Below are 287031 nucleotides of genomic sequence, written 5' to 3' on the forward strand. Positions count from 1 at the left end.
AAAATTGTATTGTTTTTCATTTAACACATACTGTCGTCGCATCAAAACATTATGGATACACCTTTCAAACAACTTAAATCGTTCCTATACATCTATCAAATACCTACCACAATGCAAATAACTCATATCAAGCTATGCAATCAGATAAACTGGTTACTCAGAAGATGCCGTCCAAGACCTGTGACACGTAATCCAGTGGGCAATTGGTTGAGCAAAAGAGTCTCCAGCTTAATTTTCACGGGGGAAATAAAAATGATTTAGCCAATAAGAAATTTGAATTGTGTAATTTTTATTTTGGGGACAGGCCACATGTTAGATGAATCAATTGAGAGTCTTTGAGAGAAGACCAATTTTGGTGCAATACATACACAAGAGTACAACCCCATCTGCTGGTAAAATAGGGAACACAATGTACACACAATGAGTCCAGCGGCCACATCAAGCTTTTCTTTGAAATGCCAATCAGCATTCTGAAAAGGCTTTTAATCACATGTTAATTAAACTTAAAAAATAAAAAATAAAATGTAATTGTCAACACTGCAACAGAATATCAAATTAAGAAAACATTGCTATGGCAATGATTACTAAATTGCAACATCATTAACATTTCACAAATGCAATGTTGGTGAAAATAATGCAACAATATGACAGTGGTTCAATGTTGCTTCAGATAAGAATATTAACACCTTATTTAAACCAAGATTTTGAAACTGCCGTCATTAGTAAATGTCTTTTTTGGTCCTCTTCCTCCCACTCCCTCCTCTCAGGTTGCCCCATTCTTTATATGACATTTAGACAAAGCAAATTACTATCGGCAATGAACCACTTGGAAAAAATAGCTTGGTAACTAAAAATGAACACAATGGAAACATGCATTTCATTGTAATGGGGTGTTACTGGTTTGGTTTAGATGTTTAACAGAGCAGGAACCATTGTACCTGCATCATCCAGTCTTGCCTCTAGTCAAACAGTTAGAAACAGTCTCTGTCCTTTATTTGTTTATGAAACTAATAATGTATTCTTGATGGTTATGTTGAATTAGTGTGGTGCAGAAACTGTGTCACAAAACAAACCAGCTGTGTTTTATTAGTTGTATAAGATTTGATTACTGGGAATTACATTTGATTACTAGAGGTTACTGGGAATGGTGTGGTGCAGGAGTAGGATCAATTGTCTTTGGAGAGAAACATTCCTGGTTCAATTCCCAGCTCGTCAAAGTGTTGTTGAACAAGATACTGCTCCCCTGGTGCTGGTGGACAGCAGCTCATTGTTCCTCCATGATGGGTTAATTGCAGAGAAAAAAAATCCCCACGGGGATTAATAAAGGATAAATTATTATTATCAATGTGAGGGTCTGTTCAAAGTCTGAATCGGTATTGGACTGGAAAGTGGAACTCACTTAGATTTACTGAGGTAAATAGACACATGACTATATGAATACTCACATCCTTCCCCATGTAGGTTGGCATGAAGAATTGCATGACAGTGCTGACGGTGCATTCAATAAAGTAATGTGGAAATAACTACAGAGACCCATGCCTTTCTGCCTTATCGAACAAAAGTGTTTTTGCTGTATTTCTTAAACCAGAAAAACAGACATTCAATTCAGGCACCAACGGCCTGGCAGTTACTGTGGAAAGATTGAGTCTCTACAACTCTGAAAATAAGAAGAGTGAGATTTCTTCTCACAGCCTCTTTAAAAACACACCATAGTGCTTGCGATTTTATCATTATTACAACTAAGTATTAGAAGGACTTATGGTGTTATCACCATCCGCCAAAGACTGAGGTTTGATTTCACAACCATATCAGAGCCAGAACTCTAACTGCTGTTCCAACTAATGGTAAACAGTCGTTTGAAGTGGCAAGAAAAGACAGATCAAAATATCTATACTTTTAGAAAGGAAAAAAAAACAACATGATTTGTTTAACTGCCCCATGGAAAAATCTGCAAGACTGGGGTCTTGTTGCACAGGGGTTATTCCCTTTTTCATTTATCAACCTGGAGGAAATGATGGGAAAGGAAGTGACTGTAGCAACACCCCGTCTCCCCACCTCCAGGATCTCTGTCCTGGATAGATAAGCCCCTCCTGTTGCTAATTTCAAGCAGAAAAGCAGGAAATGTGACAGTGTAGTTTTCCGCTTCCATAAACAAGACAACTGCCAAAGTTTGCCGCCAGTCCTGTGTGCCTCTGGGCTGAGCCTCCCTCTGAGGGGAGACGGATATACAGACAGAGAAAGTGAGCTCGGGAGAAGAGGAGAAAGTGAGAGAAACAGGAAAGAGACCAAAGACAGGAAAATCCATCAGAAGTAAAAAAGACACAAGTAAGAACTGACAGGAGAACAGAGGGGAAAGAACAGAAAGGGAAGACAAAGTCATGGCAGAGAACAACACAAATATCTTTCTGGGAATAATTCACTCATTTGATGTTGGTAAGTTTCAGCTCTTAATCATGTGGCATCTATGATTGAATTTTCCGTTCTTTTGGGAAATCAAATTAATTGCTTCTGGCATACAGTAAATGCAATGCTGTGTCAAGAGTTCTCGTTGTAAAAAAGAATTTATCAAAATTTGTTTTGGGTTTTTTTTTCATTAATTTTTCTCTTCTCCAGAAGAAGCTACATCATAAACATGGATTCTTTAAATGGCTTTCTTCCTTTTTAAGAGATTTTTTTTCAAGAATTTTCCCGAATGTAATTTCCAGATGATCACAGACCAAAGTCTGCTTTCTGCATTCTCAGAAGAAGAAAAGAGAAGACTTGGAAATATAGCCTACAATATCCAACAATTTTAATGCTTAACAGTATTGAAAGGAAATTGATTTGTTTACTCTGGCAGCAATCCAGCGGGATTTGTCTTAGCCACCACATTCTCTCTCTCTCCTCTCAAGCGTACTTATGCTGACACGACTGCTTCCAAAGCAAATACAGAATGAGTAAAAAGTCTGTATCTTCTCAGTGTAAGAATAAAAACCAGTCAGTTTGCTTTCTTCAAAAGGCTGAAGAATAAAAGGATATCCTATCATTACAATGTTGAAATGTTTGCCAGGTTCTGATTGCAGTGCTCCATTTAGTAGAAACAGATGTTTTTTCTTGTAATCTTGGCCATAGATCATAATTAAAATTCTTTCCATTCCAGGTTACGATAAAGAGTTTTGTTAGAATTAGTTGCACTAAAGGTGTAGTGTTTGAGGACTTTACGCTATTGTCCCTGGTAGTGGTCTCAGAGAACAATTCACCTGAAAAAAAACACGCAGAAATCATATCAGAACATTCCAGGATTAGAGGTTGAACAATTTTTGAGCGCAAAAAAATTTCATAAAGACAATGTAATGTATATCCATTATATGTACGCCTACATTTTTAGACTTCCATTAAATGTTATAGTAGCATTTATTTCAGCTGGATAGTAATGAATAGTTTTTCAGAACTGACTGAACCAGAGGACAAGTCTACATCGCAAAGACATCATTATAGTACGTCAATTTAGGATCAGAAAAAACATCACTTTAGCTTTAAAAACAGATTGATGCCCAGATTATGTCCTTTTTATCTCGAAATGAAAATCAGAAGCAAATAAAAATAAAAATCGAAAGAAATAAAATGCCATGCTGTGCAGACAAAATCACTAAAAGTTTTGATTCGTAAATGTCAGCTTTAAAATACAGCAGTATAAACATTAGTTTTCATCAGCATTCCAAATGAAATGATTTTTTTTCAAGGAATCAAGGATTTTTTTGTAATTTAACTCTAAGAGAATTGAAAAAAGAAAATTAGTCAATGAAATCAAATGGTTATTGTGATGTGGTATAATCAATGTCAAAATCTGCATAAGCTAAACATCAATGTCTTACCAAACATGGTGTCCAGCTGGACACCAGCAACAATCGCAGTATACAATGAACAAATCACATCACAGATACCAGATGTGGATCGTCAATTTTTTCCGATTCGTCAGCATGTAGGCCAATACTGATGTATATTTTGAATATCATTGAGGACTCCTATGTGCCAATAATATCTGCATACTTCACTGTCAGTCAGGCTATACATGTAAGGTTCTTTATGTTTGAAATGATTTATTTGACTAAATGAAATTTGTCCTTTTTTTTTTTCCCCCATTTTTACAGTCCCTCTGATTATAGTGTTTTGTGTTTCCATGGCTGTCGGCCTGGTCTTGGGGGCTGTGGTTTACATCATCTTAACCTGGATGGCCCGACGCAGGGCAGGATCTGTCAGCATCACCCGCTGCCCATCTCGCCAGTCACGAAGTTCTCCAAGAAACCGTACGGGCTTCAATCGTAACAGCAGCTATGACCGACGGAGTAACAACAGTTTGATCAGTGCTGCTTTTACCTTCCACCGTCAGACTTCCTCCCCAGATCACTTTGACCCTCTGGGACACAAATCCAGCTTCAGGGCCTCAACCTTCCATCCTCTCCTTCAGTGCAGTCAAATTGCAAGAGAGGCAGAAGAGGGAAGTCAAACAACACTGCCTCGGACACCCACTTTGACAACTTCCACTGGATCAGCACAGATGGCCACCCAGCCAACTGCCACCCCAACCAGACCTGAGTCATTTTGGGGGAACAATGGTCTGAGGGTTTTCCAAACTACACAGACCCCACCTCCAGCTTACGACAGTATTATTAGGGCATATCAGGAAACATGCACCTAAGTGACATGAGATCCAAAGGTTCTCAGACAGTGACTGAAAGATGCCGAAGATGAAAATGGATTTTCAAATAATATTGGACTGAATAAGTATTAGTGTGTATGGTCAATGTGAGTGGGAGTGAGAGAACCAGGAGGTCAAGGTCAGACTGAAGCAGAGATTTACAGGACAAGGACACTTTTGGGTCTGAACAATCAGTTTTGTTTTTCTTTTATAATACGTTTCGGTTTTGACAATGGCAGACTTGCATGTTCAGCAATATGCAAATGGTCCTTATAGAAAATATATTACTATATCTTTGTAATAAAATGTTTCTGCACAAATTACAGTCATGTCAATGAGAACTGACAAGATGAGAGATGAGTGAAAATTAATTTCCAACAGCTAAAATAATTTATCTTCTCTGCTGTTCAACCAACAATTTTATATTTTTACTTTGTCTTTTTTGAACAGGGATAAAGATCCTTGGTAATTTTTTGGTCGTCAATAAGTTAATAACTTGCTCAATGTGTATATAAAAAGAAAAAGAAAAACTTTCACTTCAGACTCATGGACATTAGGGGCATTGGTTAAGTTTCTGAGACTCCAACAAACAGGTGCTTGTGAATTACATTTCAATAAAACCACTTATAAATGAGGACTCAATGAAATATCAATGCAAACAAAAGCCTATCTAATTTATTTATCTCTGCACCAATTATACATTTGCACAGAGGTATCAGAGTATGCGTGGCTGTCAGTATAAATCAGTTTGCATGTGGGTGTGACTACAAGAGCAAAGGTGGACATTGGTTGTGAAACTTGTGCTATGCAATTTTGAATGTACATTATTGAAGTTTACTCATAACTTAATGCAATGCAATAAATGCAAGAACCACAGGCATGACATATGAGTTTTCCATAAATAATGCTGATGCATGATCATTTGTTTGTCCATTTGCTTCTATCTGACTGATATCTAAAGGTATTGAACTATACGTGATGAGCCTCATGGAGAATGGCACGAACGCTTTATATGGGCATTTGGACGGAACCGCATATCAAGCGGTTGCGGTTTACGTATTTTTAGCGCGCAGGGTGATGACGTCATAACCGTGGGACGGGGGGAAATGATGTTTTTGTGGTCCAGGCGCTGCGCCTATGGAAACTACTCGCTTTTAACACGGAACAGTCGGTAAATAACTTAAAATTACCGCTCAACCGTGAGGGTAGATCCTTTTTAAACTGTCAAGAATATTCTGGAATGTTATATAGCGAAAGGGTTTAGAGGAATGACGTTACTTGCCGGTGGAAGACTGCTGGAGCGTTGCTAGCTACATGAATCATTAATCTCACTACGCGCGTTGGGACTGAATATCACGTTAAAGTGTAAGTGACGCGTCACATTTTCATCTGTTTTTTGCACAGAAACCTGTGTGACAGGCAAGATCGTTGCCATTAGTTGTCTCAGTTGATGCATCTAACTTCGCTACCTAGCCAAGCCTGAAACTAGTTGATGAAGGTAACTCGTTGATTCTGCTGGGTTACACAAGTTAGACCCCTGTGCACCTCACGCTGGCTTGCCAGAAGTACGGGCGCTCAGGTTAGGATCAGCTATATCACTGATCAATTGCTCAAACCCTACATGTCTTTTGGGCCAGTGACAGCAGGTTTGTCCCGTCGACCGGCTACGGTAACACCGGGAACCGCGGAGGATGTCTGTGGCGGCTCTCCGTTTGATGCGGTGTCAGAGACTTAGCACAGCTGGGCCTTACGGCGTGAGACGGGTGTTGCACTGGAAAACTCTTAGTGAGTTATTTTTTCCTTACTCCTGACATACTGCGTCTCTAAACCTGACTAAAATTTAATGATGTTTGTCCTGTTGAAACCCAGGGAGAGTTGCTAAAGTAACAAGTGCAATTGTCTTGGGGTAAGTAACTTCCATCACATGCGGGTACCATTCAGCCTGTTTCATAACTGCAACCGATTTCTGCTAAATAATTATGCGTTTGCAGGGGCTGTCTCTTTATTACATATGAGGTGAAGACCTTAGACAAAGCTGTGACCATCGACACCAGTGCAATTCTTCGGGAAAAGTACAAGTCTTATGTTTATCTAAGGCCCAGCCCCCCAGATGAAAAGGAAACCCTTACTGCAGGTAAGTTATTCACATAGTTCTTATAGGGAAAACGGAACATTATTTGAGGGATCAGATGATTTTCTTTCTTGTGCAGAACTTATGGTGGCCTATAAAATAGAAACAATATGGCACAGTAATGTTCCTGCAAAGTGGACCACCAGTTGCAGCCTTTGTCTCACCAGTCAGGAAACAACAGATGCCTTCTTACCCCCAGTTTAAATGAACTGAGAGAGTGTTTCCCATTAACAACAGTTGACAACAGTGACATTGTTCATTTATATATTAATGTCATCAACAGTTAGCCATTATTTACTGTTTATAACATTCTATTAACAGTCCCTGACTACCAGTGACAATATGTATTGATGTACCATGAAAAGGAGGCTCCATCAGCCTTCACACTTCTACAGGCTAAAGGTTCTTTCAGTTTTTTTTGTTTCATCCTGACAGTAACTGGTCAAATAATCAAGGCTTTCCAGCTTTTATTGACTTTCAAGTAACAAGGTTCATTGATGTCACCCAGCATATTAGTTAGCATGCTGACTGCTGTGGATCTGAGACCATCTCTTTAGATATTTAGAATTTAAGGTATTGAATAATACAAGGAAATTATAATGGTATTTTTTTAATATTCCATTTACCAGTACCCAAATAGATTCATCAAGATTCTATATGTTAGTCCTTGAGACCACCTTGAAAAAGAAAGATCAATTTAAACCATTAATTTTGGTTTGTCAATTTTGTCAATTTTACGCCACAGTTAAGGTCAGAGTAATAACATCTGTTTATATGTGAGATATATAGTTGGCCCTGTCCAGGTGCTCAGTAATATCCGTTGTATCCTGTCCTTTTTTCCTGTCTCCTCTGTTTTTCCTGCCTCCAAAATGGGGGGTTGTCTGTTGAGTGATCACCGTTGAGTGAAACTGCTCTGCAATTGCAAACTAGCTGTTGCTCGTAAATTTTCTGTTTTTATTTTCTTTAATAATGTCATGCTGATTTTTTTTTCTTGTCGTTGATCACAGTAGTTATTTTTTATGCTGTGCATATTTTCCAGAACTCACTCACAAAGCCAGAAGGGAACTACATAAGGCAGCAAGGCGTTTTTTAGAAATCTCCTCTAAGCTTTTGCTGCAATCATTAGATGGTAAGAAATCTGAATTAACGTTTATCTATTGACCAGGAAATCTCTTCTTAAAGTATGTGTGAAACCATACTACTTCCCTTGATGCTGGACAGAAAAGCAGATTTTAATGCCACGTAACCTGCTTTAACACATGTTTCATGCATTCTTTTTATTATGAAGCCATATAAATGAACTTGATTCTAATGGTTGCATACAAGACTGGAAAATTGAAGTATGTAACATCAATACACTAAGTATATTGCACTTTATCTTTTTAAAAAAAAATAGCGGCCAAGTTGATGACACAAAGTGTTCAACTAGAAGGTTTGTAAATTCTTAGATGTAATGTGATAGTGGTTCTGTAGATGTTCGCACTAGGTCAATTTACATAGTGTACAAAGGAAGTTCACAGTTTGCAGCAAACCTCATTTCTTCATTAATGAGACAAGGTATATTTTCTGTATGTCCAAAGAACATTTCAGCCATGTCGATGCAGACCCTCATGAGGTAGCACTATGGGTCCTACTGAAGAGGACACAGTCAGCTAGTATGGCCATAAGACATCAAGCAATACAAGAACTTGCTGATAATCACCACTGGCATGGTAAAAAAAGAAACAAATGAAGCACACACAAAAAAAAAAAAAAAATCCATCAAGATATTTGCTTTTTGAACATTTAGTGTTAATTGTCTTTAAATCACTCTTTTTGTCAATAATTTAGATTACCAGTACCAGACAGCTGCCCAGGTTATAGACCAGAGAACAGCAGTGGGTCTTGCCAGGACACCCCAAGTAGACCTGCGATTCTTCCTGCCCCCACCCCTACTGCCGGATCTTGAGGATGTATGTATTATGAAATCACATCAGCTGAAAGTCATTCAAAATGAACTTCCTTTTTTCATGTATTGCCTCAAAAACATTCTGAAGAAGTGAGGTTTGTGATAAGCCTTTTTGGAAAAGGCCAATGCATGAGTAGCTCTATAACAGAATGGCATTGTAATCCTTCCTCAGTTTTTATGTCACACTTTTTAATTGTACAATAATGAGCTGAATCAAAAACTTCACAGGGTTTTTCAGCAGAGGACGGACTGAGGCAGCTGCTCGCATCTCTGCCTCAGTCTGAGGTGGATCAGTGTGTACAGTATTTTACTTCACTTGCCCTCAGAGAAAGCACTCAATCACTGGCAGCACAAAGGGTAAACTGGCACATATACCCAGAGTCACCCAACTGTAGACTGAAGTCATGTATTTTAATCCCTTTTTGTCTTGCTGATCACAGGGTGGCCTTTGGTGCTTTGGTGGCAACGGGCTGCCCTACGCACAAAGCCTTACCTCTGTACCCTCTGAGAAAGTGGAATCCTTCTGTTTACAGGCACTGGTGCAGCACTCCAAGGTAAAATAACAATCACTGTCTAAAATGTGATTGTCTGAGTCAAACTCTTGTGGTCTGATTTAGGGTATAATAAATCTTTTATACCATCTTTTGAAAATAAAGTATCTATATTTTCATTTAGTCAGTGAGGTATATTCCTGTATTTGCTGGAAGAGGCTTTTCTTATCACACTTTGAGCATTTAACATATCACCGATAGAATTTCACAGCCTTCATATAAGAAGGATGCATTTTGTTTTTAAATACATGACCTAATGTTTTCTAGCCTTCTAGAATCACTTTAGTGACCTGGATAAACCCCCATGGAGAGGGAAGTAAGGCCCAACAGTTAGCATCCACTTTCATTTTCAGCTCTGTTTTAGGAAGTGAATTTTCCAATATATTTTCTCTAAAAAACATATCCAGTATTTTAAGTATAAATTAAGCTACTCCCCTGGTAGCTAAGTCATTATCTTTATTCAAGGAAAAAAATAAATGTATGTATGAATGCAAACATAAAAAGACAAATATATAAGAATGTATGCATTAAAGTAGTATGGAAAGCAAGAACTACAATCCTATAAATCTTAGCAAATCCCCTTCTTATGATCAAATACTTTTCTTATCTTTAGAAACAAATTTAGCATGTTCAATGAGAGACAACCACCCTACTTGTCACCCAGTGGATGATAAATGTAACACGAACAGGTTCTTTTCCATCTATACATTTTCAGAGCCAGCAGCATAGGCACTGCCTGAAGTCGCACAGTAACAATTAATCCAAAAGAGAAACATTGCAGTTTCTATGAGGATTTAGGAAATTGTGATACTTCTCTGTAACATAGACCAAAAAAAGGACTTCCTCCTATTAGAATGTTTTTTTTTTCTCTGACTTGTGAGTTCTATAGAAGAATCGAACTTGCTAAATAGTGATTTACATACATGCCTGTACTTTCTCTTGAGAGATAAATGAAAACTTGATGTGGTTAAAGAGCCCTGTCTTCTTTCCAGTGTGTGAATCACACACTGTTCCCTTTAATTGCTATGTCAATCTTTTTTAACCTAATCACACGTTTTTCTCAGGTCCCTAGCCACTGTGACCACATTGTTGAAAGTGGGGGGTTGCAGCTTCTCCAGCGGGTTTATCAGCTCCGTCGAGACTCCCAGAAAATCCAGAGGAACATTGTTCGTATTATAGGAAACTTGGCACTAAATGATGGTGTTCATCAAGCCATAATGCAGTCTGGTAAGTGTGTAATCAATGAGATTAGGCTGTGTGGTCACTACTAATACGTAAGCACAACTTTCTGCAAAGGCGTATCAAGATCTAAATGTAATCTGTATATTTGCTTCCATCAGCTTGAATAATATCTGCCTGATGGTTAAAATTTCAGACATCTTACCATTTGGATCCAACCAGCTTCCATATTGGGCATTGGATTCTGAACTACTTGCATTTTTCTAAGCTCAGTTTTTGGTCATTCCTCATGGATTGCATGAGCATATCAAAGCATAGGTTCAGTCAAAATCCCTGATTTCATCTTCTGTATATATTCTAGTAATTTGAGCTTTTTTGTTTTTTTTTTCTTGTAAGTTTAGTAATAAGTTGTGAACAACAGTAGAAACAATGAGACACAATCATCTCATTTGACATCTGCCTGTACTGCTACTATTGTGATTGATTTGGTAGATTGAGGTCTATACCTGTTATACCTGTTGTTGTTGGTTGAACGTAAATGCCTTGACTGTAATTTTATTGTGTTCCTCGGGAAATAGAGCTGACTGCTTTTTGTGTTCTTATGATATAACTAGCATTATTTTAGTCTTTAGACAGCAGGGTTAAGCTCCCTTCACAAATGAATCAGAAAAAAACGAAAACCATTTACGATTACACTTGTGTGCAGGTGCAGTGAGTGAATTGTCAGCCCAAGCTGAGAGCAGTCAAACTTATACCACTTTATGGGAAAAAACTATTTAACCTTAAAGTACTAAAATTATTTAAAAACTATTCTGATGTATATTTTCTGATGAATACTTTTTGTCTCAAATATTTGATCAGAAAACTAACCTATTTTCCCCTTTACCTCATGCCATCAGGGTGGGTGTCTGTTCTGGCTGAGATGATGCAGTCTCCTCATGTTATGCAGGCGTCTCATGCAGCTCGCGCTCTTGCTAATCTGGACAGGGAAGCAGTAAAAGAGAAATATCAAGATGGCGTATATATCCTCCACCCACAAACACGTGGCAAGTAGGAAAACAGTTGATTGTGTTCTTAAATAATGTATGGTTTCATCTTATTTTACATTGAAATCAATATTTCCCTAACTGTGTGGTAAATTCCAGACAGAAAATCAAAGCAGACGTGCTGTTCATCCATGGGATTTTAGGGGCAGCATTTAAAACATGGCGGCAGAAAGACAGAGATATTTTGGAAGAAGAAAAAGACAAGGATGATTATACTGAGTGCTGGCCAAAGGTGAGGCATAAACCCACATGATGCTGTGGACCACTAATAGTTCAATTTGTATCTGTCCTGATATCAAAATAAATGGGTTAACATTTGTGTGCCTGTAGAGGAGAACTAGTACGCTCCCATGATTTTCCAGTGTTCATCTGTCTTTTGTGCCAATTGACAGGCATGGTTGGCTGCTGATTGTCCAAATTTGAGAGTATTATCTGTAGAATATGACAGCCACCTTAGTGACTGGATGGCCAAATGTCCTGTCGAGAATCAGAGGTGAGGAATCTGTTTGGTCTCTTCATTCTAAGTGATGGGCAAAGTTCTATAAAGTTCTAATCATTAAAAGTATCATAAGAGAATCACAGCATAGTCTTCTGACAGACTTGTCTCAGACATAAATAAACAATGTAATTCCTTAAGTGCATACTTAATTTATGGTCATTGTACTATAACAGCTGTAGTGTCTGACAGCTGCCTACTCAGACCTGACTCTGGGCATTCATACATACAACGGGCCCAGCAGTATGGTCCGTTTCCTCTGCGGTACCAGTGCAAGTGTTGGTCCTTGGGAAGAGACCGAAGAGCTCAAGAAACTTTAGTCACTAAACCTTATGGGGTAGTCTATATCATGACATGCTATTTCAGAATTAAGTGAAGTGTTACCTAGATTTAGTCAAAATTTGCTGACCGATTGGTGTGATTTACATTGTGACACATAGTGTGTGGCATTTAAGCACCGGGTAATCTCTTTTTTAATGTGCTTGGATCCTCTTCGCAGTGTTCATATTATTTTGTACAAATATCAACGAAGGTTAATAAAGCGCTATTCATTCAGTTAGAGGAAAATGCTTGAGGCATTGTCATATTAAATTACGGCAGTTACTTATTTATGTGTCTAACTGCTGTGGCAAATACAAGATCCGTATTCTGTCTTTACTCCCACAGTACTAATGAATGAGTTCATTCAGGGGGCGGTATCAAAGCACTCTGTTTGAAATCTTTTATTTTCCCTGAGTTCTGATATTATTATCTTCTGAATTACAGTTATTCTAATCAATATTTCAGTTGTTAGAAATAATTAAGTCATTCATTTTGTGTATTTTTTCATAGGAAATCTTTGGCTTGCAGAAGTCAAGAGCTGCTGAAGAAGTTAAAGGTGGCAGGAGTTGGAGAGAGGCCTGTGGTCTGGGTAGCTCACAGTATGGGAGGTATACTTGACTGTTTTGGACATAAAGATGTTACGAAACATCAAGAGATTACATGTGGGGGGGTTGGGTTAAGGTTTATTCGCTGTGGCAACCCCTGAAGGGAAAAGCCAAAATGAAAAAATGATGAATAATTCAACAGGAAATTATTATAAATGTAATATGTGTAACAGAAGATGAAGAGATAAGTCACTGAGACTGTTTCCTCTTATAGAATTTAAATGTATTTTTCAGGCTTACTAGTGAAAAAAATGCTGCTCGATGCTGCTGAAGACCCAGACATGGAAGGGTTGTTAAAAAACACCCAGGGCATTTTGTTTTACAGTGTGCCTCACAGCGGCACCTTCATGGCTGAATACTCAGTCAATGTCCGATATCTCCTCTTCCCCTCTATAGAGGTCAGAGAACTCTGTAAAGGTCAGTGATCAAATTTAACCATGAGGTCCAGAAATTAGGCTGCTATTGAATATATATGTTATGTTTAGACACCTAATGCCACTATATGTGTGTTAAGACTCACCAGCTCTGCGCAACCTAAATGAAAAGTTCTTGAACATGGCCAAAGAAAAGGAAATGAAGGTGCTGAGCTTCGCAGAGACTCTGCCAACAAACATCGGCCCCATGATCAATATACTGGTGGTACCAACACAGTCAGCAGGTATGTAAATATTGAATACATGCGTGCCTTAGTATTACGTAAGGGAGCTGCATGTCTGCCATCCAGTTGTTACTTACCTCATCAAGGGTCTGTTGTCATGGCAGATCTTGGTATCGGGGAGTTGATTGAAGTGGAAGTAGATCACCTCAGCATCTGCAAGCCAGAGAGGAAGGACTCTTTCCTGTACAAACGCAGTCTCCAATTCATCCAGGAAGCTCTCCAGCGCTTCATCAACCACTGACTTCAATCTGTCACCTGAAGGACAGAATCAGAACTGTTTTCCACCGGAAACACAATGGCTGCTGAATATTGCACATTTAAGTGAAGATAAAATCAAATTTTAATTAGACTTTTTAATATTTAATATCAAGAAAGAGTTACCAGTTTGTCACTGGCAAATTTTAAGTTATTTGAAATGATTTGGTAATCATTATTACCCCTGAAGAAAGTATACTCTGACACACACACACACACACATATATATATATATTGCTCTCAAAATCCACCAAGCTCACATGGCACATAATTCTTTTACTCTACTATTTTAAAGTTGCCCTCATTTGGGTTTACCATTCTCAATCTAAAATATTTGAAAACTTGTGCCAAAATAATCTCTCCTAAGCCTTACCTGTAATTGACCAATGTTAGACATAGTAAAACTCTTTGTTTAGGATCATTCAATTACATTTCAGTCACGCGTTCACTATCCATTATTTCATCGGAAGCAGGAAATAAAACCTCAAGGGGCCTAATTTGATTTGTCTGCGTTTTTTGCTGTAAATCCCACCATTTAAATCACATCTCATCTGGATTATTGTTAACCTCACACTTTTGTTAAATATGTTTACTCTACTTGACGCGTGGATACTTTATAGGTAATTTACTCTCTCAGGGACCTTTATGATCTATACCTTTACCTTTAGGGTTGCCAAAAAATAGCTGTTCAGTGGAAATGATCTAAGGCAAAAGTGGAAAAAAATGTAAAGGCACCAGCAGCAATAGATAACTCGCATTTTTAAAATGCAGCAAAGACGGTTTGATGTTGCCGAGCAGAATTGACAGAATAATGCAGCTGCAACCACCGTAAAGACCGCAAAAACGTCGTTAGTAGTGATTGTTGTGTTGTCCCTTCGCTCTTGCCGTACTCCAGTACCGCTGTCATGTCGCTAAGAATTAGCAACAAATAGCATTTGTCGGAGTAGGTGATTCGCTTTTCGTTTATCTAAAGTCCTTTACTTTTATGTCTTCATGTTGGGATATTAACCAATTGCATTTCTTGTCGTGTGTCTTAAATTGCGAATATCGAAGTCATATTTACTTGACAGGAATGTATTTGGTATCATCTAGCTTCCACCGCCATAAGTTAGCGAAACAACATTAGCTTAGAAAGTCACACGCTTCGTTTAACGTTCCTTCAATTTCTGTGGCCGTATTTCCCTTAGTTTTTGCTGCTCTTGTTACAGTTGAGGAAATCACACCGCTTTTTGTTATTATCATGGTCAACGTACACAAAGGCGTTCTTGTTGAATGGTGAGTAAGTCTTTCAATCCGCAGTCGAAAGAGAAGTGTCGATACTTTCTTCTTAACTTCAATTATAATCACTTTGTCCGTCACTCCTCTCCCTCTCTTCTCACTAAACTAGTGATCCAGCCATGAAGCAGTTCCTCCTCTACTTGGATGAAACTATGGCCTTGGGAAAGAAGTTCATCCTTAAGGACCTTGATGACACACACCTTTTCATCCTTGCAGAGGTGGTTCACACCCTGCAGGAGAGGGTCGGAGAGCTAATGGACCAGAACTCATTCACCATCACACAGAAATAACAGCGTGTATTATATATGGACTCGCTCTTTTGAGGGCTCTGACTGATTCCCATTGTTACTAATTCTATGCAAGAAGCAACGTTGTTCAGATCGAGGAAAAAAAACATGTATTTAAAAGTGTTGGAAGACAGATTGATTTTCTCTCTTTTGATGTCCCAAAATTCAATTTTGTTTGCCAACACCCGCATACATCATCAGCCAACATTGGAGGGGGAATGATTTAAAATCAAGGAACTGTATGAGTTTGACAAATGGGAGGAGAGTGTGCACAAAACTCAAGATTTTTTTGTTTGTTTAGGCCTTTATGCTACTTTTTTCTGCTCTAAAATGGCTACAATTTGTAAGTTATCTGCAAAGCTGTCATCAAATAATCTGTTTTCCAGTGAAAGCATGTAAGGACAAATTAAAAAAATATCCACTTGTAAAAAGATGATAGCGTTGTATGTGTTTTGGCTGAATCGTTGTTTCCGCCTTATTTTACACATGCAGTAGTTATATTTCAGATTAGAACCCTGCTTAATGTTTTAGCTTTAACAATACATGAGCCAAATAAAAAGCTAAAACATGTTCTCAAAGTAGTTTCTTCTTTTAATGGGGGCTATAATTTAATGATTGTAAACCGCTGAATATTTCTAAGCAGATGAAAGAAATGTAAAGCCAATGCTGTTTTGGATTTTCCGTAGTTGTTGTGCCTCACATTAATCTTTTTCTACATGGGCATTCTGAGTAGTTGTAGCCTTTCATCATACATTTCAGACAGGTAACATCCACCTTTATTTAAAGGAACAAGCACTCTTTGGAGACTTGTCAATAAAAAGTCTCTTGACTCCTGAGGTGCAAAACCCTGCAGGACTGATTAACAACCAAATTTGAAAGCTGCAAAGCTCACCAGAGTGCTGCTATCCACACTAGTTTTGTGAAACAGGCTTGACTTTGCCAAGCAAATGTGAGCAGAGATGGATCACATAAAGAGCAATGTATCACATCTTGATCACAAACCAAGAAATCACCCAGTGTTGTGTGGAAGAGGAAACTAACATCACGACAGCTATGAACACGGCAATGATGTCACAAAGGTGGATGCATGGCCCCTTAATAAACTAGTCTTCAGGTACTTTACCATCATTGATAAATCTGAGAGTATTATTTCATTTCATTTCAATAAAAACTGGTAGGCATGGGAAAGTTTTCGCCATAGATATATAACAGGAGTGGTCAGGCAAAAGAATTTAATATATATTGTATGAAATTGTGTTTCATAAACTGAGCTTAGTGCCATGTAGAAATGTACTATTAGTGTACATAGTTCAATAGTTCACATCTTCTTCTTGAGGCTTTTCCCTTCAGGGGTCGCCACAGGGAATCAACCTACTCCATCTAACCCTATTCTCTGTATCGTCTTCTCTCATACCAACTACAATCATATCATCTCTCAATATGTCCATAAATCTTGTTTTTGGTCTTCCTCTAGACCTCCCACCTGGCAGCTCCAATTCCAACTTCAATAGTTCACATATTCATGTTTTTTTATATATTTTATCTTACCCATTGGAATAATTAACAGACATTTTCCATTCGCTACAAAAGGATGTATTACTGTTGATATGTATTTTTTGTGTATTTTTTGTGTGTGTGGGGGGGGAAATAAATATGGCAATTGCAGTACCACAAATGACCTATAGGTGTCGCAAAAATCCCTGCTGAAGTCCTTGATTTTATAAAGACGCAGACTTTGGGTATTATACCGGAAGTTGTGTTCTCGGGGAACCCAGACAGCAACTGCCATGGATGACTACGAGGCAGAAGATGATGTAGGTGTGCATAAAGCAAACACTGTGTTTGCATCATTTATTTATGTAGATGTAGTCTGTAATCACTACGACTTTTTGAGTGTTGGGAGTTTTCCGCTAAGATTTTTTCGCTTTTCCTGTGCCTGACAGACGGCTTTCCGGTTTGGGGTACCTTGTGCTATTTCACAAACACTCTTCTTCTGCTTCTTACTTAACAGACTGCTTTCGACGTCGAAGAAGTGACCAAAATAATAAAAGAGGTATGGAATGTAAAAAAAAAATGCTGGTACATTGTGTTTCCTTAAAATCAGAATTTAGTTTTAAACGGCTGCTGCTAGCTAACAGTGTAATGTTTAGCGGTTGCTATGGACACGGTTGCGCTCGTGTGCCCCATCTTTTAATGAACGGACATTTGGAGTGAAAATAAGATAATATAAATCATAGTAATAACTATTGTTATCATTATTACGGATTTTTATGATTTATTATTCATACCACGATGTTTTCTGCCGACGGGTCGTTGTTGTAGTCCGTGGAGACGTCGATTGGAGCCAGCGTCTATCAGCACAGCAGGGTGAACCAGTGGTCCACGGGAATCGTGGAGCTCTCCCTCTGCCAGCTCGCCAAGCTGGGAAAGCCCTTCAAATATATTGGTACGTGTTGCAATATAAACTGACCAAGAATGCGTCTTCTGCTTTGCCAGTTATATCAATTCCTCTGCTTGTTTGTGTGTTCTCAGTTACCTGTGTCGTCATGCAGAAAAACGGTGCGGGTCTGCAGACAGCCAGCTCATGCTTTTGGGACAATTCTACTGATGGTAAAATAAACAATCCGTTTATCATTAAAGCAGCGTTTAAACAGCCTGATCGATGCTGTAAGCGTTCGACCACTCACAGTTCAATTTTTCATAGATATCCACACATCAACAAATACAAAAACTTTCCAAGTAAACATTTTTTCACATTTGGGAACAGTTTGTTGTATCAGCATTCCCTGATCTTTGTGGTCTCTTTTGTCAGTACCAGGTCTTCTTCCATAATCCAACATATTTCAAATGTTCAAATCCCAGCAATGTGACATTTTAACCCCAGAGATGTTTTATTTTATGTCCAGTGTAAAACCTAATATTAATTCCATGTCCTGTTAATTAATCCCAACAGGAAGCTGTGCGGTCAGATGGGAGAACAAGTCCATGTACTGCATCGTCAGTGTTTTTGCATTGGGGATTTAATTCAATTAGTGGATGTGTATGTATATTATAGTGTTATATTATTATAGTGTATAGTGGATATTTGATTAAACATTTTAGTGCAATAAATGAAACAACCATACAGTGTATTCTTGCTTTATTTACATAAGAGATGATAAGTCTTATGTACAACATTCATCACCCAACGTAACACATTCCTGTATAACCTCAGTCGACCACCTTCACCCAAGAGCTACATTCACGTTGTAAGAAAAACATATGTACATACTGGTTAAGGAACTTACAAATTGAAGTGTTCATTGTGTTTAGCAGAAAAAAGGCACAATCTTGATTGGAATATAGAAAGATATCTGTAAAGAACATAATCACACTTAAGTTTGTCCATAAGCTTCAGTTACATGAAACACAAAAGGGCAGCAAAGGCCATGTTTGGTGTCTGCTTGGGAAAAAAAATGCTTTGAATAAGGCAAAAGATTTGGCCAAATGTGTAATTACTGTCAGAAGAAATGTACAACATTTCACGTCAGTAGTGTATCAGCAATCAAGTGTAAAATCCATGCAATTATGCAATAACCATCCATGTCAAAGTTTCATATTTTAACTTATAAGAAATAAATAGTTTTTAAAAAGTGCAATTACAAAGCTGCTTTCCAGATAAACTGCTGGTACCACATATTGGCACTTAAATTCCTCATAAATCAAAGATGTCTGGTTACAAGTCACAATGCATTTTTAACGAATAAATGCCAGACTACCAGCTTCATTACCTCTACTGCCGGGATGTCAATCAGCTTTGGCCAAACGTCGGAATTATAATTTTTTAAACAGCAAAGAACACAATTATAAAGAGGTGAAAGTGGTCCAACAGAAAGCATGATAAATGACAATTATTTTCTTTACAGACGTGGAAAAAAATATTGGCACTTTTCCCGGTCGTTTTTGTACAGGCTAAAAATGTTACAGATGAGTAGTAGTAGTAATTGTTTCTGTTTGTTTGTTTGTTTTCCCATGAAAGCATTAACATTGCAATGTGTTTGAATGGCCAAATGTCTCCACTTCCAGTAAAATTACAGTACATTCTGGAGACAAGAAATGTTTAAAAAATATATTTATGTACACTCTCAGTACATCATTCCATATTTGCCATGAAAATACTCCTTATTTACACATGTGACACCACAGTTTGTGGTGTCATATTCAGAAATATGACAATAAAACTTCCAATAAAGTTAGGTTTGTCAAAGACGTCAGTCACTGTCACTCTCATCCTGGTACTTGGAGGTTGGTTTCATATCACGTCCGTTTTGTAAAGGCATTTCTTCGTAATCACTCCTTTGCGTAGACAAAATCCAAGTTAATGCTGTCACACTTCATACTATTTTGAAAAAAATCTAAAAATACCAAACACTTACCCATATATTACTTCATCGTCAGAGTCATTTAGCATGGAGAAAGCAGGATTATCCTTTAACTGGGAGTCTAAAAAAATAAGGTGGGAGTTAGTTCATTACTGAAGTACTGCAAAACAGGGAGGAATTATTACTGATTATTCAAAGAAACATGTCAACTTTTCTTGGAAATTCACCCATTTGACATGATCCCTATGGTCAAACCAGAAGATAAATATTAGCTCAAGCTGTTGAGAGCTAGAGATCACCCTCCTGCCAGTTAGGTAAGCACAGTGAGGGACGCAGTGTTGATCAAATCTGATGCACATGTTGACACTCATAAATGCTCCATATTAGAAAGTAATACCAGCATATGGCAGTGTAACTTTCCAAGCAAATTCAGAACCAGAACTTCCTTCATTACAAAACATGGCAAGACGGTTACTTAGAAAACAGACTTGATAAGTTGTTTGTGTGTAATTTTACAAACAAATATGGCATAGCGCCGATTCATACTGAAATAATCAGCATTATGATCATGTTACTTTTCTAACAGTTTGATATATGTTTTGAGCTAAATTGTTTCCGAATGTAGCTAAGACTGTTTTTGAGTTGTTGTAATATGATTTTTTTAAATTTAGATGAAAGCCAAGCCATAGCTGATTGTGCTTAATTTATGAGTGGGTAGGAGTATCTTTTAGTCTTACAACAGGGAACGTGCAAAACCGGCAAGTCTAGAAAGTTGGCATTCCTTAAATTCTTAAATGTAGTACTTACCGTAAAGAGCATTTTTCGAAGGAGAATACACAAATGCTAATGTGTACAAGTAAAAGTTGAGTAGGCCATAAAAGGATAGAAATTCAGCTGGTACATCTGCAGTTAAGGTATATTTACATGCACATAATGACATCAACATACAACTTGTTATGGTGGATTAGAAATGAATTCTTCGGTTAACAGAAAGCATTGTTAAGGGATATAGTTTTGGTAATGAGTAGACAATTCAGCCACAAAATTGTCTTGGAGAGCTGTGGCACCAAACCTCAAGTAGAGAATGACCATGCTGGAATAGACGAAGAGATGCATCAGTTTCAATCAAACTCTGATATCAGGCTTCTAAGTTTGTGTGTGCTCTTTATTGTACACACCTTATTATGAGGACCACCAGTGTCAAGGCGGTCAAAAACCTTAGCCGGAGATCTAGACAGAAATTACACACCCATGAGTAACATAGTGATAGATGAAAGAAGTGCAAGTACTGAGAAGTGGTTCGTAATACCGGAGTAAGGCATGTTTTTGAGTTCAGAGCAAGCTCTAACGATCAGGAAGATCAGATAGAGGACGTAGAGGGCAACGATGATCAGAAAGAACACCTTCATGCCCTAAATGAAACAGAAAACATGGAATTTCATGAGCAGTTGCAAAGCTAATCTGTTTCTAAGCAATTGTAAAGATGTCCATACTGTTGCCCATGGATTCAAATGATTAGATTGAGACCAAACCACTGCCTTCAGAGGAATAATCGATTGAGGGTTTATCAATACATTAGCAACTATGTGCATTATATTATCTGGTGAGGTACTGGAGTAGATACTTAATGGTCTACATCCAAACACAGATCTTTCTGTTGATACTTCACAGCAGAATTAGTTAGCACACAAGATGACAAGAAAGACAAAATGACAAGAAAAATATCTAAAAAGACAGGGACAACTTTTAAAATGATTATAGAAAACAAAGAATCAACGGTCAATGTTGGAGGAGTGCTTCTGAATATTGCTGCATTTTCCCCTCACACTGCTGACCTGAAATTAAGCACAGAGCTTTCAGCTACAGGACCACCCACCTGAAAGTGTACTATATCCACACTGTACCTGTAGGTCGGGTCTTGAAGTTCATTGACTCTGTTCATCCAAGAAAGGAGAGAAAATGTCATTCTTACTCCAACTTACAGGTTTTGCCTGGTATTGTGCTATCAGAGGACATACTTACGTTTGCCAAATGCCCAGTGTAACTGCTGAGAGCCACAGAAGGCCAACAATGACCAGCTTTGGCAGGTAGAAGGTCAGACACTTCCTCTCACCCTATGGATCCAAATTGAACACAATAAATTAAGAAAAACCTAAAATGTGAAAGAAAACAATGATGTGTGGGAATGACACTGTAGATACCTGAACCCGAATGCCGTGGTAGACACAGAGCCAGAATAGCAGCAGGGCACACAGAAAGAGAGCCTGAAAGAATGCATCCAGCATTCCTGGAAACCAGCTGTTCACCAGGAATGACAAGGGAAAAAAGGGATCTGGAAAGAAAAATAACAAAACAGCTTAACTGATCTAACTAATCAGTAACCCTGCTGCCCTTGGACTTAAAATAAAAAAATTAAATTAAAAAAAAAACACATAAAACTGAAACCATAGTTTTCTTGCATCTGATTCAAACGGCCTCACTTTTAGAAATATAATGACTGAATACACTTGTTTCTTCCATGAACTCCCTATCACCTCGAATGACTGCTTAGGAAAATTACACTTCAAACATCTACGTTTTTGGGAAACTTACTTTCCATGATCGCACTGGGGGGAGCAGTGGAGGCCTTCATTTTAAACATTTGCTGAGTTTTATAATTGTTTCAACTTTTATCTTGACCATGAAATTGCAGAATCAAACTTAAATTCAGTGCTTTTCAAAGTGCTCACATTTGTTGAGCAAAATTAGAAAACTACTTCAGCTGGCATTTTAAATAAAAAAAAGACTTTCACAGAATACTTCTGTTTATAAAACATTTCTGCCAGTTTTCATGCTATGCCATCAATATTATGGATCCATAATCTTTGCTTCAGAGAAATACTACATTAGTTTCAATATGCGAACTGGTTTGGTGTGGAGGGCGTTTTCATGTCCTTTTAATTCAATGTACAGACAAAATCAAAACCCTGAAGATTTTTCCAATATGAAAGAGATGGGAATAAAAATCACCATTGTAGAGTAGCAGAAGAGGGAGCAGGATGGACATCCACTTCTGCTCGATGCCCCAGTCCCTCATAGAAAACTTCCTCAGTGAGTGAGCAAACATGCACTGGAAATTAAGGAAAATATATCAGCCATGCTGACAAAAAATGGGAAGCTGCTTTAGTCTCTGGTATACTTTTATTACCCTGGGGTGAATATGAATAAATTACTACCTGTGAATGAAGATTATTCTAGTAATGTCTAATTGATTTTGATGAAAAGGACAAAAGGAATGATCTCATCTCTTACCGTCACCATAAAGGTCAACACCACAAAGACAAAGCGGAACCAGATCTCCACTTGTGAAAAGGTGGGATTGTATGTTTTCCACTTAAAAACAAAACAGAATAGAACAATAGATGGAAATTGTTAGAATTCAATATGAAAGAAAAACATTCTAGTCATAAAACCAGAATGACCAATGTTTGTTACTCACCACAAAGTTGACCTTGAAATCAGATGTTATATTTTCAAGGCCCTTGAAGCGCACTTGGACCTGGTACTTGGAGTAGTTTAGGTAGCCCAAATGCAGAACTATGATCTCATCACATTTCTGCAAGAAAAGTGTGCAGTCAAAAAAAAAAAAAAAAAAAAAAAAAAATCACAACAATGACATTTTCCTTAAGATCAGCAGGATTTAAAAATGGTCATATGAATACAATTTTGATTTAAATCACAGCAGATATTTGTGTGTACTTTAACCACTTCCTCAAAGAGTCAATTCCTGAGTTACTGCCACTTTTATTTTGAAGGTTAGAGACTAAAAGCTCAAGCACCCTTTCACAAGAACAGCCTCTTCTCTCACTCAATCTTTGTAATTTCCTTCTGCGATCGTTGTGATAATGCAATAACATCATGTACGTTAGGGAATGTGAAATGGGTTGACAGAGTCCCAGGGGCAGAGTTTAGGTTATAGTAAAAAACTTAAAATCAAAAATATGTAAGTTCATCACATTTGTAATTTCAAATACTATAAATCATACAACTTTCTGGAGGTTTTACTCCAATCAAGATCAATCAATCTACCCCCCAAATAGCCTGATTGAAATTCAAATATGCTGCAATATTTAACTGAATTTTTTGAGAAAAAGAAAAAAGGAAAACATTTCTAGACATTGCAAGAGTGTAAATATGGGTTAAGTCCCCAGCCCCCCTTTACCAATAAAACCAAATATATAGCATACTTCTACATTGACCTATTATAATTGCTTGACAAAACAGACATGTGGATGATTTGCTCAGCCTGTGCTTTGCCGATTCTTCATATCTTTAACACGAAATAGGTTTCTAAATTGTGTGCTAGTTGATTGTTTGAGAGGGAAAAAGACAGAAACTAGACACTTACAGCCCTGCAGTGAAGCATTCGTGATTTCTGATGAATGTTGTTAATGTGCATCACACTGGCATCCTGCATTACTCCCTTTAGAGTCACGTTGATTCCAAAAGGCTGCCTGAAGTCACCCACTGCAGCATAAATATTTAACAAGTTTTAATAGCAACAGATGCATGCAGTGTGTAACCTAAACTGCCACAATTTTACTTCCTGCTGCCTCTGATTTGAGCTTACCATTACTGTGTTCAGCCTGCATCACACAGGTGAGCCATAGCTGCTGATTGTAGGCCGTTAGAGGGGGAGAATCTAAATTAAAGGGTCCAGTCTGGAAAAAAAAATGTGATGTGCAATCATGACACTGAATGACAAGAGGTGCCTATCATCACTAACGGTTTCAGAAATTTTGCAATGCCAGAAGAAAGCCTTTTTGCTTACATTATAACTACATAACATTTTGTGAAAAGGCTAGAAAATACAATATATACTGCCAATTTCAACCATAAATTTGCTCTACATTACACTTTACTCTCAGGTGCTGATGCATTAGTTCAATGAGCTCCTTTCAACTCCTAGTTGCTCTAAATGCAGGGATTTGACTATCAACTACTGCACAATTCACAGGAACCCAGGGCAATTTTCCTGTATCAACGGATAAGAGCACATCAAAAATAACATAATAGAAACACAAATGTAGATTAAACATTGAATGAAACAAGAAGGAATATTATATGAAAATGTAATTTTAACTATCATTAAAATGGCAAAAATTACATGACATTTGGAACAAAAAAGAAAATCAAACCAAGTAAGTGAAAAGATTAGAGATTAGAAATACACAAATGCTGGCTTTTTCCTAATTTTCTATTCCTAATTGTCTTCAAATTCTAAAGGCCTGTTGAGCATGTCAATACATTTTTCACCTATTGCCAGAATTCTTAAGTGAACCCTCAATTTAAAAGTACAAAACTGTGTATATCCAAGTCACACAATACATTTCAATACATCTCTTTATATGCAACTTCACACAAAACTATTGGGAATCAAAATGGCTGAGGTTTTTTTCTGGGTCCTCTCTTCATAAAGGTCTTCATAAAATAAACAATAAAGGTTGTTGTCACTAACATACACAAAGTCCTTGAGTTGTGACAAATGTTACTGTCATTTCATCTTACCTTAACTGACACGTTTTTACCAAGTAACTGATCTCCATTGTGCACTTGCTCAGAAATAATCTTGGGGCCTACAACAGAAAACAACAAACAATGATGCACGTATTTCCCCAAACAGATGCAAGAGCTAAAGAACAGAAAACCCTTGAGGGAGATGGAACTGGATTCCTCATCAAGCATCGACATTTTGGCAGAGGTCAAGAAGATTACATCTCTTGCCTTGAGACTGACATATTTTTCCTTGATAGGTTGGGCAAGATAGTCTTGTGTTTGCTTCGTGAACAACTTCCAATGGTGTGAAAATAAATGATATGAATTCATAGCTACTGATTGAATACCCTGATTCTGTATATCCATCAATTCATTTGATTACAGGGCCATATATACGTACAGACATGGTATGTGTCCATACCCTTTCACGCTGATTAGCAATCAAGTTTATTGATAATGATGGTGGCAAAGGTGGTGGTGTAACGTCGTTTGGAACGGTTACGTCACAATGTCTGGAAATTAACAGATGAAGTCACTCAGTTCTACGTAATGTTATCTGGGAAAACCAGAGTCCGCGATGAATGCTTACGTGTCCAAAATATGAACAATAACATTAATAATGACGATGATGATGATTAGGATGAGCATGAATAATGAAATGTTACAGAAAAAATGGTCGTACCTGCAATTCCAATGAAGACTGTGAGGCCGAAACACAGCAGGAACACAACGAAGACCAAGACGAAATGTCTTTTGGATAGGGTGTAGAGACGCATTGGAGCCAGTCTGTCGAAGAAATTAAAATGATTTAACACGTCAGTTCTCAAAAATACACGCAGAAGGAAAGAGACAAAACCGAGTTGCGAAATTGGTAGCCAGTATAAGAGGTGGGCTGGGGAGGTATGTCAACACAACTAGCCTCCGTGCTAACTTAAGCTAGCAGTAACATACGGTACAGTATAGCAGGGTAACGTTTGATACGCTCGATTTAGACTTCACACTGATATCCAACTGCTGTATCCACTGAGAAAATCCACACTTACAGTTCCATTGCTCACGGTTCGCAGTCTCACTGGCCAGGAGGAGACACTTTCAATTCGCATTTGAGCTACATCCGTGTTATCAACATCAGTGTGCGAAAACTGGGCCGCGGCGTCATTGAATGGGACGTTCCTGATCGTGTGACGTTACATTTAAATAGCGGAAAAAAATCCATTGCCGGCTGTTTGCGGAGTTACGAAATTACTTAACACTGCCGTAGCAGGAATAGACACTACGGCACTTTATGCAGGAAAAAGCCCGTGATTTAAATGGTTGATATTAATTTCCAATAATGAAACAACCCTCAGATCCGGGTTTGGAGGAGATATGATGTACGCATGCGTACTAGCTCGCCATTGACTTTTAATTTCCAATTTTATTTATTATTTCACTTGAAAGGTAAAAGTACTGCCATATATAACGTTCGCTGTTTTACAACTTGCATTATTGGGTTAAATTTACTATTACGTGACACAACACTTGTTGGATCATTAGGCCTTTTGTATCGGTTTTAAATGATATATTCTGAACGGGCCATGTTTAATACATCGACCTTAAAAGGGGGGGTGTCAAAAAACAATAATTTCTCATTTGATAGATCTCTTTTAATCGTTGCACCGATTGGTCAATTTGCAAATAAAACAGGACAAAAGTCATTGTAACGACGGGGAAGCGACAGGCGCACCTGTAAAAGCGATCATCACGGTATGGCGTCAGGTCGTCCTTCAGCTCGTTGTAGGCCTCTTGTATTTTCCTGCAGAAATACTTCAGCTCGCCGAAAAGAGGGTTTTCCAAGTCGGACGTAAAGTCGTTGTCCATTACCGCAACGTGTCGTCCACCGACAGCAAAAAAAATGGCGATCAGAAAGCAATCGGCGGTCTCTGGGGAATATCACCGCACCTCATCTGTATTGTTCCCCGCCTTTTAAATGAAATTGAAGCCGAAGCTGTTTTGTTTGTGTCGGGTGAAAGAAAGAGGGGGAAACAAGAGGAGACGAAATGAGGAGCAGAGGCGGCGTGCGGGAGGATCACGTGACTGGTTCAGCACCAAGGACAGCAACGAGTCGCGGCCTCGTCTTAAAAATGAGAACCCTATTATAAATATTTACACCCATATATGCAGCTGTGTATTTTTTTTTAGGTATGAAGTAAAAAAATATTCAGATTTTCTATTACTGATAATAAACATCAGTGACAACGGGTCCCAACCATGCAATTCAATTAAACAAAATTCCACATGCTATGCACCCAAAACATTTCAATAAGGAGGCAAAATGAAATAATAAATACAAATGAGATTAATTTGTTATTTCACCTCTTCATAAGTAAATAAAATGGCCAGTTGATGATAAAAATAAAATTAATAAGATCGGATGCAAGCATTTGTCATGATTATAACAGTACAAGTTGGTAAAGGATGGCTATTATAATAGCTGGGTAAAGCAAAAAATGTAAAACTGTGTCTTTTTAAAATACCATGGGGAAATGTTAAATCCCAGAATTTTATAGAGCAAAAAATTAAGAGTACTATAATCTATCACAGTGATAAAATGGTTAAAAAAAAGACTAGACTTCTTGATGTGAACAATAGCTCTGAAGAGACACAAGAGTATTTTTCCCCCTGGATGTTTTATTGAAAAGATGCGTGACATATACAATTACAAAATAATTTACACTGCATGCCTTACTATCCATTCACTATAAAGGTTTAGTTACCAAATTAGACTCAGATTTTTTGTTCAAGTGTTCTTTCATTTAAGTCTACATCTACAAATACAAAGCACATATCATTTCTAAAGAAAACCCATATCCTGCAATATCTACAACACCTCATTCAATCCCTTGAAAGTGAATCCTCAAGTTCATAGGCAATTCTGAAGATGAACTGAGTGGCTTACACTTGTGAACGTGTGACAATGATGTGTGTGTTTGTGTAAGAAGCCATGACCACACATTTGAAGATAGTAGATTTAACACTGATGGGATTGGTAGACTGCACAGTTGAATACAGACACATTTTGACTTCGACAATTACACTCTACAAAACTAGTCTACCAGCTACACTAAACTGGGCACTTACTCATTCACATCATTTCCATTCAATGCAAGTTTCACAAAGCACAAAAAAATAAATTGCCCTTCCGAACCGATCCCAACCCATCCCCCCCCATCCCATTTCAAAATCTGGGCTACACTTGAAACAAAAGTCGTCATCAGCACAACAAAATGTTTAAAAAAGTCCACAACATACAATATGTATAGATACTATATCTCAATTTGGAAATAATCTCATAAATAAAATGTACAAATCAGCAAGAGCAATGCTTATGAACTTAAAGAACGCAATTTGACTGTAGTCAAATGTGTTGACTACGGATATGATTTTCCTAACTGTGACATTGCACATCTAACAAAAAACAAACAAACAAAAAAATAATGCGATGCTCATGTCGTCTTTTCAAAATCCCAATCTCCAAAGCCCTTGTCTGGAAATGTATGCCTCATTACTAAAAAGGAAATCTTATTTATGAAAGCGCAAATCACAAGTGTATAAGAAAAAGCTGTTTCTTTCAAGATCCAAATATTACATTTACTTTTCAGCAGACCCATTGTTTTGGCACAAAACACTGACCAGGGGCTAGTCACCCATTAATCTAATCAATTAATCTATTCTTTTTTTAATCATTTTTTTCTATTTCAACTTTCTATCCTTAACAACTGCAAATACTAGTTCATAACAGTGTCCTCTCTTATTGGCCAGCCACTTTTTTCCAAATATTAATAATAACAATGATAATCATAAAATACATCAGAAAGTAAAATAAGCCAGCTTTTCAGGTTCAGTGTCAGCTTACCAACAACAGATCTCAATGGTTTCATCCTTCATTGGAATTATGACTTCAAAGATTCATTGCAAATTGTTTCAGCATGATGTTTTAAGGTTGTAGCTGTTAAGTTAAACGTCACTACAGCTACAGTAAATTAACATTTGTGACTCACACAAGTCTCTTTTCATGTTCATATGTCTGATATGTATTTTACACGGCTTCTGAAAGACAATATGAAATGACATAGGAGAAATTTACAAAAATAGTTCCTGTACCTTGCCTAGATGATCGGTGTTTTCTTTTAAGAGTGGGGGTGGTCTTTAACTACACACTCACTTCACAGAAGTGACAGTAGGTGACAAATGATTTTACACCAAGTTGAGCTGTTGAACATAGACGATGCATTTTGTCACCACAATTTCGGTAAGTACAGGCTAAGTCAGTCAAAGCTATTCAGCACCTGAATTCTCCAGACTACACAGTATAAGTCAAATTCAGCCACCAGGCACCCCAATAAAGCATGTAAGTTGAACACTTTGTTTCTAGAGTATAAGAGATTGTAGATCACAAGCAATGAAAATTCATAATCAAACTGATAAACCAAAATGTACATATAATTTAAACCTTGTAAAATGTCTTTGTCCTTTTACATTCCACAAAACCATGTGGAAAAACTGATCACCTCAGAGAAAATTTACTTTCTTTACTTTTTAAGTTTTCAACAGTGACCCATCATTCACAACAGTGAAATGAGTGAAGTCTTAATGCTCCTAAATGATGCATATATCTAAATCTCAATTTAAGTTAATATAAACTGAGATAGTAACAACAGGAATGGCAGAGAGCACAGAAATACTCCCCTCACTTCTACCAAGTAATTAGATAAAAATTCTAAAAACAAAAGCAGTATAATAAAGTGGTGACTGTTTCACTGAAGGTTTATACAGCAATGGATTTGAGTGCCCAGTGGTACCTGTGTGCTCTGGGGAAAACAACTTGGATCTCCAGAGTGTGGTTTCAAGTATTACTGCTGCTTCTTGGGAAAACTGCCTGTTGACAATTATTCTCTCAGATTTACCATGTGGAAAACCTCTCCTATTTTAAGCAGCATTCAATTGCATTATGAACACCATTGCTCAGCTCTTTGGCCCTACATGCATTGCAAGGCGCTACTGATGCAAATTTGAGGGCATCCTTGGAAAATGCAGCCTGTGCTTATTGCACCAGCTGGAGTGGCAGCATTGTGTAGTGCAGCGTGATTGTATCTCTCTCTTTCTCTCTGCGGGGCTGAATTTAGTCTTCTCCCAGAAGTCTCACAATCTCCAAAGTATTAATCTCAAATTAAAATGTGCACCTTCAAATGATTATATTAAATCCCAGATAGAACTCAGGGTGAGGAAGGATGGGACATTTCATTTTAGGCGTTGAGTGACATTTGCCAATGCCACTGCAAATGCCTGCACTGCGGAGAATGGGTACTGAAAGTCCAGGATGTAGGCATTGCCATCAATCCTGCCAAACTGCATCACCTATGAAAAGACAAATATTGATGTTATAGAGAAGTACATAGATGTGTACACTCTAAATGCACAACAAATACTGAATGACTGAATTGTGAAACTTTGTTCAATTAATTCCTCTTATGAGGGCTTCAATTACATGGGATGGGATCTTACCTGTCTGCCTTCCAGTTCTATTTGAAAGTTCTTGGCAGACTCCTGTGTGACACGGCCACCGAAGTCCAGTTGGTAGACCTGTGTGGCCTCATTCCACAATGGTTGCTTGTTAGCCATGACATACACGAAGCCCTGGCTGCCCAGTCCTCGATCCTCTTTCTCAATAGCCTTTCGACACTTAATCTCATCCAGGTCATTGGCAGCCCGAAGATTCCTCTTACTTTTCCACCCCTTCTTGCCGCTCTGGCACTGGTTCAGCAGCTCATCTCCACTGATGAATAGCTCTGGCTCACTTTCTGAACTGTCCTGGAACTCACTATTGGTAGTGGCTTTATTCAGTTTCTTGGTCTTCATCTGCTGCTCTTTCTGTCCCTTCAGCTTCTTTTTGTCTCTTCCTCCTAACCGTGGACTTGAGATGAGAGAGTTGAAATCCCCCAGAGCCCTGCCCTCCTTTTTGGATTTACTTCCTTCAGCCAGAGGTGGCATGTTGGCTTCTTCAGCTCGACCATCTGTTCGCTTACGGTTTTTCTTACTTAACTTCTCTGAGCGCTGTGGCATAGGGCTCTCAGTCAAAGACAGTACCTCCTGGAAAGTTTCTCCAGCTTCTGTCATGGTCTCTTGTAATCCTCCATGGCTCTGCAACTCTGATGGGGGTGGTGGAGGAGGTGGTGGTGGCGGTGGTGGAGGAGGTGGTGAGAGAACATTTTTGTCTACTTTCATGTGGGAGGCCTTGGGTGGTAATGGCACCGCAGGAGTGGAAAGAGGGGGAGGGCAAGTGTTATACGTACCCCATGGTGTGTGAAGGGCAATAGGAGGGATGGGAAGACCAGCACAAGCACTTCCTCCAGGATACATTGGTGGGAGAGGGCAGCAAGCTAAGCTGGTTAAATTTGCAGGGTAACCTGGAGGTAAGACAATAGCAGCATCCTGCTGTGAAAAAGGTGAAGGTGTCACCATCTCCTTCGGGGAAGAGCAGGGACGAGATGAACTAGGGGCGGACTGTAGAGATCCAGAGTAGGCAGTTACTGTTGGATACTGGAGAGAAATTTGATAGCCTGTAGCTGCTGCAGCAGCATGAAATGATGCGGTACTAGGGCTGGTGGGAGACTTTGGAGAAAGGACAAATGGCAGCCTGGTCACATCCAAGTGCTGCACTGGACTAAGAATAAGGGGCGGTGGTTTGTGTGGTCCAGTGGCGCCAGTGGGGTTCAGTGTAGCAGAGCGTTCTTGAGGAACCCACACCTCCTCAGTGGCAGCTGGGTCCCACTGGTAGGGAGGGGGCCGTTTGATAACCAGCCCCGCTGTATCACTTCCTCCTAATGCTAGATGCCTTAGTGACTGATTCAGTGTTTCATCCTCAGCAAATGCTGAATTCACATAGTCAACCCTATCTCTGTTACTCACTCCCGCTACAGCAGTTCCAGATCCCTCAAGTGAGTTTAATAGATTATAGGATGGCTGGGAACCCAGTGGAGTAGTGCTATTGGAATGAACAATAACTGTGCTATGTGGTGCCCCATTCCCTGGAGGGAAATCCTGTCTTATTATAGTTCCTCCTGCTATGCCATTAGCGCTCCCTGGGGCTGTGCTGCCGCCATTGGATCCGCTGCTACACTGACTACAGGTGTATAAGGCTGTTGGCACTCTCTGCTGGTATGAGGCTGCTAGTGCACTACTGTTTTTAGCCTTTGGAGGGAGTGGTCTAGGTGGTTCAAGCAGTTGGGAAACTTTGAGAGCAGCCTCTCTGCTGTTTCTCCTGAGAGTGGCATGGATCAGGCTGCTATCAAGTCTTTGTGCAGGAGTCCTGCCCACAGTACTGTTCTGATTGGTGGTGTCTGGGTATGGAGGTGGATCTCCACTGGGTATGGAATAGCGAGGCGCAGTGAGTCTGTTGAGAGTGGCAGAGGTGTAGGGCAGCTGGACCTTTTTGCCATCAGCTGATGATGATGAGGAGGTGACCCTGAGAGTGGCAGAGCTGCCTGGTCCCTGGAGGGTGTATACATTCTGATTGCAAACAAGACGTGTTCGAGGACGACAAACTTCCTCAACATTTCCACTGCTGTCAAAGGTAGTTATCCTCTCATAGCCTAGAGGTGTGGGATACTGCGCTTGTTGCTGACCTGAGGGATAAAGTGAGAACTCTCCCTTCTTTATGCAGAGGTCACCGGGTGGGGGAGTCCCACTTGTGCCCCCTCCTGTTCCAGATGTAGCATTTGAGGCTGTTGTGGAGGCTGACACAGAGCCAGCAGCAGCCGCTGCAGCAGCCACAGCACCAGCCACTGTTCCAGGGTAAGGAGGAGGGGGGTTCATCTTGCTGAGTTCTAAAGGTGCACTAAACACCACTGTATCACCTTCAGCTAGCTGTGGAGTTGAGCGAGTAGTTTTAATTTTCAGTAGGTGATCATGTTCACCCCCTACTCCTCTCTCACCAACCAAATCAGCAGAAGGATGAGGGATCTGAATCTGAAGCGCTCCAGGCTGAAGCTGGTGCATGGCAGCATTTGAAGGATGCCCTGATGACACAGAGGGAACAGGAATCTGAATCTGAAGTTGCTGCTGAAGAACATGATGGTGCTGCAACTGATTTTGTGGTTGTGCCTGTTGTTGATGGTGTATTTGTTGTGGTTGTTGCAGCTGAGATGGAATTTGTTGATGCTGTAGATGCATTTGTTGCTGTATTTGCTGCTGTAGCTGTTGTTGATGCTGCTGTAGCTGTTGTTGATGCTGCTGCTGCTGTATATGTTGGAGTTGCTGCTGAATGTGTTGTTGTTGTAATTGTTGGTGCTGAAGCATCTGTTGCTGTTGCTGCTGCTGTAGATGTTGCTGCTGCTGCTGCTGTTGCAGCTGCTGCTGCTGTAGCTGCTGCTGTTGCTGTTGCTGTTGCAGCTGCTGCTGCTGTAGCTGCTGCTGCTGTAGCTGCTGCTGTTGCAGCTGCTGCTGCTGTTGCAGCTGTTGTTGCAGCTGCTGCTGCTGTTGTTGTTGTTGTTGTTGTTGCAGCTGCTGCTGTTGTTGCAGCTGCTGCTGTTGTTGTTGTTGCTGTTGTTGTTGTTGTTGTTGTTGTTGTTGCTGTTGCTGTTGCTGTTGCTGCTGCTGCTGCAATTGCTGATGATGTTGTAGGTGTTGTTGCTGATGATGGCTCGGCTGTTGGTGGTGCTGTTGTTGCTGTGAAGGATGATGTGAATGAGGAGGTCCTACCAAGAGGCGACCCATTTCCAACCCTCCAAAGATGACCTGACCAGGACTGGAGTACCTGGTTGGGACTGTGTACTGGGCTGTCAGGTGGTTATCTTGGCTTTGGTCTGAGCCACCTGCAGCTGCAGCTCCTGGAGGAGTTGCTGTAGGATTTGTTAAAACATCTAATTGGACGTTTTGATTGGCTAGAAGGGACTGGACTAAACCAATGCTTTGGGCAGGGGACATGGCCTGGGCAGGACTATGGATAGGAGCAATCGGGATGTTAACAGTGCAGGGCGGGTTGTCATCAGCACCACCAGCAGGGCCTGTAGCTGGCATATCATCTTCATCCTCACTGAAGACACTGGGACTGAAGACAGGCATGTTGATGTAGTCCACTGAGATCTTACGCACCTCTGGCAGGTAGATTGTCATTTGTCTAGGTTGCAAATGGAGGAGGCTTGTCTTGTAAATGACTGGAGAAGGACCATGTAGAATGATTATGAAGAGGAAAGAAAGGAAACGAAAAAAATAGACTTGCGGAATAGATTTTAGTTTCAAATTCAAACACAAAGATGATTGCTCACCTGCACCAAGATTTGTCGGCAAGAATGCTGCCAACCCCACAATCTTGAATTTTGTTCCCCAAATATTAGATGTAACCTGAGCAAGGTAATTTTGCTGAACAGCGGGGATAGAAACATAAAAAATTATGAAAAAATACAGTCCAAATAAACCAAGTATTGAAACAGCCAATAATTCTGCCAGAATACTGATATTTACCTGCGTTATGTCATCTAAAGGAAATTCTCTTCGTGTTAGACTCGGTGACCCAATAGAGGGTTTCCTTATAGGTAAACGTGGCGATCTGGAGACCTCCTGGGTAGCACGTGACAATTTGGGTGATTTTCTTGGATCAATGTTGATCCTGTTGGTAAAGGGACAAACTAAGTCTCTACAGAGGAGGTAGCAAATAAAAAAGTTGGTTTAGCCATGCAGGAAACCAGAAAAGAAATGTAGAACATTCAGTTAAAAGGCTTTCCATAAGCAGGTTAGTACATCAACAACAATATAGTGCCACATTAGCACCTCTTGACTGCTGATGGAAAAGTGACTCAGGTGTAACATCACAATAATATAAAAAAAAAAAACATTAGTTACAAATAGTGGGCTGCCGTCACATGACTGTCTGTTTACCTGGGCAGTTTGGGAGACTTGCTTCCTCTAGATATCTTTGGAGATTTCTTGCCAACCCAGTCATCACTGAGCTCAATATCGCTTGAGTCAGAGCAGTTACAGCTGTCAATCATGGCAGAAATTAGACTGTTACCATATATCTCATCTGAGGAGAGAAGAGAGGATGGAAATACAATGTTATTATTGAGAAAAATTATAATTATGGTTTACCTAAAAATACTGTTTAATAATGTGTCTCAATAATTTAATGAATACCATTATTATTTTGCTGCAATTTCTTTGACTAATAAGCCACAGATAAATCTAGGTATAAAAAAATCTGAAAATATGTATCAATTGACATCTTCATTAACATTTGCTTTTGTTGTGAATTTGTCATAAACTTTATAATATTTACATTGTCATTATTGTTTCTAAAATGTATCTTCTTTCTCGGCCCCATGCATTGCTGCTCCATTTTAGCTGAAATTTTTTTAGTTTAAAGACATTTAAGAGTGAGAGAGCTGTAATAAATTAATGTCTGGCTTCATTTGTCACTGTTTAGGGTGGGAGCAGTGTGATGTATGAGGAACCTAGGGGCCATCAGAGGCCCCATTAAGTAGCTATTAACGTGCGCCTAGTCTTCTGTACAAGTCCAACGTATTCATTCTCTAAGTTCCAACTCATGAAACTCAAATAAATAGCAGGAGTAGAGCTGAAAAATAGGTCAGGGTGGTAGCTTAAGGCACCTAAACTGACAAAACTTGTTTTTTACATTAAAACATAGTAATACTACTACTGATCAAACTCCTAAAGATACAGTTTTGACAGTGTCTCTAATGCCATGTTTCATTAGAGCAACAATCTTACCTGATTTGCCATCTGTCTTGGGGTCCATAATGACAAATTCTGGGCGCAATTTACTTATTCTTCTACCTTTGAGGATTGGCACCAGACCCCCAAGGTACTCCAGGTACAGAGTGTAGCAAGGTCCCCCCACCTCAGGGTTGTCCTCTGTGCGCTTCATTGTACAATGCAGACGCTCATTCCCAGCAGTTGGGTAGCTCACAAAATCCCGCATGTTGTTGGGGTCTGGGATGGGAGGCTATAAAAGAATAGGTTCCAGTATTGTTTAAATATTTTCCAGAAAACAAAATATAAAGCTATTTGGAACGGAATATGCCAAACAGATATTAAACCGAATGAATCTACAAACCCTCCTACCTTAATAGTGGGGGCAAAAGCAGCAGTAACATAGGAGCAGAGGCGTGTAGGCATTGTAAGTTTGGCAACATCTTTTTCCTCTTTTACTGCTGTGGCAATCCCCTGCTGGCAGAGTAGCTGCAAACTAGCAACACGGTGCTCAACTCGCACAACGTACAGCGCCGGGCCACATGCCAGGAACAGACGAGAGTCACGGTGACCCCAGCACAGGGTAGTGATGGGACGCTAGAGGGAATAAGAGACAATGTAATAATATGAGGGACAGACAGTGCTTCCTACATCTATTTATTTTATTGTTGAAGTTGGCTTTTACATTCTTTTTTTAACCTTACAATGTCTAACTTTTTGTTAAAAATCTAAGCTCGTGAACATATTTTTAAATGCTTTAATATTAGTCATACAAGTTGGATACTTGACTTAAAATGTCTTGATGCCTTATCGTTCAGCTTATATTTAAGAGTTAATAAAGGACCCCAAATTTTCAAGTTTCCTGCATTTTTATACATACAAAGCCAAATCGGGAAAATAAAGACATCCCATGTCAGATTCATGAATAATATGCATTCAGACAAATTTGTTCTTTCTCACCTGAGTACTTTGGTTGTTTCAATAACAAAAATAATATTTTAAAAATATTACATTAAAACATTTCTGAAGGAAATATATGAAGAATCCAATAAGGTCATACAAAGACAACATACTTCTGTGCAGTGCACACATCATAAGGCAGACACACATAAGAAAATAAAGACAAAAAGGTAAATGCCCCTGTGAGGAATACAAAGTGAACACAAATCTTGAATATCAGCCTTAAAAGCGTTCTTTTAAGGGAATTAATAAAAATTTAATCTAGAACGTCCGCCAGTACTGAGGTTTCTGAAAAAAGCTGTCTATACCAGATTACATTTTGTTTACTTGTTTGTTATTTATTACAATGCATGCTGTTGCAGTTGATCACCTGTGCTGGTGTTTCCAGTGTGTAGATGTGTTCCCCAAAAACATTATAGAACTTAACAATGGCATTCCTAGTAGGGGGAGGACAACAGGGGTCGGGGGAGAGAAGGGTCCTCTCCATTCCAGCCACTGAAAGGAGGTCTCCTTGTGAGCACCACTGGACTACCACATCTAGAGCATAGGAGGACATTCTGGGTAAGGCAACTATCATGTTACTTATATTCACAAATAAAACCTTTTTTGTTCTACCAATATAATTACTTCACGATAAATTTTCAAATAACAAAAGACAAATACAAAAACATAAAGACCGGTATTTGTTTGAATATTTGAGCATGTGTTTATGGTAATCACTGACCCACCTTTAAGACCAGTGCGGATGAGGGTCGGAGAGAGGTCATCGTAGTTGCTCATCAGGCTAATGTCTCCAGAGGTGAAGCTGACTGTCAGCAGTGGTTTGTGGGTGTGCACTGATGGACAACAGACACAATGTTAGTTGTTTCCTTGTGTTCTCACATCACAATTTAATCGACATGACCTTGCGGCATATTTCTAGTCTCACAGTATACTTTACAATTTCTGGTTTTCACAATACCCCTCTATAACCCAAATAACAACAGAGGCCACTTCTTTCCTTTTACATACGGATACCACCAACTAACTCTTTAGAGGGGACAGCTGCCTTCATTTTGCATTAACATAGCAGGTATAAGTATCACCAATGACACTGGAGAGGATAGGCCCCCCCATCTCCCATATAAAAAGTTGGCCTAGTATACACTCTATCCACCACTGCCTTGTGGTTATCCCCATTGGCCAAAAGGTTGTTCATCAGTCAAGTGTTTTTGGAAAATAACATGATACTGCCCACTCAGTGGTTAACTTTCATAAGCCTCACACTGGAATACTACACAAAGCTTTTCTGATACCAGAAAGAGGCCCTGTTTCAACTTTCTCATTGTTTCACCATACCTATTCTCAGACCGTGCCCAAGCCTTTGGGCCAGATAAACTCCTGTGTGGCCTTTACCAAGGAGACCTTTGTATATGAGAGGGATCCCAGGCTAAGTGGCCTCTCTTTTGCTGAAAGGGCAGTAGATTGCCACTTTTGGTTGAGGGTTTCAGAGACCGCCCATTAGCACTTCACCAGCTGAAGAGTCAGCAATTCCTGATTCATAGCATTTCAGTGAATCGCCACCACAGACACCTCCTTGATAGACTGAGGTGCCATATACACATAAAAGGAAGAGCATTGAGCAGGGTGATGGAAATTTCACAGGCATTCTAAGCACATTATCTGTCTATAACTGTCGGTAATTTACTTTTTTTTACTTTTTCAAGGGTCATCATGTCATTTTGCAAATAGACAAGTCTGCTAAGGTGGCAGAAAAGCGGGGTTAAGATCCCCTTGGTTGCACACAGTTAAAGAGCCTCAAAAACAGTACATTCTCAAAAGTACAACTGTACAACAGTACAACAGTACAACAGTACAACAGTACAACAGTACATTCTCAAAACAGTACCGGGACATTACACACAGGTTTATTTATGGATTGCTGCTTTAAGCCTGATATGTTTCAATAGCTCCAGTTACAAAATTGAGTATGTCTATGCAGCAACGAAGAATGCTTTTTGCCCCGAATTGTTATCTTTTCAAGTCCTTATGTCCCACAAACGGGACATAAATGCTTTGATTTACAACTGACTGAGCATTCCATTGCACCTGATCTCTAGTGGCTTTCTCTAGCCATAGTGGGGTAAAGAGGCCTTGGCCTAAAATTGCTCTTGGTTACACAGAAACAACCTCATTCCTGTACCAAAAAAATGGGAGAAATCAGACATTAGTTTCTAAATGAGACTTTTTGATGACCCATTTATTCACAATGGTACATTCTGACATCTGCATATGTGGATAACAGCACTTCTTCTTTTTCCTCCTTTCGGCTTTTCCCTTCAGGGGTCACCACAGCCAATCAACCCTCTCCATCTAACCCTATTCTCTGCATCCTCCTCTCTCACACTAGCTACCTTCATATCCTCTCTCACTACATCCATAAATCTTCTGTCTGGTCTCCTCTCGAGCACCTGACCGGCAGTTCCAATTCCAGCATCCGTCTACCAATAAACTCACTATTCCTCCTCTGTACATGACTGAACCATCTCAGTCTGGCTTCTCTGACCTTCTCTCCAAAACATCCAACATGCGCTGTTCCTCTGATAGACTCATTCTTGATCCTATCCATCCTGGTCACTCCCAAAGAGAACCGTAGCATCTTCATCTCTGCAGCTCTGCCTCCTGTCTTTTCGTCATCGTAACTGTTTCTGGAACATACAGCATCGCTGGTATCACCACTGTCTTGTACACCTTTCCTTTCATTCTGGCTGATAGTTTTCTTTTACATAGTACCCCTGACACTTTTCCCCATCCATTCCAAACTGCTTGAACCCATCTCTTTACCTCTTTTCCACACTCTCCGCTGCTCTATCCCTCTATAGTTGCCGCAATTCTGCACATCCCCCTTATTCTTAAAAATGGGCACCATCACACTTCGTCTCCATTCTTCAGGCATCTTCTCATTCTTTAAGATCCTGTTGAATAATCTAGTCAGAAACTACCGGTGCCTCTCCTAGACACTTCCACACGTCTACAGGTATATCATCAGGACCAACTACCTTTCCACTCTTCATCCTCTTCAATGCCTTCCTCACTTCCCTTTTACTAATATATATACGCTCATATATTTTCAACTTATTTATCTTAAACCTTGACACCACATGTATTTTACTTTATCATCTTTGTCTAGATATAGATAGACATTTCAAATATGTAGCAAGTCTAAAATTTTACAATTGAGGAGTAAACTAGATGAAGGTGTTGGGCTTGTGTGGACCAGTACAGAACAACACACCTTGTTGTGGGGAATAGTCGTCAGAGTCTGTGTCACTCTCACTGCTGTCCTCCACTAGGAAATTGGGGTAGTTCCAGGACATGCTAACAATGCCATCCGACTCATGCAGGAGAATGTGTGCCAGCATGCGTCCATGGCAGTCCATAACTATGACCTGTCCATCTGCAGTCCCAAACAGAACCTAAAGAGAAAGAATGAGGCATCAAAAGTGAAAAAAAAGTCAAATATGTGTTGGATCACAACACAGCAAGCCAATATGAGAAGTGAGGCACCAAGAAGCAGCCTTTAGAGAGGGGTAAGAGAAGTTCTTTGTGAAAGGAAAATTAAAAAAAAAAACATAGATGGGTTGAAACTGATAAAGTAAGAAAGCAATATATATATATACTATAAAATTCATGACACCTGTGCCTACAGGTTAAGCTCATGAAAGCAGAAATCAATTACATTATTGAACAATCAATGCCTGCTGTCATTCAGGACAAATCCCCCCTCAGGCGCTGTCTGTGCTCTGAATAGCAAATGTAGAGTACGAATGATGCCAAAAGTAAATGTCTACATCTATTAACAGCAGAGACAAAAGCTGGCATAACTCTGGAGCAAATCTCCATACCCCTAAAATGTTGACAAAAGTGTGTACTGTACCTGCTGATCATCAGGTGTCCAGATACCACAGGTGATTTGACTTTCCAGGTTAATCTCTGAAGACCAGTGTCTCTGCCCACTAACTGATCCCACCAAGACAAAGCCATCCCGGTAGGAGATGAGAGCCTGGGTACCATCGTGGGACCAGGTGAAGTCACTCACCTGCACAGGCAGCAGCCATAATAACAATGTTTATTCATAAATGACAAACAGTTGTTCGAAGCTTTATACCAAATAATAGTTGCTTTGTTGCAAAAACATTTTTTGACAGGAATAATTATCAATTATGGAATCCACAAGAGTAAAAAAACAATGAGAAACAAAAAATATCTGTATTAAAATAAATGCCCTTTAAACCACTCATTAGTTGTAGCCCTTAAACATTGTGAGGGTAAAAAAATAAATAAATGTGTAATTCTAATTACCAATCAACTAGTACTGTTCTCACTAAAAGGGATATAAGATTCGCAAAGATTGTTAGCAATTGTAAAACAGAAGGGCAAGCACAACTTGCAACGAACATAACTTCCTGAATACTTCTTGAAGGTTAATTTTGTCCTTGTACCTAAAGCAATAGCTGCAAAACAACCTTGGAAAAGGCATACACACAACATGGCTCTCTGCATGCAGTTGATACTGCAGGGAGCTTGTCCATAGTGAATTAGAAGGCTCCTTACGTGAACCAAAAATTAAACAAGAAAGACACTGTTTCGGGCTGTGTAAGCCTAACATTTAAAATGTCCTGCTAATTATTAAGAGAATAACTGAACATTTCTGCACACCGGCTCTTACCTGAGCTCCACGGTCATTGACCAGCTCCACGGACCAGCGGCCCTCATACTGGATCCACACAAAGATCCCCCCATCAGTATCACAAGTAGCCAGTTTCTGGAAGGGCTCATTCCAGCGCACCAAAACTACCTGTGATGCAGACAAAAAGAAAATGGTAGGGAGTAAGAGTCTATAAGGACTGTAGAAATGGTCATGAAGACAATATTAAGCAAATCCAAATAAAAAAACAAAAAAGCAACTGCTTTGAAACAGCAGAGACTTCAAGGTAACATGGATGGCATGAGACAACCAACAATGATCAAGACACTACTCTGCACACTTATGTGACGCTCAACACTTTGTTGTCAGCTGACAGCCTACAAAATATTAAAATCCAACGTTCCACATTTCAGTGAGCTATATTTAGCATAGAACCAGAAGAAAATATATCACAAAGTGGGTTAACCTTGTTTCGAAAAGCCACAGAGGAGCTGCTAGCATCTGCTAGCATCAGACATATTACACAGAATGAAATTAAATGATTTAATCTTCTATCATTGCCAAAATCCTTTACACTGTTTTACACAGTGTTTCTCGTTTTTTACCACTGTGTGTGAGTCTCAAAGGCTATTCTCCATTTTATTTAAAGTTTAATTTTTTCCAAATACATTTCAGAGGAACTGGTGTATGACATAAATCTAATCTTACCAGAGAAAAGTGAAAGATAAATAGAATAAATTCAGAAGTCTGCCTGAATGCTCTGATGTGCGGATGTCTCACTGGGATGTGAAAATCATAAATAGTCAAACGCACATCCTCTAAAAGCACTGACTCATGAAAAGTCTTCTGGATTTCACTAGATGTCACACACAGAGAGGGATCATCATTTGCCCCAGGACTCTGTAGATGTGTTAGTAATGTGTACAGAGCACTATAGATCAAACTGTTTGTAACTTCTATTTGTAACCTCTTGTGACATGTCATCCATGTGTCAAAGGCCCCTGTTACAATCCCCTTTCCTCTCTCCTTGCTTTATCTGTCTAGTCTTCTGTGGCGTGACACAGCCTATCCCCAGAGGAGTCATCCTAAGCAGGGAGCACCTCTTGCTCTCACTAAGCAAAGTGCTTGGGCGGTACATGCTAAAACACACATCACAGAGCAGGTTTCAGCAGGGCTTACACTTTCAGTGTACAAGCCCAACAGATCAGTGGCTGAGAGTTAAATAAGCCAATCAGTGTTATTCCTTTCCCTTTTCCCAGCACCATCTGGTCACCGCTAAAAAAAACATATTTTCTACTCACTGATGTTATTAATATTAACTGTGTATTTACAAATGATTTTAGCCTAAAAAGTATGTTTTTTCAGTTATCTGTTCTTTTTTTAGTTACTAAAGGCATGTGCTGTAGGGAAGGATTTATAGTGCTTCTATCCAAAGAGATTTACAAATCAACCAGTCACTTACACTACAATGGCAAATGCTAGCGGGCTATGCACTGCCTTGCCAATCTCGAGTCATTTGTGGTTCAAATGGTACTCAAAGGGAAATGAGGGTTTTCCAATTAGGAATATAATTTACAAAACTTATTAATACTGCAATATATAAAGCTTAAAGATCGAGAAAATAAAAATGTTCAATAGAAACTGTAACAAATTAGAGCACCCATCACATAATTGTGTACAATCCCCATTATTTCCACATTTTTCAAACTATCTTGCATGTATTTTGGCATATTTTTTTTATTTATTTAGTGGCAGGTGAGTCTAGGTGACTTTAGTAAAATCTATCTATTGCAAACATTTGTAAATAAATACACTACATAGAACCAAACAAACAACAACCCCCAAGCTTAATGAGAGCATTCATCCCTCTCTTGGCACTGCTCCCTCAGCAAGATGTCCTATGAGCCAGATTTACTGTGTTTTCACACCCGCTCCCCACGGTATAAATCCTAATGTCGCTGTGTATCAGTTGGCAAGCCACAAGGGGGTGGACAAAATGGGGCCTATCTTGTTGTGGCTCTGAGGTAGAAGTCTATACACAAACCATACTTACACATTAGAAGCAATGCTTTGCTATCTTTTACCCAGTCAATGTTCACTTGCCATGAAACTCACCAGCCTTGGCTGAAGCTTCGTCAATTATTCAAAATTCCCAGGGAAAATAATCTTGTCAACTTATTATTGTTCGTCCTCCTGTGTTTCCTGTAATCTATTCCTGTTTGCATGAAACAATGTTATTCAGCTCTAGCTAGTGTAGACATGAGTCTTAAAATAAGGAACTTTTACCCCTATTAACCCCTTCCCCATTCATAAAATATATATTGCTCTAAACAAGGAGAGCAGGTAAAACCAAAATATAAAATGAACAAAGTGTCTGCGCACTCTACACACTAGGCTTTAAATAAGGGTAAGATCACTAGACGTAATTGAATCAATCAGTCAAGATGTAAAGTCCATTATTGAAATTGATATTTTGGGGAAAATGCGGTGTCTTGCAGGGCAGTGAAAAAATATTTTTGTTCAGGGCATTCTACCTTAAAGAACCAATATAAACCAAAAAAAATTATCTTATTGATTGTTTTTTCAAGAGTTGGCATTGGTGATGATTACCATATTATAATAATTATAACAAGAAAAGCAATGGATAAAGAATTGTTTAGACGGTGATTGAAATGTCTCAAAAACTTTAACATAACACAAACTTTAACACAACTTTAACATTTTCTCCTTATAGTTATATTCCTTTTGCAATGTAGAGCTGTGCCCAGTACACTAAATAACGCACATGTGCTCACACACACCTACAGTTTTGACCTACAATAAATCAGCCCCTTAAATATTGGTCAGCAAGGACTTTTGGCAACAACTAACGTTATATTTACTACCGGGGTGGCCCCGGGTTGCACACATTATGTTTTGCACACTTGTCTGCAGCCCAAGAGAGGTGAATCCATGTATAGAGGAGTAAATTTAGCTCTGTGTGGAGATTAGTGTGACGTGTTCGGGCATCCTGCAAGGGAGACAGCTGAGCACCTCGCTGTGATGCAGCAGTCTGGGAGATCAGATGTCACATGGAGACAGAGAGGAGAGTAAGATAACACTGGTGGCTAGGAGGGATCATGGGTAAAAAAAAAAAAAAAAAAGCACATGGACACACGTAAACAAATACCAGCTCATACTGCTGCAACTGCTGCATAGGAAAACAGGCATGTCAAAAATGTTTTTTGCAATAATTCCAAGCAAAGTTAAAGGAGTACCACAGTACAACAAAACCCCATAGCTACATATCTTAACATTTGAAAAAGTACAATAGAACCTCAGCATACAAATTTAACTAGTCTTTTTACTACAATTTTGATTCGCGAAACAAAGTGTTTGTAAACCAAATCAATTTTTTCCATCGAAATCAATGTAAATCCCACTGATCCATACTCAAGCCCCTGAAAACATACTGTATTCTTTTGAATTTTTTTGAGTTTATTTGTGACAAAAATACAGAAGGGTATTAATGATAACCTTAATTAATACTTGTATTCTTTCTCTTCTTGCCAGCACTTGTACTCAACATTTCCTTCACTCAATAAGCAAAAGTAAAGCCTTCTCACCAACACTATCTCTAGCATCACTTTTCTACTTCTCCAAAGACTTGAGACCTTTGCGTCGTTAGTGTAGTCACCCCTTTAGTCACATCAGACGTATTTACCACATCTTTGTTCTTCAGGATAATACAGAAGGTTGACTTAGCCATGTTGTAGTGCTTGGCAAGATCAGTAAGATACTAACGTTTAGCTAGTATTTCCCGCCTCAGATCGACTGTAATTCCTAACTTCGTTTTAACACCACGATCAGAAGCATTGTTAACTTTTTTTGGAGCCATAACAAAAGCTAACTTACTGAGAAAAAAACACAAAAAAGCATTATAAGAGGAGAACACAATAATGAATGACGTAAACAGTGGGAAACTCGGCGAGTTTGTTTGTGTGTTTGTGTACACACAAACACACAAACTGTTCAAGGCATGACAAGATAACTGATTGAAAACTGTTTTGCAGACTGATTGGTTTGTGATTACTGGTGTTCATAAGCCGAGGTTCTACTGTATATTCATCCCATTAAACAACTTGGAGATGCAAAAAAAAAACAAGTCACTCCCTTTTTCTGATCCCTTTAATAACAATCTGTGGCTGGGGCTTGGCCACAGACACTTTATGCTTGGGTAGTTGGCACAGTATTTTGTACTGTGGTGCCTTACTGTTGCTGGGAGACCAGCAGCTGAGGTAAGTTACCCAAGCAACTTAACTGGACAGACAAAATCAAATCAAGGGGCAGCTTTTGGGTTGCATTGAAGTCAGCAGAAGTGATAAGACATTGTGACAGTGCAGTGTCAGAGTAGTGCAGTTGTAAACATATGGGTCCATGGCAACGCCAGTGCCTTGTTAAGAGGGCTTGTTTGTGGGTGCAGAATGAGCAGTATTGGCTGGTAGATGTGAATGCTATATCTTGGAAATAACAGCCTAAAAAACTGTCATTTATAAAGATCAAGAATAAATATTCTACCTGTATAAATTCATTTGTTTCGTTTGGTATATATTCAATTATTGCAAAGGTCACTGTAAAAATAAAAAATGTTCAAGAGTTAAATACCTTGCAATTTCTCTGACTATATATAGATAAGTTTACCTCACAAGTGGCTCCACAATATATGCTTTAAAACATGAGGTCATTAGTCAAAATTTGGGAATCACAACCAATGAGACAAGAGTCATTGGGAAATCTGGACAATCTGGTCATTAAGCAAGCACCACAGAGAGACACTATGCCCTTAAGACTCCTTCAATCCTCTGATTCTGGAAACACATTAAATCAGACATAAAACTCAATTACAGAAAAGTGCTGTGGTGTTACAAAAGCAAGGAAGCCAGAATGGTCATAGCAGGGTGGGGGTGATTTGTAGCAGGAGAGAAAGGCCAATGGGGTGGGACCTTCAGGGGAGGTAGAGTCTGAAATATTTATGGGTAGAGCAAGCATGTGAGAGGGCACTGCATGGTGTAAATAAATGGAAATTATGTGAATCATAAGCTGAATTTGTCACCACACTCAAACTTAACCTGGTTTAACACCTATGTCAGATATTGGACCAGCACATTAGATGGCACTAGATGTGGTCTAAACCTTTATACTGTAGCATTGACAAGTGCAATAGTCACATTGCAGGATGTACATTGTGAAATACAACAAATTAAACTTTTTGGCTCCATATTTTAGAAGGAAAACTTTTGAAGGCTGCCATTTCCCATGAAAAATTCATGGGAATTTCAAAGTAAACGATGTCAAAGTACTTAATCAGGGAAAAAATGGTTGTAGCACGCAGTACATCAGGTAATCTTGGCGAACACAAGGCCTTAAGAATCTTAACATCCAAACAGACCTATTAGTTGCACTTCAAAAGGCAGCTATTGCTGTGGCTTATGTTGCCCACATATGTCATTTTCAAGCACACTGTTATTATTCGACAATGAATTAAATGCTCTCAGCCACTGCTAAAAGCAAAAAGCCCAAGTGGAACAAGTCCACTGTCCATCCTTGGCTGGTATCAAGCAAGCAGACAAGCACACCTGGCACCAGAGAAGCGGGCAAACATGTTACGCAACATATCCTCTGTAAGGATGGATTAGTTCACTAAAGCCACTTCTACTAAGAACATTTACTAAGACCATTTTAATGCAGCGCAGAGGTCATGCACTCCTACGTCCCGAGAAAAGGCTCTGATGTCGAGAGGTCAAATGGAGAGACAGAAGAAATATTCTATTCAAATGGGAGGAAAGCAAATGTAAAGATCATAAAGTAACCTGATGAGTTACACTAAGTTCAACTTTCATGGTGAAGGGGTAAGCACGAGATGATGTCCTGTGTCTTCAGTCTATAGTAATCTTGAGCCCTGTGACATTTGTCCTTGTCTGCCTGCAAACTGCACAAGTCTGGTCTCATCGAAGAGTCTGCGGTGAGAACCCTAGATTAATGGCAGGGTATTTCAATGCCTGAGTGCCAAAGATAATATACATTTGGTTTTCCACAGTGTACTCTACATTCACTCTGTTGCTGCAAACAATATGCAAAGCTGAGTGAGAAATGGACACTGCAAAACCATTAAACAAATATGAATTCAGCAAGAGAAATGAAAACTTAGCAGAAATAGATTAAATCCAGAAATGTTAAATAAAAGTGTTACTTTACTGCAATATAATCAATCTGCAGTTGAATGATTCCAAAACCATGTTTATTATGCATTGACATAAAAGTAGCAGTCAAGGATCTATGCTTGACTGTGGAAAAATAGGAAATCTAGCAGATGACAGGATACCGCCAGGCAACCTTGTGCTGCGGTCAACAACAGTCTTGTCAAAATTGTCACAGATATTCAGCTCTCATGAAGAATAAATAGACTCCCGGTGACTAGCTGCCCCCTCTGCTCAACATCCAAGTGTGCTGTTATAATGAAAAAGCAATGAATTTTCAAAACACAACCTGATCTATTCTGAATCACATCCCAGAGGAATTAATGTGCTGCATCAAAAGTGTAGTCACTTAAAAACGATCAAAATATACTGCCTTCATCTAATTTCAATTTTACATTTGAAATGTTGTTCAACTGATTCATCAGTCACAAGAGGTCAGCAGCTCTGTTTAAATACCAAAATAAAATTAGATGTAGCGAGCATAGAACACATCTAATTCAAAGAAAACACTTTGAATTTGTCTGCCTGATTTATTTTTAAGTTGTTAAAATTCTTCTTTCCCTTCTGTATGTGCTGCACTGTACTTTAAAAAGCCGTTATTTTGTGTAGGCAAAAATAAATTAACTAACATGTTACTAATTGATTTATATTTTGAAATACTGAAGCCTCAAAAGAAGCCATGTAATTCAAACAATCGAAAAGATGTCAACCCAACTTTATATGCGAATAAAAGAAAAAAAAGAAATTTGGAAAAATTGAGCAACAAAAGAAAAAGTGCTGCTCAGCCTATTTCAGTCTATAACTGACATAATGATTATTGTTAATTATTGCTCTTCTATAGAAGATTTAACGATGCAAGAGACAGCTAAGGATTTGAAGCAGGATATCTTAGACATTTGAATATAATTTTTTTTAGTGACAGCCATCTTTTACAAGAAATACATTTTCATCTTGTTTTACAATTCCCTGGCACTAAACTGCATCTGTAAGAAAATAATGGTAATGCACACAAAATCTGTTTGACAAATCCAAATGAGCAAGTTTTTGGAGATGCAGTTCAACAGGGAAAAATAAACAGGACTCCTAAACTGAATTAAGACTTTCTATTTTGCTTAGTCTCCCTTTCTGGTGACACTTTGGCCACTTAGACTGTAACTAAATAAAGTCATGCAAATTATCCAAGACATGTAAAAAGCAGTCTGATTGATCTGAGAGCCTCATTCACAACTACGTCATGGCTGCACTTGAACACAATGTCAAGAAACACAAACTTACATTTTTAATGCCCATGAAATTATGTTAAGTATTGCAATATATATGGTATTGCAATTGTTTATCAGGTATAGTGCCAAAATAAGTATTATAAATTACTAACTAACACATTTCAATGGCAATTCTTTCATTCACTGGTAGCTATTGAAATTATTTTACCAATAAGATACTGCAAGTGGAAAGTTTGCAGTATCTTTCAGTATTGATGGTTTGTTCCACTCCTGTTGAAAATAAGGTCAAGTTTCAGTTGACCACATTTTCCTTAGCTGACTATAGTGCTTCTCACTTTGAAGCTGTTACCCTCAAATTATCTCTCAACCTGACTGAAGGGGAGACACAGAAAAAAGCTTGACCACGTATGTGCTACAGACCAAGAACAACTGTGTCATTATGAGTAAGAGCTCACAGAGAAGCTACTCTAGTGGTCCTATGGATGTGCTTCACTCAACATGGGAAACTTTGGAAGATGTTTTATTCTGATGACCCAGAACCAATAGTGGCATCATATTCCCCACTATACATTGCTGTGGGGACAATTCAAGATTCATGAAATATTTGCATAATTTATGGACTATAAAAACCATATAAAAGGAAACTATGATTTCAAGTATTTGATTTATTGCTTTGGTGAAGGGAAGAAGTGTATCAAGAGTGATCGAAAACTCATTTCATAGGAATACAAAACCATTTAGTGAGATTATCCTATGCATCTTTTCTGGATTAGGCAGGTCAAACACATGACCTAGATTCAATGACGCTGCAAGATTTCCTCATGCCTGTGGTGTCAGTTGATCAGGTTAAAACTGTGGTACAGATTCACTCAGTTGCTCAATTCTAAGTGTGATCTAATATATAGACTCTTGTCTATATATTACCAGGGATGATGGCCAAAGCTCAACATACTAAAGTATGTTAGCCATCTTGGCATTACTAGATTCTGACATAACCTAATGCTCTGACTTTGTGCACATTCTGAATATGAATGGAAGTTATCTTTTCTGCAACAATGCTAGCTACCTTTTTAGACCACTTAGCAGTATTAATCCTGCTATTCAAAGAGCATGAATGTAAGACGACATTTTTAGTCATTGCTGTGACTATCAATTGCTACGACATTTGATAGTTTTTGCTTAGCTTTTCAAAATGCTTAGTGTCTGGAGTATCACATTTATATTCGAATCACAAAATAAAACAAGTTCTTAGAGACTTGTTATTAACAAAAATTGTAGGGATGCTTCAACATTACTAGCATCATTACTGGCTCTGAGACAAGAGCAGAAGCAACAGAGTATATTGTTATTCAGAAACCTTGTTTATTTTATTTTCTGTGTGTCTATTTAATTAAAATAACCAACCCTAAATTGGAACTTAATTATGTAAAAATGATGGAGACCTTATCTGAAAATTACAAGATAATTATTGCTAAGCAGTGGGTAACACAAAAAACAACCTACTCTTCATTATACTAGAGTGTACCCAGTACTTTGAATTGGGAAATTTTGCTTCAGATATCCATACTAAAGCAGATATCATGGCATAGAAAACAAAACAACTTGTGATTAGAATATTAAAACATCTTGTGCTATTGCATATTTCATAGATCTAATAAATGAAAAACACACAGATTTAGTCTCATACGCAAAGAATAAATTAGTTACAGTTCTGTAGGTTTGACCTCATTTTTCTGTCCATACAGAAACAAACAAGGAAAAATCATGTTGGACCAGATTCAGGTGGGCAGTTATTTGTCATTTCTGCAATGGTCTGGCCTCTCCCTGTAGGGATTCATCCACTTTCCCCTCAGCTACAACATGGAATGCTGAGACAGCACCGTTCTCCATCTGACCAGCTACACCGGGAGTAAGAAACACAACCTGCGTGCAAGCTCACATACTATAATGGAAATATTCATAAACATGTCAGGCAACAGTCTGATGTTACTCTGCTCATCTTCCAGATCACCAAATAATGCCTTTTTGATGTGGTGGGAAAGCTTGGAGAGTAATACCCTGGTGAGTGATAACAGCAATACTGGCATGATGTCAGAGGGCTGAGAGGATACAAGATAAAGCCACATAACCCCCAATTATGAGACTTTTTTCCACGATTATGTGACATTGTTTCCATAACTACTCGTTTTATCTTGTTGTGCGATAAGGATTTTTCTTAATTATGCTAAAATATTTTGTATTTACATGATCAGAACTGGAAAGGGTGGTGTCCCCACTCTGGATCGGGGAAGAGGTCCTGCCCCAAGTGGAGTTTAAGTATGTCAGGGTCTTGTTCACGAGTAAAGGAAGGACGGAGCGGGAGATCGGCAAGCGGATTAGTGCAGCGTCTGCAGTGATGCGGAGTCTGTACCGGTCTGTTGTGGTGAAGAGGGACCTGAGCCAGAGGGCGAAACTCTCAATTTACTGGTCGATCTACATCCCACCCTCACCTATGGTCGCGAGCTGTGGGTAGTGACCGAAAGAACAAGGTTTGAGGATACAGGCGGCCAAAATGATTTTTTTATTCCACAGGGTGGCCGGACTCTCCCTTAGAGAAAGGCTGAGACACTCGGTCATCCGGGAGGAGCTCGGAGTAGAGTCACTGCTCCACCACATAGAGAGGAGTCAGATGAGGGGGCTCGGGTATCTGGTCAGGATGCCTCCTGGACATCTCCCGAGGGAGGTATTCCAGGCATGTCCATATGGGAGGAAGCCACAGGGACGACCCAGGACACGCTGGAGAGATTATGTTTCTAGGCTGGGAACGCCTTGGGGTCTCCCAAGAAGAGCTGGACCATGTGGCGGGGGAAAAGGAGGTCTGGGCCTCTCTGCTCTGGCTGCTGCCCCCGCAGCACGACTTCAAATACGTGGGGGAAGATGGATGGATGGATGGATGGATGGATGGATTTATTGAGCTGTCTGAATGAAAATGGTCTTTCAAATCAAAGAATCACCCCAGTGAATGCATATGGATTGTTCTTTTACAAGAAATAAGAAACATTTCAGAAGAAAATTATTATGCACAGGTTAGGAGATCCTTCTACGTAAATATATCCATATTTATTTATCCTTATAATTACAAGAGCAGGTTGGTGTATAAATGAACACCTGAATGAACACCCTGCCAAACCCTAAATTAAACTGTGGTGCTGTGGTTGTTAGAAAAAAAGGCTACAAATCCCAAAGCAGTTTATGTTTTTCTTGCCAACATCTGATAGTAAAGGGAGTTAGCCCTGAATATAGTCACTGCTTGGTTCCAGGCTCTCATCGGCATACTTCTTAAATCCCACGGTGAATTCAACTTTACTGGAAAATTAGTCATTTCTGTTTTAGTCCGTGGAAGACTGCCATCCCAGCAGTTACGCCACAAACATAGTTAGTGTTATTTAAGGTAAACAGTGCAGCAAAACCTGAGGCGCTTAACAGTCTTCGTTTTGCAGAGTTCAAACATGTCTAAAACACATGGTTAAGAATGCTTGAGTGTGTCCAATTGCTGATGAAAAACACCACAGTGGACAGATACACCTTGAGTCAGTGAAAATATCTTCCCCATTTTTGGACACATATGGCTGGTTTGATTGTGAGAAAAAATAATTCTGACAGACCATGACAAGAAGTTGAGGAAGTTGAGGAATTGCCTTTTTTAGATAAACTGGCATCTCCAATAATGTCATTACAAGGATAATCAAAAAAATCTTTGCAATACACATTAATATTGTTAATTTTTTTAATTGCCCCAAATTTACAAATGCTGATTTAATAACGGCATCAATGGATATTTCCAATTGCAACTCTATGCAGAAATTGCATCAGTCTTTTGGTTTATCTTTCTTATCTATTACATCCACAACAAAATGTATTAAAAAAAAAACGTGAAAATGCACAATGGACAGTGAACATGTTAGAAAACAGAGACAACACATTACTGTTTTTAAAATAAATATTTAGTATGTGTGTCTCATTTATCACATTTGTTGCATCTCAAAAAAAACAACATTCTCTTTCATATTACTTTGCCCCATTAGTTACTGCCAAACTGCAAGATTTCAAGCAAACAAATAGTCCTCATCAAAATGTTTGATGCCACTTTTTGGAAAAACCTACATTCTTCCATTGGCTAATTCAAAACATCCTTTTATCACATACAATATGAAGAGGCTCTGAAAAGTATCAGCTACTATGGCATGTTTTTTTCTAACTTATCAATATAAAGGACTTGTTTTCAATTTTACTTTGGGGGTCAAAAAAGTTGAGCCAGGAATTGTGGATAGAGATATCATGAGTTATGACAAAGGAGTTTTCTTCTTACCTCACTATTGTGTCCTCTGAGGTTAAAGTTGACTCTCTGTGGGGTGGGTCTGTCCCGTCTGCAGTGACTGGACGTGAATGTGACCCCGACAACCCCTCGGCCGTTCCCAGTGGCAAGCCAGCCCTCCTCATAGTAGCGTTTCCTGCACACTGGCTTCTCCTTCTCACTTTTTGGAACCCGGCCTTTCCAGGACAGGCACAGGATGTTGGAGTCACTGCAGAGGACAGGGCCATGCTCCACGGCGGCGAACATCCCTGCGTCTCTCTACCTACCTTGGGGATCAAAAACTACTGTTGGATCCGTCAGAGGGGGGTCAGTGTTGTTTTAAGTGCCACTGGTCTGAGGTTATAGGTTTGGTGTCTAAGGTGAAACAGTGACAACGGTGCATAGTACTTGCACTTTCCCTCAACTGGATTTGTAATTTGCAAAACTCAGTAAGAAGTGATGAGTGAAAAATACAAAGGAGCCAAAGCTGGAAACATCAGCACTGAAAAGGCACTATTTGGAGTCATTTTTATGGTATTTGCTCTGTACAGTAAACTGCCTTCCTGATGTTATCCTGATTACAAGGCAACAGATAAAAGCACAAGAAATTGAATAGTCAGATTTTTGGCTCTGGACTCATGTCGGTGAATCAAAACATAACATCCATTACGAAAAAAAAAAATGATTCTTGTAAATTCAAGCTGACCACGGATCCAATCCATTCATCCCAGTGCTTCTACTTGATCAGCTGCTGTGCAGTTCAGTGTGTCATTAATGGGCTCCGCTTCCCCATCGCACAATCCGCGCCAGTCTGAGAGGAGGAGGAGCAGGTACTCCTCTCCATCAGCTGCCAGCCCGCAGGAGAGGCGCGTCCCCCGTTAACATCATTACGTCAACCCGCCTCGGGTACCCCACGGAGGGCTGCTGCGTGAGTCTGAAAAAAGGGAGACTGTCCTTAGCTTCCACATAAACAAGTGCGACGGATAAATGGCTGATAAATTCGTTCTCAAGAGTCACGATGTCTCCGTGGACAAGCTAAAAGCCGCTGGAATATCGCATCGGCCATGTTTTATTAAAATATTAATGAAGTTACCTTAAATTACTGATCACTTATTTTGTTACTTGCAGATCCGCGAGTTCGAGGACCACCCTACTCAGCGAGAGGTTATTTAACTAATTGTTGAATTATTCAGAAAACCCGTGTGCAATTGTGGACCCGGGTTTCCTCGTCTGCACGAATTAATTCGTTCGCTTAAAGTGAAAAAGCACGACTAGAAATTGTGCTTCAGGAAGACTGAAAGAAAAACCGCCAGCGAGAATGTCATTGATATTTACGGAGGGCGGGCAGACGAGACGAGACAGACCACAAGTCAGTGCGATACGTGCTGCTGTTGACCATCACGTACTGGAACATGATAGTAAAAATATCAGTATTTTCAATCAGCAAAATGTCATGTAGAAGTCAATTTCACATCCGATGGAATAAATACATCAATCGATCACAGACAGGTGATGGCGAAACAGGCAAGCACCTGACTCCTTCAGCAAACTTGACACAATAAATGTGACAGTTCTTAAGTATTTTGATGTCTTTTAGCAACAGCGAGCCTGAAACGATTAGAATACGAGATGATGCCAAAACAGAGAGAAAAGCCGTCACCGAGAGCTGCTTGCTAGCTGCAGCTAGATGGGGGATGTTGGCTCAAGACAAAGCTTTGTGGGCACAGCAAAACATGTCAGCAACGGCGTCAACCTTCCTCGTTTTTTCGTATATGGGGATGATCCAATTGTGACAATACGGCCGACCTAACGTCAGCAACCTCCTGCCAATCTCCCCCAACGAAGAATACAACATTAGCTAACCGTAACGCTAACGTTAGCTGAACCTGAACCAGCATCACTGGAGAGCGACTGTCCATCCGCTGCTGGCACCCGCCGCAAACCGGCTATGGCTAACATGACAGACGACTATTTATCGTAATAGTTAGGATAATGTAGGTATGTATACCATTTACATCAAAGGTGGAACGGAGACAGTGCCAATCGCTAAGCAGATTTGTAGGCAACAAAAGCCGGAGATCCATGAACGGCCAGGGGAGGGCTTACCTCGGCTGTTCTACTGTTGCTGCTGTGCCGCTGCTGTCTCTACCTGCAGCCCGCTACTGTGCCCTGGAAGGGCCCGACACTGTTATCACGTGACGGTCACGTGACGTGTATTCGCCAAAGCTCTCCACCAATATTATGTGTACTACACGCGTTTCTGACGTGATTTTTACTGAAAAAAAAAATGATAGTTACAAAATTAGATGCACACACACACGCTTGAATATCTTCAAGTTGCGCGTTCACTTAAACACTAAAAGTAATTCGCTGCTGTTCTTGGAAAACTGACAAGAAGGGTCTGATTTAGAGGATGAATAGGAAACTCCCTCTAGTCTTCATACTCATAGTCAAAAAGTAGATGACAGCTGATTGGAATGGATCGAAATTATAAACAACTGTATTCCTTGTTTTACTTCTTCTCCTTTCAACTTTTTCCTTCAGCGAATCAGCGAATCAACCTTCTCTATCTAACCCTATTCTCTGTATCCTCCTCTCTCCCACCAAATTACCTTCATATCCTCTCTCACTATGTCCATAAATCTTCTCCTTGGTGTTTCTCTAGACCTCCTGCCCCATCTACCGATATATTCATTATCTCTCCTCTGTACATGACCAAACCATATCAGTTTGGCTTCTCTGATCTTCTCTCCAAAACATCTAACATGTGCTGTTCCTCTGATAGACTAATTTCTGATCCTATCCATCCTGGTCACTCCCAAAGAGAACCTCAACATCTTCATCTCTGCAATCTCAAGCACTGCCTCCTGTCTTTTCGTCATCGTCACTGTTTCTAGACCATACAACAGATCAATACAGATCACAATGTCATCTATAAACATCATGGTCCATGGAGATTCTTGTCTAACTTCTTCTGTCAGCCTGTCCATCACCACTGCAAGCACTAAGGGGCTCAGAGCTGATCCCTGATGGAGTCCCCCCTCCACCTTGAACTTCTCTGTTACCACTACAGCACACCGAACCACTGTCTCACAACTAGCATGCATGTCCTGCATCAGTCTAACATATTTCCCTGCTATTCCAGACTTCCTTATACAATACCAGAGTTCCTCTCTTGGCACCTTGTCAGGTGCTTTGTCTAGGTCTACAAAACCCCAATGCAACTCCCTCTGGCCTTCTTTGTACTTCTCTGTTAACATTCTCAAAGCAAATACTGCACCTGTAGTAGTCTAAAGCCTGTTCCTAAGCTTCTAGCCTTAATACCTTTCAACTCGGTCTCCTGGACACACAGCATATCCACCTTCCTTCTCAGCATCATGTCGACCAACTCTTTACCTTTTCCTGTCATAGTCCCGATATTCAGAGTCCCTACTCTCAGTCCCAGACTCTTGCCTTTCCTCTTCTCTCCCTGCTTCTGAACATGCTTTCCTCCTCTCCCTCTTCGACCCACAGTAGCCCAATTTCCACTGGTACCTTGTAGGTTATTGGTACCAATGGTGGTCGTTGTTAACCCAGGCCTCGACCAATCCATTATGAGATTATTGATTTGATTTGCATGTTTGGTTTTGGCAAAAGTTTTACGCTGGATTACTGTTATTTTTGTGATAGCCAATATAGTACCATGAGTCAGAAAGTCCATGATGTTATTGAGACACCAGTCTTTCCAATTGTGTTCCTAAACCACTGGATGTGGTGGCAGATATCAGATGTGTGGTTTTGACCATATAAGGTATTATGTACAGATATAACAATCATTAGCTGATGAATAATAACAGGTGAAAGTACCTGGGGGATGATCAAGTGAGGCCGGACAGTCCTCAAGACACAAGCTATGACATTTGGGCAACAGTGACTAATTACTCTAACAGGTTTCAGAGGGAAATATCTGGAGCCAGTTCAGCTGTGGAAGCCCAAGGTGCCTGTCCCTTCCAGCCTGCAGCAGCAAACATTACCCTGCCTGCTGGCATGGACTGCCACTATGCCCCTCTCAACACCCTGTCACCGCCGCTATGGATGCCAGAGGCCTCTCTATGGGGGGGGATGATGAAGCAGTCTCATTACAATAGACATTAGTCCCTGGAGATCTACCTCATCCTGGTGCAGGTGGCTGCTTGGTTCAATATCTGGTCAGCACAGATGCTTTCAGTGACTGTTGCTGGTCTTAGTGTCAGCCATAAGGTCTGGCTCATCAAACATCAAGGAACCCTGCAACATCAGTAAGGTCCTTTTGATTAGATGGGGTGCAGTACTGGATGTAACTGGGGCTACTCTCTATCTGGGTTCAGAATCCATTTTATTCCATTCTGTTGGCAAGGAAGGACTGTGGCTCACTTCGTCGCCAGGCCAAGACCCCTCCGTTCCTCGGCCCTCAGCTAACGGGCTCACCATGTCGTCATCACTTGCTGAGGATCCTGCCTCACCATATCCCAATATAGCAGCCAGTGGTCCCTCAGTGGTATTGTCAGCCACTGGATCTCCACCTCATCCCATTCCATGGAGCGGGCCATGAAATACCACACAATCACAACCACCCTCCAAAGTAACCAAGCAAGCAATTGATCACCTAAACCAACAGAGCAATGAGGACTTGGGGATGGACCAGAAACACAAATGAGGTATTGCTGAACCTGTTCACTAACATCTTCGCCATACAGATGAGGCCTCCACACACAGCAGCCTGGTGCAGCACAAAACTGACAGTGGTCGGACATACCCTATTCGTCTCCAGCCCCAATGCCAGCCATTTGCCAAGTGAGCTGAGCAGAGCGGAAAGTAAAAGAGATGCAGGGGCCAGGTTAAAGGCTGGTCTAGAAGAAGGATGGAAACTGCTGCTTCTGTGTTGACAACCCCTATCTAAACAAATTTGAATGCAAGGACTACTGCCCCCTGCCCTGGACCGATGAAGCCCACGACTGGTTGCTGGGGCCTTCTGGCTCAGTCAGCTTGACCCCTGGAGTACCCACAGGAAGATGAGGTATATGCCAAAACAACATTCTCCATAGGCTAGGGCAGGGGTCGGCAACCTTTAACACCCAAAGAGCCACTTGGACCCTGTTTCCACGGAAAAGAAAACACTGAAAGCCACAATTACTTTTTGACATCAAAAATAAAGGTACTACTGTATATATGGCTTTTTCTTACCTTTACACTTTGTATGAACGACTGTAGTGTGTATCTTTTTTTGGGGGGGGCCTTATTGGGCATCCAAGTGCCTGCTGAGGGCATAGTAGGCTCTAGCAGTTTCTCAAGATCACCCTGTTTTCTCACCCCATGTTCAGGGGGTCCAACACCAATTGTTTAGACCCTAAAACGCGGCGAGGGCAACCCCAGCTCCCAAGAGAGACAATAGCCTCGATCCTGAGAGCCAGAAGCCGACCCCGTGGTGGGGTGGATTGTCGGTAGCCCGCTTTATACATCCAGGAGGGTGAACCCGGGAAAAGTCCAAATCGGTTTGTGACCTGGCTAATGAGTTGGCTGGTCGGACCAACCCATGGGGTGTCCTCTTAGCCACGCTGCTTTAACCACGTTGCCCGCTGGGGACGAGGACCCCTATGACTCCCAGCGGCGAATCCGAACGCTGACGGGTTACCACATTACCTGCCCAGGGTAACCGGCCCAGGTAATAATGGTTTACTCCCTGCCTTCCAGTCTTGATTTATGGCAGCGACAACTAACTGTCGTTTACCTCCTTCTCGCTTGGCGGCAGCACTGACAGCGTCTCAGTTCCGCTTGAACCGACCCTCTGTTAAAAATGGCCGCTCCCATGGCTCTTCGCCGAGACTTTCTGTCACTGGCAAGAACATTGACAAGAATATCACGTTTGGTAAAGTTGACAGTTTTTGTATCAGGCCTGCGTGTAGTGTTTTAGAAGCGGTAAAATGTTGAAAACAAGGTTATTTATGCTGTTCCGTTTCTGTCGTCATTGCAGGCACCGCCGTCGTTGCTCGGCTGTTCAGCCCACAACGGACGCGCTGTCAGTCGGTGGGTGGAAGCGTTTCCCTCGATGCTTATTCACTAATGACAAAAGGATAATATGTCGAAAGATAGGTAGCAGTCACATTAAAAATAATTCCTATTATTAAGTTTACACTTCAAGACACTTAAAGTCTATTCAGGAAAATCTTCTTTCGTTTTTTTTTCCACTTCGCCACAGCGAATCAACCTTCTCATTCCCACCCTGTTGTAGCGAGTCACGAATGTTGGGTTTTATGTTGTTGCTTGTTTTCTTTGTGAATTTGAGGTTGCTAGGAATACTGTGGGTGTGGTTTGGGGTGCAATGAATTCTGTTTTTTTTTTTGTTTTTTTTTTGTTTAAATCTAGAATTGAGCGGGAACAGTTAGTTCTATTGCAGTTCCAGTGGCCAACAGCAGCTATTGCTCATTAAACAGACATTTTACCGTCATCCAGGTGTTTCCCTGACTAAAACACTTCACTATCCTCTGTATCCTCCTCTCTCACTACATCCATAAATCTTCTGTTTGGTCTTCCTCAAGACTGCCTGACTGGCAGTTCCATTACGGTAGCCGTCTACCAATATTTCACTATCCCCCCTCTGTACATGACTGAACCATCTCAGTCTGGCTTCTCTGACCTTCTCTCCAAAACATCTAACATGTGCTGTTCCTCTGATACTCATTCCTGATCCTATCCATCCTGGTCACTCTCAAAGAGAATCTTAGCATCTTCATCTCTGCGACGTCTAGCTCTGCCTCTTGTCTTCTAGTCATCGTAACTGTTTCGAGAACATACACCATCGCTGGTCTCACCACTGTCTTGTACACCTTTACTTTCATTCTGGCTGATAATCTTCTTTTCCTCAGTACCCTTGACACTTTTCTCCACCCTTTCCAACCTGCTTGAACTTGTCTCCATCTCTTTTCCACACTATCTGCTGCTCTGGACTGTTGACCCTTAGTACCTGAAATTCCTCCCAACTTCTTGATCTCCACTCCCTGTAGCCTCACCGTTCCACACGAGTTGCTCTCACTCACACACATCTACCCTGTCTCCTCTCCTTTCCAGAGAATACCTCCACCTCTCTAGATTTTCCTCCACTTGGTCTCTGCTCTCACTACAGACGGCAATGTCATCTACAAACATCATGGTCCATGGTCAATTTCTGTAAAATGCAAATAGTAATACATTGAAATTGATTCAAAGGACACGTTGGTGTCTTTATTAGAAATTGATACATTTAGTTCATGCTGAAACTTAAGTTCATTTTTTCACACATGAAAACGGTGCTGCAAACTTTACTTAACAGGATGCTTTGCTAAATGTACAATTGTTTTAAAATCTGTGCTTATTATGATGATGCATGAAACTGAAACTGGGAGCTTTGACTCTCCTCAACATAAACTTTCCACAAGCATCCAAACAGTAATTTTTGTTGAAATGTTTTTGTAACATGCCAGTAACTGTTCATTGTCACCACAGGTTTCAACTCCAATTGACCCCTAGCTCTTCTTTCCACACCGCAACAGTGTGTTTATCTAAACCTTCACCAGTGAGTTAGTCATACGTTTTCCATCTGACATGAGATGAACAACACATTTACAGTAGAGAGCCTCAATATGCATGTTTTTAATGTCTACTTCCAGTATTGATCTCCAGTAATGTTTTGTTTTCAGATCATAGTCACAGACGAGCCGGACACACTGTTTCAGAAGATCTCAGTGCTGGTGAAAGGTCATGACAGGGCCGTCTTGGACAGCTATGAGTTCTTTGCTACCATGGCAGCTAAAGAGCTGGGTATCACCCTCAGCAAAGTGTGAGTCTCAGTCAACTTAATTGTGATACAATGACATTTAGATTTGTAACTCGTTCTCATTCATATATGTTCTTTTCATGCAGTTTTGAACCTCCGAAGGATATTGAGAGGCTCACGCTCTTAAAGTCAGTTCACATCTTCAAGAAACACAGGGTTCAGTATGAGATGAGGACACACTACAGGTGTATGGAGGTGAGGTTGACTTTTATGAGAAATTGTTTAGTCTCACTTATTGCCAAACCTCAAACATATCTACTTTGGCCATTTAAGTTGTGCCATCACCTATCTGCATCAGCAAATTTTTTCTATAACCCTCAGGAGACAGATTACATTCAACGGCATCTAAAGTTTCCATAAAGCAAGTCCAGTTACGGGGTTTCTTCAACCAAGCTAGCTCTGGGGAATGAAGGAAGCAAAAGAATACCACCTTCTTTTAACCCATAACACACTTTTAAAACCAGTGTGTAAATCAGACATGTCTATGGTGTTTTTCTCAAATGCTTTCCCCAACATGAACAAGAAAGTTCATGTCTTGATCTAACTTATACAAGTCTATTTCAATTTTGGGTTTCTTTCATTTTATCAAATAGTTTTATATTTGATTTATATTGCATTTAACTATGACGAACACATAATTTTTATATTTTGGTGGTAGCTGTCTCACATCACAGGCTCAACAGCCAGAGTCTACCTTGAATACATCCAGAGAAACCTGCCTGAAGGTGTAGCCATGGAGGTGACCAAGGTGAGGCCTACACATGGCACAAAGAGCAGGGGAGCCAGAAGCCAATACCTTTTAAAAGGACCTGGCTCACAATTAATTAATTTTCCACCTTTTTGATTATCAGACTACCATAGAGAAGGTTCCAGATCACATCCTAAAGCCCATCTGGGAGGACCAACCTGCCGATGACAAGCCCAGCCAATAAATGAAAGCTGTTCAATAGTTATAGACCACTGAACCAGCAGGATATGCATTGGTAGGGTTTCAACTTTCATTGTAAATCTTTCTTTTCCTTCTTGTGGGCCTAACTGCAATACGTTTAAAACCGATGAACATGTTTTTGTCAAATTCTTTTTCAATAAATATTAAGATATTTTAATTTAGTCTGCAGTCATTCTGAATTGGGTTTGTGTAAACTGGTATATTGTGGAACAAAAGAACACAATGTTTTTTTTTCGGGGGGCGGTTGTTTTTTATTGAACAATGTGTACAAGACTGAGACAGCAGGATTCAACATGAACTTGTGTGCAACATGACACTCCAGTGTTAATAACACAAAGCTGATCATTGCAAAGGAAAGTAATTCCAGTCACAAAAGTTGTCATTACCTGTGGGTCATATGGTCTTACCTGGTGATATGAATCCATCACAGGGTCAAAGTATTCATCTTCAGTGGCTTTGATAGAAAAGGTGACAACGGGATTTCCAACATATCTGAAACTACATTCACTTCATCTGGCAGGTAAAGCAAACTTGAATTCTGCACCAGACAACAAGGCAGCAACTGACATGAGCTGAACTTTCAATTATGACTGGTCTTCGGAAAAATATGTAACCTCGCTTTTAGTGGGATCGTAGAGATCACAGATGTAATAACGCTTCAAAGAATCAAAAGTAAGCTGACATGGGTAAAATAATACCACTAAATATAAAAAAAAAGTACTTCAAGTATTACCGATGACCGATGTACAACTATTTATGACCGTAAACAGTGTTTAGATAATGGAAAATACAAAAGACGCTAATAAAAATCACTGCTTAATAAAAATCACACAAATCACTGCTTAATGTAATTACCGGTACACGAAAATAATTTGTCTGAAAAATCATACAGGTTTCATTATTTTGGATCTGCCAACTGCAGACTAAGAATTAATGACTTAGTTGTTTGATAAAAATCATGATTACTGAGTTCAGCAGACTGATGAAATTACAATAATTATTGTATTATATCCAATTTGACAAATATATTTTGAGTAAGAATAAAAACTCTGCAGCATCCATGAATTAAGTCTATTTTCGGGTGAGTTTGCATGCTAGCCTAATGGCTGAAATGCTACATATTTAAAACTTTATTTGTATAATAATAATGTAGTCAAATGACTCATGCCTGGATTGCTTCCTATCCCTGCACATCTCTGTTCACTATTTCTTCTGGCAGTCCAACCTGAAAGAGAATCTCCAGGCATCAGAGGGAGGGGTTTAGGGAAAGACACAAGAGGCCTCACCTTTCCGAGCGAAGAGCTGGACCGCAGACATCACGCCGCTGGTAGAGGAATGAAGAGATGTGAGGGAGGGCCTGTGTTCCTAAGGCGCAGGAAGTTACCTGCACTGTGTGCCCCCAGAAGACAACAATAGTCAGTCTGTTACTGTTAACCAGAATGAGAAACAAGAAAGGGCTGCACAGACTGGGGAGGTAGTAAAAGGTACTGAAAGAAAGAGAAAAGGTTGAGAGGAGAAAGAAACACCAGCCAGAAGCTATTGTGAAAATGAAAGGGCCTGATGAGTCTTGATGCCCCCTGAGCAATATGTACTGTATTTCCTGGACTATAATCCGCTACATTTCCACACACACAGAACACTGCAGCTTAAATGGCTAATGTATGGGTTTTTTTGGGCTAATGAGCATCATGCCGCCAAAACATTTAGCCGCGTCAGATCAAACAAATGAAATGTCTGAATGACAAATGAAATTACCATGAAATTTTGAGACTGTTCAATTCTGACACCAAATACGACAACTTTAATGGTTTTAGTGAGTAGGAGGAAGATAAAGTTAGTGATCAGCTAACAGCTAAAATTTTTTTCTGTGTAACATCTTTCTGTGTAAATATCTCATGTTACGTGGACACTTGCGGCTTTCAGACAAATGCGGCAAATATATGTACACATATTTATTTTGTTATTTTTGGCCAACGTGGCTAATATTCAGGTGCGCTCAATAGTCCGGAAATTACGGTAAGTATTCTATAAAATGAGCAATCAAGTGAACAAAATATTTGTCCACAAATAATGTCAGAGTTGTTTGTGCCAGTAAACATGCGATTAAAAGCTTTAATGACCCATGGCATTCGAAGGGGTCTAGATGGTCTAACAGACATGCATTCCTCTTCCAATTCCTCCACCTACTAGTAGTCCAAGTCAGTCAGCTTTGTCAATTTACGGAGGATACGGAGGAATTGACAAGATGTTTCTCACTTTCCCATGGTGATGTGAAATTAACAAAATAATAATACAGTGCACACTGACAGTAAAGTGCACGCAGATACAATATTGGTCCTGAGATGAAAGGATGACAGTTTTAATAGCATAAAACCTAGATTGTATAAATATGTAATTTGCATGTAAAGAGTAACGGAGGAGTTTTTTGTACAGTTCAGTGCAAAAACTAGTCAGTAAGCAATACCACACAATAGCAGCATGACAAGAGCGGGTGAGAAAATGAAGTGGATTCAGAGGCATAAAAAAGTCAGTATATAGTAATACAATATTTGTTGTTTTCAACTATTGTTGATTTCAAAATTAATTCCTCATTTACAGGTCATTTAATGTAGTTTTTATGCAATTTTTTCCTTGTTTGTTTTGTCAGAATAAAAACATTTTACGACTAGAGAGCACCCCATGCTGTGAGTTACATGATAGTGTAATGTGCCTCTGGCTGGGGAAAGCAAAGCCATTTCTCAAATTCTTAAAATGGCCGGGCCACACTAACTTCTTAAGACTTAAATTTTAGGATCCATCAATGGATGTGGAAATAGTGCACTATTACATTGCTTTTAAAATTTCTCATGATTCAGGCTGATATGAATGCCCCATTTTATTCCACAAGCAGTTAATTTACAAATCTTTTTACATGTTAATTTTTTCCTTGGTCTCCTCAGAAAAGTTGTTAAAATGACCGTGGCAGAAGAATATATGATTCCTAGATCGTTTAAGAGTGATTATCCTTTTCAGATGATATCCTCCTTTTAGACATGCTACCACTGAAATTCAGCTGGTGAAAGGTTTTCTTTGACATTCAAGTGGTTCGGTTCCATGTCCTCCAGTAAAATTGTCAGATTTCCTACATAGTAATTAAGTTGAGAGTGATGATTTACGTTCTCCGCAGCGGTAGGTTCAGGTCATGGACAATGTCTTTAACCCTTCTCTGGCTTGCGGTAGATTATTTTGCCCTCAGCAAAGCTATATTGATGAGTTGTTAAGATCCGCTGGATGCACATCACAAGTTTTACGTCCTCCACGCACATAGAAATCAGCAAGCCAAATACTTAAATTGGGTGTTTGGCGAAATACACCAAGTGCAAATGTGCATTACTTTGACACTGCAAACCTTTTTCATTTTACAAATTAGTTGTGAAATTATAAACAACTCTCAAGCTATAAATAAACAAAAAAAGAGAAGTTGAGTTTCTTTTTAGTTTTATTTTTCTCTTCACGATTGTATCATCTCTTGACGTTTCTCATAAAAACACATTCACATTCACAAGTTATAATTACAGCGATAGAGTAATTATTACAGTTTTTAAAAAAATTAACACAGTAGATAGTAATGTCTCGTCCAAAATTCAAGCAATTGGGAAAATTTGCTCTCAATTAAAGAAAAATGTTGATATATTTCAATATACTTTTACTTTTTATTTCTGTTTTACTTTTGTCATTATACAATAGACGGCTGAAAATAAACTTGTTTCAAACAGCAATACTCATAACTTAAAATATACATTAAAGATTAGAAACTTCATATTAAATACTCATAAATACTTTACAGGTAAAATACTGTCAAAAATGTCGAACCATATCCTTGCACTACTTGGTGAGGTTATAGTACATAATTGCATGTTTGCATGTAGCAAAAGGAAAGGTAAAGGAGGTCCAAAGTGTACTGAGCTATTTTACAGTGGTGCAGGAGGGCTGCTGCACATCCGTCTTACCTTTATTATCTTGCCCTGCCCTTCTTGATTTATAATGGCAGCATTTTCCCCTATTTTTTTCTTTATTTAGGATTAGAAAAATGCCTTAAGGCTCACAGGGTGACTGTAAAGAACCACAGAATACTTAATTAATAGTCACAGGAACTGTCTCCCCTTTTGTTCCTCAGTAATGTGACCACGATTAAACAATGTCAAATAATTGGCTCATTACCAACAGTTTCCTCTGAATGTCATGGTAACAGAACACTACAGTTTTAAACACCTCACACCTTGACATGTGAGAGGCATGAGGCGTGTCCTTTGCAAGGGGACAATATCAATCACTTGACATTTGGCTACAGAGTGTGTTTACTTTATACAACACGTAACTCTGGGTCAGTCATGGCTGCAACTCTTCAGACTCCTATAACATTAACAAGTACTTGTGACTATTTTAGGGCAGGCTGTGTTAAAAGTGTCGGCCACCAGGGGGCCCTGGCCACCTTTGGCCTCTGCCAGGTGGTGGGTGTGGCGAAGGAGTGACAGGTCCATTGTGGTAGCTGTGTAAAAGGATAAAATCACATTGGATTCTTGGCTTTGGCCAATAAGGGGCACATTGATAAGAGCAACCAGCTCCGGACAACAGCGGTGGGGGGCATCATCCCCTCTCTTTTCTCATTTCTCTTTGAAAGGCAGACTGCAGTGAAAATCCTTTTACAATTTTACATTTTAAAGGGATGCATGCACTACTTGAAAGACTCCAAATAGTTAAGCATTGACCTGCTTAATGACCAACTGAGGAAACAATCTTGAACATTTTCTGGATCAAAATATTATATCTAGGTGATTTGAACTTAATTTCTATTTAACAAGACAAGTTAAAGGAGGTATTATTATTAAAAAGGGGGAAGGAAAGAGACCAGGCAATAGTGCAGGAAGGAAGGCATTGTGCAATTGCATCAAAACTCTCTTTTTGCTTGCAGTTCATATGTGTGTATTTCAGACAGACTGAAAAGGAAAAAAGGACGATAAGCAGTACGGACATCTTACCTGACAGGCCAATGACTGCATTTAGGAATTTTGCAAGCACTAGCAAGGCACAATATCCAATGTAATGGATATTGTTATACACAATGTAAAACCAATATAATAATACTCTTACCCTCTTGGACCTAGGGGATGGAAATGGCGGGGAGGCTCAGGGGGCAGCATGCCACGGCCTCTATGGTATGGAGGACGTACTGTGAAAGCTGGATGGCCCGGGGGAGGGCGTGGAGGGGGTCCATGCCTAAAATCAAATGTAATGTGACATTTTTGGTCAGACAACCTTGTGGTGGTTGATCTCGGACCCTGTTTACCCCTGGGATTAAATGAATACAGAGTTTTCTAATTACAATGTGGCAGTTTTAAATACAGATGTTTAAACACCTAAGATGCATTTAAGAAAACACTGTGATCCCAACTTAAGTTAGAGACTCTTGCAGGTGACTGCAGGCTTTGAGATAGGGAAACTATCCTGTATTCAAGGCAATATCTGAAGCCCATGGATGCTGCTGGTATTCCAAACATCAGTGGAAATCTGTACGTATTACTTTAAAAAGACAACTAGTTGATCCATGGCATTTGAGTATATTTTAAGACAGTTGTGGTTAGTTATATCCATTTGACCATAAATATACAATAATATACCACAAAAGTCTTCATGAATTATGAGATTTCAGAAATATAAACTCTGTGTCCAGGTAATATGGCTTTTTCTGTGGTACTGAGAGCATCATCGTCTAAGATCCAGTTGCAATAGACTACAACAGATATTTACGAAGCCTAGCTGGTGAGTTCTGCATTTCAACAGAGTTGTGAAACATGAGCATTTGTTGATACACATCCACAATAAGCAAAGTGACAATACATATGTGACCAAAAAGGCAAAGTTAACTAGTTAAAAAAAGGTAAGATAACCGAATCGAGACTGGAAAATGTTGCTTTCCTCATTTAGCCTTGAATACATCTGATTTACCTCTAATTTCGGAAAGATTACAAAAAATATCTTAAACAAGACTCTCTATACCAGGTCTCTTTCCCTGTGCTTATGCAAGGTGATTACCTGGCCATGGGTGGATAGGGGCCTCTGAGGTGCATGGGAAGAGGTGGGGATGGTAGAGGAGGTAGTGGTGATGAAGGATGAGGAGGACCCATACCCATTGGTCCACTCCTGCCCCAATGAGCTCTCGGGTTTGGATATGGTCGCATTCTTACCATTCCTCTGCAAGCCAAAGTGACTATTAGTGACACATAAAAAAAACTATTTTCTACAGGACACACATGGACTGCACTGACCAACTATAGTGAATGAATCAAATCTATTTGTAAAGTCCTAATGATAAAATATTTCCATTACCAAGTTTTTTTTCCCTAACTACGCAACCATGTAGATCCTAGTTTGCCTGTGGGTGTGACTTGGTAGAAATGAGATATGACACGCTTTGCACAAAGCAAACAATTAAGGGTGATTTGACAACAAGTTTTCATCCTGCCCAGCCAGCGAAGGCCAACATTTAAAGTTGACACTCTCTCATGATCATGCTGTAGTCTGAGAATAATACCTAAAATGACACTTAAAAATGCCCAACAAGCGTGGTCACACTGGCCCCCTCAGGCCAAACTATCCTTCCCTATGGTGCATAGGGAGAAAAAAAAAAGACCTTATAGCTAAGCTATAGAGCTGCATCATCATACTCAAACATCCAAGCAACTTAAAGATCACTTATTCTTCGCTAAATACCTCATGGGTGCAAAACCATTTAGGACTCCCTCTTGGCCTCGACGCCTCCCACAACCAGGTGGACCAAAGCCTTTCATCATGCCCCATCCAACACCACGCATGCCACCACGACTCAGTCGACCACCTCGACCATAACCTCTGAAGCCACGACCCCTAGGGAGAAATATAAATGATTAATGAGGGTTTAGAATTTACCATTCAAAATGAAAGTGAGAAAAGTAGTGAGATTATGCAACAAAGTTAAATGCACATTTCAACCTTGAACAGTGTTATGCAGGACAAATCGCAAAGACAGACATAACAAAACAAGAAAACAGGTCATGTCAACAAATTCACTTCGAGACTTATTTTCTGTGTCAACAATAAAGAGAATCTTGTAACAATACTGTCTGGTGTGATGCTTAGGCTGTGCCACAGCCAAAAGCACATACCTCTTGATTTTCAGTCTCAAGTGTAGAACAGTTACAATGCCAGTTCAAGCACATCTATATTTTTAAAGATGTATTCTGTTGCCATTGCATTCAGAAACCTTGCATGTGAATTCAATTATTCTCAATTCAATTATTATGAAAGACAGGAAGCTTTAGCAGGTTGGCTGTAATTTGTTGGGATTTGAGTTTTGAACAATATCCAGATGTTCAGAACAAAAGGGCTTTTACAGGGTTTCAGATTTGTGTAAAGTTATGAGTTCAACCGATTAGACTAACCTGGGTTTGTTTTCTGACATGAGTCTCACAGAATCATCCTTGGAGGTCTTTGGAGTTTCTGCCATCATTTCTTTAGAGTCCACATCCATCTACAATGATTCAAGTTAACATTTATGTGAAAAAGAAAAAATTATAAACTGTAACATGACCATCGTGTATGGTGACGGAAACCTTTTATGTTCTTTTAATATTAAAAAGAAAATATTTGGTACACATGAAACAAGGACTTTGCAAATATCTTCCTACAACAAGCTCGGAAGTTTATTCAAACACCATTTTAAAAAAGAATCGCTGCATTTTACAGCTGAAAATTCCTTTTAGCAGTGAGGTAATCAAGTGTTAGGAAAAAAAATTTCTGCGCCAATCCCAAAGATTTAGTTGGTGACTCAAACTCCATTCACAAGTCCAACACAACTAAAAATGGTATTAACCAATCACTATCTTCTCTAATTGCAATGCATTTCAAAATGAAAATGAACTTGTGGCCCCAATGCTTTTCAGTAAAGACCACTACAACCCGATGAAAAGATTATCAATTGAAAAACCATTAAATATATTTAATGAAAGTGTTAATTTGTAAGTACTTTTGGGTGCAGCACATTGTTCAAAAAGTGATCAAGGTTTCAGTGACAAGATGTTTATATTGGATGCGGTTCCACAGTGCAACACAAGCAAGTTGAATTCTTAATTTGGAAACATGAAACCGGAGCATTCCCCGTATTGTTCATTGCACAATTATTTGCATTTTATATTCCTGATGGCAGGAAGATAAAAATGTGACAGTGCAGTAAACGGGCTGTGGATACATAGTGGTCTGGATGGTATCCAAGACTGTGGTGAAGGTACAAAACAGAGGATAGAAAGCAGCGGTTATAGTCCAAAAAAAAAGTAGAGAGAGAATTTGGTTAACAATTTCTGAATTAGTTAAGATACCCTACAAGAGAAACCACCAGTGAACAAGTGATGAGACACCTGTAACTTTTTTCATCCCAGAGTAATTCTCATTGGATATGTGTAAAGACCAATAGTGTTTTGCAAAAAAATTATCGTATCTACATAGTCGTCGTACCTACATCAGAGGGGTATGGTTCAGTACAAGATCATTATTTTCCAAATGTATATAGCTTGTCTACAGATTGGTTTATGTATTCTTTGCATGCATTTAAAGGCGATAAAGGCCCCAAAATTCACCCTAGCTTCAGCTCGATAGTGGTGATGTTAAACCAGTCCGTAACCAACCACACATTTATGTATATTGGAATCAAAAAATGAGGGCACTGTCCATGACAGCGAAACAATAGTCTGTTTGGTGAGTAAACAAGCCCGGACCAATACACAGCTAACGTCAATACACATTTGTCTTTCTCAAAATATAAATATTAAACCATGACCAAGAGCAACATCTGATTTTACACGTTCAATAAAGGTCTCGTATAATTAGTGCGTTTCAGAGAAGCTGACCTGCCAAAAGATGTTATCGAAAGCCTACATGGATTTGTGTAATTCCTGGTGTCTCCCATTTAATATATACGGCTGACTTAATTGATCAAAACATATGAGAAAGAGCCTAAACAAGAAATTAAAAGAAAAGTCTTAAACAAATCAGAGCAAGAAAACGATTAGCCGTATATTGTAGAACCGTTTCTTTAGGGAGGTGTGCGCGCGCGTGCGCGGAATTTGCCAAGACTTACTTCATTCGATGATGCGAGTGAGGTAGTTATAATAAATAATACTGGATAACAAGCTCATAGGAAAAAATAATTTATGATTAAAAAAAAAATCTGAGTCTTTTCTTGCTTTGAAATGGCGGCTTTGTCAAAGACATTTGTACGGATAAGTCACACCCAGTGGAAAAAAATACTGCTTCATGATTGGCTGTTTCCCGTTGTCGCTCAGCCCAAGGTTCTTATTCCCGAACCCTGATTGGAAGAATTACCTGCCAATCTTCTGATTGCGCTCAAGACGCACTTGTTATTTGTCGAGACCTTAACTGGGCTTTTATTGCGCGTATGTATGCTAATAATGAATGTAATTGATGCGGTATGATAATAGCAGTTAAAAATAATGATGGAATTAATATTACTGATTTTTCCCCCAAAATTAATTATTCTTAGCATTTCTTCCTCCACGAAGCAAATTGATCTTGATGAAATCCAACAGTATTGCATCCAAAAAGGACAGAATGCCAGCAACTATCTTCGGCATTAAAATATTAAAAAAGAATGAGATACCAATAGATGTCATTATTTTGAACACATGTGAATAACTTTTTGCAAACAAACAAGCGAAGAAAATTCCCATAGTGATGTGCAGTGCAACACATGCCCGTATTTTATTTGAAAACATTCAAGTGGTGAAAAGCTTTTAGGAAATGTGAATAACAATTTGAACTACAGCAAAACAGTGACCAAAAAAAGAAAACAAAGAGTTGTTTTATAGTGGGGGTCACAACAAAACGTTAGAACAGACCTCTATTCTGCAGCTAAACGAGTCACGAATAAAGCAGGGACTATCAAAACTGTGACACATAGCTTTTTTTGGTTATTCATGTTGTATTTCTTTCATATTCTTTAATATGAATCATGCGCATATGAGCAAACAGCAAAAATCGAATTCATAATTCCAACAAAGGCAGCTTCATATACAAAATAAGTGCCCGCTGAACAATATTTACACCGAGAGGGATGGTAAGCAGAGGGACGTGGCCAAACTGTATTATTAAGTTAATCGTGAAGCTTAGAGTAAAGGAAAAGCAAAAACTACCATCACCGACAGTCCAAAGGAAAGTAAAGCTAATATGTAAAGGTGGTCCGTCCTGCGCCCGTTACGCACGGCTGAGAATATCTGACAGCTTGTTGATGTATTCAATCGTGTACTTCAGGGTCTGGATCTTGGTCAGCGGCTGGCCTTTCTTGCTGTAATCCGGCGGCAAGTAGTCGCGGAGTTGATGTAGAGCCTCCGCCAGGCTCCTCATTCGCATCTTCTCCCTCTCGCTGGCCTTCATGCGTCTCTTGGTGGACATCTTGGGTTTGCCCTGCCTTTGCGCCGCAAGGGTCGCCCGGCGACCCTGTAAGCCGCAGGCGAAGTCGTTGACCTCCCGGTGGCCGCCGGAGTGGCACATCTCCGGCGAGGAGCAAGTGGATTCGGTTGAAGACTCGGTTGAGGATTGGTGCAAGACTTGTTCCTCTCCAAACTCGTTTTCATTGTCTTCCCAAAATGCGATGATAGTGGTAGTCGCAACATCAGGGTCCATGTTCGAAGTATCCCGAGAAGACCGAGGCCCGCCGGAGATGCGGGGAGCATCCAGAGTGGATGGCGCACGGATCCTAAGAAATGTGATTTTGGTGAAAGCGTTTTATACAGACCAAGATCTCCGGGGTTTATGGGTTCACAGCTCAAGCGGAAAAAAAAAGTTCAAAGAAAACCCAAGTGTCAAAATCCGACCTTTCCGAAAGACGTCGTTCGTTATCATGACGGTGCGAATCAGGCTAAATAGACGGATAATGTGATAGAAAGAAAAATAATTAGATTCTTGTTGAGAGGAATTAGGCTTTAAAGTCTGCTTGGTGACAATTAACAGTTTGATGTGATCTGTCTAATGAGGATCCACCTGAGACCTTCACACTTCTTTGGAAAGTCAGGCCTGTGTGTCTTTTCTGGAAAACAAACAAACAAAAAACTATAGCTCAGCCATTGAGGCTTCAAAATAATCAAAGAAAAATTAATGGCTATTATCCTTTTGAGAAACGATGGAAATAGACCACCTTTTTTTCAACTTGAAATCTTGTTTCCACATAATTTGAAACTATCCTACCATGGAGCAATGTCATCTTTTTTCAAGTTTAGTCCTTTTGTAAATAGAAAAAAAAAAAAAAAAAAAAGCAATGTTGTTTTGTTTTGAAAAGAAAACAAGTGCCTGAGCTGCAGTTCTGGGTTGTTATTTGGCTGGAGGATGCAGCTGTCACCAAGCTCCTGCCAGACCTTTCATGTCTGAAAAGGTGTCTGAGACCTCACTCATGATCAAGGGGACCCACACTGGTGGGTTGTAAAACCAAAGACTCTGCATCCTCGACCTGCTTCTCTGGTCCGCTCTAAAGACATGGGTAACATAAGCTCTTTATCTGTCTATCTTTTTTTTTCACCTCTGCTTTACAGAAATACATTCCAACAAATGCCAGATTTCAGATCAAGAACAGAGCAACACAACACACACATGAGAAAAGATAACTGGGTATGTAAGTGATATGGTATTAACTGACCTTTTTGTAAAATTAGTGCTGTCTTTGGCTCCAACAGCAAAGTGTCCCATCTGCAGTCCTTTTTGTTTCCTTGAGCTTTTACATCGGATGTTGATTTGACAAAAACGGTTCCGACCATGACGTTCTGATTATATTTAAGAATTCTATACTGATATATCCTCCAGGTGGCATCATCCTTATCGAAGCAAGATTGAAAATTCTCAACGGAGCAACATATGGAAAATGTCTCCTTCCTTCGAAGAAAATGTATCATGTTGTTGACTTTATTACAACACTTATGGCTGCTTAAACATTGTGCAATTGTTTGATAACATCTTTCACCTTTTTATTTCAGACAGCTGGGCACCTTTACCAGTAGAATTCACATACAACAGTCTGCCATTTACATCTTTTTTCGAGTGGAGCTATCTCAAATGAAGCAATACTGGATTCTGGAACTTCTCCGTATGATAAAACAAATCAAAAAGGTAAGTATTAATTATATCTCAATGACAAAATGTATTTACTTCAATTTGCCTTTAGATGGCAGTAAAGTGACTGCATCTGTGATTTGGATGTGGCACAGGAAAACACTTAAAATGGTCGTTTCTGAGATCAAGAATACATTTTCAACAATAATGAATAAATTGAATACCACTCACTTCAAGAGTTTCAGTCTCAGTCTCTCAGCCAGCGGCAGCGGGCTATCATTACAAATTACTGAATCATCACTATCTAACACAATGATTGGGGATTGGGGATTCTGAGGGAACACATCCTCACTCTCTGAAGGGATTTCCTGGTATTTACTCCATGTAGAGGGACTTATACAGATTATATCACTTTGCTGCTGAGATTTTGGGCCTAAAAGTATATCAGAAGGAGTTGTAATTGCTAATGGTTTTGGTGGCTGCCCTAAAATGAGGCTGCTCTTGACCATGGGCTTGATCTTTGTCCTTCTTTGAGGTTCAATCTGCTTGCTTTCGCTGTCGCTGTCCTCGCTAGATGAATACACATTCATACACACACTCTTCTTTGTGGTTTGTGACACACTCCTGTCTGCGTTGCAACAAGGCTCTGAGAAGCATCTCGCTTGTCGTACAGATGATGAAATGGCATTTCCTACAAATTTATGTTTTAGAGGACGATTTCTCGGGTCGTCACTTTTATGCGCGTTTTTTCTTTGAGCTTGTGCAGCAGGCACTACATGTTGTATGGAAGCGTAGTCTTCAGTTCCTCTCTTGCTTGTTACACAATGAACTGCCCCTGTCAGTGACTCAAAATCTTTTCTGTTGTCAGCTAATTTCTCTCCTGGCAATATGCTATTTCTAACAGAGGTCAGTGCATCACAGTTACTGGAAGAGATATATTCAATAGAGGCAGTTGACTGTTTAAAAATCTTGTCACATTGTGTTTCTAATTTGTTTAAAGTTCTGGATGCATTTCCCATGAGTACCCGTTCTCTCAGAGGCAATTCGGTATAATGCAGACCTTCAACATCTTCTGAGTCTGTGTCTTTGGTGGCTCTTGAGTTTTCATCGACGCCACTGTGTGCATTTTCACTTGGCTTCAGCTCTGTAGTGTGAGTTATAGCCCTTGGTGGAGGTGGGGAGGATGTGAAGGATGAACTGTCCCAGTCAATATTGCTTAGGTGTAGGGCTTCAATGACAGACAGGACAGATGGCGAAGCAGTGGGTTCTGGCATACCATGTGACTGCATGTGGCTGTGTCGACCGTCATGCGGGTCATAGTGGCCAACTTTGTATTTTTGGAGTGGATTCTGGTTGACTGGTGAGTCCAAAACTATCAGTTCTGGTTTCGTTTTGTTTGAAATGTTGGGCAGCAGGGACTTCATCTGACTTGTTTCTGATGAGGAGCTGTGAAGACTCATTTGCACCAAGAGGTCAGATATATCTGGTGGCCCATCTGTTGTCTTTGACTGTATACTCTTTGGTTTCTTTTCTGAGAAGAAAATAAGAAAATGGATATAAAGATATCAGTGATTTTGAGATTATAACATTTACTCTGGTATCTCTCTTTGCAAGCTTAGTGTCTCATTTTCTTTCATATTTAGGGGTGAAGCTCTTGAGCAGTGACAACTTGCATAAATTGCTGGTGAGATAGACACCTCTCAGTTGCATCAAAGCCTTTGGTGTGAACTAGAGGAGCTGCCAAACTCTACATATTCAAGTGTTGGAGTTGCTGTAATAGACAGCCTTGAAAAACAAGTCAACGCTCCGGGGTCCTTTGATCAGGACTGTCTTGTCAGCTCAGCGTGGGAAGTTTTCAGCTTTTCACATCTGTGTGGGGTAATCTATGCTAGGACAGGGCAATACATCAATACATGTAAAATATCTTGTAATTCTGATCACTTTGGGCATTTCTTTGTGCAGAAAAATATGACAGTCCAGATGAGTTGTGGTCAGAAAACAATTTAATTATTAATAACCCCCCCTAATTTAATAGAATACAGGAGAAATACCCATGAAATGAGCAACATTGTCACCTGAAAACTAACTGATGCTTGAATAGCTGTCTTTCACAATAATTAAAAAAGTTAAATTAATGTTTGTAAAATTGCACAAAATCAGTTATTTTTTGTGTGTATGCAGTATTTTCCATACCTACGCAGATAAATGGTGTTGAAAAAGGGTTTCTGTATATGGAGCTTCATTTGTATGCCAATAACTGCCCTTGTCTACAAGTCGTTTTTTCAAATAACATGCGCGCGCACACACACACACACACACACACACACGCATGCACACGTGAGCGCACGCATGCGCGCTCACACTTTTATTAAAAATGTGTTTTATAATGAACTAGCTTACTCTTTGTCTTACTCTCTTCAGCCAGAGCTTTCTCCCTCAGGTAAGCCTCCACCACCTCTGGACAAGCTGCACGGACCAAAGTCTCCTCCTCCACTGATCTCACCTCCAGCTGGTTCTCTGCTGGCCAGTCCTCAGCAAAAACATAATGGTCTGCACAATATACTTTATGATCAGACAATTGGCTCTTTTCAAGAGGATTATGGGGAATAATCAAGTAATGTAAAGAAGTGAGTCAACCAGTTTTGATGCATATTTCTGATTGCATTATTGCATGATTTCTAATATCAAAAAACAAACAAAAAAAAAAACAAAACAATACTGGCTTAAAATCAATCGTTCAAATTAGTCAGGTATCTCGCTAAGCAAAACTTAAAAGAGACAAATAGCTGATTTGGGTGGGAGTATATACTGATGAATAGAAATATTGGCCAAAAAGTGAAGTTTGTCTATTATGGCTTATTATAATGGATTTTTCCCATAAATGAAACCGGACTCTGCTGCTTTTATGGGACTTAAGTGATCTGGTCTTTTATAAAAAATAATAAATTTGTTCATGCTCGGTTATTACTTTTTTATATATATTATTTGTTCATATGAACTTTAATCGCATGGTTTGCGATTTTAATTTGCATTGTATCAAAGGACTATATCTATATTCTGTTTGGTTTTTTTTTAAAGATTTTTAGACATTTTAAAAGCTAAGTGGGATCTATTCTTTCAATAAATTGACAATGACTCCCAAAAAAAAAACGTCAGAGTTTGTAGACTGAAACATTAGAATGAATGGGGTTTTAACCAGAAGACATTTTACTGCTGTTATGGAAAGAAAACTTACATCTGCATTCTGTGACATTTATGGATACTGTCAATGTTTAACATGTTCCTTGCATTGAAAATATTTATTTAAAATTATACACGGTAATTCAATGAATGTGGAAACATCCTGTCATGACTTTCTAGACTGTGTCATATCAGACAGGCTTGTTAGTGAGGCAGACCTGGATATGACAGACTTCCCAGCCAGAAGAGGAAGCCACTTTAGCACCTTGCGGCTGTTGTGACTGATCTGTCACCAACGAACCCCACCTAACAACCAGTCATTAACAACCCACTGATGAGCACCCCCTGCACCCAAACTTCCATCTAGTACAGCAGCCTTGTCACTCAACTCAGGGGATATTACTCACAGTAAAGGGAGGGGTATAAGTCTGTTATTTGCAGTCAATTAAATAGGATCTTTTATTCAAGATTTGTTAAAATAACTTGCCTGGTGTGCTCCAGATGACTTCAAAGCAAGCAACTGCATTCCTTGTTCGGGATTTCGCTATTCTTTTGCAGAAAAAAAAGCTATTATGTAAACACTAAAAAAAAAACAAATGTTTTTACAAAACCACTTAGGCAATATTTTCTATTTAATAACATGTAAGTATACCTTAGGGGCTTGATCTGGGAAAGCATCTTCCTTCCACATTTTCGGTTCATTAGCTCTGCATAGGTCATCAAAACCAGAACCTTCTCACTGGTGTAGTGCTTTGGCCATTCCATCTTTTCCAAAGCAAATTTCTGGATAACACAAGCTTTTATTTGCAACTGATTGGAAAGATTAGTTAAATACATTCTTGAGCAGGTCTTTTAGAAAAATGCTTTACCTGTATTAACGGCATATTTGGCTGTCTCCTCTTGAAATTTGGCACAATTTTATCCTTGGAAACCAGAAACTCATTAATAATCTGCAAAACATAAATATCAAAGTATGATTATACACAGATACACCCTATGAGAGTACAAGTTATTAAGCATGGTAGACAATCAGTTGTACCTGTGTAAAAGGGAATTGTTGACTCGCCACTGTTTTCCTTAAGATAAAATAAGACACGACATATTTAGATGGTTTTAATACAGGCTATTGTAAAAGAATATGGCTGAAACTATTAATTAGAGGAATCTTTCCAAGTTAAAAAAAAGTGTATTGGTCATTGTTTGTTGTAGAATATCAAATAAAGTTCAATATTGGTTTACTTATTTGAAAACGAATGTGTGTAATTCACCACGATTTAGGGCAGGGCAATAGAATATGAAGATATTCAGACATCCAAATATGCTGATATTTTAAGCACAATAAATTTTGTCTGCTGTAGGGAATGAGAAGTTTAAATTATTCACTCATGTTCATGCATATTAAATTCATGAATAGTAAGTAAATCTGAGAGCATTACTGATTATATTAAATATTTTAAGTGCTTGTCTTCCCTACTTAACAGAGGCAGCAAAAATGATTTCAAGTTTTCCTTGAATAATTATATCAGGTCTTATGTGATTTATATGTACAGCTCTATAGCAGCCCTATTAAAAACAAATTATTTGTTAAAAAAAAAAAAAAAAAACAACTTTATTTGCATTCTATATATCCCATGCTCTTGCTGGTAGAACTTACTCATGCAGCTTTCGCCTGACTACATCCTTGCTTGTGCTGTATGATGATGCATTTTACTTTGGAAAGAAATTAATTTGCAACATTGTGACAAATAAGACAAAGAAAACCAGCAGAAAAGCCCAGAGATGGCAAACCTCCGAGAAGAATGTTCTTGGACTGATCAATGTGCTTTTAGTTTTCTATCAGTCTCCTCTCTAGAACATGTTCATATTAGTATTGTATTTTGACTTTAAGCTATCGGATTTGTTTTTTCTGTATCACGGATAGCAACTTTTGTGTTCAGAGTAAACTGCTTTAAAAATCCCATACTTCCTGATGTTGGCCTCAATAGATGAGGCCTGGCGAGTACGTTCAAAGCAGTGCCAGTCACAGGGACATTGGTAATCATAGTCTTGGGGCTGACAGAATTGTTTACTGTCACAAAGCACACATCCTACACGTTCATGTGCCCTCACTGAACCTGAAGAAGAAGAAACCAAGTCTTTTTTAATTAATATGAGAAACAAGTCCCTTTACAATCTATGACAATGCGAAATCATGGACTTAAAATGACAGGTATATTTAAACTTAAATCTATAAGGTGTGGGACAAGTCCCCCTCCCATCCCCCCCCCCACTTTTCAGGATTACAAATAAGGGTCATGGTTCAAAGCAGGGCACCACTCACCAGGATGTCGACAAATGTTACAGTGAAGAACCTTCTTCACAGTGTCCTCACACACACCTGCATTCTCCTCCTTCCACTGGACGAACCTGATTCACCAACACGTTAACCTTTTTTTTTTTTGGAGACCACTACATTTAAAAATGAGTAAGAGCTCAGATGACCGAAGATCAAATGATTTCCTACCTCTGTAGGAGCGTTTTTCCTTTCAGCGTCTGGAGGAGTTTAAGAGCCTGCTCTTTACCAACACCTGGGATGCCCTTATAATAGCATTGAGACATGTTAAAAGAGGTCAATAACATTATGACAATAAAGAGAGTCAATCCCTCTTTACCTTGGGAATATAATCACACCCAAGTAGGATTGCCAGGCCGACAAGATTCTCTCTGGATAGATGTAACTCCTTTTGAAAACGGGAAGTCTTGTAACAATCCACCTGAGGGTCCTGGAGGAAACAAAAGAAATAATGCAGAGCACAATGGATGGATAAAGATACAATGTGAAATCAAGAAAAAGGAGAATGAGATTTATAACAGACAACGCCTTGCTGGCTGTCTGAGCAGAGCGTAGTAATATCTGAATTAACATGTTCCTCGATAAATATGTCTTTTCAGTCAAACAGATTATAAGATATGACAAATAAATATCAAAACTTATCGCTTATTATTATAAACCAGCATACTTTATATTTATTTATGTTTAATAATTTAATATAATTTAGTCCGTAACTTAATGCATTCTACTTTATTTTTCATTTACTGAAGTACTATATGACAAATTAACAATCTGAGCCTATGGCACTTTTGATTTTTGGAGTCAAAACCTGAAACATTTAGGAACCTGTAACCTAAAAAGCATCGTAAGGTTATAGGGTCTATCTGGCAATCGCACATTAACTGTAAAGCCCTTGCTCAAGAGATGAAATATGGAATAAAAATGGACAGTACAGTACACCATTAAGATAAGCCAAAAAAACTACATTACAAGTTCAATAATTTAGGAAAAACACATTTAAATCAAGAGGCCTTTCAATCAAAACACAGACCCTCTGTTGCGAATAATGCCTTCAGTATAGTTCCACAGATTACTCAGCCATCACATCCGTACTTTAGAATTCATATTGAAGTTCCTGTAGACAGTCTGTGCTCCGTACAGAAATGCGTCACCATCATTTGTGATGCAGCCGTCCACCAGGCCTTGAGTGTCGAGGAATGCACACATGGCCTCAGCTTCACCTGCAGCTGTCACCCAGGGTACACCCATGTAGTCCAGCATCTCTGCACACTAAAAGGGACGAAACAGTTTTTTACCAACATACACCATAGACAAATCATTGAGCCTTGTCATGGTCTGTTTTTAGAGACCCTCCCTCTTAAGCATACACCTCTTACATCTATGGGCTCCATACATACAAGAATCTATAGCTGTCCACAGTGTTCAGTTTCTACAGAACACGTGTAAATCCCCAGGACTCATATTAGACAAATATTGAGTTGGTACAAAAAATTTGACTTTACGTACATTAGTATACACCCCAGTGCCATACTGATAATTGTCTTTTGTATGTATTGTACTGTATTTGCCAGTTATCAAAATAATCACAGAATGAGGAAAAGATTCGTCTGTAATGTACAAACTCACATCTGCAAGAACGGCTCTGAACCGCCCTCTACTGGTGCTTTTCATACTTTTAGAAGCCGTTGCCTTCGGAAACCGTCCGAATCTCTTCTCTGTCCTGATGCGCATTGTTTCTGCCTTCAGCTGAGGTGCCTCTCCTTCCATCACGAAGATGAGTTTCACCCCCATTAGAGTGAGGGACGATACTCTGAAAAATAAATTCCTGCACAGAAAACAGCACTGTGACGGTCAAAGCCTATTCTGGGGGAGGGAGATGAATTGCACCTCATTACAACGAGATGCAATTCCTTGTATGATGTAAATAAAGCATATTCTGATCCTGACGATGAATGAACGCTGTGCGGGTTCTACCTCAGATGGGGCCTGGTGACTCTCCCCATCATGGCTTGGACGTGCTGGGCCTCGCACACCCACAAACTCAGGTCTACCGCTAGCGTCTTCCCGCTCAAACTATACAGCGGCACCGACTCTCGAACAGGCTCGACAATTGACCACAAATCGTGTACACCCATGGTTACAGAAGAAATCGTGTCGTAGGGTGACACTAGCCGTGTAGCGACGTGACTGCGACAGTACGAAAACGACGTAATAGCTCCTGTTTTGAAAGACCCGCGCCGTTTCCGGCTGCGTTCCAATTAGCTTACGGTCGCGTCGACGTCTGCCTCCTAACACAAGACCGGGATTTCAGTCGGAAGAATAGTCTGAAAATACATAATTTCAAAATATAATATGAGATGAATCCAGCTGAATCGTGAAAACGTAACATCTGGAATTACTAGCGACGCTTAAAGACAAAAATAGAATACGAACAGAGCCTATTCGGCGTAAACACGACGTCATATTGAAGCGCCCGTTGTCATGGATACAGTGTTTGGCTACTTTATAATATTTGCACGGTTATTTTGTAAATGGATACGTTTGTTTAAAGAGAATTAAAAGTCTTAAAAGATAATATGTATTGACTGAAGGTTTGTTTTTGATAGCCATGGCCGCAGAGGCGTACTTAGAAATAATTGGTTTAATATCAACCCCCAATTTTCAAGTTGCCAAATACATCGCCGAGGTATAATATAACCTTATTAGATTGATTTTGTCACACACAGCGTTTTAATTTGTGACTGACCTGTTTTCAACTGAATTCTCTGTCGGTTTTCGGCTGTGCACCGCAAGGCGTTGAAAGAGACGTATCCCGAGGCATTTCTGGATCCATCAATTCAACCACTGTTTGAATTTGACTGGCATCTATTTCTATACAACAAGAAAAGGGTAAGCCATTAATTTATCTTTAACTGAAGAGCAGGAAAAAAAAAAAAAAAAAAAAACGAAAACAAAATAATAACAACAGCAGAAGAAACACATAATCTAGAAATCACCAAGAAGTTAATGGGAATTGATTTAAAATAATCAAGAATTTGGTAAAAATATGATTAAACTAGCAAACTAAAAGTTACAAATCTTTGGCAATGTGTATGAGACGCCATGAATCATGATATTCAGATCCAAGGTGTAATTAGGGTATAAATACCTAAAACTGAGACTAATTTCATGATATGAGTGTAGACTGACTTTTTAATTTTTAGTATCCATTTAGTGTCCATCTTGAAAAGATTTGAGGATACTTAAACTAGACACTAGAAGACCATTTTAAACAAAATCAACAAATGTTTTGGATTTTGAACAAGCATTTCCTGGTTTTGTTTAGCATGTTGTAAGACATTCAGTAAGCTAAATTTATTAATGAATAACCTGCTCTTGTCATTTTTCCTGTGGACTGAAGCAAAGCATGGCAGTCACTCAAACTTCATCACTAGATCGTAATCAAAAATACAATGGCATGGTAGCTCATGCTAGTGAGTGAGTTGTTCTATAGCGATAAGGCTATTGCACGACAACACATTCATTAATATCATGAACCCATTCAACTTAGACCAATGCCCAACCCCAATCCCAGCACTTATATACAAGGTACTCCCCACAGTGTGTTGGAACCTAAGAAGCCTCTCAGATGAGAGGTAAAATGTACATCACAGAACCTTCAGAGCAGCCTTATTCTCTAATGTAATTTACTGTGGCTAATATTTTTAGAAATGATGCTCAAAAGGAGATACATGTCGTGAACAGATGCTTAAGATATCAAATCAAACGACTAAGAAGTCAGCAATATTGATTGTCAGTGCTGTTACGTGTAACTTGTATAATATTTCCAGACCTATTGCAAGTATTGCATTTATAGTTTTTAATGAACTTATATTACAATTATTTTTAAATGCTGAATCACCCAGCATCCATTGTTTGACACATGTGATTGAAGGAGCTGTGTGGTGAAGTGTGGCAACACTCCAGCAGTCTCATGTGCTTCCTGAATGGTTGCCTCCTTGGGAATGAAAAGGATCTTGCCACCTGGGCCAAGAATCAGTTTGGTTTCGTTTTCGATCTGCCAGATGAGTTCTTCAAGGTCCTTGGCGAGGACTACTACTTAAAACATCATCTGAAGACTGGGGCAAGTTGCAAAACTACAACTCACATTATATAACATGTCTCTTACTGCTACCCTTTTTTGCGTGACTTCGAAGTTCTTCTGCTCCTATCATCTTTGCAGTTGTCAGTATCTCTTCTCTGTCACAGTTCAAAGACAGCAGCTCTATAGTTACTTGATTCAAGTTAATTTATACTGATTTCCCTACATTCCAGCATCAGTTTGTCTTCATGGACATCGAGATGGCAGGAGAAGCAGTTGGGAGGTTGCTGTTTGAGGTTAGGCATTTATCAAAATTCATATCTTTTGCCACTATTTGCACACATTGACTGTTCTCCCTCCCCCCAATGAACTCAAACCATTATTTTATCATGAGAAATGGCTGAGAAATTACTCACAAAACATTACTTTATCATGAGAAATGGCTGATGTTCTTTGTGACATTGTTTTCCCTTTGCTCAGCTGTTCTCAGATGTGTGTCCAAAGACATCAAAGAACTTTGAGGCTCTGTGCACTGGAGAGCGAGGACTGTCACCAAGCGGTCAGCTGCTCTGCTACAAGGGCTCTGTGTTTCACCGGGTCGTGCCCAATGGCTGGGTCCAAGGTGGAGGTACTGCAGGATATCGACGCAAAGCCAAAGCAAATGAAAGACAGATTTTGTCAACCACCTATATCACGAGCGCCGCAAAGCAAATCTTTATATAACTTTATAACTTTATATAACTTTATATAACTTTATATAACTTTATATAACTATAACACTTTATAGTTTATAGTTTATTTTTATTTCTAATTCTGCCTTTCTTTTATTATTTATTACTGTTATATTTTCTGTAACTCTGGCACTGCAATTTCCTTCGGGATTAATAAAGTTGTTCTTATTCTTATTCTTATTCTTAGACAGATTGCAATAATCCGTTTTAGTTAATTAATATGTTAGTAACTATACTTTGGTAAAGAGAAATAATAATAATGAAAATAAATAAGTCAATTGAGGAGGGCAATTTATGACCAGTCCATAGGTACAGATTGAATTTTAAAGGTGGGGTGCTAATTGAGAACCTCTTCAAGAAATATTAGAAGAAACTTTTACATTTTTTGTGTTGCAAAATTATGAGAATTTAGTTAGAGAATGTGTGAATTTTATTTTCGGGGCCATTTTAGTAAGTATCTAAGAAAATGTAAGATAAAAGCAAATTTTTCTTATGATTGACATATCTGTAAAGTGTGACAGTTATGTATTCAGTCAGCTCGGTCTTTAATTTTACAGATATTTCTTCAGAAAGAAAAGGTAATGGAGGGGAGTCAATCTATGGACCAACTTTTGAAGGTACATTTAAAAATGTGTGCAATTTATTGTGTAAGCATACAGTGCACATGTTTAGAATTTTTGAAAATTTCCTATTGTAGGAGGATAAAAAGCAAACTGTTCTATTCTACCACTACCTACTATCCACATGCGAACTTGACTTTGTGTCCTCTGTTTTCTTTAGATGAGACCTTTGCTGTTTCTCACAGTAAGCGGGGGACTCTAGGAATGGCTAATAAGGGCCCTCACAGTAATGGATCGCAGTTTTACATAACCCTGCAGCCAACACTTTGGATGGACAAGAGCTACGTTGCATTTGGGTGTGTGAGTCATCTGAAATGAGTCATTATATTCCAACATGTTCATCGCATTTTTTGACTTTTCCTTTTTCTCCTCTCATTGTAGTCAAGTGGTCCAGGGAATTGAAGTACTCAAGAAAATAGAAGAGGCCCCAACTTGCAATGAAAGACCTAAGTATGAATGCAGAGTTGCAGATTGTGGAGTATTATTCTCAAACGTTGACTCCTAGCTTTCTTTGTCGTTTTTGTAGAAAATATGTAGAAAACCAACCCATTTGTTAACAGTTCAGAGGAACATGTCTTTCTCATGTTATTTCTTAGATGACTTCACATCCATTAATCTGTAAGTGATAGGGAAATCTATAATGTTCTATAATGATTTCATTGTATTGTAGCGTGTAACAAATGTTGGTGTTTATGTTGATGCTTGTTTTCTGTGTGATTTGAGGGTTGCTGGGAATTTTGTGGGTGTGGTTCGGGCTGCAAAGAATTCTGATTTTTTTTTTTTACCTGGAATTGAGCGGGAACAGTTAGTCGTATTGCAGGCTTGTGTGGTGTGGCTGTGGCCAACAACAGCTATTGCTTATTAAATGCACATTTTACCGTTAACCAGGTGTTTTCCTGACTAAAATTCTATAGTATTCTGTAAAGTAACACTGTTCAGTTACAAAACCATGCACCACTTGTGATATGTATTACTGTATGCTCTGTATTTTAGTAGGAATAGGAAGATCCAGAATAAACCTCTACAGGCACTGGGATTCAACATGTGAAGGATTTCTTTGGAGGAGAAACATCAAAGACCACACCTAAGATTTGAATGAGTTTAAGCAAATTTGCTTGCCAAGAAATGTAACTATGATGACTGTTCATGTTCTCATCTGCATTTCTCAAGTTTCGCCTTTTTCCCTGTTGCCATTGTTGCAAAGAAGTCACAGATCAGCTGTACTGTAGATCTCAGTGACAGAAGAAGACAAGTGAATATTTCTTTATCACAATGGACGAGGGAGATGGCATAAATGTATCTTTTGCAAAACTCACATTTAAAAATGCATATCTACATAAAAGCTACATATACCACTGTAGCTATGGTATTACCTGTATAATCATGTATGATTGTATCAACATAAAACATAGCAATGGTATATTTGTAATCTATTTGAATCAAATGTGGTTAAAGTGGACTTGACAAAGTTCACGTTTGAAGGTTGAAAAAATAGTTAAACATACCACCAGAAAGCAAGAAATATGCCTGAAAATCAGTACAAAAACGAAAACAACCACATCGAAACAAACCGCAACATTTTACATGAAAAAATAACAACGACAGCTCCCAAAACTGTTAATAAAAAAAAAAAATCAGATATAAACGGCAGGAATGATTAACGTTTAGGGCGGGGGCAATTCTGGTAGTTGCACTTTAAACTGATCTTTAGTTTCCGGACTGACTTGAGTCTACTAACGAACGCCCAGAAATGTGCATAGACTGCGTACGATCATTTCCACGCAAAGTATGGGATTCATCAATTTATACCTGGGCGTAAAGGCATGCGTAAATTTAAGCACAACCCTTACCATGCGTACGCACAAAACCCAGGGGTAGAATAATTTAACTACTAAGAGAATGCACACAGAGCTGCCGTTGAGCAATCTCAAACCTCACAATAGGCCCGATGAAAGTTCGATGGCTGTGCTCGTCCAGCGCAGGGACGCATTTCAGAAGAAAAAGTCTGCAACACCATCTTGGACATTAGACAAGGCGTTCTGCTGCAGGAACCCCTCAGGGCAGACAAGCCGATGCCAAACGCAGAGTCTGTCCCATCCCTAATACCGCGGGCATTCAAACAAGAAAGAGGCTCGTTAAAACATTTTAGGCAAGTTTGCCTGTTAACTATCATTGTAAAGTGAAAATATCAGCTCGAAAGTGTGTGCAGGAAAATAGTCTCAGTCGACATTTGTTTATTCAACATTGGCGATGCGCAAGCAGCAATCTGTGCCCGCGATTTGTTCATTTGCAGAAGTGTTTGCGATGTTTGTTAGTTGATCTTTAATCCCCTCCGCCCCCGGGATGCACCGAGTGGAGTTTGGATGCCCCCGTCTCAAGAACGTCACAATATTGTCCCGTTTATTTCAATTTTCACAAATTAAACTGTCTTTTTTTTAATCAGACGTCCCACCTCAGCTTATTTGCTGTGTGACTGGTTAATTGTACAGCTGGTTCTGTTGAGAGTGAATGGAGTGTCTCCATCAGGAATAATCCCATGTAGCGCTGCTGAGCTTTCCGCTGATCCAACAGAATCGCCTCCTCCAACATTCAATTGTTTCTTTTGCTGTTCACCTCGGCTTTAAGTCGTCCAGATAGTATAATTTGGTTTGACCGAACTTCCCCTACAAGTACCTCAATCTCCGTGTCGGTGGATTTCCCCTCCTTCGCTATATTTGCCGTGATAAACGAGAGGGAAAAGGTCCAGTTGCGCATTCTCAGAGGGAATGCGCAACTTTTTGCCGCTACCATTTATGGTAAATTATGGGCGTATGTGAATGCAAATGAGCCTTACAATGCACGGACAAATCGTGGTATCGATCAACACAGATTTGCAAGTGTGCGTACGCCTGGTATCTACACGTGTAATAGGAACGGATTAATTGCATTTACGTGGACTCTAAATTTCAATCGTACGCAAGAATTGTCCAAATTTCCTCCGCGCAGTAGATGATCGAGGCCCCTGATCTCCACGACGCCGGCTGTTGAGTCACCTCTCACCCCTCCCTGGAGAGAAGTGCCACATGACCTGTCAAGTAGGAAGTGGCGAGCTAGCGAGCAACAGCAGCATCGAGCGCAGACGCAAGACGAGGAAGAGAACCGTGAAATCTCCCGACGTCTCCTTACCGACCTTTACGCTATACATTTGCCTCCCACTCGAGCACGCAGAGCAATAACACGGAAGCAGCCATGTACTTGAAGGTGTTTTTTTGTGTTACCGTCTTGGTTTTGAGGTGGTCATCCGCCGCGACCGACCAAGGTAAGTTGGCGACCTCTCGCTGCCGTGCTAGCGGCTAGCTAAACCCGCCGTATCACTCCTGCGTTCGTCAAGGTATTTCCGCCAGTCCTCAAACGGACCCTTATCGTTTGCCGTGCTCTCATTCCTCTTTGTAAGAGAACCTGGGTGTTCCAGTCAGTTTGACAGCTGTCATTTATCTCTGTTTTCCCCCCCAGTGTATTCGTTATTTGTAGTCGCCTTGACAAGTTGTCAGTTTGATGTCCACGCTGGCCAGCAGCCGAAGCAGCTAACACTGTAGCTTGCCAAATGCAAGACAAGTGACTTCGAACTACATGACTATTGTGTAACAGCTATGCATCGTTTGTCATGGCTATTTCGAAGCTGCATAAAGCTGAACTGTCGAGTGGCCATCCACTTGATTAAATACCGCGAAATCAGATCAGCTTGTTATGTAACAGGCGTGCTTGCTTATGTTGTGACACATTTTAAAATTAATTAACACCATAATGCCCAGCTATGTGATAAAAAGCTGGGTGTTGCTATGAAGATGGCATTTTAATCAGCATTACTTGTAGAGTACTTTTATTATGCATCACCCACCCCAAGGTTGCTTAGATATGCCTTGTATATATTTTTTTGTGTATACATTTTTTTTCAGATGTCTGCCTTGGTCGCTCGTGTGATGAATGTGGAGCCAACAGTACCTGCCAGTGGGTCAACTGCACAACGTGTAAGTATCTTTCCTGGGCGTGTGGCAGGTTTGGCCAGAGTCACAGATTGGTCTTTGTGTGACCGAAATTGTCTAAACAGATGAACCAGGAAGACACATGATTCCTTGGTATGGGGGGAATTTATGTCTGACTTTACATGATGTCATGTTTATCTGCTGAGGTCCCAACAGTTCATGTGATCTGTTTGGTACCAACAAGCAGTAGTGTGAAACTGGCCAATATCAAACTGGGTTTGATATTGAGTCACTGGTACATGCATTGGATGGGCTGAGCTAAATTCAAGGATATTAGCTTTTTACAACCCAACAATTGTGGAGGATTAACAGGGCAGGGAAGGTAAGGTTTGGTGTCCACTGTTATCAGACATTTAACTAGAGTTCTGAGAGTTGTTTCCTGTCACAGACCCAACTGCTGTCAGGCCATTTTGTTGATTCACAGCATTAGTTGATGACTCCATGCACTTTAGACGGCTCAGGGCTTGGCATTGAACCAACAGTGGATACTGGTCAATGTTGACACTATCCCAACATTAATATTGGGTTACTTTCACAAACACTTGTTCAGTGTGTTTCAATGCAACGATATATATAATTCCAGTAATTTATAAAAATAACTTTAATACTTTATTTTCCTCATTGTTCCCAGCCATCCTCCTCTTATGCTTTGATTTCATGCAATTTAAGATGTATTTACTTATTTGGTTGTTTTTTTTCACCACTTAGTTTCATGGTCATCTTTTAATGCTTCCTGTTGAATTGTGATTCCGTGTTGACTTGCAGGTAATTTTCCTGGATCTTGTGTGATACATTTCTAAGTCAAGCTGGAAACTATGTGCTATAATATTGTTATCACCATCTGTAAAGAATGGGTTACAGTCAGTATAATTTCATATCTTTAAATGTCATGTTGAGATAACATCCATTAAGCAGATGTGAATGAAGCTGATAAAGCGCAATTGTTTGGGGGATTTTGCTGAGGTTTTTTGTGAACATGAAGAGGATGAGTGGGAGAGGGGATATGTGCAGGAAACCAGGAGGATCCTCACAATGGGCAAAAATAAATCCATGAGTTAGAGGAAATAGTGTGCAGATAAGATAAGCATATCAGATGACACAATTTTATCATTCAGTAATAATTATGCTGTAAGAATGCTTTGTTCTTTTGAGTGATGGTTTGAAAACAGAAATGGGAAATCATTAATAATATGATGAGCTTGATCATATGAATTAAGCACAATATCAGATGCATTCAAAATTAATGACCCAATATCTGTGATGTTTACTAAGAATGTTAAATAATTTGCTAAAATATTTATCTAAGATGATTGAGATGGCAATTTCAGTTCTCCTCATCCCCAAGGGAAAAGCCATAGTTTTTCCTCATGTGTGAAAATGTGTCCAAGAATATCAAAGCTAAGCATAATATGGACTATTTACAAATGTTTTAGCCATATTAAGTAATGAGAAAAACGTAGGGTTGTTACAAACCAGACAAAATGACAAACACTGACCTCTTATGCAAGGCAAGATATAAGCAGGCAAAACATTGCTAAACAATGCTGACTGCTAAACACACACACACACACACCAAACCTTTCTCAAGTTCAATCAGCTATTTTATCAAAACTCAGCAAAAAGGGAGAAACCGTCTCTGGTCTTTGAGGGCGGCTTTGCAGTAGCACTGAGTAACTACACTGCTACAGGAAGCAAAGGCCTGCCACATTGTCATTACTAGATTAATCTTTGGTTTAGAGATTTTGTGTAAACAAGCCTTTGGCATGATAAATGTGTGTCACAGCAGACTTGTGTTTAAACACTCAAACAGAACACGTGTACACTCAGTTGTGCCTTTTAAACCAGGCCATAGCTTGTCAAGTGCTATGAAACCAGAGGTTGTTTTCTGTGGTGGGTCTCATACCCCTGAGGCTTTCACTCACATCAGTGCCTTGAACAATCTCTGGATATACCACATAGTGATTATGTCACCATCTTTGAAAAAAGGTGAGAGCCAGTCCTACCTTTCACAGCTGCCTGCAAGATAACAGGCCTCTGACCCACTGGCTGGTTAAAGAAAAAGAAGGGAAAAAAGACCTCCCCAAGGTTTTGAACATGTGAAGGTGACCATTAGATCACACAAGGCATGAGACATAATTCCGCCAACATCCTCACAATCTCTGGATAGTCTGTGTATTGAACCACAGTTAGAAGGACATTCTCGGTTTCAACAAAAATGCAAAGGCACCAAGTAGAACATGACAAATAACGAGAACATTAAAAAAACTACACTCCTGACATCAGTAATTGGTAACCTTCAAACTATATCTCAAACTTTTATCATATATTCAGAAAATTTGTTAAAGATAATTGCAAAGAAATGTGTTTACATTTTGTTGCAGCACTTTTTTATTTTATGGATTAGGCTGAGGAATGTTGCAGTCTTCTTCTCTTTGCATATAGTTTGGTTTGGCCTCCTGAGAATTTTCGCAGCTTCGATTAGGGAACTGAAAGAACAAAACTTAGTGTCACTCATGGAAATGACACATAGGAAATGGTGGATGCAAACACCAGTACTGGCGATAATCATCCAACAAAATAGTTGCAATGAAATTGTAGTCTGTAAAACCACATTAATCAACAGGAAGCAAAGGAAATCTGATATTAGCTGCACAATTTTCTTAGTCTTACAAGGAATTGAACTGAGCCAAAAATTGTCTTAATTCAACTATTTTGGAATGAGAATTTGATTTGTCACATTTGAAATGTTTAAGTGAATATATCTTGTATTATGTATTGTTATTATCTTGTATTATATATATCTTGGGGCGCAGGAGATAGAGAAATCGGCTATGGAACTGAACATTCCTGGTTTGATTCCTGGCTCCTCCAGTGTGTTGAAGTGTTGTTAAGCAAGACACTGAACCCCAAACTGGTGGATGGCATGGCTTCTGCTCATGGTTCATCCATGATGGGTTAATTGCAGAGGACAAATTTCCCATGGGGATTAATAATGGATTAATTTTTATTATTATCATTGTTATTGCAGTACCATAAATATATCCTCCCAAAACATGTATGCAGGCGATCCACCTCATCAACAAATTTCCCCAGCCCAAGGATATTATAAATGCACAACACAAATATCCATGGTTTATATGTTGATTAGTTTCAGGGACTTTTTATCTCTTGTTTCCAAATGTTAACAAAAGCTACTCCTTGTAACCCTTTTCTGTGCACTTTTGAAATTTCCTACAAAAGGGGTAGGCAAGTGTTTGTTTGCATCCTTGAGCATTGGCCAAAAACTGACCTTTAAGGACCACAAAATATCTGCCAGAACAGAGCAATATAAAACATGAGCTGATTAGTAATTTTTGGATCCTGTTGGTTAAAAAGACTGGTTTAAACAGTGGCTTGATATTTGAAAAGAAAAACTCTGGTCGGACTATTTATTTATATATATATATATATTTAATTTTTTTGTTTAATTGAGTTGAATGAAACAACCAAGGAAGGTGAGTATGAGGACCGCTTATAGCATCAGGCTCACAACTTTAATAAACACAATTTTCCTGCAAGATGTTCTTGTATTCCAGGATTGATACAGATTTAAAGATTGAAGATAATAAATGTCCTCAGTATATGCAGTTAGTACTTGAATCTCTGTGAAAATCATAGTTTCAATTTTTCCAAATATATTAATATGACAGCTATTTATACCCTAAAGGAAATGTAAAGGCTTTAAATTGTGTATGGACAAGGCAAATTTTTATTCTAAATTTTTCAACCCCTTTTTTTGGTATGTATTTTCTGTGCATGTATGAAATGACCATTATTTTTAGTATTTCACATAATCAAATTCCTCCTAGAAATTGTTTGTCATGTAAACCAATGTAGAAGCACTGTATGACCTCTAGAACATGTTTCAATATGTGCCAAAATTGCATTCACATTGACGCTTGAACAGCAGCAGTAAAGTGAGGATAATGGAGTGTGAAAAAGAATCCGTAGTCACAAGGTTTCGTTAGTCATGACTCTTTGGTGTCAAACTGTCACACAGGTGGAGTCTCTGTTTAGTTTTATTATAAAGATTTTATATTGCTGTACTAAAACATGGCTGAGGAACAAAAGAGGAACAATGTTGCAATAATGTCAGTGTCACTGGGAAGAAATACCTACCACTTCTTGGTCTTGACTTATGTTATGGTGGACAGACTCGATTTCATGGCAGGGCAAAGTCCCTTGTAGTGGATAATTAATAATCTGGTGACACAAAAAAGAATAGTCCCTGAAATGGAAATGGGTGATTGAAAATGATTGAGCACATTCTCCATGTATGCTTTATATCATACATATCTTTGCTCTGATAATTCATGCTGCTGTGCAGCTTGTGTCACACAATTGAAACCAAACTCTTAAAAACCAACTTTCAAAGAAATGCTTGACCTTAAAAATGATTAGTCAACATGATCGTTGAGAAACATTCTACCTGCAGCATTTGGGTTTTTTTATGAAGAATAATTTCAATGTTCATGCGGAAGAGATAAGAAAAGCTCCATTGCACATCTTGTTTCTGAACAATTTGGAATGGTCAAAAGACATGCTGTCAGACCCAACTGCTTGTGCACATTAAGTTCCGGAGATGTATTTCAAAAACAGAAGAATGTAGGGCTTAGTGATTACAGTGCTGGTGACTGGCTCAGACTCCATATTGAGGTTCATCCTCAATGATCTGATAACAAGTGTGAAGCTCTGTGTGTTTGAGTTTCAGTAGGATTGAAATGCTTCTCTCTACTTGGGATTGGATTCCACTTCCCCACTCTATATGGATACACACACCCACATCATTTTTTTATTATGTATAGACTGAGGCTGTATTGTGCAAGGTTAAACCTTTTTTTTTTTTACTTCAAAAAAATTCTGAATTTTCTATGGTATATTGTGTCAACGAACTCTTTCATTTACTTGACACTGATTTCATTAGAGATTCATAGTTTGAAAAGTCCTTCAAGAAAGAGAGGAAGGGCAGCCAGGCAACTGTTTGAGCTGGTTTAAATTTGGGGGAAGGATATATACGGCAAGTTGTAGTTTTGTTTGTTTGTGAGGGGAAAAAACAACAAATAGCAAGACTGGGAAGATACAGCCCTTCTCTAGTGTACAGAACCAAAAGGGGGAAGCTAAAAAACAATCCCAAAAAGTCAATATACAATTTGTAAAATGCTGCTGCCACACTAGTGAGTATGTGTTTCAACTTTACAGAGCTAAGATAAGATAAGAGCAACTTTATTTATCCCGAAGGAAATTGTTGTGCCGGAGTTTCAAGCAAAAACATAACAATTATAGATAATAGTAGGAAGGAGGGAGAATAAGAAATACAATAAAATATAAAGTGTCAAGCTTAAGGCTATCAAGTGTTTTAAGGTCTTAACAAGTACAAACATTTGAATATTCCCTTCGGCTGAAGGAAGAGGATCAGGTCTAATTAGGGATCGGGCCTCAGTGCACATTGTATTTACACTTATGTAAGAATACAGTTACTTCTGATCGTTGTCATTATATGGACAAACTATAGCAAATATAAAGTGCTGATAATTTTTTTGTGTTTGCTTTACAGCTTTTGTTGGTTGTCGTAGTCTGACTTCATCGAGTAACGACTCTTGCATCAATGCTACCTGCTCTTGTAAGTCTGATATTATGCTGCCTAGAACTGGGAGAGTGTGAATTTAACATGTTATCTAACAACATGACATTGTCTCTACAAGAAGATCAGCTGACTGTATAGTTGATGCTTATCTGCTAAAATGCTGATTCTGTGTGGGCCAAGCTAACATATGAGATGACTCTGTCTCAGTTGTTGTAACATTTTCTCATTAATCTTCTTTAGCTGTGCTAATCACTTTGGCAGGCCTGTTGAAGAACATTTCACTATGTAAACAATTGTGTGGGAAAACAGTGGGATTTCTGTTCATAACCTCTTGTTTGGATGGTGTTTCTTGCTTTGTCTGTTTAACCCTGTTATGGTGATGGTTCCCTGTGCAGCTGTTGACCCCTCAGCTAGTCCGTCAACTCTCAATACTTCAACTGTCGCCTCTCCCACTACAATCTCCCCAACCACTGTTGCCACTGCCTCTAGCAGCAGCAGTAGCAATCATACCACTTCAGGTAAACCGGCAGCTAAATACTCCCTCCTGTTATCCATGTAGTTTTCCTTTAGACATGTCTTGAAATTTCTGCTGTTTTATTGAGAATGATTAAAAAAAAAACCAACAACAACAACATTGTGCTCTGAAAGTTAAGAAAGTAAAAACAAATCCCCCAACCAACACCTGTCATGCTTACAGATTTATGTAATCACTTAAAGAAGCCAAGTCAATGTTTTCTGGGGGTTAAAAAGTGTCCAGTTCATACCCAGTTTAAGAAAAGTGAGCTACAGAGGTGCTGGTAGTCCAATTTTTGTCACGTTGTGACAAGGAAACAATTGAAAAACAGTCAAAAATTACAAATAAAATGTTTCAACTCAAAATCACCAAAAAGAAAAAGTTATTTGTATGTTTTAGAATAACTTACCTTCTTATAATAATTATGTCTGATAGTTGGACATTTTTATTCAGTTCCTCCAAGTTAAGGAACTGTTGAGTTTGATAAAACCCTGTCATGTGGAGCCTCAGGTTTGTAGACATGACAAGTACTGGTTCCTGTCACCTGTCTGAGTACATGGACAGATATGACAGTTGTACTGAGCTCCTCTGCTGTGAAATCTAATTGACATATTGTTGCTGCAGCTGGAAACTTAACCACTGTAGCCCCGACCCACGCTGCTAACATCACCAGCACAGCCGCAATCTCTAACACAAGTAAGTGCTAAAGGCTTCGACGATAGTGCATTTCTATTATTGCATTACTGCACAAAGAGATTAGTTCTTGAACAAATTTCTCTTTCTGTCACAGCTGGAAAAACTCCAACTTCTATACCCATCACCTCCTCCCCGGCCCCTCACAAGGACTCCACCTTTGATGCAGCCAGCTTCATTGGGGGAATAGTACTGGTCCTGGGCCTGCAGGCTGTCATTTTCTTCTTGTATAAATTCTGCAAGTCCAAGGATCGCAACTACCACACCCTTTGAAACAGCAGCACTGTCAGAGCCACATCACTCCGCTGATCCCCACCTTGTTGAACCTTCCTGAGACTACTCTCCACTTAGCAGGCGCTTATCACCATGGACTGAAACAGTGTTTTCAAGCAGGTTGTGTTGATGCTTTCTTTGATGATTTGCCACTTGCGTTGACGTTTGTATCTAGACACCCAAGCAATCCTGTATGGATGATAACCAGCATCTAGAATGATTGAACAGATCCAATGTCATGGTTTACCCCATGACCATCTGGATCAAGTGTACCTCCATCTCATGCATTCACTGAAAGCGATTTTCTGAGGAAGTTTTGCTGTCAACAGCATGTCTCCTTTGGGTTTCCTTGAAGAAATGCATGAGAATTGAAAGATCTCTCGCTGATGCTTATTTGGAAACACTGTTTGAGTTCAGCACAAGTTATTTTGATGGTGATAATTCAGTATTGCATTCACCCATTTGGATCGCGTGTCAGCCCCCTATCCCCTCATGCAGCTGGACATACCTATGTTTTTAGATGTAACAGTGGAAGGAATAGAATTAATACCAAGTCAAGTGATGCCACAGGAAAAACAAGCGATCCTTGTGGTAAAACGTGTTGATCGGCAATCCCTGGACTTTCAGTAGTGATGTGTGTTTCTTGCGGTTGACTCCTTGAAGAAATGCTTTCAAAGGATACAGGTTGTTTAAAAATCAAACAAAAAACAGCAAAAGAAAATTAGTCAAAGACCAATTCCTTGTAGTGCAGTTCAATGCAATAAACCACATGTCAAGATTATTTCCATTTCAATTTCCAAAGTTTTATTGTCGACTTTCAGAGTAAAACACACAGAAGATAAAAGCATGCCCATCCAGGTTGTCATAACTGAGCTGGAGTTCTTGGAGTCAAATTGAGTAATTGTAAAATATTTTAGAATATATAAATAATTTGTTTGAATATGTAAAATAGAGAATGATGGCATGCACCTCTCTTGATATAGATGGTGATAGATGTAAAGTGCCTTTAATGTCCCGTATGACTTACAGAGAGAAATGGAAGATGTTGAGATATTTTTTCCTGGTTGATGCCTGAGTGTTATAAATAGTTTCTAGTTCTTGCAGAGGCTGCAAAATGGTTTGTCCCAGCTGGACTGAAGCGCCTTTGTATATGAAGAATACAGCTAGTAACTTGAGGGCCATCTCAGTCAAGTCTTGTCATTAGAAGTTTTCCCCTACAGGTAGAGGACCATATTCCGCTCAGAAAGCCTATGGTCTTCTCACAGAAAGTTTTCTATACCGCAAGGAAGATGTTAAGGTACTCTTGTGTGGCGCCTGATGCTGCCTTTAGACTTCCTCCCACCTCACTATTTATGTGTCAGATCTTGGGTGGACTTTACAGACATAAACAGTGAGCTGGCAGGAAAACTGCCTCTGCAAGGTGCTTTGTATCTGGGAGTGTTGCTTTACAGATGTAATTACTTGAGTATTTGAATTGAGCAAAAAAAATGAAAGACTGTGAGTGCCGGTTTGCCAATGAGCATATGCACTTCTGATTTTGTCATGTCAATGAGAACCACAGGAACCATGTGGCTGTGCTAGTGCTCATGTCAACTTCTAATTAGCTTGCTGCTAGGTGTTTCATATTTTCTAATTTGTTTTGTCCCTCCTGTAAATAGCCTGGCCTTGTTTTTATTCTTTTGTTTCTACTTAAAAAGGCTAAATGAAGGAGTGTAAATCCATATTTTTGCTTGTAGAAGCTTGTCATTGAATGTTTTCTCAAGAATGTTTTAATGCCTCTTAATTATTGCATGCTGGAGGCTTGTAGATCCCCTCGCCATTGCATTTGGTCTTTAAGGAAGTACACAAGAAACCACTTGATTACTAACGCTAGTTGCAAGAATGCCTTGAAATGTGAGCATTAGGCAGAAATTTATCAGTTACGGCATGGAAATTGAGCATTGCACTGACCAGCTAATTTTTGTCCCTTTGTCTCCTTAATGTTTATATGGTTGAGCCAAAAAAACCAAGCTTGTATTGCAGTCTTGAATATTAACTTGATAAAGGATGAATCATCTTGCTTTGTATGACTGGAATTCACAAGTAATTCACGAGTGTATCATTTTTTGGGTTGACTAGGCTTCATTTTAGGAAACATGTATTTTGCTGCTCACCATGGACACGCCTTCTAACCTACACTGACCTGGTGGCATTAGGCTACAGCCCAAAGATCCAACCATGGCGAGTAGGTTGCAAATTTTTGCCTTAGCTGCTCCCAGTTGTTCTTTCTCTGCACACAGAGACCCCTTTGCCCAAATTTAGAGAAATATTTCAAGCTTTTGAGTAGTGCACCTTTCAAGTACTACCGCTGAATCCACACAGAGGTTTTCCTGCTTCCAAAATGGTTGCCACATTCCTCAAGAACACAGAATCCCATACTGATAGATTGTGTGTCAAAATGCCTCCCGTATTCATACAGATAGATATTCATTGTTTTGCCTCTTTGCAGTTACATCCTACCAGTTACTAACCTGCACCTTTTCAAGAAAAGTGCCTTATTCAGTTGTCCGTTCAAAGTTGTAGTTTTTAAGAAAGCTAAACCACACCTAGTGAATATCAATGGGACTCAGCACTTTCAGACCCCTGGTTCTGTTCTTATATTTTGCTTAAATGTCTGTTTCACATTCAGCCTTAACGTCTTGATTCAACTCATCTGCTAGTGGAAAGCTGTCTATGATTCTGCTTCTGTTGGAATTTCAACACCATTCTGTCACCTCAGTTTTGAAAAACCATAATTGGATTACAAACAAATGCTGCTAAAGTATCAGTGACTAGCTGTTGTTGGGCGTTTGTGACGTGGTCTTAGAGGAGATGTTCTTGCCAACTCTACACTTGTTAATTGAATCACTGATAGTGTTAAGCCACAACCACAACACAAGTATACTTAACTGCAGTATTTCCTCACACTATTGCTTGAGCTTCAGTTTGGTTTTAATACTCAGTTTTCGCATTCAGTGATTTAGTTCTTGTAGTCAAATTCTTAATGATCAGAAAGGGCTGCCTACCAGGTACTGCCTTGCAGTGTTGAATTCAAATACTGACCAGTTAAAAGCGTTTCAATTATTCCCTCCTTTGCCTTGTGATTCAATTGCTATGTGCACACAGTAGTGCCATGCACTTTCTGTTGTGTTCAAGGCCATCCATCTTGTAGGTACGATAATTGGCACTGATCTCACCCATTTTTCTTAACACAGCCATATGTAAACATTTCAGAAGGCACAATACCTTCTAAAATGTTTTTTTTTTCCCTGTCTTTCTTCTCAAATTTCTATGTTTTTGCCTTGTTTTCCTGGTGTTGCCTTTAGATTCACAATGTTAAACCAATAAAGTTTGAATATTGTTAAACATATTGTCTAATTTACATTTTCATTTGCGAGTTACTGTCTCCCAGTTGTAATTTACACGACAAATATTGAGTGGCAAGATGAAGCATTGCCTGGTCTTTGACCAAGGCTTCATTGTCATGGTTACAGTTGAAAGGCTAGTTGCCTGGACAACAAAATGTATCGAGTTCAGGCTTTCCTCTGTCTTTCCATTTATGTGTACCAAATCCTCTATATAATTCCATATGAGCAGCTAGATTTGTACATTTCCAAAATCAGCACGCTTCTGGATTTTGTAATCAACTTATTTTAACTGATCTCCCTCAGAAAAATTCTGCAAGTTGGTTTCTGGGCTGATAAAGCAACACTTTTTTTCCCCAGCAGTGCTAGTGAGATAACAGATGAACCTTATCTTGCAACTTATCTCTAGGTGAATATGCACACAGTCTATTGAAGGAAGCATGAATGTGGGTCACAGTGATTATCACCCTCATGGATTCAAACAGGTTTTTGCCAATGAAAACAAAGTAACTTCCACTTCAGAAAATATCAATCTAGAATGCTGTTGATATTTACTGTGCACAAAAGACACTGTTTTCAGACAAACTAGTTTACAACTGTCATTTGCAAAGAGCAGAGACAAGGAAATGAAAAACCTTTGTGTATGTGGTGGTGGAAGAAATTAAAAACCAGTGATATCGCCCCCTTTCTAGTATCTTTTTCACATGGTCTTCAACACCACAGCAAAATGAATGATATAAAGGGACAGAATGAGTTTGTGTTCGCCATAGATATTGGCATAAACCTTCAGTAAGAACAAATACTTTTTAATGTTTTTAAATCTCAAGTTATTTCCAACGTGAAAAGAAAGTGTGCACATTTAGGCAAAGACTGCAGAGGCTGTGATGAATCTGTTAAAGGCTAGATAAGTAGAATATTTCATGGTCAGCCAGGCTGGGCAAATTATCACTTTATATCAAATGAATAATGAAGTTACGATAAATAATTTTGTCATGCTTTTGGGCCTCTACATTTGTTTGATAATTGGGGACATTTTTGGCAGCACCAAAGAACTTTGACTTCACCCCACAAATCATCAAGACAGTATGTAAAAACAAAGTGAAACTGGTACTGTTTTAAAAAAAAATCCAAGATATTGTGTGTAAAGCAACATGAAATGGCTTAGAAGTTAAAAGGAACTTCTCATATGAACATACAATTTATTGCTATTGTATCTAATTTGATGTTCCATTGTGAAGCAGATAATGTGTTCTAAAAGACTATTGTCATTTTTCTCCATATCACCTAGCACTACTGTCAACCTTTTCCTTATGAATAGACATCACATCACTTTTAAATGTATTCCTGAAAACAAAGGAACATATTTTAGACATATATGAATGTATTTGTTCTTATTGTATTGGCATTCTTCATCTTCACAAGGTGCTGAGTGAGGAGCTGGTTGCAGGCAGTCCTTTCACACATCCATAGCAGAATGCCTGACACTCAGCCCTCCTACATACACTGCTATTCAAGGCCAAAAAAGAAGGGTGTGCAGTAACATCCTACAAGCAGCAGGGCGAGGAGAGGATGTGGATATGTATGCTGGGCCTTTAGTTGCCTCAGTTAACCTGATTGCTGTGTCCCATCATACTCTGTAATTCAATATGAGCTCAGGGAGAAACAATGCATTTATTGAGCTCACTCAAACACTAGCCCAGTCTTTCTTCATGCTCGTTACTCCTGGATCATACCAGGAATACCAGACCTATGTCAGGCAAAGTGAATAGGAATATACAAAGAAATTACATTTATCTTTCCCTGTGACAGTGACTCTTGCACACAGCTGTTCACTATCTGTATCAGTCATTTATTTGTGTTACTTCTGACAATATAACCTGTGTTAAGTGGGTGATCATCTGCTTTTGGTAAATGAGTGAATGAAGCAGGTCTGAAGGTTAAAATATGTAGTCTGCATGTCAGAGATTTGACCGTATGAAGACAACAGAGATGATGCCCAAAAGCTGATGTTTGAGTGTTGAGTCGTCTTAACGTCCTCACCCCTTAGTTGATGTATTCACAGAGCAAAACTTAAAGTCTTACCAAGAAATGTTTTTTAATCTCATAAGCCAGCAGTGAAGATGGATAACTCTCCCAAAGCTGTGCTGTGTGGCCTCATTAAAAAGGATGAAGTAGCTTTTTTCTTATATATATATATATATATATATAAATATAAATTCAGCTGTCCTAAAGGCCCATGTGAACAGTGCTCTAAAGCTCTGGCTTCATCTCAGGTGCACTCTGTAAGACAGAAGACAGCAGCAGCAGCTAAATGGAGCTGAATTAAAATGTCTTAAGCGCATTAAACCCTTTGTACTTGAATACCACAGGCTAAACACTGCCATCTAGTGGCTTCATCACAGCACAATTCTGAGCCAGGGTTCCAATTCTCAGGATCTTCTGCAACTGTTGACACAACAATTCGGGTGGCATCAAACGCAACGACATATTTTCATATAAATGCCAGAATTTTGTTTAAGCAGATTTCTTGGAACCATGCAAATGCCCTCCTAGGCTTCTTGCTAATTCACCTCATTTGTCAAACTTAAGATAATTTCATCTTCATAGTCATTTATAACACTTAAGGAAAAAGAATAAATCACTACTTTTTCTCTGATTTGAAGCTATGATTGAAGACATTCTGACATTTTCATTCACCTACCATTGTCTGCCTGAAAGGGTGACCAGTATGAAAACAGTAGGGGAGAAAATGTATTTTTATTAAAAATTTTAAATATTAAAAGTTCAATTGTTCCAGCATTGTTTGGAAAGAGTGTGGTTCACATAACTGACATTATTACTCTGGAAAGAAATACATGCCATTGAAGGGTAAAGTTAATTCCATTATCCAGTGATATTAATCCGAAAAAGCAAATGATCAACAATTAATGAAAGGTAACTGAATTTTATCAACACACTTCTCCAAAGCCAGTTGTTTCATGATTTTAAATGCAAATTGACCAACCATTATTACAATGTATACTTTTCACAAGACCCCTCTTTGCATGTCTTGTTATCTTACAGACAATAAAAGGAAAGAATAAACTGCAAAAAATTCAGTGGAGTCTGAGGTTAAATTGGCTGTCAGAGTCTGAACTCAGAGGGTCTTTCAGAAATACTCAGGTTTCCCAGGAGAGGTCATCTTGTTTTATACTATTGCGGAGGTTTCGTGATTGTCTGAGAATCTGCAGATTTTTTTCTGTGGCGGTGTGCTTAGTCTTAACAGAAGGACGACCCGGTTGCCTGCTCCCTGTCAGCTTCATGGCTTCTGCTGTGTCAGGCTGGTGAACTTTCAATTTATGAAGCTGAAGGGAAATGGAAGATGGAGTGCATCAGTACTTGAACACACATATCAACCCTGGAACAACCTTTATGATTGAATTGACTGGTGCTTAGCATACTGTCTGCTGGTGTTTTCTGAGCTTTGTGATCTGAGCTCCCTTTTCATCCATTCTGGCCATCAACCTTTCGAGTTCTCTCTGCAGGTCCTCCATCTGCTTTTGATGATTGGCTGCATCTATTTGACGAACCAACTCCTGATGTTCACTGCTCACAAACAAAAAGACTGATAAATAATTCTGTATGTGTTCTTAGTAATAAGAGAAGATAAACACGCTTCTCATAACTGGAGTAGAAAGCTACAAAGCTGACACTGGTGCACTTACCAAGTAATTCAATCGGGATGTGAAATTAACGGACAACTTTGCTTTTCTCAAAACAGCTCACATGCAACAAAGCAGCAATTTAAATATCTTTAGAATGCCTCTTGTGATGTCATTACTTCTGACATCAGATCATTCTGATCTGTCTGTTGTGATTAAGTTTTTTTTGTTCGCACATCAACCTCAAAAGTAGCTGTATGTCTGCTTTGCCAGTGAAATGGTTACACAGAAGCTTATAAACAATGCCTGCTCTTGAAATTCCAACTCATTATTTTATAATGCTTTCAATGAAGTGTTCCTAAATTGCATTGAAAGGGTGTTTTTGAGTTGGAATTTTAGAAGGCCTTTGATGAAGAGAGACCACAGCTAGCTGACTTAACAGTGGCCAGGTCTTAGGGTCACTATGGCATGCAAAGGAAATAGACGACAATCCTCTCTTACAACAGAGTGAACTGGAGATCTTCCCAAAATCTTGGCAAACAAAATAAGATATCAAGTTGTGTAAACTTATTAAAAAGACACAGCATGAAAAAGCACCCATAGAGGAGGAGTTTACTCACAAGCTCATCTGACCTAGTTCGTCCTGCAGAGCCAACAGCAGATCAGACAGTGATCCCAGGGATGGATCTGCTTGTTTTGGCCACTGCTCAGACTTATGGAGGGTTGTAGGACTAGGAGAAAAGTTGCTTTGGAGGCATTTCCTTACGCTCCGGCCTGACCTCTGCAAAGCAAATGCTCGCTCACACAGCTGAGGCTGATGGTGCTTCATCATATGTAGAATACTCTGCACGTTGGCATGGACTGAGTGGCTGGGGCTTGTCGACTGTGGAGGGAATAACAATAGATAAATCAATAGGAACCAATAGGAGACATAGCTCTTTGCATCTTTTTGAGGAAAATCATTTTGGTATCATTGCTTTCTCGAATTTATAAGGCAACATATTTTCAAAGCTTAAATGTTTATTGTTTGTTTGATTTTTATCCCAATTATCAAATCTAAAAACCTTAAAAAAAAAAACAACTCAAAACAGCAGATTTTATTCCGAGCATTTGAAATAACTTACAGTTCCTGCCACAAAGGGCATTTTGTTTAACCTTGGATCGCTTGGTGATGCCATTTCAGTCTCCCTGGATGTTTTCTGAAATCAGAGATCCCTTATATAACTACTTTGTCTGGAAAAAGTATCTTCATTACAGATGAATATTACAAAAGTACCTCAGCAGCCTTTTTAGTTTTCTTCTTTGGCTTGACCTCCTCACAAGCTGGTGAGGAAAAACGAAGGTTGAGGTCCAACTCCCTCTGCAGCTGCGGATGTACCAAAAACCCAGATACATATTAATGATACAAAAACTGCAACAACTCAGAGAATTTTACCTTTGTTCTAATAGACAAGGCTTTTGTGATATCATAGCGTTACAGGCAGGAAGACACACTCATCCAAAAAAAAAGTCCTCAAATGCTACGAGTCTGATTTGGACTGACCTCGCATGCTTTCTCCTCGACAAGCTTTCGCTCATGCTCCTCCTTCAGTAGTTTCTGCTCCAGCATGGACAGCTTCATCTGAAAGTTTTTTTTTAATAAGTCTCATAATGTATGGGTTGAATGAATGGATCACTGAATTCAGTAATAAAGCAGGGTATTTGTAATTTACCCCTGCCAGAGTTTGGGTTCTATTCAACTTGAGACACTCAGATTCAAGTTTCTCCAGCTTTTCCTGATGATCCAGGCTGTCCAAGCTTCTGGGCTGCTTTTTCTGTTGGGAAGCCTGGTGAATAGTGGAAAATGATACATTTTGTTGCTGTTTCATAGCTGGGAAACCTCTTTCATACCAGATAATCAGGAATAAATAAATCACAGATATCTATCCCCCCATTGTAGTAGACAAAAGATGGTCATATATGGTCAAAAATCCTTGAATCCTTTCCCCCTATTTAAACCTTTCCCCCCCAAATGAGCAGGTGCGCATTATTCTTTCTTTATACACAGTAGGATCAACAAAACATAAGAATAAAGGAACCAAATGTTTAAAATAAAAAATAATTTCAAGTTTCATTATCTCACTGCTTTGCCTCTATAAGGAGTGTTTTGCAACAAAACATACGTACATTTCGCTTTAAATGTGCACACTTATGAGTCACCTCATTCTCCATCAAGGCGTTCCTCTCCTTTTTGGCATTTTCAACCATCTTTCTCATGTAGTCCAACTGCTTCTCAAGAACCCTACAGCGAGACTCTGCAGACTGCAGCTTTGAGTCCAGCTCTGCAAACCATCAATGAATGAAAAAAAAGGCTATAAAGGCTTTTTTAAAGGCCCTCTGATGAAAATTGATCATACCTTTCTTACTCAAACCGCCTGTTTCACTCATGCTGTATGAAATCTTTTCAGCTTGGCTCCTTTCTAGATCCAGACGTCTGATCTTCTCCTGGAGTGTCTTTAGTGCATCTACAACAGCTGCAGTTGAATCAAAAAACACAGCAGAATTACTTTTGATATAACAGCAAGTGTCCATGACAAAATCAGTGACCCTGAAGTGAGTGCTGAGCCATACCTCTACTGTCAATGTTAGGCTTGCTTTGCAGGGGCCGGGGAAAGGCCATGGGACAGTGCACAGGCGGGGGCAGCTCTCTTGGTACGGGTAGGATTCTGTCTGGAGGCTGGTAGTAGCTCCCAATGTAACTGTTTTTGGAGGGTGAATCCAAAACCTGAGAACAGAGAAGAAAGTTTAGGGAGGCTTGTACAATTTGTGACTTATTGGAGAAAAAAGAAAGACATAAAAAAAAAATCAAATACTCTACGGTCCTGTTTCAATAGGGAGGGAACCCCAACATCACTACGTACAACAGAAGAAAAACAAAAATCCTTATATCGTCACTAATATCAATAATCCATCATCAGGTAAAACTACAAACATTGTTGTTGCACCAGCGACAGAGGGCCCCAAATATACTATGAATTTGAGAATTCTACGTCAAATGCTTAAACAAGACACCGCGCCGCGTCAATAGCATACGGGAGGGTCTATTCATTCGATCTCGGTCCTGTTTAAGATCACGGTAAAGCTTTTTGACAACATAGCACTTAACGGCAACTGACGTTTCAGAACTAAGCTAACTTGAGAGCTGCCGAGGGTATATTTAGACACTACCTGATCCGGATGAGGATCCATTCTGTGACAATTCATGCGACAGTGGTCTAAAACCGGTGCGTGAGATGATATATTATCGGTTTGCCTTCGTCAGAAGTGATCGATAAGGACGTATGCCTCTTCGAGCCACTGTTGTTAACTTCCGGTCGAGTCTGTGCAATTTGAATTTCCCTCCTACTCGTCACTTCCGGCTCCTGCTTGTAGTTCCGCCTGCTCACTATCGCACCCCTTTACGTTGATACGGGGGTCCAACTTGAAACAAATTAATAAAAAAGGGACTTATAAATTCATTTGCCGTTTCTCTCAATAGATCACTTTTTCTGTTATTTTCCTCCCAGTTTCATTCTACTCTTCAGGTTTCCAGATACATTTCACTTTCCCCTGTTGTTGTCCTCTGATACTACGAAGTATTCACCAATCGCTACTGTTCATTCTATATTAGAAAACATGATATGAATATGAAAATGTTGAAAAATCCATACGCATGTATATTATAAACTGCACGCAGTTGTGCGCCCGTTGGCTTATTTGTCGATTTTATTGTTCCGCATGTAGGTGTTCGTCTATATCTCAAATGGCATTTTACCGTAGAACTTGAAAAAAAAACTTGTTTTTCGGATCTCATATTCAGCACATATATCTGACCGTAGGATATCTTGTCGACTGCTAAAATTCATTGACTAGTAAAAATATAAAGGTTATTTCTGCTATTTGTATGGAAAAATGAATAGCCCTGACAAGTATAGCCCTTTACATGCAATGTGAAACAATGCCGTCAGGTTTACGTAACCGTAAAAATATATGTATTTTCATTCATATTTGTCTCATATGTCCCCAAAATAAATGCTTTAATTATAGCTGTGTCTCATACAATTAGCATTGCTAAACCAGACACTCAAATGAAACCGACTGTATGCTATTTGAAAAAGATCATCCGCCTTCAGATTACGTCCTTCAAGAAAGTACATTGGTTTAGTAAAATTAGTTATTCTCCATGCTTATACTTACTGCATATACATAAGATAAGATATACAATACACTTATTTACGGGTTATTTAAGTATATTTTGGCATGTCAATATTCTGCACATATAAGCCTTGCCTTCCTTTTGCAACGAATTACTTTAACTATGTTTATTTTTCGAGTAAACACTTGCGTCCTTTCGTCAATGTCACAATTAAGATGATTAAATATTCATTCAGGCAATCGGACTAATCATCTTAGTAAGTCATTGTGTATCTGCCCTATCTTCCCTCTGTGTTTTCTGACATACTCTTATTTGTGATAAACAAGATAGAGGAGGGTGGCAACGGACGAAGTGGATTTTGGGAAATGTATTTCTAAAACACTTGACAGACCTACGTAAAGCAAACGATGCGATTTTTACGGAGAATCCAACTCCCAAGTATCCTTCCCATGCGTGCACGGCGTCCACCTACCAGCCAATCACCCATCAGAACCACCAAAGAACCGCCCCTCAAACACAACAGACGTCATTTATTGGTTATATCCCTGTGTCAATCAAATGTTTACCCTCTATTTGTCCCCTCCTACCATTTCTACTGGGGTACTTAAGTGGTCAATACTGCAATTTGCAATGCGTCCCGCTGCCTGAGATCTGCTCTGATGAATGCCATTTAAGTAAGTATTTCTCCATGACACCTTTTATATTCACCATTCCTTAAAAGTTCTGCGTGCTGTAAATGTATATCCACATCGGTTCCGCTATGTTTTTACTGGTGTCTTTGTTAATGGGCAGGTTGAAAGCCAGGGCGAAAGACGGGGGAGGAGATTGAATGGATCGTAAGCAGCAGGGCGTCGTATCAGAATAGATTACATACATATACGGTGCTTGGATGAGGGATCGTATTCCCAAAACAATCAAATATGTTTTTATTTCCAGAGGACATAAGTGACAGTGAAAGCTGACAGACTCTGGGCCATTGTTATCGGTAAACACCCTGTATATTTTCATTTCTTGGATTGAGGCAACCGAACAAGAATGATTGTGAATCAGTCGATAAATGTTAAATCTTGCGCGATCCACGTATTCATCAGTGAATCAAAAGTTATATATATATATATATATATATATATATATATATATATATATAATAATAAAAAAAACAGATTAAAAAAAAAACCTTACCTTACAGGTTTCTAAGAATGACATTGCGGTTTTCTAATGTTTGTTTGTTGAGATTCTATAAATTGAAACAAGCATTTTGGCCACTGTGAGCAGGTCATGGTGAAAATTCTGTTAATTTTTCCTGATTATTTTATTATACTTGGCAAATATGCCTTTAATAAGCAAATTAGTCATGCTTCCATTTCCTCTAGTCATTGTTTAACATTCCTCACCACTTGTCTTGACTATAATAAAAACATCTTGTAAAGGGTATTTGAAAACAATGTGAAAATAATGACTGTTTCATGTGTTATTTGTTGGTTAGCTTGTTGTAAGACAACACAAGTATTAGTCCAAGATCAAAAGATGGAAGTGCTGGACCAGGAATCCCTTGGGAGGTGGGATGGGCTGGGCAATCGGGATGCCAGCTCCAGAACGGCGGCCATGGAGCACATCTGCCAGGAGGTGATGAAGAAGGTTGAGGCTGTTGAGCCCATACCAGCGCCAGCCCCCACACCAGCAGCACTAAAATGTCCCCCTAATAGTGACCTGAATGATATCCTGGCTCACATCCTCATGCTCGCCAAACGCTGTCCATTTGAAGATGTCAGGGAGCAATGTGTCCGACTTCTACAGGCGGTCCAGGTAGGACATTTCTAAACCCTTTTTGGATCAAACTTGCTTTTTTTGTACAAAACCCACACTAGCTTTTCTGTGTCCCTTCAGAAGTGCATCTGGCATTACTCTGGTTCCAGCTGTCTCTTTATAACCATTGCAAACACTGATTCTAATCAGTTGCTCATGCATGTTATGTCAAGTGAATTACAGTCAATGACATGAAGTTATACAACTTTCATATATAAATGTGACATGAATGCAAAATAGTCGTCTGCTAAAAACATGACTGTACATGACGAGAATAGCCGTATTTGACTTTTCAAGTAAACTGAGGTTATTAAGTAGTTATTAGTTGAACTACACGGCTGAAAAACACTTTGAATTTCAGTCAAATCTAATATAAAGGGATTGATTAAAAAAATATTACATATACATTTATATATTTTCATTGTATTTTCAAAACAAGAAAATATAATTCAATCACATTAAAATCATCAGCATAACACAGCAAATCTGGGGAATGACATGAAGTGTGTAAAATGAGATCAGTGATTTTATATGACTTTTAATCAAGAAAACCCTAGCAAACTCCCTCCAAAGATATTCCATGTATTTCAGGCACAGTTATACCAAATAAGCTAATAAAAAGTAGGACGTGTTTACGGCAAATGCCCCATAAAAGTGCAACAACATCGAAACTCTACCACTGCAGCTATGCGTATTTTTTTAATCTTTGTCTTTCTTCAAATTAGACAAACCAGCTGCTGACAATCCATTATAAAAATACAATCCCTGTACCATGCAGATTATCCCTTTACTGAAAATATGGTTTATAGAAAACAATGTGGAGTTAAGTCCATACCAGTACCTGAATTTGATTGTCTATGTTATTTTTCTGGTCCACCATCTTGCGGCACCAATGCGGGAAGCAGCACACCCTCAACATTGTGTACAGTGGGGATGCTGACTTCGAATCAAGACGTTGTAGGTCGACGGAAGGAATACTTCCAAGGCATTCTCAGTCTGGACGACAAGCCTTCCAATGAGGAAGTAGAGTTGGGGGACTTTGGGGTGGACTCTCCTATGCCCTGGGTTCCATGTCCGGCAGGGCATCCTGTGGGGGTTGCTCCAAGGAGTATGGGCTACCAAAACGTGTAATACAGGCCATTAGGTCCTTGTATGATCTGTGTCAGAGCATGATCCACATTAAGTCGTATTTTTTCTGATGAGGGTCTGACTCCACCAAGGCTGCCCTTTGTCACAGATTCAGTTGATAACTTTTATGAACAGAATTCACAGCGTTTAGGGGATCTGGTTTGGTGGCCTCAGGATTGGGTCTCAGCTTTTTGCAGATGATGTGGTCCCGTTGGCTTCATCGGACCATGATCTCCAGCCCTCGTAGAAACGATTCGCAGGTGGAATGCCCACTCCAGGTTGGGGGAGAGGTCCTGCCTCAAGAGGAGAAGTTTAAGTATGTTAGGGGTCTGGATCGGGAGATTTACAAGCGGATTAGTGTAGCATCAGCAGTGATGCGGACTCTGCACCGGTCTGCCTTGGTGAAGAAGGAGCAGAGCCATAAGGTGAAGCTCTCAATGTACCAGTGGATCTACATTCCTACCTTCAACCATGGTCAAGAGCTGTGGATTGGGACTGAAAGAACAAGGTTTCAGATCATAGCAGCCGAAATTAGTTCTCTCAGAAGGGGTGTTGAGGCTGTCTCTTACAGATAGGGTGATGAGTCCGGCCATCCGGGAGGGGCTCAGAGTAGAGTCGCTGGTCCTCCATGTGGAGAGGAGTCAGATGAGGTGGCTTGGGCATCTGGTCAGGATGCCTCTTGGACAACACTCTGGTGAAGTGCTCCGGGCCTGTCCAACCGGGAGGAGGTCCTGGGGAAGACCCAGGACACGCTAGAGGGATTATGTCTCTAGGGTGGCCTGGGAACGCCTTTGGATCCCCCTGGAGGAGCTGGATCAAGTGGCTGGGGAGAGTCAAGTCTGGGCCTCTCTGCTGCCGGGTTCCGACCCTGGATAAGCAGTAGACGATGGATGGATGGATGTTATTGCTACATCTTCTACTGTATTTTCTTATCCCTATTTTATTGTCATTAAAATTAATGTTGGATTGTAAGTACGGTGTGTACAACAAATGTTTACTAATGGCTAATTTCGGTGCTAATGTATTTCAGAAAATTTTGATGAGTATCAACCTCTTTGACCAAATAATCCCTCTAAAAGCAAACAAAACCAAGCCTTGCAACTTTTGGTGGCCTGAAATCTTATTCTGAGGAAATAAATGATATGGCTTTGGAATTAATTCTTGTTTATGTAGGAGTGTTTTGGGGAGATGGAGGATAGGTGCAGTGCGAGATGAGAGAGAGAAAGCTGCTTTGTGGGTTTAGCAGTGAAGCACAGTACACAACGTCTGGTATTTTTGAATTATGCTAAGCTGTATTTGCCAAGGGCTCACCAATGGGTGCATTTGTGAGCCTGCTACAGCAGTGCATGTTGTTCTGGTCACATAGTTGAAGAACCCCTGACCAACAACACACACACACACACACACACACACACACACACACACACACATGCACAGTTTTCTCATTATTGTAAGAGATTGAAGGGTCCAGAAGGGGGTGAGGGGGGGGCCTTGGCTCAGACAGATCTCTAATTCCAGCAGATCCTCTGAAGACAAATTCTTTGAAAGCACAGACTGTGCTTTTCTCACTGAATCCCATCTTCTCTCAAAGAGGAGGGTGTCCCTGCTTGCTGAGAATGATGTCTGCTCATACCTCTACAATACAATAGATCTGAACCTTTATTCACATTTTTTTTTTTTGGAGAAAATACTTAAAACGTCAAACACGTAATCAAGATAACGTTTTTACTGGGGAACTAATATCCAGTTGATGTTTCAATACTACGTTAAAAATATTAAATGTTTTGGTCCAATTGTTTATCTGCAAGAAAGCAAGGTGTAAAAAAAGATTGTCATGTTTAATATTGGTCGATATATATGCCCATACCATTTGTGTTTACCCGCTATAAATATTATGTGTATAGACGGAATGGCTCGGTTGTTATATTGGTGACCCCTTTTTTTTTAATAATTATTAATGGTAAAGCCAGTCAAGTAATGACTTTACAAGGAATAAAATTATATCATGGCATATTTGTGCAGTTCAATAAACTACCTTACTGTGCAAGTTTCAGGTCGAGCTATTTTTTGCTCTTGATAAAGTAAATTGACCAGCTTCGGCCTACACACAGACACACACAAAACAACCATGAGGGGTATCCATCATCCTTTATTTTACAACTCATGGCAAGGTTACAAATGAAAAACTGCCGAGAAGTGTGAAGGAGAGACTGAATAGTTGTCCGTCCCTATATGTGTTCCTGCGATCAACTTGTGACCAGTCCAGGGTGTACCCAGCCTCTCGCCACCTGACAGCTAGGATAGGCTCCAGGAAAAAGTGGTAAATAATGGATGGATCATTGGACCATCACAATGCCTTTTTCATTTTTTCCTTGCTTCTATGATCTGTATCTTTGAAAAGATTTTGGACAAATCTATTTGATAACAGAGCTACATCATCTGCAAACCTTACTTCAAGCGTCACAATTTGCCTTACTTGGCTTTTTTCAGCATTGTGAGTGGGGGGTTGTTTTTCAAGTCGAGTCTGGAGGACAAGCTGCGGTCACAGTTAAAGCAGTGGATGTTTGAGCTTGAATGATGTTTGCGGTGTTATGTTGCCTCAATGTTGGTGGGTCCCTTGGGTTTAAGGGTTACTGAATTGTGGCTGAAAATAATGTTCTCAGCATTAGGGGATGGGTCATGTTCCTATAAGCTGACCTTGTGCAAGGGTCTAGCTGGGTGAACACACCAAGGTCAAAATGGCTTACCTTTCCAAATCTGTGTATGGTCAACAAATAAGGCCCTGTCACAGGGTCATGCTGGGGCTTGTGGAGGTGGTTGCTCTGGTTGAGCCTCATCTCATGGGTAGAACAAATACACTGAATTCCAACACACGTATGTACATGCACTCAAATCAATACAGACAATTGTTTGGATTTGTTCTCAGTCCATGAAAGGCGTGGGCAGACTCCATCAGCTGGTCACCATGTACCCTTGCTGGATGAAAGAAGTTCAGTCTTGTGCAGCCAGACAGAAACAGTTGGGGGTTTCTTTGTGTTATGTAATTTCACCATTGTGTTAGCCATTTAGCCTAACTTGAATCAGGAGCTACTCTCAGGTGACTCTTTTTCAAAATTTAGCATAAAAAGATCATAAAAATGTAATTGTAGTCATAATGTCCATGCGTCTATTTCTTCTGCTAGAATGCAGAGTATTTCAGAGCAGATAGCCCCCCCCTTTGTACGCGTGCATTTGCTCATTGTTCCTGAAAACATTTAGAAAATTCTATCAAGATTTACTTAAGTTCTGAATGTCTTTTGGTGATGCTGAAATTGTCAAAAGATCTGAGTTTATGATTTTTAATCTGGTTCTTCAGGTTATTACAGAACCACATGTAGATTTGTCTGATATGTGGTGTTGTGTTTTTGATCTTTGAAATGCAACAGTGCTGAGAGATTAAAAATGGCTCAAATGGTTGAGCCAGCTTTGTCTGATTTTACTGAGAACAAACAAAACAAAATTATGATTGAGTTCTTAAACATTTTACAACATTACACATTATACATTTCCTGTGAGACCACCCTTGGCTCCATTGTTTTGTTCATAAAGGTGGCTTGGATGTCTGCAGTAAGCACATAATGCTTTTCATTTTTTACACCTACTTATTTAGTTAATTATGTTCATGTACAATCACTCAGCAACCCCTGTAATAAACACATATGTGTCATTTATTCCATGAAATGGTGTCTCAATCAAAGGTCCAGGAATAACTTAGAGCATATTTCTTGCTCTACATGAAATGCTGGGCCTCCTGTAGGCCAACACATAGTGGTCACATTGTTTTTCTACAATATGTTTAATGTTCTCAAATCATGTGTGTTCAGTTTTAATAACCAATCAAAAACACAGAAAAACTATTTGTTTTCTGACACAAACTGCACAATCTGGGACTCCTTCTCTTCCTCCATTTTTGTTTCCTTGCCTTGAAGACTAAAGTTAGTATTGGCTGTTGCTTTTATTCAATATTTTTACTGAGTGGCATTGCTTTTCACTGCACTTGCTCTCACAGGGCTTATTGTCTACATACAGTAAGCCTGTCACAGGGACATGCTTTTGGTTAAGCTTAATAAACAACCTTGATCACCAACCTCAACAGGCAGGATTGTAGTCAGATGCACCATCGCTTCTGTGAGAAGCCAAAGTCAAAGTCCACCAGCCGACAGTGACAAAAGTTCAAGGAATTTTAATAATCCTTGGACACATTCACATAGCAGGTCCTCTCCTGATCCCTTTGTCATGTGTTCATGTCAGTGTCTGAGTGAGCTTACTGTTTATGTGCCGTCTGTCCTCTTGCTGATTCACTGAGTAAATAAAGTGGAGACCCATGGGGAGAGAGAGAGAGAGAGTGGGAGGGAGGTTGGCAGATCTGCTGGATTAGGGGAGATCTGTTGGTGAATTTTCTAACCAGGCCATACAGATTGTATGTAGAGGGGGAGATGAGAAAGTAAGATCAGCAGCAGGGAGTGACCTTTTACACAGAAACTGTACAGTCAAGCACTGCAGGGATATGGAGGATGTGACTGATACGCAGTGCTGTAGATTTTCAGCTGCCTGGTTGATTGGACTGTCTTGCAGGGGCAGGGGTGGGTATTTTCTTTAGTCTCTGGGATGTCTTTTGGAACTACATGAAACTGTATGTTGCATCCATGTTATGGCTACTGGAGGCTTAGGAACAATCCAGTGTGAGCTATTTTTTGATTAGGTAACGCTGATCAAGTCAGTGATAACTTCCTTTTTTGCTGCAATAATACATTCCAGTTTCTAAAGGTTATATGTTTTGATTCAAAATCTTAATACCCATACCCAAGTATGGATAATTGCTGATCACATTTTTCCTTAGAAAACTGGCTTGAGTAAGTTGGCAATTTGTCACTGAAAAATAATTAAAACATGAAGAATCCAAATCAAAAATTACTGTGAAAATGAGCAAAAAAAAAATAAATAAAAAAACACAAAAGATATTAATAAAAATCCAATCAGTTATGACAAAAATAACAGATCATTATCTGGAAATATTTTAAAATCATATAAATGGAGAAGTATGAGCCTTCACAATGTGTCGAAGTATCTGATTAAGAAAGAGCCTCTCATTATGCTTGCAAATTTATTACACAAATGCATTAATAACTCTTGACATTCAGTTGTTTATATCAGTGTTCTGAACAATCAAGTCAAATATTAACACAAAGGTAGCAGCTTCTAATGATTTTAAAATGTTCACAAAGCAATTGCAAAAATTCTTCCTTCAATTTTTCAATAATATGTACATGTTGCATGGCTGTTTGTGCTTTAACTTAAATTCATCATCAGGGTTAAGATGATATTTGAACGATGTCTAGCATGGTTGGAAAGTGCATAAACATGCAAGCTCCCACTTTGATCCCACTACTGAGACATACCCCCACCCTGAAGCCAGTGCAGAAGGCTTTCAGCTGCAGATTTGGAAATACGAGGGAGGGGGGCTGCATGTGGGAACTGTGCAACTAGGTCACTGTCAATCCTGTTGTAAGCCAAAGTCAATGATAAAAAGAATGATTTTAGCTATAATTACTATTTCAGAAAAGAGGAGTTTGTTTTATTTCTTTTGTGGCTGAAAGCATCACTATTCTTACTTTGCTTAGTGAAACACGTAAGGGCTATATTATCCTTCCACAGAGGGAAGGATGGGCTAGTGTTGGGTTTGGAATGTTGCAGAATGTAAGCAGTCGTCACGGTACCAGTGGCATGAGGTGCAATGGCAGCGGGTGGTGGGGTGGTGGGGGTGGGGGTTGGCTGGTTACTGATACTCGAGGGAAGAGGGTGTGATTATTTCTAGCTGTTCTATTCAGGATTTGAGATGAAGAAAAATTGTGGCTAAGGAATTGGAAAGAGAATGTTACAAAACATAATGGCAGAGTGGTTGAGGTCTACACAGGAAAGGATTGATGACAGTTAGACAGTTGCAGGGCTTCTAAAAGGGAGGGGGATATAAATGTAAAAATACTGTTTTCTCTGTTGTCAGTTATCAACCTTCAGCGTAAAACCACCAACACTCCCAATTTCCCCAAACTTTGTTCCAAAGCTCAAGTTCCGCCTGGTTTTAAGTTTTAATAATTTATAATAATATATAGTAATATAGTATATAATAATAATTTATAATATAATGATATATAATAATAATAATAATAATAATAATAATTTGGTCCCAAAGCAGAGAATAAATAATAATTAACAAATACTCTAGACCAGACTGAAGAACCCACTGTGGTTTTCCCCTTAATAGTATCTTATCATCTCAATAGAGACAGATGTATTTCTAATCCATGCAGGCTCTGCAGTTGTCTCTGCCTGGTCAGACATACATTGAAATGCCCAGCTTGTCTCACCCACACACCCTGAAACTGTGCAAGAAGGGGGAGTGGAGAGAGGGGGCGAGGTGGTGGACTACAGCAACAGTACTGCACCAGGAGAATGGAAGGGAATCACAAGTTGCTTGAAGGGGAGAAAAGAATGCAGAAAAAGCACAGGATCAGACAAACATCAGGCACAGAATATCTGCTCAGTTCTGCTTCTTGGCAGGCTTGTGTCAACTGAGTCTGTTCTTCCTATCAGGTCATATAAGAATAGCAAAAGGAGATCACATCATAACACTGTTTGGAATAAGCAAGCTTCTCTCAAACAGGTATATCTGAAATAATTGATTTGTAATTATATTCCACATTAAAAAAACAATTACCTATAGCTGCCTCATTTGCTTCAGTGTGAGAGGATGGACCTGTTTCAACTCTTTATTTGCTCTTTTCTCAATCCTAATAGAGACATTAGTGCTAGTGTCATGGCTGTTTTTGAGTGACAAAACTCATTGTTTTTGCCATTTCAGAACAAATGTTATTACCGTATTTGCTCCTGTTGATTACACATCACCACTTTGATAAAGTGGAAGTCTAAAATCATTACTCTGTCAGTAAATCAAGAGTGGACTGGTGGATAGAATGAATGTAAAATCAAGAGTTATGAGCAAACATAAAAATGCCCCAGGCTAAGTTAAAGTCTCGTTCTTCTAAATGAGTGTTGGGCTGCATGTCTACATTGCAATGTATTGTGTTTCATTACTCAGCTGGCTGCAAAATGTATCGAAGTATGATCTCAAAATGGAGGTATATATTGTTCTGAAACATGAAATATAATATGTATTCTGAAGTATGTAGACCATCATACCCCTAACATGCAAAGATTACAAAGAAAAAATTATCAGTTAATTTAGTTTGCCTACAAAATTTTGGGTTGTGGGGCATGGCGCAGAAGGTAGAGTGATTTTCCTTGGAATTGAACATTTCTGGTTTAGGTCCTGGCTCCTCCTGGTGTGTTGGAGTGTTGTTGAGCAAGACACTGCTCCCCTGGCACTGATAGACGGCAGCTCATGGTTCATCAATGATGGATTAAATGCAAAGAAGGAATTTCCCTGTGAGGGATTAATAAAGCATAAATTATTTATCAGTGAAACATAATTCAGGTGAATCTGGTTGTCAAGAGCAATGAAGAGTATAACCCATTTGACTGTACTGGATCAACCTTGAAATAAGTAAGGCCCTTTGTTGTTTTTTTTAGCAGCAAGAATGGAAACTGCAAAGGCACTTAATAACATAAATAAGGCCTCCAGGTCTCTGATATGCATGCTGGATTCCTGATGTGGTTTATTGGGACTCTAATGAAACGAAACCACTATTTATGCTATGAATTACTTCTGCACTCTCCCTAATATGATAGGTCAGACTGTCTGCAGTGAAGAGGCATACTGACTGTCTTGTAACAGTATCATTTTACTCTAAAGCAGGGGGGACATTTTGACATCTCACCGCAGGATTATCACAGGTGTAAGTATAATGAATAATTGCTAAATTTAGCTGTTTTGCTTTTAGGTCCAGGTGTTTTGCATGCCGACTCTCAAGGCTGACTGAAGGACTCGAATAACATAGTTATTGTTATTAATAACACTCATACTTTTCCTACAATAAGGTCTTCAATTAACCCCTGTGGATTTTTTGAATGTTCAAAATATAATCAGCCATATCGAGTATTATCATCATATTTAATATTATACTTAAATATTTTTAATAATTTTGTTATCATCTGTTGTTGTTGTTGCTGCTGTCTATTCCTTGGTGTCTTGCTGTCTTGCTATCTTCGGTCTTCTTTCTCTCCATCTATCTTTATCTTAGTATTTATTTACTTTATTTTTTATTTTTTAATTTCTGAATTTCTTTGATATTATAACTGTTATTCTGCTGTGACAAAGTTTTTTGTCACAACAATTTACTCTTATCTTATCTTATCTTATCTTATCTTATCTTATCTTATCTTATCTTATCTTATCTTATCTTAATCCAGATATGCATCATTGTCTGGTCTTTTTTTCTTTTTAATTTTTTTTTCTCGCTTGTTTACGGATTGCTCTTTCACCTAGCAAAATAACAGAATTATCTTTACAAATAAATGAAAATTACCATTAGTCACCTTTTGAAAATCAGTAATTCATTATCTAAAATTAAGTAATGATATTAGCTACAAATCATTTGTGAGATGTTGATTTCATCAACCTGAAAATTACCTCAAAATTAGCAAGCAGTCATTGAAAGTGAAGTGACCATCTGATAGCAAAAAATATGAAAGTTCAACATAAATGACCTAAAATAGCAAACCTATGACCATGCCCTAACTTCAAAATTCTCCTTTTTGCCATAAGGCTGCAAATGTGTGTCACCACAATTTGTAAGGTCTTCATCAGTAACACCAATCTGACATTACTGAAAGACACTGGTACAGATATTAAGCGGTGATTGTTTGTCACCCCACTTTGCCAAACACACTCAGCCCCTGGCCTGTAACTTTCATGTTTGGAATGCCATCTATTGAAGATTAATCGGAGCAAATTCACGAATAAATGATGAATGTTGTTGCCCAGGTTGTAAAATGAATGCAATGCTTGAGAAATAATCAAAATTTGCCTTTCATCCGCCATGGTTGAACTCTTTAACACTCCACCTTATACTCAATGAAGTTGAACGAGCCATTGGCCCTTCATTGTTCTGAGGATAACGTTGAATCAGGTGCAGTTTATCAATATGGACACATGGGGGTGCTCCATACTCATCTGCTTACTCCTGCTGGTCTCAGGGCTGTTTTGTTGGATGGGAATTTTCCATGTACTGGCCTGAATGCATGCAATGCAGAACATGATTTTAATATTTTCCTTTTGCCCTGGTCACTGGGCTGTCTTCCCGTCTTGTGTGTCTGAAATTTTCCTGTGTGTTTATGTCTTGCTATTTGTGTACTGATCTGTCTTAAAATGGGAGTCAGAGTATGTGTGTGTGTGTGTGTGTTTGTGTGTGTGTGTATTTACATGTCTTGAGAGATTTATTGCGGTAAGCATGTAGGATTTACAGGCCTCTTCAGATTAGGTCACAACTCATGAATAGCCCGGTGGCTGCAGTCCAGTCTTTAGTTGGAGGTAGTCCCTATTAGGATACAAACCTCTCTGGCTCAACACTGGACTTAACCAGCTTGAATACACAAACAAAATATCATGAACACTTGCTCCTATTTAGATCAGGAAATATTGTGCAATCATGAACTGATATAGAAATCAAGCACGTGTATAGTTTTGTTGTGAGATATTTTACCAGCTTCTCATTGGAAATTATTACTAAAAAACAGTGAGACAACTTTCAAAATTGAACATAACCAATTAAGAAATTTAGGAAGAATTAATATTGCCTTGTCAAAACTTCTTAGGTTTGAGGACAGGCTATCCCTCTCATATGTTATGTCTGATTTTGAATTTTAAATCTATTGGTTTGAGGGAAATGTGATGACTTTCTTTAAATGTTTTGTTAAAATTTATAGACTAAACAGTCATTTCTGACTTGAAAATTTGACAGCTAAGCTTGACAGAAGGGGGGGTCTGACTGGAGCTATGTCAGCACCTGATGTATTGTTTTCTGCTTGTCTGCATTGTGTAGCGCTGCCCACCAAATGGTGTTACTTCAAACTTTGCCCATTGCCATATTAGTTAAGGCTTGTCTCTGGTGTTTTTTCAGCATGTGTGATATTGTTTCAGGCCCAGTGTGCATTGGATGGGGGTATTGTGCTCTCTTCACGGGGGTATTGTCCCAAGTTGATGTATGTGTGGATGTTTATGTTACAGGCCAGTTTGTCAGAGTGGTGACGGATTCACGCTAGGGGACCTTTGCGTTCCCACAGTCATTCACCTATGACCTGGCTCTTTTAGTCCAGGATGGAGTGTGTGTGTGCACAGCATGCGTGCATGGGTGCTAGTGAGTATTTGTGGTATGGTGTGGTGGACAGTGCTGGTAATAAAAATGTGCGCAAATGGTTTTGCTGGGCATTGTTAACTCAAGGTGAGAAAAGTGTAAAACCTTACACCCACCTCCATGTTGCTTCACGTTTACATACAATATCCAAAATATGTTGTGCATAGTGAGGACATTCATTTGTTTTGATCTATTGCACATTGGATTTAAATGCACCTCTTGCAAGCTTCAAAAAACAGTTTAAGTCTATCTAAAACAAGTGATAAGGACTACAATAAAATTTCAGTTGTGTACTTTGTTTTGTGTCTTTGTTTTGTATTTTTTGAAAATTAAAGACTCAACCAGATGTCCCAATTAGGAAAAATGACGTAACTAAGGCAACTGTCTTTTAAGTGTTATTTGCCTTTTCACAACAACACGTGGAGCAGAGTACATTCAGCTTTTGAGGATACCTACCTGATGCATTCACAAGTATTAAAAGGTTCGTATCAGAAGTGTAGATTATGCAGCCTTTTTTCAAATTGGTCCCTTATTTTCAAGTGTTCATGGTGATAAATAAGTATCTAAATGAATATAAGTTTCTTTTGGTCCTCAAACTCTGCTACAGGTGTAGAGGCTTGAATTTAGGTCAAGTAACTGACTTTGAATATGGCACTGATCTACCATAAAAGGTTACTTTTATTTCTTTCAGTTTTCGTGTGGTTTTGGGGACTGTTAAAGCTAGTAAGATGTAAAAAAAAATATTTAGGATGAAGAAATGCAACCATTTTTATGTCTATATTTGCTCATTTTGGTCAGAGATACTGCACCATGGTTGGAAATTTGTCGGAAGCTTCTGAGGTTGTACCATTTAAATGACCTTCTAAGTCAGCCATTGTCTCGTGCTTTGTAATATTTGAACAGAAGTGTGAAATGAAATGTCGTGCCTTGGATTTGCGCAAGCCAAGGGACACAAATTTGATGACTCCACACTGAATTTGACTAAATAAATTGCTGGCAACCTTACTGCTCACTTGTAAATTAATGATTACAAGTTGCCACTGGCCAAGGAGCAAAGTTATAAAAGCTGAAGTTGAAAAAAATTTTAACTTTTCTTAAGCATTCTTAATTTTGTCTGTGTATTACCCTAATGACCCTTAAAATTGCTGTTATATGATATATTATTTGTTGAGGTTCCAGGACGTGAGTATCATGACTCAAGTCTTAGGACATAAGAAAATAATGGCAGCACCTCTGACAGACATTTACATGTCAAATATGAGGTGTTTTACGATGCAAAGTGCTCTGACCTTGATTTGCTCTTGTATTTCTCCCCTTAATCGTATTTGTACTTGTACAAGGACAGCTATGTCTATGCTGGTATCGCCTTGTGCGGCACTGCAATACTTCAGGTGATATTGATTAAATAGACCAGTAACCTTGAATATGCTCTTATGATACTGTCATGCACTCCTGCGTTTCTGTTGTAACTCATTGATACATAATATTACTGTTTTGAGGCAAGGTCATTATTACTTATGCTGACTTGCTGAGCAAACAGGCAGTTTTTCCACTACTCATTCCAACAAAATAAATTTCATGCAGTTGTCTTGCTGGCAGAGAATTTTTGCATACCAGAGTTCACATTGCTGGTTGGAGGCTAGGTTGATGAACAAATTATCCAAAAATACAGCAATGTGTAATAGATGATAATTGGAGAAGGAGAGCAGTCTGTTCTTTACACTTTGCCACCTCCTCTTCCTGCGTCACACTCATCTGCCTGTCTTGTAAATGTGGTGTGTGTGTGTGTTTATGTGACCGGTGTGGTTTCTGTTTGTGTTGGTAACATCAGATGTTCGTGTCTTACTTGACAGAAGACTCACGTGTTAAAGAGGAAATGCTGACGTTCCCTTTTTTTTAACAGTTTTAAAAACAGAAACTTCAGCTCAAAGGTGCAGAGCATATGATCAGAATTGTTTACCCTCTGATACTCTTGGATTGCATGTCCAAACAAAGTTCTTGGATGAGATACTGTTACATTATGTTGTCATCAATCACACCTCGTAGATTTATTGGACCTCCGGGTACGGCCAGCCACCCACCACACACATTTACACACTGTAGCCTAGGACATTACTTAACAGATTTTGCCTGTACACTTTGTGCAGCTTAATGTAAGCATATTTCTCATACTTATAAATGCTGACATTTTGCTGATGTCCGTTAGGTAACACAATGCCTGCACATTTAGGCTGTACACTTGCTATATGACAGTAGGGAAATATCTGATATGATTTTCCATATTTATTTTCCAAGCACTCTAAACACAAATATCAAATTTCAGAACAACCAGTACTGGTCTTTCCCATCTCTGAATACCCTGTTTTACCTCAGTAGATGGTTGCCATGTGAAGAAGTTCACTGTCAATCCTCAGCAACTATCTCAGTCACCAGCTTCCATAAAAAATTCAAACATAAACAAACTAACTGACATCTGGTAACCTCTGGCTCTGGTCTGAAGCCAGACGTTCTACATCCCTAACACATTTGATTATATTTGTAAAGGATGTTTGCGACCTAAGAACTACAGCTGGGTAGCAGGGAAAGAATGACGACAGGTCCTGTGATACCATATTATTACAATACTGCATGTAACAAGAAGGGATGTATCTGTCACTACGTAGAATCCTTTCTTTTATCCATGTTATGTCAGATGTTGAATAAGTTTGAGCCCCAGTCAATTTAAAAGAGATAGGTAATCTTAGACCTGGTTTCTAATGCTTGCTTTACCTTTGTTGACAGTTCTGACCTGCATCTACATATAATGATTGGGAACAGTAACAGAAGTTTTTTTTTCAATGAATTATAATTCTAATTTAATATATATTTTAGTTTAATGTGCTGTCACCAGTACTAAAAAAGCTCATCTCAAAGCAGTGCGAAGGCTTGTCAGCCAGGCCAACGAGGCTTACTGGGAGCTTACAGTAGGTCCCTGCTGACGGTGATTAAAATTAAGAATGAGCCCCTCATTGACATTTTTTTAGTATAATCTCTAAGGCTAGAGAGCGCATTAGACAGAGATCTAAACAAGAGCAATGTTGGGAAACAATGCAATCCATTGTTAAATGAGCAGCAGAAAAAGAGAGAATCCAGGTGAAGAGGAGAGGAATAAAAAAAATATACCTTGTCTTAGTTGGCAGGCTGCCACACCCTGTCTCTTCCTCTCTAGGTTTCTAGGCATCTGGTCATGTTGCGGTAAACACTTTGAGGCCCTTGGGAAACCAGGCATGTAAAGGTTGGCAGCCAACCAACACAAAATATACACAAACTCTTTAGCTCCTCAATCATCTAATTTTCTTTGCCTCCTTATTTTTTTGTAACACACTGGTAAACAGCTTCAAGCCCTGGCAGTGCAATTAAGAGAACTATCCAAACTAAATCTCAGCGATGGAGGGAAGAGTATCTGTTAGAGTATCTGTTAGAAGAACAGACGCCTTTATGACCCATATGAGTTATCTTGGGTAAGAAATCCCATCGGGATATCAATCAGTAACATGGTCCCCAGTGATCATTAGCTTGTAATTTGATGTTAGAAAAGAAAGAAGGGAAGGAAGGAACCCTCCAAGAGAGAAAGTTAATAGTGATAGATAACTTATTTAACATGCCTTCTAGTTTGGAGGTAATTGACAAATAAATGCTCTGTGTCATTGACAATGAAGAAGGGTTAGGATTTTATCCTGAAATTGTTCAACCTTGTATCACATCCTGTTGTTTTTGGCATTTTGCCCATAGAATTAATGTAAGTACATAAGTTTAAAGGTGTACCATATTTCGTACATGTTAAGTGTGTTTAACAGGAACCAGTCTTTCTCATGGGCTTCATCCAATACTCATTGATCTTCTGTGTTCAGTTTAAGACCATTTAAGTCTTTCTTGGGCAATGAAACCTAAGCTTCTTTGATGGGTAAAGCCCACAGAACAGTAAAAACAAGCAGAGACACTGGGCAATTAATGTCTTGTGCTATGTGCTTTGTTACTGTTCTTTGTATGTGTATGTACTTTGAATATGTTTCAAATTTGATGGTGCAAATTGGGTTAAAATACTCTTAACAGCTCTTATACATTAATGGTTGTCATGTGCTGCTCCAGACTGAGTAAAAACACTATATGCTGTTACTGTTGGGTTATAGAATCTGATGAAGAGCTGATGATCCAATCTAGAAGAGCCAAGAATTTGTGTGGTGAAGAAATTTCCATCTTTGTGAAAACTTACTCTAATAGTGGGGATTTTATTTTGTTGATTTATTACTTTGTTTCTGGCTTATTGGATGTGTGAGAATGTGCCAATCCCTCCCATAACTTTGTTAAATAGAATGACTTCAGTTCTTGATACATTGTCATGGAGTTTTCAATAACACCTAATAGCAAAAGATATTGGTCACTAGGAAAACTGTAGAATACAGTGCATCTATATAGTTTAATAGAACAGGGTTTATAAAAGCCCGTTCAGATGGTGTCCCTATCAAACTTGAATTCCTTCTTTAGAATCCTCAGAGGGTGTTCATATTTTATCTTGATGATTTTTATTAATTTTCATTATTTTTTTTGTTTGTTACTTCTGCTCATTGAGAAATGTCTGTGTTTTTTCTATACAATTTGTTGCCTATTGTAAGCCAATATTTTGTGTTTGGTGATTTACATGTATTTTCTGTTTCAAAAAAAAGTTTCATAGCTATGTTACAATTATTCATCTTTGTACATTCATAGCCAAAGTAGCTATATATAATGAACAGCTTAAATTTTTGGTTGAAAAATGTCGAATTCTCCACAGACCACATATCGTAGTCTCAAATCATGAAAATTGAAATTTTTTTATGTTTTTTTTTTTTTAATTTCTTATGAAAAGAAACAAGCAGACAGACAAACAGAAGAATACAGCCTGCGCTGTATAATTTAAAGTGGTTATGATTTCCTGGCTTAAAGTATTGTTTTGTTTGGTGTCTGTCAGAAATTATCATGCCCATCACCAAGCAGTAACATGCTTTTATATCTGTTTCATATCTAACACTTATATATCTGTGGATGAAAACATGTAGGTGTGAATCAAGCAGCTGTGCAAAGGTGACCCTTCAGCTATGAAGTTAATCCTAACTTGATCTGATCACTCGTCTGTCCACACAGTTCCTCTCATCACATGTCGGACCAAAAACGTGGTAGTACTTTTGTTCTCTGTCTACTCATACTCTTGCTACGGTATTGCCTTTTTTTTTTTGTGCTTCATTCCTCTCTGTGCACAGTACTGTTTTTTTCTTATCGCACTGGTTGTGTTCTTGTGATAACAAGACATGTTTGCCCAAGATTTTCAGTTTAGACGTTTCAGGTTAGCTGTTGCAAACAACAGTCTGGTTTCCTCATTGAGCAATGAAAAAACCATCACCCAGATTTGGCTCCTTGAGAGAAGAGTAATGAAATGAAATGAAAAGTAATGAATGTTTCCTTGTTGTATTTGACTCCTCTGTTTAAGGACTTACAGCACTACTTTTCCCAGGTATGTCTTTAAGTCATAGTACAGGAAGTTGGTTAGTTCACAGAGGTTTGGAAATTGGGAATTACTCATCATTACATCAGTTGTCTTTAAATGGAAACATTTTTTATGCTGATGGCTGTATGAAAAGTTTAGACAGCTTAGAATGTGCTTGTTGACTGGTTCATGAACTGTTGTTGGGCCACTCACACTGGTGTGTGCGTGTGTGTGTGTGTGTGTGTGTGTGTGTGTGTGTGTGTGTGTGACAGAGAGAGAGAGAGAGAGAGAGAGAGAGAGAGAGAGAGAGAGAGAGAGAGAGAGAGAGAGAGAGAGAGAGAGAGAGAGAGAGAGAGAGAGAGAGAGAGAGAGAGAGAGAGAGAGAGAGAGAGAGAGAGAGAGAAATTAGGGAGCGGGGAGTGAAAGATAGATAGATAGATAGATAAAGACCCTGAGCAGTGTATGCCCTTGCTTCTAACGAAACTGCGTGTTTGTGGGCAAGTGCACGGTTTCCAAACACACATACACACACACTTGAGAGTTTGAGATAAGCCCCTACCTATTTGTGGTTGAGTACACAGAGGGAATTAATGCCTGACCTGACCTCCTCTTTATTCCCTCCACCCAACACCCTAAAGACTTGCAGAAAACAGAGTGAGAGAAGCAAAACAACAACTGCCGTTAACAGAAGGAGAGATGGCTGTTTCCTCTCGACGCTCTGATTGGCTCAGACACTTAATATGAACGCTGCCATTGGTGAAAAAGAGACACACCTCTAGAATCTGTTTATGCCCAGGCAGAAAGTAGGGAGGGGCAGTTTGAGGAAGGAGCTATCCGGGTGGGGTGTAATTGCAAATGGTCTGGGGTGGTTTGTTGGGTTGGGGGGACTTGATTGTGCAGAAACGGAAGGGGGGAGATTGGGAAGGAGGGGAGTTACATGTACTGTCTGGAAAACATTCATTGGAGCTGGGACAAAAATTTCTAGGAAACTAGGATGTTTGTTTGCCTTTCTCTCTCTCTCTCTCTCTCTCGCTCTCCCTCTTTGGTTATGTGTGTGTGAAGACCCCCATTAGAATCACAACTAGGCTTGCCTCCTTTCATCAACAACTCTCACAAGCCAGCTTATACAAAACTTATATGAGCTTTTGTGTGATGGGCATGAAAAACAGATTTTCATGTTTAGGTGTAACGCAAGCCTATTCCTGCTGTGAGACTTTGTGTTTGCAACCGGCTCATCATCAGTGGCCAAGTCCCTCATGCTTTTCATATTTGACGCTGTCTCCTTAGAATGAAGATATCACGGCTTTTGTCCTATTTGACAACTTGTTGACACAAAGCCAGTGGGTGTATTTATGTAGATAACAGGTGAGGAGCTGTTTACTAAGGCTCAATGAATGGAAATGAATATTGCGCTAGTTATGAAAACATTCAAATAGGACTGCATAAATATGTATTCAGAGATGCAAAAGTGTGGTGACAGATTAATTTTTATGTCGCACAATTAATTAAAGCATCAAAGAAAGAACTTCTTATAATTGTTGTGACCTAATATATGTCAGACAGTGATATTTGGGTACATTTGTTCAATTTTTAAGGTAAAAATATGTCTGACACTGCAATGTTCAACAAGGAAATTATGACAGATCCTTGGAGTCGAACTTTAATCAACGAGCACCAACAATAAAAATTGTAAACAGTGAACTTCCGGGTGCGGATATTTCCCTGGCTTAAACCACGCCCCCCCCCAGCCCCTGGTGCCGTGGGGTGAGAGGCCATGCCTCTTTGTCTCCACCTCAACACAATTTTTCAATTCTCAGCTGATCCACTTCATATCGTCATCTCATGCATCTTCATGCACCTCATTCATGACCTATATCACAATATAGCGAAGTTTAAGGAAGCAAAAGGTTATGGAGCATTTTGCTAAGTAACTTCAAATTTAGTTAGTATAAGACTGTAAGTATCCAAACCACCCAAAATGAAAAAAAGTGCACTCATCTTTAGGTACAGGTCATTGTCATCTTGACATAGTTTGGGCAGCTGAATTTTTCTCTGTTTATGACTGCTGGGGGTGGGGGGTTGTTCTTTGTCTCATGGCCCTCCATACTGTTTGTTTATGTGTCAGACTGCATTTAGAAAAGAATGTAAAGGAAGGGATGAAAGTGCTGTAAAAAGAATTCTGTATCTTATGTGCAACAATATTGCCAGAAACAATAGAAGGAAATATCTTATAATAGAAATTTTCTGTTGTCTGATTATATATTCTGCATACTACACAATCTTAGTTTGGAATGGTAGTTATCAATTACAGCATTTTCCTCTAGAAGATTAAAATAGAAACACTTTCAAATATTGCAGAAGGGGTTAAACATCAACAACTTAAAATTTGTGTTACAAAATACTCAGTTGTCTTTATTGTTATTATTAATATTTAGATCTGTAATTATGCTTCAGTTTCACACATTTCTGTCAGTCTTCTCTTACTGATGTCAAATGCTCACCTGCCTTCCCTTCAAATACAGGAAGAGTTAAGGGACGTGAAATGGGGGAATTAATTGCGGACATTTGAAATGAATCAAACAGCCTAAGTAATTGGGTCAGACTTACAATGGCAGAGAGGAACTGTTAAGCTGTTAAGGCTGTTGCAGTGTAACTGAGCAAGAGTGATTACGCCAGAGTTTGGTATTAAATGGATCATGAAACTCTGTTAAATATTTAAACAGTCCCAACCTTTGTAGTTCAGTTAGTTCAAGCCTCTTATTTTAGCCAGGTTATGTGTGCAATTTACCATATGTAATTCATTTATATTTAAGTCTCTTTTTGGGGACCGATAGCTGTGGCTCAGGTGTATTCTTTCCTGGTTCGTATGCATCTGTCTCATTCTCATCAGAGATATCTCATTAACCTTGAGCTATGCTAAAAAAACTTGGATCCAAATAAGGACTGCCGTAATTAAATCTTGGTGGTCAAAGGTCTACACAAACCTTTTTAATGCCATGACTCTAAAATCCCTACTTTAAAGACAAACTTAAAACTGCAGTATACTCGTATTTTACAAGACATTCATCCTATTGTATGTCTTAAACAAATACATGTGCATGACCTGCAAATAGACTGGTTCAAGACACAAAAAACAACATTGCAGAGCTCACAGAATTTGTATTAATCTTTGAGTTGTATAGACAAAAAAATAAATTATACTTCAGGCTAACCATCCATTTTAATCTATGAGCAAATACTGTTTAATGACAGAAAGTTTTATCTTACAGTGATTTGTCAAACAAACTACTTTGATAACAGTCATACCTTTCAGATCTCAAGATTTTTCACAATAAATGTGGCACAGCTGAATCAACAACAAATTTGGAAAATGTGTGTGGGTGTATGTGTGTTTTGAATATTTATGTGAATTGGTCATCACCTTCATGGAGACTGCTGAAGACTGCTTTTGCTTCGAGTAACATGTTCAGGCATGTTGTCTCAACATGTCACATGTACCAATTCTTAGAAGTGATTGCATTCAGTGTTTTGTATTAGTATCACCAAACACATCAAGGTTGCTTACCATCCCATAACACAGACCAATTTATATAGCCAGCGGGTAGTGGGGGATGGAGAAACAGATAATTTGGTGGACATATGCCACTTGCCCTTTTTTATGAGGGTACAAGACACATCTACTCTCCTCACTGAATGTACTCCCTGCTATTGGGTCAGTTTACGCTGAAAGGTTGCAGCACTTAAATTGTTGGATACATAAGTTAAATGGAGAGGTGCATGCAAACAGATAGTTGTTCACTTATATTAATCGATGCAAATACTTGTACATAGTGCCATTTAGATGCAAAGCAATTCACAAGCCTCCACCAAGCACTGAAATGTATTACAATAAAAACATCCAAACAAGAATGTGCAAATTGTGCATATAAAAGAATTTAGATTATAAACAGTGAGAAGAAAAATCAGAGGCAGTGTTAGATGGTGAAAGAATATATCTTTCTGTGGAGACTGTTAATAATGACAATGTACCCTTCATTATGCTTTTCCCAAAGAATGCTCCATTTTATTTCACTTTTTATTGTTAAATTGCTTCCGCATGTTCCAATACACAGTGGAAAAATGTTATTTTAATCACAGCAGTCATAAAGATATTTGAGTGTGTATCACACGCATGACAGACAAGGTGTTTGTGTGATTGTACATGGTCTTGTGTGTCTGTGTGACATCTCTTGAAGCTGGTTCGCGCAGTTGATCCTTCATGGTGGGGCATGTGGCTGCCACACAAAGGCATTTGTAATAACAGAGGGTTTTATTTTGCGCGAAGACTGGTGGTACAGTGGTGGAAGGTTGCACAAACCAAGGCGATGTGAACAAACCAGTGTCCAACTCACGTCTATCACCTTCTCCTGTTTTACAACTTCCCTGACCATATTGAGGTCAAAGGAGAGAATACTGAACAGTGAACAAATGGTTAGTGGACATGGTCGTTTTTTTGTGGAAACAAGAATATACACATACATTTAAAGAGACGGATTCTTACATAGAAGGATATTAGAGAAAGTTTGGCTTTCACAGGAAATTTAGCCTTGCATGGACAAACTCACAGGAAGTATCAAAAATGTCATCAAGGTTTCAACAGCTGTGCCTGATATCCTACATGCAAACACATTAAGAGATATCCATACCAACTCAGGAAGAACAATGAAAGCAAATCCTGCTGGTGTGGCAGCACTGCTTTGCTTGACCACAGCTAGACTGAGTGCTTTCCCTTGCACATTTTAATGAAGATTTAAAATATTAATTGCACTTATAATGCCATGGTTATTTGTAAAAAAGTAATTACAGTGTAAAACTGTTTCTTTTACTACTGCAACTAAATGTATGTAACAAAGGCTGTAAAATTTCATCCTCGGTTCTTTGTCAGACCTGAGCATTTCACTCATCAATCAGATATCCGGTATAAAGTGTGATATCTAGGAATGTGTTGTTGCAGTCGTTGGGCAGAGAGACATTTACAAGTCACAGTAAATAAATCAATTTTAAACCCAGAATTTATACACACACACACACACATATATATGTGCGGTGGCGGAGTGATTAGCGCGTCAGCCTCACAGCATGAAGGACCCTGATTCGATTCTGACAGGGCCCCTTCGTGGAGTTCGGATGTTCTGCGTGAGTTTCCTCTGGGTTCTCCGCTTTCCTCCCACAATCTGAAAACATGCAACAGGTTAATTGGTAAAACTGCCCAGATGTGCAAATGAGAGACTGAATGGTTGTCTGTTTGTTTATGTGGCCTTGCAATTATCTGGCGATCAGTCCAGGCTGTGCCCCTCTTTTCACCTGATAGGCTCCAGCATCCCCTACTACCCTGAGTAGGATAAGCGGTAGACGATGGATGGATGGATGTATACACACGTGAGAGTGTTTGTGTTTATGTATGTGCTTACATTATCATCCTCATCAGTGGCTACAGCAAGAAGCCTAGGGCCTCAGCTACAATTAGTAAAACACCCTTGACTTAACAAATGGATAGTGAGCTGCTGTGTTGGATTTGTATGTGCTATGTTATGATAAGGAAGAGGACGAAAGAAAGGAAGAAAAAGTTTGTGCAGACAAAACCGATCAGCCCCTCAGCACAACTATATACAGTATACCTAACCTTAACCTTAACCAGGACCACTGAGATAGGATTTTACATTTCCCATTGGGAAACCTGGTCTAAGCAATTGTTTGTGGTAGAAAATATCCCCCAGAGAGAAGGGGCAAACTTTAAGATCTACAGAAAGTTATAGAGTGGCAAATATACTATGGTTTTGAACATGAACATGTAACTGTGTGCAGGTAAAGGGCATATGAAAGATATTTTTAGGATCTTTAAGTCTCTCACTGGAGTCCTTTTGCATTTACACATGGGCTCATTGAAAACAACACACATTCAGTGATGGTTACTACGGTCAGCTTGTTATTGTAAGAGCTGGCGGAGGGCTTTCCTGTTCAATCAAACCAAACGCTGAGGTGGCAGAGCTGCAAGGGACTGTGAGAGAGGAGGAAAGAGAATAGGCTGAGTGTGGGGACCACCAGCTAATTCTTGGGCAGGCTGGGGAGAGGGCAGGAAATAGGGGGCATGAGAGAAAGACAAGATCTTTGTTTTTCACCCTGAGTGACTGTTTATGTGCAATGTGCATGCGGGTGAACGTATAGCCATGTGCAACGATATACATACACAAATATAGCGTGACTGGGTGGTTCTTTACACACTCGGGATCCTACTCTAACTCTCACTAAGTTTATAGGAGGAGAGTCAAGATTTTCACCTCCTGGAATACATGCAGATATTATTCCTTCATTGTTGACTCCTGGATCTGGCTGAAGACAGTTTCAATTTATAATATCACAAGTGCAGACATTTTTAATCCATGGAATTTGCCCTAAAGGAAAGTGTGTAAAATATAAATGCACAGTTGAGAGGCAACAATGGTGCATCTCACTTTGTCGTAACCCATTAAAATCATTGAGGGACTTGTGATTCTCATAAGAAAGGAGCCACCGCTCAGCTTTCCGTTGAAATCTAAAGTGAGCAGCCAATGACAAAAAGTGGAGCTCCTTATAACAGATGCTCTCTATTAGCGTACCGACCCAGTTGTCCCAGGAACACCAGCGACTTTTGACAACTCTTGCCTCTTTGTGCATTTGTTTGACTTTCTTATGAAGCTCATTTTGACTCCTGTCTTCTGTGTTATCCTCCTCACCCACGTCATTCATGGGTTGAAATGGGAAGGGTTGCACAAATGACACATTTTTGGTCTGTAGGGTAAAATGATAGCGACAGAGCCCCGTGCAATCTCATGACATCCCTACCCAGACAGCATCGTGACATAAGCAACAAGTGAATTTTTTCTTTTTTTTTTTTTTTTTACAATTTTATACAAAGTAAGAGCAGTTGTTTTTTGTAGCTATTATTGATCAAATAGGACAATAATGTCTCGGTAACTGAGAATCCCTATTAGACAGGAGGGAGGCAGAACACATAGACTGGGTGAGAGGTGGGTACACAGACAGTCAGTGAGATGGCATTGGTTCAGACAATACTGGGAAATAAAGGAGAAAGTACAACACACAGATTTTTGGAGATGCTGAAGTAGACAATAGAGGAAGAGTGGGAGTGGTTACTCTGGCAGAGTGCCTGTGCAGCTGCTGTCGAAAAATCTCCAAAGCAGAAAAATATGAGACACAAACATATACACACACAAACACACGCACCCATGAACCACTGAAACTTTCACCTGTTTTTTTGGTCTGTGCCCTCAGACTGTTTTGTGAATACAGATTTAATCAGCCGCTGTTGTGTTGTTCCTGTGACTGATGCAGGCAAATTGCTGCTGCTGGCAGGTTATTGAGAAGCAAATGAGTAAACAATCCCCTGTAACATGTTTGCAGAACATTCTCAATACAAACAGTCCCATTATCATTCTGTTTAGTTTTGTTTCATTTTTCTTGCAGCATTCACATGTTTGTGTTGCAAATCGTTGAGGAGTTTGAACCTACTCTTGATCGTAATGCTAGTTAACTTTCCCTTCAATACAACATAATTAACAATTTATTGCATAATTTATATAGAGAAATTCTATACATGAATACATCCAATATATCATTCTATATACATTTTAAAAAAAGTAGTAGTCATGAAGCAGGTTTGTAGTGATTAGATTACTTCTCTTTTTTTATCTTTGGAAACAAAGAAAGTTTCAGATAATTTTCAGATTTTCTTTCCACATAGAATTATTGCTTTAACATTCATGCAATGGACTCTTTGGATTCCCATTCACTTTATAACTGGACTCCAGGTATAAAACATCCCTGGGACTGTTAAAATGTTAAAACACTAACCAAGAGCACAACAAAGAGTCTACGTTGAAAGTAACGGAACACACACACACACACACACACAAACTTACTGTTCTGTGGAAACTGAAGACACAGGCAGTCGAGGAATATTGGGAGCAGCTCAGGTAACATAAGCAGGTCTTTGAGAAACAGCATTTCATTGTAGACTCCAACATTTGTTGTATACCTGTAGGTACTGTTGATAATCTATGATCTCTCTGTGGGTGTGTGGTGTATCCTTTTTGCACAGTTTCAGTATAACACATTCAAACGTAATTATAAGAAATGAAAATGAAAACTAGATTTGTCTCCGCCTCAGCGTGTCGCACTGATTAATAAATCAAAACGTTTCATCATCTGAGTTTCTTAACAATATTAACACTGATAATCAATATATTCATAGACCACTTTCCATCAAAGTGCTGTACGATTGAGATTAGAGGAGTTTGTGAATTAAATAAAAATCACACAATTATTCATTTATTCTGTCTGTTCTACAATGTTCTACAATTAACCTGCTACAGTGCAGGTTTTTGGACTTCCACTAAAACAAATGCCAGTTGTTAAGAGGCACAAGTGTTGTGTTGAATTGCAACTCCAGCTATACATATCGGGGAACCCTTTTGGACACTAACCAAGAAAGTGGGAAGACTGGTTGGATCTCAGCCCACTATACTCAGAACGAGATGAATAGCTGATGAAATCATTTTTTTAATGTAATGTCAAATTTATTTTAAGACGTGACACATTCAGTTTCTTAAATTAACCTAGAGGAGTAACTTGAGGGTTATCCTTTTTTGCTTGCAGTATGAAATTGTCTTTTTCATAGACTGAATCATTCATCAAATATTTTTTTGTCAATGTTTTAAATCTTAAATACAGAGCTGCGACTTTTTTAGCAAGAGTGTGTCTTGACAGAGCCCTCTCTTCCTGCTTGCTTCCTGTTCATATCCAAGGGTGTGTTCCTTTTGCCTTCCTGCCCGGCCTCAATCTCGGTCAGGCTTCCCTCATGTCCTCTGACTCCATCAAATCCACTGTCTAACTTCGTGTTGTTCGTGTGTATCTCAGTATCTCAAATACATGTGAACATGCAGGTGCTGATGAGAACATGCATGGAAAATGGAGCACAGTGTGTGTCTGGTGTGTTTTGACGGGATCCCAGCATCCCGACCGCCTGACACCTCTGAGGTCAGAGACCGATAAGAAAAGACATAGAGTAACTTTCCCACACAGTGATGTCAGTGCTTGTGAAAATCTTTTGACAAACCAGTCTGTGTCCACTTATTTTAAATGTGTGTCTTTTGTCTTGTGTTTTTTAGCGCTCCTTCTACTTTAACCTTTCCTCCTGGCCAGACTTTGTACTGTTCCAGTTTTACCTGCCAAAAGGGGCATGAGATCTCGTAGCTGCCACAGCATCTGATATAACACAAAGAAAAAATGAATGCTGGCGCTAGTTTCTGTGGTTAGCACATTTTTAGTATTGATAAAGTTGGTTGTCTAGCACCATGGAGGAATGGGCTTACTTCCTGGTTGAGTGTTGTTTTTTTGACCCTTGCAGACCTCATTATTGGAATTGGCATTACAGCAGCCAAAGCATATTTGTTCTTTTGTAATCTGGATAAAGAAAGAATGCCTGTTCACTGAATCTGACCTGACAACATTGTGAAAAGCTTTGTTTACTGGTTTTGTTTAGGAGTGAAAAGTAAACACTTCCCTCAACTGATCATCAAAAGTTACTGTCCTCATTCATCAACTCATTATCTTTATGAACAAAATTATAATAAAATGCACCATTTGCTTTTACAGCCTTTACACTTTACTGGGTACAAATAGCGGATCAGAGTAAGGAGATTAATTAAAACAACATGGTTTCAGAGTAGGCAAGGGAGACCGAGAGTAAAACATTATTATATTCAACTCAAGAGCTGGGAAACTTTCCTCCCTCTAGCAAGAAACAGGGAATTTTAAATGCTGCTCAATACCTGCAACTGAACTCAAACCCCCAGACCTTACAATGCAATCTCATAGTCATAACTATTGACTATTAGAAACTATTAACTTATTCTCCACTTTTTCACATTTGGTTTTTACCACCCCCATGTTCACCTTCAAATGCTTCCTCTTCCCAGAAACAGAAGTTGTTAATCAGCTCTATATATAACCCCATATATATGCAGCCTCATACTTTCTTGTGGCATATGTTGTACAAATAATCATATGGTAACCTCACCCTAAAACTTAAATCTTGAGTCAGTCATTTTTTGCTTGAAAATGAGTTAGGATTTAAAAAAATACGCTATATGCTGTATATGAGAAAGCTCCACAATATTTGCTTACACTTCAAGCTTTTTCAAAAAATATAAATATATGTAGTTTTTGGTTATTTATTGTTCATCATTTTTAGAATTACACATAATTGGCATCCAGAATTAGCTCTTCCCATCATTAGAATTATGATATTAGAACTAATGCGGACTAAAAGGTGCCAGGCTTTTGTGAATGGTTGTTTGTGATGAATGGTAGCTGTAAGATTATTTGAGGGCTTTACCTTTTATACACGGAGGCTCACATTTTAAAGCTCTTGTTAGTGTAAATGTACCTTGATTATCAGAAAACATCTCTTGCCTGTATGAGGTCATTGGAATTGTTTCCATAGGTATATATGGCCTCCATAGAAACCATTGGGGGAAGGAAAGCCTATCCCCTATCTAGCTTCACTGTAGTCTGAGTAATATGCACTTCAATGCACTGTCAATACACATTTACACAGAGATTACTGGTAAATATGTTGCAATATGGTGCTTCAAGGATAAATGTTAAAATTCTCAAGAAATACTTTTTAGTAAAATTGAAATCCTTGTGTACAAAACCAGACAATGCAAAAACAAAACAGGAAATTGTAAATAAACTTCTAAGTGCAGGCACTAGGAAAGCAACATGTTGGCAATAACAGACACAATTTTCACATGCTGTGTTAGTCGTGGACCGTACTGTGTACGCCACTCACTTCTTATCCGGCAAGTTTATTCAATTTACGATGTACATAACATCCTTCCACAAGGGTTCGTTGAGGTAGACTTCCATTTGAACATGCTGCAAGATGAGTCCCTCACACAAAGGTTGTGTTCTTCAATATGGCATGAAAAGTATCAATTTTATTATTTTAGAGTACTTTGTTAAACCCTTGCGGAATATTATTTCCTTTGAATGTAACCCATCATTGATGAACCATGACCAGTTGACAGCCACTTAACAGCGCCAGGGGAGAGGTTTTGGGTTCAGCGTCTTGCTCAACAAAACTCAGACGGGTTGAGAGGAGTGCACAAACCAGGAATGTTTGGTTTCAAGCATGACCACTCTAACCCCCTGAGCCATACCACTATACTGCCCCTGCCAATTGTATCAACATTACTATATCATTTTCACCTTCCAACCCAACTTTGCCCCTTTTGTCATATTTACATACACCAGCAACCCTGTTGCGAAAGCCCTCTGCCTGGCTTCATACAGAACGTAAAGAATTGTCTTCAGTGATAACTTTTTTTAAGAAGTAAGTGTTATCCAAGATCAACATATATGCGCCTCCTGTCTCAGCGGCTTTCATTCTTCATTGTCATTTTAGCTGCCTTTGTGTTAGTAGAAGCTGCATGTTTGTATTGAAGACGATTCGACTGAGGAAAAGTATAGCTGAATGAATTACATTACTGGTAATGGATGAAAGATGGTAAAGCTTTAACGTTGACCTGTAAGCCGTGAGCTTATTGACCTTATTAGGCTGGACAAACCTCTCGGGTGACGACTGAGAACTTGATATAACTTGGTTTGTTTTGCAACAGGGGGCTGCAGAGACATACGGGGGGCTTGTGTCTATGTCTGCTCTTCGCACTTGTAGTGTTTCTATGTCGGCCTACAGTCAGTAGGCGGAAAATCTATTGAGAGCTTTTTTTTGCCGAGCTGACAAATTTGCCAGGGTTTGAGTCGTAGCATCTGTTGCTTTTAGAGGGCCTGCTATTTATCAAACGGAGCCCAAAGGGAAAGAAACATGGCTTACTATATAGGTTACCCCCCTTCCTCCTCCAAACTCCCCCACCCCTAACCTCTCTCTCTCTCCCTCTCGCCATCTGAAGACATGTTATTCAGAGCCATGTTTGTGCCAAGGGAATATCGGGGGGAATGGAGGGGTACTAATGGAGGGAGGGGATAGAGAGAGAAAAATAGGAAAGATGGGTTGCGCCTACAGTCTAGAGAATCCCTATAGAGTCATATTTAAAGAAGTAAATCAGTTTCTTTGTGCAAGACCTGGCACTCAGTGTTGTTTTGAACGTCTGTTGAAATACTTGAGTGCTGAAGGCAGATTGGACTTGGGTTTTCAGGAATCCAGCAGCACGTTCGTAGAAATAGGAGATGGGAGAGAAAAAAAACCCTGAATGAATGGTATTACCACAGGCGCCCTTAGGGCAACTAAAACACTCATGTTTTTTTTAGACTTTAACAGAATAACTAGGCCTTAGACACTTGTCGAAGAGGAGATATTGGTAATCTCTCACCTTATTAACAGTTTCTCACACAGCTGTTTCTCAGTGTGACAAATGTGTCATTAGGACGCTCCAAATTCTGCTTCAACCACATTCCTCTCAAAAGTCCCATTGACAAAAACAAGGATCAGGCTGGCTTCAAGGCAAAGATGAAAGGCTACACACAAACAAATTAACAAAAGGGAGGAGGACAAGGGGAACGTGAGTGGGGGAGTGAGCCAAAATGGAAAAATAGCAGTATTGGTTTACAAAGGAGATGTAAACAGCTTGACTAGATATCTTGACAAGAGTCCACAGTATTCACTTGACTACAGCTTTGTTGGTTGAAAAAAACGATCTTCCACATGTAACTCAAGAATGCAAACATAAATGTGTAATATTTCTGGAACACATATTGACCCCCTTAGGTTTCTATCAGTCGTGGCTTTCTATATCTCTCTTGTCCCACTTTTCTCTCTGTTTGTTCACTTTTTTTGACCTTTCCAGTACTCTATCCCTCCTTCTCTCCATGTTGTCCTGGTCTTAAACCACCGTGTGACGCAACTTTCTTTGACAAACATGTTTTCTTAAAGGAGGCTCCCCCTTACTCCATACACAGAGGGACCATTCATGCAAAGTTGTTTTTCACTTGTTACATCTTTTTACATAACTGCACCAACAGCTTGTGTCTCCCCTGCATCGAATCACCTGTTGCAGCCCATACATTTTTTTAGTTATGTAAGTTGAGTCTTGTTTTGGTTATCCCCTTCGAAAGAGTCATCCTGAGAAGTGACAGAAAATACGGGACAAGAATGCAGGGCATATTTTTCCTCTGTTAAGCCGGGCTAAGATGAGCAAAAAATATAAACTCAGCTGCCAGAGGCTGTCGCCCCAACATTCTCTCTCTCTCTCTCTCTCTCTCTCTTTCTCTCTCTCTCTCTCTCTCTCTCTTTCACTCACTCACACACACACACACACACACACATGCACACACGGATACACAGACATGCTTACTGTTGCCACACTGTTGCATGCATCAAATCAATTCCTATCAAAACTTTCACCCAGAGAGGCAGCAACTGGTCAACAGGATATGAAACCTCCCTTTCTTCTTTTTTCCTTCTCTTTTTCATGTCAAGATTGACCTTTTCCCCAGTTTTCTTCCTTGCCTGTGCTTAAAGCTGCTTCTGGCATAAATTTTCCTGTTGTGTTTGTAGTTTACCCAAGGCTGTTTGGTTGACTGTAGTCACCTGTTTCCATTGTTTTAAATACCACTGAAAGAAAATACCTTTTCTTTCAGGTAAACCATGCAGGTCACTTACTCTCCCCATACATCTGGGTCTAGTAAACTTTCCATTCCCGTGTTTCAACTCTGTGTTGGCTCCAAGATAATCAGTGTCTAGCTCATTTGCTTTATGGGTTATGGCTGAGTCATTCCCATGTACTTGGTGAAAGGTGTTCTCTAAAAGACATACCCCCCCCTCCAGGCTGGTGTTAGTGGAAGGGAAGATGACCATCTGCTGCCCCAGTTGCCCAGTGACTGGACAACAGCCTTCCCTTATGGCACAGTTCCACTATCCATTGTCTGCTTGGGACTGTGTGTATGTGTGTGTGAGCTTGTGTGTGTATATGTAGGATTGTGTAATTGCCTTTTATGTGTGAGTACTGAGGTCTCTCTTAATCTGTCTTTGTGTATGTGCCTCTGTGCAGTTAATGTGTGTGTGTCTACCTAAAGCAGAGCCAAGTATTGTGTACAGCTTTCCTGTGGGAGTCCCGTAGAGAACGCACCCTCACACAGTAGGACGGTCTTTGCTATGGCCCAAGCTGACTTCGTCTGACTGGCAGGTCAATGGAGGCTCTGAGATTTACAGGTTAAGGCCGAAATCTGTCGTGGAGCTTTGAGAGAAAAAAGATTTCCTCTCCAGACAGAGAAATTATGCGCAGATGCCATTGTTTTTCGCACAGGTTCATCTTCGGCAATCATTAAGAGGTTGAGGAAACAAGTGAGTGAATGGTCGTTGCAGGTCAGGAAAAGACCTTTGACAGCAAGTCATATAACCATCAAATGCACATCAACATCATATTTCGGACTAAGTTTAACCTGTAATAACAATCAAATGAAGTAGTATTTAAGAATATTCTTCTAAACTGTACATCAGCATGATATCAATGTTATCAAAAGGTAGATTCCTGATTTTCAGTGGTTCTTCAGTGATTATCTTTACACATAAGCTGTCCTGTTGTGCTGGTAGAAAACAGGACTTTCTAGTGGCATTTTGGGTCTCAGCAGGATGCAGTCAGCCAGACAGATGGTGTACCACATCAAGGGCACAGGAGGCTGTCATTTTTTGTTATTGTTTTTGTGCACATGCTAAGGAAAAGTGAAAGATTGGCAGTGACTAAAAAAGAACATTGCTGTATATAAGAAGGATATGGATCTTTACAGATTCAAATAGGGTAACAATGCTGTTGTTCTTGACTTCCCGGTGCTCGACACTGAAACGGTTGTCAGACATGAAATGGACATGAAATATGTCATTGCATTTTGGACTTCACAAGGTAAAGGTTAAAATTGAAAAAATTAAAACCGACAAAAAAGATGCTGCCTTGAAAGCTTACCAAACTCCAATATGAATCTCAAAAAAATATATTGCTGCAGACCATTAAAGTCCCCTATGTTGGTCGAAAAATAAGAACAAGCATTTCAGTGAACATTAAAATTCATAAATAGTTTGTAGTGCATAGAATTTTTAAATGTTCCTGATATGCAAATATTGGATCAAAAAAGGAAATTAGTTTTGGCACTACTTGGCATTGGGGTCAAATAAGAATCTAAAATGTAAAAGCCAAAACTTACTGGTAATTTGCCCCCTATCTTTGAAATGAAGTTGTGTGGCCCATTATCTTGGCCAGAAAATGTAAAACAAACACTAAAAGTATGTTGGAGTCCTGATTTTGGACACAAAATTTAGTTTAACAAGACACATCCCTATTAATCCCCACCACACACACACATATGCACATGCACGTACACACACACACACACACACACACACACAGACATGTGATGTTACCATAACCTCACTCAAACCGCAATCCCAACCACAACCTCGGATATTACATTTTGTCATAACGCAACCAGCAAAGTATCCCCATGAGGGCTGTTGGTTGCAGCCATGTTTACCTTTATGAGGGGAAATGTCCTCAAGACATAAAAAAAGTATGCATACTCAGATACAACACACATACACATTCACATTGAGAGGGGCAGATTGAGAGGATTTACGGAGCTCTGTTACTGACTATGCCAGCCCTTTCGGCTAGACAATCCACTGCTCATCCCAGGCTGGGAAAAGCATGCCTCTGAGGGCCATGTCCATGATGCTGCACCTTTCAGGAGGGAAAATAAGTCAGAAATGAAGCAATCTTTCAAGTACATTCACCCTCAGCCTTTTGAATAGTGCTCATACCACTTACCAGTCACTTGTTAATGGATAATTGAATTTAGGAGTTCTTTAAGTGATGCAAAAAAGTCTCTGTGGTACAAAGTGATTGGCACCACTTTTTAATTTTTAGCATTGTTTAGCTTGAACTTTGTTGTTCATTACATTAAGCATTTACACAAAATAAATGAATAAATAAAAACCCAACAGAAGTGGAAAAATGGTCTGGAGAGCAAGGGAATCTCTGAGATTTACGAATTGGAACTGATCCTAGCTGCTTTAGTATTGAGTTGTGTGTATGTGCGTGTTTGTGTGGGAAACCTGATAGAAATCTGATTTGGCAGAGCATTATCCCCTTTAGACTGGAACAGTAGGTCTACACCAGGCTGTGGCCACCACTAATCCCATAATAGGCTGACTCTGCATTGAAGCTGCACAAATACTCTTCCCCTTCTCTAGTGAAAAGTGTGACTGTGGGTTTGTTTCTGTTAATGCTTTCCATGGATATGCTTTGCATTACAGTATATGCATTACTTGTGCGTGTGTTTGCATGTTTGTGTGCATTTTTGTGTGTGGTTGTATGTGCCTCCTTAGGTAAGTGAACGCAAAAAGGTAATATAGTGTACAGAGTCATCGATTTTCCCGCTTTAAGTGGCTTGTTATTGATTCTCAGGAACAATGATGTCACTCCAGACGGAGCAGAGTGTTTACTTACCCATGATAAGGTACGAGGCGTTTCTCTCTGTACACTGCTCAAATAGTCCTCACTCTTTGTCCTTACCTCATATCCCTCCTCTCTCATTACTCTTCCGAGTCCCTGTCTTTTTATTCATCATGAATGCCCTCTTTAACCCCAAATCCATTACCTGTGACATAATCACTGATGATCAATTGTTCCAGCTTTAGCTTGTAAATCAGAATAAAAGTGGCACATATCTATCTGTCTATCTGTCTATCTGTCTATCTGTCTATCTGTCTATCTGTCTATCTGTCTATCTATCTATCTATCTATCTATCTATCTATCTATCTATCTATCTATCTATCTATCTATCTATCTATCTATCTATCTATCTATCTATCTGTCTATCTGTCTGTCTGTCTGTCTGTCTGTCTGTCTGTCTGTCTGTCTGTCTGTCTGTCTGTCTGTCACTTATTTGATCTAGCATATCTTCAGACTTCAATGGGCATGTTGGTGCTGGCAATAGAGGGGATGAAGAAGTGCTGGGCAGATTTGGTATACAGGATAGGAACACAGAACACAGAGGGACAGATGGTGGTAGACTTTGCAAAAAGGATGGAAATGACAGTTGTGAACCCTTTTCCAGAAAAGACAGGAACATAATGTACCTTATAAGCGCAGAGGTAGGAGCACGCAGGTAGACTACATCTTGTATAGACGAGGTAACCTGAAACAGTGACTGCAAAGTCATTGTAGGTGAGAGTGTAGCCAGACAGCACTGGATGGTGGTTTGAAGGATGACTCCAGTAACAAGGAAGATCAAGAGGACAAAGGCAGCGCAGAGGACAAAGTGGTGGAAGCTGAAAAGGAAGGGGTGTTGTATGGTTTTCAGGGAGGAACTGAAAAAAGGATTTGAGTGCACAGAGGGAGCTTCCAGATGACTGGACAACTACATCTAATGTGATCAGAGCACTTGGTGTATTATCTGGAAGGAAAGTAGATGAGGAGACTTGGTTGAATGAGGAAGTGCAGGAATAAATACAGAGAAAGCAGTTAGCAAAGAAGAAGTGGGACTCTGGGGGGACTTAAGACAACAGACAGTAGTACACGGAGATACAGCGTAAGATAAAGATAGAGGTAACAAAGGCAAAACAAAGGGCGTGTTATGACTTGCACGCTTGGTTGGTCAGTAAGGAAGGAGAGAATGATCTATACAGGTTGGCAAAACAGAGGGATAGAGACGGAAAGGATGTACAGCAGGTCCGTGTGATTAAGGATAGAGAGGGAAATCAGCATTTGTGAACAGCACTGTAGCTTCATGCCTAGAAAGAGAACTACAGATGCAGTATTTGCTTTGAGAATGCTATGGAGAAGTACAGAGAATGCCAGAGGGAGTTGTGTTGTGTTTTTGTAGACCAAGAAAAAGCATATGCCAGGGTGCCAAGGGGGGAACTCCGGTACTGTATGAGGAAGTCTGGAGGGGCAGAGAAGTATGCTAGACTGGTGCAGGACATGTATGCTAACAGTGAGACAGTGGTGAGGTATGCTGTAGGGGTAACAGAAGTTCAAGGTGTAAATAGGGCTTCATCAGGGATCAGCTCTGAGCCCCTTCTTGTTTGCAATGGTGATGGACAGGCTGACAGATGAGGCTAGACGGGAATCTCCATGGATCATGATGTTTGCAGATGACATGGGGATCTGTAGTGAGAGCAGAGAACAGATTTAGGAAAATCTAGAAAGGTGGAGTTATGCTCTGGAAAGGAGAGGAATGAATGTTAGTTGAAGCAAGATAGAGTATATGTGTGTGAATGAGAGGAACCTGCATGGAATGGTGAGGCTACAGGGAGTGTAGAACAAGAAGTTGGAAGATTTCAGGTACTTGGGGTCAACAGTCCAAAGCAGCGGAGAGTGTGCAAAGGAGGGGAAGAGATGGGTTCTTGCGGGTTGGGGTGGGTGGAGAAAAGTGTCAGGGGGACTATGTGATAGACGCCTATCAGCCAGAATGAAAGGAATTGTGTACAAGACAGTGGTGAGACCAGCGATGCTTTATGGCCTAGAAACAGTAACAATGACAAAATGATAGGGGCCAGAGCTAGATGTCGCAGAGATGAAGATGCTAAGGTTATCTTTGGGAGTGACCAGGATGGATGGGATCATGTATGAGTTTATCAGACGGACAGCACGTTAGATGTTTTGGAGAGAAGGTCAGGGAAGCCAGACTAAGATGGTTCAGTCATGTACAGAGGAGGGATAGTGAATATATTGGTAGACGGATGCTGGAATTGGAGCTGCCAGACAGGAGGTCTAAAGGAAGACCAAGGAGAAGATTTGTGGCCATAGTGAGAGGATATGCAGGTAGTTGGTGTGAGAAAGGAGGATACAGAGAATAGGGTTACATGGAGAAAATTGATTCGCTGTGGCAACCCCTGAGGTGAAAAGCCAAAAGGAGAAGATGTCAATTACCTAAGGCACAGGCTTTAAATAACAAGAACTTTCACTTCTTCCTCATATTCTAAGGTTTATTGATCAGAGTTTCACTGTGCTGGAGGATTTAAAACTGCTTCAAAATGGATTTGTTTTGATTAAGCATGCAAATACAGTGACTGGACTGAACTCTTGCTCCTGTTCTATTTATTTTTTTATTGAGAAATATACAATTCAATAACTTTCTTTTACTGTTTTTGCAGCATTAAATATGCCAAGTGATCAATGTTAAATGTCAAGATGGTGTTATAAACGGTGGTTCCACTGGACAGAGGACACCTCATCTCCTTATTACATTTAAAATTTGAAACAAAGTGAGATTTCAGTCTATAGCAGATGAATATAGAAGATTTTTTGCTGCTGGTTTGTTCTTTTCTTTTCCCTGCAGGCCTGTAATAGATTAACCACAGTACAAATATGTCCAACACTACCTGTGGCATTAAACAGTGGGCACACACACACACACACACACACACACACACACACACACACGCACACACACACACACACACACACACACACACACACACAAGCACACACACACATACATACATACACACACACACACACACATGCACAGACACAGACGCATCCACATATATTGGTTCTCTCTTCTATTTGTGGTACAGGGTTTTTCTGAAAGTAGAGAATCAGTACCCAAATAAGCTTGACAAATGTATAGAAATGTTAATGATGTAAACATGTATAATGTTCTTGGATGTTTTCTCAGAATTGAGGTGGTTAAAAATAGCCATTTTATCATGCAATCGCTTAATCTATAAACTGAATTCATTATGAAAACACAACTACATAGAGTTGGGAATTAAGTTTACCTACTAGACATGCAAATTACTTTCTCTAGCATGCATAGCTTGCGTGACTGTTGTGAGTATTATTCAGGCTCAGACGATGTTGTGCCTCTGTAAGCATTTTCAACATTTGTCTATTGTTGTTTTGGGCAGTACAGACCAGCTCATGATCTAATGTCATGTGCTTCTGTTTTCATATTTGAGGAACTCACTGGGTACAGTCTCGACAAGAACCACACATCACAGAACCACACGCACGAACATTGAGTCTACTGGCTTTATTGTTTAGAATTCTGTGCACCAAACCTATTTTTCCCAAACTAAATGGGTCATAACAGAGGAATGAAAATTATGGAGAAAAAATGATTAAATATCACGATAAATTTCTATCATCTGTACGTGTGTATAATCTGTAAAGCCTAGTTGTGGGGTCATGCAATGTGATGCCTACTTGGACAGATTGAGCCGAGATTAATACTTTTGGTTGTTCTTTAGAGTTGGACCAGAAGATGAAGACTCCTTGATAAGCAAATGCAACATTCCTAGAGGTTGCTGTTTAAAAAAAAATCATAAATGCCAATATCATGTTGGCTATATTGATTTGGAGAATCACTAAAGTCATTAGGATTCATCCTGCATGAACCTTGAATGAGCATACCAAATATGATACCAGCTCATCTGATGTATAAGATATTTCAAATCTTGAGTGAAACTTTTGTTCCCTCTTTACCAGACACTGTCTACTGTGTGAACAAAGACACTTCAGATTCAATATTCTCAATGTTCTAAACATTGTCTCTCTTTGTTGTTTGTGTTTATAATACTGAACAGTTATGGTTTATGAAGTGCATAGATTGCACAATATTATTATAGTATATAGGGACGGCGTTGCTCAGGGGTTAATTTTTCCAGCTTCTTCAAGCCTGTTGAAATTGAGCAAGACACTGAGCTCCTAAGTGGCTGCCAACAGCGCATTAATAAAAATATATTAATGAACTGAGCATACATGTGTATCATCAATAAGCTAATTTTAATGAGCAGCCTTCTTGTGTACTTAAAAAGATAATCTGAGAGGACATCAACAATTGATGTGGCTGTAATTATAAAAGTTATAGAAGTTGTTTATTATGTGAAAGGAGTACTAGAAAATAGAAGTGTTTTTTTTTCCAGATTTAGTAATAAAATACCATATTTGTCTCACTTTACTTCAAGTGTCACCTCTGTTTAATGTCAAAATATTGATCAATGACAAGAAAGCAAGCAGAATAGTATACAAGCGAATTGAGTTTCCACCTAATCAAACACTCTTCAAAAACTATTAAATACAAAGGTGATGTCACACTCACATGAGGTTCTGTCAGCCATTTTATTCTGCATTTCGGTATCAGAGCTCATTGCCTATTGATGAAGTAATAGGACTTTGCCAAAATGGTTCTGCAGGCAAAAATTAGACCATGTTACTGACCCTCGCCTTAAAAGTACAGCAGCATCATGCCTCCTCTCTAAATTAGCAATCAATATATCCTGATGGAGTTAGATTGTGAGGGCCGAAAAGGGAAAAGGAGGACAGCAGATGTCTGTAAAGATGGGGATTGCAGTATCTTATAATCTTTGCTTTGGATTCTATGATGTGTTGCATCAGACTTTATCAGGAACTGTTTTTGTGTGCTGTCTAAGCCAGAATGCTAAAGTCTGGATCATCGTTTCCAGCACAGTCATCCCTTCTTAGTCTGTGCTGTGAAGAGTTCAGTGGCTTCTAAATTTGTGAGGATCGTGGAAAGGACAAAACTGTCTTTATAAAATGCAGTATTATCCCCTTATTACTAGGTTTGCAGCTCACATGGTGATCACTAGTTACCACTTTGTTATTCATAGGTAATATTTTTAAGAATGAGTCACTGACAAGCTCTCTTCATAAAGGGATGGCTCAAGGGTCAGATCCTTTGTGTTTGGTTTACAGTGCACATTAAGAATTACAGGACGATCAACAACATTTTGGCGAGGTTCCCAGTTAGATGAATCACTTTTTGCGCAGTCAGCAGAGTACTTGTCAGTGAGAGAGACAAAAACAGCTGTGCATGCCAGGAGGTGCACAGCAGCGTCAGACCAGAGGGACTGTTTTCTTTAGGGTTGTCAGAGTCCCGCTGCTGATATAAGGTCAGCTTTGTTAGTCCCATGCTTTTTGATAGCATGAGTAGCAGAGATAAGGTTGCCCTAAATTTCAACAATGTATTTATTCAGTATCTGAGACATTCGTTAAATTGGCGATTTTATTTTTCCTGTTGCAATTTTTTTTTTTTTTTCCGGATTCAAAACTGGTCTTCTTTATGAAGAAAAAAATGGGTGAAAAAAGATTTCCATTAATTTGTAGCTGCTGTGCCATATTGGACTAAAGATAGCAGGGGATTGATGGTATTTTATGTTTTTCTAAGGGAGGTTTTTTGTTGAAGCCTGCCATATTGTGACAGCTGCCCTCTCCCTGTTAGAATAACATCCCCGGGAACTCACTCTTCCTCACGTGCACAGAGGAGTTTCAAGCCAAGGCCTTTTCCTGTGAACTGTAACACATTGTGGAGTATTTAGGAGATTGTCTATATGGACGTTAACGCCTGCCTATAAAGTCATAAAGAAAGGTTATCTCTTGTCCCAAATAAATCTTTCCCCAGGATTGGTAGTTCTTCCCCTTCTTGTCCAAGTTCTCCCTAAGGTCTCTGCAGTTCCTCTGTGTTTCATGGAATCCAGGGAACGCCGCTTCCTCCCAATGTTAGTGTATACTGGTCTGGGATCCACTGGTCTAGGGGGCACGCCTCTTCTCTCAGGAAGGCCGGCGCTTGGCGAGACTGCTGCACTCTGATAGCATGCCAGAAAACACACATATCAGAGAAGAGGCGACTGGGAAAAAAAAGAGAAGAAAAGGGGCCAAGAGTCACTCAAAGAGGGCTAAAAGTCAGCGGTCGTCCCATTAATTCCCACACTGAAGCACCTTGTGCACACATTAAGTCTTAGCCCTCATATCCTCACACGTAACGTGTGTATATGATCCCGAGACGTATCTGTGATGGAGCTACGAAATAAAAAAATAAAATTTTTTAAATTGATTTTTTTTCTTGTAGACTTTCTTTCCTAGACACACGATTGGGTTCTGCTGTAGGTAGCTAGTAACTGATGTTATAAATTATCTGTCACCAATAATGCTTTCACACAGTAGCCAGTTCTTGCAGTTTACTATCTATATATAACACATAAAACAAGCATGTTGAAGGGGTTGATTAAACACAAGAGAAATGTAGATGTGATGGAAAGGAGAGGAACAAAACAGAATGGCTTAGTAATATCATTGGCAAATTGAATACTGTATTCCTGAGAAACGGACCATGTTTTCAAGATGGAAAAGGGGTGTGTATACCTATTGTTACTCCTCACACTGGTACAATACTTACCCTTCAATATTTATGTATATAATATTCATATATTCCTCATAAGTTAAATATACACTGTACAAAAACAATCACTGTTATTATTTTAAGTTTTAGAACATCATAATGAGTTATCTAATAGTTAAATATGTCAATTACATGCATGCATGCATTTTCTCCGTCCAGCATTTCATTTACCAGGTATCTTCCATGCTACGATTGAAATGCCCCATAGTGCATATGTATAGTCAAACATACAACATGGACATGGCATGTTACTCTTTTTACCTCAAAGATACTATCATCAGTGCAATTCTTGGTCGACCAGCTGCATGTTTGTTTGCCGGTAACATGTATTCATCACATGTATGGGCCTTAGTCAAATAAGACTGTAACGTTCCATTGTTCCATATTAAGTTTGGACACCTAGCTGTGGCCTGTTGCTTCTGGTCTCCACTCATACACTGCTTTCAACTGGCAGAGCTGCCTAGCGAGGCGCTAACAAGTCCGTCAGGCGCAACTCGCGGTTCAGCTTCTTGCCCAGGGAACACTTCGGCATGTAGACAAGAAGAGAACCAAACTGCCAACCTTCTGCTTTAAGGGGCACCGGCTCCACCAACTGAGCCCCGAAGCCGTCATTGCCTCTGGTTTTGGCAGGAAAGAGTTAACCTTCCTCTCTACTCAGCAAATGCTCAGTGATAGATGAACAGGCTCAAACCCAGTGTTTGTAGAGCTGGGTGGGAGATACTGCAGGTTTTACTCTATTTATTTACAAGTTTTAAACTCTCCCCTTGTATAAATCTGTTGTATATAAACAGATTGATTTCTCTGTGCCTTAATTTCAGTCTTTATGCTTGCTTTACATTGAACTGTTGACCTGAGAAGAAGTTTCTTTGTTTTGTGAGTGTGCCTGGGTTTAAGCTCAACAGTGTGGTTTAGTGTTTGCTATGAGGTTAGGAAATAATCATATTCTGCCCGACAAATCCAGCTGTTAACTGCATTACCTTTAAATGAAACAGATCGGATTAGATTGTTCAGTGAACTTCATACCACAACAGAACTTTTTTCCCCACTTTTTTTTTTCTCTCTGAACAGAGAAATGCGGGGGATGGGGGGGAGGTGGCGAGAACAGAGAAGATTGGGCCCTGCAACTGTTGTCCTAACCTGCGATTGGTGGAAGCCTGTTGCTAGGCTTATGTCGGGACTTTTCTGCTTCCTCTCCTCTGTGCACGGATTGGCTGGGCTGGAGACGGTCTGGTGGACTTCTACCACTTGTTGCACATCGCCGCAGTTTCTGTGGTAGCCTCACATCTTGAGAAAACATAGCAGCCGCACCACAGTCACACATGCACAGTTTATGTCTGAATAGGCTCCCCGTCTGTTTTTCCAGTTTGAAATCTTTGCTATTTTGTAAAATCTCTTCGGTTGTTGTTTATTATCCTGCTTTCTTATGAACAACAAAAATCACAACAGCTTTTGTGACTGACTAACAAAACTCTTGTGAGGAACTGGATCACAGTTTGATCTTAATGAATCCACTTAATTTATTGAAATAGTTCTCCTGATAACTGTAACAAAAGTGGTCTCTCATTGAGATTGGTGAACTAATACAAGCTTCTATTGCTCTCTGGTTCAAAATGTCTGGATTTCAGTTTTTAGGGGAATGGTTTCAATGGGATGTTATTGAAAGCTGTGCACAGTATTCATTTTTATCTATTATCGCAGCGTATTGAATGGAAGTTTGCAAGTGTAGTAAACGGGGATCAATGCACCATGTTACATCTAAAAAAATGGCATGTATTGAGTTCAAAAATTGATTATAATAATCAATTCTATTGAACTTCTGAGAAATCAAGATGCACAATTGGTTCCTCACTTGTGTGTAACTGTCCCGTTCATTGGTCGGTAAGTAGCAAAATATTAAAAATTCAATTTTTTTTAATTTTGAAAATGTACCAACACTTAATGAATACAGAATTACCATGAACATTTCCCAGAGATCATCCCGAGCATGTGTGGGCCTTAAGGTTCAGTGATCTGCTTTAAAAAATAAAATAATTGAGGATTCACATTCATCCACCTATCAGTTAATTCACTATGTTCCTAACCATGATGTTAATAAGTTCTAGCCCATTCTGTTTGTCAGGGATTAATGGTTAGCTGGTTTTCTTCATTTTGGTCAAATAAGAGCTATTATTTCTTTTTTTGTGTGAAAAATATATTTTACTCCCATCTAGGTGTCTAGTTTAAGACACAACACATGCATGTCAAGATAGATGCGGCTTCAGAAAGACTCGAGCTGTACTGGAAAGTATTTAAATAAATGGTTTACATGATTCAATTTTCTGATGTTTGTCCAACATTCATTTTTCAATGTTTTGCACTGAATAAGTTGTTGTTAAGTTAACTGCCCTGTATTGTGTGCTAGATGCTAAAGACAGATAACACACAGGGAGTCTCATTACCCGGCAACTGTGCCCATACACAGACTTCCTCGGCCTCTGCAACACTGCAGCCTTTTCACAGCTTCTTTTTGACATCACAACGTACGCTTTATGGATGCAGGGGGCCTCTCCAGTTTTCCCCTTGTGATGCTATGATGGTTATGTAAAAATGTGGCTTCACAGATCTGAGAAAAATGTGTTGGGTGAAAGAAACAGTCAGAAGTATATTGAGGTTTGGAAATAGTTCTTGGGGGATGATATGTACATTTATTTTTTTTTATGGAGTAATTGATGCAACTCGATAGATTCCACATGGCTTCCCCTTAGTTTCCTGTTTTCACATCTCACCTCTTATGACATCACAGCATTCCCACCTCCCCCATGTTACATCACAGCTTTCCCCTTTCTTTCTGCATAAGGCATACACATTTTTGGATTTATAATATGTTGATAGAAAAAGCATCATAGGCTCCATTAAAAAAAGAATGAAACAAAAAAAAAAGAACAAAGTGGGGGGGATTCTTGATGCTTTCAAATTCTTCTAACCTCTGGAGTTTTTACATACCTATAATCTTACCAACATTCCTTGTGGGATTTACAAAAATGGGCAACTTATCATTGAGAGAATATTTGAAAAAACAACCTTGCACTTGCCTGTGAGAATTCTCAAGATGAAACTTTATAACTCTACTAAGACTGTGTGTGTTTGTTTGTTTGTTTGTTTGTGTGTGTGAGTGTGTGTATTTGCCACATCCGCATGATCAGAAAAGGTTGTGTTCACACAATTTAATGAAAACTATCAATATATTAGACTTAAGATTTATTCTTTAAAAGACCTTGTATGTTCTGAGCTATAGCACTTGGTTAATTGTGCTTCACAGAAAACACATACTGGCACAAGATTAAGTTATTTATTGCTGCAATATTGCTCTTCAGATTCTGACACTTGTTTACAACTTCTGGTTTGCATGTTCACTTATAAGCACAGATCAACTGTGAATCACATGAATGGAAGTAAATAAGTTGGAGGTTCTAATCTCAGCCCCTGTGTGAAGAAGCATATGTGCCTGAATCACTGAAACACACACAGACCCTCCTGATGTGAGTACAGTCAAGCCCCACAGTGTGTACACTCTGACAATAGTGTTTGGGCCCTGTCCGTGAAGCCGGACCCCCAAGCCTAAGCGCTTTTATGTGAAAAGGTTTGGTGTGTCGTAAGCCCTAACGCTGACCAGCCTCTTCTGCAGCTTTGCTGAGCCATGGGGCTCCCAGCAGCTCAGGGAGTGCTGACTCCAGCCATGGGAACGTGTTTACTGCTGCCCCACACCCCACCCTGTGGCACGGGGAGGGGGACAGTGCTGGGGAGGGGGTCCGGTTGGCTAGATTTGCACAATGAACCTGCTGAATACTGTGCTAACTATCGATGCTGGGGACTTGCAGTCTATTGCCAAACTGGCTAGGCAAGCTCTTGATCAGGGTGCACAGGGACAGACTTGTCTTTTCTTGGCGCAGCTCATTACACCAAATATAACTTGTTTGTCTGGCTTTTATCGGGTATCCCTCCTCAGTTGAGCCAAACACGTGCATGGTCACACTTAGAAATTACTGCTGCCAGCCTGAACATAAACAAGGACAGCTTTTCACAGATTTTCATTAGCCTAAGTGACTTTATCAGACAATGACGAGCACTATACAGTTTCACCCCCCTAAAGTGACTCTTTGTGAGAAGCATAGCTCTTTTTGTCTTGCTTGGGAACTTTTTTTATTTTCAAATCTCATACAGACACATGTTACGTAAAAGCTCTCGTCAGGGCACACATGCATCAAGATGGACATGCATTTGTTTTTACGGCTGCATTGGACATCTCAGAACTCTCAACTGCAAAGACACAGGTGTCAATAATTCTTTTGCAGCACCACTTGTGTGTTATATCCTACATGCTAGTGACACTTGCTACGCCTGCCATTGGGTGAGCAGTCAGCGTTTATTCCATAACCTTTTAACATTGACCATTCAGAGGATGCCACTTTCATTACTGTAACCTCAGAGGGTAGCTGATTTTACGAGGCAATATTCACCTCACAGAGATTTATATGCAAGACATATCCATATTTCATGTGCTATATAGCAATTTGTTATGCAGCATTTTCTAACACACCTTCAGTTTACTGCCCACACAATTGAAATATTAGCATCAGGGTTTTCATTCCATCTTGACTTTTATTTCCAACTAAAATGCAAAGTCTGTGATTTTTTTTTTTCTTTCTCTAATATACCCGTTGCAGTAAGAACCATGTGATGACATCGACTCTCGTATTAAAACCTTTAAATGCAGTTCAAATATTATCAGCATCATAATCCTTTTATTAACAAAAAATAGGTATTGACAACAAAAGTCCACCATCCATCGAACTCGACCGCAGAGTCTAAGGAGGAAACAGCACATGACCTGCGTGTTGCAAAAAAAAAAAGTGTACCAAGAACTTTGCAGGTGAGCAGGTCGTTTAATGGAGAGAAATTTTCCACTGTTGACATGTCTGAATGAAATAAGGTGGATATTATACTGTATGTAAGCATACAGTGTTCCTCTTAGCACAGAAAAGTAAAGAAAGTTTATTTGTACAGGTCATTTTGACAACAAGGTGATTCAAAGTGCTTTACAAAATGAATTTAAAAATATCAAAACAAAACGAGAGAGACACAACACAATTGAACTATGATTAAAAACAGTCAGTAACAACTTAAGACCACTGGAAAAAAAAACAAACTGAGAGAGGACAAACAAGTTAAAAAGAGTATGACAATAAATCTTAGACTTCAGAGAAAGACAAAAATATGTCCTAAATTTGGTTTAATTAAAGTAAGTAGCTGCTAAAGATGTTTTCAGCCTTGACATAAATATGCTGACAGTTATACTTAAGCTGCCTTCTTTTTTGGAAAGCTTGCTGTTCATACATGGGCCAATAAATCAAACAATCAATAAATTCTTCTTCGTCTTCTCCTTTCGGCTTTTCTCCTCAGGGGTCGCCACAGCGAATCAATTTTCTCCATCTAACTCTATTCTCTTTATCCTCCTCTCTCACACCAACTACCTTCTCTCACTACGTCCATAAATAAATACCATTATTTCCGGACTATAAACCGCCCCTTTTTCTCATGAACACTGCAGCGAAAACAATGATGCGGCTAATATGTGGATTTTTAGGAGCTTCAGGCCGCCAAAAAATTTTGCCTCATCACGAAAATTCTGCGGTTGCTCAATTCTGACACTGAAGAAGACCACTTTAATGGTTTTAGCGTGCAGGAGAAAGACGAGGATGGCGATCAGCTGGGATAGGACAAAGCGGGGATGGAAATTAGATGGACGGATGGACTTTTCTTTGCGTTATTTATCATTAATCTTCTTCATCACCTGTGTTAGAGGCACTATTCAGAAAAAATCATTCCCATTACGAATTTGTTGATGTTATCGGTATCTTCAGTAAAAGAAAAAAAAAAGATTCTGTATTACATCTTTCTGTGTAAATATCTGATGTTACAACGTGGACACCTGCGGCTTATAGACAAGTGCAGCCTATGTATGTACACATATATTCATATACTTATTTTTAGCTGGTGCGGCTTATATTCAGGGGCGCCCAATAGTCTGGAAATTATGGGAAGTCTGTATGCTAGTTCTAAGGCTATGGAAAGAAACCCAATCTTCCCCAGATGACCTAATGGGTTCGGATGGCCCTGGAGATACTGGATCACACATATTCATCGGTCTCAACCCCTCCAGTGCTTCATAAACAATCTGTGGTGTTTTCGGTTAAGTCTGTTAGAGACCGAAAGCAATGCAAAGTGATCAGAACCAGATTGACCCTGTCTGTTTCTAACTGAGGTCTCATGTAGGCTTCTGGATCCGCTGGAGCATCGGGTTGACTTTTTAAGGAGGCTTGTAAGGACACTTGCATTTGTCGAGTCGGCAGGGGAACATGTCTGGACAAGATCCAAGTCCTGTGGAGACATTAGACCCTTTATCCTGCGTGTAATTTTAAGGAGACTTCTACTAACTGTGTAATTATGTAAAAATGCCTGTCGAATATCAGGTCTACATCCACAATGACAGCAAGGTGTGTTCTTTGTTCCATTATCTTTTTTTAATTCAGGAAAATTCTCGAACCTCCTGTATTCGATCAGTGAATTTACTCAGCTTCTGTTTGGGATTATGGTCTCTTGTTGATGTATTCATATTGATCTCAGTGTTCACTCTGTGTGTGTACATAATTGAATATTGGGGTACTCCATATAATTTTCTACCTATCGGGGAAGTAATTAACTACGAACACAAAGAGTACCTGTTCAAATTTGAACCTATTTAGTAATGAATCCAAATAAATTTGCAGGTGAAGTTGTTACTTCATAGCTGATCATGTTAAATGCAGCTTAGAGATACTCCAAGACCAGGTTACACGATGTTGAAGATGTTTTCAAATGCTGACTGCCAGCAATGCTGCAGAAGTCCTCTGGAATACAGCAATACGGTTACGGCGCTCGCACAAAACCAGCCCTTTCGATGATCTTCGGAGTTAATTTAAAACTGGCTCATTATTTATACTTTTGCCACCACATGTGATAAAAATAGTTTTGCGCTCATGAATGTGTTATTGTCAAACTGGGATAAACAAAGGCATAAGAGCTGCCTTCCTTATCTCTGCTTCCTCCTGCCTTTTATTCCAGTCCTTCAGCCGGGCTGATTAGTGGAAGGATGACATTATCTGTGGTCTGATAGGCTGCGGTGTAAAGCCACCAACTGAATGGTTGTTGTTGTTGCAGCAGGTCCCGCTATGAGAGCAATCCATCTCATTGTGCAGCAGAGCTTTACCTTGTTCTGCTCCTGAACCCCCACCAATCATCCTGGATGTAGCAGCAAGAAACGACCTGGGGGGGACTTGCTGCTGCATGCTTGGGGTTGTTGTTTTCATTGAATGCACATTGCACAGATAACACACCCCTGTCATTTGTCCAGCTGCAAATGTGTGCCTCACAGAAGCTCCCTCAAGCTCTCCTGCAGGTTGACCATCCCTTAACATGGTGATTGATTGAAGTTTTGATAAGAGTGATTAGGGAGTAAAATAAAGTGACAGTCACCTTGGATCGCTCGTTGTTTTGCATACAGAATGGATCACAGAGCAGTAAATTCGATCATGATCAATGGCAGAGGGGAACAAAAGAAAGAGAGAGAAGTGACGATGTTTTCTTAAAGGGGGATTGTTCTTTCTGCTCACGTTTAGGACCCCCTCCGCTTTCCTCGCGTGTAGCCCCGCCCCTAAGCGCTAAATCGTCCCCATTGGCTGCCTGGAGCCTGTTTTCGGCGCTCTATTGGCCGACGGGCACGTCAATCACGCCAGGCCCGTCTTATTTAGCGAATGTATGAGCGAGCAGAGATGGGATTCTACTGCGGGGCTGCAACAGCTGACGACCGAGCACTTTACGCAGCGCCTCAAGGAACAAAGACGGGAGGAAAAGAGCCATCCGGGAGTCGTTTTTAATTTTTTATACCGTTAGAATAATCAACGTGCTGCGCGGACACGAGATGAGGCACGCAGTCACGCCGGCAGAAAACGTGGAAAATACTTCGTTTGCAGTGACAGACCTGTTAAAGATTTGCACTCATTGTGAAAGGCTGGGCAAAAGGGTAAGAGCAAGAAAATGCACGCATAGATCGGAACACCTGCGCTTTTTTTTGTCTTTTCACCCCAACAGGCGGTTCGGTTCCTCGAGAAAAAAAAAAAAATTAAATGACAGGTATCTCTGGGTCGCAGCAGGGGGGGAGGGGGTGCGGTGCGGTGCGGTCTTTGTCCGGACTTGTTTACCAGCCAGGAGTTTGCAATAACCGGACAGATCGCTGTGTTTGCGTCGCTTCCTCTCTGACCCCCCATCTCCTTTTGGTGTCAGCACAAAAGGGGGGTGAAAGAAAAAGGGGAAAAATAGCAAATTTCGATCATCGGGGATCGTGTCGTCGCGGTTGTCAGTGGGGATCTTGGCCGTGCAGTCATTCATTGCGCGCAGGCGGATACCCAGCGAAAAGTTACCAGACTCAGGGAAAGGCATTAGGTTTATTTTTCATTGTCATTAATATTATTATTTTTTAATTTCGTCTGGCGAGCAAAGGTCAATTTGTGTGTTTACCCTGTTGTTGAACTATGACACGTTTGAGTTTTTTTTTTTTTTAATATCTGGGTCGCCAGCCGTGTGTTAACAGAGCCCACAGTGTTTTTGTGATGTTTTGGATGTGGAAGGGCACTGGGTCGATATTTCAAGTGTGCATTTTCTCCCTTCTCTCTCCCTTTGCAGGACTTGGGAGTGAGAATCCCGAGACCCGTCGGAAACGGACCAAGCAGATTCATCCCCGAGAAAGAGGTAAAACTCCTTTGTGCTTTTTCCTTTGTGCAACATCTTCCACTTTCCTGTCTTGTCTCTGCTCACTTTCATTCCCCCCCCCGTCAGATTCTTCAAGTCAGTAAAGTGGACGCCAGGACGCAGACGATATTCGAGGATGCTTTTGCAGCCCTCGGTCGCCTTGACAACATTTCCCTGGTTATGGGCTTCCACCCACAGTACCTGGAAAGTTTCCTCCGAACACAGCACTACCTGCTGCAGATGGACGGACCCCTGTCTTTGCACTACCGACACTACATCGGCATCATGGTACAGCCACATCTCTTGATTCTCCCGAACCGCCAGCTAAGTTCCCGTGGAGTCCTCTCACACGCAGTTCCCTCCTCTCACCCTGCAGGCGGCAGCTAGACACCAGTGTTCCTACCTGGTCAACCTGCATGTGAACGACTTCCTGCAGGTCGGAGGAGATGCCAAGTGGCTCAACGGCCTGGACGAAGCCCCTCGGAAGCTGCAGCAGCTCGGCGAGCTAAACAAAGTCCTGGCCCACCGGCCTTGGCTCCTCACCAAGGAACACATCGAGGTGAGAGGGGTGCCGTGTTCTGGAGCGTGTATTTGGACTTATGTAATAGTTGAGGTCATGGGCGGGGGCTGCGTGTCAGAGTCGTAGCAGTAAAACTCAGTGAAGGACAGTTGAAGGGTGACTGAGCATATAAAATTAGAAACTGGAGTAAAAGACTAGAAACACTTTCTTAGCTGGGCTAAGGTCTTTATGTTGAAGTCATCATTTTTTTTCTTTTTTTTTTTTTTATCCTCCCAGCACCTTTTAAAGGCTGAAGAACACAGCTGGTCACTGGCGGAGCTCATCCATGCCGTGGTCCTCCTCACACACTACCACTCCCTCGCCTCCTTCACCTTCGGCTGCGGTATCATGCCCGAAATCCACTGCGATGGCGGACACACTTTCAGACCGCCCTCCCTCAGCCAGTACTGCGTCTGTGACATCGCCAACGGCAACAGTCACGCTAATCACCACGAAGATCCACTCGGCAACCAGGTGAGAAGAACGTGCGGAGAGAAAGGAGTGATTATTTCCTCGGCAGCCTGTGAAACTTAATTTAGGGCGGTGGGGATAATCCCCGCTCTGTCAGACAAGGAGTTTCATATTTGACGAGCGGGAAGGCATATACGCCGGATTTGTACGGCTGTCCTTTGTAACGGAGGATGCGGTGGATCTTTGCAGGAGTTGTGTGGCGAGGTGGAGGTGCTGATGGAGCGGATGAAGCAGTTGCAAGAGTGCCGCGATGACGAGGAGGCCAGCCAGGAGGAGATGGCCACCCGTTTCGAGAGGGAGAAGACGGAGAGCATGCTGGTGGTCACGGCCGAGGATGAGGAGTGGGTTCCCTCCAGAGACATCTCCCGACACTTTGAGGACCCCAGCTACGGCTACAAGGACTTCTCTCGCAGGGGGGAACATGTGCCCACCTTCAGAGTGCAGGTACAGGTCGATTACACGAAGAAGGATCGGAGGAGGCTGAATTTTCCGGCGGAGAGTTAATAACTTATTTTGCGTTTCTCCAGGACTACAGCTGGGAGGATCACGGCTTCTCTTTGGTGAACAGACTGTATCCTGACGTTGGTCAGATGCTGGACGAGAAATTCCAAATGGCCTACAACTTGACTTATAACACCATGGCAACACATAAGGATGTGGACACCAGCATGCTTCGCAGGGCCATCTGGAACTACATCCACTGCATGTTTGGCATCAGGTCAGCGGCTGCACAAGCGTGTTTCTGGATCTCTGTCAGAACCACATCATCAGTCGTATTTTCCTCACTCTGTACGCAGGTATGATGACTACGACTACGGGGAGATAAACCAGCTTCTGGATCGTAGCTTTAAGATCTATATCAAGACTATGGTGTGCAATCCCGAGAAGACCACCAAACGAATGTATGAGAGTTTCTGGAGGCAGTTTCAGCACTCTGAGAAGGTGAGATTATAACCTGCGCTCTTTCTTTTGTCACAATTTTGAAAAAATTGTGAATGAATGTTTTAACAACAGTCCCTTTTTCTCTTGTCTTGTGCAGGTCCATGTTAATCTGCTTCTTATGGAAGCGCGAATGCAGGCGGAATTGTTATATGCTCTGAGAGCCATCACCCGCTACATGACATGAAGTGCTTTTTTTTTTTTTTTTTTGTCTTTTTTTTCATTTTTTTTTTTTTAAATTTTAATATCTATAGTTGTGTTTTGTGCTCAATACGGGACAGTTTGAGAAAAATAAGTAGTCTGGGTTGGGGTGAGGACACAACAAAAATGTGGAAGAGATATTTGATGGATGCTGAGGAGAGGAATAGAACAAATGAGAAATCAAGAGTGGGAAAAACTGATGGAGGGAATTTTAATCTCAAGCATCAAGTGGACACAAACTGTTCGTATTGCCTGCAGCGCCAACCCTGACCAAGAGAGGGGAGCGTGGAGCAAACTTCCACTATCCCAGGAGTCGGAGCTAGAGGCATGTAGGACGTTTCAGTTTTCCAGCATTCACCACGCATCAGTTGCTACTCTTCTCCATCTCCCAGATGACTGAAAACTGATTGAGAATCCCCAGAAAGCTGTGCAGCCAGAAGGACCTGCACTTTGATTCTGTCATCACTGTTTAGTTTCTTTTAAATCTGTTCATTTCATTTTGTATCAAGAGAGGCAGACGTTGTTGTCGATGTGGTAACTGGAGGTGGATGCATTACTCTGGGCAATGTTTTTACATGTGCCTGAACTATCCAGCACAGTGTATAGACGTGCTGATGCTGCTGTTCCCATATTGTATTCAGCGGGGTCATATTGACCCCCCCATCACCCCTTAATCTCCCCCCCTGACCCCTATCCATTAGAAATCCACTGCATTAACCCCCCCCCTCCCGGTCCCATGATTCTCAACAACCCCCGCCCCCCCCCCCCCCCCCCCCCCAAACCCAAATCTCAAATGTCAAAGTAAGCTAATCCAAGGAGTTTGTGAAACCCAGAGGTGTAATAACTCAAAGAACACTGTCTGAGCCCTTTTGAGTTTGACTGTACCGGTGTGGATGGGTGTTCGTGACGTCTGTCGAGTGTGTGTGGAAGAGCGAGTGTTTGTGTGTTGCAGAAATGATGGAGGAAAAGCGTGTTTTTAATTTCATGTGTCAAAAAAAAGCGAGGCACTTTGAAGGATGACTTCTTGCTTCTGCTGTAGCTCTGTTTTTGTGAGATAACTGTTTATCATTCATCATTGATGATGTCTTTATTTTCTGGTAAAGGAGGGGAGGGGGCTCATTAAAAGGCAAGAAAGTTAGAAACTAGGTGTTCCAGCAGGGATTTGCTTCCGGTTGCCCTAACCACACCTATCTGTCTTCCGCTTATCCCAGCCGCCTGGTCATCTTAACACTTTCAGAGCTTTTGGGTTGTGAATTTTACCAGTAAAGGAAATACCTCTTCTGTTTTCTCTATAAAACATATAAGAAGTGCTCTTTGGTGAGCAGAGACTCTTGGGGCTGCTGTGTTCCCATTGCTAGGGGACCGTGCCGGCCCACACAGGGCTGACTGCGATCGATGGCTGCCGAACGCATTAAGGCTGTAGCTGTGCTTATTTCCCTAAAGGGGAAGCCTAACCAGTGCAAAAGCAGCTTTTTAAAAAAAAAAAATGATCAGAGGTGTCAATCCTCTGCCTTTTTGTTGTTGTTGTTGTTGTTGTTATTGTTGTTGTTGTTGTTTACTAAAACCAGTACAGTACTGCATTCTTCCGAAGGCAAATCAAGAAGGTTGGACAGATGAATGAGTGTAATAGAGAGGAGGGTGACAAGAAAAGAATGGTACACTTGGATATGGTTTGAGAGGAAGTGGAGTTTTTTTTTTCTCAAACTTGTGATGTCAGTTACTGACACATTTTATATGAAAATATATTAAAAATTAAAAAAATTGTGTTGATTTGTGTATCATTTGTTGCATTGCTTAAAAGAAATCACTTTGTCAATGAGATTGTATTAACAGTGAAGAGTCCCTTGCAATTCAGGTATTCTACACTCAGCACAATCATGGCACCATCAGACTCACTTCTCGTCTTAACAAACAAAGGAAATGAACAACTGGCGCTGATTCGGAAGCCAGCGTCACTGCTGTCACCCTGGGTGACCCGTGACTTTCTATTCTAATGTGTCATGAAGGCAACTCAGCTGTTGGACAGCAAACTGAACTCAGGAAATGGTTCAGTTTATCACCAGGAGCTCCTGAGGTTAATTTCACTGTAATAAGAATGAGTCAGTGGGAACCAGCTGATAATCTGGCTCCTGTAGCACGGTCATGGTCAAAAGTTTCTTTTGTGGGGAAGAGAAAACAAAAAACTACAACAGACCAGCGCTTGGAAATGAGACAAGGGGCTCTCTTTACCTCTCACTCCTGTCTGCCTATCCGTCACACCCTCATTGGGGAAAACTTTCCTTCATGAGGCTGGGACATTTTCTGTATTTCAGGGTGTCTGTCAAAACCTTATCACCAGCATCCGACTGACCAAACAGCTTTCCTTCCCCAGTGAAGGACTAAGAAACATTTATGAAGCAACCTCAGAATCAGCCAGTCATTTTATCCCCTAATACTATCATTCATTTTCACCTGAAGACACTGAGAACAATGTTTGTTAATAACTCTGGCAAATGAGATGTGAAGGCCTTTTTAGAAGCATCAGCTTGTCTTGTGATTGTCTCAAGGCCACTTTAAAATTGAAAGTTGGTTAACTGACCCCAGGGTTTTATACATTAAGTGCCATTTCTGATGTGTTTTTGATGTAATAACAACATGAGTTTGAAATGCTGTACTTGTAAGCACCACCTGGCCCCATATTTGTGTAATAATAAAGGCTTTGAGAAGAAAAATGTTATTTCCTGCCCTCTAGTCTTTTTTTATTACATATGAGTTCCAATGTCATTCAATCCATACACAATAAAAGATGTGTTTACAAGTTCCAGTCAAGTCTTTCTTCATAAAAATAGTGCAGTCAGAAGACAACAGATAAGTTGTTTATGTGAAAGAGCAGAGCTCTCGTCCTACATTGTGCTTAGCCTGCCAACTTTCAGGAAAGGATCAATTGGGAAACAGTTAATAAAAAACAGTAAATGGATCCTTTTTTTCCCAGACAACAGACCAAAAGATAAGGAGAAATAATGAGAACAAAAAAGAATACAATAAATATATAAAATAAAATTAAATGAACATTTTCTTCTAGACAATATTACACCCTGAGGTTACATTGAGAGAAAATAGGAAGGTAGTTTTTCTATGAACACACACACAACACACATACAACATTTTCAAGTTTAAAGTTTGCTCCCAATATTTGATTTTAATGAACCAAAATACATCCCACACCCTAGAAAAAAGGACACACAACTTAAAACAGCCCTGTTGATAAAAATCTACAGTCAATTACCTAAAGTGCGTATAGTAGAAATAAACTCAAAAAGAAAGTGCAAATAAATTGTATCTGTTCTGTTTTTGTGGTATAACATTTGTGCAGCTTTGAAAACTGGTGTTAAGTCATTATTCCCATAATCTCAAAACCCCAGGCAGTTGATGGAATCATAAGGATCTGAAATTTGCTGATTCATCTCATTCCAGACACACCCCTTGGTTCCAGTCTTCTCATCATCATGTTCATTATCCCTAAATGATGAAGCAAATTTTAACATGCACAAAAGCTTTGCTGTTTAACGTTACTGTAGGTGGACTGAAGAAATAGGTAATGCAGTTACTGGCATATTGAGAGTCTTGAAATTCAATGGATCACACTGCAGGTTTTCTCAATAAAAATTAAGCCACAAATGTTACAGCAAATGAGTGTTTGGTCCTAATTTTTTTTTCCAATGTTTGAAAATGTGGTAGCATTGTAACTCAACTCGCCTGGTGTCCAGACTCCAGATCCACAGTCTAGAGGGTCCTCAGCAGTTTTTGGGCAACAGGTACAAATTCTACCTCCCAAGTTGCCTTGTGGAAGTCTCTCACATCTACGTTTTCTGTCCACTTTAGAGTGTCATCTTCATCTGTGAAAAAAAAAGAGTAAGGGCTATTTTCACAACTTTTTAGCGACAGGCTCTGTTTTTGGGCAGATGCCACATGTGACAGATAAGATATTGTGTTTGCAACTACGCGTGTGGGTGTGTGTTTGAATGTGCATGTGTGTGTGTGTGTGTCTCCCCTCCACCAGAGGGCTGCTCAGAGGAAAGAAACCATATTCTTTTATCTGTGCCCCCTCCCTTGTTATGTAAGGACTAATGATATAACGTTACAGACCTAAGAATGAAGCAAGGAGCTCCAGCAGGGACTCTCTCTCCTGTGCGTCAAGCAACTTCTCTGAGCTGCAACTCATATTCCACAGGGCCTGACAAACCTGGCCTGCCAGCTTCCAATCGCCTGCTCCGAAGTCTTTCAGACAGTCTGCCAGCCTGTCTCAAAGACACACACAAACACACACACACACATACACACACATAAACAAACAAAAAAACAGAAACAAACAAACATACAGGGTTTCGTCATCAGGGATTAGACTTTAGTCTCCTTTATTGATTAGATTTAATATGTACCAATTAATCTGTCATGATTAGTAGAACTCTCTAGACACTGATTTATGTTTGAGTTTTTGGACTTAACCTTGAGATAATCTCACACATGCACTTACATGCCCACGGATGCACACACACACACACACACAAATCATATGACTCAAGCGGGGGGGGGGGGATTCACATGACCAGCAGGTTTGAGGGAATTGCCTCCACTTCACTGGATCTGCATCAAAGTGTGTTTTTTTGGCACAGACAGGACTGATTTCAGAGAATATACATTTGTAGCTTGGTTTGTTCTTTGCTTTTAGACTGCCAAAAATTGATAATAAGTGATGTGTGTTTGCATGTGTGTTTGCATGTGTGTGTGAACCCCCTCAAGTAAAATTAATGCAACCTTATCCAAAAATTCATGATAAATTAAAAAAAAACAGTTTATAGAGTATAGAATGCAGCCATAACCCGATGCTTGATTAATTAAATACACCAGTCTCTATAATTAAATGAAATGTATGCTCAAACAAATGTGAAGCTCAAACAGAATCCAAAGGGTTTCATCCTTACTTTGCAGCAGCCCCCTCTAGCGAGAGACTGGCAAGGTTTGGAGGGTCGAGAGCAAGGTTTGTGATAACCCCACAGGCTGAGAAGCACATCTCTCTGCTTTTGGAGTCCAAAAGCATCACCACAAACCGGTGCACTAAGGAGGAGGGCAGAGAGACGGGATGGAGTCAGACAGTGGACGAGGCCAAAGCAGGTCAAAGATAAGGAGGCCTCTATCATGGGACTCAGAAGGCATGTTTATTCTTACTGCAGCTATGCTGATAGTCCTGAACATGATATCTTACTGCTTGCCTTATGTTTTCAGTTCAGTTTGAGTTTGTCATTTTCTATACAGCACAGCCTAGTCTGACAGGGTTGATTATTTTACATGTGTGTGTATATGTGTTTGTGTGAAAAACCTTTGTTTTGGATGATGAAGTCCCGAACTTCTTTGGACTGTGACAAGTTTCCAAAGACACGGGTGGCCTCAAGCATGGCTTCTTCTTTAGAACTGAGCAACAACTTTAGCATCACTGAAACAAAAAAGACACTGAAGTGAGGAAGATGGGAGAAAATCTACAAAACGCAGAACAATATTAACACTCATTTATTTCTCCAGTCCTGTCTTACACTTTGCAAGAGAGAGCTGGCTGTGTCTGAGGACTGAGCTTTCTTCCTTGTAGAAGGACAGGTTGTTGATGGTGGCGGCGACATTAATCAAAAGCTCCTGGCTCTCATGCACAGACCTCAGCTCTACGACACACACAAACACATACACATTGAAAAAGTGATACAAAGTACAAGTTGAACAACCATTCATGGTCATTTTACAGAAAGTATTTGTCTCTTACCACAGAAATCTTCTGGCATAAAAGCCATCCTCCTGAAATTTACTATTGTGATGAGGACCAAGTTTTGAGGTACTTAAGACTTACTTATGTATGTACTTCCATGTCCTCCTGCTTTACATTGCACTCGAATACATTGAGTTGTACAGAGAAGTGCTAGTAGTACTAGTACAGAGAAATGTTGCACTTTCTCCTCCATTTTTATTTGCCAGCTTTAATTTGCTCTTTAAAATTATTTAGTATATAGTTGAATATTATATATATATATATTTTTTCTTTCTTTTTTTTTCTTTTCTTTTTAAATTGTTTGAAAAATAGAACAAACTCATCATTCTGTGTAGTATCAATACAATGTATTCCAAAGATTGATTATCCAATAATATTATGTTAATATAATGCAACATGACCATTTAGGAATAACACAATAATATATACCATACAAACCATACATATACCATATGTGTTCTTTTTTTAGATGAAATACTTGATGATAATTTGACTGTTTAATCAAAATTTTAATGCAGGAATTTTACTTGTAACTGGGTATTTAGCACTGAATAATTCCTTCATATACTTAAGTAAAGTATCAAAGCATTTTGGCTAAAACTTGTCTCAACATATAGTGGAAAGTATTATAACTGAGCTATTATTTTCACTGCTGAACACAGAACTGCATTGTGAAAGTGTAAACAAACAAAAAAAGAGTACTATGCTCAAATAAGATTCTTTCTTCCATGTTAATGATGGGGGTGGGGTGGGAGGTGAAAGTCCTTGTCTAAATCATTCTGACCTTGATTACTGAAAAGGTTCCCAGACATCTGTGACTTGGATTTTGTTGAGTAGCTGACATTCAAAGATAACATACTGGTTTACATAATAACAGACTAGTGCAGATACGTTCTTGATTAATTCAAAAACACAGAATTCGTCCCTCCAACAGATTGTATTTTGCTCACAATGAAACAGATTATTATAAACGTCACTGCTATCAGTGGATAGTTTTCAGCTCACTGACTCAGTCCGATAATGAACTGGACAACACAGGTCAGTGTGACCTTAAACTAAATGTTAGTAAAGCAACTGATGCAGTCCTGGTCCCCCTCCACTTTGCATTGTTTCTTACATGCTGTTCTGTTAACAAACATGCGGGCAGAGGAACACACAGGTTCACATGCATGCGCATCCATGCATGCACACACATTTCATTTGTTATTTGATTCTGTTGTGTCTAATTTGCTAGTAGTTACTGTCTATGTGGTTTCAGTCACACCTCATGACACAGAAACAAATTTATCTTTGTTTGACCTTTTCAGTATTTTTTCAACTATCGCTACGATTATGAAAGTGTGTAGGAGGCAGAAAGCAGAGTTTTACAGCTGTACCTATCCTGGAACATTTAACCACATGGTAACGTTTCATGTACAAGTCACCTGAGTTGTGACAAAACATCCACATCTTACAGTGAACTGCTTCAATCTGTTAGACATAAATTACAAAGAAACAAACAGCAACAGTAAAAGACAAGGTGAACTAAAAAAGATATGCTATGTATTGAGCAAATGAACACTGAAATTAATGAGATACTGTAAACAGAGTGTTGTCAACCAAAGTTTGCATAAAGGAAGTGGTTGGCAACCGGGCAGAACATGACAATATCATGAACAGCTCCTTTTTGCCCCCCAAACTCTGATGATGACTTTAATTCAATAGCAATGTAATAAGTGCAAAAAGCAACAGTTTCAAAGCCCTAAGTTTCATCTCACTGTATCCTTCATTTTTATCATTTATTGTCCTTGACTTAAGGAAATGACAATTAACTGTTTCAATAATCTGATAATTTTCTGCTCACCCATAGTCTCTATCAGCAGTTGAAGGCAGGCTCGATTACTGGCCAGTGCTGGGCCTATAGCTGGATGGATGCACATGTTCGCCAACACCCTGACCAGCTTTACCAGAACATCCTCCTGCATTCTAACTTCAGGGGCGGCAAAGGGGGCTTCTTTTGCTCGTAGTGTGTGTGGTGCTTCATCCCTTTGCTGGTAGTAGTTGTATAGATGGAGAAATGTTTCCATGCAACCTTCACATTGGAAGAGCATCTGTCGAGCATCTTCATCTTTGGCAGTAAGATTCCCCAAGGTGAAAAGTAGGCGCACAACGATGTCCTGTGGGAGAAGAGAGGAGTACAGTGGCTTAACACACCACTGGCGTGACAGCGAAAGGCCACAATATGTTGGATTTTCAGTTGATCTACTTTTAGGCGTAATACTAATTTCGTTGATTGGCAATGTGAGTGCTTGTGTGTATGGATTTTACTTGGTTAATCATATCTAATTACACAGAAAATGCTGGAACTTTTTTGTCTATTATTCATAATTATTTCCCCTCCCCTTTACCTCTAGATCACCCCTGTTTCTTACTTTTTCACTCCCCTGGCTCATCCATTAGTCTTTATTTAGTAAGTCCCTCCAATGATTAACTCATATGTGTGCGTGCTAACACACACACACACACACACACACACACACACACACACACACACACACACACACACACACACAAGGGGAGCAGAGAAGACAGAAGAGGAAGCTACAGTATGTGCAGATGGACACATTGTTCTGTGAATGTGACTGGGTTTGAAGATAAACAACTTGATCTTAGTAGGAAAGTAAACAGGCTTAGCACTACTTCATGGACACTGTAAAAGCTTGTCCTTACCCCTCCTTGACACTCACCCACAGAGGTTCGTGGACTCACCTGTTTTTGGTGATGTTTGCTCAGCAGTTCTAAAAATAGTTGGTAACAGCTGGGGGTCTGGGCCAGAGCGAGGCAGCACTCCGAGTAACAAGAGAGTTTACTGAGGGGAGGGAACAACAAATACCACTGACTACTCTGCTCAAACTTGACTAAACATTGATACACAAGTCCAAACCCTTAATTCAAAAGCGAGGGGAACCACATTCATACTGTCATCACTGTATTTTGTGTTTTTTGGTTTTGTTTTTTTACTTTTAAATGCCATTAAAAAACATGATAAAAATGTTTTACCTAAGAAAAGCATTGGCTGCTAAACAGTAATAAAGAGCGAGTCAGAAGGTGCAACAAAAATGTTTGCAATACAATATCTATTTGTAAAATTCATCAATATGATAACAATACAAATGAAACTTAAAAATAAACTTGATTCATAGTAGTTGATTCAGAAAGTTTTGAGACATATCTCAAATAAAGATCAAACAAATCCTCGAGGTTGTGATTGTGCTGCAGATTAATATGTATACCGTTCTAGACTGGAGACCATTTAAATCAGAGTCAGTCCTGGCTAGTACTCTCCCTATACCTTAAAAAATCTGCTTTTTTGATGACAAGTCAATAATTTGATTCATACATGTCACTGTTGATAGTTGAAGAACTTTAAAGTATACTTATAATAACATTTTGACTCTTGATCTTATTTATAGAGAAAAAGCAATGTTTGATAGTGACTAAATCAAAAGGAAGAGGGAAATTGTGATATTTAGAGGTAGTTATATTTAAAGAAAAAAAATGGAATGAGAGCAGAACTAGGGTTGTTGGCACAGATTATAATTAAGATTGGTGATCTGAGGGGAGAGCAGGAAGAAATAAATCACAGGCAAAAAAACACACACAGATACCATTCTGTCTAGATTTTGCATGGGTCTTCACCACAAATTTTGTGAAATTATTGTAGCATTTTTTTTGTGTTTTTCTGGTGTTATTGTTGAGTGTTACCTGTATAATCTGGAAATGTTAGTACAAATGTCTTCATCTTCGTGATGATGAAGCAGGACCAGACAGAGTTTTGACATTATAGAGTAGGAGACAAAGAGTGGACGGGAATCTGGGTGATCGGCAAGGTTCCTGAGAGCTGCCGTCAACTGGGGAGGTTGGATAGTGAGACAAAAAGAAAGGAGTGTTAGAGGACAAGAAATGGGTCTGCATGGGCCAGTCAACATCCATTGTGCTATTGTGACTACCACACAGAGTCTGCTCACTTAGACTGGATATTAAACTGAACACAACAGGCAAACAGCAGAGGGACCGGAAACTATTCATTCTGGACATAAATCATTCTCTCCAAGAGAAGGAAACAGTCATTTACAAAAACACACAGCAGCAATAAAATTCTGGAAAGTCATGATCTGCTTATTACCCTCGTCTTACAGCATAATGAGGCCGCGTTTCACATAAAAATAGAAGGCTGGCTCAATATGTCTGCTTGGGCCAACTTCTGTGGTCAGCAGCAATCATTTTTGGTAGAGTGGAGCAGGGTGTGTTTTGGCTGAGCCAGTGAAGAACATTATGCTCTTGGAGCAGCTTATATCCCAGACATAAACAAAAACATTTGTGCTAATAGTGGGATAATCCATACTAGCCAAGAAACACACCAAAATACATTAAATTGTTTTCCTGTTATACTGACTTAAATGTTTTGCTCATAAAAGTCAAACTACTGAGGAGGCATGTGTATGCAGCAAATGAACTTATAGTCTGATTTACTAAGGGTCTTAATGTAAACAAACAAATAAATCTACAAACACATGCGCAAGCCAACTTGCTAACTGGACTATCTCCCAAATATTAAGTAAACATTTAAATAAATAAGAAAAATTGTCTATTATGTTTTTTATTCTAAATGAAGGTATCCTATTGTGCAATTATCAGCGTAAGGTGAAAATGCAAGTTGGTTTATTTAGCAAAGAAACTGCAAATGACTTAGCCTGAGAAAATAACAGTAACTGATGTGATCTGTGAAATGATAGGTTTGAATCAAATGGGAATGTTGGCTCTGAAAGGCATATAGAGGGTAGCTGTTAATGTGGAGACATAATGAAACCTGCTTTTTATTATATCAACATATCACTATATCATTTATCGGTCTCTGTTTGAATTTGTTTGACGAAAACACAATTCGGTTATTTTTATATGGGATTTTAATACATAGTAAGTAGGCATCCAGACAGAGTGAGGTATTTGCCCCCTGTCTAAGCTGTTGTGAGTCTGAAACACCTGTACAAGGATGTGCCCTGCAACAGAGAAGCAGGATTCTTCCACTTTGCAGAGTTTCTGCAGAAGTTTCTGGGCCACAGCAATGAAGTTCTTATCCAGCAGAAGTTTGAGGATTGTGGTGTTTCCAGAGAGAAATTTTAGAGTACCGACACAGTACAAGAGTGCTTCTCCAGAAACAGAAACATCTTCACTGATCAGCACTCTCAGCAGCAAATCTACAACAGAGAATAGTCAATATCTGCCCATCAGCTTCACAAGTGATAAACTGGGTTCAATATTTGCAAAACAGATTGATGAATTTGAATACAAAGTGGTTATCTGACATGGCACAGGCTTTCCTGTACAACAGGAAACCCTTCAGCTAAACAATCCTGGGTTAGAATAGTGTTTACCTATGATTAAGTTGTTCTCAAATAGAACATCATTGCTCTCGCTGCAGCTGATCTTGAAGATGAGTCTGCAGATGTTGAGCAGGTTGTTTCCACTGACACTGAGCTGGAGAGAGGAATGCAAGACTTTAAACAACCTTGTACCCAAGTATATTGGAACCCTTTGCTGAAAGACTCGGAGGATATGCTGACACACATGACTCACAGCAAGGCAGAGTTTTGCAATGTGCAGATTGAGCTGGGCAGAGTTGAGGTCGATGAGTCTGAACACTGCACGCAATATTCCTGGCCGCTTCTTACAGTGCCGGCCAAGCATGTCTGCTTCTGCCAAGGTGCCATGGAGACCATCACACAAATCGCACAGATACTCCATTGAGTACTCAGAGCTACCTGGCAATGCAAGAAGACAGACATTGTAAGAGGAAGTCGAGCTGAGGGCAAATGTCAAACATGTTCAGAGAAAACAAACATCCCATTCTAAAAACTATCCTTGAGTCTCTTTCTGTTTGGTTACCCACATAAATAAAGATGAGTCGCGTGTTGCGCGTGCTCTACTATCTGTATTAAATGTTAGGGAGTCTTCTGAATGCTGCACTTTTAACATCTGAAAGAGGGACTCAAGGTTAAATTCTCCGCATCAATAATACATGGGTCAACAGTAAAATAACATTCCCCCTCCCTTTCCTAAGAAGCTTTGAGTTTCAATGGTCGGCAAAGAGTTCTGCAACAGGCAGCTACAATCTCAATAGAAGAAAGGAAAGGGTGGGGTCTTTTCCTTGTTTTTGAGGTAAAATAAATGTTTTCCTTGTATACATACATGGGTTTGACCATTTGACAAACAGACTGGCACACACTCGATACTTCACTGCAATTTCCCAATGAAACTCAAAGGTGTTTTATGCATGAGCCAGAAGGCACTTTGCGCAATAAATATTTAATATTTATCTTTCAAATGAATTTTCCATTAAATTTGTGGAGTGTTAAAATATTTACAGCTATAGATTTTATTTCTTTGCTGCCAGACTTCAGTGTTGAACTAAGAATACTCTGTCATGCCAAAGATAACAGTAGTTTTGCTTCTCTTCAGTGCTTGGAACGACACTGCTTTCTCATTTGTTCTAACTTCATGCATGACTATCGGTCTGTGCCATAAATATATTTGCCAGCCGACATGTGTAAAATGAAATGTACCAAGAAATGGAGACAGGGAGCTTGTCCCTCATAAAAAAATGTGGCAGCCGCCAATACACTCCTGATGTCTGGATGCAGAATTCTCATTTAGAAATTTGGAATTGTGAGCTTGAAAGCTATGGAAATTATTTATCTAGTTCAGGTGACAGACTCTGGTTGATGACAAATGTGCCATGTGAACATGGCATATTTGATTGAGTTGCTTTATTGTCCTCATTACCTGCAGCCACAGCCTCTAGTTTTTGGAGTAGAGGACCAATTGTTTTCCACACCAGCGACTCTGCATCCTCCTCTGTGCTTGAGGCACTTTCTCTGTTCTTGAGCTCTGAAATGTGCAGGGAATAGCTGTTAGACACAAACCACCTCCAAACCCAGACAGTGAACATGAGCGGCAAGCGTGGTTCACAAGTTCACTGTCTTAAAATAAAATAGCAGGAAGTTTGATGCCACAATGAAAGGTCATCCTCCACAGCTACACTTCCTCTGATATGTTTCATGCACAAATGTGCAGTCATCTGCCAGCATGAGTTTAAAACGGGAACATACATATGAACAAAATTTTCAAACACGCTTTTCCTGAATATTTGCATTGTATGGTAATTTGATTTAGGACATTGTGCTTGTCCCAGAGAAGTTCTCCTAGCTGTTGGCTGCTATTTATGATGGTAATAATATGCAACAACATTTAAATGAAAAATTGACTCTTTGCTATGTCTGTTTAGGAACATGGAAAGAGGCAGCAAAATAATATTAACAGAACGACAGACAGCGCTATAATATATTTATATATTCAAGCTGTGGTTGATTTTGGATTGGCCTTCTGAAGTAGATTTTCTTTGGTGCCACTTAAGAGTTATGCTTAACCATTGTGGTGTAGGAAATATAGTATTTGTGTTAAATTCACATATGTTGCCAAAAACATGAAAAAAAGAGTGAGGGTTGTTTAGTATATCCAGACAAACCTGTTCTCCATCCTGGTCTGCATATCATGGGTCTAACTGCTGAGTCAACCCGAGGCTGCATTTTTCTTCGGTAGGCACAAAGGATCAAAAAATAAAAGAAGCTGGTTACATTACACAGTGAAGATGAGACAAGACATTACCTTCTTTTACTCAAAGTAGAAATTATATATTAGTTTGTCTTGCTGACTTATTTTTCTGTTTCTTCGTCTGTGAATGTCAGATGCTCAAAATCCACTAGGTGTCCCCATTGCTGCAGATGTTTGGTCATATAAGCAGCCACTGGTTACTGTCTTCTACAAGTGTTTTGTATTTGTATCTTGGAGTTGGTGCATGAGTCATAAATAACTGTCTGATTTTGTATACATTTCTAGGTCTCTAATGGGGTCTCTTCTCCCTGGAATAAAGAAATAAACAACTCCCTGACAGACTTGACCTAATCACGTTCTCCGTACAGTTTCAGTTGCGCTTGGTGTGCCACTATGAGCTGTCTGCAGCATCTTGTCACATGAGGGACAAAAGTATGTAACAATCCCAATGTTGTTCTCCATTAGGTGTTGTCGCTTGCCTTCTACAAGCTACACTTACCCCCTACTTTTGAGTAATTTCAATTTTATTAGCTACCCTACTTACTAGCAACTAAAATGACGGTAAAAAATGGAGCAACATGAAAGACTGTCTTAGCTACAATCACCATGTGACCAGCTGAAGACAGAAATCTTTGAGAAATAAAAAGATAAACATTTGAGCCATCATCTGAAGTTTCTCTGCTCTGCACCTGAATTCAAGATTTCATATCATTAAGAAGGGCAAACTTTTAACTTGTCAGTCATATTTTCAAGGACATGTGGCAATTTTAAATGAGAAAGTTTGACAAACACTGTCAAACATGTAGATTATTTCAACATCACATGGTTTCCTGGCTCACCCTCTAGATCTAGACACTCAGTTTATTCTTATTTGGGGTCCAGTGTTAAATGACAATATTGTAAAGTAGCTAATAGAATTAAAGTATTTCCCTTGCAATTAAATATATTGCTGAAATTAAATATAACCACTGTGTAATGCTGAGTTTAACATCTTTCTCACATTAAATTGATATCTGATATCTGGATTGCACTTCATTCTCAGTGGAGCATTGTTGGTAGGTAATGCTTAATGACAGTAATTAAATATCTTCTCGTTCTTGTTTCAAGCTTGAGATAAGTAAAAAATCTTTAATGCACTCAATCAATTAACCTATTTGAGTGGATACCATAATACAGCGCACTTTCACGCTAGCTAAGATTTAGTGTTTGCAATACAGTAATAGACAAGACATGTTGAGGTCAGCAGCAAGGCCGAGTCGTGTTGAGAGTGAATGTCAGATAGGAGGTTTTAGTTGTGTATGATGGGATTAAGAAGCGTCTCATAAGGCCTCTTTGTGTGATACAACATTCTATGAGACATGACCTCATCCCTATCTTGGGCCTGGCCAGTGTGCTGCAGTCACAACATACACTGCTGCCAGCCTTGCCCAGATGGGCATCCAAATCTAATAGAGAGCCATTTGGAGCTATAAAGCTCAGGCTTATTGGAGAAAAAGAACCTAGCGATTGTCCAATATCCCCTATCTTTATATCACATCTGACTCACTGTATTCATCTGTCATGCTTTGTCTATTTCCAATTGCAGTCAGAGAAAAACTGGCTCATTTTCTCTTTGACTTTCACTCACCTTACATCAGTCTAAAACATCATTAAAGGGGTTTACATCAATTCTAAACACCAAACTTTGTGCACTGTGACAAATAATGAAGAAGTCTCAAGAAATATTATCTTTAATCACACACTGAACTCTTACTGATATCTTGGGAAGCTTTTGTCAGCAACAAGTTCTAAAACAGCAGGTGTTTATCAGTTTTGAGGTTTTTGGGGGTGGGTATGGGGTGTGGGTTATTGCCCAGCTTTCCTGTAAAAGTGTTTTATGGACAGTCTCCCCCTAGAGCCCCAGCTGCCCCACCCAATCAATAGGCAGCTAGATTGTAATGACAGCCCCCAACCTCATGGCCAGAGTTATGCCCCTTGTGCCGACACACAGCTGATGAGGTCAGTAGAAAAAAGCAAAGCGTTCAGCTTCTCTGCACGGTGGAGATATAAAAGCTGACACATGATTGTAATGACAGATAGAGGTCGTTATACTAGGACTGAAAATTGCCAAGCAGATAGATCTCATTTTGATCAAGATATAGTGTGTAGTAAAGTATGAGAGCTGAGAGTCTAGTATTAGGTTTTCGTGCTGAATATTATATAATCAGACAGCTGGTAGTTGAATAAGTGCTGGACAATATATCAATATAAAACCAATACTCTCTAGCTGTGGTATTGCTACATGATATGTTTTGTGTTGGAATTGTGAAATACCATTTAAAAGGGAATTTAAAATAATTTCAGAAAGAACAAATAAAACGAAACCTTGAAATTATGGAAATATGTGTATATATGATTATTACTTATTTTATTTCATATCGTGCATTTTCACTATGTATGTAGATTTTGTACTTCAAGTGCTAAACCTTTGCTAAAGATTAAAGTGATTGTCATTTGTATTGCAATGCTAACAATGTTAAATATACAAATCTATCAGTGCAATCAAGTAATACTAGGATACATTACAACCTCGGTGTCAGACATCTTTAACTCTTTTAGTCTGTAAAAAGAGAAGGTAGTCGAAGGTGGAAGGACAGATGAGAAGGACCGATCACACACAATGCAAAACAACAGGCAGAAAACACACCCCACGCTTGCTCCACTGCATGGGCCAGAGTAAGGGCGTCCTCTGTGGACCTGGTCTGTACAAATGAGTCCTGCAGTGGCTGGCTGCTTTTGCTCAGGGCCCAGATTCGATCTTGCCTTATCTAAACACAAAGACGCATGTAGCAGGACAGGTTACATCTAAATACTCATGCAAATCTCTGCCTCTTTCACAGGCTTGGATTTGGCCACTACAATTGTCATAATCATCCGACAGACCGAAAACATGCAGCGAGTTAATTGGAGACTTCTAGCCTAACTGCATCCCTGACTGCAGCATAGGCAGAATAGATGATAAATGAATGAATTAATGATTTTTTTATTTCATTGTGTCTTAATGTTATTCCTTCTTGTTTGTACAGCACTTTGATGGAAAATGCTTTTTAAATAGATTTAAAAATTTAGTAGTCGTATTGGTATGAGTATTATTTCATTGTTAAGACAGGCAAGATTTGTGAGCAAGAAAACAAGAAGTACTGTTCATTTCTTACTTAAAACAACACTTTTTCATGCAAATCCAAACTCAGAGAATGCCAGCCAGGTGCAATATTGATGTGAGAAAGGCTGCAATAATTTTTCTTTTAAATACAACTCCAACATTAGTGCCAGCTAAACTGATTAATGTGGACACAGCAGCTGAAATAAATTCTGTGTTGTTCACGAACTGTTTAAAAATTGGTAGTGGAGGACCAATTGAGAATTGCATTTCATTGAAAGCTCAACATATATTAAAATCTAACAAACCTGCACAATAATATTTATTCCTCCTTACCATCTGTGCATCCCACTACAGGAGGCAATGTAGGGAAAGATCTAGCCCTGAGGAGGCGGGCCCTTGCCCCACCTGCAGCCTTCCTTCCCTCCAATGGTTCAATGGGGGGCTTGGGCAAGGCCTTCAAAGGATCCACAGCAGGGTACAGATCTGGAAAAACTGACTTCTGGCGTTCCCAAAAACACATCATGTCAAGGCTAATTATCCGGTACTACTCATGATACTTTAGGATACTTATATTTAACCTTGGTTATTATCATAATAGGAAAGTGAAACACAGAACACTGCAACACAGGTGTTAGAGGGCACTTACTTGGTCCAGAGGAGGGAAGCGGGTCCCTGAAGATGGCCTGGAGTCAGGAGTGTCAAAATTTTGTGCATGAAGACTGTCAAGTGAAAATAAGGCTTTTTAATTTTTAATGTGAATGAAGATCAATTTTAGTAACTGACTATCGAGAAGTCATGCATATGTAGTTTACGACAAACCTAAAGCTAGACAGAGGTCTGTTTTCACAGTCAGCTCGAATTGAATCTTTTCCAAAAAGTTGCCTGTGTCCATCTCTGGGAGTAAAAGGTCGTCGGGTGGACTGAACTCGCAGGGACTGTCTCGCTTCACTGACAATTTCTGCACTGGTTTTCCTCACAGTGGTGTGCTCTCGGATTAATGGACTGCAAAGCTCAAGTCTCCTCTCCATAAAGGCAACTTGATCCCTATGTGACATTAGCAAAGAGAACCTGCAAGGCAGGTTAGAAGATGAATCAGTGTTGCTAAAAAATCTAAGGTATTTAATAACACTGCAGCATTGCCATTATATAAAATCAATATTTAGTGTATAATGTAGATATTGGTGATATGAAGCCCGATACAAATGCGATATGATATGACTACTATGATAACAATTCTTACCAATCTCTGAATGGTTTATATCACTTTCTGGTGAATGTTGCATATCAATGAATAGGAAATCATGGCAGCTGTGTGGATTTTTTTATGTTGACACGATTCATTACTACTGATTTTCCAGTTATTTACATGTAGAAGGGGACATGATTTAAATTATCAATAAATTAATCAATTGATTATTTCCCAAAAACAATATTGGGATGTATATTTAGACAGGGATTGATTTTTATTTTATTTGGCACGCACAATATTTGACTTCATTTCCATTCCTTCTGTAACATATAATATAAACACTTGGCTGTATTTTCAACGGTACCAAATCTGGCAAGATTACACTTACAAAATTTATTTTTCCTGTTGATCATAAATACAGAAATAACTGAAGAGTCCTTTTCCTTTTCTTGTAACCTTTAGCAATTATCCTCAGTTCAAAGCCATTAGTCCCATACCAACCTCTCCTTGAAATGGCTGTCAAAAATATCATCGATCATTTAATTGACCTCTTTCAACCCAGAGTCCTCATATGAGGACATAGCATTTTGAATTCTAGACGTTACGTTTTGGAAAGTGATTTTGACTTTTGTTGATAGGGTAAAATGAACTAGTTATAGTTTGATGTAAAAATTTCTGTCATGATCTGTTCTTGATTACTGTTTATAGATTCCTTGTGTTTACTTGTTGTTGCTCTGGTTTTCTCCTTGTCTACCATCTGTGATTGTTTAGGGTGTTCCTGTTTTTACTTTGTTAAACTGTCAAATGTTGAGCTCTTGTTTTATTTGTAATCCCCCCCCCCCCCCCCCCCCCCATCCCAGCTTACTTTATGTCTATCTGTTCATTGTCTTCACTGGCTGTAATTTAGTCCTCATCAGCTTTGCCTGTTCCTCATGTATATTTATTTAATCAGCTGCTCTCACAATCATGAATCATGAACTAAAACATGATCACACTGGTCATCTGAATTTTGTTGAGTAATTACCAGAGTCTGTATTGCAGTTTAGTTTAGAGTGTCCATTTGTAAGATTATCAGTTTGTTCATGTCCTTCTTAGTGTCCATGGTAATTCCTGTTTCTGTTTAGTTTCTTTAGTTTAGTTTCAGTATTGTGTTTATTTGTATTAGGTAATCAATAAATGCAAACCTTGAATTCCTGTTGTCTTATTTGATCTCAACATTCGGGTCCTCATTTGTTCCCCAACATGTGCCCCCACAGGAACAAAAACGCAATTAAACGTTGGCTCTTTTGTTACATTAAAAAATATTTTTTATGTTCAATTTAATTGACCCACAGATCCTACATCACTGTGAGAAATTAACAATGGACATGCTAATAGGTACAAAACTGATATATATGTATATGATTCGATGAGACCATTTGTACTCTTTAAAACCAAAGTACAAAAACAAACAAAAAAAAAAAAAAACAAGACACGGTCGTAAAGCTTCAACTTTGACGCTTGACTAATATGACGAAATTGTGGCGAGGCAGATTTGATTTTGACAAGACTGCTACACATGTTTCATTTTCATTAATCAGGAGAAAGAATAAACCAGTAAATCTGAACAGAGGTGCGTCTGTGTGATATGATCTCGTATCCAAATCACCTTTAGATTTTGTGGATTATACCTGTTTTGGCTGAAGTAGCCCGCCCCGTCTCCTTGGTGACCACATGTTGCTGTGCTAGCACAACAAACCCATCAATGCAAGCTTTAGCTACCAGTAATACGCGCTCTGAATTACTTATCACAATACATTTAAAAACAATAAATGCAAGAAAAGCACACTCTTTACTGCTGAATCAATTGTCCAGCGCGTGAGGAACTGAAATACAAAACTAGACATCACGAAGCAATGTTTTCCGGTAACATCACCCTCAAGAAAACTCCTCAAACTTACCTTTAACGTGAAATCTCCTGAGGTTATTCATAGAGCTGTCTTATACCCCAACACTCAAATTGGTATTCCAAAAACATTTGAAAACAACTGAAAATTAATGAAAACAAAGAAGTTTTCTAGCTGTAGTCAACCTGGTAGTGAACGTGCACGAGCCCATCTGACGGGAACGCGCGTTGACCAGCTGTGACGTCATCGGCGGAGCAGCCGATCACAAACCGCGGGACCTCGCTGACGTCATTTAAATGACCGGATTGTACCTTGTAACTTGAACTCCTTCAGCAGGTCATCATCAGTGTGTCAGGTGGTTTACTCATTTTTCTCAGTATGTTTTTCCATTGCTGGTGAACTAAGTTCAGTTTTACTAAAGTCAGTTGTATTTGGGAACATCTGACAGCTTGTTGCCCCGTAGATAAATGCCCATGTGATTTCTGATTTTGTCTTGATGATGTACAAGTTTCGGCTGTGTCCGGTCAAGTAGTCCCAAAGGTGGACTCTGTCCCCTGGTTGCAGGTACGGCAAGTGTTTTGCACTTTTGTCATGCTGTTTTTCCTGTTTTTCTTTCTCCATTTCTTTTGCTTGTGTCACCTCAACCGCCCCCTTTGGTTTTAGCAGGTTGTCATGCACTGTCGGATTAGTGTGAATGTGACACACACACGTGCGCACACACACACACACACACACACACACACAAAGTGTTCTGAAGTCTGATAGGTCAGTCTCACAAGTTCATGGGGGGCTTTGTGGAGTCCAGGCTGGGTTCTTGAGAGGTTTGCCTTTCTTCAGGCTTGTCTGAGAATCTTTGGAACCATTTTTGCAAAAACAACCAAAACAAAATCGCAAATTGAACACAAACACAAACCCAAATCCAAACAACCACCTAATGTGGCTTGTGAGATGACATTACATTACATTACAGTCAAGGTTAACTTCTTGAATTCAGGTCCACAGGATAGTGGAGTAACCCTCATAGTGGGCTTCAGTATCTCGTCGATCATATGGACCCTGTATTCATCCTGAAGAACCCAGCCGTTAATCCCCAGTATGAGAACCCCAAAGTTAATTTCATGTTCATTGGTAATTTCTGGCTCCCTGGTCTGGATGTTGATGGTTGTCCTCTGTTCAATTTTCTCCTCTGAAATGGAGAGAAATTACTTAATAAATCCCAAACTCCCTCCCAATTTCAAAAACCCTGTAAATCATCTTTTCTTCCTTAACTTTAGGTTGCTCCCATCAGGGAGTCACCTCAGCCAATCATCATCCTTCATGTAACCGTCACCCATCCTCTCATACTTCCTGTACTCTTTCCATCCATCCATAAACCTACTCTTGGTTCTTCTGCTTGATCATCTGCCTGACAGTTCCACTTTCCGCATCCTTCAACCCAGATCCTCCCTACCTCACTCATTCACACGTCTTGTCCTATCTCTGTTGTCCATTTTTATCCTTGTTGGTCTCACTCCATTTGCACCTTGTTGACTTTTGTCATTGCTATTGTCACTTGGTTTATGTTCTTATCCTTGTTTTTGTTGTTGTTTTGATTGTCACCCTCTGTTTTCTTGCAGGATAAGCGGCAGAAGATGGATGGATGGATATTCTACAGTCTTTGTCTGCTTGTCTCTTTATCCTTTATTTGCAAATTCTTTGTATTAATACTATTTGTGCACTTTAATACCATGTAATGCCGCTGTGAAGACTCAATTTCCCTGTCATGGGATCCATCTTATCTTATCTTATCTTATCTTATCTTATCTTATCTTATCTTATCTTATCTTATCTTATCTTATCTTATCTTATCTAAAGTAATAATAATAATTGCCAGTAATAATAAACTGATCACAGTACAGTACAGCACTTTACTATCATAAATCACACACACACACACGCACACACACACACACACACACACACACACACACACACACACACACACACTTAAAATCCCTGTACAACGCATAATTACATCATAAAATAGTGAGAACATTGATACAACAGGATATATTTGAGACTTGACAACAGAACAGTCCCATCAGCCTTAGCCTGCGGGGAGACTGCACTGCGACTCCTCGCAATATTATATTAGTGGCCAATTTTGGATCTCCTCACTTCCACTGAATACAAAGAATGGGTTATATTTTAAAGACCTTGTTAATGACCAAACAAACAATGTAGACCTTTTAAATAAGGAAACATTATGTCTGTGGAGGTTCTTAGTCTTCCAGGTCATGGTGAATTCTTGTCAAAATCTTGTCGTGGCAACTGAACTTGAATTTCTTCACTTGAAGACGTCTCAGCCTTCCCCCGAGGGGCTTCTTCAGTTCTAAAGACCTCTGGTCAAACAGGTGCCATTACTACAGGTGACGTATGGAGGACTAAGGTGCCTCTTACAAAAGAAGTCACAGGTCTGTGAGAGCCAGAAATCTTACTTGTTTGTGCGTGTCCAAATACATATTTTCCACCAGAATTTGCAAATAAATTAATTAAAATCAGACAATGTGACTTTCTGGATTTTTTTTTGCATTCTGTCTCATAGTTGAAGTGTACTTATGTTGAAAATGACAGGCCTCTCTCATCTTTTCAAGAGGGAGAACTTGCACAATTGGTGGCTGACTAAATACTTTTTTTTACTCCACTGTAAGGTGGTGCCAACTGGTACCTGTAGCAATGTCACAATAAGTCCATTAAATGTTAAATACAGTAACCAAAACAGTGATATAGGCTTTGGTTACTGCATATTTATGGTTAAGACTGAGGAAAAAAAACTGGTTTCAGTATTTCATACATTAGCTTGTAAAACTGTAAATGATAATTTGATTCTGCGTTGCTGTGATATTTCTGGTTATAAGGATTCCAAAATGTAACTGCTGATATTCGTGATGTGCTTTGAAACTGAGAGCAATTTAGGTAATAGAAAAAATATATTTCTATCCTGATTGGTTGGTTACGTCTGCAGAACTCTGAATTTTATTCCCTGCTTCCTGCTTCCACTGACCATAGTCATTCAGCTGTAGAAGGCAAATTTATTATCAGTGATAAAGGGTTTAAAATAATTAAATGTCCGCTCTTCTCAACAACGAAACAAGGCATTAAAAAACATAAAGAAAAATACTGCAAACCACTAATTGGACATAAAAGTGATAAACCATGGAAAAACTTGGTAGTTGTGCTTCCATTTATTTGCATGTCACAAAATGATTTATCTTGGACAAACTTAATGCTGATACCGTATTTCACCACAAGATCTGAACTTTATAGGATAAATTAAAAGCCCTCCTTTCAATTTACCCCAAAAAAACACAATCTAACACTGAATTTCAGCAAGATCACATGATTTTTTGTTTTAGAATTAAATTTTTTTGCCTGTCTGGCATGCAGATTTGTCCACCATTTTGAATTTTCACAAAGTATAATGGTTTCAAAAAATATGATAGGACACAAAATGGCCACAGACTTACAATGCATTCATCAGAAAGATTTTTACTCTCTAGATCTGCATTACTGCAAGTTGGTCTTAAACCTTTCAGCTCCAGATGCAACACGATGAGCGGATGTGCTCTACTGACCACATTCTGTTGTACCGGAGAAATGTCTGCCAGGACTCACTTCCTCCATCATCCAAATGAATTATGGCATCCCTTCCAGCTTCATGCACTGCGATTCATGCCACGAAACAGGGACAAAATAAGATTTGAAATATATTCACCAATAAAGTCAAGAGTTCAGAAGCAGAAGTTCATTCAATTAACTCATGTTTTGCTCTGGCTCTCACCCTTCTAAATGGGCTGACACACCGATCAGGTCCGTCTACATTTGCACACTCGTCCACTCATAAACCTTTCCCCCCTTGCCGTTTTTTTACACCATGAAATATACATCTGAACAATCTTGTGAGGCTCTGGATGGATTTAAATAGCTTACATACTTCAGTCTCTTGGAAACAGTTAACCTGATTGGGTGAGATTGCATGCTGGGAATGCCCAATCATAGAGCATCACCATGCAGTTAACCGGCCAATGGGAGGAGGAAGATGTTGCTTGTCATTTCATTGTCACCAAGGGAGAGGAAAACATACAGGACACTTGGCATTCACTTACTAAGCAGTGAACTCTATCAAAGTCAAAATGTATAGTATATATGATTGAGAAAACCATGTGGAGTAGGATTGAGAGTATTGAGTACTGTTGCCAAGGAGAGAAATCAAACAGCACTAAATTTTGTCTTAACGGGAGCCAAATGGGTTCCATGCACACACATTCAAGTATACTTACGTCACTGTTAGCGGTTCAGCTCACTGGAATGAATGGGCTGATTTGTGAAAGCCATCATTATGCTTCAAGAGTGTGTGTCTCCCTGGTAACTGGCTCGATCTCTGCTCTGACGCTGAGTCTGACAGAGGGTATCACAGGACAGGGGCTTTACTTTCACTTCCTCATTCACCAGTCACTCCTGCTTCGAACGCCTTAACAGAGACAACCCATCATCCACTCTTCCATCAATCTGTTCTCTTTCTTTTGCCTTTACTTAGGCTATTTTTCCCACCCATCTTGAGATGCTCCATCTATTTAGTCATCCCAGCTCAAATAAATAAATAACTGCAAGAAAATTTTCTTGATTATTGATCATTTGTTGCACAGCAGTTTTGTACTGAAGTGTGTCATTACATTGTCAAAGATGGGACACATGTAGATGCAATTATATGTTCAATCTAAATCAAATAACAATTAATTTCAGACCGTGAAAAGCGGTTTAGAATCCAACCTACTCCCCGTTTCCTAACACATCAACTGCATTAAATAAGATTTGTTCGAATACGTCAAAGGACATTCCCCATTCCCCTCCAAAATGATCAATCAAGGTGTTTTGCCTAAGTGTGATTGCCAGAATGATTGACAAGGACTGGATTATTGCAGTCATTGCATGTTTTGAGTGAGAATGCTATCTCATCAAGATGATGTGCAATTTCCAAGGCAATTTTGCAGAGAGGTCAGTGCATTATAATCTCGTCTTTGACACTTGCAGACTAAACCCTATTATTGCTGTCTTCAGGACGACACAAAGAATGGTCCTGTACCCTCGACTGCAGCTTTTCAACGATCTTGGAAGTTTTCATTCAGACTAAGCTGAATTGACTGTTTGGTGGACATATATGACAGAAAACAGGGCTTATTACTATCTAACTGCTAGATAAGTCATTGGTACATGTCAGCATTCCATTTTAAGTTAACAAAATGTTGCACAGGTTTAGAGAAACTGTCTCAGACTACATTTGGAGGATAGAGATACGGTTGGGGATAATTAACTTTTCTCATGTGGATAAAAAAAACATTATTTTGGATGGTCAGTCCACTAGGACTGCTGAATTTACAGTAACGATTTAAACCGTGGTGACAAATGGCTACATATAAGAGGAGAAATCTGGCACCACTGCAATTTTACCAGTAGAAACAGTTCCACTGTTGAGAGACAAGCTGCTACAAAGCCAGGGAAAGTTAATATTAGCTGTGAGCTGTGTTGGTCAGTGCATAAAGCATTGTAGAGAGGGTCTAAATGCCTAATAATGAGCAGCGAGGGTGTCAGTGTGTATGCTGTGATGAACTGTTTATGTACTGCTTCGAGGGATGTTATTGTGAAAAAGTCACCTTTATGCACTACAGCCACTTTTGGAGCAGATTCAGATTTGAGCTTTCCTGTTTTACGTCAAGCATTGGGCAACATCTATTAATGGATCTGCCCCCCCTCCCCCCCCATTACTTCCAGACTACATCTTTTTGCTCTGACTTCACATATTAATTAATGATTTGAACAAACACTGAGAGAGAGCTGCTTGAAAAAGAAGGTATGGTGGGCTGAGAGTAAAGTTGTTTCAGAAATGGAGAAGGTCTTATGGATCTGGTGCGGTATTGGGGCCTGAAATCAGAAATACTCAAGCAAATAATCAAAGGTTGCAGTTTTGTTTTCTTATTTAATGTAGAGAAGACCTATGTGATGCTAAGAGATGAGGGAGCTCTAATAAAAGTGTTTACTTGTTCAGGAGTAAAAGATAACATGTTTAAGAGGTTCATGTTTACTCAGTACTGAAACTATTCACGTGAAGACAGGTTGGTGAGGGGTGGGGGTGATCAAGAACTTCCATCCATTCAACTTCTGCAGCTTATCCTGCACTCAGGGTCGCAGGGGATGCAGGAACCTATCCCAGCTGTCATTGGGCAAGAGGCGGGGTGCACCCAGCACTGGTCGCCAGTCAACCGCAGGGCCACATGTGCGGGCAAACAATCATTCACTTGCTCATCTGGGTCAATTTTTTCTTCCGATTAACCTGCTGCATGTTTTTGGACTGTGGGCGGAAGTGGAAGAACCCAGAGGGAACCCACGCAAACACGGGTCGGGGGACATGCAAATCCCACACAGAAAGGCCCTCTTGTTGGAATCAAACCAGGGCCCTTCTAGATCAAATTGAAAATGTGTAGTTGAGAATCTTTTTTGATGAAAAAGTTAAAAAAACATGCCATGTGATGTCAGGTAATATTTGGATAGGCAGTTGACAATGTCCTTTTGAGGCCTTTATCAGTCAAAGAATGGATACCATTTGGTTTGAACTTTGTTTGTATGAAAGTAACTATTGTTACCATACTATTGTATGGAAGTTACAGCTGTGGTGGCTAAGAGGAGGAACAGAAAAATGTTTTGTAGTATACAATATATTACAGTGTATCATCAACAGGTCTTTGTGTTCCTTGTACCATGGTTGAAACAGTAAGTATACATACATGGGTGACAGGCCAGTTGCACAAACTAAGGCTAGTTAAAGAATTAGCTAAAGTACAACTGATTTTGCAGACTGCTCTGATAAGATGCTATATACTGTATATTCAGTGTCTCTCTAAGGACAACTGAACTTGCGAAATGATTGACAGAGATTAGTGCTTTAAGAATAGAACTTAATAGTGGTGGTGATACAATTCCATCAACACCAACTGCCCCAATACTGTCGGAAATGTTGTGTCCAGAGTGTGACATCCTATGTCACACTCTATGTCACACTCCTCCTATGTGACATCACATTCACCTTTCACAGCACAAGGGGAAGCTTCCAAATCTTGCCCTACCATCTCCTAAAACAATGCAATAACTGGGTGCAAGCCTCCATCAAACGCTAGAGAAAAGAAGCCCCACAAACACAGAAAGACGCAGACAGTATAAGATGACTGAAAATAGGTATGTTGCATTTGACACACACACACAATACAGATAGGATTATGAATGGAGGAATGATTAAATGATAGTAATTGTGAACACCATAACTAAAAAATGCAAAACTAAGTTATAGAATCTGGGACTTGGTCAACATATAGAAAAGCATGGTTCATATGTCAAGGAATGATTTGGTGACTCCTTTGCAATGAAAAAAAGTTGTACATTTCCTTGTTTTCCCCCTGAAGAGTGAGTATGACCTACTATGATAATCTTAATTAATGTTGAGGGTTAATTAAAATTTTCTATAAGCAGAGTTATACATTATGGCTGTGCATAATGAAAATTATGAGGCCTCAAGTCGAATGCTTAGCTTTGAATGTTGCACGATATTTATAAAGACAATGGACGATTGATCTCATTCAATGTTCAGAGTTCAAAACTGTGACCTGAGACTCTTTTGTCCAAAAATCTACACTTCGAGTATGAAACTGCCTTTAGGAGAAACTGGGGATATAGGTACTGCCAATTAAAATAATTATTTTTAAAATATCGTCTCAGCCTGACAAAAACATTACTTAACTAACTGCTTAGGAGAAACAGCAATGTCATATAGAGGAAACTTTGATTTTGCAAAGGGATAACTGATTTTGCAAAAGGGAAGCAGCAATGTCAACATTGGGGAGGTATACTGACATGGTAGCTGTGCAGGAACTGTGAAAGGAAATCTGTGAGAGACAAGCTGTCTGTGAAGTTCAATCTCACGGCTATACAGGTGGGGTACTGTGAAAGTTGTGGAAGTTGAGTCACAGAGGTTACGCTGTGATGTCACTAAGGGGAAACACACAAAAGGGGGGTTTCGCTGAGAAAAAGAAAGATCCTGATGTCATAACTGAACACATCTTGCCCCAATGTAGGCAATCTGTTACAAATGGCACTGCATTCATTCTTGTAATTCAAAATGGATGGGAAGGGTGATAGAAAAAACTATCACGGTGTAATTCATGTAACGCTAGATGATATGTCATCGGGTGATAGAAATATAGCCCTTTACTGGGTGGAAGACATTGAAACTCAAGAGGTCTCTTACTTTTTTTATAGGAATGAATTTGAGGTTCATGACCTTCATGAGGACAACGAAGGTAACATCAGTGAAGTTATTGAACATGCTGACATTGAGGGGAGCGTCAGTGACGACGAAGTCAGCGAGCGTGATTACAATGAAGGCAATGTCAGTGATGAAGTTAGTGAAAATGAAAACGTTGAAGGGAATGTCAATGAGGAAGTCAGTGAAGATGATGAAAATTGGTATAATTTCCAATGCTTTGATAATGATGTCTACCAGATTGTCAACATTGTTAATGATGAGAACGATGACAGCAACATTACCAACCATGATGAAAATCTGCTGGATGCTGGTGTCATAGAAGAGATTAAAGTGGAAGTCCACCAGGATGCAGAAGAGGAAGAGGGACAAGATGAAGAAGAAAGCAAGTATTTGGTCAACTGGTATGACTGGTATGACAGCAGCACTTGCAGTTACTCTGATAGCGATGTTGATAACAGTGCTGAAGATGTTAAAGAGGTTCAGCTTGCAGCAGGAGACCTGCCATCGGGGGCATTGAAGAAAAAGTCAAGAGACCAATCAGACTCTGAGGATGAAGATGGCACAGTACGTAAAAAAATTAGCCGGCAGAATGACTTTTCTCCCCTGACTGAAAATGGCCATGATCTTGCAGAAGCTGTCACTGAGTAAGAGATCGACCCTCCATACGTCATTCAATGAAAAGGTCAAAGAAAGTTGATGAGCAAGAAGATAACTTTTGACACAAATATATGAAAAACGTAATTATAGAGCTATAAAGGTTTATTCATCCTTGTGACAACTAAAAATAAACAGACAAGCAAACAAACAACATTGTCCTCGCAACTTGTTGAAAAGACAATACAGGTGTGATAATATGTATGATGATACAGGTCCTGTATTAGATTTCAATTATTTGTACACCAGTAACACCTGCTATGAGGTTGGTTGGTGAAAAACCCTTGTCATCAAGATTTAAGTTCTATATGGATGATACTTTCTCATCAATGAAAAATACATCTGTACAAATTGCATTTACCTCCAACAGGTACCCACCCACACACTACTTGTACTGGTCGTGTGTGTGTGTATGTGTATGCGCCAATATCTCTGTCCTTTTGTTATTTTGTTTGATCACCTTCCAGTGAAAAATGGGCAGACTTCAATCCAGAATGCATCTCAAGAGGTTTGAAGATCTGTTAAAATCTGTTAAATAAATGCTTTAAAGAACACTATCATTTACAGTATGAATTGGTCTACATACTTGAAGATGTATTTGATACTTGCATACTTGGTGCTGTATTTCTGCCCCTCTCAATTTCTACTTCCTTCAGTGTACGTTTGCCTTTAAAATACCTTTTATAAATTCCTAGGACAAATATATACAAATATCAAGATGACATTCTGGTTAAGAACAGATTAGATTTTGAGGCTGAATATTCAGGACACTCCCAGATTGTAAGTCATTGACCATTCTCTGATGAGCTGGCGCACATGTATTCAAATTGTATGTATTGTGGAGACAATAAAGTAATTACACCATAAGTTGGAGCGTAATTGTTGAATCTTACCTTTAAATACCTCCCAATATCAAAATTGGAACCAAGGAACACTTGCTAGGATGAGATCAACACAAAACTGGAGATAGTGTTGGAGATGTCCTCTTGGATGGGGTTTCAGATATCCACTTGGACGGAATTGGATTTCCAGGTGGGAAGGTGGCAAAGCCAGAAGCCCAGGAGCAGGTTTCATGTTGCTCCATCACTAGTGTCCAAGAAGTCCTCTTGGATGTGGATTGGGTAGAGTGAGATTGGGGGGGATCACTCAGCAGCGCCAATGCGACACATCATCGGTCGTGCAAAAGGAATCCCACTGTTACCAAGGTTTTGCGGTACTGAAAGGTTATTAGTTAAAAGCTACACCACACAAATGAGGATAACCGTCGAGGGGTTCATAGCTTGCAAAGGTGTGTATAATTATGTATTAACACAGTCACACTGAGTGTCTGAAAAGGTTATCTATTTTAAGAGGCAGTTGATGTCTAGCATGTCTCAAAGAACACCATAATCATCCACAATTTAGTGATAGATTATGTCTAGAATATTTAGAATATCAAAATTACCCACTTTGACTAGGATCTATTTTAGGATGGAAAACAAGGACATTTCCCTTGAAATGTTTAAGAGCAGTGACCAATTTTACACTGCTAAATACTGCATTGACTTTAAAGCTTCCTTTTGTATCAGAGTGTGAGTAAATAATTTAGTTTATCCAGACGTGGGACTCATTAAAGCACTCATTACTCTAGTTGGAAGTATAACTGATAATGGCTGTTCAATTGTAATCATGTGAAATATGATATAGATAGGCTTCAATAAGTGGGGGCCTTATGAAGAGCCTAATGAAATATAAAAATAGCTCATTTTGCCTCAATGACACATAAGAAAGATGCACAATTTATACAGTTGCAAAGTGAGAAGCCCTTAGAGTTTGTTAGGTCTCATATGTATTTGTTGGTCAAATGCAAAGCTAATGTAACTGCTGAACTCTTGATATGGTGTAAGGGAGACCATAGAACAGCTATACAAGCAGTAGACTTTTCATGATGATATGTGGATTAACAAGAATACCATTTAACATTGTAAATCTGTATTAAGAAACCCGGATTGCATCCAATGATTCAATATTTGGATTGCATTTGATTTTTTTTTGGATGCACAACTTGCATAACTAAGAAAAAAAACTCTGAAATGGCAGTTACCTCTGAGTAACTCATTTTTTAATAATTCTTATAACATACCAAGGGAGTGTTTAGTTTCCTTATGAAGACAAAGGACATGCACAACATTTTCTGAAAGTACCCACAAAATGGAAAAAGGGTGTTAGAACATTTTTAGCATGGACAACCCAGTAGTGAAGAGCTATAACAACAGTGAAATGCAAATAAGCTTAACCCTAATATTATACCTGTCAATAAGATTAGTCACTGGAGATGATCGTATGTCTTCAGACAAATCAACAACCACTAAAAAGTGCACTGGCCAAAAATACAACTCATTTCATAATGTCAATAACAGTTGAACTGAATACCAGCCAAAGTGAGAGATTGCACTGGAGCCCTGCAGGTGATAAATGTCATGTAGCTGTCATTGATCTAGTTAGTATGTGTGATTTTTGAATAAAGTGGGCCTTTGTGAGAGGCATGAACAATGTGTCTGTGAGTGTTAGAAAGAAGGAGGGACAAAGATGAAAAAAGATAAGCAAGAACAGAGAAACAGAGAGCTTTAGTGAGTGAATGGAACAACTTTCTTTTTTCTGTTTTTTTCTATTCTTGCAGTTATTAAGCACATTTCCTGAATGGGAAAATTATGTTTTCGTGCTCTTTCTGCTGCCTGCTTTGTGTCGACAACGAACTGTGAAGAAGACCCACCATACATTTGAATTGAAGGCCACTTTCAAAGTGAGCATGAATTAACACAAAAGGAAATATATGACATAAAGTGAGCTGTGACAGCACTTAATTCAAAATTGCTTAATTCAAAGATCAAGTGTTGGAGCTGAGCTAAATATTCTTTGTTGTGGTGTTTATTCATGGTCTGGCTCAAAGAGGAAGAGAATCTTGCATGGTACATATAGCCAGCAACATCTTATCCAACTAAAAAAAGAAGATTGGCTCTTTGGGTTGCCCCTCAGTATTATTCGTATGAAGGGTGGATAAATGTGTTGACTTTATATTGACGCGATAGGGCAGAGAAAATGTCCCGGACAGTTGTGGCACAAACATGAGGGAAAAGCAAATGCAACACAAAATGCTTTGTAATGTACACATTGCTCCTTGCTACCACGTGAGAGGTTAGTTTCATTGCCTCGGCATGTTGTGAAGCAAGCTGCCCTTCTCCTCTGTGTCATCAGTGTTGTTAGTGTAAACAGGTTTTTGTGTTTAAATAACCACCTTAGTGCAAAAAAGCTGAAGTAGGAGACAGGAGACATGGAGACAAAAAGGAGTGTTACACACACACACACACACACACACACACACACACACACACACACACACACACACACACACACACACACACACGGCGGTAAGAGGCATACTGGAGAAGAGACAGAGGAAGAGACAATGAGATGAACATGGGAAGAAGTTTGTGTATGTGTTTGTGTGAGTGTGTGTGTGAGAGGGAGAGGAGAGAGTTATTTATCTTTTTTATGTGTTATAACCTTATTCCATTGCAGCAACTTGACTGGTTCTGCGATAGGCCATATAATGCTTTTTATTCCACAAATTGAAATGAGATTAAATACCCTTTTTGTCAGAAATTACATCATCAATTGAAAAATTTGTAATATAGTCTGTCCAGCAGACTGTTTTTTTTCTTTGTTTGATCAGCTTGATTTATACTGCAATCAGCTGTGCTGATGTTCTGTGCATAAAAATAAAACTTTTGACCGAATAACTAAATTCTGAAATCTATGCAAGACTGCAGATATGTATCGAGTCAGCAAACCAGAAATAGAGTCGCTTATTCAAAGGCACATGTTGAGCACAATTTGTAAAGATAAAAAGGAACAGTGGGTTTTGTTTTTTGAAAGAGAGCATTTTTTTTGCCTTATTTAGCATTTGGTTGCAGTTTTTAGGGAGGCTGAAGTTTGATGAAAATCTGATAGAAAACCATGCTAAAATCTTTTCTTTAGTCATCAGCAGTCTCTGAAGAAATCCCAAAATGAGGGAACCGACATGGCAGACAGTCACTTTCATTTCATTCACTTTTCTATACTGTTGAGAAAATAATCTGAAATAATCAAAATAAGAACTGGAGCAATGTACAAAGGACTAACAAAGAAACTTCAAACTTAAACGGATGACTTATCTAATAAAAAAACTGGAGACAGTTAAAATACAAACGTAACTAATGACATAAAAAAAGAAAGAGGCACAATCTGGCGGCAGGGAGGAAGTTGACTGGGATGACCGAGCAGCGGAACTAGAAAGCTGAAAGTAAAACAAGAAAACCAAGGGTCCAGATTACAAAAGCTATACAATAGGAGGTGGCAAAGAAGAGGATTACAGACACTATACACAATGCAAATCCACAGAGGATTCACTCGGAAAATACAGAGAACTGACTTAACCTAACTACACATGACTAAAAGTTAATTCCTAAATGTGTCATTTGTTTTACTATGAGGTCCATTCATCCCTCCTGGGTGGTTTCTCAGAGGAACACAACCCACTGTCTTTATTTGACTACAGTCTGCATTACAACTGAGCTCCCATTCTTACTCAAGCCTCTGTTGCTGCATTTCCATCTTTCTCTGCATCCTGTCATGATCATCCCAATGATAAAATAATAGTAAAAAAAAAAGGATGTCAATGAAACATTGATCCAACCATCTTCTACAACTTATCTATTAGGTTGGGGGGGCAGCAGCCAAAGTAGAGAGGCCCAGACTTGCTGCCTGGTATATGGCCCAATGGGACTGGAGAAATCAAATAAAAAACAAAGCTTGGGTTCAGATTGGATGGACGGTTCCTCCTAATCATGCCTTTCCAGGTCTTTCTGTCACTGCCCACACAAGCGTTGTCTAGTCCCCCAGTAAGACGAGGGATTCTCCAACAGGAGTGCCTTCCAGCAGCCCCGCTGTATAAAATAGTATCACTTGAAATGAGCAGGAATATCAAAATTGGTTTCAGTTATTGGGCATATTAAAATCTGTTCATTGGTTGATTTGAGTGATGCCATTGATTTAATTTCACTTGGACTTTTCTACAATGCATATATTAGAATCAAAGAATGCAAAGCTTTCAATGAAGGATATAAGGACTGTGCATTTTCAATGCATTTTCTCCCTTCTGATTTAACCAGATTGATTAATACCAGGCCATGTCTGATTGAAATTTCTTGAGCCCCCCCCCCCCCCCCCCCCCCCCCAGGAAATATAAAGCACTATCACAAATCATCATTGGCACAATCACAATCTAACCTTGGCCAACATTAGATTTGATGATCATCTCACATCCCTTAAGGCTCATTCTTTATGGTAGATTAGTTACTCTTTGTCTCATCAGGCTTAATACCTTTACAACCATTACTTAATGTACAAAGGAAAATAGGATGGATGTGGGGGGATGGGGTAGGTAAGCTGTCCATGTGCATACTTTCTCTGGTGCTTTTAATGGTGAGTGCAGACTATAATTCACTGGAATACACATACACAGTCACAACTGACTGCACATGTGTGCACACCATGCCTACCATGATACTTTTCTCTCTCTCTGTCTTTGTGTGTGCCTTTGTCTCCATTTGGGACCTTTGAGTGAAGATATATGGGTGTAACTTGGTGATCTTGACACTGAATGGGTGAGGGGCTCACTGGGGTAGTTTTAGCAGTGGATTGTTGTTCACACTAAATGGAAAATGTAAAGGGGTTGACCCAGGAGTGGTTCAAATTGTGAAAACTGTGTTTTTTTTAATTGTGCATCAACCACAATTTAAACATACAATACAATATCTGGGAGGAAACTTCAGTAAAAGCAAACTAAACATATCTCATTCTACAGCAATCAAAAATTACATGATCTTCTGTTGATTGGAAATTCATACCCTCCATTTTGGTTGCACACAACAACTTTGTTCTGCCTTAACACAACCACTGAATTCCCAAAACAAATGTTTTGGAAATCACTCAGGTTGGTTGATTGAAATTCAGGAACCCAGGGGCACAGCTTGAATTAGACACCCTGTGTCTAATTGAATCAGACACCCTGTTGAAAACTCCTCAAGCCAACATCCTTGAAGAAAATAGGTGTCATGATAGAAGTCCAGATAAACTGAGGAGACTGGGCAACAGTATCTACAGTTCTGAAAAAGAAATTTCACCCTCAGAACTTATAATCAAAGTGTGTACTGTCCTTGCAGTAGTCCTGTGATGTGATGAGCCGGCGTGGTGATTGTATCATTCTTATACTTGGTCTTGTAGACGTTATCACAATCCTCAGTGCAAGTGACACTATACACCACATTCTCAATCTTGAGGCTAGGTGTTTTGTCCTTGGGGTGCATCAGGTTTTTACTCAGGGTGTTGTGGGGTTTGAAATGTACCGGTATATGGTGTTTGTTGAACACCCTCTGGAGTTTCTCCAAAACACCAGCCACATATGGTATGACAATGTTTTTCCTTTTGTTGTTTTCTTCTTCCTGTTCTATGCTCCTGCATCTAGTGGTTTCTGATTTGACGAAAGGCCCATTTAGGGTAGCCACGGGATCTCAGGGATTTAATGTGTTGTACCTCTGTCCACTGGAGAGACCAAACAACCTCTGCACAAACAGATACCCCATCACAGCAGAGCCACCACTTCAAGACAGGACTCCACAGTCCACCTACACCTGAAGGACAAGGGCCATTCTTTTGAAGACAGCAATGTTCGTATTCTGGCTAGAGAAGACAGATGGTCTGAGAGAGGAGTTAAAGTAGCCATCTTTCTCAAAACAGAAAAACCATCTCTGAACAGAGCAGGGGCCTCAGGGACAACTCAGTAACGTCTGCATAAGCCTCAGTTCATGTGATCCAACAGGTTTCACTCCCTTGTTTGGCTTTACCTTTTCACATTCCAATTCAGGTAATCCCACAAAAATTGCTCCTTTGTCCCCAATGAACAACAACCCCCTTAGTCCTAGTTTCCGCTGATCAATTCTTACATTTACATTACGAGCCACCATAACCCAGAACCCAAAGTCCTTGCAGTTATATTCGGAAACTCCCCACAGGTCATTGGAACTGAAAAAGCCTCTTGGATGAGGGGTGACACTTCTGCAAGTAAAGAAATTCAAATCCATTTGCTGTGACAAGAAGATTTCGACAAGAATTCGCCATGACCTGATGACTGAGGACCTCCACAGACATATTGTTTGGCATGAGGAGGTAAATAATGAATGTGATAAGGATGGCGAGAAGACTGGAGGAAAAAAGAGCCAATCTTAGTAGAGATAAACAACTCTCCCCACTGAGCTATATGATGGATTGGTCACATAAAATTCCAAGATCCACCACATAATCTGGGCTTTAGCTCAGCCCCTCCCATCAAGAGACCGACCCCCTACTGGAATGGGGTTGTTTGTAAAATGACCATTTTGTGCAGACTCTGGTTTTCTACATTGTCTTGTGATACATTCCTTATTCAAATGCCTCTCTGTTACCTTTTTTTAAATATGATATAGTGCCTATTTTATTTTGGTTTTATGGTTATGCGTTGCTCTTAACCAAGTCAATATTTGACTAAATAGAGAATTGTATCACAATTCAAATCAATTGTTATAATTGTTACTATTAACGATAATAAAATGAAAGTTGTTTGGCTTGACTCTGATTGGATATCAGTGATACCCCTGCTCAATGGCAATTTCACCAAGAACAGTTTTCTTAAGATTTTTATATCCAGGGCTTTTACATTGGTTGTTCTTCTCTGTCTAATCATGTTGAGCATCTATTTATGATGCATTGACTGTTTTCTAATGACTTCTGGTGAATTTTCAAGACTTCAAGAAGCATATATTTTATTTCCTTGTGGCTGGTCCGTCAAAAAAAAAACATGGATCACAGATAATTAAAATGTTATCTTTCTAAATTGATAAAGGTAAAGGATTGATGGGACTGAACTGCATACATGTACTACTACTTGGTGAAGCCTTCAGAGGGAACCAATGATATGGATGACTTTATCCCGAATTTAAGGTGATGCATCTTGATTTATTTCATACAAGCCAAAGTGACACTGCATGTTGCACAATGAATCCCTCTTCTTTCTCACCTTCTTCCCATTTTTTCATCTGCTTTTCAAGAAGATTTCAACAAGACCATGCCAAACAATGGAGAACTTTGCAAATCACTCCCCTGCAACCACTAAAATAACCAGTGCATACAACCCTTGATACTTCTCAAACATTTTAAAATTTCCCAATAATCTACAGCTGTGACTCAGTCCTATATCCAGCTGTCAGGTCACCTTTTCCTAACACCCTTGTATATGTCATATCTCCAGCTGGTCCAGTTATTCCTCTTGGCAAAAGTTTTGCAACAGTTCACATCCATGGCATGAATTATGATGTCACAGGCGTTTCTATGATGTGTCATGATGCATAACAATACGCATGTGTACATGCTGGGATATTATGAATAGCATCACACTAACAGTTGTGGGGCCATGTGTTTTGTTAGTCCCTCTTCTGTGATTGATTACAAAAATAGAATCACACAATTCCCTGATGTAACACAAGCATTCAAGGGAATTGGCCACTGAGATTCCATGCTGACATCATAACATTGTGTGTTACAACATAGAATGTGACATCACATCATATTATGTATAAGGGTGTGATGTTTTTCATTAACTATTGTCCCTGGATGCTAGCCATTGTAAAATCCAAGAAAGAACAAAATAATTAGTTATTCGATTTGTAACTCCACTGAGCAGAGTGTGTGAGACGTTCACATATTGTATTTGGTTACACAATCAAAGTCTTCATCAACAAAATTTTTCAGGTGGAATAGTTGTAGAATTGTGTTAACTCAATGGATGGGAAGGGTGATAGGAAACAATATCATGGCGTGATTAATGTGATGCTGGATGATATGTCATCAGGTGACAGAAATGTAGCCCTTTACTGGGTGGAAGATGCTGAAACTCGTGAGGTTTTCTATTTTTTTCATAGGAATGAAAATGCTGTGGAGAACCTGCATGATGATGAAGGCATTATCAATGATGAAGTCATTGAGGATGAAATTCAAATCAATGCAAATGATGAAGTCAGTGAAGAAGAAAACAAAGAAGCTATTGGCGATGAAGCTAGTGAGGATGATGAGAATTGGTACAATTTCCTTGACAGCAACACTGACAGCCACTCTGACAGCGATGCTAACCAGCTTGACAACATGGTCAATCGTGACCATATTGGCATTCACATCAGTAACCATGAAAACCTTGTTGATATTTGTGTCAGTGATGAAGTTGATGGGCATGCCCACCCGGGGTTAGAGGAGGAAGACGAGGACAGACAAACCGATGAAGTCAACCAATACTTGGTCAATTGGTATGACTGGTGTGACAGTTCTGAAAATCTCTCTGATAGCTACTCTTATGGTGATACGGACAACAGTGCTGAGGATGTCACAGAGGCCCAGAATCTTGCAGCAGAGGATCTATTGACTAATGGGTCTGAGAGAAGAGCAAAAGACCACTCAGAGGCAGGGACATATTTGAACATGTGTCAGCCACCTGCAATGCCTGACATGTTGCCTGTATAACTAGCAGTGCAGATAATCTCACCTAGTCAGCCGGGTAGCATGCATGATCATATGATTTAGAAAAGGTGTTAAGAAATGTTGTTTCTTAGATCTGTTTTTACAGTCATGTGCAAAATCCAGATAGACCCAGATATGACTGTTGAGGTTTTGTGAATGTCAATGCAAACATTGTTTTCTGTCTAAAAGGTATAAATTGATCCACATTAAAGTTCAAGTACTTATCAAATGAAACCTCCTAATAAACCTTGTCAAAGGTCTTATTTAAATCAAGAAGAACAGCAACATCAATACCTTTGTTGACCAATTGAGTATTAAGTTGTTCAAAACCAAGACTGCTCAAGACCAATAGCAATCAAAAGGATGTTTTCAGATATCTGATTGATAACAGGAGAATCCAGAATCGATCTCTGATTTAAATACTGGTGTGAAACTTTTTTAGGTCTTTCACATTTTCAGCAATCTTATTCCCCAGGAGCCTTCTCTTTGCATAAACTTTGTTTTGATTAAACACTGTGTGTACCCTTTACTGTATTTTGAGTCTTATTTCAATAGGCACTGTTGGTAAACTCAAGCATAATTATCAACTCATATGTGGGAATGAATACTTTCATTTAATAACTTCATTACAAATAACATTAAAAAATATTTTTATACTTCAAAATAATGCAGAAAATCTCCTGCCAAGGTCATATATATTTAAAAAAGAACTTACCAATTATTTGCCCCTCTATAACTATAGTGCGTAGAGTGGGGTGGATTTTATATAAGATATGATAAAGTCAATATCACCACCTCCCTTGACTTACTCAACAATTTCTCACTTCCTCCTCTTCCTCCATTTCTGTCATTTCATTACACCTCACCTCTGCCATTTTCACACTAATTACATCGCACCCTCACAACATTGTACTTGTGATGTTCTGTGTGGATGCACAAACTTTAAATCTCTAAGGAAGTAGGGGAAAATCATTTGGAGGGACCGTGATCGCATTGGCATACATTCTGCTGCTTTGGATTCTCACCCTGGCACAGCAACCAAAATGCGTCACTTCTCTGTGTTCATTGGTTAGTTTATGTGTTAGTGTGTGTGTCTTTTATGAGTCCGTCATTATAAAAAGTTGGCAAGGGGATAAGAAATCTGTTTTCTCTCAGAGACTGTGCATTTGAGCTGTAATCTGCTTCAGTGGTGCTCATCACTGTGAATGGAGGTGCCGCAGGACAAAGCTCAACCACTCTGTGCCAGTGTTCCATTACAGAGATGACATCATTCCACTGCAGCACTTAACGTGCATGTGCACACTATTCTCTCTCTCTCTCTCTCTCTCTCTCTCTCTCTCTCTCTCTCTCTCTCTCTCTCTCTCTCTCTCACACACACACACACACACACACACACACACACACACATGCACACCAGGTTTCAGCTGCCCTGAACACATACACAGTGTATCATTTTCAACTGCTCAGTTCTCAGGTTTCCTAAAGCATAGATTTGTACTCATGTGGCCACATTAATTAGCATGTATGCCTGCAGTGTGTGTGGCAGGAGTTTGGATGAGGAGACCAGGTGAGAGGCAAGCTATAGAGAGCAAAATAGGCCCCACTACCTCCATTTACTGTGCATGATTTATTCCGATTGCCATCATAAACTCAATTTTATTGATCACTGGTTCCTCATTACCTAAAAGATGTGTTTCGTTATTTGTGTGTGTGTGGGTTGTATAAGTAAATGCGTTGGTCCAAGCATGTGTATTAATAGACATATTGCTGCTGACCGTGTGTCAAAATACATACAATAGAATTATCTGACACTTAGTGACTTTTGTGGTGAGAAACTGCAAGAGGACCGGAACTGCAAGATTGTGTGTATTGAAAGCCTCAAAAGGTTTTACATAAAAAATTGTACACTACATCATTATTAAATCCTTATCTTGTTGGCTCATGTTTATCCCCCATAGAATAGGAAACACTCCAATGATATAGTGAACATATTGTATATTGAATTACAATAAAAAAAAAAAACGCAGACGTCTGGAGATTGTGGTGATGTGGTAATATACAGTATACATCAACGATCAAACTGTTTTTTGGATTCTTTAAATAAGGTTCCTATTAACTTGGAGGTTCTTGTTTTTTTTTTTTTTGGTCAATCCACCTGCTTCAATATAGAACCCAATTTAAATGGTAATGGAATGATTTCTTTAATGAACTTGCTGACTAGTGATTTATTTACTGAGCTTACTGATAAATGGGTTTACAACAAAGGCCAAAATCATTCACCATGCAATTGGTGAGTGATTGGACTTGATTTAACATTAAACCAATAAACGTTGAACTATATTATCATATTGTCATCGAAAAAGATTTCTTGAAGGAGATACAATCTTGTATTAAATGAAGAGACTTAAATTAAGATTGTCAATATGAAGTGTCAACATTATACATTATACACAATACATTATTTTGATTATACTCCACAGCTCTCACCCAAAAACAGATGGGGAGAACATCCTTTACAATATTATACACTATCTATATCTATATCTATATCTATATCTATATCTATATCTAGTGGTGTGCTCTTCAGCCTCGCAGCATGAAGGACCCTGGTTCAATTCTGACAAGGGGACCTTACTGTCTGGAGTTTACATTAACTCCCTGTGTCTGCGTGGGTGTCCTCCGGGTTCTTCAGTGTCATGCAGCAGTTTCATTGGAAAAAGATGGGAAATTGCCCCGCATGAATGAGTGAGTGAATGGTTGTCTGTATATGTGGCCCTGCAATTGACTGCCGACCAGTCCAGGATGCACCCTGCCTCTTGTCAATGACAGCTGGGATGGGCTCCAGTATCCCCTGTGACCCTGAATTTAGGATAAGCGGCAGATGATGGATGGATGGATGGACATAAATATATATGTATATTGTTCAAAATTGGTGGTGATGTGGAGGTTGGCACTCTCCCCCACGCCAGAAAGGTTCCTATTTAAATTCCACTGGCTGCCCGGGGCCTTTCTGCATGATGTTTATCATGATAATGTTTGTTTTCCCCATTCCTGCATGTTTTTTCCTTAGGTCCGCCAGTTTTCTTACACAGGTGTGCAGCAGTTTAATGGAAGACCCTAACCTTCCAGTAGGTGTGAATGAGGGCGTAGACAGCTGTATGTCTTGATACATCCTATGATTGACAGTTGACTGGTCCAGATTTAACCCTGCCTCTTAACCAGTGTCAGCAGGGGTCGGCTTCAGCATCCCACTACCCTATGTGCAGAATAAACAATGTAGGGAATGAATGACTGAACAATCAGCATTTAGAAAAATGTAGACTGGGTATATTTTGATCTTTACATTTTTGAGTTGGCAATTAGAATAAAAAGCAAAACACAGTTATTACTTTATTACGTAATACCGTTATTAAAACAAAAGTTGTTTTTTTAAATCAAGGCTGAAAAGGCATCAAACATTTTTAAAAAAAAATGTTTATTTGAACCTTGTAAATCATGTCATAAACAATTAAAATCGCTTGAAAATTGAAAGGGGTGTTTTTCTCCCTGCCTCTGTCTATCTGGGATTTTTTTGTTATTGTTACGATTCCTGCCAAGCAACCTATAAATGAAATGGAATTTTTTAAAGACAACTTGAACCAATATACTGTATATAAAAAAAAAAAAGTGTTTGCAGCCCCACCTGCAAAAAGCAGGTGGGGCTGCAGTGAACCTGGCTCGGTTAGGAACAATATTTTGCTTCTAGCCTAAGAGAGATTTTGACACACAAATTGAGGTATTTTAAAGAAACTTGAAACTTACCTTTCCTTTATTTATTACAACACCTGAGGAAATTGCCTGTCAGTCTTCAGAATATTGCTGCTCCCATCCAGTGTCGCCTTACACAAACAAACATTGTGCAAGAGGTTTTCCAGGAACTTGACAAGTACATGGAGCTATTTTGCTGTTTTGATCCCTTTAGACTGACACGGGGAGCACATTTATCTTCTGGAAGGAGTGTAAGGTAAAATTTGTTCATGCTCTAATGCACTGATGCACACACAGATGCACAGACGTGCGTGCACACAGGCACACGCTCACACACAAACCTTTTGGAAAAAGTTGAAATAGCAGCACATTTTTTTGGCAAGAATTTTCATGTTTTCTTTCCTCTGATGAAAACTCCTTTCATTGAAAATGACCTATAAACAGTGGCATGTAACTCTCAAGAGCTCTCTGAAATTTTGTGTACTTGTAGTTTGCAGTATACTAAGTTAAGACAATGATACAAAATGCTTTGAGCCTCACCAAGCTTTATTTACATGCGCACCATTTCTTTTGCAAACTAGATTACAATTCAAAATGGAATACACAGGAAAAATACCCACTAACATCATGTCAAGAAGAAACAAGATTAATAAAGGGCAAAGTTCAGAGGGTGTATGGGGGAAACTCTTACTAAGGATGGAAAGTCTCAAGAGAAGATAATGAATGAAAATATCTGAGAGGTGATTAAGGTATCTAGTGGTATATGTCTGCTATTCTTTTCCTTTTCATAGATATTAATTTGCACATAATTGTTTCACAAGTGTCTTTATGTGTTGGATTCAGGAAGAAATAATTTGTGAATGAAAAAGCTGTAGCAGTGAGTTGTTAGGTGGAAGGAATTGTCCACTATGACTAGTGGAGCGAGAAGGGTCTAGTTAGGCAAGGTGATGTGTCAAACATGTCAAAATTCTGACCAATGATCAAATGAGAGCACCGGGATGTGAACCTGGTTCACTTGCATTAAACTAATGTGAAGCCCTGGAACATCTTGTCAGGAGGATTTAACTCTGCCTTGTAATGATAATGCTAATCCCCTCGATGTGAGTTGACGGTGTAAGTGCTCATTTGTAAGCCCTGACGTCAAAATTAGAAAGATCTTGTGTTGCAACAACAAAGCTTTCCTCTCTGTATTAAAATATTTGCTGAGGGATGGAACCATTGGAGGGGTCAGGGGGTTACAGCTTGGTCATGCACTAAGCTTCAGATAACACTGAAGATAATCCTGCCTCACCATGCACATACACTCTTCTGACCCGGCCTCAAAATGATATATACACATCTGTACACTATTATACACAGCGGGAGCAAACCCTTCTTGTTGCTACTCCAGTCAGAGAGGGGGTACCAGGGACTCCAGATGCTATGGCAATGGTGTTTTCCACCACTCTATAGTCTGATTCAGTAATAAATTTTGCTGGTAACAGTGTTCCCTCCTACCTGACATGTAATTTTGTTCGCTATTTCTTCAACCTTTCCTTCAGAGGTATCACAAACTCCAAGGGTCAAGTACTACACGAGTATATATAAGGACATACAGAGAGTATATATATGCATTTTCACATAATTCATAATGCATAAATACATACATGCATCTGGTTGGCTGTGCTGTATGCACCATGTGGGAGAGTGAGGAATTACAAACCTCATGAGATAAATTCAACAGAAACAAACTCCACCACAGACACAGACATTAAAATATACTCAGGAGATACAGGATGTTGCCTGCAGGAGCACCGGGTGTATCCATGAGGGATGTGGCTATGCATGTCATGGGTTAAACAAGGAGAGAAAGAGCAATGACAGTAAAACAAAAAATAAAAGAGATTATGCGAGGTCTTAATCGAGACGTCACTTTCCCTCCTCTTCATCTTGAAAGTTTTCACAGGTTACAAGTTCGCAAACACAAAGCATTGCTGTTTTTAATCAGGACTTTTTTTTTGTGAAAATAGCATTAGATTGTGACTTGATGTTGCTTAAAATGGGAAGCCTCCATTTTCCCCCCTGAGTGATTCTATATATGCATAACAAGCCTCACAAGCTCATGACAACAAAACAGCAGAGCTTAACACAGATCCCTGGTATTCATTAATATCTATATCAATGTCTGTTATATGTATGTGCATATGTGTGCTGTAATTTGGCTGCCAGCATATCCTACTGTTTGTTTCAAGTAATTTGGCAATATACAGAAATAGCTTATTGTTTTACTCAAGAAACAAATTGTTTCTAGAGGAATGAGCCTTAAATGCTGCTCCCCCTGCCATCTACAGGGTCAACCTCGCCATGCTACACGTGGCTGCAGCTTTGGGCTTTTGCAGGTCAAGGGTGAAACAAAATACAAAACTCCTCTCAGGCCTAGATTAAACACTGTTTTCATAGCACCTGTTATGGTGTGGAAATGTTCACAACACTACAACACAGGTATTCATTTTCGCTACATCATATGCTCTGATAAATGACCTTAACTCGGCAAAAGCTATGAAATTACAAACATCTTGAATGTTCCATTTCCTTGCATTGTACAAATACCCACAACAATGATTTTACTCCACTGTTTTTTTTTTTGTTAGATATACACAAACTTCAGCAATCATTTTGTGTAGCATTCTACTAATTGTAATATAGCCCTCAATACACTGCAGATGATTTAAATTTAAGCAATTATTAGAACATAACTTTAAGTGCATGGCATTCTGAAAACTAACGGGGGCAAAACGTCTGTATGTTAGAATCTCATATTCATCTTTTAATTTCACCACAACACCAATTACCTATTTTACAGACATGTATGATGCAGAGGCAGGTCACAATAGAACCCCCCCCAAAAAAAACAAACAAACAAACAATAAACAAACATTGAACATTTACAATCACTAGGAGAGAACAAGAAGGGAATTGTTTTGCCTCATGACACATCCCAGCACACCACTGAATCAGCTTCTCATATTCTTTTTACACCTTTCAAAAATCTTCAACAGAACAACTGCATTGTGCGTCCATACTCCACCTGAATCCCCCTTCTGAAAAGCAGTGTCTGTTTGATATCAATGGACTGGGTGTCTTAGGAAAATTGCATAAGATTTGTGAGTTTGTTGTGATTGCTCAACAATGTGGTTCCACAGGAGGCTCTAAGGGCTGATGTGCAGCATCACTAGAGTTTGTTGGATCTTTCATGATTCAGTGTGTGAGCAAAGGTAAAGCTCCTGAGAAGTCTTCATGTGTAAACACAGGGTTTTCATTTTATGTTGTGCTGATGGCAGGTTTGGCAAAAAGGATGTTGTGTGTTTGATTTTCTCTTGCACTAAATAATTCAGACCTGCAAAAATAAAGAAGATCAGATATTATCATGCTTTCAAATGATGATTTCAAAGATCTAAATATTTTCTCAAACATAGGAAGGTGAGACCCTGGCACCTGTATTCACATACACATACCTGCTCTGCTATTCCCTGCCCTGATTCTCTCAGCCAGGTACCCAGCTCTGGGAAGCCTGCTTGGTGTTTGTGAAGTTTCCAACTCCATTCATGTTAGCCAGAGAGTCAAAGTTGAAGTCAAGGCCGTCTGCATCCATCAGCTCATTTCTGATGATGGAGTCCATGTCACACTCCAAGCTGCCATTAAACATGTCCAGGTCAAGATCTGTTGGAAAACGATCCTGGCAGATCCCACCACTGCTGCTTACTGGTCCATTTAGAAAGACTGATGTGTCAATCTGCATGGAAGAGGAGCCGTTCCCTCCCAATGGTGAAAGCAAAAGCTGTTGCTTGGCATTAGCTAGTGCATTAACCTCGTTGGCTAAATTCAGGCCTCTGTTTAAGGACCTAAGAGAGCTCTGGTTATGGTTGCTACTTTGCAGCAGGTCCCCTTGGCTCGCATGAAGCCCTCCAGTGGTTCCAAAGGTCATTACGGGATCATTACGGAGCATGAGGCCGCGGCGAGAGTTCTGAGATATAATGGCAGCTGCACTGGCTTGTGACATGAGGGGGTCAGACTGGGTCATCATGACATCACTGTGGCTGTGATTGTCGGAGTTGAGCAGGTCTTGTAGTGTGTGGCTACCAAACCGAGACATGCTAATGCTAGAGAAGGATGTCTGCTTGTTCTCCTGGATGGTCTGCATAGGGGACGGACGCAAAGAGGAGCCTGTTGTATGGGGGCCAAAGATAGAGTTACTGTAGCCATTTCCCCCACCATTAGATGAGTTGGAGGGGGATGAGGAGGTGGAAGAAGGTGAACCTAGACCATTGGGTTTGGACACAAAATTGAACCCTGAGGAACCACTTGGAGGGGCTTGTCCTGGAGTGGTTGGAACCAGATTATCTAGCAACTCATCCATTAGGTCATCTGTGAGTCCATCATTCAAGTTCATTGTTCCTGCCAGATCTGCCAAACGGGGCAGCTCAGTCGGTGCAGCTTTCCCATTAACTCCATTGGTTGCGTTTCCTGGAGACAATGTTCTGCCAGGACTTGAATAGAGCATAGGTGAGAGAGGTGGCTCGTCGTCAGGCACCTCATCTAACTCTGGGTTAGCCAGAATGGGTGAAAGGCGGCCGCTAAGTGTGCTGGCATTGGAATTAGTGCGGGAACGAAAGTCTGTCCAGGCATCTAGGTCTTCACTACTGCGGGACGTTGGGCTCCCGGGCCACTTGGAGAGACTTGAGGGACTATCTCCATTTCCATCACCGGCTGCAGCTGCTGCAGCTTGCAAGGCGGCCTTCTTCTTTGCAGCACGACCACGGGCTGACTTGGCATACTTGTTGCTGTTGTCCATAGAAACTGCGCGCCGTCGAGGTGCTTTACCACCCTTCCCTCCTTCTGGGTTGATCATCCACCAGGAACTCTTTCCTGTTCCCTCATTCTGGACACGGATGAAGCGGCTGTGGAGGGAAAGATTGTGTCGGATGGAGTTCTGTAACAAAAATGGGAGAGAGAGAGAGATAGTGTGCAAAATCAATTAGAAACAATAGCTTGGACAATCACTGTCATTAATATTGATATGTTGTGGTCTTCTTTCATTTTGCCAATACAACATTCAACGAATACCTCTCATTAAGTCCGACAAACCTTATACTATAAACAACCCATTGCAAACAGCTGTTCATGATGATTAGATACAACAAAACATTAAAAAGCCCATTGTTTCATTTATTCATCTAGTGAATAAAGACAGGAACAAAAACACACAGCAGCCAGAGCTGATGACTACATTGTTTCTGATGTATCTCTTGTGTTTACAGTTTAAAAGAGAAAAGGGAGACAGCAAGCCATATTGAAGCACGTCCGAGATCATGAGTTACACATACAAAATGCGCTGTTGTAACATGACAACATTATCTATGAAAGATCAAGTGCATCACACCAGTTCTGTGTGTAAGTCACGCCTGCTGTGTATTGACCAACCCTGGGCTTCTTTGACTTATGGTAGCCCAAGGGGCTTATTGTGTGAAAACTGGTACACATAGCATGCTCAAGAGTTTTATTCTAAACACAGGGAGGTACTGTATGTACATTCTGAGGGCCAAAAGCACAGTTGAATCACTTGTGGCCTCTCTGTTGTCTTTGCAACAGTGTTTACTTGGGGGAAAAACTACATGCTTTTGTATTTACATCCTTTAATTGATTTGCCACATCAGCCGCATGCTTGGGTTTTTCTGGCCCAGTATGCCCCTAGTTCCAAAGCCTGAGCCTGGTTTAATGACAGAGTAATTGTGGATTACAAATGAATTTGTTCTTGGCTAATGTGTGGCCAGTGATTGAAGAGTAATCGGTTCAATAACAGATTACAGGTAATCTAGGATTATAATCAAATACTTTGTCTTCATGTCAGACTAAAATGGCCCAGAAATGACTTCTATCTGGTTGAAAACATTTTTTCAGATATGCAAGCTGGGTGAGTCAAGTGTTTGATAAATATCTCATAGTAGTCAACAGCCAGTCTTTACATGATCCTTGGTACCTTGACCTGAGTGAAGGTCAGAGTTCAAAATCGGGGTTGGGGGTAGGCTGTGGTTACAGAAATTAAAAATCGCAATGATAAAGCCACTAATCAATACACAAGAAGCATTGTCACTGAAAAATTGTTGGTTAATATTAGAATTTGGCTTCCAATGAACACTAACGTGCCACAGATCTTGGACTGCTTAACCCTCTCCAGGCAGATGTTGCAGATTTGCGACAGCCAAATATCAGATTTTTCCTGCAACTACAACTTAATTTGAGCCTGAGAGGGTTAAGAGAAATCACCCTTTAGGGCTGCATTCTTCTTGATTTTTGTAATTTTAGAGCAAAAAATGTGTTTTGTGAGTGTAAGAGAGTCCCCAGTGGACCAATAGAGATTTCCATATGTTGTCACCAGTATGTGTCATATGTAAGGAAAGAAAATACTTAATTGAGAAAAACTATTGCTTTCATATACAGTTACAGTACAACTTAAACAAGTCTGGCTTCTTCTATGTCTTTTTCAGTCTCCATGTGTAGAAAACAGGATGAAAGATTCCTGTAAAATGTTTATATTGTAGATACCACTTCAATGTGGTCACTGCTGTTTCTCATAAAGCAATTAGTGCAGCTTTATTATTGGATTGCATGATATGGGCTCTGTATGCATGATTAAAAATAACTTAAAATTCCACCCACCCAAATATGTTGAACTCCACTTTACACAAACACACAATTCAAGCCATCTGGATACTTAAGGAGAAAAATATTTTCATGGTTCTAAAATGAGTGAATAATGTCAAACAAATGTCTGTGGCAAACATTCACACAATCCTCCAAATAATTTAGAATATCTTATCAGAGTAACTTTGGAAAAAGAAAAAAAAACCTCCAGGGAAATTGCTGTTTTATATGGCAAAGACATGACCTAATAAATAAAAAAGCGCCGATTAAGAAGGGAATAAAACATATTAAAAAGATACATCATTTATTGGACCTTTTGTCATTTCGTTGCGAGGACATGGTCACTCTAAGGTAACCTATAGTGTGCAATTAATAAAATGAACAGACCAAGAGGGGTTCAGCTGCTTCGTGTGTGAATAAACAACACACCACTGTGTCAATGTGAGAAATTGCCATTGTTACTAATCGCAAATTCTATCATGTAACATTATCCTCACTTCCCTTTTTCTTCCCCTCTTTTGCCCAAGAACCTGCTGAAGACCTTGAGAAATTTGTTATGTTATCTCAATTTCTTTCTCTCTTTTTTCTTCTTTTTTTTTACAAACACTTATGGGCCTGAGGGATTCTGGGGCAATTCTATATCCTTACATATAAACATCCCAACTGCCATCCACAACATGCTTACATTTCTCCTTCTCTGTTACCCTCCTATGTATATTTTTACTCCCTAAAACAGAACAGATTCCTGGATTCAAACTGGCAAAAGCAAACATATTTGAGTTTTCGCGGGAATGACAATATTGTTTTCCATGAAGCAACCCCATCTTTCTTGGGTAACAGTTTATAGACAATTGGGCTGGATTGTTATTCTGGTCAGAAGCAGCGGAATCATAGGAGGGGCCGGATTAAATTACATTTCTAAATGCGATGTGGGCAGGGTCTGAAAGTTTTATCTCGGGGGCCACAGTGAATTTATACCCTTAAGTAAGTTTGCATATGAGTATTGTGGCCATATGTGTCCCTATTGCCATATGTGTGCATACATATATATATATATATACATAACATATGTGTATCTAAATGGACATATTTGAGTCATAGCTTGTGTTTGTTGTTTACTGGAAATGTTAAAGCTGATTCTGGAGAATGGTGTGTTTTAATTAAGACTGCTTTGAATTAACAGCAATAAAATGCATTTAATATTCATTGGTTTGTCAATGTGGGATTCAATTGCATGAATGCATGAGTGCAACAGTGTATTAGTGTGTATACACGTGTGCTTATAGTTTGTGCAATGAAGAGAGATGAGAAGTGATACCAGGGAGACCAGTGTTTATCCACTGCTGGAATCTCTTGAGGTATGACCTAATGCTGCTTTTAAAACAAAACACACACACACACACACACACACACACACACACACACACACACACACATACACACAGAGCTAGCTGTCAGGACAATGCATATAAAGGTGGCAAACAGATTTCATCAATGGAAAAAGAAATGAATGAGAACCGAATGAAGAGAATGAGTGCCAGCCTAGAACTGCTTAACACTTACCTGCCAACTCCTGACAGTTCATCAATCCATTTCATCCTCTACTCCCCCCCCTTTAATGTTTCACTTTTCCAGGCAACGGCTCATAACCGTTTAATGTCAGAAGGGGCACTTCTAACTTGAATATTGGAGAGGCAATAAGAGTAAAAGAGTGTCTGTAACTGAAGAACATTACACTAGAAAGAGAAAACAATTTCAAGTGTGAACGGTAAGATGAAAGATAGAAATAAAAGGAAGTGTTCTTAAAATAAGGATTTTAAAATCTGCACAAACTCCATGCTGAGTTTACCTCATACTCAAGGTCATCGGGATTTCATCTCAAAATGAATCAATTTTCTTTTATTGGTGTGGGGATGAACTCCGAGTGGATATCTCCATGTCTGGCTTGTGGTTCATTAGTGGCCTGTCCACTGGACTTATTTGTGGGTTGCCCTTCTCTCCACTTGATATTTTAGGTAATATGCTTTTGCTATTGAACACAATGTTTGACTTTTCATTAATAGATCACTTAACATAAGTGGGCCTTGCAGCCGCACGACATACCCTGAGAGAATTATGATGATGATTTATCATTTAGCATGTGCAATCTAAATGCATGTAATGCATGTTTAACTGTATAAATGCATTCTACTAAACTTGTGTTAAATTGTCTAAGATACAGTTGAATACAGATTACATGGAACATATAAATAGAACACACAAGGCTATTTCCAGATTTTATCTATTTCAACTCCTCATCTTGATAAAACTTCAAATCCATTAACAACCTTTTCATCTAGAGCATCTTGACCTTAGGTTTTGAAAGAGATCTTTTAGGTGAAATCAAAATGACTATAGGCTGTTGTTTGACTCATTAATGTTTTATGTCAATTGGCTGCTGTGATGCTTCAGATATCAGCAACACTGTGCGTGATTGAATAAACATTGTTATGTCAGTCATATCATTATCCTCTGTATAGACTGCATGGGGCTATGAGTATATATATATATCTAGCATATCTCTGTGTGAGTGGAATATGTCTTCTACTGTAGCTCCTCTGGGGTATTCCCAAAGCTCATTAATAAAAAGGCTCACTGAGACAGCAGCTCTGATTCATAGGGCTTACTACGCAGCCATAAGAACTAAATAACACACAGAGACACACAAATGCTCTAGCCCAGCTTGCAGCAACAGCCTTCAGAGGGACAATGTAACTGCGGAGGCTGCTCAGCTATTTCAAGAGAATTTTCTCTTATGTCTCCTTTACTGTAACCCTCTTCTTTTTAAAATCTATTCACTTTCATGTTCATATTCCGTCACTCAAATTCCTTATTTTGATGCTCACCTTCACCTATAAGGAAGATATATAGGTTTGTTACCTTATTTTTGCTTTCATCCGTCACAGACAGCCTTCTTTAATCAGGTTTTGTATCACTGATACTTTTTGATGACTAATGAGTCCATCACTAGTTGTTTTTGTGAATGGGTTTTAGTCATCAATTGTCTGCCTTGTCTAAAACTTGACATGCTAAGTAACTATGAAACTATACTAACTAGTTTTATATTTGTTTTTGTCATTCTTTGGTTTGGGCCTGAAGAAAAGCAGATAAGTTAGGATTCAGTTTCTTATATTAAATGCTTTTTTAACAAAGTGCTTATTTTAACTGCTTTAACTTAAATGGTTCACATCATGTCATGATGATATGAAAACAGCTAATGGCCAAGCACTTGTAGCACTTATATTATTCTCACATTTCTGAATTTAGTAAGATTTGTCCAACCATTTTAGTTGATACTAAACTAAGTATTTTGTTAGAATGCACTCTGGTGTTAGACGTCTTGAACTAATGGCAAAACTTATGCCAACAAAGTCAACTAACCATGAGTCTGGTAACGTAAGTTTGCCAGTATTTTTAAGCCATGAGCCTGACCAAGCTGAATGTGCTGAATGAGACCGGCCCCAGCTGTGTGTGTGTGTGTGTGTGTGTGTGTGTGTGTGTGTGTGTGTGTGTGTGTGTGTGTGTGTGTGTGTGCTTGCTTCCGCCTACATGCATGTGTGTGTTTTCATGGCTGTGTGTGTGTGTATGTATGCAGCAGCTGCAGTCAAAGCTCAGGAACACAGAGGTCTTTTTGTCCATCAGTAACATGTGGGAACAATTCATCACTGTCAGCAACCATGCAAAGATTCCCGCTTTTCCTCCATGTTTACGACTCTAACTTTACAAAAGGAGTAGAAACGTATCTATTTACTGTGACAAAGAGGCATTTGAGTGAAATCTCTGCTCTGGTTGTAAAGGATACATGTTGCAGATTTTGAACCAAACCTGATCATGTTCAGTAACAACCATCCAGCAATTCCTCTGATTGGTCCAGAGCACTAGGTTGACACTTTTTAATTGGTTGAAGTCGTGTTGCTTTCAGCTGCAATGATTGGCTGGGCGAAGCTGGTTTGTGTAGCCAGGCAGTGCAGAATAGGGAGGGACTGCACGGTGTTGCAAGTGTATTTCATCACCCAGCTACAGCACATATGTGAGCTCAGATGATTGAACCAGGTCACTCTCTTGTCTCCATGTTCTGTCTACCAACATGTACCTGAGAAATATATTCATTTGGTAAGTCTAACTTTGGCACATTTTTTTTCTGACCTTAGCTCTAAGGACGTTTGGAGAAAAGTGCAGTTAATTGGGAGCCAGTGTATGTAGCATTGGATCATGAGGAAGCTCTGACTCAAAGGTGAAAGTGCATTGAGGCATTAGCTCTGGCCTCTTACAGCTTATGCCCTGCCCTTTAACCCTGCCACAAATGCTGTGATTGAACCCTGCTCAGTGTCCTGAGCCTCACTCCTCTGGTGTACTCAACCACCCACTGACACAATCCATAGCTGAGTCCTGGCCAAATGTATCTAAATTTTATCAGTGATTATATAAACCAGGACTAATAGTGTATACAAAAACTGCTGCTGGGTTAAACCCCCTTAACATAAAAATTGATAATGTGGAGAAGACAAGGCCTATTTTATTTCTTGATGTTTTATATGTTTACGCAATGCAAGGATTAATTTGTGCAAAGAGCCAAGTGGTTCTTTCTCAGTAGAGGAATGGCTGATATGAAAACGATTAAATGGCAAGAAAGAATTTATATAAATACAAAGAGTACAGAGGAAAGGCTCTCTAGATGAGAGAAAGTGCTAAAGTAAAAAAGGAAGAAATGGAGCTGATACAATCAGATACAGATACAATCATGATCACTTTCTTTCATATGAGTTGAATAGCTTGCACAAACCAGTTGATGTATTGCATATAAATGCATTGGTACTTGTGTTTGAGCTGAAAGGCCAAGCAGTAAAAGTACCAAGATAGTGTAAGGTAGAGGTGTTGACAACATGCACATAATTGTCATATGTAAGGCGGTTTATAAATAAACACTGGCTCGTCTGAGCTAACACTGCAGAGAGGACAGATATTTATACTGTGACCCACACGCACATATACGGGCCCGCACACACGCATAACACACACACGCGCACACACACGCGCACACACATACACACACTTGCACACACACACACACACTTGCACACACACACACACACTTGCACACACACACACACACACACACACACACACACACACACACACACACACACACAAAAACACCAGGTTCCAGCTGCCCTGAACTCTGGACTCCAGACAGAACATTCCATTCTCTACAATCATGGACGTTTCATTGGCCGGCAACTTTTTTTCAGTTTATGTGTGTGCTTACATTGCATTTATGCGTCTTCATGTCTCCGCACACTACATTAAGTTTGGCTCCCAAATCCCACTACACCCATTCTGCTCATATTATGACAATTATACTCCTTTTTCCCCCTTTTTGTTAAAAAGGTGACAGTCTTTCTAAGAATGCAGACAGATACAGTCACACTAAAATATGGTCATTTAAGGGGAATGATTTTGTGTCCTTTTTTAGCATGAAAACATTGCTATATCTAATCCATTACACTGTACTGAAAATGATAAATCCATATAAAATATCTGCCTTCTTTAGGATTAAACAGCAATTATAGTGAGAACACAAAAGACACACGCACACACACACACACACACTGCTTTCCAAAGATGTGACCTTGTTAATCCATCAAGGAGTCTGCTCTTGTTGTCACTTACAAATGCAACTTAAAACCTCCCCCGTTCCGTCTTTCACTTTATCTATCTTATCTGTCTCGGGCTCTTCTTTCTCTATCCATCATGTTCCTATTGCATAAGGCTACATGCTCAAAGAACTCCTTGTTTACACTTATATTTCCTCCAGTCACTTTGCCTGAGGTGGGGGAGTTGTCTGACCCATCCCACCTCCCACAGCCAATCACGTCAGGCGAATGTGAAGGCACGGTTAGTCATGTTACCCTAATGAGATTCATTGGGTCATTGTGTCATGATCAGTACAGAAAAGTCACCTGAGTTTCAAAAGAGCATGTGGCTCTTGCAAAGGATCAAGAAGATAAAAAGGAAAAATGTATCATTTAAAGTAATGTGAACAATGAATGAGGTGTGTAGGCACACACACACACACACACACACACACACACACAACCTCAAGCTGCATGTGCTTTCACATTTCAACACACACTGTTTATTGCAGCACTGTGTGGGACGTGTATGCTGCCTGCTGGGTTTTATCAACCCCAGTTCCAGGACATGTTGTCCTTAAGCTTCAGAGCAACAGTCCCTGCCAAGAGCACACAAGTACACTGACAACACAAACATTTGAGTGGAACACAAAGAAAATGTATCCAGACAGGCATTGAAATAGAAAAAATGGGGGCTTCGCAAGCAAGAGCATCAGCCAGGGAATCAAATGCATAATTTCGATCAACCAGATGTTACTAAATTCTGCATTTATTTGCAGAGATTTCTTGGCGTTGATTATATCTGGCTCAAATACTTACTTAGGTGGACAGGCACAAAGCCATTTCTAGATTTTTTCAATAGAAATGAATAAAAAGAAGAAATGAACCACTAAATTACTAGATAAAAACAAAAAAGCACCGCACGCACACACTTTCTGTCTCTCTCTCTCTCTTTCTCTTTGTCTCTCTCTCTCACAACACACACACACACACACACACACACACACACACACACACACACACACACACACACACACACAGAGTTATTATCTATTTTATATATTCATCTATATATTGTTTTCTTTCTCCTTTACCATTATGCTTATTTATGGTGTTGTTTATATGGCAAAGGAGTTGTCTCTTGAGTGGTATTTCAGACCTCCGTGACCTATTATTCAGTATGACATCTGACCTTTTAAAACGGGTTACAAGTCTGTAAGTGACAATTTGCATATTAAACATTTGTGAATGAGATTTGCGAAACACATGCTGACGGTGAAAACCAAGTGACATGTTGCATTGAGTGCACATGAATAAAGACACAAGAGCTTTGCTTAAAAATGATATTACAATGAGTACAATGAGAGTGTGTGTTTATGAGAAAGAAAAAGAGAGATCAGCGCAACTGAAAGAGAGTGAGAGACAGAATAGGAGAGAAGGGGAAGACAGAAAGATTGAAGAGTGAAGGGTACCCTTCATAATCAGACTAGAAAAGACATCTGTGTGATCTCTGTGCAATAACAACAGCACTGGGGAGCAGAGTGATTGAGTAGAAAGGGGAAAGGGCTGTATGATTTATGGTTATCAAGAATGGGTATGTTGTTATTCTTCTGGGAAGATATGATGTGGGTGACATGGATATGAGGAACGGGGAATCAAGCCTGTCATCTACACCTCAACCCTCTTTTCAAAGACGCTGGAGATGTGAAGTGGAATGATTTATTTTTAGCTTTCTGAATTGAACTTGAAGGAACTGCAGAAAAATCATGAACTATTTTATACTCCAAATGCTTGGTGGCTAGCTTCTTGAGATAAAATGTTTGGAGGAGCCAAACTTTAGTACATGCTTGGTTGGATAAGAAGAAAGCAAGAGCATAGATATCCCAACCACTGTTAGGTCAAATACAATTCGGCTGCAAACTATATTTATAGTTTTCATAGTTTCTGAATTGTAACGTATTTTCTGAATGAAACGTAACAGCCAGTTGATCATAACGCTATAATATTAGTAGTTGTTGATATCCTTTATGGGTTAAAGAAGGGTATGAAATCATAATAATTACAAAATATGGATATAATAATGTGTTGGACAGTTTCTTGGCAGGAAGCAGAAGCAGCTTTAGGGCAAAGACACAGAGAATAAGTAGAAAAACACAGAGGAAGCCTGGCTTTTGCATCATCTCACATCCCAGACACAGGCTCAACTACACCGGACATTCTTTGTCTGCATGAGAGAAACATTTCTATCTCAACATGCGGCATTGTTTATGTGTATATGTGTACAATTTTAAAAAGAAAAAAACAGCAGACCATGGACTATTGCTATAGACATTAAAAAGCTGAGGTGGCCAAACCTTGTCATGTTTTGGGTGTTGCTAGAAACACACTTCATAAAGATGCTGTTTATGAACTGGGAGGATATGCACTTACGCTTGTGTAACAAAACTATGCATATACATTGAAGACTTTCAAAACAGTTTGTGTATATTTTTCATTGAAACTACTGATTTCCTATTGAAAATGTTTTCACTGGCAACAATTAAGTATGGAATTGCTGGAGTTTTGCAATTCCTGCCACCTGGCTTTTCATTTGAATTCTATAATTGAGTATTGGTTGAAAATCCTTGTAACTAAGAGCTTTTAAAGACTTTCAAACAGCATCGCCAATCAGACTGATCATTTATTTGAAGTTCTATTCTCCACATCCATTTCTGAGGTGTTTACCGAGGTAAATTGGACAAATCAGTAGACGATTTTATGCAGATTTTTTTTGTAATTTCTTGCTTTGTCCTTTGTTTTAATACATTTTGGAGATGTTCAAATGCTGATTTTTTTTTTATTCTATGATATTTAGATTTCAAAAATGTGTTTGAGCTTTGATTTGGGTGTTGGTACATTAAATATATACTACAATATTTGACTGTTGAGATAATATATGGTTTGTTGTTGAGGTTAGACATTTTTTGATGTATGTTGTTGTACGATGACCAGCCCTTATTGAAAGTTGTTGCTTTCTAAATTTCTATGAAATACATTTCAAAGGAGTTCTTGGAAGAGTGTCTTATATAATGAAACCTTACATAAGCCTGACATGTTGCTTTGTCGGATGGCAAGTTTGCAGGCTTCTTGTAGAAGTAATCCTAAGCATGTGTTGGAGATCATGGCTCTTGGGCCTACATGTGAACCTTTGCCACTAACCCTCTCTTTGTCCATTTTATCAACATGTCATTTCATCTGTGTCTTTGTGGTGTATCTGTGGCTGACACAGAGGTGTGCAGTTTCTTTGAACCCATGTTTCCAAAACAAAGCCCAGTGGTATCTAAATCACACCAACCAAAGGTAGGTTGGGTTTAAGCAGTGTCGATTCATTTCCTTTCTGTGGGTGTCAGCTTTTTAACAACCTTTCAAACCTTCAGTAACCTTCTGAGGTTTGGGCTAAATATTACAGTTGATAATTACATTGCACAAAATAATTTTGACAAACTATATTCTAGGCCCCAAGTCTAGTGTAAGCTGGATTTTTTTTGGGAGTGGTGACGTTCTGATTCTTGTTTGTATTGGGTGTGATTGCGTGTTTGTGAATCTGTGTGTGTGTGCCTGTTTTTTGAGTTTGCAGCAGAGTTCACATCTGGCCTGGATTAGTGCTTGGACCCTGGTGGTGTTCATGAGGATCTTTGTTTTAATGATACTAAAAACAGATACAGCAAAACACACACACACACACACACACACACACACACACACTAGGCAACAGGCCAGTGATTCGTGATTCTTACCATGTGTTAAACCGTGACACATACTTTCAAAATTATTCCTGTTTATAGCAAGTTGTTTTTTTTATTTGTTTTTTTTTTTTTTGTTTTTTTTTTACTTTCTTAGCATTGGCCTACAATCCTGTCTGTAATAACAGCATTGTGTTCACAAAGTTCAATTTTGAGAGCATCGAAACAATCCATTAGTTCAGAGAGTTAATTCAGCTTTGACCTATTACATATTGTGCTTGACGAACTTCAGCTCTTCCTGTAGGCATAAAAGGACTTAATGCTCAGCTCAAATTTGTAAAAGCAAAATTGGATCACCAGCATTGGTATTGGTGTATCCCAGGTTTTAATATGGGAGAGTATAAGAGTATTCCCTTGTTATGTCCATTTCAAAATCTTGAACTTGGTGGTTACTCTGAGAGTTACAACATCGTGAGAGACCATGATATAAAGTGCCAGGCTGATACTGGTCTGAGTGACGGATGCCACTTTTCCAGAACATGGTTGACATTCTTTCTAATTTGTGTTTTTTTTTTCGTCTGAAATCCAAAGTTGATTTGTTAGACTTTCCTGACCTAATCTGCCCAGCAAGTGGAGAAGGAAGGTGTTTTTTTCTTGGTGTGTGTGTGTGTGTGTGTGTGTGTGTGTGTGTGTGTGTGTGTGTGTGTGTGTGTGTGTGTGTGTGTGTGTGTGTGTGTGTGTTATTCTCTGCTGATATAAGCACTTCCAAGGCCTGCCAGTGCTCTTCCTCCTCCACACCAGCTGAGCTGTTGAAGGGGGGGAAGGAGGCGACAGTGGAGGTTAGCTGATACATACACAAGCATGCACAGATCTTTAAAACAAACACTAGGGACGCACATACACACACTCCAAGTTTTCTCCCAGCAACAGTGACCCTCTACCATAGCCTATGTCTGCTCCACCCCTTGTAGGAGACACATGACTTCCTGCTTGGAGACCACAAGGAAGGCAAACAGCATTTTCCCTCACTGTGTCTTGTTCTTACCCTGTTGTGGGTTTGTCCATTTTTGAAAAGAGAAAAAAAAAAAAAAAATGGCTTTGGCTTGGGATGGGATTGTTTTCATAATTATGTTTGTCAGCATTCAAAGCTTTCCATGACGGTGTTTCCAGAAGACAAAAATACCAGACATCTGACTGTTTGTTAGAGTTACAGTAAAATATTTCGCTTAAAAGAGAATATCTCTTTTTCTCCATTTAATTTTTCCCCTTTCTGTTATTTTCTCCTACAGCAGCTGATGTCATTATGCCCAATGGAGAGTCTCTATCACTGAACCTATGGGCCTGAGCTTTGGTTCCTAAAGTTCTACATGTGTGAGCAAAGCACGTTTCTGTTAAGCTCATTAATCATTGCCAAAGGAGATGATGATGACGTAGAACCCACTCAGCTGTGTCAGCTTAAACCTGCACGTCGCCCTTGCCTTCATTTTGCAATCTTTGCATATGTATAAGTTTTATTCTCCGAGGTTTCCTGTAAGATTTTAAATTTCATACTATATGTCTTTATATTTCCTTCCAAAAAATTGTGACTTGATATTATTGACGCATGTGATTCCCAAATAGAGGGAATAACCTCCTAAGGGAAACAATGAAGCATGACTGCAGTTTTAACCAAGCTGAAAACCACCTGACCACCCTAAAGTGGTGGCAAGAATCTCCATACAGATGGCAAACCAAATATAAAGCATTGGTGAGTGATTTTGGAAAAAAAATAATTTCTCATGCACAGAATGAAATTTGTTTATCTGTTTAAGTCTTTGCTTGCAGATTACCAAATCACTTTTAATTCTAAAGATTTAAAAATGGTTTAAAGGTCCACAGTGAAAAGGCATAACGCAGTTTGTAAAGAGATCATTCAAAAAGCAATAGCTTTCTTCTAAGATCACCTCAAATGGTTGAGAACCGCTGTGCTTGGCAATTTACTTTTCTCATGCTTCTCTGTTGTGGCGTTTTGTTTTTATTAAAAAGTACACTGAGTGACAGGAAATGTGGGGGAGAAGACGTGCTGGAAAAGGAGTGGAGCAGAGTTTAAAATATGCCTATTTGTCCAGAGGAGTGCACCACTCCCTCTACTTTCTCCACTGCCAACTCCTATGCCTTCTCTCATACAAGTTGCAAAACCTACAACCACTGAAATCTACATTATATATAAGCTATTTATTTATGAAACAACCAACATGTTTATAATATTACAATATTTTAATTCATATACTGAACGAGGTCTTGCATCCAAACTCATTATACATACAACCATTTAACAACTCTTCCCTGTTGTCACCGCTTGAAGTGAAGCTTAGTGCCATGGTGACTATCATGGAATTTCATTAGCAGTCCAGGCACACTGTATATTGTTATCGGGTGTTTATTCAAGGCCCATGGGCAACGTGGCCTTAAATATTCTCTTGCTATGGGAGGTTATTTGGGGCGATGTGTATGGCTATTTGGGCCCCAGGTTCCACAGAGCACAGAGGGTTCAGTGAGGACACGAGAGGCCCTTTCTTCATCCTTTTCTTTGTCCTGACTCTTTCAGGCGCTCACTGCTTAGTGCTCCGTGCCGTAGATAACAATGTACACATAAAACTATGCTTCTCAGAGGTCAGGGTGGTGTTTTTTTGCAAATCATACATATCAATTGGGGAACACAGAGATGTAGTCACACACACTTTCAGGTAAACAGTGGCCTCTATGGAACTGCAGAAAGTTTCCTCCCCACCACGTCACCTTACTGTTTTCCTAATACCCAGCACTTTTTATTTATATAACACAGCTATTAATAGACTGTTGGCAACTGTGCAGCTATGCCATCTGTCTCATGGGAGTGTGTTTATTCAAGAAAAAGTTTACTCTTTGTTGTGGTGGTACATGCATGCCTGTGTATTGGCACCACAACAAAGATCTCTCACAGGGTCAGGTAATTGCGTTATCTCAGTTGTTGCTGGCTGCATCATCATGAATCCCAGGCTTGTGACACAATGTCATCAGCGTGATTCTTCTGACCTTACCTTGGACATAGAAAGACAGAGTGTTTATTTGTGACCAATTATAGGCGAAACAGGGTTTGGAAAGGGAATGGGTGAGCTGGATGGCGGATTGAAAAATGGCCTGAACTATTTAATCTGCTGTTAAGGCTCGCTCATAAATTACTTTTTACTTTACACCCGTTGTCCCATTCCTCAATTTTCCCTTTTCCCATTAGGGGCATGACCGTTCTCCAACAGCTTCTCTTTTGTGAACTTTTTCTTTCCTCTTCTCGTCTTTCTGTTTTCTCCAACTCTTTTTTTTTTCGGTCTCCTTTCTAAGGTGCTTTCTAAGTCATCTTGTTACACAAAAGCTGTATGATGGCAATGGTTGGCTTCAGGCCAAACTGCCTGCTCTCTTGCTCATTCTCCTTCTCGCTGTTAGTGAGCAGCAATCATTCAATCTGCCCACTGACAAAAACCCGCACACACACACACACACGTACACACACACACACACACACACACACACACACACACACGCACACACACACACACACTCAACTTTTTTGTTTTTTACCCACTTTCTCTGAAGAGTCATGATGAGATCTGAAATGCTCTTGCTCCAATAGTCAAGCTCACACACAAGCACACACAAACACTTGTACAAGTGAGGTGACTTGAGCTGTAGGGCTCAATGCTTCTGAAAGGGGTACGCCTGGTAATCCTTCAGAGATTGTGTGCCAAGTACTTGTAAAGCGAAGAGAGGGGAATGGAGGAGAGAAATAGAAGTCTGGAATGAGAAAGAATGGGGACAAGAGAGAGAAGCTCTGACAGGCTTTTCATAGTCCTTTCTAATGTCAGGCTCAACACCAAATCAAAAACATGCACACACATAGAGTATGCTCATTTACCAAAACATGTCTTTCAAGAGGCCTCTACTGAAAAACCTCAGTTACAACCTGACTAGGAAAATTGGGGGCAGGGAACTATGGCCATTGCTATAACCATCTTCCAGTCGTCTGAACTCCTGCTCTGACCTCATTCAAGTCACTGCGGTGTTACAAGGGCAGTCAGCAGTCACTGGTTTCAAACTGACTGCAAAAACCAGAGGAAAAGGGAAGTGGCAGTGGTCAGGCAGTCATCCTCTTGCTTTGTCACGAGACTGAAGAGGAAGATTGTGTTGAATAAGATGTATGCTTTGCAAAAAGAGAAGTCAAAAGTTTTCTCTGGGTTGTGGGTTGGTTACATTGGTGTCTTCTTGTCTGGTCATTTACAGGTGTGAAATAATTTCTTATAATAGTCTACACCATCTGTCTATTGTTTATGTGAGTTAATACCTCTGTTTGCTCCAGGTTTGGCCACACATCCGCTATGAAGGTTTATTATCATGTCAAATGTGCAGACCAAAGGCCAGAAATAAGCAACTTGCTAACAACTTGCTAGACAAAATATTATAATCAATACGGCAAACATGCTCTGTTGAGACATATAAGGTTTAGATGTGATCAAAGTTACCCATGCTAACTTAGAGAAAAATTAAAAACATAAAATGTTTCTAATGAAATTTATTTTTGCTTATATAAGAAAAACTTTTCTTTATTTGACGATTCATTGTTATAAGTTCAGTATTCTATCATACCATACAGCCTACAACTTGGAGATGATGAAACTCTCCGATTTCCGAGATGTTATAGTTGTTATCAGAAATAAAGGGAATTATTGCAGGTGAGACGTTTACCAACTCTCAACTCCAAACAGTAGCATTTGTTTCAGTAACTGAATTTTTTTTTTTTTTTTTTTTTTTTTTACTGTGGTCATTCATTTATTTATTCATTTAAATGGTATGGTATCTGATGATTTTCATATCGCTTTTGATGAATTATGATAGATACCAATATAATACCCTGGCCTATTTCAAACAATGGCATCATTGGGCACATGCTGGATACACCAGTAAAAGACTACTTGATGACTCCACATTGGACTCTATGTTCTGTCCATTGTTTGCATGAGCCAACTGACTTGTGTGCTTTGCTTTATGTATGTGTGTGTCTATGTGAACATGTGTGCGCATGTGTGTGTGTGCATGTCAGTGAACGAGTGTATGAATATGAATCTTTTGTTGTTTTTAGCTTGGTTTTCCCCGAGTGCCCTGGAGTAAAAAGCCTGCTGTCTGTCTGGTGTACTGTTCTGCACTAAGTGGGTCAGTGGCTGGTTCAGTAAGAGGGTCAATTCGGACTAAAGTCACCCATTGAGTATGTATTTGTATGTGTATGCAGACTGGGTGTGGAAATATTGCCTACAATCACCATAATAGGTTCATAGCAAGGGCAGGGTTTGAAAGAGAAAATACAGAAATACAGAAAGCCAAACTACCAGGAATGTACTTTACCTCGTGTGGGTGGGGCGACATTTCGTATGTGATGAAGACTAATCTAAGAAATGACATGTCTCGAACAGAAGAAAACACAGACTCTTGTAAACAGACATGATGTGTGTGTAGAGAGACATAACAGTGTGTGTGGGGGGGGAGGGGGGTATACGCTATACACACATACAGGCAGTAGTGGGTGAAGAGGGAGTAGTAAAATGAAGTGTACATGACTTTATTTCACGCAGTCTGCCTCTCTAGCTATGTCTACTATGTGCAACGGCTAGGGACCACCACTTTTGGGGTGAGGGCATTTTAGGTGCATTGGTGTAAGCGTGTGTGTTTGTGTCTGCACTTAAGGGTAGAGTAAGCACTGTAGAAAAATTTGGGTTAGTGTGAATTATTCACCGGCGTGGTCGATTAAAGCAGGGCCATGCAGGCCCTTGTTCAGGCAGCAGACTCACGTTAAAGGCAAGAATGGGACATGTGGGGTTGCCGGTCTGCTCAGTGGTTATGTTGTGTCCATGAAGCAACCGACTTGCAGATAAGCAAGACATCCTCTATTTAGAAAAGTTTGAAGCTATTTACCTCTCTACCCGACTCTTCCCTTATTTAAAGAGAGAGAAACACCCTGCCTTTTTATGATGCACAGAGTTGTTGGTTTGGTTAGTGTGTATTTGGTTTACAAACACACTGTACTATTGTACTGCTGAGAGTAACACTGCACCCCATGTGACTCCTACCCCCCACCTACAGTCCTCTGCCCTCTCTGTTCCCCTCTACTCGCTCGCCTCTTCAACTTCCCTTCTTCTTTTTACCTCCCTGCTCTATTCCCTCTTTTCCAGTCCTGCTTCAAGTATCTTTGGGTCTAAAAGTTGGAAAGTAGCCAATTAACACAACAGCCGGTTCGCCAACCTGAGGTGGAGGAGGGGAGCAGAGCAGGCTCACATCGCTACACACTGACCTACATACATTTCCATCCAGCTGATTGAATACTACATTGAGGCCTCTGGCCAATCGCGAGCGGGGGTGGAGTGCTAGCCAGCCAATGGCTTGTGCTGTTCGGGGACAAGCTCTTGCACTGTCTCCATACAGTTTTCAGTAATCATACAGGAGCAGAGAGAAAAAGAGAGAAAGAGGGAGAAAGGGTGAGCCTGACAGACGAGTCACAGAAAAAGAGTAAAATAAAGAGACAGAAGGGGAGTGGCAAAGACACAGAAAATAGGAAGGGAGTGCATGGCGGCAAAAATGTGGCTCAGACAGACAGAAATAAATGATTGCTCCTTCTGCATTTGCAGTTGGCTTCCACATCTTCTAGCACAACCATTGTAGACTGACTGAAGGCTAATACTGGCTAAGGCTAGAGAGTGGATTAGTGCTCCGTATTTGTTGTTGCTTCTTTTCCCGGCCTGAGGTGCACTATCCACAATGTATGTTTCCTCATCCTGAGAAGTCTGTTTTGGACGGCAATGCTTTTAACCGACCACATCATAGTCTTAAATTGAAGTCGGATTTAAAGACATCTGTGTGCATTTGTTCATTTGTATCTAGGAAATTTACTTTTCAAGACTAATCTCCTTGGCAGTCAACTTTCTAGGGCTCTGGGGTTTTTAATGCAACATCAGCTCTTGAACCTGACCTGTCCACTTTTGGTAAAAGCCTCATGTATGGTGTGACAGTACGATGCATTTGTACAAAATTGATTTTGGAAGCTGACAGCTTTCACTTCGCTCAATACTATCTTTTATTCTTCTTTAAATTGATCAATACATTGAAATCTTTTTCTTTATCCGTCTCTTTTCATCATTTTGCTGAGATGGCAAAAAGGGAGGTAAAGGAAAAAAGTCAGCAAAACAATAAAAACGCAAAGAAAAGCAAAGTGAAAGAAAAAGGGGGCAGCAGGGAGGCGCGGTGAGGCAGTGTGAGACACACTAACCCATATTTAAAGACATGGAAGCCTATAGGGCTGCCACAACTGAGCCTGCACTCTGGAAATGATGGATTATGGGTGGGAGAGGGAAAGCAAAAAGCGATAATATGGTGCCAAGGGACATGATGGAGTTTAAATCATTGGATGTTGGAGACAAACACATTTGAGCACGCGCACACACACAAACACACACACACACACACACACACACACACACACACACACACACACACACACACACACACACACACACACACACACACACACACACACACACAAAGTTAAAGCCACATACTGTACATGTGCTCATATATTCATATGGAAATAATTCTCCCGTACTCTCATGCAAAATGAATATCTAGGCTACACATCCTGGTGCAGACATTCATATGCAAATACACAGCACTTTAATCAGACTAAAAGCTTTTCAACCAAAGAGTGATGTCACTGCACAGCAATAATCAACAAACCATTCCCAGAGGATCCAGTGGTCAGCAAAGGTCCATCTTACACTTGTGGTCCATAACCACCCCTCTACAAAAAACATGACACCTATCTCTATTTCACTGGAAAGCACAGCCAATCAAGGGTAATGGGAGTCCATGAATAATGCAAACATAATGCAAACTCAAGTGCTCGTATGAAAATGGATTCCTGACCAATAATGACCCGTCTGAAAAAAGAAAAAAGTAGCACTCATCTTGCTTAGTTCTCTCCACAATGAGCTACAGTGCTAATTATGCAATATTGTAAAAGTGAGAGGGGTGGAGGGCTGATTTCACCCTCCCAACTGAATGGTACTGGGGTCTCCTTAAAATAAGTGGTTGCCGTATCACAGAATAGAGACTCAAACTCTCTACAGCTTTTGGTTGTCAAGGTTGGTAACTTAGTCTGACCATCTGTGTTTCATTTTACCATCACTCGCACTTCATTTAGTAATTGGTTCGCAGAAGTATTCGAGCTCTGATCATTCATCACACACCCTGTTTTGTCACAAATGTGTGCAAGAAAAAAGAAAATTGAAGAATGTTACTTTATACCCTGTGGTATGATTTTTAATGCAGCCCTTCCATTTAGTTCTTAGAAACATCTCCACTTAAATGAGCTGTAATGGGCTCCAAACAACCAAGCAGTGAGCATGAAATGCAATATTACAGGTCCAAGTTGAATGAGTCATATAAGCATACCACCCCCTAAAATAGCAAACTTTAAACAACAGACAGGGAGGGCTTTAAGTGAAAAACATGCAGTGTTACCTAGTCACTCCTTACAAACAGCAGAACTGTATCAATTTATCTTTGTCAATATTTCTTATCTCATTTGAGTTAACATTTTCTTAAACGTCTTCTAATGATAAAGAACTTGCCTCAACTTGCCTTTTCTTTGTAACTGAAAGAATAAGGCTGTTTCGGAGGCAGTGACCTTAGCTTTATTTTCCTCTGAGTCCTCCTGCCCCTTAAAGTTTCCAACATTGTGGCAAGTTTTATTGAGGTCATGTGTTTTGTACTTGCATTTTATTTACTGCTTGAAACATGATTTTGCCGGTATCAACATCGATGATAACATCAGCAACAGATGCAATGAGTGCAGAGATTTAAATCACTGTGATGGTGAAGTATTTTTGGCTGAATTTCTCACAGTCTCATACAATTTGTAGAGTCGTTTAAAAAGACTGAAACACTGTAAGGTGGAACTACACATATTCATTGCTCACTTGACTCCAGATCACATGAGCTGTACACACCCTTCCCCCACCACCAATATGTTAAAAGAATGACAGAAAAGAAATAGGGAGATGGAGAGGGCAGAGGAAACGAGAGGCCACTTTCTTTCTCTCAGCTCTTGTGTGTAAAGTCTTCATGCGTCACAGGGGCCCTCCTCCACAGGGGAAAGTGGGAGAGAAAGTTTCGTTGTGGAGGAAAACTATGTCGATGTACATATTCTCTTCTCTGGGGGCACTTGTACAACAACAGCCAAGGCCAGGGCTTCCCTCCGCATTAGCCCAGCCCCCTCAGGATGCAGTACTACACAAGTGCCTGTATATTCACAGCACAAAGCACAAAGAATTCACTATGTAAGGGCCCACATTCAAATGCCAGGAGCCAAGTATGGAAATAAGGCATGTGTAGTTGAGAATGCCTTTCTGACGGGGAACTGCTTGCAATAAGCTCACGTGTGTGTGTGTGTGTGTGTGCGTGTGCGTGTGTGTGTGTGTTTACAGATGTTAAATACACATGCTGACACATACTTGTTTCCCTCCAGTTTTGCATGTGTATTTCTGTGTCAATTTGGCTTTCTATCCTTGCCCCTGAGCCTTTTTGAGATACTATGGGTCTTGAGGTCAGAATCTCTGAGTATCAATTTCTCACCAGCACAGAGGAATTGATGGACAGATGGCTCATTGCTCTTTGGCTGAGATGAAGGTCGCTGTGGGAACAGAGGGGAGTATCTACAAGTAGAGAGGAAACACACATGCATACACCCATAATGCTTACAAACACACACAGAGCAAAGATGAGGAGCAGATCAAGAGTTTGTGTAAAATAGTCCTGGCAAGAGCAGTGCCCTACGTGCCTTGGGCTTTTGAGTGATTTCATGCCCCCATAAGCAATGAAACACAGAGACCCAGACACACAGAGACACACAGTGGGTAGTCTTTCTGCCCAGCTATACACGTTAGATAAAAAATTAAGGCACGTGGTGAGTGATGGAGAAAAACATAGGAACAAAGACAAGCAATTGGACAACTCTCCTTGCAATGATGTGCATTTTAATAATGATTGGAAGTGGTCTGATGATTCTGTCATTTCACTCGATATAACGGGTGTGTATTTTACTTTTTTCTTTTGGCTTTTACAATCCAAACTCACCATTAATAATTCAGCAGGCTTTTGAGGCCTGAAAATCAGCGGTTTCTCCTGACCCCCGAATAGTCTTCAAAGGAGACACAAGAACAGGCAAGATTTTCACCATCTATCTCTAAAAGTCAAGCTGTTACTGAGTGTATCTTTGATGAAAATTCAGTCGATACTTCTGTTTCTTTAGAAATTTACTGCAAGGCGTTGTCTTATATTGTTGGAATCCAGAAGTGCAGTTGAATGTATGGATTCCAGCCACGGGTGTTAGAGTCAATTCTTCAAGACAATGTTGAGTTTTGGTGTGTTTGTCATCCACACACACGCTCCTTGTTCATTGAATATCAGTCATCATATTTGATTAAATTCATCGCCAAATTTCAATGCGAAAATCTTGACGAATATTAGTTTTAAACTCAAACCTATAAACAAAGTCCTTTCTTAAACCTGAGACCTGAACACTCAAGTGTTTCAGTTCTTTGAAGAGGGTGTTTCTATATACTATAAAGCTGATTTGAAAAAGCTTTACCAAACCCTGTAGGTTTTGTTGTGTGTTTGAATATGTGTAACCTTTTTTCCTTTTGTGTTGCCCGCCAGATATCCCAGCATGCTTTGTGAAGTGAGGTCAATCACACAAAATCTCAATTTGAGTATAAACAGGCCAATCGTATGATGTCATCAGTTCATTTGTCGTATGACAAAACTGTTGCAGAAGAGTGTGTAAATGATCTCTTAGACATTCTTTCTTCTCCCATATTCAAATACTAGACAGTAAAATTTCGTAACAAGCATTAATGTACATAGGTAATGTATTTTCCCTCCAGCGACACCCCACCCAGTAAAGACCGTTGTAACTGTATCTTTACAAACGGAGAAAGGAGGTCTGTACACTCACTCAGTTCTTCATCTTATATATGGCCAGCTGGTTCAGGGATTTGACCTCTTAACCTTGGTCACATATTCTTAATGTACCACCTATGTTTTAAACCCTGAAATTAAATGCTGCACCCTCCTGTTGAATTTCAGAAAAGACAAATATGTTGGAGAATGTGCAAGAGGTTCATTGGTTTCAGCACAATCTGTCCAGTTGAACATAGAGTGCAGGTTTGTGGGTGAGAGGTCCACCACAAACAATTCTCTCTGGGTTACGGGGACAGCAGTCAAGTTCGGACCTTTCCCTTCGTCAGCTTGAGATAGATATGCCCCAGACCACAACCCTGGAGTCAGATTTCCCCACCTCCACACTCTCAAGACCTGAGATCACTTGCAAGATTATTCTGTCAGCTCATCAGCTCTGAAGTAAAGCAAATAAAACTTGTTTGATTATTTGACTAAAGCTCAGGTTAGTTTGTGTGCTGCTGGCAAACACACAGGGGCAAACTTATTAGAGTGACCTGTACCCGTTGCTGTGCTCTGCAGGCACATCTGCTGACCCTTATCACACCCCCACTACTCTTTTATAAAACCCAGGTGTGCAAACACAAAGGTTTACCTTCGCCTCATAAACGATAACAGTTAAAACGATAGGTGAAATGAAAAGGAGATAGGCCCAGCGAGTGATCACTTAATCTGAGTTGAGATTTGGCCTACTATTTCGTCTTGAAGAGGACAAATAGTCGAATAGACAAATAGAAGAATAAGTTGATAATTTTTGCTTTGGTAGAGTGTAATTTAGGAACCTATCTATTTTTCAAAAATGCATGCTTTCAGGGTGAAAAAGATCCACTATCTGCTTACTAATCAGGAAGAAAACTTTGAATACTGATACAAGAGTCCACATGGATGGACAAAACAAAATGAGATGTTTTCATTTCATTATGCTAAAGGTTCAATTGTATGATGCACCCCATGTTTTACAGGTATCAAATGAAATACTTTCATTCACTTTAGATTAGTATCAGTCCAATGTAAGGTAAATATAAAATGAGTGCCTCTGGTCGGAGTGCATCAGAAAAGTGTAACACCAACCTGCAATTTCTGGAGGAAATAAGCAATGTTTCACAAAAAAAAAAAAAAATTAACTACAGCTGGATGGTGTCCCCTGTGAAAAAGATCATATAACCACCACTTTTCATTTTTTTTTAAGAAATCAGGTTTGTGATGGAAATATATCAATCTTTTAATTTACCTATTTGAAATGAACAATAAATCACAATGCCTCGAAAAAAATTTTTTTTTTGCTTTACTAGTTTTCATCTAGTGAGATTCATCCAAACTATTTGTCCATAATTTAGACAAAGGTATTAATTAATGTATCATTCTTAGAGCTGCTGGTTTGATGATATTTTGATAAAATCTAGCTGTTTCATTGGTGTTATCAGGTGCAAAAATATTACAAGATTTTCTAACAAAATCAAAACGATCCTTCCTAAAAAGATATGATGGGACTAAGTGCATTACCGGAGAGAAATACAAATACAAAAGGCTGACAATGTACAGCAAATATTAATCACACCCTTGCAGTAAATAACTAAAAATATGCTCTGCAAAAAGAATATCCTACAATCTATCTTCTGTGAGCAGCAGCATCGACCTTCAGAGCACCATGGTTTATACTTAACAATAGCTTTATCCAAGTAAGCTGCCTCTAACACACACACACACACACACGCACACACACACACAAACATACACACACACACACACACACAAGCTCACACACATCTTTGAAGTCAAGGGCCAGTTGTGACTTCATCAGTGGTAGGATTAGTGCTAAGAGGCTAGAGAGTGTGAGACATCGTACGCAATGAAACCCCAGCCAGCTCTACATTTTTAGTAAAGATGTTGCCATGGGGACATTGTGGGAACTATTATCAGATACCCGAAGGAACTGAAAACACCATTCCCTTATTTTAATGATCCATGAAAGGATGTGGAACATTAGCACCCTGCCTGCGTACAGCAAAACATCGCATTTGTGTAATACATACCAGAAATGGAGACACCTTGCATGTGTGACTGGCCTATGGGATTTCACAAAGACAAGAGAATTCTGTGCGTGTCCAGATATGAAGCATGCAGTTTGAACAGGTGGCTGGCAGGTGGATGGCACTGTCAGCCATTGAATATCAAATCTCGGAGTGATGCCAATGGGATTGGAAAGGTTCCAGGAATAACTTGAGAGTATATATTATGTAAAACTGAACAGTGAAAAAAACACAACTCTTTCACTGGACATAAAAAGTAATAGAATAGTAATAGAAAATTAATATATCTGTTAATAAGAAATCCATCTGTTTATTAGAGGTTCACACAATGGGGAGGTCTCAAATGTAAATATTTCTCAATTAATCACAATCATAGCAGTGCTAAGTACCAATGTTTGAACCCATATTTCCCATGGAGCGCGGCGATTAAACACAGAGATAATATATTACCCACCCCAACAATACATCATAATCACTGTTAAGAGGCATTCCATTCTGTGATTCACATATTTGTTCGCACATAAATGTTTGCAAACATACACACACACACACAGACGCAGGAGGATTAGCTCAATTTAGCCAGGGCAATGGCTTCCAAAACAGTTAATCTAACATAATCCTAGTTTAATCTGCAGTCATCAATCTGAACTATCCCTGACTGAGAAGGAAGGGTATAAGTAGATCGAGGGGGAGGGAAGGGGAGGGGAGGGTGGTTTCAAGAGCAAGATAGAGGAATGCAAAAATTGACTTTAATATGCTATAATATGACTGCAGCCTCTCCTCCCCTCCCCCCATCTCTACTTCATTTCTTCTTCTGTCTCCCTCCTTTGACACAGAAAGCTTTATTGTACTGAATTAATTGTTAATCAGGAAGAATAGCTCCGCTCATCCTTTGGAGACTCAGCGATGCAGATAGGTGGAGTGGCATAATTGAAAGAGACAGGCTCAGAAAAAAAACAAATTAAAGTTTAAAAGCTAAGAGTGGAACTGGAGACCCAAATCTGAAATGAAAACTTAAAATCAGCTGCAGGCAGATGACTTTTGATGGACTCTGAATAGAGATGGAATTCAGTTGGTTCTTTGTGTTTGTGTGTGTGTGTGTGTGGGGGGGGGGTTACAGAAGAGGAGAAGGCAGAGAGGCAAGGGGGCCCACTTCAGCAATGTGGTTATCGGAGAAACTGAGAAGCAAGGTCAAAATGAGAAGCATGTGCTATGCTCTGCTATGCTATGCTATGCTGCTCTGCGCTGCGGGTGTGTGTCTTCAGGGAGGGGTGATATGTTTAGTGGGTTACTCTGTTATCAGCTGTCACCCAAACTGTACATCCAAAAGTTGACAAGTTATCAGTTACTATGGAGACAAGTAAGTAACATTCATCCCTTTGGCTGCTGACACAAATATCCTGCATATATGTCTCCTGATGTGTAAGCCTCAGACAAACACAAACACACACACACCCAAATATACACACCATGACAAAGGCAGCATGGAAGAACTGCTCTATTTCCAATCACAAAATAAATGAAAAGTAAATAAATAACTTTCCATCACTCAGAAAGTAAAACCAACAAAATAAACTTCAGGTCTTTATCTCATTTTGGAAGGTGCAACACTGACAGGTAGCGGGAAAGATACAACTTGAAGACAAATAATGACTGGTCTACATATACGTGTCTTTAGTCATATTTCCAGCATACAGACAAAACTGAGCTCATGCTTTAATATAAGTCAGCTATAATCTTATTTACTCAATTGTTAAATGTATAAGTAAGAAAACTTATAAAAAGCCAATTTCGTTTTGAAGAAGTGCATTTGCAAAAATACATTTTTGATGGACCAATGTGAACTAAGGGTATTATGTGCAATTCCTGGTTTCCTTCATTTTCTTATTCATTTATGGCTGAAGCCGACAGGCACTTTGTCTTGTAGGAACATGTTAGTGACATGATTTTCCAGTCAAACCAGTAGTTCCATATTTTGTCTGACATATCTATAATTTTACTGCTCCACCTTACTGATCCTGCAAGCCAGAAGTGTTCTTTGCTTAACCTCTTTCAAAGAGGTCAAAGATCAACTACAGAATAGTAAAGCCCCAGCATGGTCTTTGTACGCACACTGCCGACAAATGCTGCTCATGAAATACAATAAAGCAGGAAAAGCTGAATATTCCTCCGTAAAGCACAGTCCGAAAGAATCAATGTTGTGTGCTTGTCCTCCATGTAGTAGGACAGCTATCCTTTTCATGTATCCCTTTAGATTTTTGTTTTACATTTCTTTTTGTCAATGCAAGGCACCCCTTGCTTCCCACCCAACATGTACTTTTGGCAGCTCTTGATGGTGACGTTTACATTCTGCCAGACAGTTTACTTCAGTTATCTTGCTGGAACACTGGTCATGCACCCACACTTGGCAAGGATCTGTGTAATCTGATCGCTAAGTAGTATTCTTGAAATGTAGCTCTTACATTTTAGAACTTTAAGAATACCACCAAAAGCTTCAGTCATGTATGATTTTCTAAACGAACAACAACAAACAAAGTAGCTTATGTTATACTGATTCTGTCACCCTGGTTATCCTTTTCTTTCAGTCTTTTTGAGACAAAATCATCTCAAGTCATCCGTGCCAGAGTCAAAAACTTGCGCTAAGCATACAAACACACAAAAATTGACCACCAAGAGCATTGATTTCAAAAACCTGTATTCCATACCAGTAAAGGTACATGAAAGAGAATACTGTCTTCAATGAAACAAAATGAAACTCCTGTGAGCTTTTCTGTCATCCTGCAATTATCTGGGTGTTAGGCCAACCAATCCGGGACTTTCTCACACAAAACATTCCCTTCACCATACCAAAAACATAAAAATAAAAATGGACAGCTGTGGACACAAACCCAGACAATCTCAATGCACTTGCTAGTCTAAAACTAGCCGGGATTCGCAATGCACTCTGTACATGAGACACAAGTATTTGTATCTTCGATGTTATCACAGACTTGAATTGTGCAGACAGCTGGTGTCTGTTGTTAAATGTGTGCATCTATGTCATCCAAATACTGACCCCTCACAAAACAGAAAACATATAAATAATCCTTTGACCTGACTGCCCTCCACTATTATTACTGTGCACAGCTTTTCTAAGAACTCTGGTACTTCAGAAACCAACACTACACAACCGAGCCACATTGAGGTTTGAAAACTATTAATTTCTTCTACAATCTGCATGATTTCCAAGCAACGACTGCAATGTGGCCAAGGTGTCTGAAGCGTTCCACAAAACACTACATGTTTTACATGAAGCAACAGAAAGACAAGGAACAGAGTCAAGAGAGCACGAAGTGTGAAAATTCCTAGATTTATCTCCATTCATTAAAGACCACAACAGATTGCTGTTGTTCAAATGGGAAGCAGCCAACTGCAGGGGGACAGCTTGTTCTTGCTCACCACAGTGTTTTACATCCAGACAAATGAGGGAGCTGGCAAGAAAATAATGAGGGATGGTGAGGGAGAAGGAGAGAGACGGCAAAGGGAAGTGAGGAATTTTTGCGACGAAAGAGAGACAGACATTGAGTAAGAGGGAAAGCCTTTAGCCATGAAAAGCTCTTAAAAATTAATAGTGATCCCAATTCCTCCCAAGTGCATTGAATAATTGAGAGGGTTCTTTGAGCCGGGCAGATCCCGTGTTGTGTGACATGGCGGTGAGGTTAGGGACGCAAGGAGTGAGGAAAGAAAGAGTAAAGATTTTCTGTCTTGTCTATAGTTCTTATAAGACTTTTGTGCAAAGATGGAGACATGCAAGTAAATACATGAGCGCCGCAGGTAAGGCACTGTACTTTGTTGGCGAGACTATGACATTTATGGTTTGCATTTCACAAATGGGAGATAGTTGCTTACTGTTGATCACAAAGCCACCTCCATTGAGAAATATTTCTCTGACTATGGTTTGGAATAACTGGACTGTCTTGCACACTGCCCTAAAATCACCCCCATCAATTATCCCAAGAATGAAGTCAACCACTGACTTCAGGCCAGACTGTTTATCATCCCTCGGTCACTTCTGTCTCCAATATCAAATTACGAAAATCTCTGTCTGAGTGTCATATTTTTGAAATGAAACGTAAATATGCATTTGACTGCACGATTCGTCTGTCACGGTCTTTTTTGTTACGTAGCGTCATTCTACAGTGTAAAAAATCTCAACTGGCAGTTACAAAGGCTAAAAACAGTAATGTGCCCATTGTTGAGCAATAGAACCAGAATAGAGCCTGGGGGTTTTCTGTCATGCAGACATGGAGGGGTGCCTTGAGCCGGTGGGTTCCCATAACCCAGTGCCCCTTTAGCCTCACACACCCTCAAACTACTCTATTGGGAGTCACAGCCAGAGGGCAGTTGTATTACAGCATTTTAAAGCAAAGCTTGTTAATTTACTTGTTCAGCTCCCCCCCATTCCTCTCCTCCTACTATCGTCATGCTCCCCAACCCTCTCCACTCCTTGTTTTATTGCTTTTTGCTTCAGTTCCTACAGCTTGGCACGGGGCCAGCTCCATCTGAGAGGCCTCCTGATTATGTTCTGAGTACCTGAGTGCACGTGCGCGTGTACACACACACACACACACACACACACACACATATACATCCACATACGCATGCATGCACACACGCACACACACACATTCCCAGTTATTCATTTATTTTCTACACTGGCCATTCATCGGGTTTTCAGATGATGTTGTAGGTCTGCTGTAAGAATAAATCAAAAAGAATTATAAAATGATTTATGGAAAACAAGGACATCGTATCACTTGCAAAGACCTTATCTGTCTCTGCACTGATGGACAGGCAACGAAAGGACCAGTATTATTTTTTTTTCTTTTCTGACACCCCCATCCCTTGTGTCCACCCTGTCTAACCCCGATAGGAAAAATAAATAATTTTAACTCTTTCAGTGTGTGCTGAACCATTAAAATGATAACAAACATGTCTGGTGGCCTTTCCTATATACCTTCGTACAAAGACATATTGGTAGAATGGCAGAAGACAGCCCAATAGCCTTTGTTAGTATGGTGTTTAAGTGTAAGTGTTTGTAATGGGTTTATATGTGAAGATTTGTGGGCTCTTTATGGCATGACAAATCAGATGGCAAAATTTAAACTTCTGTTGTTAGAAGTGGAGATAAAAGACAGCAGATAGGATGAATGTAGGATAATAAGGCCCCAAACCAGTATTCTGCTTGATTCTGTCCCAAACCCGGATAAATGCAGAGGGTTGTGTCAGGGAGAGCATCTGATTCAAAACCTGTACCAAACTATATACGTGAATCAAACCTATCATTTTCAAACTGGATTAGTCGAGGCCGAGGTTGACAATGACTGCCAGCGATGCTGAAAACCTTCAGAGTACCGGTGAAAATTGGGCTAATGTGGGTCGAAGAAGGTGAGGAGGAAGAAGCTTCCTAAGGCAAAGAGAAAAGGGGAAAAGCAAGAGGCTAGGACTGAGGGTAGGGACGTTGAATCTTGGGACTTTTACAGGAAAATTTGCTTGACATGATACAAAGAAGGAAAGTGGCTATACTGTGTGTCCAAGAGACCAGGTGGAAAGGTAGCAAGTTTGAAGATTTAAGGCTATGAAGCGGGATTTAGGTTGTTTTATTATGGGAAGAGAAAATGAGTAGGAGTTATTTTGAAGGAATAGTGTGTTGGGAATTATCTTGAAGTGAAAGAGAGGGATCGAGTGATGAGTCTGACGTTAGAAATGTAACTGTAGTTATTCCTGTGTAAGTTAGATGAAATGATACGAAATATCCCCAGAGGTGGGGTAGTAATCGGAGCAGACTTCAACGGACATGTTGGCGCAGGCAACAAAGGTGATGAAGAAAAGATTGACAGGATGGGAAAAACGTGCAGCAGGTTCAGGTGATTAAGGATAGAGAGTCAAATGTATTGACAGGTGGCAGAAGTGTAATGGGAAGATGAAAAAAGTCATTTGAAGAGCTGATCAACATATATTAATGAGAGGGATTGAAGAGTAGAGGAGGAAACTGTTGTGGACCATGACATAACAGATATTGGCCAAGGTGAAGTGAGGAGGGCCTTAAAAAGGATGGAAATTTGATGGCAGTGGGATGGCGGTTTGTCCTGATAATATATCTGTGAAGGAAGTGTCTAGCAGAGGTGGAGGTTTTTACTTGATAGTTCAACAGAACCTTAGAGGGTGAAAGTATCCCTGAGGAGTAAAGAACAAATGTGCTGGTACCGAGTTTTAAGCCAAGGGCATTTTAAGACTATGATGTTTGCAGATGACATTGCGATAGGTGGTGAGAGCAGGGAGTGAGTGGAGGAAAATCTAGAGAGGTGGAGGTATGCCCTGAAAAGGACAGGAATTAAGTTTAGCTGCAAGACAGAATACATGCATGAGAATGAGAGGGACCAATGTGGTATGATGAGGCTATGAGGAATAAAGATAAAGAAGGTAGAGGATTTTATGTATCGAGGGACAACCATCCAGAGTAATAGAGAGTGTGGAAAAGAGGTGAAGAAACTTATGCAAGCAGGCTGAAACGGGTAGGGAAACTGTCAGGTGAGGAAAAAAAAGAATATCAGCAAGAAAGAAAAGAAAGTTATAGACCAGCTGGTGTGACCAGCAATGCTGTATGATTTGGAAACAGTGGTGGTGAGGAAAAGAGAGGAAGCAGAGCTGGGGGTAATGGAGATAAAGAGGATGGATAGCAGCAAATGTTTTATGTTTTGGATATTAAGTCAGAGGCCACACTGAGATGGTTCGGACATGTACAGACGAAAGATAATGAATATCGGAGCAGACGGATGCTGATGTTGGAACTGCCAAGCCGGAGCCCTCTCAGAAGAACTACGGAGAAATTCATGGATGGAGTGAAAAAGACATGAAGTTAGTTGGTCTGAGAGTGAGGAGGATGCAGAGGAATGAAAAACCAACTGATATTAGGTCAAATAAACAACATTTTTACAGAAACTACTCTCAAGCTGAAAGGCCAATGACAAAGTAATTTTTGACGTGCATATCGTTTAAGACCTACGGCAGAGACTTGCCGTCACGAACCCATGCGATAAGTTTGAACATGACCAGGCAGAGATACTGTATATGTCTGTACATGTTCATCTACATTGGGAATGTGCTAAGTTTAAAAACATACAGTAGTGCCACAGCTGTCAGCCTTACCTATGTTAACCAGACGTGAGTAAATTGCAACTGTGAGTATGTGTAAGACTGTTTGAGTATCATAACCTTAAATGAGAATATGACAGCTGTGTGTGTATTTTTGAGGAGTGTCAGTTGTGTGACATAACTTGATCCGGACTCACGATGGTCAGTGACGAGGAGAAGGCAGCCGGAGACAGCAGGGTTAAGTAACATCAGAGTGCAAGGTTCAGTGCAGCCAAGAGCAGCGTACATACATAGAGGCACAAATATGCAAACAAATAGACATGCACGCATCACGAATTCACACACAGTCTCGTCTACGTGCGCATAACTACACACGGGTGCACCTAATCTTCTTGTTATGCAAAGTCGCACAAATGAGATGACACACAAACGCACACAAGCATGCACATACAGAGATCCCCTCTGCCCCCCAGCGCACATTTCAGCTGTTCCTGAACAAGACCTGCCCCTCTTGGGCAGAAATCCAGTTGGAAATGAACTCCAACACAGGCAATAATGATCTGTGAGACCCAAAAAATCTTCAACAGAAACAATGTAGCATTGTACTTTGATTTTGTTTGCCATGACTTCCGTGACTAGTGCTAAATTGTGTATTATTAAAAGAAAATGAAAACACATTATGTGAAATAACAGTAAAAATAACAGTTGGATCATGGCTTACAAGTCTCAAAACTGCCCTCATGTTATGACTTATTGCCTCAACCTAATTTCACCAGATTTAATATTTTTTGACAAAGATATAGAGTGACGTAAGTGGGAACCTGGGAGAGAAACTCAGGAGGATTACAACGATTTGCTCAGCAAATGTCCTCGACAAAGGCGCCCCGACTGAATGAAACTGTCTGCATTCAAACTCGACTCTTTGCGGAGGTGAAATTTAAGAGACGAGCTGGAATTGGAGAAGCTACGGTGCTTTGAATATATCCCTATCCTGAGATACTCCTCCAAACAACTGCTTCTAAACTTTGCCTTTGGTTTCATTAGGCCTTTTCTAAAAACCAAACTGAAGTGCCAAATACTAAGCCCTCTGTCTTCATGTTTGTAGCAGTCACCCTACAGAAAAGTGCTAATGACTAACATGTAATTCTTTAACAGTCACACAGCTGTGTATGACTTCGGACCATTTAATGAAGAGTCTGATATGACAACTTAAAAAGGTTGTGTGCTGTAAGAGGAATTATTGACAGACCATGCGTAACACAAAACCACCAACAGCCTGACCCTCATGCCCGAAATTCCTGGAGTAACAGTCCTGCATGGTGACAGTGAACCTGGCCTTGACTTGGTGGGGCTAGACACACAGGCCAGCTCTTTTCTCCTCACTGAAGCGTATCACATCACAAAACTTGAGAAGCCCTGACGAAATACGCTCTATAGGCCCCATGCCTCATGGGACTGGTCCCTCGGCCTCCGAGGGGTGTTTATCTTTGCTCTCTGACCTTCTCAGCCTCCTCTGGCTCTTTTTCGCAGGCCCGCTATGTGTGTTGGGTGACCAGATCAATGGCTTTAAAAGTAGCTGCACTCTTTAACAGTTCATCCAAACTTGCCACCAAACACTAGTTATGTAATTCCCACATGGCATGGCAACCGACCTTGGCAGATGCGTACCTGACTGACAGATCCCTGCCAAGGTTTACATAACAAACAGGGTACAGAGCTGAGCCCCTGTGGACACTGTGACACGGCAACAAAGGGGGCTTCTAATTTTGAATGCGAAAATATGAAAAGATACAACCTGCGCTCTCGATGATTCCTCAGTAATTGAGATTTTAGCCTTAAGGAAAGGGGCTTCTCAGGATTCACATCTATCCACAGAGTACTGTTGTTATTTCCAAATAGCTGACTACATTTACTTGTGTTATTTCAATTCTGTGGGCAGATTTTAACGTCAGCGCTTTGACATTTTGTTGGAGCTATTAAAACGTAATACAGTTTTGATCGCGTTCTAGGTATTTCTTTCTTTAAAGTTAGTAAGAGAGAAGCCAGAACTATGTCTGTGAACCTGTTCTCCAGTGTTGGGCAGTGGAATTTGTAACAACAAGGATGAAATTCTCTCCAAAAGGCAAGGGAGCTCATTCTCCTAGGAGAACGGCGCTCTTCAGCCACCGCTTGTCATTTAACTGCCCGACCAGTCGACAACGGATTCAGTCAAGAATTTCACTGAAGTTGAAGATGAACTTGCAGAAAATGTAGCACGTCTGTGGCCACAGAGACCGGTTCAGCTTCAACTATGAGAAAGGCAAAGGCTTTCCAAAGCAGCGTGTAAGCTGCTGTAAGCTCGTCCCGAGGGATGGGGGGAGCAGCTTACAACAAGGTAGCTTATGAATGGGAAAGAGTGAGAAAGAATTGCCCGTGTTAAAAAAAAAAAAGTGATAAAGAAACAATTACACCGATTGCATTTTGATCAAGTTACTTCTTTAAAATGTCTACTTGGGAAAGAATTTAAATTTAAAAAAAGTAAACAAGCTTCATTTGAGTGAGAAATTTAAGTTCTTGTTCAATCTCTAGTTATAACCTCTTTGCTTTGTTATCCTTCTAATGGATTAGTTGCTGTTCAGTAAAACTGGCTTATGTAATTGTATCATTCTCTGAGCTCTTAAATGAGAGTTGTCACTCAAAATAGGCCACTGTGTTTCCAGACAAACCGGTTACAACGTCTCCGCTTTAATTCCACCCATGTGACTGGCAGTGGCCAAACAACTCATTGGAGAGCGCGAACAAAGAAGTTGCCTTGAATTTAACAACATATGGACTATCCACAATATTTTTCTCTCTGTGTAATTATGTGTAGGCCGTCGAACCTTGTGCTGTTTTTAGAGACTAATGAGCCTGATAAAACCTTGTGATTTTATGTTTCTGGTAACAGATCAGTAATTTCCATTACAAGGATGTGCAGGCCTAATGAGAGCCAGACTTTCCAAACAGACCTCGCTTGTGTGTGTTTGTGTGTGTGTGTGTATGTGTGTGTGTGTGCGTGTGAGTCGCGCACGCGCAAACGTCATTGGTTCACAAGCCACATGCATTTTGTTATTGTTTTGATGGAGGAAGAAGGTGGGTGGTGGGTCCATCCTTACCTTCCATCCTGCAGAGCTGTTGCTGTCGCCTTTGTCTTTGAAATATGGGATGGATCTCACCATCCAGTCGTAAATTTGGGACAGGGTCAGCCTCTTGTCCGGCGCGCTTTCGATTGCTTTGGTAATGAGATCGGCATAGGAGAGGTTCCCCCACGCGTTGCGGCGAGAGGATGCCTTCCTCGGGGTCTGCTGCGCGGCTATGCTCCCGGGGGTCAGAGCTCCGGAGGTGGCCGTCGGGGAGTGCGAGGAGAGCGGGGAGCCTGCGCTCTCCTGGCCGGGGGAGGAGAGGGCGCTATCGGCCAACGGGCTGCTGCTGTTCTGGTCCTCTGTCGCCACGCCGGAACCATTGACACTGTGGGCTGTAGGGGTAGAACTGTCCTCTTCATCATCCTCCTCCTCGGGTATGATATCTGTGTCATTGCTCTCCGGTTTCACGGCGTTGGAATCCGGTCGTGGCAGCGGCCAGGTGCACGACCTGGGCCGCTTTTGAGGCTCGAAATCCGGGTCGATGACCACGTCGAGTAACGGGAGGGGGTCAGGGAGCGGAGCCTCGGCCATTGTCTGCCGGTGCAGTGACAATTGCGTCGCCGCTGCTTTACAACAGAGTTATAACACAAGAAATGGAGAGCTGTCAAAGTCGCATCCCATGAATGCGCGCTCCCGTTCTTTGTTGCTATTCCACAACTGAGAGTTCCAACGGCGCCGAAGGAAACTTAGTTTTAGCGCCTGTTGAGGACAGGAAAGACACATTTAACACACTCGGTGGGGTGTAAGTGAAGGCGCAGCTTGGACACGTCCCACAAAATACACGAATGTCAAAAGATCTATCACAGATGTGACACAATTGGACAAACCACTTCCTTTAGCATCCAAATCGAGCATTTCACTTCAGCACCCTCACAATTCTATCGCCACTTCTCTTTAACTGGACCGCTACACCAAACTCGTTCTTGCATAAGAGTCGAATCCATCCACTAAAGATCAATGGCTGCGCGCAAAGTACTTGCTCATCTCACGGGGGTGGGAATGGGGGGTAGACGTCTAAAGACGGGGGAATTTGACGTTTTAAATGAACAAAAAAAAAATACCTTGCAAATCACTGTCGCGCCGTGCAATGTAAACTCGAGGTGACTAGATCCTGAAACGTCCACTTGGATGTCCAGGTGGCATCTTAAAGCTTGTCTCTCTCACTCCTGAGCTGCACGCTGATGGGATTGACGCAGGGGGAAGTCAGTGTCGATGTGGAATAAGACTGCCACCTCACTCTGACTTACTACTGTATCTAGATTTGCTGTGCGCTCAGCGACGCACACACACACACACACATACACACACACATACATACACACAAGCATGCAAGTCGCTCAAGGTCCAGCCCCCTAAGCATGGGATCGCCTTTTAAAGAGACACCGCAGCTCCGGTCCTCCACCGGCTGCCCTCGCCCGGGACGCGTCCTGACATGTAGTGGCAAATTCCCCCCCTCCCCAACCCAACACCCCCATCCCGGGGGGAGGGGCAGGTGGGAGAGCCAGTAAAGCAGATTCACAAATAATATTCTGGGGGTCATTTAGCGGCACAGAGGTGATTTATGTGTGTTTTGATACCTATTTGTGACAGTAGATATTTACGCGCGCCACAGGCTTACGCTCGACAACCCCGTTTGGATGGGTGACGCCTGTCAGTCCACGCAAGACGCGCCCCCTTCCACGAGTCCGCTCCTCTTGGTCCGTGGATGACGTCAATCCGCATATTGGCCTAAAAGGAGGGAAGAGAGGTTTTCATCCTCTGAAGTGATGCTCTGGACTCCCCTCCTCCCTCCATCCTTCTGCGCCTTGGCTGGATCATAACAACCTCGTCCGCGTCTCCTTTGTTTGAGCTGCTTTGCACATCCACCTGCGCGGGTGCTCGCGGGTCTGTGCAGGAATGCGCGTTCACAGAGGATCATGACACTTTCATTTACGCCATGAGAGCAGGCAATAATACATATATGTTGGTGTATTTATAAGGCAGTCTGGTGGGACATGATAACGGCAGTCAGGGGTTTGTACTGTCCAGGACAACAGGAGACAGTCAGTGACAATGTGTGATCGTTTTTGTTCCCTTCACATAAAAGGGAATTCCTGATGCAGCAGATTTTCTCCTGCAGAGAACTAAAGATTTAACTGCTCACTGAATGTATAGAGGGAGGTCGGGCTTTTCTGAGCATGTGTCTACGCAGAGACAATATCCCGTCAATCAAATTTCTTTCCTCATATGATAAAGAATCTCCAATAACATCCTCTCACAGATTCAATGTAACCCACATGTTGAATATTTTCATTTGCACTTGTACTTTTTTTTCTTGTGCAGTGCCATGTTGTTTTAAATGTGTTTCATAAGTTCAAGATGCCTCCTGGAAGAAATGCATCATACAAATAGATTACAATTGCCTCTGGTGGTCATCAGGTTAACCATAGCATCCATTCTGATTTATTCTTAAACAAATGACACACATACAAGTTACCTTCCATTCCATCTGACTCATGGAGTTGAATCCTTATTTACATCATTTAGTTGGGTCTGAATGCAAGCACTGTTGTGTGCGTGTGTGTCTTTTTTACACCAACAACCATTCTTTTCCTTTTAAATTAAAAAAAACTGTCAAATGTGCGTTGGCTTAAAACAGCGTCGTATCTTGTAATAAGATATTAGTTTATGTGGCCATCCTTTAATATTGTTTAGGGAAAATGACTCTGTGCCAACATATGTCAGCCCCCAGGGCAAAATCTTTTCTCTCTGCCTTAGGAAGCTTCTTCCTCCTCACCTTCTTCGACCCACATTAGCCCAATCTTTAGATTGCACAAACAGTAAACTTTTACTTTTTTTTTTTTGTCAAGTAGACCCTCTGATGTTCTCTTTATATCAGGGCAATATCTGAAACATATTCAGGAGAGAACAGATTATCCAGGATTTCCCTAGTTTCACTCCTACCTGCTTCATTAAACCAGTTTGTGCATGTACAGTAGAAATGAAAGTCATTCCTAGTGTACATGACAATATATCAAAGTATGAAGGTCCCATATTTACTGTCTACCTTGTACGAGAGGGCATAGAGACTATTTTCCAGAGAGCATGGAGACTATAACTACCCATCTAAATTGGCATGAATCATCCGGTTCAGACTAGCAGAAAACATGTCAGCCATCTCTGTCTGTGTCTGTTATTCCTCCCAAACAGCAGATGGTCCAATTGCATTCAGAGTCTTGGCTGTACTGCACAACAGGTATTTCTTTCACTAAGTTATTGTGGCACGAACGTGAACCTGGACACACACAGGAATTGTATTTTTAAGCATTAACCACTGCAACTTCAATTTCCATTATATTTATTCGTGTTCAGTCTTGTGCCAGGATTCTGGGCACTTGGTACCAACACAGTATCAAAAGTAATTGTCTTTGTCAAGCTATGGTAGGTGCTGCTTGCTGTTTTGACGGTTTGCCAGGGGTGACTGGCTCAGGCTGGAGAGGCGCACCGAGATGACCTCACCCTCGGAGGAAGGAGCTAACGAACCTCACAGCGTTCGGTTGCCCTCTGCTGCCATCGACAGTGTAATGGCGGAAGAACACCACAAAACTACCTACTTCATAATAATTTATCCTTTAGTAACCTCCATTGGGAAATTTCGTTCTCTGCAATTAACCCATCATGGATGAACCATGAGCCGTAGGCTGACGTCCACCAGTGCCAGGAGAGCAGTTAGAGGTTCAGTATTTTGCTCAAAAACACTTTGACACACAAGGAGGAGCCGGGAATCATGGAATGTTCGGTTCCAAAGATGTTTCCCCATCTCCTGTGCCACGCCGCCCCCAAATCCATCCATCCATTCATTATCTACCCCAGATCCTGCAGTCGGGGCCACGGGGATGAATCCAATCCAATATATTCTCAAGTTCCTTGAATAACTGGTTTCTGTTGTTCTGCCATCAGGTCTGTTCTTTGACACCAAGCTAAGCCTGCTTTATTATACGTGTACTTTGAGGAAATCATAGAAGTGCTCAAAGGCACTAATAACATTGCCTATTTACAAAATTAAAAAAAAATCTTTCATTTGCTCTCCTTATGTTTATTCTCCTCTCTCACACTTGCTAACTTCATGTCCTCTTTCACTAAATCTATGAATCTCCTCAGTCTTCCTCTAGGCCCCCTGCATGGCAGTTCCAACCTCAGCATCCTTCTAACAAAACATTCACTCGCTCTCAATACATGACCAAAGCCTTTCAGCCCAGCCTTTCTAACTTTATCTCCAAGACATCTAACATGTCTCTCTGACAAACCTATTCCTGATCCTATCCATCCTCATTTTACCAAAGAGAACCTCAACATCTTCATCTCTGCTACCTCCAGCTCTGCTTTCCACTTTTTTCTCAGTGCCACTATCTTTAAACCATACGGCATCATTTGTCTCACCATGTCTTGTGTCTGCTGAATCATATATGTGTGAAAGTGCAAAATGTATAGGTTATTGAATTATATCTAAATGTACTACCTTGTATTTACATCTTTTTACTAAAGTAAATGAATGGCATAAGAACGTGTCCATTCAATCAGAAACGGATGACTCCCTGACTTGTTAAAATGGGTGTGTGCTGATGTACACAATTAAAAAATAAATATAGTTGATGCATTACTTAGGTGAATTGTACAGTATTTCTTCCATTGTAGTGTGAACATGTAGCCCCTCATCATCTTTACTCTGAGTTGTGCGAGACTGCAAAAAAGATAAAGAAACTACAGGCACCTCCCATCTCAAGTCGAAGTCAAGAGACCAGAATTGATGGTTGAAAAAAAAACAAGAGCCTTATGGCTACAACATGTTAATGCCATAGAATATTAGCAACCTCCCTATTTTATATATTTAAGGGGTAACTTTTTTTCCATAAAATCAAAAATAGCCATACAAAACTTTACCATCCTCATAATTGACCCACTAGATGGCAGTAGTCAACCGCTGTGGATGGTGTCATTCTATATAACGTGAATAAACGCGTTTGCTTCTTGTTCAGACAGAGGGAGTATATGTATGTTTTTAAATAAAAGGGTAACTCACAAAAGAAGGCAACAATAGCCAAAAAAGTGTGAATGTCCAAAATGTAAGATGATAGAAAATCAGACGAAACGGTGAATGCATCATCCCAAATGTTTTTTTTTTATTTTTCAAGTAAATTTACTGCAGGAAAAAAAATAGAATAATATATTTATTCATTATTTATACCGCTTATCGTGCACAAAGGGGTCTGGAGTCCATCCCAACTGTCATTTGGTGGGACGTAGGTTACATCCTGAGCCGGTCCACAGTAATTCACAGGGTCACATATACAGGCATTCAGACATTCACTTCCTCATTCACACATCTGGGTGATTTAAGGTTGGAGGTGCTGCCACTGTGCCATCCCATATACATTTCTGTATTTCAGAAACATTGACACATACAATGTCCCACCATTACGTCCAAAAATACCATACCTTTATATTTAATTAATTGACACACTTCGACACACAAGGAGGAGCTGGGAATCAAACCAGGAATGTTCGGTTCCAAGGAGGGTCAGTCTACCGTTTTTAGGGTGTTTCTCTCTCCCTGCACCCAGTACATCTCCGTCTGCATTTCTATCAGTCTGGAGACTGTCCTCTGGAAGGCAAAGATCTCCTCCTCACCTGTAAAGAGGGTCAAGCGCTCTGCCGCCTCCTAGAGAAACACAGAGTACAGTGACAACATCGATGTCAACTATCAATAAATGTGAACTATTCTGCAACTCAATGAAGAGAACATTAAAAAGCAGCAATTTCAAAAATCTATATATACGCCTGAAAATAAGTTTTCTTACATCCTGGCAAAATAATCGTCTCTTATTTTATTTTTATTTTTATTTGGTATGGTGGCATTAAACATGCAATTCATTAAACATGCAACACTTGACAATATTGACCTTGGATTTTTTCGTTCATTTTTTTTTCCAAAGATGGTTACTCCATTTTTCACTATTAACATGACGTATCGTTATTTATTACTTTGCATCTTTTTTGATGAATGGATTGCTAGACAGTTTGGTTCTTCACAGCACCAACATCTGAAACAACCTCAAATGACTGTCAAATGTTGCTGTGGAAGGTATGATATCATTACCTCGCTGAGGCCGAGGTCATCCAGCAGCTGTTGGTCCCTTTCATTGTCTCCTCCAGAGTGGATAAACAGCTGGTCTAAAGGAGCTGCTGCTAGTAGCACCACTCTAACCTGAGGTCAACATAGGAAAACAAAATTGTTTGCAAAGAAAACTTCTTAGATGATGAAACATGAATGGCTGGATCCTAAGCCTGAGGCCAAGTGGTGTACGGACTGATGTCCTTCCAAGACTATCACATTATTCATCTTCATCTGAATCAAATCAAGACATCCCTACATGTACTTGTGGCATGGGTAATAGATAGCTCATAGTGATCATTAATCCTTAATTGTACATAAATGAAATTACTAAATTAAAGCGATTTGATTCAAGATTGGGTCCTTTTATGCTCTTAAAAATAACATATTTTCACCGATGAATGTAAAAGATTCCCCAAATAAGAAAAAAGTCAGCATGATCCAAGGTGGGTGAGATGTGAGTTTAAAACACATCCAAATGTTTGATTGGAGAAAGTGGTGTTCAGTAATTAAAATACTTAAATCAGTCAAAACTAAATAGATTAATACATATGAATTAATAAATAATGCATTTATTTAATTAAGCGCTTTGATTAACTTTTTTCTTTTTAGTTGTAGTTTTTAGATTTGGGATGACTTTCATCTTGGTTTAATTGTATGTCATCACTGGTTTTTGGACCGAATCGATGTGAAGATGCTGTGTATGTTCAACACCAGGGTATAACATTGGTTCAGATAAACTTGATGATTAAACAACAAATGGCTTATTATCACTTAAGTGTTTAACTTGTGCACCTTTTCAAACTTGATATTATTGCAAATGTGTAACCTAAGATATGTTTACTTTACTGGTGATTCCTGATGGGTCAAAAGTAAGGATTTGAATTTGTTCAAAAAATATATTCACCCTTGTTTCACTTGTTCAGGAAGTGGAAGTGGTTGACAAACAACATTTTCTTTCTGTCTCAATAATAATAGACTGATCCAGTACAGTAATATCTATGTACACTGTAGGTAATGTGTAATTTATTATTTTAATTTAAGGTATGCTATTATTAAAAACCAGCAGTGAAGCAGTTTACATTCAGTGTTTGACAAAAGCTTTAATTTTTATTGGTCATCTGCAGTTTAGTCAAATATTGCACTAAATCTTATTTGCAACTGGGGTTAAAGACTTGTAGCAGGGTTCACTGTTTTCCCTTGAGCTTTCACAAGAAAGCTCCGTGGGAGCCAAATAAACATCCCACCCCCAAAAACCAACAACTAAACAGTGTACTATACATTTGTTCAGCAAGCAGACTTTTATTTTTTATTTTCAATGTGAGTTCCACTGAAGTGACATTTCATACAGATATGGAACTTGTAGCTTCTAAAAAACGAGTCAACCCCCACCGCTGTGTATTTTATCAGAATGTCAACATATATTGCAGTTGGAAGCAACACATCTTCTTCCGCTTCTCCTTTTGGCTTTTCCCTTCAGGGGTCGCCACAGCGAATCAACTTTCTCCATGTGACCCTCTGTAACCTCTTCTCTCACACCAACTACCTTCATATCTTCTCTCACTACGTCCATAAATCTTCTCTTTGGTCTTCCTCGAGACCTCCTGCCTGGCAGCTCCAATTCCACCATCCATCTACCGATATTCACTATCCCTCCTCTGTACATGACCGAACCATCTCAGTCTGGCTTCTCTGACCTTCTCTCCAAACCATCTAACATGTGCTGTTCCTCTGATAGCCTCATTCCTGATCCTATCCATCCCGGTCACTCCCAAAGAGAACCTCAACATCCTCATCTCTGCAACCTCTAGTTCTGCCTGCTGTCTTTTGGTCATTGTAACAGTTTCTAGTCCATACATCATCGCTGGTCTCACCACTGTCCTGTACACCTTTCCTTTCATTCTGGCTGATAGTCTTCTATCACATAGTACCCCTGACACTTTTCCCCACCCATTCCAACCTGCACGAACCCGTCTCTTCACCTCTTTTCCACACTCTCCATTGCTCAGGACTGCTGACCCCAAGTACACAAAATCCTCCAATTTCTTGATCTCCACTCCCTGTAGCCTCACCGTTCCACCCGAGTTCCTCCCACACACACACACATATACTCTGTCTTGCTGCGACTAACTTTCATTCCTCTCCTTTCCAGCACATACCTCCACCTCTCTAGAGTTTCCTCTACCAGTTCTCTGCTCTCACTACAGATCATAATGTCATGGTCCATGAAGATTCCTGTCTAACCTCATCTATCAGCCTGTTCATCACCACTGCAAACAAAGAAGGGGTGCAGAGCTGATCCCTGACAGAGTCCCACCTACACCTTGAACTTCTCTGTTACCCCTACAGCACACCGCACCACTGTCACACCTAGCATGTATGTCCCGCACCAGTCTAACATACTTCTCTGCGCCTCCAGATTTCTTCATACAATACCAGAGTTCCACTCTTGGCACCCTGTCATATGCTTTTTTTAGGTTCGCAAAAACACAATACGGCTCTCTCTGGCCTTCTCTGTGCTTCTCTATTAGCATTCTTAAAGCAAATACTGCATCTGTAGTACTCTTTCTCGGCATGAAGCCATACTGCTGTTCACAAATGCTGACTTCTGCTCTCAGTCTGGTTTCCACTACTCTTCCCCATAACTTCATTGTATGGCTCATCAACTTTATCTCTCTATAATTGCCACAATTCTGCACATCCCCCTTATTCTGAAAATGGGCCCCATCACACTTCGTCTCCATTCTTCAGGCATCTTCTCACTCTCTAAGATCCTGTTGAATAATCAAGTCGGAAACTCTAAAACCCGCCTCTCCTAGACACTTCCTCACCTCCACAGGTATATAATCAGGACAAAGTGCCTTTCCACTCTTCATCTTCTTCAATGCCTTCCTCACTTCACTATTACCAATCTCTGGTACTTTGTGATCTACAATAGTCACCTCTTGCCTCTCTTTCACATGACACATAAAATACTTACAGTATTCCAGGAAAATATAAAGCTGTCAGTGATTGTGGTTTACCCAGAAACAGAGGAAAGAAAGATACTTAAAGAGAAACTATCCATACCGGCTCCGTATCACCCTGGGAATGATGAATAATAGTAATTTCTTAAATTATTTTCAAATAATTAAGTTAGTTAAGAACTGAGGGTCTGTGTAGGTTACAGTGTGCGAGAACATAGTTGGAATCTGTTGTGCCTCGTGGTGAAACAATAATACAAACTTATGAAGCAGTGTAACCTACAATTTTGGTTAATTTTTGTCACTGTTGTATCTGCTATGGTGACAATGTGCTGTGTGAGAGCATTGGCTGTGGGAGCAGGTTGTCTGAGATGGTCTGACTCTGTTTGCACTAGGACTGGAAGGATACTACATAAAGTATGTGTATCTAGCAAGTGTTTCAAAGCACAAACACGTATGGGAGGAACCTCAATAGTGTATGGTGTATGCTTTCGTTGCAGTGCTTTTTATATTATACAAAAAATAGGACTCATGGGGGCTGGGTGCTATACGCTTTTGTTCATTATGCATATTAGAAAAAGAAATGTTTGCAGGTAGGTCAGATACTGTTGGGGGGAGTCATCTCCATCCTCCAGACTACTGTATTTCCAGCAACCATTGCATGCAGGGAAATTTCAAAACATTCGTGTGCAGTTTAGGCTACTATTGGTACATAAGATCAGCGACTGAGACAATTTAAATACCAATTTAAATAGGTTGCATACAGAGCAAATCATAATCATAACCAAATCATCAGATGAATTAGGAAGACATTTACAAAGACTGTGTACTGTAAATGTGCAAACTCTTACAGGTTGACATCCAGTGCTAGCATTGTGACAAGTTTTTTATTCCTCAGTTATTAAGATAATTGTTAAATCCCCAATTAATTGAAAGATCTTGGGAAAATGGTTACTGCGGTGCCACAAACTTTATCCAGAATCAAAGACTGACAATGTCTTCAACAGTAGCAAAGTTTACAGATCAATCATAGTTAAATGCATTGATGTGACCCAAGAAATAATAATAATAATAATTTATCCTTTATTAATCCTTGTGGGGAAATTTGTTCTCTGCAATTAACCCATCATGGATGAACCATGAGCAGTAGGCATGCCATCAACCAGGGCCAGGGGAGCAGTTAGGGGTTTAGTGTCTTGCCCAATAACACTTTGATACACGAGGAGGAGCCGGGAATCGAACCAGGAATGTTTGGCTACCTCCTGCGGCATGCCACCCCCAAAACTGTGGGTGTGTGTTCCATTAGTGAATTTAATAGTTATAAACAAAGCAGTAGCATGATCTGTCGATCCAAGTATTTTCAGATTATTAAATCAGTGCTTATGACATGCCAATAGCTTTATCTGACCATTTTCTTGTGAAAGAAATGTCTCAGTAAAAAAACAGGGTTGATCTGTTAAAGTTCAAATGCTAAAATTTATAACTAAATCTAAATCACCCCTCGAAACATGCAGCATGCATTTTATCCCTATTTTGAAAGTAAGTGGTATGTGATCCTGTGGTGTGTTATTGTGATGGGTTTTCCTTTTGTTTCCCTGATGTTTGACAGGGGCAATTTGTTTAGTGATATATTATCACAAATATTTGATTAGTGATAATCAAATATAGGTGAATATGTTTCTTTGTTCGCAGATTTTTTTCAGAAAAAGGCTTCAACAAGTTTATCAGTTGGGTACCTTGTTGTCATAAAAGGTGTCAATTAACGTGGTGAAGCGCCTTGCCTGGTCCTTCAGGGCGAGAGTCAGCATGGGAACATGGCGGATGAATACTGTGTCAAAAAGCCGTGCCATTTCCAGGTAGTCAATGGCACCAAGAGGCTGAAACATCACATGGCATATGAAATGTAGAATCTCCGTTGCAACTTATAAACTTATATATCACATTACAGCACATTATCAGTGCAGTGCGTACGAATTATGTTTTGTGTCTTTGTCTTGTGAGCGCACACACTTAGCTCCAAAAAGTCACCTCAGCTTGTGCTTGGATTGCTTTACTTCTTAGAAATAGAATAGAAATCCCTTTATTTGTCACATTCAGTTGTACATACAGCACAGCAACAGCAAAGTTTGACCACTGTATTTGACCAATCACCAATGAACCATGAGTAGAAGGCAGCTACTGAGCAGCGCCAGGGGTTCACTTCGACAGTGTAGGAGGAGTGCGGGAATTGAACCACGAATGTTTGGCTCCAAGGACAGCTCTCACCCCCTGCACCGTGCTGCCCTAAGGTGGCCTCCACTTTTCAATGAGGAGGTTAAGAATATGAATACTTTTTTAATCAACATACGCAAGTAACCTTGAAGATGAAAAACCTCACTAAGGTGGACACGCACACATCACGCACACACACACACACGTGCACACACACACACACACACACACACACACAGTAGTTTAATCTTCTGTTACTGTCTTTGATGCAAAAATAAGAAAAAATGGAAAAAGAAACAAGCTGAACTATTCAGAAAATAGTCAATAGACCTGCTTTTTGACATTGAGCAGAAAATAGGATTGAGATGGAGGGAAAGTAATTCAGTTTGAGAGCAAAGGCTTGGATAATAAGGGCACAGAAGAGGGAAGAAACAGAACTCAGAAGCAATAAAGAGGCAACAGAAGTGCTTTGAATTTGAGGAGTTTTGATTAGTATTGAGTGTCTGAATGTGAACTGTGTGTGTGTCTGTGTGTGTGTTAGTGAAGTCAAAAGAAGAAACTGGGATGGGTAACTGGGACATTTTTGTCCAGCCAGAAGTCATGCCACATGTCTCCTTCAGCCATTGTCACGTTTTCCTGATTAAAAGCAGGGACCCTGAAACAGTTAAAATGGCCCTTGCACCTGACAACTTGTACAATACATATTACAGCCTTGGTGAACTTATTATTTATATTTATCTAGTAATTGTAAATTTTCTTGACCACATACATTATATATAGGGTTTTTGTCACACATGCATACATACACACATGCAATATTCATAATAACAAATACATAAAGTTATGGAAGATATTTCACTTACTTTGACACACAGCTCATCAAATGTACAGTCTGCTATGGAGCCACAGGTCTTTTTCAGCATCACATTTCTCCCAAGCACTGTAAACACCTGAGGACCTGTAGCTATAGAAACACATCCCATCCACTGTTAGTGACCGCACGTCATATCATGTAATTTTCTATCATGACGAATATATATGTATCTGGTGAATCTATGACTACTTGTTTGGGCATCCTTAATGCTCATCTTGGGCCAAATTTTACTAGCATCCATTTCAATTTTCTGTTTCTCCTGTTGTGAAATAAGATACTACATAAAAAGATTTTGAAACATGTTTATTATGAATATTGCATGTGTGTATGTATGCAACTAGATCCCATTATGTGAAATGTTTTGAACCTTCATACCATAATGAAGTGGCATCACATTAAATTACATATATATTTCAAGTGCAGCTGCGACCAAATTCCTGTTTATTCTTGTCATAACATCATCCGTGCTCGAGATTAGAATTTGCCCTTTTGGTTAAGAGGACCCTTTTCAGAGTACCGCATTTGGGTATACAGCAATTATTTATGGTAGGGGTTACCTAAACTTACATAATAAATTACTGAATGGCTTTTAAATAACTTTATTCATCAATAAAAAGGGAAGATATTCAACATCCTACACTCATGGATATCATTATAATAACAGTGAGTATAATGAGTTGTGTTCCCGCAAGATAATATCGTGGACATGACATCCAAAACTTTAAATCACTTACAGCTCTTTTGTCTTAAGGCCAGTTCCTCAAATAGTGCATCCAAGATGGTCTCTGAACCAGGTTCATCTGCCCTGCACAACACACATCAGAAAACATGCACACGCATAATTGAAAATTAATAGGGTATGAAATTAATAAGGCTGAAGTGGTCATGTCAAAAAGGCACTTCAGAGTGCACTTGGAGGGGAACATTTAGCTTTTCCTTCCATCTGTAAAAAATGGGATATCAGATACAAAACACATGCATTTGTACATTAATTCATATCAAAATTAGATTTAAAAATATGTGTGTCGTGTGTGTTTGTGCATACATTTTAATGTAAAAGGTGTGATGTATGCAAATTACATTAAGTGAAAAGATGATAGCACTTAAAAGCTCAGATACAGCAATCAATAACAGCAGTATCATTTGTGTGTGTATATGTTCATGACAGCATATGTGTTGTACATAATGAGACAAAAAGAAATCTAGCTTTTAAATCTCTCTCATTTTCTCACATTCTATTGATTCCCCTTTCACTCTTTTCATGTATCTCTCAAGGTAATGCAACTCTTTATAAATCCCTGTCAGTTACTCCCCATTTATTCATCTGTTTGCCTTCTTTATCAGACTGCAAAACAACTAACGAGCACATGTGTATAAACATTTCCTGTTTGTCTGTGTAACTGTGTGTTTGATTGTCTGAGGTTGGACAGAAAGTGGGGTTACATATGAGCACTTCGGCAGTATTATAAAGTTTGTGTCTTACAGGTAGTAAAAATTTCCTGCTGCTGACATGTTCAGTCTCCTGTAGTCAATTCCAGAATTGAGGCAGATGGTATGGCAGTGCTCCTGTAAACGCACGCACGCACGCACCCACATGCACACGCACACGCACACACACACACACAGAATCTGTTAAAGGTAACAAATACTTAGAATAACCAATAAAGCCTTTTAAGTATATACATTTTAAATATGGTTATATGTTTTATTTTGTGTTTAAATATGAAAATTAAGATTTTTCATTTTTTTCTTTGTTCAGCAACTCCAATCCTATAAAGTGCTGCGTATTTGCTAATACTTAATCGATAACATTCTAATGAGGTGGCTGTGGCTCAGTTGGTAGAGCGGGAGACCCTCCAATCGAAAGTATGGTGGTTTGATCCCTGGCTTTTCCTGCCTGCATATCAAAATGTCCTCGATCTTGACACTGAACCTACAGTTGCTCCCAATGGTGTGGTTAGTGCCGTGCAGGACAGCTCTGCCGCCATTGGTGTGTAAGTATGTGTGTGTGAAGGGAGAGCATGTGGAGACCACGTGGAGATTCACTTAAAGTGCAATATTTCCTATTGCTTAACCAAAGGTTGTAATTTAATGTAACATAATTGGATTTAAATAGTATTTTTTTAGGTATGGGGATTTTTATTTTTGCTATCTTATGGAAATATTGCTAATTTTTATTTTCTATTTGAAATCAGAATTTTCTATAGAATACACTCTCAATCTTCATATGACATGCAAAAGGAGGGGGCTTTTCTCTGCTACTTGTTTGTCAAGTGAAACATGCATCACAGAAGGCAGCAGACAGTGTTTCCTCTCACAACTGGGATTTTGAGTCACTTTGTCATGATTTGTGGAGTTGATCTATTCTTTCTGCTATTCAAATGTGTTTTAGCAGGGCAGAACTTGTGCTACAAAGGTCAAACTTTTCCATGCGGTGCAAAATGTCAACAGGATTCATGTCAAGGAGTACAGTGCAAACTATAATCAGCATCTCCACCATTCCATCAAAGAGAAGAAAGGAAAAGAATTGCAGATCATCCCTTCCATGCCATCACCGGCTTGCTGAGACAGCTCCAGTTAATTATGAAATCAGTGAATTTCAACCACTGGCCTCTTTAAGATACAGGATAATTAGTAATCATCACAAAGCAAGGGGACGGAAATACTCTATTCTTCTCCGCTGTCAACTTTTTATCGCTGTGTCTGCTCGCACAAACAGGGGTCCCACTTGGAGGCAATTGGCTGAATCAAGCTTAATAACAACCTGACAAACTCGCCCTCCTCCATGCACAAAAGGGAGGTGTCATTTCATCAACCTACCGTGACCCCGCCAACTGGTAAATAGTCCCTCTTAAAAAAACAAAAAACTTGTCAGTATCACTGCCACATCATTAGAACCTTAGCTAGCATTTTCTCCTGCTTTTGTCTACACCCTCCCTTCATGAACTGTCTGTACCTACACTGCAGGCAGCTGATGGTGAATTTCTTGACGGCAAAGCGAGGAACAAGTAAGAGCGAGGAAAGGAGGAACGGAAACACAATCAGTGGCAATGATTCCATTGGTTATTTATAATCAGATGAGGCCATGGCCACGCGGGTCATTACTTGATTATGCATCTTGAGGGTATTGTCAAGTTCTCACTCCTCCTAGATTTCTTCCGCCTCCACATTGTTGTCTTGTCTTTCCCTGCTCCACAGCTATGCCTCTTAAAGGCTTCAATTCCACTTACTCTACTCTGCAATTTAAAATTTTATCCCTATCTGTCATTTGGCATTTATATATCCATCTATATATCTATCTATATACAAAGTTATGCTGTTTCTGTCTGATAAAGTCTTATATTTTTTTCCATCTTAAAAATAAATTTGCTTTAATTAGTGGTTTCAACAATTCCATAAAATATTGTAAAGAACATTAATAATTGATTTGCTTTGATATTAATCATATCATTACTAACGCTAACATTAACGCTTAAGGGAATAATGAGAATATGATACCATGGAGTAAGTGGGAAAAATTCTGCCTTTGATACACTTGGATCAATGACTTTCTGCTTGGATTCTCATTTCTGTTTTACTTTGGAAAATAAGTGTCTGTGGGTCTTGTTGTGCTTCCTATCCTGCTTCATGTTATTGCGCTTTTGTTCATTGACCCCCTCTGTTTTACTCCTAATTTCATGTTTGCTTTTTAACTTTCACCACCCTCCCTGCCCTGAAGTTGTCTACCTGTCCCCTGAAGAAAAAATATTTGAATTTGATTTTCAGTTCTGTATGTTGTTACAGTCTCTGTGAGATCCATTGTTGGGTTGGTGAGTTTCAGCTTGAGCTTATTCAAATCTTGCCTGTCTGATACTAGTTTGTTTTTTGTTTTATGTATCAGATAACTTCAGTTGATTCAGTTCAGCCTATTCTTCAAGCATTTGGGTCTGTCAGTCTTACTGCATACTGTCTGCATACTTGTAAAAAAAAAACACCATACACAAGTCTATAGCTTTTCAATCCTTTTCTACAGGCTTTGATATGACATTTTTTGTAGATAATGTTAAATATTCGAAGTTTTATGGAATACTTTAATAAAGCAAGACAGCATTTGTTACAAAAAGAAAAAATGGTCCGAAATATACGGACTTCCAGATTAATTTTTTGTGTACAACAGATGTGGGTTTCTGGGCGGTTGAGTAAAAACAATGTTGTGAATAATTTGATTTCGACTATTAGAGTTAGCACTCTGATGTTGTGAAAATATAAATTAATTAATGGCCTTGGTTTTCACCTTGGTATATCATTGCCATATTGGTAACACAGTGAGGTAAAATCATGCATAGCTGATTCACAGGAAAGGTGTACAGAAGCCATGCCACCACAAATGAAAGAGTTTCACCACTTCAGCAGAAGTATTCAGCAACTCCTGGACAAAAGGAGGGAGTGAGAGACACAAGGGGGAGATGACAGACATGGGAATCAGTCTCTATTTATAAGAAAGTCATCCAAACACATGTAGCTCCAATCATGTCATTGTCCGAGCTGTCCACTACTCCCTCTGGACAGCCATTTAGCATAAAAACGGAGTGGCTTTTTTTTGGTTGCTGCCTCTACTCCCCTCTGTGCCCACTCCCTCTCTGCCATATCTTTCTCTATCCTTTATTCCTCAAAAAGTTGCTTTTGAGTTTTTCAAAGAGCGCGGTGCCATTGAGCTGCAACAAAAGCCAAGGATAGCTGACTATTGGGCCCTGATGAGGTCCACTCCCTCATTACCCGGCAGCAGAAAACATTTGATGCTTTTTTTGTTTGGCCTGGAGAATTGACCAGGCCTCAAAGAAATGTGGGGTGGGAAGGCTGAAAAAGAGACGAGGGGGGGCCCCGTCGTTCATTCAGCCATGTGTGTCTTACAGCCTTGTGTGGAGGGACAGAAGAAAAGAGGGAGGCAGGGATAGAGGGGTCGAGAGAGAGATGGGGAGAAAAGAGAGAAAGCTTAAAACACTGCCTTTATGCTGGCAAGTTCTGGACGACTCTTCTGACATCAAAGTGTTTTCACTAACTAGGGAGCTGCTGTGTGTGTGAGAGTGAGTGGGTGGGGGTGTATCTGGTGATTTTATTCACTCCTGGACAATCGGGGGGGGGTAGATGACAATGTGAACACCCTAATTACACCTAATGATCTATTCCCTTAAAGTGTGACCGCGTTGGGCCTGCAATGGTTTGTTCTGTGAGGTCGTTCTCACAACCTCCCCCTGCCTCGGCTGCTCCTCTTGGGGAAACATCTATTGAGCTGCAGGCCACACCTTTCGTGATCCAGGACCCCAGTGGACCCCCCACCCTCAAACCCTTGTGTTGAGGCCCAAAACCAACCCACTCTGAACCTTGAGTAGGCTAGATGTTAAACTTGTACCTGGCCAATAGGGGGCTCCAGAATACAGTCAGGCCTGTGCTTGGTCTATCACATTTAAAGCGGCTGAACAGAAGACAGAACGCACTTTGTCACAGCACAGCATCAGTGAATTTGACCACTGAATTTAACCCATCACGGATGAGCCGTGAGCAGAAGGCAGTCGCATGAGCAGCGCCAGGGGAGCAATTAGGGGTTAAGTGTCTTGCTTAAGAAGCCTCTCAAAATACGTGCTAGTACACAACATACATAATTATGTCTGATAATTATGCAATAAAACAAAAAAATCACAATGGCTTATTAAATGAGATCAACCAACATGTTAATATTGCCCAACTTATGAGTCAAAAAAACATTTTGACACAGCCATTTTAATCTTTACTACACACTTTTAAAATGTGCAGTAACAAGCACAATGCAGTTTGAAATTGGAAATTATCTTTTAAAATTAACAACTTTGAATATTTTCAACCATTTACCTCCATGAATATTAATAGGTGATTTAGTTTTTTGTGTAAATGTATTCTTGTTTCGTGTTATCCTTGTTTTGGCATACTATATGCTGTGCTGATAGAGGCTTATATGTTGGCTTTTCGTCCATGTCCTCCATGTCATTCACTTAGGCTGGACTGATTATAGACTAACATTCATTAAGTTGCACCTTTTTTAATGGGGACATTTCATGGTGTCGATGTCGCTGGAAAAGTACCAACTGGTTGACTCATGCATTACTTCTATCAAAAGTTATATAAACCACATCTGATACCTATTTGTTACTTACAAAGCCTGGATTGGGGTGAGTCCTTTCTAAGAGAATGCATATCTATAACCGGCCTTGATTTTAAACTCTACTACAAATATTTAAAATGACCCAACTTTAGGTCAGATATTGCAACCATGATAAGAAAAGTATAACAAGATTTTTTTTTGTTTGAACCCTTGTACCAAACCTGAGTTGATGAACATAAATCAGAGAACCTCATTCATTTATTTATGAATTTAGATTCCCATGGAACCAGGAGTTGAAGTGATTAACATTGTGTGACATTTCCCCTTCCCTAACTTTTGGTGTCTGATTCCATCTTGATCTTTTTGCATTCAGATAGTAGTCACATATATGAGCATATCAAAAGTAAAAATAAATAATAATAAAAAAAATAAAATATATATATATATACACACACGCGCGTATATATATACACACACGTGCACGCGCGCACGCGCGCACGCACACACACACACACACACACACACACACACACACACACACACACACACACACACACACACACACACACACACACACACACACACACACGTGTGCTGATAGAGGCCTATACATATATATATATAGCATTGAATTACATGACGAAGATAAAACAGAGAAAGACACCAGTGACTGAGGTCATGAGAATTGAAAAAAGGAAAATGTACCCAAGCGTAATTCAAATGAAAGTACTGGCACTTTCCTTTGATACAGAATTCAAGTCAGGGATATTGTACCACTGTTATCTCTGTCTGTATAAAAATTGAAAAGTGCGTGGTAACAGAAAACGCGACAGGTCATTTCACCACTGAGCCTGCAGTCAGGTGGTCACATTGCCGAAGTAACACTGCAATGCCTACATGGGGGGTTAATTTAGCTTCTTACCTTGTTACTCACACAGCACCATGTATGTGCCATTGTTAAGAGGCCTGGAGTTCACAGTAGTTTTTTTTTCTTTGTTTTATTAACAAAGTTCATGATAAAGGACATTCCTCTAGTCAGCTATTTTTGGAGTCTTTATTGTGATTTGTTAGCATCCCTTGTGTACATTATGCTTCACTAATGTTGATACTTGGCTTTGTCATAACTGTGTGTGTGTGTGTGTGTCTGTGGGTGCCTGCGCCTACGTGGAAAGATGCATTAATTGACATAGTGGTCTTTCCTCATGCAAAGTTTATTTTGACAGACTCAGTGCAGCCCAAGCTTTGTGCTTAAGTTGATACATAAAAATAAAATGTGATAGTGATCATGCTTACATGCTCCATCCCACATGTAAAATATGAATGTCCTCTTGATAAAAGATGTAAAAATTTCAGTTAGCAAAAGGAAATGTCAAGCCAAGGTCACTGCATCAATTGAAATTTAGGTGAAATCCAGAGCCAGCATTCCTCAAAAGGAAGAAAACTGATTTGTCCCTCATTATTTGTTCAGTCTTTTTTCCAAAGCAAGATACTGATATGAAAAAAATAAGATATGCCCTCAAGCCATACAGTGAGTGGCACTGCCCTGCCATTAAATGATCCGGAAGACAATGACAGTCATCAAATATTTGATTTGAACTGGCAGTCTACTGGCTCTTCACAGGCAGTCCTTCTCCCCAAGGTCTATACTAGAGGACCACATCCCTCTCATTCTACTATTTTTCTTTCTCTCGCATCCTGTTTTTATTTATATATTTCTTTTTCTCTCATCACCGATTGCACAGTGCATAGCAAGTATTAACAATGGCATAAAAAGAGAAGGAGAGCAGATCAAAAGAAAGGTTAAAAATAACAGGAAACCCAGAGATACTCAAAGTTGCCTCAGGGTTGTGGTCATGTTTTTCCCCCACTGCAGCATTGTGTATAACTGCAATCGAACAAGCAGAGAGAAAACAAAGTCACTATTCTGCTACCAAAATATAGAGACCTGACCTTGGGTGAGTAAAGCCAGCGAGCAGAACAGGATAGTGATAGAATAAAGAGTGGGATAAAGGGGTAGAGAGAGGATGGGCAATGAAAAGTGGAGTGAAGAGGGAGGACAGTTTGAGAGAGAGTGAGGGAGAGAGTGTCTCTTAGTTACAATACTGTTGGTGTCCATAAAAAAGCCCTGAAACCCTGTATTTTACAGAACTCTGGGCTTTGCCATGGCTACATAAAAAGGAAGCCTAAAAAACTGAATGGATTCCTTGATGGGAGTCTGCAACAACCATTAAGTGCGGAAGCATTTCCAAATCAGTGGATGATAAAGTGAAAAAATAGACCAATAGACCATAAATAGTGAGAGACTGTTGTACATGCTTAAGTTATTTCAATTTGATTGATACTCTGCGGAGGCAAATTGGAACTAAGTAAGGGGAGGGGCACTGTGGCAAAGTGGGTCTCAACTAATCAAAAGTCAGTAGTTAAAAAAAGATGTTAACCCAGGCATACAGAGAGGTGGATTAGCCTCTTCCACTCCATTTCAGGTGATGGGGGAGATGTCACAGGCTATTTTTACTCTTTAACTCCCTCATTCAACCCAACTCACTATAGAAACACAGTGAGGCTCACACATACAAGATTGAGCTATGTCACAGTGGAGGACAGCACTGCTGGTCCCTGCAAGCATTAACTCAATCTATTAAGGGTCAGCTAGTTAGCAGTCTGACCCTCCTAAAACACGCTTTGACTTAAGAGAGAAGGCTACTTTAGAAAATGTTTGGATGCCCCCCCCTACCCGTTTAAAAAAAAAAAAAAAAAAAAAAAAAACGACCCCGAAAACCAGATGGCCTCACAAAGGGGAACATGGAACCCTGAAAGAGAGGAGGTAGTGCAGGGCAGAGAGGAACAACAGGCATTCAGGTCCTTGATGAGGGTGGATTAAATAGGGCAAGGGTGCAGCTTGGTGAGTGGCTGGGGTGCGTGAAAACTCCAAGGCCACCTCCACATGAAGGAGTCATCAAGCTTCACATGTGTGTTTGAGGGCACAGTCAAAAGTGTCTGTGGCCCGGGCACTGATGGGTATCCATTTTGCTCACATTTAGTGTGATCAATATATATAATGAAATCATTTTGCAATTGATGTTTAAGGCCACAGTCAAAGTTTTGAAATTTGGAAGGATAACAATTCAAAAATTCTAAAAGATTTGTTACAAGTCGCCTGTGGCACTGATTTGTTGAATTTAATATGTGAAAGTGTTGCTGGAAGTAATGAAACTGTTCACAATTGTTCGATTTTTTTCTCCAACAATGCTAAATTAGTTGAAAAGTTGTGGCGATAAATATGGCAATGAGAAACATTCAAACTGCTGGGGCCACGATGTTTTAACAAATGTTGAATTTATCTCTTCATCTCTTGTCATAAGGTAACGTGCTAATTTAGTCCGCTATGTGCCAAAATATTTTTCATTTGAATTTCTGAGATATAATTAAACCAAAAAAAAATACCATTAGCACTTCAAGCTTTTGTAGATTCTATTGGATATTTTTTTTTACTTTATCAGTGAAGATTTAATAATGCCAATGTATTCATTAGCATTATTAACAATGCAATTTTAGTGGTTTAGCAAATTACTATAACTTGTGTTTCTGTCCCAATGGTAAATAGTAAGTGAATGTTTGAAAAGTAATTTAAGATATTCTTATTACAACAATTAAACAGAGAATTGAGTACAAACTACTGAAAAACTTGAATTAATTATTAGAGATGTTTAGCTTTCACCGTCGTGCCGATAAAACTAAAATAGAAACAGATTTAGGGCACTCTGTTAAAACAAAGCCCAAGTCTAATGTGACAATCATATCAACTATGACCAAGTAAAGTCAAACCATAAATATAATAGATTCCATTTTGGTTTTTGACCTTAGTACCAATCAATCCCTACTGTGTGTGTTTGAAGTGAGAGAAAATTGTGCAGTATGTGGTTAACGATCAAATCTCCTTCAGTTTGTTGCTGTTCATTTCTTCTGAGTGTCAGTTATCATTTCCTCATTTTTGATAACTAAGCAGTACACCCATGCATTTGCCTTTCCATTTTGAACTGAATGCCAACAAAAGGTGCAAGAATGCTGCCCTCAGCTGTTGCAAAATTCATTACAATCAATTATTATGCAATTATTTATAATCATGATTACTCCAAACACATCAGCAATTATTTGAGATGCAGGTGGGATAATGGTGCAAGCTGTTTAAATTGCAAAGTAGATTTTTTGCTAGAAATGTTAACCACTGCATCACCCCACTTTGCCCACCCCACCTTATTTTTAAATGCAAGCAGTCTGGTTCAGTCACTGTGCTTGTCCACCCTTTTTCTGCTCACATTACTTATATTTGCTAATGGTCTTCCTGTTGCTCCCTCTGTGTCTCGCTCTCTTTTACCAAGCCACAGTATGATCAAAGACAGCTTTATGACACTGCGAGAGGCATCCAATGAGGAGAAAACATCAAACCACTGAAGAGCAACTTGCAGAAAAGACACAGTGATACAAAGGGACACACAACAGCGCCCATACAACTGTGTATGTGTGTGCATGTGTTATAAACAAATGAATAAATTAACAACACAAGAGAAGGGGATGACTTTGTCTCTACCTTCAGCACGTCGATGAAAGGTAGGAAGGTGTCCCTCTGAAGTCCGTTTTTGTACAGATCTGAAAGAGGAGGGGAGGGCTTGTATTAGAGCTGCTGTTTAGCCTCCTAATAATGTCATTCCCCTGCCACAGATTGGCAGATAAAATGGCTATTGATGAACTGAAGGATGGGTGGGGAGAAACGACAAAAGAACTAGGACCAGGGGAGAAAAATGGATTTCTCTACCGGCAGCGGTAGCAACATAAAATTCATTACATTCCCAAACAATGGTGGTGAGAGAAAGGACTGTCGCCTTTTCATGGCAGACAATGTCCACAGCAGCTTGCTGAATAGAGGTTTCAATTAGCTCGGCTGAAACAAATTACATCTGAAGTAGCATCCCTGATAGACAGATAAAACAGATCGGGATTCACACACAAACACGGACAAAGACATACACACACAGGCTTAGGCTCTCCAGCTGCGAATGCAAACAAGTGGTCGTTGTTGATGTTTGGGCTTAAGCTTATTACAATAGGACCTGGCTCACTGTTTATATCTGATGGACTGTGTTGTGCTTCAGACATGACTATTGCTACTGAAAAAAAAAATCATTGATATTTTCATTTTTGCCAAGAGTTGGTTAGAACATGTATTTAGCTTTTATGCATAAACCATAAAGATACTGGCACTGTCAGCAGCCCTTTGGCTTTACGTTAAGAAACTCTTCATCTATCCGGAAGTAGCAAAAATGTCTTTAGTCAAACATGGTGCAACTGATCTATGAAGAAGTCTAAAAACCTGTAACTAAATGGATGAATTTGGCTTATTTACAGTACTATCCTTTGCTACAGTGACTTCCTGAAGTCTTGTCACTTAAGCTGTTGAACAACTATAAATCATCTCAGGACGTTACTGACCAATCAAGTGGAGGCAAACAGCAGTAACACAAAGTACACAACAAAAAGGACTCAAAATCATTTATGCAGACAGATTTGGTTCATTTGTTTTTTGTTTGTTTTGGTTTTATTTTTTGTAGTCTTTGAGCGTGCTAAACTTGGTTATTGTAATTTTTATTCTTATCTTATTTATTTCCAGGAATAAACTACATTCCCATAAACTCCAATCATTGTATCATAAATATGTGAGTGATACTCAGATATGCAAGGGGTCTGTATCTTGAGATCTAAGTCATATGCTGGTTCAAATTTTTCTGTCTGATAGGGATTGACTTTTTTGTTTTCAATGTCATTAAATATCAGGAAGATTATAATAGAATAGCAAATAGGATATGATATAACAATAAGAATAGAAGAAAAAGATATTTCAATGAATTAGCAAAACAAAACAAAAACACAAAAAATGTCAGAAATGATCTGCATACCAGCATAATGTACCCCCAATTGCCCCTCGGGGACAAGTATTTTCTAATTTTGATTACAATGCAAAAAAGCATAACTGTTTTGAATCCATTCAGCTGGTTTTAGAATGGGTGTTAAAATTGTAGTTGGAGAGCATTTATTAGTGTTGTATATCTGACACGTCATTTTCTATACATGAGTCTGTGTTGTATAATATATTAATATGGAAAAGCTGGCTTTCTAATATCTTACATCAAAATAAGAGGCCTTTAATTCAATCTGCATTAGAGAAGCAATGCACCTTTTAAGTGTTTCCCCTCAGAAAGAAACCATTTATGCCCATGACTCCACCTACTTTCATTAGTCTTAATTAGTGTATAAAAACAAACTGCTACTTTAACTACTCACAGTGAAACATATCCCTAAATTCCCTCTGCAAACACTTTCAGGGCCTTTGAAACAGGCATCTCCACATCAATAAAAGGAGTGAAAATGTATGCCTTTCATGTTTAGTTGTCTCTTTTGGCCTTCAGTACACCATTAACCATGTAATTAATACCAAGTAGATTCTCTATCAAGTTTGCTTGGTTTGGCACTTTGGTCTTGATAGCTTGTAAATATCAGAGGCACACGTCTTTGTGAGACCTTTCTTGTGAATATCCATTTTGAGTCCACTCAAAGATTTGCGATGTGAATGTCTCGCCTAAGAGATAGAGATGACTCACAGGACATCACACATTTATCTCCATTTTAATCAGTGTTTTTTTCCTAGTCTTTCTGTCGCCCTGCCAAACTGCAATTAAATTCACTAAAGCCTATTTAAAAGTTAGGTTAAGTTACAGTTTTACAGGTCAAATGCAATAGATGCTGCTGGCCTCCTACTCGGATGAATTAACTGTTGTTAACAGAAAGTCGGTGGGGTGGTCATAGAAGGGTCATCCTATTCTTTTGGATGCAGATTGCACATGGCATTGGAATGTGTCTTGAATAATCCAATCATGAGCAGAAAGTATCAATATTTTAGAAAGGGCCCTATCACATCTTAACTGAAGTAAAGTCAGTGTCACTATAAATTGTGAAGTATTTCATTCACCACGTGGAAATACTTCAGTAGTGTCTGTAGGGAGCCAAAGGGAGGCATTTATTTTTTCGGTAATTTACTGGTATTAAACAATATCGGCTAATGAGCAATGTTTGCTGTCTGATAAATGATAGTTTGTAAAAATATGCTTGGGGCTGACAAGTCAGTTCCAAGATTTGTTTTTATACACTGAGATTTTGGTTTGTGGCTCAACAACAGAAATGACGAACAACGAAACTCCAAAATCAGTCTACTAGTAATCAAGTTGCTATTTAGAAAAACTATCAGTGAAGGCTCACTTGAACACATGTTACCTAAAAGCGAGATTTATAGAATATAATATAGTGCATTTAAATTGCTTTTTGTCTACAATTAAAGGTAAAACGTAAAAGATAAAATTTTAATTTACAGTCTAAAAATTTCAATAACTTTAACAATTATTTGATATGATTAATTGAAATTACTTGAAAAATTGTTAGGGGTTAAGTAGAAAGTGTTGGTTAAGTGCCCAAAAATAAGAAATTGCAAAAAAAGCTTTTTTTTGGTTTTCTTGAAAAGAGACATATTCAGTTCCTAATGTTTGTTAGTGCTGTTGCTTTACTTGTCTCCTTATTCCCATGATCCAAGAGCCACTTGAGATGTGTGAACTGAGATTATGGCTAGAAACAACACTCCACTAGTTATCAAGTAGTGTGTTTAATGACATTATAGTTGAACTACAGCTAAATGTAATTACAATATTCAGATAACCGTACCATCAGGAGGTCTGTTGGATGTCGCCACCACCACCACTCCGGTCTTGAATAGCATCTCAAAAAGCTGCTTCAGGATCATGGCATCAGCAATGTCGGTCACCTGACACAACAGGACCACAGTAGAAAAGGAGACACATTCACATACGGTGTAATTTATCTTTCCTTGCCACACAGCATTTGCGTGTTTCTGAGGTCAAACCATGCCATCAACACTCCATGTTGATTAGTGTCATTCAGGTGTGCTCATTCAGTCCTTTGTGTCTGGTCATGGCCATTCACACTCGTATGCACACACCTAAACCACTTGAAATGACTACAAATGGTCACGATGCAGCTTTCTATGGGGGACAAGTAGTTGAGGCAAGGCAACGGGCCCAAACTCGCTCCTGGCCAAGATGGCCATATAAAGGTACACATGTGTGTTCTATCAGCTCAACAGAAGGTTACCAGGTTACAGTACACGAACGTGATTCCAGTGTCTGTTGCCTTTTCATCTACATGTTTTTCATAATAAAGAAATGTCGATTACAGCGCAGAAGCAAGGACATTTATGTGTTGCTGGCTATTATATGAAGAGATCTGACCTTTCAATTTGCAATGCAGTGCTCTCACTTTTGTTCTTATTCTCTCATCTTTCTCTTTTTCACCTCTGTCGTTCTTTTGAACAAACATGAAGGGGGAAACCATGATGCGCCCATAATGCATGGTAGTCAAAGCTGCAAGTACACAATGCACCTGATTATGTTTCTTAAATGACTGATACAAGTTGAGCATTTTACAAAATTGGCTATTTCAGGTCTCTCTTGTTATCAGCAGTCCTATGCAATTTGTCATTTGTATGACAAGTTATGAAGTGGGTTCCACCTCTTTTCCAAAGATTGTTTTGTAGAACGTTTTTACCAACTACCTCATTAAGAGATAGTAATCTCAGTGCAACACTTACATGCGGTTTTGTGTAAAGGGGTGCAGGTCAGAATTTATTAGATGTCCGTATTAGCCATCAGGTATATTTGTAACTGAATACTCAATCAGTTAAACAGATAAAATAGGCATAATATGGATAAAATATGACTTTCTGAAGATATAAAATCAAATGATACAGGTCTATGCAAATAAGCAACTTACAGGCCTTCTTTAAAAAATAAAGACTAAAAATGTTTCTTACACTTATTCAATTGTATTTTTTGATAAGCCATCTGAACATTACTATGGTCTAAGTCTTTGACTGTAGTAAGACATTCTAACTTGTGGAACTCTGTTAGGAAACGAGGAGAAGGCTTGAATAAAGAGCACACACTTTTGATTACACTCTTATTTTTGACTTTGCAGATTTTTCTCAACAACACCATAACTGCTTAACAATTTGGGAATTCAAGGATGCACTGAAATCGTGTATAAATTGCCTGTGAAAAATAAATGACAGAAACTTTATTTCTCACGAAATTGTCTTGCAATTTTCAGAATCAAAAGAAAATAATTTGAAAAGTTTTCAATCAGGTTTTGGAATTAGGATGTCTTGAATGAAAGAAGATTTTACTGTCCCGCCCCCTCCTCTTGCTCCCTCTTACCTACTTTCCTGTACATAACAAGGCACTTCTAATGGCCATACCCACAGCATATGCCTCCTTTCATATTCTGGAGAGTCTTGTGCTTTTGCATATTAGCCCCACTGCCCTTGCCAATACTTGATTAACATTTGTGTTAAAGCCTTGATTTTGCTAAGGAGAGGTGGCTAGGGGCATCAAATTAGTGTGTGTGTGCCTGAGTGTGATTGTGTGCGCCCATAATGAGAATCAACAGAAAGCCAAGGCTCTGCGTCTCTCTGAAGGGGCCCCCATTTCCTCCGACCGCAGGATTTTATTTTCATTTCAAAAGAATCATTTAAAAATGACCTTTTATACAACCTGGATTTGTTTATTCATGTGCCCTCAACATGGGCATAGTATGAGGGGCAATATTGATTGCTGAATGAGAAGGGGGAGACAGAAAGAGAATGGGTACCCACAGAATGAGAAAAGTGAAGGGGACTGATGTAGTACTTGTGGATCACAAAACTAATGGTGCAATCTCTGTCAGCCAATATCGATATTTAAATGAGCATCAAATTACACACGCGCCTGTCAGTTTAAAGCAAGCCACATGGGTGCCATGTTAAAACTTCTTTTGATGTTACACCCCTTTATGTACACAACCTATGAGCAATTTTTAAAAGGTTGCATAGTGACTGAGGCCCTGAGACAATGACGCTAAATCATTTTCTTCTCACTCCCGTTTTTCTTCCTCTCTCACTCTCTCCCCGTCTTGGACCACTCAATAGAGAGTATTCATTAGGGGAGTCGGATGGGGGGCTGTAAAAGGAGGGAGGGGGGGGTACAAATTACTGATAATGGCACAGTGCTAATGAAGAGAATGGAGAAATGTCATTAGCATTTAAGAGGATAAGATCCATCTGACCCGCCACCGCCAGTCGCTTTCTAGCTCCACTCACTTAAAGAAGCAGGAGAGTGCGACTGATACCCAGATCCTTATTTGCATGGCTGAGTGGAGGAGGATGCTGATTGGTATAGGACCCCCTCCACACATACACACATGCACGCACGCACGCAAGCACACACACACATGGACACGCGTGCATCTCCAACTGTCCTAACCTTGCAACCTCTTGTTTATACATCACAAATAAGGCACACATGTCTACTTATGTTTCCCCCTCCATTCATCTGTAGCAAAAAAAAACAGCAAAGCCAGCGACAGCAAACAAAACAATGACACAAACAGTGGCGCGGTTTCAAATGTGAAAGACAAACGGATAAAAGGAGCAGCTCTTGATCCTTGCAGATGCATAGATTTTGATTAGAGAGAGCACCTACGCCTTCTGTAACCTTTGACCTGCTGTCATTAACTGTAATGATATCAGTAAGAAGTACTACATTGTGCAGCTAACAGATGTGTTATGTTGACTAATGATGAAGACAGGAGGCACACGTCCTTCTGTGCAGCAGTGAATGACTAACTACCTTAGGGAGAATAGAGAGCACTTCAGCAGAGGTTCCCTCCTCTCACACTAAGGAGTAAAACAATGACAACTTCTGCAGAGGTAGAGGCTGAATGTGTTGTTTACATCTCATGTACAAACCGTGGATGAATTAGAATGGGATGAAACTGACTGAAACATTCATTTATAAAAAGAGGGGCTCAATTGAATTTTGCCTTCTCAGTGTAAAGAAATTATTTATGAGCGCACTTTTATTATTTTAAGATCTCATTATTATGGGAAAAGCTACCACTTTACTCCATGGTGTCATGTTGGCGTGCTTCTTAAAACCACGATCAGTTTCTGCTATCTTTCAAAATAGCCACTAGATGTCCCCAGTCCTGCTTTTGTTGGGATTGAGATCAGACAGAAACCCCCAGTTGTCCACACAGGAAAATAAACCTGGCCTGTGATTTTAGACTCTCAGGGAAATTAATAGACATTTCAAACTGAATTTAACATATCTTACTTACAAAGAGAAAATGTACATTTAAAAAAGACAAACTATTTCTCTCCTCTCTTCATTTCACATTATATTTTGTTATAGTGTTTTGTGTTTTCCTGTAAAAATGTGTCTTGGTGCAGATCCTTGCAACTGAATATTTACTCTGTTACTAAAAAAATACTTGAAACAATGTTAGTTAAAGGCTTCAGTTGTGTATTATCTGAAACTAAAACTGTAAACTCAATTGAAACGTGGTGGATTTTGAGGACTCAAAGGGAATTAAATTAATACCATCTAATAGGTATAATTATAATGCCAAACCTTATGTTAGCATTGAATTATTATAAATTAATTAATAATTGATATATGTTGGGTTTATAGTAAAAAAAAAAAAAAAACAGTTTGTATAAAAGCAAACAAAATACCTACTATTTTCTGGTGAGTTTTCATTTTTTGAGTGGACACATGTTGGATACTGTCAGAATAAAAAGAATTTTTTTGAAAAACTTAACAGTTTGTGTAAAGGCTAATAAAATAGCTGTTGTCTTGCAGGGAGTTTTCAAACCTATTTTAAGAGCGGACACATCTGTAGCGGTTACTTACCTGAAACTCGTCGAAGCACAAGAGGCAGGTTTCTTGGCAGATCTCCATGGCAACTGGTGATATGAGGTCATAGGTGAACATTTTCCCTAGCTTCCTTTTTGGCAGGCTTTGTTGTCTCCGATGGATCCCTTTAAGCAGAACACAAACGACAGGCACATCTTAAAGCACACCTGCATCGCAAACCCAAAGCCAGTGACAATACTTAATTCAATGGTAATTTTACCTGGATACATAATGCAGGACAATAAAACGGGACAAAGACCAAAATAAATACAGTCTCTCTGAGACGAAAGGTGAGGGAGTATAACACAAAATAACCTCATCCAACCTTTGTAAGTTGTTACTACAGTGAAGTTGGAGAGGAGCACTAACTTTTGTGAATGTCCAACATGAAGCTGTTGAAGTGGACTCTCCTTTTACACTGGTTTTCCACCCCGGAAAAAAACATTTCCATGAGCATGGTCTTCCCCGTACCTGATAGGGAGACATGATAACAAGAGAAGACATTATCCTAACTTTTGTTTTGAAGCTGCTGTAGACATTTAACACTATACATTTTATTGTGCACTTATGCGATTAAAAAGACCAGTCTACAACTTACCAACATTTCCATAGATATAGAAGCCTTTTGGTGGCGGAGGAAGAGGTTGAGCATGTTCTTCCTTTGGGTGGTAGAAGGCAAAATTAGGAAATGACTGTCGAATGGTAATACTATGAATCTTTATGCAAGCACCAGTAAAGCTTTATTCAGGACAAGTATTTAGCAGGTGCTTGTCATGAAAAACAATAATACATGACAGTTAGCCATATATCAATGAGGTTTTCTACAGTAATGCATACATTACTTCCTCACTAAAAGCACGAGCTCTACAGCTGGTGACCTATATAAACTCTCCGATTTTCATTACCATATAAGACTATATTGTAGTTTAATAAACAAAGTATGCTGAGGCATTAAGCCACCACTACAGTGTGAGGTTTCACATTCTCCAGACTAGCCCACTGCAGGGGAGGAAGACAAAGGGGATCTAATCAACAAGACAAGCCAGGGTTCCCACGAAAGAAAAGCATCATCAGAGGAACAATGGGGGGATTTGTCAGACAAAACGGAGAGGACTGAATGAGGCTCCATACGAGATGGACTGGACTTGTCTGTGCAGCCTGTTTAGCGCTGCTAATTGTGATACGGTACTGTTGCATTGAGGTGCTGCTGGAAGTCATTGTGCTGCCTGCCTCCTATCATCAAAAGGTCCTTGCTTAAGAAAAAGGCTTCTGTGTGACCAAGCTGAGCATATCAAGTAAAGCCAAAAATCTCTAAAGAAGGTCCAAGCTATGCAAGTGGCATCAGTTTATACATGACATGAATTAATAACTTAGATCACTTGGATTTGCAACCAATAATAATTATAATATTGGTATATATTTTTATCATTTTTGCAAAAGGCAACACTAAAGAATATCTAAATAAAGGGGACTATCCTCTTCCATCTTAAATTTGAAACAATTACATGACAGCGGTGCTCTGTGTCCACTGTACAAGGAGCAATTGACTCTGCTAAATCCGGACAATGGTGGATTGAAAACTAAATGAAAAACAAACTTGTTACCCATCCTCCCTCAGCCCTCTCCCAGCGCCTCCCCTCCGCACTCCCACCTCTATCCCTGACTGTCCTGGGCTAGAGTGAAATACTGGAAGAGCAACAAGCCTTTCCTGTCTGATTTGGCATAACAGTGTGTGACTTCTCCCTGACTTCCCAGGCTGCCCTCTGGCATGGTGGGGTACTTGTCAGATGTGGCTGGTAGCCATTCTGCCATGGCAGAGTGGAGAAGGACAAGGCTGTCCCTTAGGCAGTCTGTCTAACTGAGCTCCATGGCCTTGTCTCACCTCCTGCGGAGGACGTAGAAAGGCACATGAGTGGAAAGTTCACACGCAGGACACAGCCACTTTGGCTTTTAACTTCAGACCAACTTCTTACAGAAGAATCGGCTAATCCACAATATAGTCGAGATTCTTTCATGTCTCTCATCAACAACAGTAAAGAAGCCATTAAAGATGAAGTTGTGTTTAGTCCTCGCTGCAGATCTACAGTGCAAAGGACTCCATGATGCAGGTCTGACTTGAAGAGGATGGCTACCAGTAAACAAAGGCCCATTGTTAGTCGACCATCCGAAAAACCACGCCACATTGGGTCAATATTAAGTCAAGTGTACTCTCCTCACAGACTTGGTCAGTTAGTGAGGACAATGGCGGCACTTTCACAGAGAGAACAGACACCGAAAGGACAGTGTTATGACCTGATTCAAACCAGAATAATTGCACAAGTACTCCAGGCAGTATGTCTGTGTGTATGTGTGAGGGAGAGTAAGGAATAAGGTGCAAAGGGACATGGGGGTTGGTGGTGTTGATATCCTAACACCAAAGTATTTGTCAGGGCTCCGAATTAAAAGCAAAAAGGACAAGAATGGCCCAGATAATGGGGATCCCCTCATTACTGCATGGGGATGGTGAGAGAGTGAGAGGGGTGCCGGGACAGGCCCAGCAGGAGGTCTGCCCTGCTGCCTTCCAAAATCTCTGCCTAACCCTATGTGTCTGTGCCAGCCAACTAACAAAAAAACTCCCACCAAATACTAGACAGTCAGCTCCCCTGACCTAAAAACAACAACAGTCCCCTACATCACACCGTTCCAAAACTCACATGCACAATACACTTCCCAGACCCCTACCCTCCCTTTGACCTGAGCACCATGATCACCATCAGTGCTACAACTGGACGACAGTGCACTGGACTCTGAGGTCTCTCCATAGGGTTCATGTCCATGGGGATTTATATCAGTACAAGAGTCCAGAAGCTATTCTGTAAAATACTTTAAAAAGTGCACATCAAAAAAAAATTTTTTTTTTCAAAATGTAAAGTGCATAGATGTCAGGAGTGTGAGATGTATATATATAATCTTGGGATTCCCCAGGTGTGGTTCCCACCAAAACTATCACCTGTTAATGGTGTATCTGATTTAAAAAAGGGAACAGTCCAAAACTAAGCCATTAATATTTCAGTGAGGTAGTTATATGCACAACACTTGAGTGAGGGATATAATTTCATCAACAAAAATGACTTAACCTATTTGACACTGAAAACTAGTAGTAGCAAAACAGTGGTCAGGAGTACTTTGACTAACATTTGAAAATCAAATTTCAATTAAATCTGACTCGAATGAAAAAGGTGGCTGACTAATGTCCAAAATTATTTTAAGAAGTTAAATAAGGGCCTTGAACGACTGTCTGTTACTTGGTGTACATGCCACTGCAATACATTTAAACGAATGCTATTAGGGCAGGTTTAGGATTCAAAGCAAAATTTTAAATCTTGTGACTTGCTTGAAAATTGACCGACTTACTGGGGGACTTGAGCTTCACAATCAGGAGCTTGAAAAGCAATTTCTTATCCTACCTCTTCTATGAAAAAAATTCTGTCTCGGATCAAGGTGGTATATATGATGCGGATGATCGCACTGTCACCAGTGTGCTGCATCAGGATATCTCCATATATGTTATTGATAGTAAAAGGATGTTATGTTGACGAAATGCACAATGTGATGAAGCTGAAACAGAAGTTAGTGGTATGAACTGCCAGGCTTGATTTGCTTTAACACTGATATTGATTAAAAAGAACTCTACCAGAACAGTGTGAAAACTGAACAAGCAATTATTATCTTTTCTGCTTCACTAAAAAAGGTCAATAGGGTAATTTTCATCTAATCAAGCTAGTCATGGAATTTGATGTCTGATGATAGGTAATATGCAAAGAAAATTCATAAGTCACAGAGGTCCAATGCATGGCATACAAGAGGGTTGAGTTGTGTGTCACTGTATCACATAGCCTTCACCCTCATAGAACTACACCCTCAACAGTGCAGTCACTATATTGTATAAATAAGTTGGAGCAATTGATCAAAAATATATTTTAAAAATCTGTAAAATCTTAACCAGACTTAAAGTTGCATAGTTATTTACTTCACTTAGTAGTTTCCATCAACAACGCTTTCATAATCTGTGAACATTTGATAAATACTGCTTAATTTCAATGTTGGTGTGTGTTTACTTTAAGTAAAACCTGATTGTCTTCTGTATTTAGTAACAAAGACACGTGTTTTCTGGAATCTTATATCCAATCTTTTTAACCTATCTTGTGCAATCCCTTATCCTCTTGATTTCGATTGGTCTAGATTTACAAGTATTTTTACATTCTTTAAAGCAACAAAAATTTATCAATGTTTGCTTTACGCTACTGCATCGGTTCTAAGAGGCGATCTGCCTTGGTTCCCTTCATGTTTCCGAACAAAAAGTCATTCAATGAATTACAAGTTCATAAAGAACCATGTTCTCATTAGAAATTACATGTACCCTTTCAATGGATGCACAATTGGTGTCTTCATCCTCCTGAGTTCGACTGTCATCGTTGGAGGTCAGCCTCGGCGGAGGGGGGTTCAAGTAGCTACTGTTGTTGTAGTTTGTGAGATTCTGCTGCAGCTGAACCAGCTGCTGGAGAACACGCCGCTGCAAGGTATCTTCTTTCAGGGATCCTTGCTTAACGAGGTGGTCGTATTTGTCGGCAGTTTCACTGGAGACAATAATATCTGCTGCTGGGGCTTCGGGCGGAGTGGAGGACACAGATGAGCAGCGCGTCTTGCAGCTGATGTAACCTTTAAGATTCCAGCAGAATGTAGTTACCCAATGCTTGAAAAAAGCTACTAATGTAAACTGCATAGCACGAAACAGGAACAGGCGAATGAATCGCAACATGAAAACTCGATTACAGCGTTGCTTAACCAGCAGCAGCAGTAACACAATAAGAAAAAATGTAGATCACAGCCTGATCTCACGTATAGTTGCGAGATGCGAGTTAACAAGACAGTTACCTATCACGGAATTGCCGGAAGCCAGGTAGTAGAGTTGCTTGGTTAAAACAGTATCAACAAATAAAAGTGTCCCTGAGCGTCTCACCGCCGCGGAAATGACAGAGGCCGCCATGATGTTCAAAATGACGAACCTTTATTGAAACAAATTTGACACGTTGTGTAGCAATGGTATGTTCTGACGTGGGTTAGCGTATATATATTAGGTGAACATTCAGCAGCCGTAAAGATCAATAGTTGCCCTCGTAAACAAGTCATGGAAACTTTAACTCGATCGTTAGATTAACTGAAATGCTGAAACTGATAACTGAAATGAAAATGAATTAAACATGAATTAATATGTTGCCTCGTTTTCTTAATATAAACAATCAAGAGTTAATGTGGTTATGTGCATCTATTTACAAGCTCTCTAAGCTGGTCTACCTTCAGATCACATTGTTGAACGATTTGAATATTGCAATCGGTAAGTGTTGCATCACTCAAAATTAAATCTATTATCCTATGTATGCATATTATGTATTATAAAGCGACTGCGATCGTTGCCCGATTATATAAACAAACCAGACAGCAGGTGGTCGAGCAGTCAGCTGAACCTCAGCTGATCGGAAGTGTTGCGTTCAGAATTTATCAAGTTAGCAATAATGAGTGCAAACAAAACACCGGAAGTTGTGGCGATCAGTTGCATGTACATTTTGATAATGGTATATTTCTACGCGTGTCAACGATTATATCATATAGGTAAGTGACTAATTCAATATATTTTGCAACTGGATCAAGATGTCATAATTACATTTCGTGTCAGTTTTCATTTCTCGGCTTTAGTTATTTTATTTTGAAGGTCGTTGCCGGAATGTTCATATTGCAAATTTAATGGACTTCACCACCATCCCTAGCTCGTAAAAGGACAGGGAAGAAATGGCTGACACCATAGCAGATACAAGAAGGCTCTTTACTAAGCCCCAGAACCTAAATGACGCTTATGGACCACCAAGTAACTTTTTAGAGATTGATGTGATTAACCCTGAGACAATTGGGGTTGGCAGGGGCAGGTATACCACATATGAAGTCAGACTGAAGGTGAGCCAGCGGCACCAAGTGCTACTTACATTAGCCCTTGAGCTAGCACTTTAGCTAGCAAACGTTTCTAATGTATAGGGAAGTTATGATGATTTGGCTATCAGGCTGCTTCTGTTGAAATGACATGTAAAAATCTCCAACGAAATAATTCAAAATTTCCGAAGCTTTTATAAAGGAGTCCGGTCGCGTTCATGATACGAGTAGTTTGACGCTAACAGCCTAGTTGAGCTAGCTAAAACAACCGATGTTGCTCAGCTACTTGACATAAATTTAACGTGATAATAGTCTGATCATGCGGTTCTTTGACTGTTCTGTTTTTGATAGTTCCTGCTATAAAACAGCAGTCACTGTATAGTTAAACCGCCAATTCTTGTGTCACATAGTAGTCATACATGAGGATGTTTACATTAGCATTCAGGTGTTTCACTGCAGAATTTCCCCAGAATTTTAATCAATATGTAGCTTATATTTTATTGTACCATTTTGGAGTTGCAGATTCGCAGGAAAACGAAGGGGCAGCGCCGCAAATACTTCTGCTGCCGAGATGAAACTTTTATTTTAACTGTCAAGAGTTGCACACCAGCCGCACCCCATTTGCTGAGGCAAGACGTTGATAGTAATATCCCCATTTGCTTTGAAATCTGGCCAAAGTAAACAGGTCAACTTTTCTGGAATAGGAGACAGGATGCAGCATGCTCATAGATCGTCTCCAACCTGATCCCCCCCGTGACTCATTTCCTTCCTCCCACTTGAGTGAAACAAGTTAGGGTAGAGTGAATGTCTGACAGAATCTCCGGCATTATTATTTTTCAACAGAATGATAATTGCCTGGCTTTCAGACAGGTGTGTATGTTTTTATGTCCTGTTTTTGTCAATGTATATGTGACCTGTCACATGTCAGGCTATTGCCTAAACTGTGACAGTGTGTGCGACCTCTGACCAGAGAGTAGTGATCAAACATTCTTACATTCTGTAACTTCAACTAGTCATTTTATCAGGAATAATGATAATAATATAATGATACGTTTTATTTAAGGCGTGTTGCTTAACAGTCTAGGACTCCGTTCACACATATACATATATATACACAAAGTACAGAGGTAATAGAAAAAGAAACAATAACAATAAAAACAATTTAAGTGACAAAGTGGTTAAAAACTTAAATATACATACACATGATTAAAAGTCACAGAGTAGTTGGCATCAGGTGGAATTCATATATTCATACAACACTAATTAACTCTTTCTAGACTCTTAAAATAATTCAGTGAACCTTTTTCAATTCTTTGTAAACTCAAAAGTTTCAGTTTTAAATTGCCGTCATTGACCTGAAGATGGTAGACCCAGTCACATCCAAATTCAAACTGAAACATGATATAATTGCACACTTAGATACAGTTTACAGATACGTTTTCAAATTACAATTGTTTTTACATGCCTTTAATATAGATCTTCCAACAGGAGACAGTGAGAGGTTGCCTGTGGAATGGATGCGAGGTATGTCAGTGTAGATGTGCAGAATTGTGGTCACTAGAGAGGACTAAAGTTGATGAGCTATACCATGGAGTTATCAAAAATAGTAGTAGAAGCTAGACTGAGATAGAATGGCAAGGCTACAGGGAGTAATGATAAAGATGGTGGAGGGTTTTAAGTACCTAGGATCAACAGTCCATAGCACTGGAGAGTGTTGAAAGGAAGTGAAGAAATGTGTGCAAGCAGATTGGAATGCGGGGAGAAAGGTGTCAGGTGTGATATGCTACAAAAGAGTTTCAGCCAGAATGAAAGTTAAGGTGTAGAAACTTCGGTGAGACCAGGCCATGTTATATTGATTGAAGCAGTGGTACAGAGGAAACGATATAAGGCCTCATTATCAACTGCGCAAAAATGCGTGAATTTATCATGCTTAATGGGATTAATCAACACAGATTACTTATAAGTGTGTGTACACTTGGTGTCCACATGTTTGGGGAAAAAAAAAATCTATCTTTGTACCTTTTCAACGCACAGTTGATAAATGAGGCCCATGAACTGAGTCCCTCAGAGGAACAGTACTTGTTGGATTTTTTTGGAGATGGCCTCAGTAAGGCCAGACTGAGATGGTTTGGACATGTATGGAAGAGATAGTGAATATATTGGTAGAAGGATGCTGGGGTTGGAATAGCCAGGCAGGAAGGCTCTTGGAAGCCTAAAGAGATTTATGGATTGAGTGAAAGAGAACATGAAGTTAGGTGGTGTGAGAGAAGAGGATGCAGAGAATAGGGTAAGATGGAGGCAAGTGATTCATTATGGTGACCGCTGAAGGGACCAGCAAGAGGAAAAGAAAATGATTAGCTGATTAACCTTTTCAGAGTGGGTTTTCTGTTTCAAGGTTTTTATAATCATCTTAGTCATTGTCTCTCCAGTCCTCATGTTAACTCATCCTCTATCCCTCCGTATAAACTTAACTCCAAAGATATCGTGGACAAATCTCCGCTAAAGATCATGTATTGATTAACTCTCTAGGCTGTCTTAAAAACTGAGATATATTTCTTTATCAAGTTTATATGTGACTTTTTTAAGCATTGGCATGCTGCCTTCTTCCTCAGTTATGCATACAGGAATCAAGCACTCTGGAATGGGTTGTTTCCTGTGGAGATTGAAGCAAGTAGCAAAGATTATATTAGAAAAAAATAAGAGGTCAAGAGGCACTGTTACACTGTAAAAGGTTTGATTACTTGTGTAAATACTTTTGTCCTCAAAGATAGAAATAAAATTGTATAGATGAGTAAAATCCAGCACAGGTGTTTGTCTGGGTGCACAGTTGACAACAGAAACTGTGCATCACTAGCAGGAGATGTCAGTCAGTACGTTTAAGAATATTGCTCATATTTCAGAAAACATGATACAAAAAGCATCTCGAAATAAAAATGGTAAAAACCTTAACTGGGACATGAATGTGTACAGATGAATGAGCACAAAGATCCCATAATAGATGTTACATTAGTAGGAACTATCATATGTTATGACCAAGCCACGTAAAAGGAGAGAGAGGAGATGGTATTGTACTCATTTAACGGTGCCCAGTTGTTGGGCACCATTAATTGAACATAATTCAAGTGTGTTGCGGTAAGATTAATGATCAAGACCTTATTCAATAATAGAATTCTAGCAAAAGTGCATTTCAAAGTTGTTGCGGATATTGATTCATTCCTTTTCATGAAGTCCGTTATCAAATAAAACAAATAGGTAATTCATGTTTTTGAATGTAAATTAATTTCCAGATATTTTTATGGTGTCTGTCTCTACATATATCCTCTGTAATACCCAAACTGTTGTGTGCATTGCAATTTCCAGACAATGCTGATAGTCTCAAATTGTCTGGCTAACACCAGCCTTATGTGATTGCCCCATTTCTTATCTCTGAAGTGTCATTTCAGTTGACTGACACACCTGTAGTTTGAGGCCTAGAGGATTTAGATTAATTGCTTGGAGGTATTATTAGTCTCTTTTTACATAGAAGAAGTGGGAGAGAGAAAACAAGCTATCTTCAGGCATTAGAGTTTAATATAAGGCTACTGTACTTGATTAGTGTGTATTAATAAGCATGTGTGCGTAATCAGTTTTATTGTGCACCTCATAGCCCTGCGTGACCCTGCTTTAGTGCAAGTGGTGCAATTCTTTACTGCTTTACAAATATGCTATAAACTTTACTTCTCTGCTCCTTTCCTCCTCCTGTGCAGCATTTAATTCATCCAGTATGTTGAGTAGCAGCCATACTGCCTTGAATCTTAACGCTGAAATGCTTTTTTTTTTTAGTGGGGGTTGTTGCTGGCTTTCTTAAGGATATCGCGAGTTATGTATCTAAATTTTGCTGTACAACTAACATTCTCCTTATAACTCACTTTCTACTCTGTCACTCTGTTCTCACTGCTGTCCTGCGTTCCACCCCAAATCGCGAGACCACTTCTGGCCACACTGAGAGAGTCTGCTTAATCCTCTCATTGAGAGAAGAGAAGAATGAAACAGGCCTGGATGTGGGGGAGCCTGAGCATTTACTCCCCAGCCTCAACTCCCCTCAAACCCAGGGGAGGGTATAAAGCCACCTCTTACCAGACATCATCCTTTTGCCCACTTATCTAATTTTACTTCAAGCTTTGGTTATGTGGTTATTTAGTTCTTTTCATAATACTGTAGTCACGCTGAACATTGGCTCTGTTGTTTCAGCATCTAGGCATTTATTTTTGATCAGAACATACACCCTGACCAAGTGACTAGCACTTGGTCTAAATGTTCACAGAGCTGGTGGTGAAACAAGCTGCACAAGGATTTGATTTTCATATGTGAGGCCAATTGTTTATATTGGCAGTGAGACAGATTGCATAGTCACTTGTTGACAGTCAGGCTTAGATTTGTAGTTAAAATCAATGGGATCACTAACTCTTTCATTACATTTTTTTTCAAGAGATGAAAGCTAAGTTGATACTGAAAGAAGACGGATATCTCATTTTGCCTGAGCAGACTTATAATGTTGTGGGTCTTGTTGAAGCATTTAATTCTTGTTCTCTCTCAAATCCCTTTTGTTTGTAGCATTTGAAATCTAAAATGCCTCAGAGAGTGCAGGAAGTGTTTTTTTTTTTTCCTTCTTTTTGTATTAAGTTATGCGGTGGAATCCGATGGCCTCATGTAATTCATCTTGTCATAATTATTATTATAATATATGTTTCAAGCCAAGCAGTCCTCTAATAATTGGAATTGACAAAAAAACTCAAGACCGTAATCTGTCCTTCTCAGCCTACCCTCAACAATCTTCCTCTTATCAGTCCAAAGTGTAAGAATGTCTGTTATTTACAGAGTACTTGGATCTATAAACACATAGAAACACTAGTCTGAGTGATTTTCTGGTCAGCAAACTACCAAAAAAAAATTATTCGGCGTCTTTCTCATAACAAGACAATGTTATCCAATTTTGGCTGATGCGAATACCTGAAAAGAAGAAGCAATAAATGTTATAAGTTATATCAGTTTTTAATCCATGAGTAATGGGGTGATATTATCACTATTTTTTCTCGTTACCTAGTCCCCCCTCTAAAGAGCACATTCAAAGGAGCGAACTTTGGGATCCCACTTTGTTTATGGATAGGAGTACATAAAAGGCCTCTTATAGCTCTGTCTCCTACTCTCACTCGGTCTTCCACCCCTCCTCTTCTTCACTCCCATAGCTTCTCCCTTTTTTTCCTTTCTCATTTCCATTTGGGCAGTTGGGTGGGGGCCTTTTGGTCATTAATAAAATGGGGAGAGATGGGGGGTTGGGGTGGGGGGCTTGTCAGGCACAGTCAAGTGTAATCCAAAGTCTACAGCATCCTCTTCGACAACTATTTTAATGGAAATCGGGAACATATTGTATCAAGGCTACCATATCCTACTTGAAATGACAGTATCAAAAGTGGGAGTTGATACTATGGCAACAAAGCAGCTTTTTGCCAGCTAGGCGAGTCGGAGAGACGATTGGCTGTCAGGCCACAGGGGCCAGCAAGCGAGGGAACGAGTAAGAGAGTACATCGAGAGGCAAGAGCAAAAGACCCATAGCCCCAAAGCTTTTGTTCCCCGTCTCAGCTTTCCCCATTTTGGAATATGATGCAATGAGAAGGTATTATGTTGCCATTTTTAATGCTATTATTCTGAAAGGGGAGTATATGGGAGGAGTAAGAGGGGGGCATGGGGAAGGTTTAGGATGCGCACTCTCAAACTTGACTTGATCCATCCTGCTAAAAGCTAATGCATGGTGGCCTTGAACTGTTCTCTCAGGAGATGAGTGATCTTTGTCCTCTCTCTCCTTTTTTTTTTCTCTCAGTGGCTGTTTTTAAGGGTTCTGCCTCTTTTCAACCCATGTTCAATGAACCTTCAGCATTTTGTCCCACACATTATGAATCACATGCTCTTCCTATGGAGCATAGATTGCATCTTGTGCAATCGTAATGGAAAATGAAGTGAGTAGGTCCTTTTCAAGGAAGTTACATCTAGCTTTATGCTCTTTAAAAATCTTGTATTTTTTCGTACAAGCGCTCAAAGAACCATGAATGTGTATGTTTTATTTCATTTTTTTCCAAGTTATGAGTTTTTCTTTCCCCTCGTTACTTGCCTTTCACCTTCCTGGCTCTCCTCTGGGTCTTTGTTCGGTTTCATTGTATGTGAAAGAGGGAACGTGTGCCTTATACTAATTATTGAAACGCCAAGACCTGGTTGGGTGTGTGCCGCTCCTATGTCCCAAACGCTCTTATATGCCAGTAAGTTGAGAAACCCTGGCCCTAACCTCTAACCAGCCGTAAAGAGAACAGAAGCCAAAGAAACCTGATCTTTGACTCTCACGTACCGCCTCTTTCTGTATGTGTGCATAATGAGGCTGAGTGAGTGAGACCTCTCATTTTTCAGTTTTGTCGTTTTTGTTCCTCCCCCTGTCCTGCAAGACCAATCTCTTAATCACAGGGTTTGAGAGGGTGAGGGGATTGAAAGGCCAGGTGACTTTCTTTCCTTACACTCTCCCTGCATGGTTCATTGTCTGGTGATGAGTGGCCTGGGTTCGACTGTTAGGACAAATGGGCTTGAATGCTCTTATAATTACATTGTTAATTGTGTGTCTGATCAAAATGTATTGCTTAACAAATGCACATGCAAGTTCCATGTACGTCAGTGTGTGCTTGCACTTGGCTAAGTGTTTTCTGTGTGCACATGATGGGATTAGAGTCACGGCGGTGGTAGATTACCTGTAACTGTGATCTGTTGTGGTAGGGATTAACTTCGCAGCACTCCATGCTGTGAGGTAACATTACGCAGCAGGGACAGATCGCGGTGAGAGTAGAGTGGAGTTAATACTAGTGTACTGAAGCAATAAGGCTAAGATAATCCACTTCTCCTGTGACCTGAGAAAGAGGAGGGATCTTTGACAACTTCACCTGGACAAAAGTTTGGGGGAATAGTATGAAAGGAATGGTTTTAGGCCTGGTAAAGGGCTGAATTGGAATGAGTGAGTGTTTTTACAAAATTACCATTATTGGACCATTACTATATCCAATAGGTTCTAAAATGAGGGTAATGTGCAATATAGCACTAAATGGTTTTAACAGTGAATAAGTTAGTTGTTTGACCTCCTGTAAGGCAACAGTAAAAATAAAGTGTTTGTATTTCAATTAACATATTCAGTTAACTGTAATGGAAAGTAAAGAAGCCACTCTTGATTTGATGAACTACAAAATCACAATTTAGACTTTTGTCCCCCGCAGTATGACTCAAACCAATCTATGATTATCAGAACAGTTGGTGACAACCTGGACCTGGATCATTAGGATTTGGTGATAATTCTTTGTTTATACCAAAAGTTTTAGCAAAGCATTCTCATAATCGGTCAATAATCTGCTGCTTGAAGCCATTTTGAATTTTCACACAGGTATTCTGTTTATTATTTTCCCTAAAGTAATGTTTCTATGAAGTCAAACATGAAACTATTGCTACATTCAGGTCACACTGCTCACTTTACATATACCAAATGGATAATCTCGGAAAATAGAAGTCTGACTAATTGTCACAAGACAGAAAAATAAAGTGGAAAATAGCTAAGACGAAGAGACCATGACAGTGAAAAGACCACTCCTGGCCCCTACACCACTCACCCCCCTCAATTACTCCAACACAAACAGAATGACCTCTCAACCTCTCCAATATTTCCGTAGGTCCTTTAAGACCATGTACACCCTGTGGTTTGCCTATTCAGCCATTTACTCAACATTCTGGTTAACTGTGCATCCCCTTTGCTGCAGATATTCAGCCATCTGCTCATCGATCAGTCTATTACTGTCTGTATCTGAATTCATTCCGCGCACAACTCTTTCAATTGCTTTGCTCTTATGATTCTGTCTTCCATGAATTCTGACCTTCTGTGAATGTGGCCTGCCAATGAAATGCTCATTCACTTCTGCCTTGTTTGTACATTGTCATGGGATGGCCATGTGCTGTCAGGACTAGTGAAGAGGTTTGGCATTGTGCTATAATGTGCTGTTTGCGCCAATGTTTTCTGTCAATGTCGAAACAGCTCCTCTTTTTAATATGAAATTCACTCTCAAGTGCTTGTCAACAGCAACTGAGGCTTATGCACACATCTGTGCATTGTTGTGCAGTAAGACATGAAAAATGGCAAAACATTCTGAGTGCAGTGGACCTTGGTTGACAAAACATGAGTGAATTTTTATTTTATTTTTCCCTGGAGGCCAGTTTCAATTTTCCTATTCAGTATGGGTTTAGATGGGTCTTTGTTTTTTGTTTCTTTTCTATGTTTAATAAAGTCAGATTATCACAAGGCTTTGCCTAAACCTACTGTAAAGAATGTTTGCTTCTCAACTGCATTAAATATAGGAAATAGACTATGTAAGCTTAATCGGTAGTTTGCTGTTCAAATTTGTCTATTAAGAGATCTCCAAATGTTTCCTGTAAACCTAATGATGAATATAACTGTTCCCTTTTCATGTATCTTCTTTCATTAAGTAATTTTCTAAAGTCACTCAAGCACATACAAGTCACAAGGTTTGTGTACTCCACATCATTCTTCAGAGATCATATTTTTGTGTCAGTTTAGAACTAATAAAAACAACAGCAGAAAAGGCACACTAATAAGCCACATATTCTTTTTAATT

General features: G+C 39.7%; 18 protein-coding genes and 1 long non-coding RNA gene across 38 annotated transcripts in view; 10 read left to right on the forward strand and 9 right to left on the reverse strand.

Moving 5' to 3' along the window:
- Positions 1–2127: 2127 nt before the first annotated feature.
- On the forward strand, positions 2128–5554 carry myct1a (myc target 1a). The gene is made up of 2 exons (XM_086167180.1): positions 2128–2433; positions 4131–5554. Exons 1-2 carry the CDS (start codon positions 2379–2381, stop codon positions 4676–4678), a joined length of 603 nt encoding a protein of 200 aa, XP_086023306.1. The 5' UTR covers positions 2128–2378; the 3' UTR covers positions 4679–5554.
- Positions 5555–5781: 227 nt separating this feature from the next.
- serac1 (serine active site containing 1) lies at positions 5782–14565 on the forward strand. The gene is made up of 17 exons (XM_086167118.1): positions 5782–6043; positions 6316–6463; positions 6548–6584; positions 6670–6812; positions 7849–7938; positions 8390–8521; positions 8640–8761; positions 8986–9114; positions 9198–9311; positions 10373–10535; positions 11387–11537; positions 11633–11765; positions 11926–12026; positions 12861–12958; positions 13190–13372; positions 13470–13613; positions 13718–14565. Exons 2-17 carry the CDS (start codon positions 6370–6372, stop codon positions 13852–13854), a joined length of 1971 nt encoding a protein of 656 aa, XP_086023244.1. The 5' UTR covers positions 5782–6043; positions 6316–6369; the 3' UTR covers positions 13855–14565.
- Positions 14566–14758: 193 nt separating this feature from the next.
- gtf2h5 (general transcription factor IIH, polypeptide 5) lies at positions 14759–16014 on the forward strand. Of its 2 annotated transcripts, XM_086167120.1 has the most exons (3): positions 14759–14811; positions 15077–15143; positions 15256–16014. In XM_086167120.1, the coding sequence occupies exons 2-3, from the start codon at positions 15109–15111 to the stop codon at positions 15434–15436; spliced, it is 216 nt and encodes a 71-aa protein (XP_086023246.1). In that variant the 5' UTR covers positions 14759–14811; positions 15077–15108; the 3' UTR covers positions 15437–16014. The 2 variants fall into 2 exon arrangements, with proteins under 2 accessions (XP_086023246.1, XP_086023245.1); XM_086167119.1 differs by having other exon boundaries at positions 14765–15143.
- A 1152-nt stretch (positions 16015–17166) lies between these two features.
- On the forward strand, positions 17167–18535 carry dynlt1b (dynein light chain Tctex-type 1b). Its single transcript, XM_086167127.1, has 5 exons — positions 17167–17247; positions 17445–17486; positions 17756–17879; positions 17966–18043; positions 18387–18535. Exons 1-5 carry the CDS (start codon positions 17221–17223, stop codon positions 18455–18457), a joined length of 342 nt encoding a protein of 113 aa, XP_086023253.1. The 5' UTR covers positions 17167–17220; the 3' UTR covers positions 18458–18535.
- Positions 18536–18557: 22 nt separating this feature from the next.
- tmem181 (transmembrane protein 181) lies at positions 18558–27363 on the reverse strand. 5 transcript variants are annotated; one of them, XM_086167123.1, is made up of 17 exons: positions 27056–27361; positions 26012–26115; positions 25342–25409; positions 24404–24494; positions 24182–24300; positions 23273–23389; positions 23086–23166; positions 22804–22903; positions 21996–22126; positions 21817–21908; positions 21671–21728; positions 21104–21206; positions 20973–21024; positions 20805–20887; positions 20602–20691; positions 19849–19915; positions 18558–19765 (listed from the first exon to the last, which is right to left on the reverse strand). In XM_086167123.1, the coding sequence occupies exons 1-17, from the start codon at positions 27187–27189 to the stop codon at positions 19684–19686; spliced, it is 1572 nt and encodes a 523-aa protein (XP_086023249.1). In that variant the 5' UTR covers positions 27190–27361; the 3' UTR covers positions 18558–19683. The 5 variants fall into 5 exon arrangements, with proteins under 5 accessions (XP_086023249.1, XP_086023248.1, XP_086023250.1 ...); XM_086167122.1 differs by having other exon boundaries at positions 18558–19768; positions 27056–27359; XM_086167124.1 differs by lacking the exon at positions 27056–27361 and adding an exon at positions 26373–26521 and having other exon boundaries at positions 18558–19768.
- Positions 27364–27979: 616 nt separating this feature from the next.
- tulp4a (TUB like protein 4a) lies at positions 27980–55674 on the reverse strand. Of its 3 annotated transcripts, none has more exons than XM_086167157.1 (14): positions 55621–55674; positions 53530–54448; positions 41744–41872; positions 40952–41113; positions 40310–40490; positions 37764–37871; positions 37406–37572; positions 36448–36672; positions 36094–36328; positions 35245–35389; positions 34831–34975; positions 34635–34728; positions 30874–34523; positions 27980–30726 (listed from the first exon to the last, which is right to left on the reverse strand). In XM_086167157.1, exons 2-14 carry the CDS (start codon positions 53779–53781, stop codon positions 30610–30612), a joined length of 5610 nt encoding a protein of 1869 aa, XP_086023283.1. In that variant the 5' UTR covers positions 53782–54448; positions 55621–55674; the 3' UTR covers positions 27980–30609. The 3 variants fall into 3 exon arrangements, with proteins under 3 accessions (XP_086023283.1, XP_086023280.1, XP_086023281.1); XM_086167154.1 differs by having other exon boundaries at positions 34831–35002; XM_086167155.1 differs by lacking the exon at positions 55621–55674 and having other exon boundaries at positions 34831–35002; positions 53530–54088; positions 54224–54256.
- Positions 55675–59314: 3640 nt separating this feature from the next.
- On the forward strand, positions 59315–62448 carry mrps10 (mitochondrial ribosomal protein S10). The gene is made up of 7 exons (XM_086167181.1): positions 59315–59398; positions 59504–59556; positions 61012–61081; positions 61206–61345; positions 61429–61537; positions 62001–62090; positions 62194–62448. The coding sequence occupies exons 1-7, from the start codon at positions 59327–59329 to the stop codon at positions 62272–62274; spliced, it is 615 nt and encodes a 204-aa protein (XP_086023307.1). The 5' UTR covers positions 59315–59326; the 3' UTR covers positions 62275–62448.
- An 85-nt stretch (positions 62449–62533) lies between these two features.
- Positions 62534–71579, reverse strand: LOC147222836 (uncharacterized). Of its 3 annotated transcripts, none has more exons than XM_086167160.1 (6): positions 71440–71579; positions 69749–69837; positions 69042–69194; positions 68364–68522; positions 67422–67547; positions 62534–63680 (listed from the first exon to the last, which is right to left on the reverse strand). In XM_086167160.1, exons 2-6 carry the CDS (start codon positions 69835–69837, stop codon positions 63608–63610), a joined length of 600 nt encoding a protein of 199 aa, XP_086023286.1. In that variant the 5' UTR covers positions 71440–71579; the 3' UTR covers positions 62534–63607. The 3 variants fall into 3 exon arrangements, with proteins under 3 accessions (XP_086023286.1, XP_086023284.1, XP_086023285.1); XM_086167158.1 differs by having other exon boundaries at positions 62534–66819; XM_086167159.1 differs by lacking the exon at positions 71440–71579 and adding an exon at positions 71210–71368 and having other exon boundaries at positions 62534–66819.
- An 878-nt stretch (positions 71580–72457) lies between these two features.
- On the reverse strand, positions 72458–73001 carry msgn1 (mesogenin 1). The gene has a single exon (XM_086167433.1). The coding sequence runs from the start codon at positions 72999–73001 to the stop codon at positions 72573–72575; it is 429 nt and encodes a 142-aa protein (XP_086023559.1). The 3' UTR covers positions 72458–72572.
- A 281-nt stretch (positions 73002–73282) lies between these two features.
- gen1 (GEN1 Holliday junction 5' flap endonuclease) lies at positions 73283–82972 on the reverse strand. 2 transcript variants are annotated; one of them, XM_086167005.1, is made up of 15 exons: positions 82676–82972; positions 81556–81754; positions 81022–81198; positions 80249–80359; positions 80101–80174; positions 79918–80003; positions 79561–79711; positions 78637–78673; positions 78467–78547; positions 78250–78380; positions 78085–78146; positions 76818–76967; positions 74329–75948; positions 74008–74240; positions 73283–73404 (listed from the first exon to the last, which is right to left on the reverse strand). In XM_086167005.1, exons 2-13 carry the CDS (start codon positions 81718–81720, stop codon positions 74645–74647), a joined length of 2529 nt encoding a protein of 842 aa, XP_086023131.1. In that variant the 5' UTR covers positions 81721–81754; positions 82676–82972; the 3' UTR covers positions 73283–73404; positions 74008–74240; positions 74329–74644. The 2 variants fall into 2 exon arrangements, with proteins under 2 accessions (XP_086023131.1, XP_086023130.1); XM_086167004.1 differs by lacking the exon at positions 82676–82972 and adding an exon at positions 81904–82280.
- ppil6 (peptidylprolyl isomerase (cyclophilin)-like 6) lies at positions 82437–86351 on the forward strand. Of its 2 annotated transcripts, XM_086167006.1 has the most exons (8): positions 82437–82615; positions 82723–82818; positions 83864–84052; positions 84244–84306; positions 84491–84638; positions 85299–85358; positions 85522–85657; positions 85743–86351. In XM_086167006.1, the coding sequence occupies exons 1-8, from the start codon at positions 82538–82540 to the stop codon at positions 85864–85866; spliced, it is 894 nt and encodes a 297-aa protein (XP_086023132.1). In that variant the 5' UTR covers positions 82437–82537; the 3' UTR covers positions 85867–86351. The 2 variants fall into 2 exon arrangements, with proteins under 2 accessions (XP_086023132.1, XP_086023133.1); XM_086167007.1 differs by lacking the exon at positions 85299–85358.
- A 2084-nt stretch (positions 86352–88435) lies between these two features.
- On the forward strand, positions 88436–99870 carry cd164 (CD164 molecule, sialomucin). Of its 2 annotated transcripts, XM_086166844.1 has the most exons (6): positions 88436–88659; positions 89297–89368; positions 94977–95042; positions 95402–95524; positions 96145–96216; positions 96311–99870. In XM_086166844.1, exons 1-6 carry the CDS (start codon positions 88590–88592, stop codon positions 96484–96486), a joined length of 579 nt encoding a protein of 192 aa, XP_086022970.1. In that variant the 5' UTR covers positions 88436–88589; the 3' UTR covers positions 96487–99870. The 2 variants fall into 2 exon arrangements, with proteins under 2 accessions (XP_086022970.1, XP_086022971.1); XM_086166845.1 differs by lacking the exon at positions 95402–95524 and having other exon boundaries at positions 88445–88659; positions 96311–97974.
- Positions 99871–102615: 2745 nt separating this feature from the next.
- On the reverse strand, positions 102616–106883 carry cep57l1 (centrosomal protein 57, like 1). Its single transcript, XM_086167216.1, has 11 exons — positions 106718–106883; positions 106121–106274; positions 105907–106023; positions 105710–105831; positions 105223–105336; positions 105054–105131; positions 104787–104876; positions 104635–104709; positions 104131–104393; positions 103310–103454; positions 102616–103213 (listed from the first exon to the last, which is right to left on the reverse strand). Exons 1-11 carry the CDS (start codon positions 106751–106753, stop codon positions 103028–103030), a joined length of 1380 nt encoding a protein of 459 aa, XP_086023342.1. The 5' UTR covers positions 106754–106883; the 3' UTR covers positions 102616–103027.
- Positions 106884–108293: 1410 nt separating this feature from the next.
- Positions 108294–163431, forward strand: sesn1 (sestrin 1). 4 transcript variants are annotated; one of them, XM_086167596.1, is made up of 10 exons: positions 108294–108358; positions 109171–109490; positions 158485–158550; positions 158638–158838; positions 158927–159109; positions 159347–159583; positions 159770–160024; positions 160108–160298; positions 160378–160522; positions 160620–163431. In XM_086167596.1, exons 2-10 carry the CDS (start codon positions 109212–109214, stop codon positions 160704–160706), a joined length of 1644 nt encoding a protein of 547 aa, XP_086023722.1. In that variant the 5' UTR covers positions 108294–108358; positions 109171–109211; the 3' UTR covers positions 160707–163431. The 4 variants fall into 4 exon arrangements, with proteins under 4 accessions (XP_086023722.1, XP_086023719.1, XP_086023720.1 ...); XM_086167593.1 differs by having other exon boundaries at positions 158485–158838; XM_086167594.1 differs by lacking the exon at positions 108294–108358 and adding an exon at positions 108480–108669 and having other exon boundaries at positions 158485–158838.
- Positions 142770–147583, forward strand: LOC147222843 (uncharacterized). The gene is made up of 3 exons (XR_015107716.1): positions 142770–142905; positions 142985–143036; positions 145679–147583. It is a non-coding gene; the product is annotated as an uncharacterized LOC147222843 (long non-coding RNA).
- A 2-nt stretch (positions 163432–163433) lies between the features above and the next one.
- armc2 (armadillo repeat containing 2) lies at positions 163434–178378 on the reverse strand. 5 transcript variants are annotated; one of them, XR_015107715.1, is made up of 18 exons: positions 178123–178378; positions 177950–178022; positions 177637–177802; positions 176848–176968; positions 174076–174140; positions 173334–173438; positions 172128–172312; positions 171926–172028; positions 171534–171748; positions 170256–170401; positions 169260–169359; positions 168355–168667; positions 166288–166410; positions 166077–166190; positions 165682–165814; positions 164846–165001; positions 164456–164595; positions 163434–164218 (listed from the first exon to the last, which is right to left on the reverse strand). XR_015107715.1 is itself a non-coding variant. In XM_086167590.1 (18 exons), exons 1-17 carry the CDS (start codon positions 178356–178358, stop codon positions 164483–164485), a joined length of 2463 nt encoding a protein of 820 aa, XP_086023716.1. In that variant the 5' UTR covers positions 178359–178378; the 3' UTR covers positions 163434–164218; positions 164456–164482. The 5 variants fall into 5 exon arrangements, 4 of the variants coding, with proteins under 4 accessions (XP_086023716.1, XP_086023715.1, XP_086023717.1 ...); XM_086167590.1 differs by having other exon boundaries at positions 164846–164997; XM_086167589.1 differs by having other exon boundaries at positions 163434–164595; positions 164846–164997.
- A 24900-nt stretch (positions 178379–203278) lies between these two features.
- On the reverse strand, positions 203279–243571 carry foxo3b (forkhead box O3b). Its single transcript, XM_086167515.1, has 4 exons — positions 243282–243571; positions 242194–242919; positions 206245–207719; positions 203279–206126 (listed from the first exon to the last, which is right to left on the reverse strand). The coding sequence occupies exons 2-3, from the start codon at positions 242749–242751 to the stop codon at positions 206274–206276; spliced, it is 2004 nt and encodes a 667-aa protein (XP_086023641.1). The 5' UTR covers positions 242752–242919; positions 243282–243571; the 3' UTR covers positions 203279–206126; positions 206245–206273.
- A 3786-nt stretch (positions 243572–247357) lies between these two features.
- afg1lb (AFG1 like ATPase b) lies at positions 247358–277912 on the reverse strand. The gene is made up of 14 exons (XM_086167001.1): positions 277298–277912; positions 276783–277081; positions 272982–273042; positions 272753–272854; positions 272381–272508; positions 268299–268398; positions 265123–265181; positions 255903–255985; positions 255154–255224; positions 254409–254509; positions 253071–253211; positions 248357–248464; positions 247787–247918; positions 247358–247635 (listed from the first exon to the last, which is right to left on the reverse strand). Exons 1-14 carry the CDS (start codon positions 277407–277409, stop codon positions 247576–247578), a joined length of 1557 nt encoding a protein of 518 aa, XP_086023127.1. The 5' UTR covers positions 277410–277912; the 3' UTR covers positions 247358–247575.
- Positions 277913–278174: 262 nt separating this feature from the next.
- Positions 278175–287031, forward strand: part of snx3 (sorting nexin 3) — a 13738-nt gene continuing 4881 nt past the window's right edge. Inside the window, exon 1 of the mRNA XM_086167140.1 lies at positions 278175–278371. Within this exon, the coding sequence (XP_086023266.1) occupies positions 278210–278371 (162 nt within the window). The 5' untranslated portion in view covers positions 278175–278209. The remainder of the gene's footprint in view (positions 278372–287031) is intronic.

The sequence above is a fragment of the Fistularia commersonii genome, chromosome 20 (assembly GCF_037954325.1).
Source record: "Fistularia commersonii isolate RoL2024-O1a breed Wild chromosome 20, RoL_Fcom_v1.0, whole genome shotgun sequence".
Taxonomy (NCBI): Eukaryota; Metazoa; Chordata; class Actinopteri; order Syngnathiformes; family Fistulariidae; genus Fistularia; species Fistularia commersonii.

Coding starts and splice junctions, on each gene's coding strand:
- armc2 (XM_086167590.1), bottom strand. CDS start 178,358: ATGTCACATAGGGATCAAGTTGCCTTTATGGAGAGGAGACTTGAGCTT. Junction 173,439..174,075: donor CAGACCAGGATGGAGAACAG/GTTTGTCTGGAT, acceptor TGCACATTTCAG/AGCTCAAGAACAGAGAAAGT. Junction 170,402..171,533: donor CAGGGCACATCCTTGTACAG/GTGTTTCAGACT, acceptor CAACCTCCCCAG/TTGACGGCAGCTCTCAGGAA.
- tulp4a (XM_086167154.1), bottom strand. CDS start 53,781: ATGTTCGCCGCCGTGGAGCATGGCCCTGTCCTCTGCAGTGACTCCAAC. Junction 35,390..36,093: donor CAAGACAGATGGCAAATCAG/GTAAGATTGTTG, acceptor TTCTCTCCTCAG/ATGAGATATATGGTAACAGT. Junction 35,003..35,244: donor AAGTCTCCCAAACTGCCCAG/GTAAACAGACAG, acceptor CCTCCTCTGTAG/AGACTTAGTTTGTCCCTTTA.
- sesn1 (XM_086167593.1), top strand. CDS start 109,212: ATGGAAGTGCTGGACCAGGAATCCCTTGGGAGGTGGGATGGGCTGGGC. Junction 159,584..159,769: donor AAGATCCACTCGGCAACCAG/GTGAGAAGAACG, acceptor GGATCTTTGCAG/GAGTTGTGTGGCGAGGTGGA. Junction 160,299..160,377: donor CACTGCATGTTTGGCATCAG/GTCAGCGGCTGC, acceptor CTCTGTACGCAG/GTATGATGACTACGACTACG.
- afg1lb (XM_086167001.1), bottom strand. CDS start 277,409: ATGGCGGCCTCTGTCATTTCCGCGGCGGTGAGACGCTCAGGGACACTT. Junction 272,855..272,981: donor CTATATCTATGGAAATGTTG/GTAAGTTGTAGA, acceptor TCTCCCTATCAG/GTACGGGGAAGACCATGCTC. Junction 247,636..247,786: donor AGAGAAACACCCTAAAAACG/GTAGACTGACCC, acceptor TCTGAAATACAG/AAATGTATATGGGATGGCAC.
- serac1 (XM_086167118.1), top strand. CDS start 6,370: ATGTCTGTGGCGGCTCTCCGTTTGATGCGGTGTCAGAGACTTAGCACA. Junction 9,115..9,197: donor AATCACTGGCAGCACAAAGG/GTAAACTGGCAC, acceptor TGCTGATCACAG/GGTGGCCTTTGGTGCTTTGG. Junction 13,614..13,717: donor GGTACCAACACAGTCAGCAG/GTATGTAAATAT, acceptor TTGTCATGGCAG/ATCTTGGTATCGGGGAGTTG.
- myct1a (XM_086167180.1), top strand. CDS start 2,379: ATGGCAGAGAACAACACAAATATCTTTCTGGGAATAATTCACTCATTT. Junction 2,434..4,130: donor AATTCACTCATTTGATGTTG/GTAAGTTTCAGC, acceptor CCATTTTTACAG/TCCCTCTGATTATAGTGTTT.
- mrps10 (XM_086167181.1), top strand. CDS start 59,327: ATGGCCGCTCCCATGGCTCTTCGCCGAGACTTTCTGTCACTGGCAAGA. Junction 59,557..61,011: donor AACGGACGCGCTGTCAGTCG/GTGGGTGGAAGC, acceptor TTGTCACCACAG/GTTTCAACTCCAATTGACCC. Junction 61,082..61,205: donor GTTTATCTAAACCTTCACCA/GTGAGTTAGTCA, acceptor TTTTGTTTTCAG/ATCATAGTCACAGACGAGCC.
- msgn1 (XM_086167433.1), bottom strand. CDS start 73,001: ATGGACCCTGATGTTGCGACTACCACTATCATCGCATTTTGGGAAGAC.
- cd164 (XM_086166844.1), top strand. CDS start 88,590: ATGTACTTGAAGGTGTTTTTTTGTGTTACCGTCTTGGTTTTGAGGTGG. Junction 88,660..89,296: donor ATCCGCCGCGACCGACCAAG/GTAAGTTGGCGA, acceptor ATTTTTTTTCAG/ATGTCTGCCTTGGTCGCTCG. Junction 89,369..94,976: donor GTGGGTCAACTGCACAACGT/GTAAGTATCTTT, acceptor TTTGCTTTACAG/CTTTTGTTGGTTGTCGTAGT.
- tmem181 (XM_086167122.1), bottom strand. CDS start 27,189: ATGGACAACGACTTTACGTCCGACTTGGAAAACCCTCTTTTCGGCGAG. Junction 24,301..24,403: donor GCAGGCTGAACACAGTAATG/GTAAGCTCAAAT, acceptor TTTATGCTGCAG/TGGGTGACTTCAGGCAGCCT. Junction 21,909..21,995: donor ACCACGGCATTCGGGTTCAG/GTATCTACAGTG, acceptor TTGGATCCATAG/GGTGAGAGGAAGTGTCTGAC.
- LOC147222836 (XM_086167158.1), bottom strand. CDS start 69,837: ATGGATGTGGACTCTAAAGAAATGATGGCAGAAACTCCAAAGACCTCC. Junction 67,548..68,363: donor CCCTATCCACCCATGGCCAG/GTAATCACCTTG, acceptor ATTTGATTTTAG/GCATGGACCCCCTCCACGCC. Junction 66,820..67,421: donor CATCCCCTAGGTCCAAGAGG/GTAAGAGTATTA, acceptor CCTTTTACACAG/CTACCACAATGGACCTGTCA.
- foxo3b (XM_086167515.1), bottom strand. CDS start 242,751: ATGGCCGAGGCTCCGCTCCCTGACCCCCTCCCGTTACTCGACGTGGTC. Junction 207,720..242,193: donor ACAGCTCTGCAGGATGGAAG/GTAAGGATGGAC, acceptor TTTTTGTTACAG/AACTCCATCCGACACAATCT.
- gtf2h5 (XM_086167120.1), top strand. CDS start 15,109: ATGGTCAACGTACACAAAGGCGTTCTTGTTGAATG. Junction 15,144..15,255: donor AAAGGCGTTCTTGTTGAATG/GTGAGTAAGTCT, acceptor TCACTAAACTAG/TGATCCAGCCATGAAGCAGT.
- dynlt1b (XM_086167127.1), top strand. CDS start 17,221: ATGGATGACTACGAGGCAGAAGATGAT. Junction 17,880..17,965: donor AAAGCCCTTCAAATATATTG/GTACGTGTTGCA, acceptor GTGTGTTCTCAG/TTACCTGTGTCGTCATGCAG. Junction 18,044..18,386: donor TTGGGACAATTCTACTGATG/GTAAAATAAACA, acceptor TAATCCCAACAG/GAAGCTGTGCGGTCAGATGG.
- gen1 (XM_086167004.1), bottom strand. CDS start 82,064: ATGGGTGTACACGATTTGTGGTCAATTGTCGAGCCTGTTCGAGAGTCG. Junction 81,199..81,555: donor TCAGAGCCGTTCTTGCAGAT/GTGAGTTTGTAC, acceptor CGTCCCTTTTAG/TGTGCAGAGATGCTGGACTA. Junction 78,674..79,560: donor ATTGAGGCCAACATCAGGAA/GTATGGGATTTT, acceptor TTTTATCTTAAG/GAAAACAGTGGCGAGTCAAC.
- cep57l1 (XM_086167216.1), bottom strand. CDS start 106,753: ATGAATTGTCACAGAATGGATCCTCATCCGGATCAG. Junction 104,877..105,053: donor TCGAGGAGAAAGCATGCGAG/GTCAGTCCAAAT, acceptor GTACATCCGCAG/CTGCAGAGGGAGTTGGACCT. Junction 103,214..103,309: donor TCAGAAAACACCAGCAGACA/GTATGCTAAGCA, acceptor ATTTCCCTTCAG/CTTCATAAATTGAAAGTTCA.
- ppil6 (XM_086167006.1), top strand. CDS start 82,538: ATGGCCGCAGAGGCGTACTTAGAAATAATTGGTTTAATATCAACCCCC. Junction 82,616..82,722: donor TTGCCAAATACATCGCCGAG/GTATAATATAAC, acceptor GTGCACCGCAAG/GCGTTGAAAGAGACGTATCC. Junction 82,819..83,863: donor TTCTATACAACAAGAAAAGG/GTAAGCCATTAA, acceptor ATGTGATTGAAG/GAGCTGTGTGGTGAAGTGTG.